The sequence below is a fragment of the Sturnus vulgaris genome, chromosome Z, assembly GCF_052056855.1.
Source record: "Sturnus vulgaris isolate bStuVul1 chromosome Z, bStuVul1.hap1, whole genome shotgun sequence".
NCBI classification, from domain to species: domain Eukaryota; kingdom Metazoa; phylum Chordata; class Aves; order Passeriformes; family Sturnidae; genus Sturnus; species Sturnus vulgaris.
Genome location: NC_142283.1, coordinates 70,168,969 through 70,390,433, shown reverse-complemented (window position 1 = coordinate 70,390,433; position 221,465 = coordinate 70,168,969). Strand labels below are relative to the sequence as shown.

The following is a 221,465-nucleotide window of genomic DNA, read 5'->3' as shown; positions in this document are numbered from 1 at the left end:
ATAAAGAAAGTGACTAGTGTATCACAGAATCATTTAGGTTGGAAAATATCTCCAAGATCATTGAGTCCAGCCTTTGACTGATCAACATTTTGTCAATTAAATCATGGCACTGAGTGCCATGTCCATTCTTTTCCTGAACACCTCCAGGAATGATGATGATACCAGCATCTCCCAGGGCAGCCTATTCCAATACCTAACAACATTTTCTGTGAAGAAATTCTTCTGATGTCCAACCTGAACCTCCCTGGCTTAGCTGGAGGCCATTTCCTCTCATCTTGGCACTTGTGAGGAGAGAGGGAACCCTGTCTGGCTACACCCAGGTGTCTGGCAGCTCCTTTAAAGAGTGATAAGATTCTCCTTGAGCCTCCTCTTCTCTGAATAAACATCCCCAGCTCCCTCAGACACTCTGTACATGACTTGCAATCTAGACCCTTCCCCAGTTCCACTGCCCTTCTCTGGACGTGCTCCAGCATCTCACTTGGAGATATTAGTGGCACAGTGGCCTGGCTTACTCTTCTGTGCCCTCATGCAGAAGTGAGATCTTCTATAATTTTTCAGAAGTATTTTCATTTAGAAGTTGCAGAAAAAACAGCATAGCCGTCTTAGGCAAGAATTGATGTCTCTGTAACAGTGTGTGGCCAGTAAAAAGCAAAGTGATTATGCATGTGGAAAATCAACTACTGGCACGGGAGAGTATTTCTTCTGAAGGACTGAATTCGCACAAGTGACATTTGTATTCCAATGCAGGCACAACTGACAAGAAATTTAAGGCATTATTTTTAAACTAACCCTTGCTTGTTTTAATAAAGTTACAACAGAAATGGTACATAGGAGTGTATCTTGCTTCTCAAGTGATCAACAGTGTCCAGGCTGTGATAACAGCGTGTGATCAGCCATTTCCCAGAACAAGACTAAAATTCTGATATTAACTGAGAGACCACTACCTGTCTAGATTTCCTTCTTTCTAAAGGGATCCACTTATCCTGGAAGTGTGGGCAAGAGGGAAGATTTTTACACCTCCATGCAAAACTGAAGACTCAGACTTGCAGCATCAGTGAGGCCACAAGATTTCTAGAGATAACAGAAAGCAGTAGTCAGGTGATACAGTCCTTCCTGATGAGCCCCTTCCTTTGCCCCTTCTCCCACTCAGCTCCTCAGATGTCTCTGAGATACACAAACACATCTAAAATTCCAAAATTTTAAGACAGCAGTACCCACATCTCTAACCAAAGTTTCTCTTGAACATGCCTCATTGAACAACTAGGGCTGCACAAATAATTGATTTTTCACTTCAGTGATAGAACTGAAAAACTGGGGAGAGTAATTCTTCCAGGGCATCATTGAAACAATTTTTGTTGCTTAAAAGCAAAAAATTCTATCTCACTTTTAGATTGCTTTCACTCTATGTTTAATTAAAACAAACTCAGCTGTAAAATGAACTGAACTTAAAAATAAAACTTTGAATCATTTTGCTAGGAAAATACCAAAATGCAATGCTTCAACTTTTCTATATCTCCTCACTTTAAAGCCAATTGTATTTATAGAAGTTGGCACAGCTTCACAAGTACTTGCCTCAAAAACTGCATTTTCTAGCAGTATATTTTTATATTCATGCTTTTTCTTTGTTCTTTACAACTTCCTTTCTCCAGACATTGCACATTTTTCTGTTTTTTTTTCTGATTACTTAGAGTTTATTCTTCATTGTAAGTTTAGCTTTTTTAGAGCTTTGATACTTGATAAAAATAATTTTAAAATGAACACTCTTCTGATATTTGTCCACTATTGTTACTATTACTCTGGCTCCTAAACTCATGTTTATTTTCTGCATCATTTCTTTTTCAAAACCTGAATCAGTTTCCTATTTTCTGCAGTACCATATTCCTTTTTCCATCTGCCCCACTTGCTCTCATGGCTTCACTCCTCATTTTTACTCCTCTCCTGCAAGAGCTCCCCTACAACAGGGCTTCATATATACCCAGATTCAGGTCTCAGGAGTATTCTCACTCTTCAACGTGACTCACCCTTTCTGAGCTTTGCTTCCTGACCAATAAAATAAGGACAACAGCACTGCCCTGGCACCAGGGCTTCCAGAGAAATTAAGAATGTGGAGAACCTGCACAATGGGGCTGACACAGACACCTGGGCCATGTCTTGGGACCGTCCAGACCCTTTGTGCAGATTTGTGTAGCACCCTTGTACTTTTATCTCCTGTGCTCTAGATACTTGGGTGAATTTAAGAATTTGCTCTACCCTCTCTTCAGAAGAGAAATTAGATGAATTTGTTCTTCATAATTATGCCTAAAAACAGGCCAAATCATTTCGTGCTCCCTGGCTCCTTCCACTGGAAAAACCACCGTGTGTAGCAAGGAGAGAAGGATGAAATAATGATGTGAGCTGGATTTCAAGCACCACTTTGCAAAGATATTCAGAATAACATTAGCACCGATGGCAGATGGTGACTGTCGTTCTTTCTGGGCAGGTGCCACACAAACCTCCCTTCTCAGGTCTCCCAGCTCACCTTGCCCCTGACCCGCAGTCCCTCTCCTGTTCCAATCCTGCTCCTCTCCCAGGCAGCCCCTCCTGGCCATGCCAAATTGCCCGGCGGTTTTGTGATAGGCACAAATGGGGACTGGGATGAGACCACCCAACTCGCTTTCATTTACAGGCTCAGCCAGGATGTAAGCCCGAGTCTCCAGAAGAAAAAGCCGACAGTACTAACCCACTGTGCCACTTAGCCTGCACACTGCAAAAGAGCTATTCAGCGGCTGCCAGCGCTTCATTTTCAGATGTACTGAGGCTCTCTAACAATCAGCCGCCTAAAAACTGCAGTTTCCCAGCAATGACAGCCAAATTTTTTTGTCTCGCTGGATTGTGCTGCCATCGTGTGGCAATTATTTTTTACAAGACACATTGCGTCCAATTTAAAAAAATTTAAGCTAAATGCTCTAATGAGCACTAGAGCATAGCACCTAATGTATTGAGCACAGCATTTAACAGTTCAGCTGCAGAATGTTGTTGTTGCTGTTATTGTTGTTGTTGTTGTTATTATTATTATTACTACTATTATTATGCTTACGTAGAGGATGTACTTGTCCATCTTGTCCTCTGACTCACCCTTGAAGAGGTTTAGTGTAACACTGCCATTCTTATATTGATTCCTTGGTCTTTGTGTTCATTGTCTCTTCTTTCTCTAAGCTGTCTTGGGGAAAATATGTGCCAAAATTCCCAAAACTTTCTTTATGTCTATGGACTATTCTGTTAGCACTAATGTTAAGATAGCAGAGTTTCACACAGTACTAATCTGCCTTCCAGTCTCAGTTGTTTCTCTTTGAAGGGCTCTCTTTTGGTAATCTGATTTGGCCTAAAGTTTTATGAAAATGCTAGATTTGCACGCTTGGAATCCATATCTGCCAAACCGTGTCCCTGTTGAAGCATGAAGAGTGTACCATGATACAATTCAAAATGATGAGGAGCAGCTGAGGGAGCTGGAGGTGTTTAGCCTGCAGAAAAGGAGACTCAGGACAGGTCTTCCCATTCTCGACAACTGAAAGGAGCTTGTGAAAGTGGAGGATTGGTCTCTTCTCCCAGGTAAAAAGAGTCACTGAGATGAAGTGATCTCAAGTTGCACTAGGGGAGGCTTAGATCAGATATTAGGGAATATTTATTCATGGAAAGGGTTGTCAAGCATTAGAATAAGCTCCAGGGCAGTGGTAAAGTTACTATTCCTGAATTTTTTTAAAGCTGTGTAGATGTGGCACTTGGGGACAAGGTTTAGCAATGGACTTGGCAGTGCTGAGTTAAGGGCTGGACTCGATGGCCTTAGAGGTCTTTTCCAACCTAAACATTTCTCTCATTCTATGAAGGAAATGCTGTGTGGTATCTGGCCAGGGCCTAAGCTGTTGCTTTACAAACCAGCATTGCTGTCAATACTTGTAGTATTGATATTGTATTTCAAACTCCTAGAGATAGAACTGGGGGAATTTTCCTTACACTCTCTTCAAATTAATTTCCAGCCCTTAGCATCATCTAAAAACATCACATGAGACAAAGGCTCAGAAAGCAAAGAGTTCAAAATTACCATTTTTAGGTCAGACTCAAAAGGACTTGAGTCATGATTCTGAAAATTAGATATCTGTAATACTGAATCCTACTAAAAGTACATCCCTCAAATTTAGTCCACAAAACATTGATCTTCCTTGCAATTACTGTCTTTGTCAAACTGCAGCAGGTCTTTCACAGTTCAGCAGCAATCAAACCACCATGAAACTCCACCACTATCAAAAAGTGCACCATCTGCTAAAAATACAAAGAAGTGTTTTAAAGTTGTAAATATAATTCCAGGAGCACGGGCTGGACTTTGTTTACAGCCAGCACAAAGCAGCTCTTCTGTTTCAGAGCCATCACCAATAGACTGCAGACAAGCTTTGCTTGCTTCCCTCTTCCCTTTCAATTCATTACTTTTCACAGTATACTTTAGTCTGGTGGGTAAAGCATTCTCCAAATATAAGCTCAGCTGTGAACACAAGAGAGAGAGAATTGAAAGGGTAAAAGGGTGCAGGGGAGATATTGGGAACAGAGCAGCAAGTCTGACTTCCTGCCATGGTAAGATAATAACACAAACCCACTCAGCACGTGAGCAAACAGAGGAGGATATTGCTAAGCAGCTGATACGATCCCAACAAAGAGAAAATCTCTCTCAGGGAAATCTTTCTCATGGACCTCCTGGACTTCTTTAGGTGCACTAAGAAAGAAGCTAGTAACACTAGTGGATGCAAGTATCTGAATTTTCAGAAAGTCATACACAATGTCCTACACCACAGGCTAATAGAGAAAATAAGTTGCCATGTAATGAAAGATAGGTCTTTTATGGATTTAAAGCTTGTTATAAGATGAGAAGCAAGTGGTAGCGTTTAACTAACTCTTCTCAGTAAGAAGTGTTTAAAGTGAGCCCACACACAAGATGCTTTGGGGGCTAATTTTATTGAACAGCTTTATCAATTCCTTGGACAAGAAATTTTGCAGTGCATTCTCTGTAAGTGATGAAATAACATCTTGCTCTCTAAAATAGTTGTGTTCCTTGGCAATGCCATCAAAATTCCAGAAGGGGCCCACAAATCTGAATGGGTGAAAATTTTCCAGGTCATCTTCCCTTAAAAAAAATACATAATGCACCTATGGGGAAAATTCTAAACAGCAAGTACACGATGCTGTACTCAAAATTGGCAGTTATAAACCAAAGAAAAGATCTTAGAGTTGCTGCTGTTTCCTGGAATCACTGGATCAATGCATTGGTCAAAGAAAGGCAGCAAGATGCTGAGAGTCACCAGCCAAGGTACTCAGAACAAAGAGAAAAAACGACATAATTTTGCTGCTATGTAAGGTCTTTGTTGCTAACACACCTCAAATCGCTTAAGGATGTTTCAAGGAGGACTTAGAGGAATTAAGAGAGGTGCACAGACACGAATACAAAATAAAACGTACACAAGAGGTGATACAAAAAAGTCCTTAACTGCAGAAGCTATATGAAGAAGTAAAACAAAATCAAGAAGGAAATTTATAAAGTAAGTGTGGAACTGCTAATCACCATATCAAACAGCACTAGTCACAGGGGAAACTGGGTGAGTACTTTAAAACAGAGTTTAGACTGGTTAAGGAGTAAGCTTTACAGAGTGGGTGGTGAACTCTGGAACTATATTGTCACAGGACACTAGGAGAGACGGAATCACAGCGAGAAAACAGTATCACCAGGTTCAAAAAGAGATTATATACATTCAGAAACAGACCTAAAAGCAGGTACCAATGGAATAAGGAAGGACACAAGTCACCGCACCCTTAATACAGCTTTGAAAGTTATGGAAGCCACCCAGAGAAGTGGCAGCTCACATTCTTTGAAACAGTGTCTTCACTGCTGGGAAGGGAGAAAATACTGGTTTTAACAGAACAGTGCTCTGATCTTGCAGGAGATTTCTAACGTGTTTATTTTTTCCATCTATCCAACAACAACAAGAATTTAGGCAGCGTACCATGGCTCATTCTGTTATCTGCTAATAAGTATTCTAAGACACAGTAATTCCTTCTCTGCCTTTCCACTTCACCAACACATTCCTTCAAGTTATGCATCCTGCATAAAGTAGTCACCCTGAAGCTGCAAACTGATGACTCATAGGTTTCAGGAAAAACTATTTTCTGCCTTCCCACTTGTGATTTTGTGTGTGCTCATGTGTAAAATCTGCTATTTTCCTCCTTTGCAGCATGTTTCAAAATTCCTTTGTTAAACCTTTTATAAAACTGACATGACTTCCCCAGACACAGACCTCTCCTCTAGGCTTGGAGCAGCAAGACCCATTCCCAAGAGCTCCCAGTAAACACCATTATGTGGTTCAGGAAATACAAGAAGCACCAGGTAAGATGCTGAATAAAATGTCACATCTTCTCATCTCTTGCTTTACAGTTCCTTAATCAATTTCAGAAAATCCAGTGGAGCAGCCTGGTAAGTGCCAATGCACAGCTGTACCTTTATGCTCTGCTGTTTTCCAGATGATCCATTTATGCAGACAAAGTTCAAGGTCTGCAGCCGGGGGACTTCAGCTCATTTACATGCAGTTTCCCAAAACACTACTTTTGTTATTCTTATGCTTCCTCCACTGTATGCAATATTCTCTTAAAGAACTCCTGAAATTATTTGGACTGTGGAAAAAAAACCCTCTCCAGAAGCCAGACTTTTTTCATATTTATTCCACTCCTTTGACTGGAAAAAGCAAATAGATAAGGTACTGCTAGAACCAATTGCTGAAAAGCTCCATTTAAAATGTCGTTAATGCAAATTATTTTTAATAAACTAAATTATTATTTAACTTATTCTTTTTCCAACACAAATTATCATTTAAATGTTCTTATTCAAATGTTTTATGGATTTTCAGCTTATTGGAAAATTAAATTATCTGAAAATTAAAATTAGCAAATCTTTGAATGCACTTGATTAAAAGCAGATTACTTAGAAAACCTAGAATTAAGATATATAGAAATGGCATACATAATGTGATGTTCCTATTCTAACCATTGTGCCAAGTGTATGGGAATGTGAGACTTGTGATTTCCTCCCCTGAGCAGGTGAGGGCTGTAAATAGTTATAACCCAGTCTTAGAGGGATTATTCATTGGCCTGATTAGCCAATATTAATCATACCTTCAGCTGACATCACAGAATGAAGCACTAATGGACAGCAGCTCTGTTCATTTGATTTTTATCCCTTTTTGTCTCTCTCCTCCTTTACTCAGTTTTCTCTCCTGACTCGTATTTCTGGAGCTCAGACTGGTGGATTTTGTACATTCATGTGCATTGCCCCACAGAGAAGCACAAGGGAAGCTTGAGCAATAGAAGAGACACACAGCCATGCAGACAGAGCAAGTCCAGAGGCAAGAGCTTTTTCCACGTCCCTTGCTCAGGTGGATCCATAGTCTTTGCAGTAACCTGTTCCCAAGATGAAATTCACCCTAGTTAAGGCAGGGGGAATTCTTTGCTCTGTCTGACACCTAGTGGACCTAAACAGAAACACTTCCAGCAATTCTGGTCGGCTTTCCTTCGAATTTCCTATTTGGATCATACACACTCAGCCTGTATGTCATGAGAAAAATTTACTGTCTTATGACCTTTTCTAGCATTTTCCTCTGAAGATTATTTAAATCAGCCTTTTGATCTGAATTCTGATTACTTTTCAAGTGAAGCAAAAGACTTAAATGAAGTATAGAGATGTCCATTGATGTTCAAAACAATTACTTGCCATTGTGTCTTCCTCTTGTGTACAAGAATGTTGTGGAAGAACAGCTCTGATACATAACCAGCAAAATAATGGTAGTACACTACACAGTTGTCTTGTTTTTAAAAGTAGTAAAAGTACAGATTTTCCTGACTATGTTACCTTTGGATATGGCACTCAGTACAAGAGATGTGTGAAAATCCATCTTAAAATTTATTAACCTTAATTTTCACCTTTCATTATTCAGACTTAAGGAATTAGTATCTTTTTCGACTACAATTTCCTAAAACAAACATAAGAATTGCCAGTATGAAATGTAGGATCAAAAAAATCCAAACACTGAAAGGATGGATAAAAGTAGAAAATCGTTTTGGAGTTTTATTCCAGTGGGTTAAATAAAAACTCTTCACTGTTTGTCTTTGGCTACCTCAGTTCCAACACTATGCAAGAGCAAAAAAGCCTATCAAGAAAGACAAAACTCCCTTGAGGGCAGAGAGGCCCTACAGAGAAACCTGGTGAATTAGAGAGATGGGCAATCACCAACCATGTGTATTTTAACAAGGTCAGGCTCTGGATTCTGCACTTGGGGCAGGTCCTGGATGTACAGCCAGGCTGGAGGAGATGCTGAAGAGCAGTGCCATGGAAAGGGCCCTGGGGTTCTGGTCCATGGCAAGTTGAACACGAGCCAGCAGTGCCCTGGCAGCCAGGAGGGCCAACCCTGTCCTGGGGCCATCAGGCACAGCATCACCAGCCAGGCAAGGGAGGGGATTGTCCTGCTCTGCTCTGCACTGGGGCAGCCTCACCTCCAGTGCTGGGGGCAGCTCTGGGGGCCACAGTGTAAGAAAGGCATGAAAGCATTAGAGAGTGTCCAAAGGGGGCAGCGAGGATGGTGAAGGGTCAGGAGGAGAAGCCGTGTGAGGAGTGGCTGAGACTGAGGGGAGACCTCACTGCAGTTACAGCTCCATGGGGGAAGCAAAGGGGCAGGCACTGAGCTCTGCTCTGTGACAGTGACAGGATCCAAGGGAATGGCCTGAAGTTGTGTCAGGGGAGGTTTAGGTTGGATATCAGGAAAGAGTGTTTTCACACAGAGGGTGGCTGGGCATTGGAACAGACTCCCCAGGGCAGTGGTGACAGCACAGCCTGACAGAGCTAAAGAGCAATCTCAGGCACGTGGTGTGGCTCTTGGGGTGTCCTATGCAGGGGCTGGAGCTGGACTTGATGACCCTGATGGGTCCCTTCCAACTCAGGATATTCTGTGATGCTGGATTCTATGTAAAGAAATTACACTGGAGGAGTGGAAAGCCTCCCACCTGAAAGGAGGGAGTTGACCTTGTTGGAGTGCTACTAAAGCAGATGTTAAGAGGCCAAGAACTCCATGAAGTGTAAAGAAGATATGTCATTTATATCCTCCTCTAAGGAAGAAGCAAAGTGGCAGTCCATTAAATGAAAGGCTGAAAATTCACGCATTGCAGTTAGTTACTTCAGATTATATTGAGGTGAAGATTTCAGCAGAATCCAGGAGTTTCAAAGTTTATGAAGACAATAAGAACTTTCCTACTGACAACAGATAGAATCATATATAAACTTTTGTAAGAGGTAGAAGTTCTCTTCCCTCAGGACATCAACTATTCTCTTTATGCTGAGTAGGAGGGAAATCCCTCAGGAGCATATTAGATTACATGTTGTGTTTAGAAATTTTGTACTTTCTCTGAAGCTTAAGCTTGCAGTTGTTGCCAAAATCAAATTATCAAGTGAGATGGACTCTGGAGGTCTCATCCAGGATGGCATCCCTCATCCCCAGTTACGACAGCAGCTTGGGAAAGCAGAAGACATTTTATTTTATGTTTTATTATGTTTATTAATGGAAGATGGGAAAGCAGGAGCTCTCCTACCACTGACAGCAAACCATACATCTCCTGTCATGAACTTACCAAGCTCCTTTTTAAGAACAACTAGGATTTGGCTTTTTACCTCTGCCTTTATAATTGGGAAGTTGTGTATTAAAATATCCAATGGCTAGGAATTTCCTTTTGATATCCTATTTTATATAATTATTTGCTTTTTCACCTGCATGTTTTCTAGCACGTAAGTACCTCTTCTCACTCCCCTTGTTGACTTACAGCCTTTTAGCCTGTCTTTTCCTGGACTAAGTACATTTTTTCAGATTACTACCATGTATCTCTGCTTCCCTGATTGTGTTTTTGAGCTTTTACCCTTCTTGCATATAGGTGACCAAAACTGTAAATGGTACTTCAGACGAAGTTTAGGATGCACAAAAAAATATTCTTCCTAATAGTTACCAAATACTTTACTGACACATCCCAAAATCTCATTTACTGCTTAACTAGCATCTCATTCTCTCTACATGCAGTCATCCTTTAAACATTTTCAACTAATTATCTCCAAGTTTATAGCAGAAATCCTCATTATTTCTCCCTAAGAGCAATGACTTCACACTTTGCAAAAATTAATTTCGTTGCATTGCATCAGTACTTAAATTCCTTTTATATCAACGTCAGTAACAGAATTATTAAGACTAGTCTCAAATGGGATACTTTATTAGTACCTCCCTCCCCTTCAATGTCACTCTTCCCTTTTCCTCTTTAAAACTGTCTCAAACACCTGTGCAGTTCAAACAACTCTTCTTCAGTGCAGTTAATAGTTTTCTTCAAAACCAGACATCTTGTTGAATATATATTAAAAAAAAAAAAAACTAGTAAATTATTCTTGTCAATAAAATTACTTGTAATTAGAAATAAGATGATGTGTCAAGTTTGCATTGATCTGTACCTCATGAGTTTACGCTGCATTTTATCCTGTTTCATTTAGCACCCACACCTCATCTCATCTCATCTCATCTCATCTCATCTCATCTCATCTCATCTCATCTCATCTCATCTCATCTCATCTCATCTCATCTCACTTCCTCCTGAAGTTTGCCAAGTCTTGCATTCTCCTAAGCACAGCCTAGGCTTGGTGTCACAGCTGTGGGGCTTCAGAGGGATCTGTACAGTCTATGGAGAGACAAGATCAGGCACAGCCAACATTATCTTCGACAGATTAACCTGCTTTCAAAAACCATCATGGCTGCAAAAATCTTCAGTTAACCCAGTGTTGCACTCCAGTTAGAAGTATCTCCTGCTGCTCATTCCAAGCCCTCTCTGCAATAGAAAGTGATGTTTTATCTTGTTCTTTTCCCACACAAATAGAAATTTATTGATCAATATTTTATATTGCTACATGGATAGACTGTGGCTATTTCACAGTCTTCTTCCTTGACATTCAAATCCCATTCTCTCATCCCCTCTTAATAGCATGTTTTACAAATGTGAATTTTATTTCACATCTTTCTGGGATTTTCTCTAGTTTATTCAATAAAATTATATTAAATTATAATCTATTTATTACATTTTACAATCGGGTAATTCCTGTTTCAAATATATATGAAATATGATAATTAGTACAGTGAATATTTGTTGTACAACAAGTACCCAAGGGCATATGTGTCCATACAAACAAATATACACAAAATAAGCCTCAGTATGAAGCAAATATTTCACTGGGCATTGGCATTTGAGGTTTTTTTCCCTCTCCTCTATTTATCTGAAGCCCTGATGCCACAGACTTGAAAATCTAAGTCTATTCTATATCACTCTACAGAGCCCATTTGTACTGTTTTTAATTGCTACTTCAAAAGAATTATTATTAATGCACACAAATTTACATTTTGTAAATAGTGGCTAAGGTAGTTAATTTGTAACATTCCTGAACAGCACAAAATAATATTTTCTACAGTAGTCAAAACTATTCAAAGAATGATCAGGTAAGATTTTAGTTGATACACAATTTTACACTTCCAGCCTTCCTTCAAGAACCAATCACAGGGTAAACCAGTCTGCCTGCTTGGTCACTGTTTTTCTGGAAGAGAGGGATCCCTGTAAATTGCTGCTGAGCAGCCATGTAACATTGTCTGCCCACAAATCTGTCATAATTCCATGTAAAATAAGATAGATACTTTGATCCCACGGTTCCAAATGAGAAAATTAAAAGAGATGTTCAGGAGATAGAGCATAAAAAATGCTGTCATAAAAAAACATTCGAATGCAAACTCCTTGTCTTGGGAAACCTGAGCATTGTCATACTCCAAGGTCTCCCACCCTGTGCTGAAGGGATTCCTAATGTTTTTTCCATTAAGACTTTCCCCAAATAGAAGCCTTAGTAAAATACTTTCTATCTCACACATTTTTCTGCAGCACTGATTTATTCTTGAGGTCCTCATTGTATTCTAATTCAGATACTAAGCTATATGCTTCAGAGTTTTTCTTTCCCTCCCTTCCACCAAAGAGGCAACTAATCCCTTGCTGTCAGCTCCAGAAGCATTGTTGCATCAGCTTACAGGCTTGAATTCCAGTCTTGTCTGAACAGCTATGATGAAAGTGCCTGAATAGCTGATGCAAGAGACATTCCCCGGGTGGCAGCTGTACCTTATCAACTACTTGTTAACATTAACCCCTCTGTTCATCTGTCTCAGAAAATGCTGCAATCCCCACCCCTAGTCTCTGCTGCTCCATGACAGGAGGACTTCCAGTGGCTTGCTCTCATCTCTTTCTGCTACCCTGTGTTTAGAAGAAGCAAGCTGGAAAGGATGTTGTCCTGCAACAATCACGGGTTTTAGAATGAGGGTGTGTTCCAGTCCCAGGTAGCTTTTCAAGCTTCCCACTTTCTGACTCTCCATGCTAAATAGTGACAGGATGTCTCAAGGGGTTTTAGGAACCTAGGCTTGCTTGGCAACAAAGAAGGAAAAGCCTCTGTTTTCTGCAGCTCAAAAGGCTACAGAAGCTCTCTCTTTGTAATTTGAGAAGTCAGAATCTTATTTGAAAGCATCTTCTTGCAAAAAGGCAAGAGACCTTTCAGCTGCCTTTTTTCCACTCATTTTCTGAGTACAATTGCTGAGCTTGAGATCACTGTGGATCACACTCTGAACTTACCTGCCTACAGAAACACTCATTTCAGGTGTAGTGAAAAACTCTGAGTGGAATTCAATCAGATTTTCTTCCTCTTCCCCTTCCCTTTTTCCTCCCCTCCTCCGCCCCGCAGTCCTACTATAGGAGCCAGGTCTAATCTATCCCTTACAGCACTGACCCCGGGGAACTGCAGTATATTTTACTCTTGAAGTCTTGTGCTCTGATTTCCCGGTGATAGTGCTATAAACACCTCTCTTTGGAAGAGAAAGTATGAAATTTGACCTAAAATGTCCTTTGAGTATACGTCCTCAGGGAAGGAGATTGCCCTCTCCCAGATAAAAAATATTAAATTAGTAGCTGCCACTTGAGTTATGTAATTTTTTGTTACCTAAACGTAAGGGGCATAAAACCTAGCATTACCACTTTACTGCCTGCCTTCCCTGTGAGTCCTCCACGAAGTATTTAATATTTATTCCTGTTTATGTTTCACTTAGACAGGAACCTGATATCTTCCCTTCTAGAAAGCAAGTAGTTAAAATTCGATCTGAAATAACAGTTCCCAAAAGTTTCACTCAGTATTTACTGCTCAGGGAAAGAAAAAAAACCATAACAAATCTCAAATCCCAGTACTTTGCTGATTCTCTTTGCAGATGGTGTTGTATTTACTGATATATTCTAATCCAAGCATGAAAAACGAGTCAAATACCAGTAACTTTGTTATCCAGAGGCTGACAAAGGAAATAACAGAGCAGTTAAATGGCACATTGGAACAGGCTCATGAAACAAATATACCCACCATGTTAGCGGCAGCAATATTTCCATTAAAACTGATCTTAATGTCAGACAGAGGGAGAGGAAAAAAAGGGAGGGGGGATGGGAAAGTGAGGAAGAGAATGTAGTAATATTTTGCAAGGCATCTTCCAACACAGGAAAGAATATGGGATGCAATTACGTTTATTTTCTGTCAGAGAGTCAGTGACAGAAGTGGACTGTGTTGAATTCCCCTCACATGACCACTGACCTTCTCAGTTTGCACCTGAGTGATTTTGTAAGGGAAATAAATCATCTTGGTTCAGCAGCAGAGTAACTCCTGCAAAGTGCTGAGGAGACAATAGGATATTGTTCTCTGACCTGCAGAGGATTGAAAGTGTTCCTGCAGGATCTGCCTGTGTTCCAAAGGCCACTGCAACCCTTCAACTGCTCACCACAAGGCACTTACCTAAAGACATCAGCAAACTCAGAAGAAATGTGGACAGGTGCAGCCCTCACGCCAGATGTGCCAGCATCCATTCTTGAGCCACCACAGTGAGCTTGGTGTTCTGCATGGATCTTGACATTTTCCACGAAACGTTTATTGTCCTCTTGAGCACTAAGTAGTTACCTGTTTGAAGAGGTTGTTTGCACATTTCACAGCTCTTCTGTTTTCCCCATTGAAGTAAGTGGCATTTATAACAGGAGAGATCAGGTGGGGAAGCTTTCTCTAGGCTAAGAATATGTCCTGTCTAAATCTACAAGCAGATGTCTTGAAATTACTAGATTCACCTGGGGAAATCTATTTCTGCCAGAAACAACAATTCTACCCCTGTCTGAGCCTTTCAAGTTCACTCAAGGAAATATCTCACTGTCTTCCTAGATTGCTGTGTCCAAGTCATGTTTACAGCCACGTTTACCCCTCAGAGAAGTTCTTCCACAGCATCTTTGGCATTCTGTGAAAACCCAGCTTCTGGCACCCACTCCTTTATTAGTTTTGTATTTTCTGATATGAGAACCAAAACAACCCCACGCCTCCCTTTCCAGTCTATAAAGGATTCACACTTCCAACATTTAATGTTAACCTGGAGTAAGAAATCTGTGCCATACATAGTTTGGAATCTTTTATTTTCAAAGAGTAATTATTCAGCCAACATAAAAATTCATGAGTCAGTTGTAGAAGGGGGCGGCTCAGTGAGCAGGTCCAGCAGGGCAGCAGCTCTCTGCTCTGCTATCTGGGAGAGGCCAGGACTGGTGGGAATGTCCTCGGAATGGCTATGTGCTCGTTATGCCATGCTTGACAGAGATGGAAAATGCATTTTCACAATAGCAACGCAAATCATGTGCCGGCATCTTTGAAATGCTTTCTGAATATTAGAGATTAATTTGAGCCCTTCTGTTCCTGAAAATGTGTGAAGCAAAATACAAACCGGGCAAGAAGACCAAAACATGCGGCAGAGACAGGGCTTTGCTGCAGTGCAACCTCCTCATCACCACAAAAATTGCCTCTGGCATAACCTTGATGCGTTCAGGGTGGCAGCACATATAGAGGTCTCGTGAGCCAAGGGAGCAGATATATAAATTTGTATGTCCCTAAAGACCTCAACAGGTCTGTGTTTACAACAGCATTTCCTCTCACCCTAGGGGAATAAAAAACCCTATTACTGGCTTCAGAATTAAATGTTAAGAAAGTACAGATGACATATGCTTGAGAGTTAGCTTCACCCCAATTATTCAACAATTTTTCATCTCACATATGTCCAGCTAGGAGATGCCATTAATGTCCTATAATCTAAATCATGCATGAAGACTGATAAAACTTTTCTGTGCCTCTAAAATTACCTAAGGGGCAAAGCAAAAGAGGGAGTTTAGGGCAAATAGAAATTCAAAATAACAGTGGGCTGAGGGAATTGGAGTCAAAGGAGTGGCTGGCATGGTAGGGATGGTCCCAGAACAGAAGATGTTGATATTCAGATTCTGGGGATTGTATCAGCTGAGTGGAACATCCCTTGCTCAGAACCAGAAGCAACAAGTCCTGAAAGAAAAGTAAAAACAGGCCCTATCTATGTGGGCCAGTGAAAGGTTAAGTAGTAGTGAGGTGATAATGCTAATGCCTGGAAATGTGCAGCAATGTCTTGGGAACAAAGATCAAGGGGTTTGGGTGTGAGAGTGTGATCAATTAATTTCATGACAGAGCAAGAAGAGAAATGAGTGTATGCAAGAAGGGTGGATCAGAAGGACCCAGGCTGGTTTGTGATCTATCAGTATAAAGACAGGACCTGAAGGCATACACATCATCAGAAGGTGCCATGATGGAGCTAAGACCATCTTGTGTAATTAAGAAATCAGAATGGTCCAAACATGAAACACCAAGTTCACCTAGAGCCTAGTTCATTTTCAGTCTCTGTTGATTTTCTGCCCTGAGAGTTGCTTAATCAGATGTTCTGTTCAAATAATGGTTTAAGCATTATTCTGCCCCTACGTGTCAACCTCCATACAGGATTGATCCTGTAAGCTACTTCACATCAGAGAATTGTAGGATTGAAAGATAATCATCTTGGGGGTCTGGTTTCCTCCCTCCTAGAAAACATGAAAAAAGGAGCTAAAATTCATGCTGAACCTAACGTGAATCTGCAGTTATTGCACTCCAGCACTATGCCCAGCTTTTCAGTTCTATGTCTAACTGCCCTGAAAGGTCCTTTGCCAAGGCTTTGTGCAAGAAAACACAATTCACACTTTGCATCTAGACCAACATTACAGTAATAAGATTCTTGTGGGCAAAGGCAAGCAGATTTTTGTAGACTGTGTGAACTACAGCAAACTTCTGTTTGAGTGCTCTGGGTGCATAACATTTGTAAGGCAAAGCAGCTGAATCTGACTTTCTTTCACCACAGGCTGAGCTTTCACAGGAGTTATAAAGTTCATATGTTGAAGAAGCAAGATTTATGAAATTCACAAATAACACAACCTGAATTAGCATAAAAGAGCACTGCCAAACCCCTGCTAGTACACAAACCAAAGAGCAGTTTTTGAAAACTTGTCTCATCACCTTACTCAACAGAGAAGTAGCTCTTTGAAGAGACTGAGAGAAAATTACTCCTCTTGCAAAACTTGTTCTACACATCAGAGAATAAGGTGGTAGGCAGCATCTAGAAATGGGAAAGTTTAATTTTCCATAAATTGGCAAAATGTAGAATTACTCCAGCTTCTCTGTATGGGTCACTGTAAATTGTTTCTTTCAAAACAAAGACTTTTGAGAGCATCAAGGATTATACTGGTAATACTGGTAAAAAGCAAAGCTGCATCATGGAGGATCAGATTGAACATCAGGAGGCGTTTCTCTAGTGGGTGTGTGGTCAAACACCGGCGTCCTGGAGAGGTGGTTGATGGCCCAAGTCTGTCAATGTTCAGTGTTAGACAATGCCCTTTAATAAGAGACTTTAACTTTTTGTCATCCCTGGCTTGCTCTGGCAGTTGGATTAGATGACCATTGTATGTCACTTCCAACTGAATCATTCTAGTCTAGTCTGGTCTAGTCTAAAAAAAGGAGTGTGGAATCCTTTTGATGTACAACACACACTTTCTCCAGATTCCCTTCCAACTCTTCATATCCTTCCCAGGAAAAATTCACCACAGACAAGTCTGTGGAAGTAAGAGGAATGGTACAGAGAGACTGATTTCCAGTGGGGAGGGACAAATATTTTTGAAATGTTTGAGCTGAGTGTAGTCCAACATAATCTATTCTAGATTCCCAACTCTAAGTTTTAGCTTCTCCACTAGGGATAAGACCCATGCAAGACACCTAGAGGAACGATGCATAGGTCACAGAAAAATAAAAAATTCAGATTCTTGCCTGTAACCTTCTGTACTATGCAGTCAGACTGAGTCTGCACGTGTGCTTCAGATCAAAGGATTCATATGTGTCTTGTCTCATTCCCCCTGCTGTTGTGTCATTCTCTTCTAACTCAGTTCTGGGATCTTTAGCCCCACAGAGTAATGGCTGCTGCATTGTATTAGAATTCGTCCACTGAGGTTGGGTCTCCACTTTATTTCTTTGAGGAAGTTTGGGCCACTGAGCATTCATGGTTCTTAAAGAGTAAAGAGGAGAAATGGGCAAGCATCACTCCCAATGCATGCAGCTCACTGCATCAAATATGCCTTTTGTGGAAAAGCCCACAGGGTTCTTCCCTTGTACATCTGATGAAGAAAATAAATATATTTCCTGTGGACACACACATGTAGAGAGCTAAGAAATTACAGTTTGGCAATTCCTTTCAGGCCTGGATTTCTCCTGTCTCTCAGGTCCATTCCCAGGCTGACAAGCTGACTACAGCTTCAGTTAAGGGAGGCAGTCTCCCAGAGTGATAACTTGGTGAAAAACAGAAGGGAATTCATAATAAAGATTAACACCTGGTGTCTTTCCAATGGGACATCTGGACATGCTGTCCCAGGGATATTTGTCCCAATTGTCCAATGAACTACTGTCCTGTCCTAGCTGCATGTAACACACTTTAAATATGGGATGTCTGTACAATAAAGTTGGCCTTTTTTCCCCAAAAGAGCTCCGTGTGTGTTGCTGTCTTTTCTCTCTCTTTGCAGCACAGTAACCACAATTTCCTAGTGTCAAAATATAGTAGTTGGACGGATCATCCTTACCTAAACACAATGCAAGTGCCACACAAAATCCCAAGAGTACAGGAAACCAGCAATGTGGTTTTACTTGTTCTATTGGTCTTTTCAAAGGGTCCTCTCACCACAGATCAGTGTTACCACAGCCCTTCTGCACACAGGCAAGATTAATCTCATGCTGCAGTAAATCCTGGGCCACTTGGGCTGAAACAAGACACAAGGTAATATGTCCATGCTACCGGGGTCACAAGGAGGCCAGCTGGCATCAGCAGCCTTTTAGGAACTATTTCCCAGGCTAGACCTGCGTCAGGCTCCACTGCTCTGCAGCCAGCAAAGCTTTGAGCATTCAGCAGGCCAAGCAAAGCTCACTGAAAATAAGGAAGAGTGAGGTAGGAGAGAGGCATGGCAAGAGGCCAAGTGTGAAGAACATAGCCAGCTGTTGTACAATGAAAATCTCGTGCTGGCTTTAAGCCCAATGGCAGCCATGGTCCTTAGTGCTCAGGAGAGGAAACAAGACAGAGGTAGCAGGACACATATGTTAAGAAAAAGGAATGACTGCCACTGAGGTAGTTGGTTTTTTTGGTCTTAATTTTGCACTCATTGCTTCAACTAAATGAACTTTACTTGAGCTGTCTATGTAATGATGTAGCTCAGCTACACCATTGAGCTCTTTCCATTAGGAGCTAAATGCCTCCTGTATGTAAGGTGCTGGACAGTGCAAGATGTATCTTCAGACATGTTCCAAACTAAAACAACAATCTCAACAGAATTTCTGAAAAGTTGACCTTTATGGCAAATAATATTTTTTCCCTAGCTACATCTGATGCAACATTGCTGGGTTCTTCTGTCTGCCTCAGATATACTCTGAAACTGCCCAAAGAAATGTTACAAAGAGAGATGGAAAAAGTTGCCTTGTAATACTGAAGCATTACATGGAATGTCAACAGGCCTTTCTCTCCCCAAAAATGTGCAGCAACTTCAAGGCTATTTCCATCACCTTCAGATTTTCAACCCTTAGAGCTGGAAGCACGCTGGAAAGCACAACATCCTCAGCTAGCTTTGCATGTGAGAATTCCTGAGGCAAAGGGCAGACATGAGCTGGCTGCAGGCTCTGCACTGGGGCTCAAGTTCTTCACCAGTGCATCCAAGGATTTTATTCCTTCACCTGCTCTGAGGCTCCTCTGACAGTAACCCCACCACCAAGTTTGTGGTGACTGGATGGGTGAGAGATCCCAGGAGAGACAAAACCCCAAAATACACTGGAGTCCACTCTGCTCCAAACTTCCAACCTGTCTGCAGGCACAAGCATCCTTTGAGTCTCACCTCATTTTCTCTAATTTTAAAGTCAAATTGGAAATATCTATTTATAAATAATCAAACCAACCAAAAAACAAACAAAAACCAAAATAAACCAAAACAAAACCAAAATCAAACAACAACAAAAACCAAAAAGCTTCAAAAGTAAAGCTTTGTATTACAGCACACTTTTCCTCTTTAAAGATAAATGATCAATAATCCAATGAGATTTCATTTTCTTTTCATATTTAGGCATGCCAAACTAGCTTGCTGTTCCTGTGAAGCTTATTTCATATGTGAACTATGTACAAAATGGAGGTGGCATCTCTTTGATCAGAGACTTGTTTGGCTGCCTTGATGATTTCACTTTCAATCACAGGTGAACTTTCAGGAGTGATTTTATGAGCCACAGGTTTTGAAACTCTTCCATGCTCAGATGTGTTTAAAACATCATTCGTGGTTCTTCTTTTCACAGAAAGAGAATTCCACTGCCTGGAGCAAATAAATATGTTAAAATAACACAACTGCAAGATTAAAAATGTACAGATTGACTAATAAGAAAATTCCACTTTGTTTGTCCACTACAGAAAGTAATGTAAGTAATCTGTGTAAATGAAGGGTGCCTGCTCCCTAACGTTGTGCAGAGCCTACCACATTCCAGCAGCTCCACAGCACATTTAAAAGTGCATATTGGTGTGAAATGTGGCACCTTATTGTTTGTTGCTTATCATTTATTTCTGTTTAGACATTCTAGGAAGGTACAAGCGAGTACATTTAACATATCGACCTTTTAGTCACAAGCTGTAGTGAGTTCTGCTGGAGAATGGAAAACTGTCTGCAAAAACCCGATTGCCACAGTTTATAGCCCTTTATACAAATAGCAGAAAACTGTTCTCATTGTATCTATTCATGTTTTATTGCAAGCATTTTGTTTGTGCTCATCAGAAAGACGACTATATTGGTGTCTTGTCTCTAAAATCAAATTCTCTCCTGTAAACTACCATATTGGAAGGCTATAAGAACAAATTATCATAGTGGAAGTTTTCAAGATCGTAAAATGACTACAGTTTATCTCAATATTATATTTGCAATTGTTCTGACTAAATCTCTATCAATTAAATGATGTTGTATTCAATAAGAGCAGAAAATGCTGTTTAATATTGAACTGTAATATCATTGTTACAATAATTGTGTTTTCTCGATTTCTTTCCTTGTGATGGTATTTCCCTTACGGTATTAAAGATATTTTAAACTCCCATTCCATACCGCCAGAGGGCAATATGATAAGGTCGATTTTACAATGTCTATTATGAAGAAACCGTGAGCTCTATAACTGTCATCTCTATTAAAACCATTTAACAGAACTTAAAATGCTTTCTCTCATTTATTCAAATTTTTCACTATTTAAATTTTCAAAGAAAAGGAAGAAACTGTGTTGCACACCAGTGTACAAAAGGAAAAAATACAGAGATAAAACCAGAATATGTGAAAGAAGGCATTCTTTTCAGAAGAAAATTACAAAAAGAGCACAGAGCATCAATAACATTCCTGTTGTTCCAACTCACTGAATTTGTGCTCTGAGGTAGGAAGAAAGTTGAGGATTTAGAAGGAGAAAGAACTATGGTCTTTTGGCATATTTTCAGGCAAATAATGGTGTTTAGCTGATTGTAACTAAGGGCAAACTTCAGTTAATTCTGAACATCTGTTGATTGGTTACAATCAGGTATAACAGCACACAATGCCTTTACTATGCTGGCAAGAATTTTATATACAGTAACTCTTTATATTGCGTATATAAGTACTGCCTTACAGAAGAAACCTGAAGCTGTATTTATTGAAGAACTGACAATTCAGTTTAACTGAAGAAGGCTGATGTGTAATTGATCAAGAAGGAGGGAGAGAGAATTACAGAGTATTTAATAGCTAAGAAAAGAGTAAACAATTTCAGAGATTATGGTTATGCTCACAAAATTATGACTGGACCCTTCATTTCATGTCATTTTCCTTCAAAGTAATTTTCTTTTTTTTTAGGTTTAAATAAAACTTAGAGGCGATTTCTATAGAAATGCCATTTGAAAGCTAATTTGTAAGAGGATGCTTTTCAAGACAGAATTTCCATAATCCAGAAAATAGGATTTTATGCAAAACCAGTATCTAGACAGTCTTGATATCCACTTAAAATCATCCGGGCCAAATAAGGAAAAGAAGATATTTACCTCCATATCCATGGCAGTAGGAAGTTCTCATCTTCTTACATTGAAAACACAGGGATACCAGGGATTATGAACAAAAGCCTCACTTTGGAGTTTTTCAGAGTTTGAGACTGTTTAGTCCAAAAGGAACTGACTACTTTCCCACATATGTAAACTATTACAGAAATTACACTCTCCTGGTTTCAGTATGGCAACATTTATAGTTATGTGATTAAGAAAGCACAAAGACCAGGCTGGCATCTCTCCCTGAAAGTTAGGAAGTCACTACCTGCATGCATGCAATATAAAATGAACAACACAAGATACAGGAGCAGTATCATCAGTGAGGATGGGAGGCACAATCCCGTCCACAGGTTTGCAGGGCACCAAAACCTGGTGACATTAATTACATCTTATGAACATCAGGCACAGTAAGTGCTTATTTTGTACAGACAGACAGGACTTTCTAGAAAATGGCTTCTCAGTCAGAAGGAGAACAGGTAATGAAAATGACTGCAAGGGTTGTGCAGTGGAAGTATGCTCACCACAGAGAATAAAAAGAAAAATAACTGGAAAGACAATTACAGCAAGTTTGAAAGAATTACAGCAGTGTTGATACTTTGATTTTAGATGCTATCTTCCATCTAAGAAAACTCTTTCTCAAAAGGAGGGAAAACAGCTGAGAAAATAAAGGGGTAGGATCTAATTTAGCCAAGGCCACCCTGTGAATCAGAGGCCTAGGAACAAATATTCACATCTGCTACCACCTGCTCTGCTCCCCAAACAATGTTTAGTAATTATCTTGCTAAAAGCGCTGTTCTCACGTGGCATTGGTCCTTTCACAAAGAGTAATCTGAAACTCTCTTTTGCACAAGCTAAACTCACATTCATCAGGAGGTTCTGCTTCATCATTACTTGTAGTATGTGCCCATCGTTAGTTATAGTAAGTATAATATGTATATTCCAGTCAATTCTGGGGATAGCACAGGTAGATTTAGCTTCTAGATTGGTTATCTGAGCTCCAGCAGATTTGGCAGAGCTTGCACACACTACCAGGTTCAAGCAAGCCTTGGAGTAGTCTGCATCTGCAGTGCCGTGTCTGGAGAGCACATCTGTCTCTGAGCAGCTAAATCCAGCACCACTAACAACTGAAACATCACCAGCTTGCTGAGACTCAAAGATTAATCTGACCCATATTCTGGTCTCTAGGCTCCCTTTGGATTTCAGCTCCATTCAGCAAACTTTGGAGGCCATGAGAGAGTATGTGATGAGGAGGGGAATAAAGATGAAAGTGATTTACAAACACAAGGCTAGCTGGAATTCCACCACTGTTTGCTTGAGTACTCAGGCCAGTGTCAAAATAGAGTAGAGTTACATCTTCAGGACACACTTTGATGAGAAACTACTGACACATCTCACTTTTAACCATCTGGCACCAGTCAGTCAGGGTTTCACCAGCAACGCCGTGGCACTTGGAGCAGCTAATTCCTACATCCCAAACAAAGCACACTATTTAGGGTAATTCTCAAATGCAAATCAGAAATTTAACGGCAATACACAGAGTGGTTTTGAATGGTCAGAATTGTCCTCAGTGGTGCTTAAAGTGAGCACTGAAGGCCAAAAGTGCACTGAAGCATTATGCTTTGGATTTTTTTATGTTAGAATTTTGGCAATGGTGTTTCACCTCTGGGGTGCAGTATTGGACAGTTAAAGCAAATTGGAATCCTCTCACAACTCAAGAGCACAACTGCTGCATCTTCCACATGTTGCTGACTGTAAAATTTAGTTTGACAGTACCTGCTTTTTATTATTTCTTTAAGTCTGGAGGAAAATTCTGTAACACTGTTTACACTTTCCTGACTTGAAGCACTCAGTGCTCCTGAAGTGTGTCCTAGGTCTCCTATGACCTGGTCACCTAGGGCCAAATTAAGACACACATTAATTCATAAAAGGGGTCTGGACCTTGCATCATTGCCTGTTCTTTCCACATGTAATGCCCATCACCAGGACTGGAAAGGTTCAGGATTTGCTAGCTGTAAATGGGCCACGATCCTGTCACAGGCAAGCACAGCTCTTCCCTGAAGTGAGCCTTGCAGTAGTTAGAGCTCGAGTCACATCACCAGTATAAAGATAGATTATATGTCAGTGGCAGAAAGATTGTGGGGCTAGCAGGAAAGGAAAATTAGCCAACACTTATATCACATCCAAATACACTCTATATTTATAGCTCCAAGTTTAGCAATCTCCTAGGCAGTGAATAAATGTCATCTAAACTGTGCTTATTTGAGGGGAGTTATGCATGTCCCACAATAATTAATACAACTGGTAGCTCAAGCTTGAGTTTATGTAACTCTCTTGTCTACATTTCAGAGGATAATGAAGTAAAATTACAAAAAATGCACAAGGTGTACAAACAGCATGACCAGGAATACACAGGATTTCAACTGCTTTTTCACTTAGGAACTTAATTCTTTTAAAGACCTATGTTTAATACTGAAATCCTATTATTATAACAAATAAATTAATCAATCCTGAACTAGGAGGCCTACCAGCTTCTTCTGCTCAAAACTAGGATTTTAGGTCTACAAAAATACTCTACTTGCGGCTGTAAATAATGAGTTATATCAGATTTTAACTTCTTTGCTTGAAGCACCAGCTGGTGTTTAAGTCCCTCATGTTGTTTACCCCTCCCAATATATTCTTACAGTCTTGACAGAATCACCACATCTCTCAAGGGAGAGACCCCAAAGGATACTTGAGTAAGCACTTAAGAACTGCACTTCTAAGGCTCTCCCATGTTGTCAATTTGGCTTAATTAAACTTCCACAACCTGATTGTACCTATTTCTTCTTAAATCACTCTTTCAGTCCCAGCCTTAGAACTTCATGCTGCAGAGCTGTGTTGTGGTATTTGTGACTGAGAAGGGAAAAGCAGTGATCTTCAGTGACCTCTAAGCAGACATGTTCCTGTGGAATCTCTCAGTTTGGTCTGTGCTATAGAATTCTCTGTTCCAAACTTTGCATAAATATAAGAGTGGAAGAATGAAAAAATTATCCAGCTCATTCTGTTCCTTTTAAAACTACACATTTTCTGTCTTAATCTGTGTTGCAAATTAGCTTTGAGATTTGCAGAGCAATAGCATATCTATTTGTTACTTTCCATACAAGAGCAGCAAGCCTTGACATTCGGTATCTCAAGTAATATTGCTGTCTAAATGCCTGCAAGATCAGGAACTTTTCTTATAAATGTTTTCAGCACACTTACAAGGCTATCATGTTCAAACAATCAGATTCCCCCTCCCCAAACAAATTTTGCAAACATTTCATTATTTAATACTTTTAATGAGAAACAGCTAGGCTGAATGGAACCCCAAATTATGAGTTTTATAAAACTTAATAGCATAAGATCTACCAGTATGTTTCAAAAACTTTTTTTATTTCAAGTGGAATAACAGTGTGCTAAAGAAGAAAAACAATCTCTGCAGGGTTTACAACCCATCCATTGGATATTTTTTAAGTACAGAGTTTCTGAGAAGTTAAGCTATTTCCAAAACAAGAGTAGCAAGACATAAAACCTTTCAGCTTGGGGTTTCTTAAGTCGCATAGTTAAAGGAATGTTTTGCACCTGCCAGTTTTAAAATTTCACCTGTGGCTAACATAAAGAGTCAGTCAGTGGCAATAAAGCTGAAGGCTACAAGAGTAGATGTGACCAATACAAGCCTTTTGCTAATCTGGCATAAGGTGGACAGGAAATGTGAGGCTTAGAATGCTTAGAATACTTGCTTAATTCTCCCTGTTATTTCAGTGTTTTCTCAGCTTAGCCCTTAATTAGTCCTTAGACAAACTCACCTGGAATAAGGGCCTCAGGCTGTGGCACAGATGTAAACACAGTAATGAGCATTTTGGTTACCCTCTCTACCGTGGGAACAAGGCTTTCTGTCATGGACGGGCAATAGAAAGTCTTTGGTGCCACAGCAAAAATCTGTGATTTGTCAACTGAATTCTGAATATCTGAATTCTGTCCACAGGCTAAATGAGCTTTTAGGCTACCCAGCAGAAACCTGGATGACCACCTTGGATAACAGCAGAGGTCTTGCTACAAAACTGCTTTTACTGTTGAGCATCGTGGAAGAGTTTGCTGGAATCAAGGAATTACTTATCACTGAAAATGCAGACTCTAATCCTCCCCTTAAGGTTTAAATATTCAGGTCCATGTCCTAGAAATCATTGGGAAAACTTCCTAGCAACACTTCCTATCATTAAGGTAATGTGTTGCAAGAACACTGAATGAAGACCTTTGTCTTCATAACGGGCCAATTTTTTTTCCTTTTTATAACATAAAGGAAATGTAGCTCTAACTAGAAAAAAGAGTTTTATAAAATGTAATGGAAAAGGGTATATATAGTGTTTATGACAATGAGGGACAAAGTATGGAAGTGATTTGCCTGATCTCCCAGAATATCTAAGACCAGTACTGCTTGTATATTTGTGTGATGTGTTGTAGCCCATGGCTTTTTTTTGACAGGTTTTGGATTTAGTACCCAGAAGAAAGAGAAGAAAGAGCTTTAAAGAGGTTGAACCACATGGCCAAGCCAGCTTACAACATATGCTAATTTAAATGTTTGGATTTCATAGCGATAGTTTCTCATTCAGAGTAATGAGATTTTTAAGCTGTTACAAAGTTGTTGCAAATGCTCTAGCTGCCTAACCAGCATATATTTTCACAGTCTTTGTATTGTGCATTCAGGAACATTTTAATGGTTATTTTTCTGTAGTGTCAACAAGAGCCATATGCCTTTTTCAGTTGTTAATGACAGCCTTAATTTTCACCTGTGCTTGCTTAAATCCCACAGTAAAGAGGAAATGATGGAAGAGAAATGAAAATACTTCTAGAAATTCTAAGTAAAAAAAATTTACAATTAGATATAGAATATATCTTGATAACATTCATACAACTTGACAATATTCAGTGCATCAACAAAAGTATGTGCTGGATTCTACAGGTTAACAGAGATGAGAAGCAGCCTAAAAAAAATAGCATTAATTTGCATTTAAAGTTGGAAGTGTAGCCATGCTGTGAATGTGTATTATGGAAAGATTCTTAGTAGGCAATGAAAGGCTGATAAATTCCACCAGTTTTGCTTTCTTCTTGCCAACAGGTAAGTCTGAGAGATGTTGTATAGGAGAAGTCAGTCTTTCTTTGTTGGAAATTCACAGAGGGATCCCAGATAACAGACACATCTGTCTGTTATGAACATCAATATTTTGTTAAAATTCTTAAATGTTAAACACGCCCAGTAGATATATATTTGCATTATCCCTCTCTGATAATGTCATCCTGTTTTACCACACTTGTTTGTACCACTGCTCAGCCATTACTAATGGAAATAATTCCACAATCCTGATTTCTAGTGGATCTAGTGATTTCTGATTTCTACATTGGAGAGTAGCTAAGGTCTTATGAACATTTTAATAGATTTAGAGAGTATGAGTGTCTAAAGAGGCTATTTTAGATACTGTAAGTATCACTCTGGGGACAGTCTATCCATTACTATTCCGAGGCAGCCTCCTCGCACTCTGAGTCAGCAGGATGGAAGGAACTTGGAGCCCCCGAGCAGCTCCAGAGAGCCAATTCACCGTGTGGCGGCTCAGGGATCATCCCTGCCTGCAAGAACTCTGCAAAGAGACCAAAGCACAGCAGCCATGCTGAAAGCCAAATAAAACACTAAAATACTAAAATACCCTTTGCTTGGCCGAGAAAGCGTACACACTGGCTGTAGTAAGTCAGCCAAAGTTTTTTTGCTATGGATGACTGAAGAAAAAGGCACAGCCAGGATGAAGGACAGGACAAACAGGTCTACAGCAGTGGCATAAGTTTGCAAAAGAATATTCTACATTTGACAGGCACAACTTTGTGCTCCCATTAGTGATGGTTTTGAGCTACAATATGATTTTAGGTGTAAGCTATTTCTCAAATCAAAGCATAAATTATTTCCACCTCTCTTGTCACATCTTGTAGACTTCCCCTCTCATTCCAGAGCTCCCTTTGTTACCTGTGCCTCTGGCATCTGGACTGACTCACTTCAGGCGATTCTGCATCAAATGCAATTTAAAACACTAAACCAAGAAGTCCAGAAGGGACGTGATGGAACATTTACCAGGTGAGTTGTTATGAATAGAAGCTACAACAATTTTTCAACTGCTGTCTTTTACAATTATTTCCTTTTTGATTCTACATTGAATCTTTAGTCTATACAACCTGAGAAACAGTCTAAAGGGGTTGTCTATCAGTTACAAACCTACATGTCAGTGAAGTCAGAGAGTACTTTAAGACACTTAATTTTCTATTCAGACAAAAACGGGTACTATAATTCATTTATTCACCATAGAAGACTTTCACTTAAAGCTTCTGAATTGACTAACACATTTTGTAGATTTCTAAATTCAATGAGAGATTTTTCTTTTCTTCTTCAGTGGATTATCTTTTGCAAATCCTGGGACAGGAATTTTACCTCAGAAAAGGGCAAACTATATGTGATTTATTTAAATTTCTGTACCCTTTCCTGAAACAAAAAAAAGTTTAAAAAATGTGAAATTATTAAGAAATTTATTTTCAAATTAGAGTTTTACCATAGATGAAATTACTGGAATTACATATCCTTCAGGATGTCTTGGAGCAACTAAGTTTCAGAGTGCAGTGTTCAGGCAGATGTTTTGTTGCTTTGTTACTTTGCATGGCAATCTTTTGCAGGTGCTGCAATCACCTTTAGCACAACAGATAAAGATTTCTCCTGTCAGTAAATAATGTTCTGTTGATCCACTGACTGCAATGGCTTCTGAATAGTTTTGGTCTTCCAAGCCATGGATCTGCAACCCAAAGGTCACCAAAGGGGACCTGGGCACTGCAACACGTGCCACTTACCAGCCCCAGAGTTATTAATTCACTAAGCAGAAGGATTTACTCTGATTTTGCCCTAGCCATGCTGTTAACTTTTGTTAGAACAGATGATTTCTGTCAAAATTCTGCAAGAGCTTGAGGGAATTCAATACAGAAAAATGAGATGTGTCGTCTCTGCTCTGCTTTGCATCTCTCTCAGCTGACTAATTTCCATCTCCTGTACCTTCATTTGTAAACTAAGTAAAAACATACCGAGATTTTTAAGGCCAAAGTGACCATTACATTAAGCCCAGTGATTTGTGTTTGACCAAGCATGTCTTCTAGATCATTAATTACATCATATAAACTTAGACATATAAATAATATAATTTTTTACATCCTCTAAGATCTATAGGTGAAAAAATATGTGTAAAAACTATTTTAATTATGGAAAAAATCTATTAAATGAAGAAAGGAAGACCTGAATATAAATGCCTTGCTTGTGTCATCTTTCTTAACTCACTAACATTTTATCTGAAGTCCTCCAAAATTAAATATATATTTTTTTTAATATAGATGTACACAGGATTTGGGTACTGAATGACGTTTATGGCCAACAAATATAAAAAATATTTTTATAATAATTTGTGTTATTACAAACTGAATAGCAGACAGTAATTTTTCAAATATTTTCATCCCATTCCATCAGGTTTCCCAATTTAATTGAATAATTTATTTTTGGAAATATTCATTATATTGTCAAAAGTTTATTTTCATAACTTCTTACAGTCATATCTTTATTGAAACAAACAGTTCCCTTTTTCTTTCAGAAGGTCTAAAGATCACTTGAAGATTCAAATAAATCACTATGTATATGAAGACAGGCCTATTTCCAAGTTCTGCTTCTGAAACTCTCCCATGTGATTCATTTTACAGCAATAAATGCTTCATCCAGCTATTATCTCAGTGAGTTAGTTGCTGCTTGTTTTCTCTTTATTTATCTCACTTGAAAAACCTTGATATATTGGAGTAAAGTCTTGGAATAGTCAGGCTTTAATAGGTGGTTTAGGATCACTATAGTATCTTCAAGGTTAATTAATTCTCTTAAGTCTTTGGTTTGAAGCTAGCTAAGATCCAGATTCTTCCATCCTTCATCTTCATATATCCTAATAAAATCGTTTCTGCTTGGGAGAAAACTAGCAGAACAGGAAGTTCATTCAAAGTCTTTTCCTGCTCATGCTGTAACTTCAGAAGTTTTAAACTGAGATGCTTGTACTTCTGTAGCAACTCCTTTCAATCTTTTGTCTTCTGCAAGACAGAAATAGGAGAGAAGGAAGAGGAAGAACATACTGAGTTTAAAGTTATGTATGTCTTGTATCTCCCTATTTTTCCCAGCACAGATAATGAGCAAGCTAACAGTTCAACTTGATAAAATGCATTAGTCTAAGCTTTTAAATTTTTGTTAGGATATCTTAGTCCCCTACTATAGGTGACAATTTTATCCTGTGCTGTTTAAAATTAGTAGTTTTATATCCAGCTACAGAATGATTTAGCAAACTCAGGCAGAATACAATAGCAGCTAACCATTGATTCTCTCTGTTATAGAGTATATTACTATTAATGTAACTTATTACATAGAAAAGAAAAACCCACCCACAAGAAAAAGTTTAGAAACAAATAAAGAAAATCTGATAAACTATTCCTCAAATGCTAATTATCTCAAATTGAGACTGATGAAAGAGGATCCAAGAAACTCCAAAAAAAGCAATAAACACTGTGGAACAATTTGCAAATGATTGAAACAATCACCTGGTCAGGCTCTGACTCCCAGCCCTAATCTCTCACTGCCTTTGCCTTCAGGGGCTGTGTAGGTTCATTGCTTACCTCCGAGGGGGCAGGGAAAGAGAGTAAATTATGTGTATCACTCATCAAAAGCAAACAACATCAAACAACTAAGCAACACAGCAGACTCTTAGGCAATGTCTATATACAGAGGCCAAGGCTTTTATGTAATGTCATTTATTCCAGTGGAACTAAACCAGTCTGCACTAACTGAACTTTTGGTCTGATACTGCCTTTATAAAGATATCAAAGGAAAAAAAGTAAAGTTTCCACCAGACAGGTCTAGATTATCGTCCCTGGTCTTTGTAGAAGAAAGGAATACACGTTTCTTTCCATGCTGTCCTTGCAACTGCTTTGTCAAATGAGCTGTCGAAGATGGTAACAGTGACATAATCCTTGCATTTTGGAAAAATATTTTCACTTTAATTACGATGAAAGACTTTTCCACTAGGAAAACCAAATAATAAAACATTGCCTCCAGTCAAGATTAAGAGTGTTGATTTGTCCCCAGAGTGGCAGGGGTGTGTATTTTCAGAAATTGCTCGCAGGGTCTGTGCTCCCACCTGTGAAAGCCTTGTGGGCGTTCCTGATCCCTGCACTGTCTTGCGCAGAATGAGATCTTCAGCATGAACGATTCAGAGCATTGTTTTCAGTGAATAATTATCAGGGCCTGGGCTGACTCCTACCTTTTCCATCTGTGTCAGTTTCCCCTGAGAGTCAGATCCCTTATGCACCAGTCATCCCCACTCTGAGTACTGAAACAAGTGTGTAAATCCAGCAGGCACAGCAGCTTCTGGAATCATCACTGAGGAGGTTGTTATTCTAAGCCAAGTGCTTGGAATGAGTTATTTCACCATGAAATAAAATGTTTACATATCTCTTTAACCATCATGTTTTCAGTAATGCTGCAGGCACTGCTTCCTTTTGGTCCTCCAAGTTCTACACTGTAGAAGTAAAAATCTCCAAAAATACTCGCTCTTCAGGCCCCAATTCTGAAGTAAAAAATACACTGTAGAAGCGGCTGAATCACTTTATTTTGTACTACAGGTCAGTGCAGCTTATTTGCATTCATTTTTCAGTGTTCTTGAAGCTCTTCTCTCTCCTCTTTTCAATGTCTCCTTTGTCCTCTTTGAGATTCTCTGATTGCTCTCATATTGCATGAAGTGCTTGGAAAAACCTCACTCTCCATGGAGAAGTCAGAGTGGTAGGAATAGAGCCATTTCTATTCTGGTTTGCAACTAGCTTTTAGGAGAGGAGAGACTGCCATTTCCATGCACAGGCTGTGAAAGCATGGGGTGGCTGCAATCACAGAAAAACACACGCTGTGGTGACCCTTTGAAGCTCTGCAATTTTTGCCACTGTTTCCTTCACCCAGGTATACCTCTCTGCTTCAAGTCTGCAGGAAACATAACACTTAGCCTCATAAAAGCATTCTATATTGTCTCTCTTATTTTGAAGTGGAAGGCTATAGTAGCAGCTCTCTAGCTTCAGGATCTACAGCTTTTTTTCCTCTGGAAACCAGCCATCCCCCAGCATGCTGACAGCATTCTTTCCATCTAGACTCTCCAGAGCTTAATAATTTCTAAATTTTACATTAATTTCCAAATGCCTATCCATCTCTCAATACACATTTTTACTCCTTCTGTTTACAATGAAAATGCTTATAAAGCTTCAGTAAGTATAATTCATGTATTATTAAGATGATATGTGGAGCATGTAATGCCAAAACAATCACATATTAGGAAATAGTGTTTATGTTCAATAGGAAGAAAAAGAAGAAGCAAAGCAGGAAGGAGCATAAGAGTGAAAGAAAAGAAGAGGAAGAGGAGGAAAAAATGCTTCAGTTATGAATGCAATACAAAAGCTGTAGCGTCTATAATTAAATTATTTTTCCATTAATTTGTCATCTATACAGGGTTTTCTCATATAATGTAGTTTCACTTATTGTTGTAATCTCTTCTTCCAAACTTTTTTCTGATTTTCATATCTTAACATTTCCCGCTAGAAATGTTTGTACCTATGGATGCTGGATATTTACATGACAATTGTACCTGCTGTAAACTCAGAACAACTTCCCTCTTTCTTTCCACAGCTCTCACTTTATTCTTCACAATCTTGCTGCAGGAAACACCTGCATTCCTGTCTAAGAACCTGACTTTGCAAAAACTCTCTTCTGACTGCTGTTTTTAGTACAGGCTTTAATCCAGCAAAATAAAATAAATCCAGTCTCTCATGAATAAGTTAAAGCACATGGGCTCAAACACATTCATCAGTTTCCACTGAACCAGACCTTGCAGTGCTGTGTTAGTATTCAAAACATTATGGTATAGATATTTTTATACTTCTCCAAATTTCAAAAGCCCAAATTGTACACAACTTTTCTTCTGAAAATCTGACCCCAATCTCAAGTGTATATTTCAAAGTTCTGTTTATCAAATTTCCACAACACAGTATAAAACCTTCTATTAATGGTACTATCAGTCTTGCAGGCATTTTTGTTCTGACGAATCGCTAGTTTTCAATTTTGCGCTAAATAAGACATGTTAAAATGTGAAAATTACTTTATTTATTAGGACTCATACAAACTAGCAGATTGAAAGAACTAGCAGATTTTTTCCTGTTACTCCTAAAATAATTCAAGTCTATCTTTTATTACACACTCTACAGCTGCTTCAAGTATCTAAAGTACATATTATCTTGTTCAGACTTCACTTTAATCAGGAAATCTTTATTATTATTGTAAGGAATGCAGAATTGTACTTGAAAATAACGTAATTTCTACATACTTACTAATTCTTTGTTGGCATAGATCGAGTCTTGATAGAGTTCCAAGGTAACACTGGGAGTTAATCTGTTAAAACATAGTTTCTGTATCATTCCACTGGAAAGAGCAGGAATGCAAAATAGCTCTTCCAGCCCCATCCTCAAAAAGGCTGCAATTCTTCTCTGTATTTTCACAAGCTGCCCGAGGCTGGGGAAGCTCCTGAGCCACTCTTTCCTCTGCTCCCCTGTAAAAAAAAAGAACCTAGCTTCAGAGAGGCACCTGAGGATTTGCTTCTCTAAGAAAGGAACTTTGCTTGAATTACAATTGGTAGAAAGAAACCACTTCCATTCATTTTTTGACTCTCAAGAAAGTCATTAATTAGGTTAAAATTGAAAAGAAAATCAACTATGTGTTTGAAATGAAATAGCAAAAATAATAAAATGTTTTTTAATATTTCTCTGTAAAATCCTATTTTTCCCCTAAAACCATATTTTGCTCTGATAATAGAAAGGAAAAAAATATATAAAGTGGAAAAAAAAAGAGCCGGAGAAGCTTGAGAACCTACAGAGGAATTTTTGTCTACAAAATCTGAGTATTTATCTTAGATATAATCTACAAAATTGCCTATAGGTATAAAGCAGGGTCTTTAAATACTTTTCAGTTTTCCTCTTAGCAGGAGTATCTATCAAGATTACAATTTACCTCTTTCATTATTAATTCAGGTGAGGAAACTCTTCCTCTCCCATCACAAATGACTTGCAAACACCCAGGCCGATCAGTGGTGTGGCATTCCATTGTCTGCAGATGGCAGCAGGATCTGAAATCAGAATTTTCACTGAAAAACTCTCCCGCATACAGCATATTAAAGTGTTGTTTTTCGTGGAGGACTGATTTGGACATGGTAGGCTGCTTACCATTTAGACAAAGATTGACATACTTAAGGGTTTTAAATTTATAAACATTTCATTTACAAAATGTCAGGAGAGTGTGTGATACATAAATATATATATACGCTCTGGTACTATGCAGCACACATGGCTGTGAAAAACAAAAAGCAGCAGTGGATGCCCCATCTGTAAAAACACCATGTTATTTCTGTTGGTGCTCCCTGTGCATTGTGCTGTTTTCCCAAGCAGTTTAACCATGAAAGTCTGCAGAATGCACCTAATGTATTCAAAACACACAAGCGCCTCCCCACCCTGCTGTCATAATGCCATGGTGTGCAGAGGGGAGGCATCAGACAAAGGACAACCTTTCTCAAGAGCACTTGCATTTTCTAATACACAGCTCAAAAATAAGGAGGAACATGAAGTTGACACTTCTAAAGTGCAAACTTGGGAAAGGGGAGAGGTCTCACATCCAAACATTGCTGTTGAGAGAAAAACTGAGTATGCACATGAGTACTTTAGCTCCCAGAATAAACTCGTTGCTCTCCCCATGAATTTTCTCCACCACCATGTAGATCCCATTCGAATAAAAGGAAAATGGTATTTTCAACTTTAAAAAAAAATAGAGAAGCAAGACGCAATAAATAAATCATGCTGCCTACTGCATATCTCACTATTTGTCAAAAATATGGCTTAAAAGTTTCTGTCTGTGCTTGCTTTTCAGATTTAACAATCCAATATAATTTTCTAAAATGTAGATTTTGCTTTACATAAGTGTATGGAACTCCCCGTGACCTTGGATCCAAGTAGCCACTTGAAAACTTAACAGTGTCAGTTTTCCTGTCTCAGCCTTTTTTCAAACTTTTATTCAGCGTTTTTCAAACACAATTAGATGATATTTTTAAAAGGAGTTCCAGATAGCATACGATTAAGATAGTGGGATTCTTTTAGAAACAGATTCAGAATACGCTCTTGTCCATTTTCTGAACATTAATCCTTCGAGCATTTCCCTTCCTCACCAGTTTCACTTCGCTTTGTAAGGTCAGTCCAAGAATTCTGAGGGAAACATTTAGTTTTAGCAAATTTTAAGGGAAACATTTAGTTTTAGCAAATAAAGGATTAATTAACTGAAATTCGCTCTTAGTTATCATGAAGCTCTCACAGCCTCTCATTTTGCACATATGAAATACACTTCACCTTTCTCTTGTGCCTTCTTTTAATAGAGTCCCGAATGAATCTCATTCAGTTCTGTCTGGCATTTGCTTCTCTTCATTGACAAGCTCTTTTTTTTCATACCTACCATAGCATTATACAGCCAAACACTGTCACCAAGTTCAAAATAAATTAAGAACACACTAATACTTACTTTCTCTGTGAAAGACCTGTATCAGTGTGCCTTACTACTAAGACTATAGTGAAAGTCACATAAATAGAAACATAACAAAGAAAACTGCTGTATTCCTGTGATTTTTAGGGTTTTTTTCAATATATAATCAATGCTATTGAAACTGTTTGTTGACATACAGAGTTTAAAATCCCTTCCTGAACAATTTTGATTATGTAATGCTCAAGTTTAAGGACCTTACTCAAGTCTGTAATAATTCTCAACTTTTCTGGCTTTATCATAGCGATTGTCCAGCAATCCAGCAGCATATTTTTAATAACAATCTGACTATCATAGCAAACACAAAGGTATTTCCATTTCTTCCTGCTACCTATAATATAATATTTCAATAATAAAATAAAATAATTACCTTATTGGTGCTATGAAAAAGTCCAGTAATTCATAATTATTTTATATCCTATGGCAATACTTGGGGGTAGGAGACACCATCTGTATCTAGATTTATATAAATCATCCAGTCATTAAAGATTTTATTTTGTACCATGTACGAGGTAACTAGGCAGGTTCTAGATATGATGGTAAATACTGGAGTAATACTTTGTGCTTCATCTTACGGCCCCAGCCTTTCCACTCAAAAGTGAAGAATCTCTCCACTGCAGCCTAAGTTTATTTCTGGAGTCATAAACTTCTCTTCAGTCAAACATTTTAGCATTGTCAAGAAACCCAGCTGAGACTTTGCTGCTGCTGGCTTAGTGGGACTTTGTCCTTTTGCTTTGTAAGAATTCTGCAGTTCTTGGAAAACTCCAAAGAAAATGTGGTGCATGTATGCAATCGTTCCTTTTATTTAAAAAAATGATGTAACAATCCTCTTGCCTGACACTTCTGAATGTGTTGAGATCTTTTAATGAAAGATACTTGTCCTTAAAGCCAATCATTTTTCTTTCATGTTCTTCTTTAAGTAGGCAAATTCCTTCTTTTTTGAAACTCTCAGAATCTTATTTGTGAAATAGAATTTTTATTAACCTTGCAAGTGCTTGCTATTTCCAAATTCATGTCCAACTTTCTTATGTATTATATTTTTACATTAATACCTAAGTTTCATGGGAAACTTCACTCAAAAGTGTTTGCTTGATTTCAGCATTTCAGAAAAGCAGTTTTCAATTCATTGTGGGAAATAGATTTGATATTTGAGCCCTGTGGATTGCATCAGGTGATCTGACATACATTTCCTAGGAATTCATGGACTGAACTTGGAGTGGCATGCTCTAATGTCCTTAGACTGTCCTGACTAGCCTGCAGTTACCTGCTGCAGAAGTTCTTGCCAGGATCCACTCTCTTGAATAGGATTGCTCTTGGGATGCTGTAATAAATATTTACGAAAGTGCATTAAATGTAGACTCTTGTTAGAGCAGTGCCTTGTTCTAAACCAGCCAGTCTCTCTGACAGCCAATGACAGTGGGAATTGTGGTGGCTTGGCAATAGGGATCCCTCCACCTACATCCTTGGATTCCTTCGTGCCAGCTCCCCGTGTTAAAAGATCCCGTGGCTATAAACTGTCAGAAGTTCAAGTTCAGCTCCTCGCTGAGTATCTTATACAGCTTATCATTGAATTGAGAGGCAAGATGAAACCTTATATTCTTTGTAAACACAATACTAGCCTTGAATTTCCTGAACTTGGTATTTGTCGGTGTATATGAAGATGTCCAACTTCAAGCTAGTATTTCCATACCATAGACTGGGAACTTTCCCAGCAGTGGAGACACCTCTGCATAGACACAGTCCAGACAGGCATTAATCACACATGAGGTCAGTGAGGCTGTACTACTTTGTGCCAGCACTGTAGCTCCTCAGTGATGCAGGTTGAAAGTACCTGCTCTGTGGATGGCTAGGCACAGGCTTTTACACAGCCCCCTGAAAGATGTGGGCTGTGGATGTGAGGAACTGGTAAGAATATGAGGAGCTGGACCTCTAGCAGCCCACAAGACCTTCAGAATTACTCTTGCAGGACATTATTAGGCAAGGAGTCAAATTTGCAGAGGACCGTATGAATCATGAGAAGAGAAATAGAAGACAAACATGTACTGGATCCTTGTCTCCATCTAGCTTTCCCAGCCAAGGACTCATCTCACTCCTCTCAGAAGGATGAACTTAGGACCTTAAGTAGAAACCCTCACAAGTGTTACAAATGTCATCCCTGAGTGACAAGCTCACATTGGAAATTATTGGTGGATACAAGCACAGCCATCCAAATCAGGATCAATTCTTTCCTTGAATACCCACACATCTTTTCTTTGTGATCTGCCTAGGTGTCAGAATGGTGAGAGGGAAAACTGGCTCATCTCCTTCCTCTGCACTGCCAGCTGCTGCAGTGTTAGCACAGTGGCAACAAATGCTGCATCAACTAAAACTTTGTCGATTGTCTGCACTATGGTGTAACTGAATCAGAGGTTTATCAATGTCTGGAAAGCTTAGTCTATAAGCCAAGTGCATATATCTCTATTGGGATTTCAATAGGATAGTATCTTGACTGAAGTCAAACACAGCAAAGGGGGAAGGGAGAAGGAGAGATTAAATATTTTATATCTAGCACATGCAAAATGTTGAGAAATTTATAAATATAACAATAAATGATAATGAGTAAATTATCTAAGACACCTTAATTAATTTATAACATTTGGAACTAGTTCCAAATACAGAAAAATTAGTTATTCAGAGGAAAACCCCTATCCACATAAACCAGCTGAGAATACCAAGAAGTTTCCTACATGGTACTAATAAACTGTGTTTTCTAAGACAATAATAATGAAGTCCGTTTCTTGCATGCCTTCCATAAGCTCTCAACCTACAGTGCACTATGTAAATGTAGACTGCCTTTTTACAGTGTGATTTATGAACAAAGAAAAGTTAATGGCCTTTTAATACCAATGGAATTGACTAGAGGAATGATTCTATCAAAGCAGGTTGTCATTATTTTATGAGCTTCTACCCCTAATATAAATGCCACTCTTTAAAAAAACATGACACAATAGAAAGTGTATTTTAATCACCACTTTATTATAAGGAAGAGCAAACTTGAAAACAAAAACTAAAATGTCTTTGCTACCATGTAACAAAAAAGTATAATTAGCAATAAAATAGGATACTCTCGTTTCGACATACAAATGGAGAACGTAGGACTCCTGGAATGCTTCTGCCAGTGATGCGTGACAAAGGTAAAATCTTTTAAAGTTGTTACACAGAAATTCAAAGATAATTTGGTTAATTATTGAAATTTTTCATATAGCAAATTTGAAACGGTTTTTGTCTTCAATTCAGATGTATTCTTTGAAAGCAATTTCTTTTGTACTTGTACAAGTCTCAGAGATCCATATATGCATGGACTCCTATAGATCCTACCAATTTACTTCAATAAGTGTTTAAGAAGAATAAAGATTTAGCTCTGAAAATAGCTGGTACATCTGAGGAGCACTTACAGAAAAGTGCCATCTTTACAGATACCACAATACAGTCCGAGCATTAAAGAAATGGTGATGCCCTTTTAAAAGTCTGATTTCAAATTCAATGTTAATGTATATTGCATCTTCAATTTACATCCTCTGCTCAGTTTCCCATAGATTTTATTGCAGAGGCACTCTCTTTTTCAGGTGGGTGGTCCAGGATGCCTCACATCACCCCAAGTAAGTGCACTATGCACTTAGACACAATTTCTTTTGATCTTTGCAATTAAGCACATCTTCCGAATGTTTTTAAATACTACTTTCCAAGGTTAATATTTGGAGGTTCCGATTAGGTATTAGAAATATATATTATAACTGGAAGATAGGTTAGGCATTGGAACAAGTTGGCCAGGGAAGTGATGGAATGACTGGTTTTGGAAGTGTTCAAAAGGCATGTGGATGTGGCACTTTGGGATATGGTTTAGGGGTGATTATGGTAGTGCTGTTGGACTCAATGATCTTGAAGGTCTCTTCCAACGTGAATGATTCTGTGGTACTATGATGCTTGAAAATGTTAATTAATATTTTTTTTCAAACAACTTTTTTTCAAGCTCATTAAGGGAAACTGTAAGAGGCTCCTATAAAGGATCCATTTCTTGTCCAAGTCAATAACTTTCTTAAAAACTGACTTAAAGACACTACCCAAGTATGGTCTTTTACACCCACTACTTTTGTGGATGTAAAGAGACCTGGCAAACCCCCAACTCTTGTTCTCAGAAAAGTGAAAACGTGTGCAATGTGTTGAATGTCATATGTATGTATCCATAGAATGAAGAGCAATGAACAATTTGTGAGAGAAATTGATCTTCGATCTGCAAAGTCAATAGTGAAAGCTGAAGCTACAGAAGTTTGGCAGGCACTGTTCTCATATGTAACCCTATTTCATCATACCAGAATACATCTATCAGATTCCCAGTGCAAACCACAAGCTCTGATTTGTCACCCTGAAAACACAAACACACACAATGGCTTTACAAAGCCACATCCTGATTCCTGACCAGTTGTGTATAAATTCTCAACCCTGCTCAGCTGGGTCATAATAAGAAATAATGCACCAGTGTATGCAAACATGTAGCTGCAAGAGAGGGGAAAAACAAGGCAGAGAAAAGGAAAAGGTAATGTAATGCCAAGTAAGATCTGGGTACAAGAAGGGTTATGAACAGAAAACCAATGTAATAGTTTCAGAATAGTACATATGCCGTGAAGGTCTTCAGCAACATTTTGTGGTCTGCTCAAATATTTTGCCTTGCTTGCAACTTCTCAGCAGCTATGAAATAAAAGGCTTCTATTGAATTCTGTGCAACAACTGCTGCTCCAAACAGCTGTACTTGGCAAATAGCAAATACAAAAGGTAAATATTTAAAAAATGGGAGGTGACCATCACATACCGTTTTCTTTATCTTTCTCCCACATGAAAGGAAGATTCACTATGATAGCTATAAGCCATCTCTACATGTGCAGTAATCAGATAGTTTATGTAACTCTCAGATGGACAAAGGCTAAAAGCAATCTTATTCTCACAGCTTATTGCTATAATTCTAGTAATTAACTCCTCATTATCACATATAGATCTCAAATACAAGAGTAAACTGTCACTGCCTTTCATGGTATGAATCTCTAACATCATTCCATATCACAGTTTAGGATACACAGCACAGTTAGCCTAATGTAATTAAAAGTAGCAGACTGAATCTCTCACAGGCTCTTGAGCTTCACCAGTTTGCCTCTGTTCACTTTGTCAAAAAATTTCACTTCTAAGTATATCCTATCATGTAGCCCAGCAGATCCTACAGAAACAAATAAGCAAAGCAAATGTATCTATGTAAGCAAAGTGTAGAAGTCAGTTATCATAGAAGCTTTTTACCTTTCCAACTGTAGAATACCAAAATTATGCAGTGAAGCTCATGGCGGATTTTTTTCAGAATGAAAGAGAGAAAGATCAGCATGATTTTCATCAGGTCTAATTTTTGCAACCTCTTTCTCACTACTGGTGTAGGCTTTCTGCTGTTCATGAAAAGTCCAATATTTGCATCTTTATGAATGAAGATGAAAGAAACATTACTGAAATGGTGTGTGAGGAGGAGTGGAGTGGAGAATAAGTGTTCTGCACCTATAGAAGAGTACTTAGGAAAACAGTCTGCTGTTGTTCAAAATAGTAGAATTTAGCTTGTGACTATAATTGGCAATGATGCAGTTATAATGAAGGGAAAAATACTGAAAGGGTGCTAGTTTGTGGCCTAGATGCATCAGAATAAATGAAATAATAATACTGATTTTGCATATGTGCTTACATAAATATTACATGTTGGGTAGCAGGAACTATGTTTGACTGATTTTGGGTCTCCTTTCACTTGACTGCATATCTTACCTGAAGATTTATATTTAAACACACCCAGAATCGTCTATGTTTCCATTGCTTCAGTTTATAGCCTGGCATTTACCAGATGTTATGTTGTATTTGCTGGTACATTGTGAATCAACCTACTTATTAACTAAAAAAGATAATAAGATAAAGAAATAATTCTTCAGCAACCAATCATAAAGTGCATAGCTTAGTTTCTTATACAGTCTGCCTATTAATTGGTAAAACTCATTAAATTAACTGGTGTTTTTGCTCTATGACAAAAAGTATAAACACAAAGCATGGCAAGAAGTCCCCCAAACAACGTTGTATTCCCTGCAAAAAATCACAATTCTTCGTAATCCAAATTATTTGCCAGAAGGGTAACTGATACTGAGATGTTACAGTACGCTTTTCATAGTTAAGGCTGACACCAGGTTAGTCTTCTACTGCTTTGGTTTAGTATTATTGCAGTCTGCACTGGTATTCCTCTGCCTAAAAATTACAAGATATACACTGAATATAAAGTAGGCTCCACCTTCAAACTTGGAAAGAGAGTTGTCCTATTTTTTTAATGAAGAACATCAGAAAATTATTTGGCTAAAACATTTTTAGTTTCTTTCTCGTGTTTTTGGACCTATATCAAAGATAACTTTTTATTGGTCCATCATACTTCCCATAAATTTTATTTCTTTGTAGTCATATGTGCCAGCTACATTAAAAAAAATAAATCCAATGAAGAAATTTTGCTGTCCAGAAAACATGGACTCAATTCTCCTTCTATCAGTATCAACAATTTTATTGCTATTAATTTGAGAAGAAGTAGAGTTATGTTCTGTGTGATTACTCAGGTATGGCATCTCTTTATATTTCTTCAGCAATTTTCACTTAAGGCATATTGCAGGCTTTTGAAAACTTCATGAGGAGCTTCAACACTGAACTCCACCTAATCTTGCCTGATTAAAAAGCTAATGCTCTATTCAGGTCTTGAGTTTATTGTCTTCAAGATTTCAGCCTGCAGTCATCTCAAGATAGTTTCTCCTTTCAATTTTCAGGGTGAAGCTGTTTTTACTGTGTGCATCACTAAATACAATAAAAAATCACTTACTAGCTGCCTTCTAAATTCTCATGAAGTTGATAAATAGAATGATCTTATTCTTGGTAACTATTTCCTTCATGGAACCATAGTTTCATCTACAGAATCTTCAGAAACAACATAATTTGTTTATTTGCATGACAGATTTTGATGCATGTAAATATAAACAGAAAAGTAATCCATTTCTCAACATTTGTCCTAGGTTGCAATGCAGGATGTAACCAAAGGTATGTGCTCTATCGCCATCTGTTAAAACCAGGTGGGGCACTGTTCTTTATATTTTCCACAACCCATCCTTCCTCCAAGGAGATATCTTCTGTTAATGGGCCATCGAACCTCCCTGTAGGACTGCTAAAATTATATCATCCCACTGTGAGATGCTCCACCCAGGGGGAGGAGCCAAGCATTTCTTTCTGGAATGTAATCTGAGATTTGGATCATCACAGTCAGTCTTTTTCCACTGGATTCCCAGAGGATAATCAGACCCTTTTAACATCATCACTGGACCTTTGGGGGAAAATATTACCCTCCTGCAGGACCACTGGTTCAACTGAACCACATCTGTCATCCAGGAGGATGCAGCCACAATTTAATGGGACTGCTACCAACACCCTGACTGACAGGGTGTCCGATTGTATTCTAACTCAGTTAGTGGGTTTTTTTGTACTACCGCATTTTATTTTAATTTTCCTATTAAATTGTTGTTTATTTGTTTAGGTTTTTTTATATTTACACATACTAGTAAAGAACTGTTATTCCTATTTCCACATCTTTGCCTAAGAGCCCCTTAATTTCAAAATTATAATAATTCGAAGGTCAGGGGGTTATATATGCCATTTCAAGGGAAGCTCCTGCCTTCCTTAACAGACATCTGTCTTTCAAACCAAAACAACATTGTTTCACAGAATCACAGAATGTTCTGAGCTGGAAGGGACCCACCAGGATCATTGAGTCTAACTCTTGGCTCTGCAGAGGACACCCTCAAGATTCACACTGTGTGCCACAGAGCATTGTCCAGGATTGGTGCTGTCACCACTTCCCTGGGGAGCCTATTCCAGTACCCGACCTTTCTCTGGGTGTAGAAGTGTACAATCTCTTTTCTTACCCCCAACCTAAACCTCCCCAATTCAATTCCGTGCTGTTCAATCAGGTCCTGTCACTGTCACCACAGAGCAGAGCTCAGTGCCTGCCCCTTTGCTTCCCCCATGGAGCTGTAACTGCAGTGAGGTCTCCCCTCAGTCTCAGCCACTCCTCACACGGCTTCTCCTCCTGACCCTTCATCATCCTCGCTGCCCCCTTTGGACACTCTCTAATGGTTTCATGCCTTTCTTACACTGTGGCCCCCAGAGCTGCCCCCAGCACTGGAGGTGAGGCTGCCCCAGTGCAGAGCAGAGCAGGACAATCCCCTCCCTTGCCTGGCTGGTGATGCTGTGCCTGATGTCCCCAGGACAGGGCTGGCCCCCCTGGCTGCCAGGGCACTGCTGGCTCATGTTCAGCTTGCCATCGACCCGGAGCCCCAGGTGTCTTTGCACCGTGCTGGTCTTCAGCCTCTCCTTCCCCAGCCTACACACATAACCAGAGTTACCAGGTGCAAGAATCTTTCACTTCCCCTTGTTAAACCTCCCATGGTTTGTGATTGCCCAGCCCACTCATTGCCTGAGGATTTTCACATGTTCTTTCTTCCTTTGAGGAAGTCAGAAGCTTCTTCAAATTTTATTTCATTGACAAATTTGCTTAGCATCTGTTCCAGTCCTGTGTCCAAGTTTGGGAAGATGTTGAAGAACACAGGGCTGAGTATGGAGCCCTGCAGAACCCCACTAGTGACAGGTCACCAGGCTGATGTCACCCCAGTCACTGCATCACTGTAACCCATTGTGCCCCACCCTTGAGCCAGCTGCTCATCCATGGCATGATGTATTTTTTCAGCTGTGACCTGGACATTTTGTCCAGGAGGATACCATGAGAGACAGTATAGAAAACTTTGTTGAAACCCAGGAAAATTCAATGAGCTGGATTCCTTTGATCAACAAAGTGAGTTATTTTAAAGGACTAGGTATTTAGAAGATACTAGCTTGCTGTAAAAATTTTTGAATAAATACATTTTTTTAGCTTGCAGAATGAAGACGTGGACATTGCAAAATATTCTAGAATTTATATTAAAATTACATCAATTTAAAACTTCCTAATGTTCTTGTTGTTAGAATAGCTGCCACTCAAAATATGTGATGATATAAAACATGCCACTTGAATAAGAAAAATACACAAATCTTCAGTGGATTTAAACACAAAGCCATAATTAAAATCAACAGGTACATTTGTCCTCTAAATATGTTCTTAGGGCCCTCTCTTACATCACTGAAGTTTGTGGAGTTTTAGTCATTCTGGTTAGCATGACCAGGAGCAGAAGCTGTAACAGATTTTTAGCCCAAAGACATTATTCTGTCGTTATATTTACCTGAAATTCATGAAATTTTTCAAAAATTTTGGCACAAGTGTCATACCAGTAGGAAAGCTGGGTAATCAGGAAAACACCTAAACTTCCAGAGTGAAAACTGACTTACCAGTTTTAGTGAGGCAAACACAAAATTTTATGAGGACAAATATTATTATTTTTCTTATTCAGGAACAATTTCTGCTTTTCTCAGCTCTAACTGAGAGTGTTTTCATTGTGCATGATTCTTAATTAGTTCAGTCTCCCTGGTAACTGCTGGGAGAATAGAGACCATTGTTATCCTATGGTTGTGTACAGAAGTTCCCATTGTGGGAGGATAGGGAAAAATGGGACTGACCTTCAAGAAAACCAGTAAACAATTACTCTAGAGGGAATTTCAAACTGCTGTGTAGAGGTGAAGTGCTGCAGATGTGTTACTTCACCCTCACTTTTGAGTTTTCTCCAAATAAATGATTAACAAAATAAAATGATTGTACCTTCAACTTATATTTCAGAGATAATTTTTTCTTGAATAAAGTGTTATTGCCCTTAAAAATAAAAGGTCATTTCCCCTTTCAGAATAGTGTTCTAAAAATACAAGAAGATTAAATAAACCAATACTTAAGTTTATTTATTTTTTTACTTGAGGTAAGGGTCTCAAATAGCTGGGTAGTTTGTTTCCCAAAATTTAGGAAGAGCTTTCTAAAGGACTTTCAAAGGTTGCAAGGTTAATAATAAGAAGTAATCATGGAATGATTGAGGGCTATAACAGAAGTGAAGGCGACATGAATCCAGAAATTTAAGTTGTAGTGTAGAGGCTAAACGAATAAATACATGCAATGAAGATTCTGAATGACAGAACTTTTGGGGGGCTTTGATGCTTCAAAAGCATCATCACTGCTCAGAATGAATGATACTAAGGATGTGAGAGATCAGAACCTTAATTTCTGAGGTATTTATTAGTAAAAACCTTATTAGCACCAGCAAAAAATGATTTGGATTAAACAATGACAAACCTTACTTAACTGCAATAGTCATATACAAAGGGCACATATCTAGATTTCTCTTATAAAATACAGAATTATCACATGATTGCCCATCACTGCAAGCAAAAATTCACATTGTTTAATAAATTAGTGTGAATTTTAGGTTTTTTATGCATTACATAAGAAGCTACACAAAGTCAGGCTGGCCTTTGAATTGAGGATTGTCAAGAATATATTACTGAAGAGGTTTTGGATTTGTTTTTTTTTTACATCCTAGCCTCATTTGCACTTGAAGAAAAACTTCTCATTAAGAAGAGGGTGCCACCTTCTTTTCATGATTTCACCAAATTGTATCCTGAATAGTGAGATCACTTCTAGAAAAATTGTCTCTGCAGCTTGTGATGCAAGCTACAATTATCTCCATTCTCATATTAAAGAACTCTAAAGAGCATTACTTCATTTGGTTACCATTATCACGTTTCACCCCAAAGGTGATGTCATTTATGGCCAGTGAACTTATTCTTGTCTAGCTGTAACAGGAAAAAGTACCTTCTGGTTTAGATATGTTTGACAAAAATTATAAATGCAGCTCTCAGCTGCCACAAATAGAGATTAAATGACTGATAAAAGCTCCTGCAATTAAGTCTGGGTTGACTTTCTGTTTTAAAATCCGCCATGAAGTCTGTAATATTTCAACACCTTAAAATAGTCTAGACTTTTGTGAATAATACAGTATATTCTCTTTCCTTTTTTTAAAAAAATTTCTTTTGAATATAATTTTTCCTGATTTTTCTCTTTTCTTTTCTAAACCCAATGTACTGATTTCTGCCTCTGCCTACTTAGTTGAAAATAATATTTTCCTGTCTAGAACTTACATGTAGGAGGTAACATTTTCAAGCTGCTAATAAATGGAACATTTTCGCTATCTTAAAAAATCATACTGTGTGTACATTTAGAAAATCTTTATTGAGCATGCAGAGTAATTAATTTTCATAACCTGATTCGTCATGAGGTTGATTCCATCATTTAACTTCAAGGAATGTTGTTTCCCATCCCACAAACCCAATCATGTCTGTGTAGGTGTACTGTGATGCTTGTACAGAGTAGAAGGAAAACCTCTCATCTTCATTTCCATAGTACCTCTCATGCCAAAATGACTTCAAAGCACTGTAAATAATCCAGTCAAGAAAAACAGAAATTTATGTCCTAAAGTAAAATACAGTATTTAAAATCATTGTTCTATGGCTATATATGATGTTATAATTTATATTTTAAATTAAAGTGGTGAAGATTTATGGTCAAAATTAATTATCTTGCTTCAGTTAAAAAAATTGTGAGTATACACCAGTGGAACACAGAATAATTCAGGAGCTGAAATTTTCCTTCCTTCAGTTCATAGCCTTTCAGTCTCATTTTTCCCTGGTGACTGCCTGTAACAGTTTTCCTCGCAGTAGAATTATTGAAAGATGAACAGGAAAATGTTAGAATAATACTTTCAAATTATAGCGTTAGATAAACACCACTAAATTAATTTTAAAAACTCACTTAAAGAAAGAAAATTTCTTTAGAAAAAGAAGATTAATTGCTACAACTTCTGATTCAGGTACTTTCCAAATAAGAGTTTTCTTTTTGTCTCTTGTTATTCTTTCCAGAACAAACACACCAAAGAATAAAGAAGGTGCTGTCTGTGTTAGCAAGGGACACAGGGCAGAACAGTGGAACTGGTGGTGATGAGCACAGAGGTTCTTTGTGACTCTGCTGCCCAGCTTGGTCCCCTGAGCTGTGTGACCATCATTATTTTGGCCACATTTGGGGTGCTGGCTCAGCCTTCTCTGAGCCCATTGTGGAAACCAGAACAAAAGTAAGTGAGCTGATTGCTTCAAAACTAAAAAAACTAATGGAGATGCATTTTTAATTGATTTTCTGATGTGTATTGAACCAATATCATGATCTAATAGTAGAATAGTGTTGTAGAAAGCCATTTTTTAAAGAAAGAACACCTTAAAGGAAAAGCATTTGGACATGTGAAAATCAGGATAGTGAGGGGAATTAAAGCTTTAAAAGTTTGCCAAATCTTACTTATAAACATGTCATTTTTCTACAGAGAATATAACTATTTTTATAGCCAAGTTTATGATTTACATATTAATTAGAAACAAATGTAACTAAGTAATAATGTGCCCAAACTTGCCAAATTTGTCCCTGGAAAAAACATTGAGTCTTCCCTAACTTAGCTTAGGATTAGCTAAATTCTCAGGTCAGATACTCAAATTATGTAAGGTGTAGATGCTTGTTGGGCAAAAAAAGACTGTGAATGTTGCTGAAGTAAAGACAGAAATCACCTTTCCTACACATCTGTAATCCAGTGAAGCAGGACAGGTGCTAGTAATAAAAATTCTAGAGATAGGCAGCAGTTGGGTTTATTGCATTAATTAAAAATTGAATTAATATTACATGAGAAATGTATTGTAAATATTGCTACTTAGATCACTGCTTCAAATGATCACCATAGGTACAAAGCCCAAATATACAAAGAAACAAAATGTCATTAGTCTCTATTTTCTTTTATTGGAAAATGCTTAGTAGCAGTAATAAAAGTCATGCACTTGAAAAATGTGAGTTTTCGTTCTGGTGGTGACCCCTATGCTCCTTGTCCTCACTAGAATCACAAACATACAAAGGTTGTGTTATACAGTGTAAGAGTGAAATACTAACAGCTCGTTGGGACAAAAGGTGCTCATGAAAGCCATGCCAGCCTCTTTAGAGCCTACCTCTAATTCCTTTTAAGTGCACAGGAGACTTTTACTAACAGTATTGGATTTTGGGTCAGGCCCCTTATCATTCCTGAACTACTCATCAAGCAAATACACAGACCAAAATTATACCATAATCATAATCCATACCTTAACTAAAAGACAGAAGACAGTGAAATGTATTGTTTGAAATTGAATACACCCAAAACACACCAGAAAAGAAAGCAGACAAATCAGAAGCTGATTCCAATTTCTGCCTACGTGATAAAGTCATCACCACCACCACTGGAGTTAAAAATCAACAACCCCTGATTTTCATGGACAATTTCATGTTTGCATATGTCCCTAAACCATTACAGCTATCCCATCATCCTTATAATATTTGAAATGTAGCTCATAGCTTTCTGTTACAGAAAGTATCACAAGCAAGTAAATGAATCAAGAGCAACTTGTGAAAACAAACTCCTTACAGTTCTCAATTTGAGAAAGACTTTTATCATCTATGAGTTGCTGTAGTCTGGAGAGGAAATAAAAAACACAACCAAAAAACCAAACCAAATAAAAACCAACCAAACAAAAAACCCCAACCAACCAACCAACCAACCAACCACCAACCAACCGTTAAAAGGAAATAACATTTATTATTGACTAATATCCACAATGTAAATGGCAAAAAAAAGTTCTTAACTGTAGCCCCATACTTTAAATTTCATTTAACATAGTTTAGTATTTTAAACGTGGTCCTGGAGAAGAGGCAAGGCTCAAGACAGCCATTGCAGTATCTGGGGCTCACATCTACAAGTCATGCTCCTCAGCTGATCCTAATGCAGATTCATTCGAAATAAATAATTTCAAAAGAGGTGCAATCTGAAGGGTTTTAAATAAAAGGACTACATCAAAACAGTCCTTCTTAAAAAGAGTTTCACCTTTATCTTTCTTATATTACTGTGAAACTACAAGAAATACATTCCTATATGTACAAATACCATTAGCTCCAGAATACAATGACTTATTTAAAAATTATTATCACAAATGTCTGCTTAGAGAGATGAAGTTTGTTTTTTCTTTGTTGCAAACTTATATTCCAACTGGAAACTACAAATGCTTCTGTTTTTAAAATAACAGTGCAAATCTCTACCTTCTTTAATAGGGGACCATAATTCAGATAAAAGCTATGTTCATTTACCCTGCTACTCTCTGTGCCTTTTTTTAACAGCTGACTTAATGCTGTAAAGGAGATATAAAATATAAGAATCAGAAAGCATTGAAAGGAAACTGATTTAGTCCATTCTCTTGCCCAAAAATAAGATCTAAACTATTCAGAGTACCTGTCTTTAAATCTTCAGTGATAAAGATACCACAATCTGTCCAGGCCATCTACTTCAGTATTTAATTATCAAATTGTGAAAATACTAGCTTTGTTTTTCTTTTCTTTTTTCTCCTGTAAGGCTTAATATAAATATTTCTTTCTCCAAACTGAGCTCTGATTTTTGTCTCAGAACAAACACTGTGTTTGCCTTCCCATTTTCAGATATGCTTTACATATTTGACCACAAGCCATCCTACCTTTGGTTGTACAGTCAGAATTAATTTTATGTTATGTTGTTCATTTATATTATTGTAAAATTCATTTTGTTCAGGTTTCTAGGCATATCATGTTTTCCAGCAACTTGTTCTTGCACTACCAAGTTTTGCAGCGTGTTTATCTCTGTTGATTCTCAAGTTGTCCAAAATTCTAATGAAATATGGTAATGAAAACTGAGAAAAAAAACCACTCCATTTTAGTCTTTTTCACTTTCAAACACAGCGGACATACTACCTCATTTATCTTACTGAAGACACTTTCATTTAAACATCTAAACATTATGCTTGATTATTGATTGTAGTATGACAGTTCTGATGGATATTCAGGATAGCTATTAATATTCTCTCACCCTTCTTTGCAAATCTGTCATTTGCTATGCTATTTTTTTGTTTTATTATTCTAAGCTTCTTCACATTGAAATATTTCAGCATTTAATGTTGCAAGTATTTTTCTAAGGATCTACTGACATTCTGTGGTCTTTATTCCATTACGATCCTTCACTATGGGATTTTTTACTAATGGTACTTTTGTTTTCATCCTAGAAAGCATGAGTTCTGTAATTTGATTACCACAATCATTAGTGTTGCTTTTCATCTTCAAATTCTCACAGAACTCTATACTGACTATTTCAATGTCAGATGCATTTCACCTTGTTTTAACTTCTTAGGTTGAAATAACAAATGTGGTCAACACATTCCAAGACCTCATTAATATTTTGCATCTTACTACATGCTGTTCAAGTTCAGCTTAGTCTCAAATTATTTCATCTGCCTCATCACCTTTGCCTGATGTTTCATCCTGACTGACCACAAAAGCACCTTTGTGATTTTTCCTTTTTATCACTGCTATGGACTTTACAGATTCTGCCACTCAGAGCAAGCTTGTGTGTCTCAATATATGGAATATATTACTTACTCTTCTTTCACTGTCATTCCTAATAACATTTCATATTCTATATTCATATTTGAATCATGGGACTTAACTCCTCTTAGGCCAAACAGATGATTTTTATCTGCTTAATTTGTTTTTGTACTCACTTCACAAATGGATGTATTACTAACTGCATTTGCCAACAGTGCAGGATGACAGCATGGCTTTTAAACCTGGTGAATGCATAGCACTAAAACAAATCACCTACATTAATAAATAATAATATTAAGAACTTTTCTAATAATAGAAAGTGTCTGATGCAAATTTCAGATGCAAAATCTTTCAGCAGCTCAATAATGCTGAGAAGTTACCCAGCTGTGCTAATATTATTACCTTATCATCAAATACTTATCCCAGTGTCAAAGCGTATTTATATTACTGTTGTTATTGCCTTAGGAAAAAATATTTTTAATTGGTTTATATACCTGTACTTCTAAATTATACCAGAAAAGTTAATGGACTGTCTGGTACAATTATAAAGATTTACTTATATTTTCATTATATTTTCCTTAAGATCATTTGCAAGTGAACAAGAAAACCTTTAAAATCCATTGTTCTTTTTTGAGGGTTCATTTAATTGTTATCTTAGTAAGGCATTTAACTAATATAATTTAAAATATGTGTTTTCCAGAAAGTCCACCTTAATTTGAATGTGTTGTGTAATTTATTGTATTTATTTATTGTATTATTATTTATTATATTTGCATTTTATGAAATGTTCAATGAATAATTTGTGAACATTTTAGGAAATAAATGTGATTTGGCAGTAATAGCACAGTACATCTGTTATGTCTGATGCAACAGCTACTCAGAATCAGAATAGGGAAACTTAGAAAAATTAAATGGTTGCAGAACTATGTGCAAGAATTTTCTCTGAAAATCCACATTTCAAGCCAAAAAGTTCCCTAACTGGATACACGAGTAGGTAGTGAAATAGAAAGTAAAGCAGTATGTTATTATTTATTAGGCTCTTTTGTTGATCAGATAGAGAGAAATCACACTGTCTGTAGTAGCTGCTAAGATGGACAGCTTTCAAATAAGCTTTTTGCTGAGTAAAAGACATAATACATTGTTCTTCCATATTCTGAGGGCAGTTCACCCCTGCAGACATGCAGTATACAAACTGAACTTTTTTACTCCAGCTGAGGCTGTACTTTGCCCACTGAGTGATTTATCTTTGCAAGAGAGAAAGCAGTATTTGCACCATTAGTCTTCCCCAAGACTTTGCAGGGGGAAGTTTTCCTCATTGTTTTTATATGATTACATAAGAGTCCAGGTATGAAAACCAGCCTAGATAGAAATACATTTGTATGTCCTGGCCAGGGACCTTGTGTCTGCAGTCGCATCCATTTAGGGCACAGCACAGGCCCTAAATTATGCTTTAAGACAACTGCAAACTATTTTCATCCTTTTCTGTGAATCTTTCTATTATCAGAACGAATATGTTCGAAATTGTTTTAGCAGAAACTGACAAGAACTCCTCATGAATCCTAAAATAGTTTATTTGAAAGAGTTTGTACCTTTGAAAAAATCTTCTTGTGAACAGTAAAGTAACTGCTGGTGCACTAGAACAATCTGTAGAAATAAGACTGGTCTACTAACTTGTATAGATTTTTTTCTCCAAAATCAAAATAACTTGTTAAATGTATTTACTTGAATTCTTTTCTTTAATACCTTTATGCGGGCCTTAAAGGAAAACAAAACAAATCAAATGGAAGTCAGATCCCCATGTCAGTTCAAAAACTAGTAGGAAAACAAAATACTCTCCATTTTTAAGGAGAGGTAAAGTAAAACAATGAAGAACAAACAGCATAACAAGATAAGCATTAAACTCAGGTGTTCCGTTGTTCTACTCTTCCATTAGCCTGGCCTCAGTACCTGGTAAGGTAATGGAACAGTTCCATCACATGCCATTTACAGGATGGCCAGGGTGTCAGACCCAGCCAGCATGGGTTTGGGAGGGGTAGGTTGTGTTTGACCAACCTGATCTCCTTTTATGACCAGGTGATCCACCTGGTGGATGCAGGAAAGGCTGTGGATGTTGTGTACCTGGACTTCAAGGCCTTTGACACTGTCTGCCACAGCACACTCCTGGAAAAGCTGCAGCCCATGGCTTGGACAGGAGCACTCTGTGCTGGGATGAGAACTGGCTGGATGGCCAGGCCCAGAGAGTGGTGGTGAAAGGTGCTGCATCCAGCTGGGGATCAGCCACCAGTGGTGTCCCCCAGGGATCTGTGCTGGGGCCAGTCCTGTTCAACATTTTTATTGATAACATAGATGAGGGTATTGAGTCTTTCATCAGTAAACTTGCAGATGACACAAAGCTGGGGGCATGTGTTGATCTGTTGGAAGGTAGGAGGGCTCTGCAGAGACACCTGGAATGGTTGAATGGATGGGCAGAGTCCAATAAGATGAAGTTTAATAAATTCAGTGCCAAGTCCTGCATTTTGGCCACAATAACCCCTGCAGTGCTGGGGATGGTGTGGCTGGACAGTGCCCAGGCAGAAAGGGACCTGGGGATACTGGTCAACAGCCAGCTGAACATGAGCCAGCTGTGTGCCCTGGTGGCCAAGAAGGCCAATGGCATCCTGGCCTGCGTCAGGAACAGTGTGGCCAGCAGGAGCAGGGAGGTCATTCTTCCCCTGTACTTGGCTCTGGTGAGGTCACACCTTGAGTGCTGTGTCCAGTTCTGTCCCCTCAGTTTGGGAAGGACATTGAGATGCTTGAGCACATCCAGAGGAGGCAACAAGGCTGGTGAGGGGCTTGGAACACAAACCCTGTGAGGAATGGCTGAGGGTGCTGGGGTTGTTTAGCCTGGAGAAAAGGAGACTCAGAGGTGACCTTATCACTCTCTACAATTTTCCTAAAGGTGGCTGTAGTCAGGTGGGGTTGGTCTCTTTCTCCAGGCAGCACTGACAGAACAAGAGGACACAGCCTTAAGCTGTGCCAAGGGAAGTATAGGTTGGATGCTAGGAAAAAGATTTTTACTGAAAGAGTGATCAAGTACTGGAATAGTCTGCCTGAGGAGGTGGTGGAGTCACCATCCCTGGATATGTTTAAAAAAGACTGGATGTGGCACTCGGTGCCATGTTTTAGTTGAGGTGTTAGGGCATGGTTGGACTTGATGATTCCAACCCAGTGATTCTGTGATTATTTCCCATTTTTCTCTTGGCTGTTTATTTAAACTGTAAGCCATTTAGGGTGAGGGGGTTGTCTTCTGACTCATTGTCAGTACAAATTGCTGGCATTCTGTACTAACAAGCAACTATTATAAACAACAACATGTATATTCTCTTTCATGCAAACACAACAGATTTTTAACAATCAAGAGTAAGGCTTAGAAAACAGACTCTACACCTCAGAGTAGAAAACTGGAAATAAGCTGAGACTAAATAAATTAATGAGCCAGATCCCTGGAGTTAAAGCAGAGAAGTTGGCAGTGCCAACAGCAGCAAGTAGCGTTGAAGAGACAGAAGGGAAGCTTCTATTAAAGCACTGGAAGGGGTTGAAAATGAGATGGGAGTGAGCCACTCTAGTGTGAATACTGCTGTCATTCTGCTCTGTCATTCCACAGAGCTGAAGGTTTCTAACTAGAAATTTCACATTAGTAGCTTCCATGTAGTTGAAATTGGCCAAGTCAAAATGCTGTTGGGAAGAAAATTCCAAGCTTTGCACCAACACTGTTCAACAAGTAACTGACTGGGTCTGAAAAAAGATACTTCCCTTTCTCAGTAACCAGCTTAGTGATATCACAGTGACACAATAACACAGTTATTTTACAGACAGCTCTATCTTTATTCTAATCCTTTTTTTTTCTTTTATGGAAAAATTTACTTTGTCAAGGCTAACCAAAAGTACTAGTAAATACTGCTTTGTTTTCAAAATAGAAATAAACAATATAAAAGGCACAATATAACCAGTAGATTATCAGATTCTCTTAATTGAATAAAAAGATTATTATGTGTGCAATTGCATGTACTGAGTCTACTTAAGAGGGAAACATGATGAGGAGGTTTATTCATTCATCCAAATAGCTAGATGTGAAACAAAACAGTCACTAAATGAGAAGAATTTATTCACTGTTGTATTTTTGGAATTTGTAAGAATATGTTTAAAAAGTACAATGCACTTTTGCATGTCTTAAAGATGGGAACTCAAATCGCATTGCAGAAGGGCATAGATTTTAGTCTTGAATGACAGTATTTCCATTTATTATAATACATAACAACAATTCTACATATCACAACTATTAGTAAATTAGATTCTAAATGCCTTTGACTGTCTTGCTCCTCAGTGCATTTCTCTATAAGTTTTGCATAAAGTCATTACTTTTGTCACTTTACTTGAATTGATATTACCTGCTTATTTCAAGATAAAATTCTAATAACTTTTCTTTTTCTCACCTGTAAAACTCCCATACTTCATGTATCACAACAAAAGTATAATGAAATAAAATTGCTATTATAAAATTTTTCCCAGTATAGCTGGAACTACAGCCTAGAAAGCCTGATGTTCACTGCAGGCAAATTGGTAAAAACGATACTGAAATATGCGAATAATGGACACTAGGAAAGAGAGAAGCATGAACTTGGCTTTCTAGAGTAAAAGAATTTTTCATAAATCTCTTGGACCACTCTATATCAGCTCTTAATTTTTCTATTACATGTAATCTCCATGAATGCCACTCCTAATACACAGAATGCTCTACATGATTTTTTACATTTCACTAAATACATTTTCAAATGTCAGTTAACTCCTGGCACAAACAAATTTGGCAGAAGGTGACAAACATAATTAAAAGATGTAAAAATCACTTAGTTGCTCAACACTAACAACTTTCTATACTACTTTTTTAATGCTGTTGCTTTACTAATTCTTTAACCTACTTGCTCTACAGTTCATGCTCCTTTTTTTCTTTTATCCTTTACTAAATCTGTCTGTTTCATATTAGGAAATCTGATGTCTAAGACTGTGGTTCCAAAAATCCTTTTCTTCAGAAACAAAACTCTGAAAGATTAATTTTTTCTGGTTTTCATGGGTGTGTATAGATGTCTTTTGAACCATTTTTTCTCAAATGCAACACTACAGTAAGCAATGAAAATAAAGAGAGAAACGGGTTGAGAAGCAGAAATTATTGTGAGAACTAGGTAGAGCATGAGAAAAAATGTGTTAAAATATATATATTCCCAGAGTAAAATGTGGACACGATCATTTTGTGATAGCTTATATCCAAGTACTTGTACCACTCAAGCTGAGAGGGAAAATTAAATTATATGTAGAAATTCCAGCAAAGACCTGCCACAACCTCAATGAAATATCTCTAAGTTATTTTTGTGCTGTTTGTTTCTTTTCCATCCAGTAATACAACTCGGTGGAAGCTACAGTATGGAGAGGATGTATCACGAGTATGTCATCTGATCCTACTCAGGGCTCTACTACACAGTAGTAGAGAAAAATGATCACAGATTTCTCAAGAAAAATACCTTTTATTACCTGTAAAGATGACATAATTATCAGTGTTGTGAAAAGAACATTTGAATTACCACAAGAGATACAGTAAGACAGGATGAGTGACAATAGCAAGGTGTCTCTCAAGAAAGTCAGAAGGAAAGTCTGAGCAGGTAAGGTTCAGCCAAGATGTTTTGCCATCAAATATTAATAATCATACTGAGAACAAAAATATTATACTGTAAAATCTCTTATTTCCTAAAATGTCCTACTTCCTGCCTATTTCTAATATCAACAACTTGTGGTGTTTCCACAACTTAGTATTTCAGAAATTAAACCTGGATTCTGATGAGGAAAATTGCAAAGGCCAATTTAAATTTTTCAGTGTAGGAAGTGAAGTTATTTTTTCTTTGCTAAATTGCTCCATGAAATTTTCTTAGTCTCTCAGTAATGATTAAACAACAAAGGCTTTCCAAATTAACTTTATTATTCAATGTTCCTATTTTCCATTTGCAATGCTTTCATGGTTGCAGTCTGCATCTCAGATAACCCACACCTTCTTAGAAGAATCAGGCCTGGAGAGTAAGCACTGAGATAACATGCCGAGGACAGAGAAAGAACCATGGAAACCACTGGGGAGCAAAAACTGTGGAGGAATTCTTTTGCAACTGGTCCACACTTATAAAATTGTTCATCTGAGGAAGACTTTCACCTGTTTATTTTAAAAAATTTGGAGTTTCATAGGTGTGAAGGAATTGTGAGACTTTTGCTATCCGTTACGTTTCATATGCACCGTTATTTTCCCACAGACCTTACCACCTAGTTGCCAAAAGTTTATATTATGTATTTTTTGATACAATTACCTATCTGTGTTTGCAAATATATTCACAGCTTCAACTTTTGTTGCCATCTTTACAAATGAAAAACAGTTCCACAGATATCCCTCTGATATAACTAAGATCTTCGACAGAATCATTCCTGCCATATGGATTGATAAATTGCTATGTGCTGAACTAAACCATTCTTTTTGAGCTGGACAAAAGACTGTCTAACTCATGCCACTTAGGATGTCTAATTTCTGAAACAGATATTCCTCCAAAGTGTCCTAGTAAGTTTTGCACATTCACTGAGTAACTCGAATACTTTGTCTCTTTGTAAAGTTCTACGTTCTTTAAAATCCTACCAAATTCTTCATATTTTACAAAACAACGAAAAAGTTTGCTTGAAAGTACTTTCATGAGACTATTCACGAGTGGGAATGTGGACTCGCAGGAGGTGAACCTGCTGCTTTAAAAACAGAGAAACCAGAGCTGTTCCTGTATCACCATCTAGTGGGGAAGAGCCCGGCTGCTCATTACACAGCCGAGCTCCATGAGCCTGAGAGCAGGCTCCTGACTAAACGTCAACTGCTTTATCTAAATCTTTATGCCCAGAGTTCAACTAACTTCCAGATAGGAGGTTGGGACTTACATCAGAGTATCTTCAAAATAACAACCTAAGAGCTCTGGATAGCTTTCCTTTTTTAAACTTTCACCTCCTTGGACCAAAACATTTTTTGAGTGTCATAAATATCATGTTTGGAGGTGAAAAACAAGAAAATGTTCCCTAACTGTCGTTTGGAGTAAAGATTCATCATAACCAGTGCATTTCTTCCAAATTAATGAGCCACCAAATCAGCATAATTATTTTAGGGAAATAAAACAACTGGGCACAATTTGCTCAACTCCTGAAAAAAGGACAAGAAGTCACTACTGGAAAAATCATGTCTATGGGGTAAGCATTCAATGAACAGAGAAAGATTTCTAACTCTTATCCTTTCTTGAAACAATAGAGCAGTTACTCTAATGCAGTACCAAGGAAAAAAATTGATTCCAAGACAAACTTTATATCCAGTAGGGATAATATTTAAAAGCTATATTGATATTTTTAGTTACATTAGAGGGACAAGGTAACTGTTCTCAAAATTTTACTGGGCTGAGGTATCATAGTGTATGTACTTCTGATCGATTTCAGCTATTAAAGAGTGTCATTTTTATCTTCACAGATCAATGTAGCATTTAGGGGTTTTTTTCTGACCTAACTGTGTATTTTCATACCTAAATACATTCACAGAATCACAGAATGAGTGAGGTTGGAAGGACCCACAGTGGGTCATCTAGTCTAACATCCCTGCTCAAGCAGAGCACACAGCAGAGGATTGTGTCCAGGCTTGGATGCCTTAGGTTAGGGAAACTCCACAGCCTCTCTGGGCAACCTGTTCCAGCGCTTGGTCGCTGCACAGAAGAAGTTCTTCCTCATGTTCAAGTGGAACTTCCTGTGCATCACCACGTGCAAAGACCCCAAAACAAACAAACAAACTACAAAGCCCAAAACCCAAAGAATTGTAGTCGTCTTGCGAGACTGTAGTGTTAGAGTAAAAAGCAGATTTCTACCTAGAGAAGGGTCATGAGGTCAACAGAATCAAACATCACTTCAAAAGTTCCCAGTGCTCACAACACTTTCTCATATGAAAAGGAAGGCTCTATATTTGACGGAAGACAAGCAAACAACAAAATTCACTAGGTGAGTACAATACACTACTTTACACTTTTTTTAAGCACTCATCCAATTCTAAGCAAAAGCAGACATTATACATTTCAAATGTTTTAAACAAAATCTTACATTTTATTGTTGATATTCTGCAAAATGAGTTTTCCTTCTCCTTTCACTTTTGAAGACCATGTTTACACTTGTGCACCATGTGTGCTTTCTAGATTAGATAGCCAGGCCTGATGTTGAAACATAAACTGAAAGTGCAAAACGCTTTTCAGGCAGGAAGTTACGCAGCTGCAATAAATATAAATATTCTAATGTCTAGTATATTAAAGGAAAATATCACTATATATGATTTGTCAGACACTAGCACAAGTAACTCACTTTGCTTGGCCTTAAGAAGACAAGGAATTCAAATTTGTAGATCCATTTATATCACTTGGGAGGCTTCTAGAGAAAGCTCTCCTGCACTCATGCAACTTGCAGAAGTTTTTCCTCCAGAAGTCTTTCCACATGGTCCTTGCTACCAATGCAGGCCTAATAATTAATAATTTGGATTAACTTTAATAAGTTGGAGTAAAATTACCAATTTCCTCCTACATTTACTTTAAGCTATATTCCTTCCCTACTTCTTAAAAAATGTAAATAGCTCTTGCCATACAGTTCAATATGATTCAGGCCATTATCCTCTGAGAATCAGAGAATAAAAGAGAAAGGACAGAATGAGCATGGTTCTCAGAAGGAATATTGACCTGGAAAACTTGTCAAAGATGGAAGATACTGAAAGGAAAACATTAATTGCAGGCATTAACATCAATGTGAATATCACTGGGATCCAGTACTGTGGCCCTAGGAGATAATGAGAGGAGGGGAAATGGAGTTTCTAGTATTTAATATGGCAATAGTCTGAAGAGACTAAAAATTGAGAAGATAATGATAGGGGATTTTACATGCTTTTATTTTAACAAAAACTTTTTGAGGGATTGAATTGCCACTTGAAGTTAAGGAGAAGCAGGAACAAAGAAATAAGGAATAGTAATAAAAAGACAAAACTTGGAAATTTCAGCTAATTAGCCTTTTGCATTATACTGTTTTAAAAAGTAAGTACAAGATTTAAATTTTTCTTTAATATCTCAGCAATTGCAGTTGGGAAAGACAGTGTGTCAAAAACCCATACCATCTTACCTTAGACATTTAAGTGTCCATAAATTGGGATAGGCAAGTTGGGACCCCAGCTCTCGGGGCCAGGACACCTCAATTTCTCCACTTATTGCTGAAGAGACGAGTTTCTGAGAGGAGACTGGTAGGAAAGACTTGTGCTAAGATATTGTCTTTACAGACAATTCTATGGGTGAAGGAATGGGTGTTAACGCCTTTGAAATGGGTCTTAGTATCTCTCCTGACCTCAAGCCGCAGGTTTGTAACAGAGCCCAGGCAGCTTGGCTCCTGAAACAGGCAAGGGTCCGCACAAGCCTCAGCTTCTGAACTTTGGGGTAAAATGACAGGTTCAAGGGGAAATATGGGGTAGGCGGTTCGGGAAGGCTGTACCTTCCTAGTACCTCAGCCGATGGGAAGAGGGCAACATGCAGCCGGGAGTTTAGGATAAAAGGAGGCTGCATCCTGTAAAACCACGAGAGAGAAAACCGCACGGGCGTGTGCCCAGTGGACTCTCTCCCATCATGCGAATAAAGTTGCAGGGCTCTGCTGTCTCCTTTACGGACACTGGTTTTTCATAGCGTGATTTCCCGTACATGACTGAGCCCACCTGAGCAAAGCAGCCGCTCCTGCTGAGCGAGGACCATGCAGGGATGTGGACATTGCTCACCTGGGGGACAGGTAGGTGCGGTCTATACAGGGTCCACAAAATTCTCCACTGGGAATCACAAAAACAAACAAACCAGCAAACAAACAAACCAACAAAAATGGCAACACCCCCCCCCCCCCCCCCCCTCAGTTTACCCAATCACTATTTAAACATTGTCACACATTTCCACAACAATGCGAAGAAGACATGTTGGGTAACTATATCAGATGGCATTTAAGGTCGTTTTGCGCGTGGGCGGTGGCTGCCCCCACTTCACAACGCCTGTATGAGGTGTGTTCACTACCCGGAGCTGCCCGCGGTGCTCCAGCGCAGCAGACCCCAGGCAGGATCCCACCCCGCCTCCCGACAGGCAGATTCTTTGGGATCGGCAGGGAAGGGGTTAAACGCGGAGCCGCGGCGCCTGGAACTCGGCGGACTGTTCCATTACCTCGAGAGGGGGGACACACTTACACATTGCTAATTATTCGCTCTCCGATAATGTTGAGACTCGAAAAGGAAAGCTATAAGCAGTCTTTATAAAGTATGAGAAGCAGGTCTGAGAGTTAAAACAGGTGAACCTGAAGTAAAATCCTGAGGGCACCTCTGTCTTTTCTCCTGCGTGGGCAAGTTGCGCTCAGCCCGGTCTGAGGGAGGAGGCGAGGCGGCACCCCGGTAGCGTGTTTGGGGTTCGCAGGGCGCTTTAGGAGTTTTAGATACACTTTAATTTCTCCTTTTAGCATGGCTACAGTTTTCCTCTTCACTGGCTGCTTGTAACAGGCCTCGTTTGCCTAAGCGGGACAGGGAGGAGAGGAGGAAGGGCGGGCAGGGAAGCGGTGACGGCAGGAGGGTTGTGAGGTGACAAAGGCGCGGGAAGCGGCCGGGACAGCCCGGGTTGCTGCTTGGTCAGAGGGTCAGTGGCTTTCTTTAGTTCAAATAATGATAGAATCGGTCGCCTTCGCTGGCTGAACCCAGCGGAAGAGGTGTGACAAACAGGTTTGGGAGTCCTGAGCGTAAACGCGAGTATCTTGGCCAGATTTCACAGGCGGTGTTCGAAACCCGGGGCTGAGATCCGCCCCAGGCGGTTCGGGAGCAGGCAGAAGGCGTCCTCGGACATCTGCTGGCAACAGTGCTTTGGAGTGACTTAGAGACATTGTCTGTGTTCTTTAGGATCGATTCAATATGTCAGTATAGGGAAAAAAATCGCCTTTTTTTTTTGCTGTTAATGGTAAGAATTAAGAAAGTGAGGAACTGGGCTCTTAGGTCTGCGCCTTGACAGAAGGAAACTGAGGGTACTTCAAGTCTTATAAAGGATTTGGTTTAAAAGCAGCTATTAGTGATAGAGTGCTTTCCATCATACTAAAAATATTTCTGTGGAATCATAAACATGGGCAGTGCTTCCCAGGCAACTATAAAATGCAAATCCCACTTCCTTTGAGAAACTCTGAAACTTAAAAGTAGATCAAACCCACAGAGTATTAACAAATTTAGAGTTTACAATGAGGGAATAGGAGGGGAATTGTCTTCGAAAAGCCAAATTAATTTTTGTAGCATATTTTCTTCTGTATTATTTATAAGAAGATTTCTTGTATGCCTAATTATTCTACAATACCAGCTGAGCAGTATTGTTTCAGTAAAACTGTGGTAACACAGTATAGATGGAGAAGCCAAGTATTTCAGAGAAATGTGTGAGAGATTGAACTACATTATAACCTGGGTCCCTCTGGAGTGCAACAGTGAAACAGCACAAGGAAGTGTGCTTTAATCATTATTCCTGCACTGTTTGGTTTGTTTGGCTTTTTTGTTTTGTTTTGTTGGGGGCTTTTTATGACTAAATAAGGATCTCTGTACACTAGACTGGCACTAGCAATCCAGAACCTTTCCTAAGCTCTATTACTAAAAATAGCATTTAATTAAAAACTTGCAATATGTCTTTACAATCAAAGGGAATTGTATATGCTGGAGAAAATTTATTGTGTTAATAATACTGTAAATTTTTGCTTGGCACAAAGAGAGTTCTAAGAGCTTGTCCTTTAAATTTCTGCAGATGGATCCCCCCCATCCCACCCCCCATATTCCTAAGGGAAATAATTAAATATTATTCTACAGCTACCTAAATTGTAGTTGTATTCCTATAACCAAGTTATTACAGCTCTATAACTTCCCTGAAATTACATGTGAAATTTTCTATTTCAGGCATTTTGACAGCAGTAAATAGCATTTTGAATGAAATTTTTGGGAACTGGACAGATTATATCTATTACATGTGAAGAACACCAGCCATAAAGAAGTCTCATATAGACATCTCTGAACTGCTTTTAGAAGAGGGTAAAGCTGGTAGAGGCCTGGTAAGAAAATCTTCATTTAAATATACACAATTTTATTGTTGGGAGGGAAGATTATTAAAGGAGTGAGAAGGAGGAAGAAGGTGCAACTGCTGAAGTTAATCAGTTTGGTAGATCTTGAATGCTCAGCTGTTACACAGTTTTATAATAACTTCATAACACCATGAAGGTTGCAGGAATGATGTGTAACACAATGTCCATTGTAATGAAACAAACCTCACAGCCAGGCGATCAGACATGTATGTGACACCCCTTCCCCTGTAGGCCATGTTATATCTTTAAGTTAATCATCAATAGTAAAAGAATACCAAGGATTTTTCCTCAGTTTTCAAGTTCTAGATGGTATTTGTGAGAAGATGTAAAAAATAAGGGGACAATAAGGATGTAATGACTAACTGTAAAATAAAACACACTTCCCAGTCAGAATTCAGATGGACTAGAAACAACTGCATTTACCTTTATAAATCTAGTTTTAACACCAAAACAAACTCTCTAAACATCTATCACTAATTTTTTAGGTGATCAATTTTTCATGAAATTTAATTCTTAAGGAAAGCTGAGATATGGGTAACAAGTACTTCTGAACATTATGAGGCAACATCCAAATTTAGCAGTATGTGAAGTTATTCACAGACAATCATAAATGCAGCAGAACATCTACAGTTTTAAATAAAAAAAAAATGCATTCACAATTCAGACAAATCACTCACATTTAGACAGCAGTCTAAATAAAATTTAGTGTGAAAAAAATGTAAAAAAGGAAAGATCATATTTTCAGGTCTACACACATATAACAGTTTTTGTGACAGTTTTTCATGTAAGTACTTTTTGTGGTATCCTATAATTTAAACAGAAATTTATAGCATGGCTTTTGCAAATAATCTCTTTGCCAGCAGATTATCCCTTATTTAACTGAACTTTTTATCCAAACATAATTCAATCACAAATTCCTTTTCTACAGTATTAAAATTGCATATGCACCAAAGTCAGTTTATCATTCACTTTCTACTCTTATAGTGCACTTTTCTTTTGCCTCTCTGGGCATTTGGCTATTCTGTAAACATGATTTATTAAAAAAAAATAAACCCAGTAAGATCATTTTTAATCAAGACATTCTCTTTTTAAGCCAGTGATTCTTTAAGTGAAGCAGATACAGATTAACAGCATGGATTATTTTGCCAATGAAGAAAAATCAAAATAGGAAAATAAAGAAAGTAAGAGCTTTTATATGCTGCCTCTAACCTTTGGGAGCAAGTAAGAAGGAAACAATCAAAAACATTAGGGAAAACACAGCTTAATGGCAGAGAAAAGATAAACATTGCCCAAGGAAATGCAGGAGGGAAAAAAGCACTTTAACCAGAGGAGAATAATCACTGGTGTAGCCTGGAATAAACAAAAGACTTTCTTACGTCTGGAAATAAGAGCAAACAGCAATGGAAGGTATGATAGTAATGAGTAAGTTTAGGAAAAAGTCTAGTGAATGAAAGTATATAGAGTATTTGTGGTGCATATGCACATATTTTCCTGACAGGGAATTGCGTATTTTGAATGCTGCCAGGTTATTGTACTTTATGGATCTATTTAGAAGGCAACTGTCTTTAAAATTGGCAATGTATTCTTACTTAATTTGACTTGATTAATGCAGTGTCTCTGCTCAGAAAAAATAGATGGCATCAGATGTTTTGATGCACTCTGTTTTTAAAGATTGTGTGTACATTCTTTTCCTCTGAAACCATGTGAATGTTTCACTCAAAGTCTCAGCTCCTTTTTGGTTGATAGTCATCTTGAATCTCTCTTGCTCTGCTTTTCTTACAGCTACATTCCCAGCAATTGCTCAGGCCTGAATGGGTTTCTGTGTCTTCTCTGCATCTGTTTCTATGGCATTTTACATCTTTTTTTCTCACACATGCCTATCCTCAAATATCTAACAAAACATGTGCCAAACACATGTGTCTTTGTTTTTGGTGGTGACATGCACCCATGTTCTTCTGGAAACTGGTTCTTTTTTTCCAGAAAGTTAAGCTACTTCTTACAGTGATGTTGAAGAGCACTGCCTATGACAATTAGCTGTAATATATTTTATCTAACAGCAATTTTAAGGATAATAAATGAATAAGACCACATTAATAAATTGAACCCAGCATGGAAGACATACACGCATAAGCACAGATGTACAGATCACAGCCTCCTCAGGAGAGTCATTGTATAATTTTTCATATGAGTACTTGCACTAGACTGCAATCAACAGTAGAAAAAGTTGGCAAACCTACAAAATGTACAATAATAATTCAAAACTACAAATTAACAATGCACACACAGTGCACACTAGCCGTCTTCCATTATCCTCACGATTTTAAAATTATTTCCACTTACCTATAAGCTTTAAGGAAACTGCTTATGCTTAGTGTGTTATTTCTCCAAATGTATACCTCTGAGGCAAAAATTTTCTATGGTGCGCTTCTTCTATAAGATGAATTACGTTTAAGAAACCTGAGGAAGCTGAGCATGTATTTTAAAATAGTGGGAGGATAAATGTGAACATCAAAAACTGGAATTTAATACATCAAGATCCAGAAAAGGACATTTTTCATAAATAAATCATTTTGATGTGATTTTAAAGCTGTATCATCTAGACAGAGACATATATTCGTATTTAATTTGAGCTTCTCCAGGTCAACAGCTCAGTTTTCTGGGCCAATTATTGTCCCTGTCAAAAGTTCAAACAAAAATTTTAAAAAGTCTTTGTGCTTCAGAATGCACAGTATTGCAAGTTTTTGAGAAATTGAATCAGTGACAAATTTATACTGCTTTCTGGTTCACTAATGGAGCACTCACACATCTTCTAAAGTCCTGACAAAATAGATGCACTACTATTTGTTCCTGTGGCCATGCTGAGAAGCCAATTTCCAGCACATGTCCAACTAAATTAAAAAAAAAAAAAAAAAAGGAAAAAGAAAATAAGTTAAAAATTGAATCCTCAGCATTCAGAAAATAACAGATGATGTTTTATTTTCTGTTCTAATCTTAAAAATCAATAAATTACACTTCAGAAGTAATTTGCATTACAAACTGATGTTGACAGTCATAACCCAAAGGAGTGCAAAAGTTACTTGTTCTTATTTCATTTTATTGCACTATGTTTTCTCTTCCCCATCTCACTGTAACATCCTTTCATGAAGGCCACAGGACATCTAAACCAAGAAGAACATCTGCTACAGGTTAGAAGTCTGGTTTAGACACTGTAGGACTTTTTAAAATGTCTTCATATGAACATATATCTAAATTTATAGCCAAATTTAAATCCACTTTCTTTTATCAGGTTTCTGGATAAATATACAGTCATTAATTGCTTGAATAAAGAAATAATTAGAAATGTGATTGTGATTTATCCCTAGATGGGGAACCATAGCTTCTTACCTTCCTTTTGGCAAAGCACTTTGAGAAAATTGCTTTAGATGTGTATAAAATGTAACATAAATGGAACATGCATGGACGTTGTAAATAATCTGTCTAAAAATTGCATATTAAAGTGTTTGAACAGACCTTGGCACAGACACAAAGCATGGCAGCTTGCAGCTTCCCAAACAATTTCTGTGCACAGTTTAGGCGTTAGTGTTAACCATGAGCCACTCTCAATGGGCAAATCATGCATGTGACTATAGAAGAATAGAAGGGTCAAACGTGGAATTTTTGTCATACATGGAATTATGTGGCTACAAGCTCTAATGCCAGAGAACAGTTCCGGCATGTTTTACCTGATACTTACATGTAACCATTTCATGCTTTGGCTGAGGATAGTTAACACTTCTGAAGAACAGGAAAGTTTTCCAAGGAAGCAGTTTTTAAAGGCCTGAGCCCAAAAGGCTTTTTAAAACATACATTATATAGGTAAGCATATCTCTGTTTTAAATCTTTTTTTGGCAACTTGATTAAAAATTGAATGGTAAGGCACGTTATGATATTCTCATTTTTTTTAAATGCATACAAGTATGACTTTCAGCTGAATAAAACAGCCCTTAAGGCGAATTTTTAACTTCAGTCTTGCCAGAAGATGAATGTCCACATTTATGTGCTGGCCTGTGAAGTTCTATATTGATTTAGCTTTACTTCTTAGTAAGTGGAGAAAGAAAAAAAATAAAAGCCTGAAAGTTTTTATATTTCTGTCCTAAAATTTCCCATAGTGGGCCTCAACAAGAGTCTTGTAGGAAACTGAAGAGTATTTCTTATGTGGCTAACATGACAGTAAGTTGTCCTCCCAGTGCCTAGACAAATCAAGACAAGTAACAGGATAGTTATATAATGCTCAAAAAGGAGAAAAAAAAAACCAGGAAAATCACAGAATCACAGCAGGTATCAGGAATGATACCTGCTTCCTTTCTGAAGTTCAGCAATGGTGAGAAAAGAGCCTAAAACACATTGTTTGCCAAATTTCAGATTACCTTCAAGGGCAGTGTGCAACTGAATGATTCATCTTCCCTAAAAAATCAACTCTTTTTATGGCCCCGATGTAACAATTCTGGGACAGTCTACTTGTCCAACAGTCTATTACTGGCTTTTTTTCAATTATATGTGTCTTATTATTATGCATGTTTTATAGTCTAAATTACATGTTTTCATTTTCTTTATTTTAACTTTGTTCAGAATCCCTAATGCTTTGCATAATCAAGAGCTTACTTTAACATTCAAATGAAAGTACCACAGTCTTGTCTTCTGTCATTTTTTCTCCACAGAAATATTATTATACATTTTAATACATATGCCTGCCATAGAATTAGTATTGTGTACAAACAGAAGCTCATTCTTAACATGGTAGAGACAAGGCAAGTTTGTCTCTTAGAATGAAAAAGTACCATTTAATTTCATACTAAATTCTTGTTAATCAATTAAGCTACATAATTAGAAGAAAAAAAAAAATTAACTCCATCTGGCTTACCAGGAAAAAAAAATAAAAATCAATAGTCTCCATGAAGTTGTAAACTTAAAGCAAGTAACCATACAAATATTTGACTCCCCAGTTTACAGGCTTCCTTGACTTTTTATTTAACCTGTATCACTGAAAGTTTCATATTTAGGTTGATTGCTTTCCACAATGAATATTTTCCAGTCAATTAGTTATATGGTGCTATTATTTGTTCCTGTGAACTAAAGGCAATGCAAAGAATGTAACTGTATGACTTGTCATACAGCATTCATGATTAATTTCTTCCTAATCATTGTGTGGTACAGCCTTAACACCAGATTCTAAATAATTTGAGTACTTAAAATTAGGATAATAGCTATGATTGTGTTATGGTATTCAGATAACAAGCTCCCACTTTTTATAGGAAAGTTCTTTTCAATTATAGAGAGAGTATATAAAATATACAGTCATAATTTAAAAAATTATCTTACTAACATGTCATGATTATTTTAAAAATCTACCTAGAAATAGATATACTGTAGTATGGGTAATATATATACCTGTAAATTACTAAGAGGCAAACAGGATGCACAGTATTTGTGCATCACATAAAAACTTAAAATGACAGGTACCTGAATGTTACACTGGCCCTTAAAGAGACAAAACTGGTAAAAAGTAATGCATTTTTCATTCATTCTACAGAAAAGAAATCAAATTACAACAATCATATTCAAGAAAACATTGGTGCCAGGTGTATTTTTACTCCAGTATTACATGCTGTCCACAATTTATGAAGCTGAATAACGACATGTAGCAGTGAGGGAAGTGAACATCAGAGTGAAGAGGGCAAAGAGGTCTCTACTTTCAGCAGTGTACTCACAAATATTATCTTTGCATTTAGAAAGCTTATCTCAGTACACAGCAGCAGCAGTTGTAAACAGCAGCAAGAGACATACCTACAGCTTTCCATGTATTTTGTGAAAATTGCTTAAGTACTCTCTACATTAAAATCTTTAATTTCTGCCTTTTGAATTAAGATTCACTTTGAAGAGCAAGCAACGAGTCTGAGAGTAACAGACTGTATAAATAGCTTACATTTATGGGAACTCAGTCGTTTGTTTTGAGCAAAAGATGCATTTGCCCTTGACATCAAAGGGACCAAGATTAGGTTCTAAAGCTTTTCCCTGAAACTTGCAGTTCATTTTCTGGACTACATAGGTGTGGATCTGTCAGGGGAATTCAGAGAACTCTGCCCTTCTCCACACTACTACCAGCTTTGTTCATGCAGCGTATGCTCCTTAGTGTGCTACAGTCATGGTTGCATGGCTGCATAGCTCCTCCCATACAGATTAGGGCTATCCCCACCCCATGACTAAGGCCTGGAACAGAAATAAGGTTTAAAGGCTTTTGCAGTAGTTATCAGGTGATCTGAAATACTTGATTTATCACTTTTCTGGTCATTTCAGGCATAATGACATGAATCCTGTGCATACTAAAGTGTTTTCAGGAATATAGTGAGCCTCCATTCTGCAACAGACTGCTGTGAGTGAGCTTTTGAAGCAGAATACAAGGAACCACTTGTCTGAATGCAGCCAAAGAATTCGATCTTTCATTTTAAAAAGTGGAATAAAAATATTTAATTTCCCTTAAGGAAAATAAAATACTGATTTGCCCATGTATCTTATACATAACCTTCTAAAAGAACTAATGGCTTAAATTAGTTGTTCTCTTGTGCAGGTAATGCCGCGTAGTATTCAAGTAAAAAAGCCATTTCTACAAGTTCTTTTAGTTGAATGGTATTTTAAAAGCATTAAATGGTCTAGTGATATTCTCACTGAAACCATAATCAAATAGGTGTTGTGCCTGACCATGATGTTTGTAAAGTATAAAACATATTTGGCATTTGAAAATTAAAATTCCAATGTTCTGTATTTTATTTACATATTAATTCACCAACTAAGAAAAAAATCATTATTTAAATCATTACAAAAATCACAGGAAGATTCCATCAATATGAATTGGTAACAAGCACTTAGAAGTAGACTGAAATAATATTCCTGAGCTTCATAATTTTAGAATTACATTTTCTTGAGAATTCATAGATGTATAAGTACACATATATATGGTACGTGAACTCCAGATAGGTAGTTCATTAAATTATATTTCCAAGACAACGTAGTTTTCCCCTTGACTTACAGAGTTGCAATGTATTAAATTAAGTGCAAAGACTTAAGGACACACTTCATTTGCAACGCCAATTATTTCTCTTTATTTCAAATGGATAACTTCAAGTTATAAATGCATAAACAACAAAGGATTGGGACCTTTTCTATCAACTTGAAACAAAGGTCTGTAATACATTTTTTTCAGAACCCAGTTAACTCTGTTAATATGTGCCATTAGATAATACTATTTCCACTACTGAATTACCGTATGTTCCAGTGCCATCTTCATTTCTGTACTCTTAAACAAAAACAAATAGACTTATAAACCAAACTTTGATTCATCCCAAATTACGAATTTTGTAGTAGTTTAAGCTTGAGAGAGCTATTTGAAATCCGTATTAAAGACAGAGCACTATTCAAAAAATCCTAAGCATTAGAGAGATCCAGGTGCACTGGTGCAAGATTTTATCCCTTTGTGCAAATAACATTCATCCAGAGCTGAAAGGGTGTGTTTATATGTCACAGGGTATTTACAGCTGTGTCCAGCTGATTCCTGAAGTCGACAGACAAGCAGTGCTTCCTCTAGAAATGAAAGGATTTTTGTCCAAGTACTGAGCAGCAAAACGACATTAAGTGAGTACTAAAAGACATAGTTAATTCATGGGATATAAATGCTTCTTCATTATGATCCTGCACTATGATTATTCAGTTTTACCTGTACAGAGGAACACCAGAAAGTCTTTCAGATTAGGACATGCTTTTTCTCCAAACGCTCCTTCACAACACACAATTAAAATATTTCCAGTAAATCTGATGGCGGTGGAGCCTCAGCCTCAAGCGAAGGACATTTCACCTGAACATCACTATTTTCCCCAGTGCTCGTCCAAAAAGCCCGTTTTTGAAAGCTATTCCCGTTCCGTATGTCCATCTGGAAATCCCTCGCCCCGGCAATGCTTTGAGCATCGGGTGTTTCGGTTCCTGCGGCGCGGCCTCTCACTTCCACAGAGAAAGGGCATGAGCGGCGACAGTAACTCCAGCGAGTGTCCCACCCGCAGGGGTGCCGCCTTTGAGGGTTCAGTTTAAGGCCCCTTTCCAGGTCTGCCTCCTGAGAGGCATCATTTTGCAGTCCTCCTCCTCGTTCTCCCCATCATGCTAAGGGCGGACAAAAATAAATACCAACGGTCCCTTCTTCATAAATCCTCAGCGCAGGCTTAAGCGTAAGCTTCAGTCTTGTTCAGCGCACCAAAAGGCAGAGGGAAGGGGGGAAACAAAAAAAAGAAAAAAAAAGAAAGCCGTGCAGCAGCCGGAGGGGTGTGGAAGGGAGAGCAGCTACGCAGTGGAGGCTCTGTCGGGAGAGGCGAGGCAAGGGAGCCCCTCCAGCTGCAGCGGCGGAAGCGGCGCTGGTGGAGCCAGGGAGCGACCGGGCGAGGAGGAGGCAGTGGAGGGAAGGGGGAGGTTGCTGGTGTTTGGCGCCGGTGGAGGGAGTCATTCCTGCCGCTGCACTTCCGGTCGGCATTTTGTTCTGAGAGGGAGCGAGAGACACACACAGGATCCTTCCCCCTCCTCCTCCTCGCCCTTCTCTCCCCCTGCCCCCCCGCTCGGTACCGACTCACCGTGCCCAAGCCGCCCCTCCCCGCCCTCCTGCGCTCGCACTCTCGGAGGGAGCGGCGGCGGCGGCGGCCCCTTGGCAGCGCTGCCCCTCGGCCACCCTCCGCTCTCTCCGGCTCGGAGCGCGGCTCGGAACCGGTTCGGCGCGGCGCGGCCCGGCCCGTGTTGATGTTGTGAAGCAGGCTCGGGGGGAAGGGATTTGCCTCGGCCGCACACCCCCCGGCTCTACATGTTCGCTGCACTGAGGAGGAGACGGAAGAGGAGCCAGCCCCCCTCCCGGCCCGGATTATTGTTGTTATATTATCTCCCCTCCTCCTCCTGCTCGGCGGCGGCGGCGGCCCAGCGGCGGCGGCGGCTCCTCTGAGGAGGGAGGGGGGCGGATTTCTCTCCCCCTCTCTCGGATTCTCGTTGGATTCAGACGCCGATTTGCTCAGGTAATCCCCCCTCCTTGTCTCCCCTTCCCCTCCCTGCCCTCTCCAGCAGCGGGCCGGGCCTCTCAGCCCAGCGGCCCAGCGCTGCCGGGAGCAGAGGGGATTAGCTGTTATCCAGGGTAGAGGGGAGTAAGTGGCAACCGGAGGTGTTTATTTCGCAGCCCCCCTTCCTACTCGGTTGGGTCTGGCGGAAGAGGTTGGTTTGTGCCGGGCTGCCGGGAGGCCCAGGCCCGGCGGAGGGCGCAGGCCCGCCGGCCAGCGCCTTTACTCCAGCTCGGGGATTAGAAAGGCGAAGCGGCTTCTCAGTGACAGGCCTCAACCCGAAAAGAGCTGAAGGAGGAGGAGGAAACAATGCAATTAGTCGCAAATGTGTACTGATCCTTTGCCATATTTACAACTTCACCTAGGGCAAGGAAGGAGGGTCCCAGCGCAGACAGCCCTCTGAAATGGGCCAGGAGTAAGTGGAGGCATAGGGGAGGAGAGACAATGTAAATAGTCAGGAACAAAAATGCCACTTCTCTTTGCTCTTACCTTGTTCTTCTAACCAAGTGTGTTCTGAACATTCAAAAGTTTAAATGCTTTTGGTTTTATAATCTGCAGACGTTTCATTTCTAAATAACATTATTGATCAGTATGTTAATGACTTAGTATATTTATAGCATAAAATAGTGCTTGAAGGATGGTTGACACAACACCGACACCTGCAGACCCAGGAAATACAGATAGGCAAGCATATTGGATCAGGTACTCCACACAATTTAGGTGTCTGTGTGCTGTATACATTACACTAATATATGTTAAAAGAAGAAATACCATTTTCTGCTTCTAACAAACGGAAAATAGGCAAGGGATCATGTGTAAAGTGCTGCATTTATGACATTTAAGGGACCAAGGTGAAGATGAGATCTTAACCAAAGTACTTGAGAATCAAATGTAAATTTATTTAAGTGAAATGTGAAAAATGCTTAAAAAGTGTCATCTTTTCTTGTCAGGCTATATAACTTTGAGATCCCGAGGTTGTTATTGGCTGTTTGTGTCCATGATGTTTGAATATGTAATTAGGTGTCATTTTTACAGGTCAAATGTGTTTTGAAAATGACTGTGTATTACTCTCAGGTCTTTTTAAGTGCATGGTAGCTGATTTGCAACAAAGTAAATCTTGGACTTATAAGTAATAGAGTTTTGAGTGTTGCTAAAAACTCAGGCACATTTAAACAAACACCCTGTGAACTTATAAAAATACTTCTACAGAAATTACATAGTTGCAGGAAATGTTAAGATTCAAAGTTTTCATCCTTGTAGAAAGGAATTTTGTTAGAGGCAAACGATTATTGGTATTACATAATTTGTTAAATTTTCAGCAGGTTTTTTAGTTGTTCAGGTAGATTTGTTGTTCTAATACATGGTTATTGTATCTAATAGAGTAACTTTCTGAGCTTTGTGTTCAGAGTCTTGTAAATAAAACTGTGCCTCCCGCATGCCCTGATACATGTTTAAAGGAGTGAAGTTAATATAGCTGTCACGTAGAAGGCGTGTTTTTAATGCTGTAAATCCGTGTAGTAGTCAGTAGCGTGTCCGTGATTTGTATTGGTCAGGGAGCAGTTTGAATTTTAAAAAGCCAGAAGATCCTGCTGAGCCCCAATCCCGGCCTCCCTTCCTCCCACTAATCTCCCATTCCTGTCTTTGTGCTGCCTGGTCCTGTTAGACACTGTTTGCAACAGGGCCTCAGGCCTACGTGCGTGGAGAGGAACCATTTACAGTTCGAAAAAGCAGCTTTTTATTTTTAAACTTTGTGAAGTGCAGAGGGAGCCACTAGTCGTCTCTAAGTGTCCCCACCTCGGTGTGTAACAGCGGAATTGCTGTTTGCTTTTGCCCCGTAGCGTGCGTGGAGACCGAGTGTAACTCTGCTTCACAGGAAAGAAAGGACTGTGCAGAAGTAGTTGTAGTTCTTGGGTAGTTTTCATCATCAGGAAGCGACATTACAGCCCTAGCGTTTCTTTCGTCTCTGTTTCAGGCAGCTGCCGTTCTAAGAAGAATGTGTTTGTTAAGCTAACAGTTGTGAACTTTTCTGACTGATTTTTCATTTAAGAAGGTTTGCTTTAAATATTCTAGATATGAGCAGGAAATGAGCTGCTGTAGTTACACAGTTCCTGTCAAGTTTATCTTGCCAGGGTTGTGTGGTTGTGTTTACAGCACTTTTTTTTTTAGATTTTTTTTTTTTTTTTTTTTTTTTTTTAGGTTTTTTTTTTTTTTTAATTGGAGCGGATGCACTTTTCTGGAATGAAAAATGCGTGTATTTGTAAAGGGAAATGGAAGGTGTTGTCTATTTTTATTTGTAATTAGGTTTTTGGATTTGTTCTCATGAGCTGTATGTGGTTAATCTTGAATTAGTTGCTTAATCACAGTTTATATAGTTTTTTCAGAAATATTTAAAGTTAAAATATTTATAAGAGGACTTATATTTCTTTTGGGTTGCATATTTTAGCATATTTAAGAATGTGTATGTGCGCATGTGTGAAGCAGGCCTGTGGCACTTTCATACTACTTTTTCCTTGATGTTAGGAGCTTCTACTGATCCAATATTTATCACAGCAGCTAGCTGTTTAAGGACAATGTATTTATTTTGATGTTATAGAAATACAAAATTAATTATTCTCAAGATGTTAGTTGCAACTATTATTTTATCAAAAAGGAAAATGCTTTTTTCTGCATTTTATTTTGTATTTTTGGCTGCTTTGTACATTTTGAATTTACTTCTGTACAGGTTGGTTTTTTTCTCTCAACTTCTTGAATATTTTACCTAAAGTTATTACAACAGAAATCTCTTCCTGAAGTCTTTTGCTGTTGATTCAAACTGGTTTTATACTATTTAAAAATCAAGACATAGGAACAGGCATGGCAGTAAAATACTAATTTTTTAAAAAATTTGCAATGTGTAAGTTTTGACTTAGAAGCGACAGACAGGATCAGAGAAGCAACATTACATACCTAAGTGCTTTTGAAGATCCTCATTCTACTTAAGAGCACAGATACTCCTTGAAACCTTATGCTTGAGACTCCATGTACATAAATGTTCATACAACTCTTCTTGCAGAATCAAGGCCATAGATAGTGATAACTTTAGGGCAGAAGCTTTTTGTTTGTTTGTGTTGTTGTGTTAGTGTAATTATTAAGGTAATATAACTTTAATCCTAAGTGTTTAATGTATATAGCCCTCTACACTATAAATAAACTATATTTTGGAGGATACTAGGTGAAAAATACGAATTGATTTGAGCTAGAGATCCTATTCCTATTTTCATATGTTCAGTGACAACTGGACTTTCAGGTCTATTATATTACAAAGTGTTCTACTAATATCGAATTTATATTAACATTTCATAAAAATTGCACAAGACATATGAAGTTTCTGGAAAATTGCTGTAACTAGAGAAAAAAAATGTACTTCTATCCTGAATATCTAGACCTAGGAAAGAAATCAAGTCTTCAAATTCACAACTTTATGATTTCTAGAAATTATGTTACAGGAGTGTGTAATATTAGTGAATGTGTGTAATTTGGATAACAACTATGGGCATATTAATCAGAAAAATATGAGTAATGTTTAGAATTCGTTGACTGGTGGTGTGAGGCAGGTCATCTGGCTTTAGGGTAGTTATTTAGTATCACAAAACACTAAGAATATATAACATTTGGAAGAATGGCCATTTCGGCATTGTACCACTTATTTTTGATCTTGTTTTTCATTTGCCTTTATTAGAAGTAGTTCAGGTTAGGTTAGCTTCTGATTTTAACACATCAGCAGTAATGAGCACTCAGTGGCAGAGAGATACCTGCAAGGAAATGCTTGAAATTGGTTATACCTGTGTGTTGTTGCTAATAACTCTGTACAATAATGATCCTTTTTAATAATAAAATGGAAGTATTCTTGAAATTAAGAAAACAAGTGTTTAACAGTTGCAAAGACCTTAATATAATTAATCTACACTTATATTTTTATTTTCTTTGTATGGCAAACATACTTCTTAGTAGCTGGTCCTGACCACCAAAGTAGGTGTGAAAAAAGTGCTTTACATTGACGTGTATGACACCTCATGATTAAGGAAATAGTGTTTGAGGAGATTGTGCAGGAACTGTGATTTGTGTTTCACTTCCTGTCCTTACTGTTAACCATGAAAAATCTCCCCAGCAAAGGGAGGGAAGAAAGGATTTTGGCCCAACTGTATATGGAAACTAAAAGGGATTCCAGTCGGTTTCAACATGGTTGTTGATACTATATTTTAAGGTGATTACCTGGTCTACACAAAAAACTTCAAAAGAATGTAAGTGTCCAAGACCAGTTTTCATGTTGGTGTTATAAACCGTGCTAGAAAAAGTTACTTTTATGGCCTTTAGAATTTGTAGCAGTTTTAAGTGTAAGTGATCAGAAATCTCAGATTATATTTATATGAGTAGATAATTTTTCATTTTATTGCTGTGGTTTGATTTGAAGCACTTTGGTTTTTGTAGCAGTGTGTATGTGCAGACATGCAATGCATTTTAGAGGAGCAGTGACAGAAAGCGCTAGGCTGCAAAATAAGGGAGTCCTATAAGGAAACAACAGACTGAGGAGCTGGGCCTTTAACTATGCCACAGTATTCAACCCTACCCTCAGTTCAGTGCCTCATGCAATGCATGGGAAATGCCAGTTGACCACCATACTCTTACAGCCTGGTTTATATACTTATCACTTAGTGTGTAGTGTGCTGCCTTATTACCTGCCATGTACATCCCAGTCCTTCAGGAAGGGTGAAGTGTTTTCATATTTTAATTTGTAGAGTTATCTCAAAATAGGGTGCTTTGCAGATGATGGAGAGCTTTGTTTTTGCACATCTGTAAAATATTTCTTCAATTTTATTGATGAAAGGCTGAAACTGAATCAAAATACTGAATTTTAAAAGCTTGTAAATCTTATCTATTGTGACATGCTTTACTCTTCAGATTTTTAAAGTTACTTTACAACACTTAGGAAGTTCATAACATTGTTTTTGTTGGCCTTATTTTTGGTCATATGTGTTCTACACTTCAACTTGTTGGGCTCATTGTTTCTCCTCCTGAATCCCTAGGAAGTATAGAATGGGTTTTCACTGAAGGCCTTAAACATCTATTAAATTTCAACTCTTTTGATCATGCCAACAATTGGGAAAAAACCAACTTCCTGTCCTGAGAACCTGAAAAAGAATCACTATCTATCTCTTAAAGCTTGAAGAGAGAACAGGATAGATTTTTAACTCAAATCCCCAAGTAATTACAAGGTGAGGCTACAATATTGAACACAGAGATACAAAATGTTACTGTTACACTCTAGGATTGCTAGTTTCTGTTTGAAGGTATCCTAAGCATTGGATTGGGATTCTTGGGGGTAAAACTCTGACTCTTGAACTGATAATTGTTGCACTTGATGTTGAGTGCTTGAATGTCCATCTCGACACCCAGTGGTCAGTTGTCACTAAGTCTGTTAGTGAAGCAAGGTTATTCTGAGATGTAATATAAGTGCATTCCTAGCAAGAAAATTGCTTCGAGAATGTAGGAAGTCCAGGCCCCAATGTGTAATTGTATCAGGCACAGAAGTTCTTGAACTTTTTTCTTCCTTCATGGCTTTTTGTATCATGCTCAAAGCATGGCTCAGGGGCTGAGAGTACATTAGGGAACAAGCAGAATAAGTAGCACTTTATGCTTATTAACTTATTTCCTTTATGTCTTTACTTGTGAAGGTATTCTGTGAGAGATGTTTGTGAAGATTTTTTCTTAGTTTGTTTTGATTTTTTTTTTAAGAGTTGGTTTTCATAAATGTCAGTTTTCGGCAAAAGATGTATTGAATGTGAAACTTCTCAGTGAATTGGTTTTATTAACTGTGTTTTATTCAAATTCCTTAGTAGGAAAGTGTTATGTTCCACATAAGGCACTTCTTACTTTGTAAGTTTGTGTTCCATGACATATATGTCATGTGCTGTATATGGGGCAGTGATCCTGTGAATAATAAGCAATGGTATGTGATCGTTTAATCAATGACTATCAATGCACAAGGAACTAAAATATAGGTATAAGCAACCATAATTCTGACATTTCTTAATACTTCAATGCTTGTTTTTGTACTACTAACCCTTTTTCTCTCTTTTTTTTCCCCCCTCAAGCTCGCTGAATAACAAATATATGTCTGTGATAATGCAGTCTCTATCTCCCATGTTTGAACTTAGTCTTTCCTCTGTGTTGACCTCAGAAAGGATGAAGTTGCAAACACTGTCTCTGTAATTTTGTTTTCAAGTCTTATGACTAAATAAGACTGTCCACATTTCTTTCATGTTATTTTCCATTCAGATATGTTGCTTTCTCTTTTTCTTCAGGTTTGCTTTCTGGATATTGAGGATAGAAGGAAGAATTTAAAGGGCCCTCATCAGATGCTATGTACAGCAGCAGACTTTAAAAAAATTGCTATAGAAAAACCTGGGTTTTGTAGACTAAAAAGCTGGAAAATTTTGGATGATATTCTAATAAGACTGTGTCTTTGTGAGGATCTAAAAGCTTTGAGATTTTTTTACTTTGTTGTTTTATTTTTTCTGAAGGGAAGATTTAAAATCCTCTTGGTGATACGTTTGTTAAGTTTCTAGTTAAAACTAAGGTGATATAATCACTTTTTACTGTGTGGAAGCTAAATGTCCTTTTTTTTCCTTCTTTTGAAATCATGGAAAATGGAATTTTTTTCTGCTAGCATGTTCAGTAATGGTTGGCTCTTCCTGGCTGTTTCTTTTAAAAACTCATGTTGAGGTACAACCTGTAACATAGCACAACTTCATTTATCCTGTTAAAATTTGGCAGTTACAAGGATTTGAAGCATTGCTTAGCAGAGTTACTAGCTGACTTTAAGAATGCATGTTTCTCCTTGCATGTAGGTAGGACTAGTTCTCCTCTCAGTTCCCTGATTACTGATGTACTATTTAAAGGCTTTTTTTTTTTTTTTTAACTTCTGACTTTGCCAAACTTCAGTCATTTGGGCCAAAAGCTTCTATGTTGAGTGAATGCCCTTTATTGACTTATTCTCTGAATAGTGTTTGAAGTGAACATTGTTGACTATCTTCTACGGGTTGTGATAGAGAAAAAAAAATGTTTAAAAATTATTCCTGACCATTTCTTTCAAGCAATTGGAGCACTGCTGTTCTTTGGGAAAAGGAGTTTAGAATTTCATTGTGAGATGACTTTTTACATTAAGAATGTGCATTTTATTGCCGTTTGAAAATCTTTCAAAAGATTGGGTAAATTATTAGTGTCTAAAAAAATTAACTGACTTCTCTGATTGTCGACACTATTGTTGAAAAATTTTGTGTGCACAGCAGAACTTTCCTGAAAAGTTCTAAGCAGTGAAATAGATGTACAAACTCTTGGTTTTATGGTGTGTATTCTCAGCTTCTCCACAATACAGATTAATTTGAGTGTGTAAAAGACAAGAAATGAAATTGCGGGTGGAGGGAAGGGTGAGCATATGGAGAAGGCAGTGGGCTGGAACTGGGCTTACACGGATGGAGGGGGAATGGAGTTTAAAGGGTAAGAACTGGGAGAAAGCAGGAGCTTCCAAGTTCTTAAGGAGCAGGGCAACTCCTTAAGATGATCAACACATCTCCTGTGAAGACAGTCTGAGAGAATTCGAATTGTTCAGCCTGAAGAAAAGAAGGGTCTGGGGAGAGACTTCATAGCACCTTTCAGTGCCTAAGTGGGGCATTTCATGAAAGCTGGAGAGGGATCTTTTACAAGGACATGTAGTGCTGGGATAGCAGAGAATGGCTTTAAGATAACAGACGGAGGGTTTAGATTAGGTCTTAGGAAGGAATTTTTTACTGTGAGAGTGGTGAGACACTTAATATGTTACCCAGAAAAATTGTAGCTGTCCCATCCCTAGAGATGTTCAAGGCCAGGTTGGATGGGGTTAGTGGAAGGTGTATTTACCCGTGGCGGGAAGGATGACCTTTCAGGTTCCTTCCAACTCAGATTCATTCTATTGTTCTATGAAATAATGACTGTGCTGTAGTGACTGGATAAAAGAGCTGGTGGGGCAGCCCTTAAGAAAGATAAAGAAAAAGCTGTGAAACAGCCTTATCAAGAAGCCAAGGCAAAAAGATACCATGGATTTGCTTGCACAGTCAAGGAAAGTAGTTCAGGGATGGGAATGGATGGGGAAGTGTGTTCTGAGAGAGGCCAGAGAAGGGAAGGAGAAGAAATTGCCTGAGAAGCCAGAAATAGAAAACAAGGATTGGCTGGGCAAAGAAGCATTATTTCACACAGAGGAATTCATTGTTTGAATTGTCCTTTTTTTTTTTTTTTTTTTTTTTTTTTTTTTTTTTTTTTTTTTTTTTTATCCCTAAACTGAGAAAATTACTGTGGAAAAAAAAGGCTCAAAAATGTGGGCTACTTATTGTAAGAGCAAATAATAGGAGATTCTATAGTTCAGATTACCTGTGTAGGTACGTGTGCCACCTTTGTGAGTGCACTGTGGTACTCTTAAGTCTGTCATCCTTTTTTTACTGACAACAGGATGTCTGTTTCACTGATTGTATATAATAAGTTGAATTGTGGTTTTAATTTATTTTTTTTTAATACTACAGATTATATTAATGTCTCCCAAGTATTTACCTTAGATATTGTTGAATCTGCCTTGAGGAAGGGGATAAACTCTAGAGATTGCTTTCAGTCTTGTCTTTTATGATTAAACATTTTGATTTCTCTTTGGTGTTTAGTGTGTAGCCTTTCGCCTGAATTGTTTTGTGGAGCCCTGCTCCAGAGACAGAAGTCTTAATTTCATAAGCTTTTCCATGGCCTGTACTGGAATAATGCAATTCCACAATCGGGTTTTACAAATGCTTATTTTTGAAATGTTTTTGAGGGTAGTATGTAATCATGTAAGTTGAGTACTGAGATGAAGAAGCTGGTCTTTATTATCTTTGGAAGTCTAACTGGAACAAGTGTAGAACCTTAATTTTAAATTAACTGGCTCTTTTTTTTGCATCATGATTTGTATGGTAATAGTAGGACAGATTTTGTTAATTTTGGTTACAAGTATGACTAAGCAGTGCTTGTTCAAATTAGGCTTTGGAGCCTGCAGGATAAAAGGAACACAGAAATATTTACCATTGGTAATAAAAATAGAATGAGATTCCCAAGAGTGGCATTTTTCTGTTTCCTGCTATCTGATTTGAAGCCTCTTTCATATTTTCTCTGTTTTTACTTGGACTTGAAGTGTCATGTGTACAACAGACCTTACAGCCTTATGAATAGCCTCTGATGTTTTTCCAGAGCAGATCCCTCCTGTAAGCTGGAGGAAGATTGGGCCTGGGGGTGGCAGAGAAGTGTTACACAATTACATAATCCAAGGACTGTGTCAGAATTCTTGGAGGCAAGGGACATTTACTAACTTTTGATTGACTTTGCAAAGACTTTCAGCCTGTGATTTCCTATAAAAGTCTAGGAACTCTTGATTTGATACTCAGAAAAAGTAATGTTTTAGTATTTGTTGATACCAGCTTTTCAGTACTGAGTGTTCTGCTTTAGAGGATGTTTTTAAAGTCATGACTCTAACATTTTTAATTATAGGAGTTTTAACATACAGCTATGCATTTAATGTGACGCATTTCTAAGCATTGTCTTGTAAAATAGCTGTTAGAGTGCAATAAGTAAATTTTCAGTCTTGATTTCTACAGCATAAAAAGGAATTGGAGTGAGATCAAAACGGAACTTTGTTGTGATATTGTTGCTGAAAAGGTCAGCCCTTGAATGTCAGTCAAAAGTTTGAGATGTGTGAGATGCAAAATCGAACTTAGCTCCTGTGATGCCAAGTAAGGGATCCATATTGGTTAGTCGATAGAAAACACTTGGAGAGATTTTTACATCCTAGAGTTCAGTTTGAATCATTTTATTTGAAAATCATATTCTCTCCTCCTGTTTTTTTCCCTGTTCTAATTAATTTTCTTTGCACTGTGATGTAGTATTCCTTCAGCAGGAGGATAAGAGGATGGTCAACTCCCAATAAAACACAGAGCCAGTCAAAGACACTGATAGTGGCAAGTGCGTGTTTGAATGTCCTGCCACTGAGGAGGATTTCAGAGTCGGTCTGGTACCTCAAGCAGATATTCAATCTCTGTGCTTCTGAGACTTTAAATGAAGTGTTGGAGGCAGTGGCTAGTACGCAGTACCACGTAATCGATTTTCTATGTTAGGTATGTTCAAAGCATGTGTATGACTGGACTTTCTCTGAAGATCTTGGGTGTAAAACAGGTGTTGAGCTGCTTAGTTCTGACATATACTGAAGCAAGGTTGTAGGTGAACTTCTCTGGTGATAAGTTAGGTGACTAATGGCTTAGAGAGCTGTAGTAACACACTGCACTCTACAGTCACTACTATAAAAGATTATTTAGAGTTATGACTGCATATTTACTCACTGGAGTAATTCCCTCTGGCATTCTATCTAGCATGATGTAAAATTCAGTCATGTTATTTACAAAAATAAATAATTTATTTTTAGCATGGAAAATATAATTAAAATATTTGAAGAATTGAAATAAAAATGGAACTGTTTAAAGACTGTTTTGTCTGTAATTCACTAAATATCATTACATATACAAGCCGTCATACTACTGAAAAGTAAACATTCTCAGTTTTCACATCATACTATAATTTCAGCCCACAACCTGGAGAAAGAATAATGAGAACCATTTGTTTAATTTAGTGCTGTATTAAGTGCTTGCCTTGAATTGGTAGACTTCAGAATAGGAATTTTTTTTTTTTTTTGGTAAATGTTAGTGTTTATTCCTGACAAATCTTTTTTCTAGACTCAAAGTAGACATATGGTGTCCCGGAATTAAGCAAATTCCTTATCATGTCCTGATAAACAATTAGTCAGTGAAGTCTTATAAAAAGCTCTGTCAGTGGACTTCTTAGAATTGAACGCAAGTCTTGATAATCTGAAGTTATTGCATGCTCAGTTACAGTGAATGTTCAGTTGCATATATGTAGCAATTGCACGTAACTTGGGTTAATTTAAATCTGTTTCGTTACTGGCTAAGGAAAGTTGGATTAATTTGCATTTTTCATGGGCATTATGTACAGTAACTGAAAGTCAGCTGATGCACTGTTAACTAGAGAGTGTAATCGACTTGGACTAATCATTTTGCCCAAGTGTGGCTGACACTGTGTAGCCCTATGTAAAATCTGGGAGAGAACAGTATTTGTCTGAAACAAAAACATGGAAGGTCTACTATCTGCACCTATTTCTTGATACAGGAGTAAATCGGAACAAGTGCTTTGGGAAGGACAAATAAAATGAATGAAATCTTCATTGTAAAATACAGAAATTTTAAAATTCTGTTAGAAGATATCATAAAGTTTGTTGTAGATAGAGCAGATAAATGTGTTAAACAAGAATAGAAACATTGGTTTTATGATGGTGCTTACATGCTTATGCTATTTTGTAATGAATCAAACAAAAATTTAAAAATCTACATAACTATCGTTTTAAACGTGACCCTGTAGAAAGAGCATCAGTTACCGAAGACATTAAACTTGCTGTACAGAACTTAGGAGTTTTATTTGCAAATGACAGTTACCTTGATAGGAAGAATTCAGTTTAGTTTCGTGTGCATGATTATGGTTTATAAATATTCTGTAAATAAAGTTACATGCAGGTTCATTAATAAATAATGCTTTAAAATTATACTTTTGCAAATGGATTACTTTCAGTGGGTTTATGCAGGTATGATTACTTAAAATTTATATCAGTGTATTTGCTTCCTTAAATAAGAAGTAACAGGGACCTTAATGTTAGGGTATTCACATATAATAAAATATTTATTTAATGAGCTTATTATTGTAGTAAGTAGTGGGTGCACACAAGACAAAATAGCTATTTTTTCTTTACATAAAACATGATAAATTTTAGGCTAGATTTTCCATTAAGACTAACAATAGCTTTGTGATCCTGTTATAGTTACTTAGTATTGTTCTGTGGTTTTTGGTTTTTTTTCATAATCATTAAGTTTTTCGTGAGATGTTTGTACTTTGGGGGAATGAGGTGGGAGCGGGTTGTGGTCTGGAGTGCTAATTGCTGAAATGTAGTGGTGGGCTCCCAGTTGTGATTGCTTTGCAGTAACCATCTGAACGCAGTTTAATAAAAATAATAGTTTAATATATTCAGCACTCATTGATCTTTCTAACACACTTATAGGTGGTGTATTAATTAGCATCAGATAACTTGAAAATTTATATATATATATATATATATATATATATATACATATATACATACATATATATTTTTATTTACACCTACCTGTGTAAAATGCCTATGCATTTGTTTGGGCAATAACTCAGATACTTGTTCATTGAAAATGCAGAGAGTTTCTTTGAGAATTCACCTTAAAAATATTTTAAAATAAGAAGTACTTGCTTGACAGTTAATGTCTTAGAAAATATAGAAGATGTTTTTTGTGAGTAAACAGTAGGAATAATTAGCAGTGGGGGGAGCTCAAGTTCCTTGTAATATGAATCTGGAAGACACAAATGTAAGTGAATGTTGGATTATGTGAGATAGGAGTTCAGTACTGTGCAGAATACAACTGTTAGTATAAATCTGTGTCTCGAACACTAGTATTATCATGTGTGCCAAAGCATGCAGACAATAATGTCAAACATTTGGCCTGGGAAGGCCACTTGTGGTTCTGCAGGCTCTAATTTATGGTCTCCCATGGCAACTGTTAAAGAGAAAAAGGATTATGAATTGAGATGTGTCCCACAATCATATCCTGTGAGTTTAATTTGAAGAGTTTATTTCTGGAGATAAACAATGTGTTCACGCAGGAACAGATCTTTACCTTGCTGCTAAGGTGCCCTACTCTCAGTTGTGTGTTTAATCACAAAGATCGGTAAATTAGCAATTACTCTGTTGGGAAACAGAACAAAAAACTCAGTAGTTTTATGGCCTGGACAAATGGCTACCAATGGTTATTGTGCCTGACTGTATGGGTGCCTTGGTATCCAAAATAAGAATGAAAGACTACTCCTTATTCCTACTTTAGTGTATATGTCATTCTTGATGCAAATCTAAGGTATTTGAGGCCTGATCCATTTGAGATGCTTCTGGTTTCTCTTCAGATGACATGTGAATGAAATTAGAAGGGTATCTTCTGTAATTTCTGATGCTTCTGAATTGTTAGAATATTCCCAAAAAGATATGTAGCTTCTATGTCTCCTTTGGGCTAAAATAACTTCCAATTTGGAAAAAAAGCAAAAGGATTCTAGCAAAGCTGCAGAGAATTGAGAATAAACTCCAAAATGATCTTGTGATGTGAGAAATAATATTTCACAGCAGAAAGATTGAGCTATCGTTCTAAAAGGTGCATGTTATCAACTGCATCTCAGGAAAGACTGTAAAGATCAGCTTCATTCTTCCCTCAAAGGTACTGCCCTACAAGTATCTATTTGTAGCAGTGCTGTGGTTTACATCTTACTTGGTACGTACTTGCTTTCATTCATCTGTGATTTATGATCAGCAAACAGCTATAACTGTATTTGTCTTATAAGAGAGTCTTATAAGAACTGAAAAGCATAGCAAACTTATTTTAGGATCTTTTAAAATGTTTAATTTTAAAGTAATTAGAAAATACAATGATAATAATTCAATTTTATGAGGGTTTAATTTTTTTTTCAGGGTAGGTAAAATTTAGCTCAGTTGGTTAGAGCATGCTGCTAATAACACCAATGTTGGGGATTTGATCTCCATGTGGACGAAACATATTCAAATATAACTTACCTGTATTTCAAAATCCACTCCCTTCCTAGAAAAAGGGAAAATGTAATTGCAAATGATTGTGGTTCAGCAAGTTATAAAAATAAAGCACTCAGCATGACTTACTAATTTAGTCTTCACTTTATTCATAAATTTGATTATCTGCATGGTCAGGTGTGATTATCCATGTATTTGTAGCATATGGGCCACGGTTCACCTTTACCTTAGCAACAGCTAGGACAATAGTGTTGTCTAGTCAAAAGTTTTGTATTAAAGCCTCAGTGAAATTGAGAGCTGTAATTAGGCTTCTCTTCCACAGTAGTGAGGTTCAAACCTTTAAGAAGAGGTGATTGTCATTTAGAACGAAGTATGTGGAGAATAAAGTACATACAAGATAAAGAGGAATGTCTGTGGGTTGTCAGGGATGGAAGGATTGTGTATGGATTTTTCAGGTGTTACCCTTCATGAAGGAGTTCTTGGGCCTTCCCCATATGCCCACAACACAGTCAACTGTGCAGCCTGAAACTTGGAACTGTGTCCCTGGCCTAAGATATACTTCTTTTGTATTAGTGCATCAGTTTAGAATTTAGAGATTTAGATATAGGATGCACATAGATTTTTATTTAATCAATTAAATTATATCTACAGCTCATAGAAATAAAGTTCACAAATGGGAAAATGAAAATTTTTCAGTTTTGGTCATTAATTGATGACCAAGTTTCTCATATTGGAAGGTGTGACTTATATAAATATGGAAAAAATAGTTGTACATGAATGAGTAGAGGAGCAGTAGCAGTGCATTCATCCTGTCTCAGGTTTTACCAGTCATTTCTTTGAACAAGTGTTGCTAAGAACACTATTTTCTTTCACATATTAATAGGGTTTTTTGGCATGTTTTTTATTTGTCCACTTCATTGACTCCTCACTTTTGTAAGTGAGATCTTGTATGTGTGACATAATTAGAATATATTTTCTGGAAAGACCAGGTAAATACTTTAATAAGTAAAGTTGAAAACAGGCTTAAAAAAACCTAAACGAAGCTGCTCTTACATTGAGATTTATATTTCTGAATTTCTCTTATATCAGTTTAAATACCTACTTTTTAGAAAAGTGTAGTCATTTTTCATTAGTAGTGGCATGCTCATCTCTCTCTTTTCCCACAATTTTGCAATTGGCTATTTAATCACTAACTCTCATAAGCCAGTGAAGAAGTAATATCATGAAAGGATGCTCAGGGAGGGAAATAAAAATCTTTCTTTTCCTGTTTCTTTGGAGCATTGACAGAAGATATTTTTTGAGTGAAGTATGAATGAGGCTGGAGCTTTGCAATTATGCAACATGAACTAGACGGTCCCTTTCTTGCCTTGCGAAATATAACGAGACATATTTTAATGTCAGTGAGTTGGGTAGGTTTGTGGGAGAGAACTTGATTTCTAAGGGAGCATTTATTGTTGATTTGCAGTGAATTTCATTGTTTTGTGGTATTGCAGTGCTTGATTAAAAGCATTTATAAAATTTGGGAATACTGACTTTCAAAATACGTTGCTAAACTAGATCCTGAGAAATATTTTGGCTGATTGGAAGATACTAACTACTTAAACATTTCAATATAGTAGAACAGAAATTTCTTGAATCTTTTATTTTCTTGTCTTTTGGCGTAAGATGGATTAATATATATGAATGTATTGTCTTGTTTTCTTACTTACGTTAATTTTTAGCAGTTATATGATCTAGTGAGGACTTTCTCTCTGTGTGGAATATACAGTTTTGGATGAGATGCTGTTCCAAAGCAAAACAGAAAAAATATGTGGCATCTCTGATTTTTTGAAATATTGCATCAGTAAAAATCCTTAATCTGACTTTTGAAAACAACATAGTGATATTTGTGGGGAAAATTCGAATCAAAGTGTACTAGAGCTGCAATTGTAGAATGTAATTAAAGTGTTTTATTTTAGAAATACTGTAATGTTATAAAAACAACTAAGTTCTGTTATTTTAAATTAAAGTTGATTTAAATGGAAGTATTTTCTACAATATATCCACTTTGACATATGACAGTGTTTAATGAAGCATTCTAATTTTAAAAATTCTCATTGAGTTAAATGGATAGGTGTCTGGAAAGACCATAAATATTTTCTCTCTAGCCACTAAAGGTGAGAGAAGTGGGATTTTCACTAGTATCTCTCCCATCTACTGTATTCACAGGGGTCTCATGTGCTGTAATGTAATCTGAATAGTGTCCTAAAACTTCTGGCCATTGAATTAATTCTGTTTGTGTACAAGTTAGTAGCTGTAAAATATCTTCCGGTTTTGTATGCTTCTTGCTTTTCCAGTTATTTTCTAGATCCTATTATGGTTCACTTCAGGGAGCCTTAGATAGCTTTGATCTCATGGATTATTTACAAAGTTTGATATATAGGCCAGTTTATTAAGATATTGCAGGAGATGCCAAGGACTTCAGGAGAAGATTCAGTTGCCTTGGCACGAGCATGATTTTTTTTACCAGATGTGTTTTTGAAAAGTACAAGACACAGGGAGTTAAGGTGTCTGTGGTTCAGTTTGTTATCTCTCATCCATAACCCTGCCTACTAGATTTTTTTTGGTCAAGTTCATATGACAGGACATTTGTAATATGAACATCTGTTGTTTTTCAGCTCCCCAATTTTGAGATTTCCCTAAGCTAAAAAAAACTAGTCTGGGTACAATGATTATATTAAGGCCAGCTAGGTAAACGATGGTAAACAGTGAAGTTTAGCTGAATAAAATTGGTGGTTTAATTATACGAGTTTGACAGTGTAGTACTAGGGAAGCATAAAGATTGTAAATCCAAGTTTTTATGGATGATGCAAAATTAAATCTCTTTTTTCAGAGCAAGGAAGTTTATTAGGAGTGACCATGCTTAGTCAGTGCACACCCTTTCCTAAATTATAGAATAGGTACTTTGTTTATCTGAACAGTGGCACTTTTTCCACAATAGGTAGTGCAAAAGCTTTGCAATTACTGACATTAAATGAGTCTGTTAGTTTATTCAGAGCTGTTGAGTTGTAGTGAGAAATAGTTGATGTATACAGCTATGATCTTCTGACTCTCCGAAACTGGAAGAGAAAGGAAAAATGTTTTTATTCAAAATTGGTGAATGAAACCTCTTTATCAAGTTTTATTTACTTTTTATGGTAAGAGCCTCCTTAACACTGCAATTTAATCTGAATCTGTGACGGACAGTTTTTTAAAAAGATAAAATATCTGCGGTAATACTTTGCCTGCTGTCATTACATATTGACTGAGAAGTCCTTTCTAGATTATATATCTTTCCCTTCCCATGTTTTGTGTTTGAAGTGGGATATACAGTTTTGCATTAGTTTTAAATCATGTTACCAAATAGATTGTCATGTATGGGAGTTTAACTGTGCAAAACACGAATGAAATCTGAAATCTTCTATTAATTTTCTAGTTTTACACTGGTTCTTCTCTTAGACGTCATTTTGACATTACTTGTCCAGCCACCCCTGTAACTACAGTTTTAATTTACTGAAACTAAAAAAGTTTTTCATTTAGGTACTCTTATGTATTACTGGCTAAAAATTTTTATGATTGGCTTAATATCATTAGCCTTGCTTGCATTATCTGTCTGAGTGTGTGCCTGTATATAATACAAAGAGAACTAACAAATGTGTAGTTTGAAAACCGGTTTGAGTACCAGGCGGAAAAAACCCCAAGCAGTCAAACTGTGACTCTTAACAAAAAAAGTATTGATTGCTAAAAAACAGCCTTTCAGAATATTTGATTATTTCACTATAATGATGTCAGTTGCCTTTCAGTCTGTTTTCTGAAACAATGGAGGATATGCATTATTGTGTGGAAATCACTTTGTTATTTTTCATAAGGATTTGTCTATCCAACTGGATGTATTAAACCAGTGAGAGATGTACTATGAGACTGTATGTTAATATTAATGGTAATCCCCCTTCTCTCTAATTGGAGTTATCTCTGAGTATAATTTCTCAGCTTTTGAAGTTCTTGGCTTGAAGACTGTGCAAAACACAGTAAAACAATGTAGAAGATGATATGACTGAAAAAAGTGGGGAAAAAGTATTTTTAAAAGCTTTGCAACATTAAAATTTTCCAGTACCTTCAATAGAGAGTATTCTTTGCTAGTCAGGTGTCATACCCAGCTTCAAATCACAGAATTGTTTTGGTTGGAAAAGACCTCCTAGATGGAGATCAAATGTAGATCATTGAGTTCAACCACTCCACAGCTTACGCAGCTTGTGCCTTTTGACTCTTGAAATTGTGTGAATGACTAATTAACTGTTAATTAAATTATTAACAAACAGATTGTTAAAAAACACCTTTTCTACCTACTGCTTGTGAGATCTTAGTTGCATTGTAGCAGAAATGCCAGTAAAAAAATTTTTTTGAAGTTAACCATGAGAATAGCAATACATGCAAACTGATATTTTAAAGAATGTACCATTACATTCTGTTGGTTAGGCCTTTCCTTAACCATACATTTTGCATTTTACTTTGGATTTTCTGTATGCTAAATAGATCTCATTGAATTCCTGTATAAGGTTATAACTTTTAAAAAGTCTTACGTTGAGGACTGAAAATAGCTACATGCAGTTCAATGGACAAATGCCTCTCCCTGTTCACCACACCTTATATTGATCAGGCATGTCTGCCTACCACCCTTTAAAACTCCAGACAACTTTCTGCTCCTTTACAGGCCAGTGACCATATCTACAGGATCCATAAAATATTCCCGAGAAATACTGCTGTTGAAGCGCGGGCTGTACTTGCCCCTTCATTGAAGTACTACTTAATTTCTAGTATTTACTAGTGCTGTTGTTTGTGAGTCATGAATCATCTTGGGTCATTAAGCTTTTTGAAGAGGATTACTTGACAGTGTTAGAACTGGTGCCAAAATATTCCTGAGATTTTACAGGGAAGATGATGTGCTTTAGAAGGCCTGTATGCTTAATTTGGAGTTTTGAGGTCAGTCTGTCCACAGAATATAATTCAAGTAAGAGAAGATCTTGCTTTTAATATCCGAACCTGTATAAAATTAGCCATTTTCAGTGAACAGCGAGGATTAAATTGAAAGTATGCCATATATTCTTCTGTACAACATTGCGTGAAAAGTTAAATGTCTACATATATACACAGAAGTTTCAGACCTCAACTGTGAGTTGTCTTCAGTCACTTTATTCAGTACCTTCAGTACCAAAACCACCTTCAAAGAACTGTTGGGGTTTATTTGGCAAGTGAAATTCAGGTGGAGTTTGACTTTGGTTCTCCAGAGAGCGGCATGGGTAATCCTTCTACAGTATAAAAATAGGAGCCAAGAAATTTTGCTGACTTTCCAGTCTGCTGTAGTAGTAACTTGGTTAAGTCTTAGGTGTTTTTCTCTAAAGTAATACCAGTGAAAATGGCCAGAGTTTGCCAGGGTTGTTATACTGCAGTGCTACAGTGTAAGGTAAAGTTTCATGGATTCTCCCAACAATATTACAGAAATTCTTCAATGATCTCGATGTATTTTAGTTATCGTATGTTTTAATTTTAATGTGGTTACAGTATGTGGTCTTAATATATAAAAATGTATATTTTATGTATGTATATATAGAGAGAGTATGTGGGGATGGTCAGGGTGTTTGACAGTTGGTGAACATTGGGATATGAGCATTTGAAGTAACCAATTTCCCCATACAGACCAACTTTCAATAAGATGGTAGAAACAGGTGAAACAAATTACCTGCTTTGGGTCACAGGATAGTCTCTGGAGTAGTTAGAGGTGAGAGGCCTTTCATCAGAGTAATTTTCATCGTTGATGACATAGTTGCTATGACCTTTTTCTCTTTGTGTAGGTTTCGTTTCTTTACTTAGGGGGGTTGTTTTGTTTTGTTTTTCTTTGTAGTTTTTTGCCCCATAAATCTGGGCCCAGGTATGCATCTCAGGTTTAAATTATTGCTCAAATATTTAAGAATTTGGAAATATTGATAGATGGGACAGAAGAATTCACTCTGTCTGTGCTCTCAATTATGTCCTTTTCTCACCACTGCTTCCACCAATACTGACATTGATGTACTATATGTAATGGCCTGCCTTGAGGGAGCAAAAGGAGTAGGATTAATCCAAGCGTTTTTTTCTGTTTATGTAGTAAATATTTCTCTTTATTTTTGCAAGAACTAGTGGGGACAGCATGGAAATAAACCTTCTAGTGAATAGAACTGAGAGAAAAGGAAAGCAGTAAGAAGTAAAATAGTTGAATTTGAGAAAATTTTTTCGTAAAACAGGGTTTTGAAGAGTTGCTGGTTACAGCAATAGTAGGAAAGGAGCTATATTTGTTTTTTTCTTTAAAGATTGGAAATACACAGAAAAAGGCAAAGAGAGATAAAGAAATGGTTAGCACCTTTCTATTGATTCTCAATCCAGCTCCTAATTGCATTAGAAAATTAAAATTCAGGTTTGTTTTCTTGATTACCCCCTTTCAGGATTAGATTAGGTCATCTCATTCTTACCCTCCTGTTTGTGCTTTCTCATTGAAATGAATAATGAATTGGAGACAGTGCTGTGAGCAGTGGCAGTCAGTTCAGCTGTTACATGGAACTTTATCCTGTGCTTTATGTCAGCACCTTTAGTGCTACTACTCTTACTCAGCATCTCCCATTCTCAGGTTGTCCTGCATTTATTGTTTTGTATGTTAATTTCTATTTACTCTTCCTGTTTCTTGATGTTTATGATTACAATTTACAGAAGACTAACAGGACTAACTTAGTCAACCGATCATGTTATTTTGTGCTGCATTTTTTTGTTTGTGTACGCAATACAGTACATTGTTAAAATTCTTTCAGCTTGTGAACAATCTAAATTTTAAATATATGAATAATTTTGAAGTGCTTCAGATTCCAGCTTGTCTTTAATCTAGCCTACAATACAAAATTTTTATTAAATTGCTACACTAATGCAAAAGTAAATGAAACTGAAATATTCCTGATGTATAAAATACGTGTTTTCTAGGCCTAAACTTCCATTGTCAAAGTATGATAGCATAATGTTTTTGTATATTGACAGAGCTTGTTTGCACTTTTGCTATATTTGAGTTGCAAAGCTGCAGGAAGTCAGCAATGACCATATCTCAGCTGATGCACAGCAGAAGAAGACCAAAGAAGAAGAGACCTAAGCCAGAATATTGGCAATATAAACTTATTCAGCAATTAATCAGGAAAACAATCAAATCCATATCTGAAATAAGTAGTTTTTCGGAAGTGGTGAAAGAGTAGCTCATTTCCTCTGCTGTGTGGCTGCCTTCTAAACCAGAAGTTGCAGTAAGTCTCAGGAAAGATGGGGTAATTTTTTGGTAAATAAAATAGGTAAATTCAGTATGTTTACAAGGTTATATAAAGAGTTATCATGGTTAACTCTACCCCAGATGAAACTAACACCTTCGTGTATACAAGTTGTACCTTGTTCAGGATAATCAGCATGTGTTCTGTGCTCTTTTAAGGGGAGTATCGTTCATAAAAGATACCAGGGTGGAGAACACAAAGGACTTGTGGTGTATCTAGGAATTTTACTTTGTATACAGAACACAGAACAAAGCATTCAAAACATTTGACTATTAGTATGAGAGGAGCAAATGATAGAGGAGGTTGGCCTTATTGACAGTGTAGAGGAGATGGAATAAAGTGTGATGTGAGACCAAGCATGTAAGTGATACGGGAAAACCACAAAATCTTGCAGCTGTAACATTATGGGGTAGATATGGAAGCTAGTGGAAGATAGAAGATGAAAAGTTGGGCTCAAAATGCCGTGATGACAGCTGTAACAATGAATTACGCTATGGGACGTGAAGACAAAATCAGGCTCAAAACAGAATGTAAATGGCACAGTCAGCTAAAAAAAGGATGACCAAGTGGAGCAAGTGTGACGGAGGGCTACTGAGATGTTTAGGGGGCTGAAGCGTGAAATTTAGGAGGAGAATCTGAGATTTGGTTGCTGTGGTGAAGAGAAAGCTAAGAGAGGGATTGAAATGCTGTCCTTAACCTGGCTAATAATGACCGTTTATGTAGAAGACAAGGCAGACTCCTCTGAGGGGCAAAACAAAAGAAACAACAGCTGCTGTTGCAATAAGGGAATTCTAACTGGTTTTAACTGGGGAAAATTCACAGTGAATCCCCATTCTTGAAACCAGATTGACTGGGATGGCCCTTAGTAACCTGGCATAACTTTGACATTGCTCTTACTTTGAGCAAAGGGTTGGTCCAGATGTCCCTCTAACAGTAAACAGGCTGATTTTGTGCCAACTTCTGTTTAGAATCATTGTCTGTACTTGGTAGCAACAGCAGTTATAGAGAGAAAGCTTCGTTAAAATACTGGTCCAGTTCAGTCTTACTTGAGTAATGTATTCAAGATAATCCAAGTGTGAATACAAAGTTTCATTTAAGCACAACATTTGGAAGCTAATCGCCTGTCTGAGGTGAGTTGTATGGTACCTCCCATGGATTTGATGGAATTAGATATTTCATTCAGATAAAGATGTTTATCTAAAAGGTGTTACTTCAAGTAATCATAATTAGAGACTCTGTTTCTTCCTAATATATTTATTCTTTATTTCCCATTCCTATGGATATAGCTTTTTTGTAAATGGAAAGCTGCTGTTATGTATTCAAATCAATGTAATTTCACAGTAGTGATATATAAATAAAATAATTTAATCTTTTCTAAAGAACAAACTTTATTTTACCTACTGAAAAGTTATATGCCAGTTAAGAATCTAATTTTTAGGTCAGTGCAAGAAGGAATGCGCTGTAATGTTAAGGATTGTTAGACATTAAAAGATTAATATAAGGAAATAAGATTTTAAAAAGATGAATCCAGAAGCTTTATAAAATAGAGACTTCTTAAAAAGCCATGAATAAAAAAAAGTTATGACTTGTGGATACAAAGTTGTTATCTATTGTCAGCATATGGAAGGTTTAAAATGCCTGTCAGGAAACATTTGATGACCTTAAGAGCTGCAGAAATAGAGGTAGGATAAAATTCAAGTGCGAAATGTTGGTACATTTAAAGATTTATTACTAGAATTTATGCTGTAAACAGACAGCTTTTCCACATGATATGTCTATAGAGTAAGCATAACATCGTGTATATTAAAATTATTACAAAATACTTAGTCATCAGCAAAATGAAACTATTAAAAAGCATGTGCAGTTTTTTCATCTATCAGAAGAGCTAATATTTTTGTAGAAAGTATCAGAGTACAAGCACTGACATGCAATGTATTTGTGTATGATTCTTTTGGGCTCAGGAAAATAATCAGGTATGATGGTATCAGGTATAGAGGATAGTAAGGTTGGGAGAATTTATTTTATGTAAAAACTTATTTTTGTAACAGCAGGGTCTCAGCATATGTTACTGTGCAGCTAAACTACTTGAAACTAATTAGAACTAATTTGTTTACATGATTTCTGGGCTACAGCTGGCTTGTGTCCGACTAGCTCAGAGTGTTTACAAGTGGTACTCTTAATATTTGACCTAATCATGCAGCAATTCCCAAGCCTTTTTTTCTCTCTTGTTCCGTTTCTGAACTTGGGACGGTGTTTTGGGAGGGTTTTTTTGTAGTTTTTGGTGGGGTTTTTTTGTTTTGTTTTGTTTTGTTTTAAGTGATTCTCCTAATTGTCAATCATATATTTTGCTTGTGTTCTACAGCCCTGTCTTTAGGGGCTTGAGAGGGATGATATAAATGAGCTCTAAATTTTCCAGAAAGATTTACATTTGGAAAGGAGAGAAGCTACCGGCCAAGAAGATGCAAGAAAAAGGGAACATAAACTGGCAGAGAATAATTTCCAACTGGAAATTTATGTAAGGCTCTTGAATGCAAAGGAATGAGATACTGGAATTACCTTCCAGTAGGAATGATGAAGGCAAAATGTTTATGAAATTGCTAAATGCTTGAAGTACATTATGTGATGCAAATGATGATGCTCGGGACTGCATGATCAGGGAAATCCTTATTTCTTGAGAAAAGACTGTGAGAAAATTGTTTCTAATGTGAAAATATATAATCTAACAAAAAAAAAATCTTAACAGAAGTTACAAGAACCTGAATATCATATTATGGGACTAGTATATTTAGCCATATTCAGAATAATGGAATTACTGGTAGTTTTAGACTGTAGCTATCTGTGAATGGGAACTTAATATCTAATCGCCTTCTAAATGTATACTGAATTTTTACATTGGTACCTAAAATTTCTGTTCATTTCTTTTGTGAAGGTTCTGGTTTTTTTCTGTTGGGAATGTAGAGTCATTGGTACAACTAGTAGGTGAGATTAATTTGTCCCCCTCACTTCGCTCAGCTGGAACTTACTTATACTTACTTATTTATACATAAATCCACTGGTTCTAATAAGATTAAGATTTCTGAGTATCTAAAGGTGGAAATGAAACAAACATTTATAGTGCAGTGCTGTTTCCATTGAAAGATTTGTGCAACTGTAATGCAGGACCAATGAAGTGGTATGTTTGAAAGGAAGAATCTGATTTGATGCTGCATTTGAAGGTAGGCAGTTAAAAAACAAATGCACTTGCTACATGTTCGTTTTTTTGATATGAGTACACGTCAGAGAAATGATGTTGATTTGTAGTAAGTGCTGCTATAGGAGCTATTTTTTGAGGTCAGCGAATTACATTAGACTATCATTCGCAAAAAAATCCCATAGTTAAGACCCTGTTTTGGAAAGCTTACTTTCTAAATGCATATTGTATCACATAGTCTCTTTACCAAAACTATTTCTGTTGCTGAAGTGTATTTCTTTGTTTCAAAGTAACTAACTTGGCTGTTTCATTTCTACTCTAAAATAGTTTTGTTCTGTTTTCATGTATACTCAGATGGGACTTTTATTTGTGAATGCTGTTGTGAATGACCATGTTTGATAAATCTTAGAAAAGAGTGGAAAGAATGAAGGAGGCTGAGTAGTTTCGTGTTCTGTTTCTACATACCTTAGCAGATGTGCCATCCCGTTTCTGTACATATTTAAAGAAAAGTTGAGGCATCAAGAGGTGAGTTTGCCTAGACCAAAAATCATGTGGTAAATTATTTGATTGTTAAAAAAACAATAAGGAACAGTATTCTTTCTAGTCCGGTTTGGAGTCCCATGCTTTTGCCATGGGTTCAGTCCATATGCTTGGAGCTAAAGAATAGGTTGATTAGGATAGAGAAACCTGGATTATATATAAATGTATAGGGAAAATAGGGACCACAGAGTTTAACCTGCACCTTGAACTGCAGCCTTATAAACAATGGTAATGGATATGGTGATAAATCTTCCCTTCTTTACCTAACAGTGTCAGCAGTCCTTAGCTGAGGAGAAAATACTTTGTGAATTCCCCTATCCCAAGAATGTAGTAAACAGAGTGAATAGCATCATACTTGGCTGTATCGTTATTCTTTACTAGCTGTTAATAAAATGAAAATTTAGAATTTGTAATCACCAGTATGCAATTTCTGTCCCTCGTAGTTGAAAAAGAATGAAAGCTTTTAGCGTATTAACTGATTCTGTTGTGCTCTCTTCCCCTTAAGTTTTTTGATAAAATGCAAATAATTTGAAAATGCTTTGGAAGAAAAGCTTTTAAGTTTGGCAGTTACACAAAGTTCAATATTTACTGTTCTTGAGGTTTACAAAATACATGTGAAATCAGACAGAATTTCTACATTTGTAAAATTTAGATTTGAAAAAGCAGATTAAATTGTGTCAGTGAAGTAAAGCTGCAAATAAATATATGTAGGTGAGACTTTGATTATATTATTTTAACATTCTAAGTTGCTGCTGTTTATGCTACCTTCATTCCATGACTTGCAAAATTGAAAGTGTTTAATAATCCATCTTCTATTGAATCAGGGATTTGATAAGCCACCTCTGAGTTAAGTTGCTAGTTTGTTCAACTTGGTGACTATCATATGTCACTTTCTGTAGTGTTTCCCTATCTGTCAATATAAGTTTCTTAAGATTGTGAGTGCTGTGCAATTTTTTAGCTTAATTTTTTACAGAAACAAACACAATTGTACCAGATTCTGAAACTTTTCTGTTGCTGCAGCCTGTCAGCTTCATCTGAAAGAGAAGCACAGTTTGCCATGGCAGGCTTCATGAAGGCTGTTTTGGCCAAATGTGGCATAAGTTTTAATTAGTTCTTCCCAGCCGTGTTGTCTCAGGATAAAATCACTCATAACTTCACTTCATAGCATTGACCAGCATCCCTGTAGCTCTGAATTAGGAAGTTGATGTTGTGTGTTTTATGTGGTAAGATATCTATAACCTGATAAATAATGGTTATCCATAAACTGATAGATAAGAGTTAAAGGCTGAGGTTCAAGTTGGTGTGAATACAAAGCTGTGTGAAACAAGTTCTCCTTGGTTCTGCTGCACATGAAACAGTTTGTTTCGCTCTATCTGTGTACAGAGAGAGGAGAGAAACAGAGAAAGGGTTTATGGGTCATATCTAGAGATTCTGATGATAATGCCTTAATTCTTTCCATCCCTGGCAGAATATTTGGACTCTGTGGAGTGTGCCTGAATTCTCAGATTATCGGCTTAAACACTGGCTGGTGTAAACTCTCCTGGCTAGTCTAAGACACCAGTGTGAGAGGGAAAACCTTGCAATATTAGACTACTTTTGTTATCAGGAGGCACACTCAGAAAAACCTAGAAGAATTCTCTACTTTCCTGACCTGAAGGCAGTTTTGCAGAGCTGAAATACAGTTTTAAAATTTTCGCATTTTCTTTCTGTAACTGAAAAAAGCCTTTTTAGTCTATGATAAAATTGAGTTTATATAATGGAGAAACCTTTCTGACCCAAAATACGTACACAATAATTTTTTTTTTCCTGGTTACTCTTCTATACACAGTGTTATAAATTGGTACATTTTTGTTTGTTTGGCTTTTTTGCATTAAATTTTTCAACAGTTGTTAGAATGACAAAAATTTCATTCTCCTCTACAACTATGGAAGTAACTGCTATTAGTTTTCATTGATAGCAAAGGGTAGTTTATAAGGTAAACTGCCTTGACTTGCCTACCTTTTTCTCCTATTCTGTGTACTGTTTGTTGGGAAAATCAAGTGCTTCAGGTTCTCATAATATTGAAAATTCTTCCCAGCATATAGAATGATGAGTTTTTGGGGATTTGTAAGATGAAGATTGAGCGATACGTTGACTGTTGCAGTGTGGAAGTACCACAGCTGACTTTCAGGAGGAGCAGATGACATAAAATTCTGAATTCTCTAACAATGTCCAAAAGCATCCTCATGTCCAAGTTACTCTTGTCCTAAAGCATCAAAAATCATTGACAGATCCTCATCATTGTCATTATTATTAGTGCAATCCATGGTTCAAATGTGGTTTATTTGTTGTGCAAAGTAGAATTTGAAATCATAGAATATACTGAATTGAAAGAATGAGGGTCATTGAGTCCAGTTCCTGGTCCTGCTCACCATCCCAGAGTCACACCATGTGCCTGAGAGCATTGTCCAAACACCTCTTTAGCTCTGTCAGGCTGTGCTGTGACCACTGCCCTGGGGAGCCTGTTCCAGTGCCCAGCCACCCTCTGGGTGAAAACACTCTTTCCTGATATCCAACCGAAACCTCCCCTGACACAACTTGAGGCCATTTCCATGGTCTCACTTGTCACCAGAGAGAGATATCAGTGCCTGCCTCTCCACTTCCCCTTGTAAGGAATTTGTAGACTGCTATGAGGTCTCCTCCAGGCTGAACAAACCAAGTGAGTAATTCCTTGAGGAACATCCACATGGAATCAACGTTCAGTCCACACAGACTGAAATGAAGGACAGACCTCTATAGTAGTTGCTGCAATGACTGCAGGAACTTACAGGGGCAAAGGAGAAAACCAGGATTATTGAGTCAAAAAGTATAGCTGTTATTTGTTTAGTCCTCAATAATCTGATGAAGGTAAACGTAAAATTAGAAGTCTCTGCTGCTTACTGGTCTGTAACAAGCTGACCAGCTGGTTACAGCTCTACAGTTTCTTATAAATTGTGCAGAGTATTGCTGAACAATGTTAAAAAATTGTAATATATTCAGTTGTGTCCAGAGCTAAAAGAACATGGAAATGTATGCCAGTAACTGTACAGGTAATGCAAAGCAGCAGTCCAGTAGTTGACAGTGTAATTTTTTGCATCCAGGAACCCTGCAGCCAACATTTAAAACTGATTCGTGAATTATTGAGTAATTAGATTTTAAAAAACCCAACAGCTAAACTACATCCAAAACCCACCGCCAAGCCCAAATCAAACTGACAAAGCCAAAGCAAAACTTCACTATCACATAACTATCATATGCTTCCGTTTTGTAAGGGTCAGTATTTGTTTGGCTTTCTGAGGTAGAACTTCAACTAAAACCATCAGGAAGTGTGTAAAATAAGTGTCAGGGGATAATGCATAGTTCTTGTCTTGACTACTTGATAGATACAGGCTTTTCTTATTTTTTATAATGTTGTCATAAAGTGGTTATCTGAATTTACCCGTTTGAACTTTATCTGATGGCTTTACCAATAACCAGAGAAGGAGCCAACACTGTGATTTATAGGATAGGCTTTTAATAAAGCATATTTCCTGGGGATCAGCTCTCCAGAAGATGGAAGAATTTAATATTGTGTTAATCTCTAGATAATTGACATGTGAAAGATGTAGAATGAAGCTTTACTATTTGTTGATCAGTGTTAGATCAGAGGAGACAATTTCCCTCTTGAAAGACATTCTTCATGAAGTGAGATACTGAATCAATTGGTGTTTTGGTGGGAAACTTAAATCAATTAGATGAGAAAAATATAAAATTATTTATCATTTATTTCATACAGGTTTGAAAAGACAAGATTTTAGTTACACAGATATGATAAACCATTTGTCATCTGAGAAGAAATCTTACACTGAGATCCTGGCTGTTCATGATTTTTAATAATTCTGTTTCAGTGTTCAGAGGAGGAGGAGGATGATGATGAATCAGTAATATTACCCTGAAACTTTAAAATGCTTGGTATGTCCAGCCAGAATTACTGGAGTAGTTTCACTTATCTGCAATTGTAAATTGTATGTATAACAGCTGATACGGATCCATGTAATTTTAAGTTCGTAACTTAATTTGTAATTAGTAAAATTAAATACATTCTGAGGAATGCTTCCTTTTGAAAGGCACTTTATTATACCTGGATTAATATCATTAGTCAAACACTTCCATGAGATTCTTTATCCTTATCAATGTTTCTGGTATTTGATTTTTGCATTTGTTTCACAGTTCTTTCTGTGTTTGTTTGATTTTTGGCACACTAAATCCTGAGATCTCATGCATATTGCAGAAGTCTTTGCCTTTTTCTGCAATGTTCTTGATCTTTGATTTTGTTATTTTCTAATATAAGCAATGTGCTGTTAAAGTAAGCAATTTTATTTTCTAAACTATTGGTGATCAGTTTTTATCAAATTACAGCTTACTGTGGGAAAACATGCTAGTGGGTTTTCCCCCAATTTATTTTGTACAGTTACCTCTTTTTTGTTTTTTTTCTGTCAAGTACTGATACAATTTTGTAAAGTATCTGAGAAACTGAAATAGTTCACCAGCCAAATATATACTCAGATTAATCAAAGTACCTGTTTTAGATGGAATAAATAGGGACATTGTAAACTAAAATAGTAGTTGAGCTTTTCTTCTAGCTTTAGATACTTATCCTCTCATCTTTATGCTAAGCTTTTGTAGAGAGTTGTTCTGCTCTCTGTGTGGTTTTCTATATGTACCTTCACTGTGTTGATGAAGTTTACGTTGTTGCTTCCCTGTGTAAAGCAAAGGAAGCATACTGAGCCTGGTTGTCCCTGTATTATGGACAGTAATTGTGATACTGTATTCTGATAAACAAGGAAATTGTAAGAAATTCCCATGTGCATTTAGACACCTTAGACTCTTCTCTAGAGAGCAGTGTTTTCCTGGATAGTGTGTATTGGAAGTTTTTCCTTGTCTCCTTGCTTTGAACCTTACTTTAAAAAATCATTTGCCATTTGCAAGCTGTCTGAATCAGCACTGTAGAAGGTGTATGAGAATACTTTCACACAGTCTCATGAAGATATTTTGAAGAGCTGTGATGCGCTCTTCAGGCACGAGGAAGGAAAGATAGCTGCTGGAGGGTATTATACTGTACATGTGTAGACACTCTTTTAATTGGGTCACACGGACCTATGCATGTGTTTGTACTGTCATGGTAGAGACTTCTGGAAAGAAGTTCCTTGGTTTCCCACTGTGCTTGATCAGAAAAACATTCAGCTGAAGATAGTTTTTGGCCATACATGATTTGTTGTAGTCTACACTTGGAGTGTATTCTCATGCAGTTTTAACTGACAAGATTTCAACAGTTTTGTGAGAAGAATACTGAAATCATGATATTTTCCTTCTATTATTAATTTCTGAAGCTAAATAAATCTTCCATCACTATGTCCGTGTACCTTTTCCATTTCTGAAATCAGTGCTGAAAACTGCCAAACCTGTCATCTATGGTAGTGAATACAAGGTACTTTGAGGCTCTTCATTAGGTGCAGCTGTAGCAGGTGTACAATCTTCTCTTAGCAGTATTTAGAACTGTGTCTTTGATGACTTTCCTAAGAAACAGTAATTTAGTGTTAGAGAGGTTCACAGTAATTTAGTTGTAGAGAGATTCTTTATTCCAGATGCTGTTCACACTCTATTTCTGCTATGGTTTTATATTAATCTGTTTAAAATATTACCTTCTTTAACAGTTTAGACTTAGTTTTAGTTTAGATTTTTTTTTCCTTAGATCTTCAGACTATACAAGATTCCATTTGCAATTTAAATTAAGTACCTCACCTTTTTTCAGCTAGGGCCTGTAAACTGCTATTCAGGTAATGCTGAGTGAATTGCTTACTGGGAAGAGTCATAGCACTTTCGGGTTATGACAAAGGAAATGAGACTACGTTATTTAAAATTATTCTTCTTTTTCCAAAGTTACCTTCCAGTTCTGAATAATGTGTAAAACCTAAGGTGGTATTACGAGCTTGAATTCTCCAGTAGTCAGTACACAGGTACAATGGGCCACAAATTCCAGTTAAAATGCTGCTTTGGAATGTTACTCTTCATCAAAAATTGTTCTATGGTGGAAGGAAGAGAATGTCTAAAATTCGGAAATGCTTGAAAATACATGATAGTGATTTAATTTATTCCAGCTGTATTTGTTTAATTTAGTGGGACAAGAAGAAGACTTCATGTTTCCTGTCAATAAAATGCAGCTGAAAGGTAAGTTACTGAAACCAAGAATAATGCTATGAAAGAATGTTTTAGTAGATACCCTGGCACTTACTAGGTGTGAATATTAAAAAACACAAAGTTTTCTGTCTTAACAGAATGAAGTGTTTTTAAAAATTCTATAAAATCCTATGATGTTTAAGGTTGGAAGGAACCTCTAGAGGTCATCTAGTCCAATGCCCCTGCTCAGAGCAGTGTCAACTACAGCAGATTGCTCAGGGCTGTGTCCTGTCAGGTTTTGAGTAACTCCAATGACAGAGTTTTCACAACCCATCGGGTGCCAGTGTTTGATTACCCTTTGTTTTCCCCTAAATGGATTTTCTTCTGCTTCCCCTGATCACCATGACATTTCAAGAATTGCTGAGAATGCTCTCACACTGATGTTTGCCAGCTCACTCAGCACTCATGGATTAACTTGACCAGGTCCCATGGACTTACCTGTGCATATCCAGTTTGACTAAATGTTCCCTAGCACAATCCTCCTTTAGCCAATGGCAATCTTCACTGCGTTCAAACTTCTCAGCTGGCCTCAGTGCCTGCGATTCCCATAGCACAGTCTTACCAGTTAAAACCAATGCAAATAAATTTTAGATAATAGCACCACTGCTAACTCCCAGAATACCGGGAAACAAAAAACTACTCCAGGTAAAGAAGAAATTACTATCATATGGCAGTTGACCAGGTTTTGCACCAACAAGTCTTGACAAAAGCTGTGAGACTGTATCCCACTTACTAGCGTATTTTGTTAACAAATACGGGAGTCTAATAAAAATGCAGGAGCTGCTCCAAGCAGTGTCAGTAATGACAAGGATTTGATGGCCTTCAGCTGACAGTTTCAGAAGGACCAAAGATCAAAGAACAAACTGGAAAATGAAACTGTTAGGAGCAGTCTCTCAAGGGATACATAGTGGCTAAAACTACATAGCTCTTCCAAAAGGCAGTGAGTGACCTTGTGATTGTTGTACCAACTCCTGCTTTCAGCATCTGAAAAAGTTATTTAAATGCCCATTAAACATAAAAACTGATGAACATGTAATTACAATACTCAGAAAGCAAACTTTAAAATTACTCACGAAGATTCCAAGTTATGGCAATTTAACTGCAATTATTTAAGGATGGTAAGTATGACTACAGACTGATTTATGTACAACTGAGTTCAAGTGGTTTCTAAACAACTTACTGAGATTGATACAAAAGAATAATAAAATTAAAATTACCCCAAATTATTTCTGTAAACTAATGATTAGGGGGTTAAAGTGAAACAGAAATAGCCTATCCTTCCCTGCTAAAATCTGACAAGACTACTCTCTTTTATTCTACTGCTGAAGAGTGCAAAACTTCACAGTCTATTTCTAATTAGTACAAACAAACCAAGGAAGAGAGATACTTCATTACAATGTGATTTTAGAAACCCAACCAAAAAGGACAGGGCAGTTTGAAAGTAATCACTTTTCCTCTACTTACTGCTTCAGTCTGTGTTTAAAATTTCAGCTGTAGAAAAGCACAATTCGCTAGGTCAACATGTTCAATTAAGAGCAAATTTTTAATATGTTCTGTATGTATTCACTGACAGAAATTACCCACCAGCAAAAGCACCTTTACTAGGTCTACCAAGAAAACACCACAAACGCATAAATTCATAACAAGTGACTCCACAAAAGTTCCTAATAAATTATATGATGCATTAATATCATCTCCATATCTGAAGTACTACTTTCCATTAGGAGATTTTACAAACCAAAAAAGGAGGCCAAAATAAACAAAGAGGGGAAATTTAGTATATACAGAGAGGGTGTCTAGTTAGATAAAAAGTGGAATGTAACTGTGAATTGCAAGATGCTTGTTCCATGACAAATAAGATAATAAATGGAAAAATTACAGCACAGTCACCGCATGAAAAAACAGTACTGAATTAATAACTCATGTTACCAGTCTTAAGAGCCAAAAGTTTAGCAGGAGAAAAAAATCAGAGGTGAGTTTGTTTCCTCTTAAGGTTTTGCTGAAATCACAGAGAAGCATTATGATGTCTCTTACTTAACAACATACAGTCTTTAAATTTTCCTTAAAGTATTAAATATTTTTTAAATGCAAAATTTTAAAAAATCTCTGCTTTCTAGAAAGCATCAGGGTACCTTGTTTTAAAAGCAGCAGTCCTTGCAATTCACCACCCATGTTTTAGAAAATGTCTCCAAGAGGCATTAAAGGATAAATATACACTGCATTAACTCAATAATAACTCAAGGAAGTTAAAAAAGTTAAAAAATGTCTCTGTCCTCCAATCAAAATATCTTACTCTAAAAGCATTAATTAATAAAAGTCACCTCTTTTTGTCACCAAAATAAAGTTAATTTTTTTGTGTTTCGAGGGTAGGCCTGGATTTTTTTCTGTTCGTTGGTTGGCTAGTTGGGGTTTTTGTTGTTTCTTTTTCTCTGGTGTCTTCCTTGCAAGCCAGTGACAAGGTACAATTTTTTTCTTTTAAAACTTCAAATTGAAGTATAATGTACTTGAGAAATCCCTTTGCACGATAAATTTCATCACTTCCGGCAACTTTGATATGCTCAGAGCCATTGAAATTATCTTATGGTACATGTATTGCCTAAGAACTATTTCACACAAGATTGCAAGAGCGGGGGAAAGGACATACTCATCGGAAGAAGGTGGAACAAAATGAAATCCTGAAAGACTCTCCTTCAGTAATGGGGACTACTACTCTGTATTCTCTAATCCTCTCTTGAAAGTGTTAGATGTCTTCGTGATTAATTCCTATGACTGATACCCTCTCTTCCCTAAAAAGAAATTAAGTAGGCATTGTCATTCATGATTAGGAAAAAAATGTAGTCTGAGTCCCCTGCATCGTTTCCAAAAGGAACTATGCTCTTTGTACTACAGAGAGAATTGTCGCTGTAGAGAGATGTAGTGTGAATCTTTCCAGTTTCCTCAAATTCGTCAAATTATTATCTCAGATTTTTTTCCAGGTAGGATTTATTTGTGTGTATCATGGATTATATTCACACTTCATGTACTCAGCTTTCATTTAATAGTAGAAACCCTTTTTTTCCATTATGTGTTAATAAGCAATGAAGGCTTTCTAAGTAAATTTAGTTACAAGAGGTGGACAAACTTACTGGAAATGTTAAGGGAGTGACTGCCTGCTTACATCTTTCTAAGATCACTTGTCTCACATAATATTCTGGACATTGAAATAGCATTTTTATTAGAGTTTTTGCCTGGTTTATGAAGGCCAGATATCAAAATTGCCCTCTGAGCTTAGAAACTTGGAATCAGCTCGAGTTTTGGCATTTCCAGTCCTTTTTACATCTTGCTGTGAAATTTCTGCTGAGGAGTGATTCTGAAGGGCTTCCATTTTCCCAAGAGGAACTGAGGTTTAGTAAAGGCATTTCTGAGAACCAATATCTTAAAGATGGGTTGGTTGGTTGCTTGGTAGATTTATTTGGGGGGGGTTGTTTTTTGGTGGTGGTTTTTTTTTGTTTGTTTTGGTTTGGGGTTTTTGTTGTTGTTTTGGTTTTTTCTTAAATTAACTTGGAATGCAATTTTCAGCATCAATCATTCAAACTCTGGATAATATACTGTCAAATTTTTGTGTGCTAATTAGCAATAATTCCCTTGGAAGATGGTACTGGCTTGCAAAAGTCATGCTGGGAAACTGCATTAAATTGAGGGAAGTCAGATGGTCATTGTGTCAGCCATGTATTTTCTGTTACAGTTGCAAAGGCAATGACTGTTGCTTTGAAACCTGCAAAAGAAGTTTCAGGTGGGTCAGATGTGAAAGGAATTAGGAACAATTGAGCAATTTGCCAAAATATTTTGTTCCTTCAAGGCTTGGGAAGCAATCATTTTGTTTGTGAGTCTGTATGCTGAGTGTGAATAACGGTTAATTCAGCAGCTGAATTCGGTAATTTAAGAGAAGAGTTGCTTCTCTTAAGCAAGAAAGCTTTCTCTTAAGGAGAAATCTAAACTACAGCTACGCTCTGATTAGGCAAATAGAAAAGTTAGATACTTGGATATGTTTCCCTTTCAACTTCTTCATCTGGTTGCAGAAAGCTTGTTTAATCAAAGTTCTTCATGTTTGTCCAAGGAAGTGTAGGAAGCCTGTGGCTCATATTGAGAAGCTCTTAAAGCCGAAAGCTATGTTCTACAGTCCCGTGAGTTGAGAAGAATAGAAAATACTTCGTTGCATCCACTAATCATGTAGGAAAAAAGTCTCTGTCATTATAGATATTTCTAATTTTGTTTAAAAAGCCCCTTCCTATTGGAGATGTTGAGATACTCATTTCTTTTTGCAAGATGCTTTTGAAAAGCCTCTGGTGGTTTGTGTTTGGTTTGGTTTTTTATTTGTTATTCTTATTTACAGTAAAAGGGATTTTTTAAAAAATTGTCTATTTACTGTACATGCTAGCTGTCTTCAAGCAAGTAACTTTCTGCATTCCATCAAAGTAAAGCATGGATAGAATTAAAAGCCAAAAGTAAAAACTACAATATGGAATAGCTTTGGAAAATAAACTTTAGTGTAGACTTAATTCTTTGCATAATTTGGTACAATTTCTCAATTAGTGATGCCCTTCTATCTTGTGATGAACCTTTTGTAGCTGTATATAGTTTTGGTGTATGGTTATGTGGTTAATTGTAACTTGGTCTGAAGGTAGAGGCTAATGTGAACTTCAGGAGAAGTTTTTGTTTCATTGCGGTCACTCTCAAGATTAGAAATATTACTTTCCTTGGGGCCTTTGTAATCTAAAACTCACTGCTTGCTCTTAAAATTTAAATGGATACAATGTCTACTAGAGTTGAAGTTTAAAAAGAGAGTATTCTGCAGTCACTGAAAATACTAATTTTGCTGATATAATGTTTCTCTACGGATTTTTTATCCTTTGAGTTTGTGAATAGGGAGCCTTAAATTTTGCAGATATCTTTTTTCCCTAAGTCTCAATGTTGTCTCAATGGCTGAATTGTCTTTGGATTTATTTTTTTATAGAGCAAATCAGGTGCTTCTGTGCCAGCTTTAATGAAGATTATAGCCAAAGAAAATAGAATGCATATTCACTTTGAATCCATGGATTTTTTTTAAATTGGGAGGATTTATCTCTCCCCACTCTCCAATTTTCTGGACATCATGGTGTCCCTGCTTGAGTGGGAGATGGAATAAGGTATCCCCCAGAGGTCACTTTCTTCAGCATTCTGTGGTTTTTTGGGAAAAAATGTGGTGAGATAACTATTCCTGGATGCATAAAGAGTAGTAGTTCGCTATTCCTTCCTTCTCCTTCGAAGGGTAAGGAGTGAGGGGGAACAAAGAAGGTAAAACAAATGTGTGTTCAATGTCTTTGATACTTGTTGTTGTGAACTGTTTCCTCTTTGGTACTGAAAGGCATTGTTCAGCTGCAGAGGTGATGGCAGTTTGCAGTCCTGTCAACTTTAGTGACTTGTTCTCTGCTGTTCTTTGTGTTGCATACTGTAAAGGAGACCTTTAGAGAAATATCTGCACAGGCAGACCATTTTTTATGCAGTAATGGGATTAATGATGGACAGAGATAAATGATAAGTATTTGGAGCAGGAGAAAGACAGGCCAGGGAACAGTAAGTTTGTGTATTGTGTCTTCAGTCAGCTAGATGCTGTTTTCAAGTGTTCGTAAATATTTTGGGGAGTGTATCTGTCTTCATTTTTAGTTATTTGTCTTTGTGCTGTTCTCTGCATCAGCAGAAGCCAAATTCCATAACAGAATGGGAATCCCAGTTAGAGGTACTGCTTAGATTTGTCTCAACTTATTTTTTCCATCTACCTCCTCAGTATCTGTAAGTGCGCAGCCATGTCTGCGCATCCACCTGTCTGAGCAAGTGAGCTGCAGCTCTGTAACTCTGTGACTCAGCCTTATCCTTGGGAATTCTGTAAAACAGATGATGAAACATAGACCTAAAGGAACAGAACAAAACCACACTAGAGTACAAAGATGTTAAATTTAAAAACATCTATTTTGGATGTGGGAAAAAGGTCAGCAAAAGATAACTTGCTTGGTTGGTAATCACAGTTTCATGGACTGTTCAGAAAGTTCTTTGGCCTTGTCTCTTCCAGCCTTGTACATTGTGGAATTGTGAAATGAGGAGGTAGCCATCACAGATGGGCCATGTTCTGTGTTGTGCAAAGAAGTCTGCAAATGAAGTGAAATTTTTTTAATCATTCCTCAATTCTCAGCTCTTTGTGTCACAGTTGATGATCTGCTCTGCTCTTTAAAGTGAAAATAAAATCTAATAGATTGACAACAGTTCAGTATTGAAATGTCATAGCTAATCTCTTTTCTGGGTTCTACGTACCTTTATTGTGGTTGATAAGTTTGTACCAGAAGTTCTGATAGGAAATGTACAACATGTAATGTAAAATTGTTCTTGTTTCTTGAAAAAACAAATGTGAAGAGCTAAGTCATAGGTGTATTATTTGTGTGCAGCTGAACGATTTCAAAATGTATTACTTTGTTCAAATAATTAGAAATAAAGCCATTACTTAATCTTTGTCTACCATGACAATACTTAAGATTTTTAATGCAAGTTAACAGGAGGAATAAATTTAAAGTGGTTTAGTTGAGCTACATTAAACATTTGAGTTTATATTGTCTTTCAGAATTAGTAGCTTAAATTCAGTTTGTTTTATTTTACTGTGAAATTAAGTTGTATTAAGTGAGCTCTACTCAAGGCTGAAGAAAATTTCCAAACTGGTTTCAGTTAGTTAAGTTTGTTAAAGAAAAAAAAATCAGATGCATGTTTTAGGGAATTTCTATGAAAAGGGGATTTTCTTCAAAGTATTGTCCTTCACTTACTTGTTTTATACTAACTGGGTCATGGCATTCCTATCCACATAAATAATTACCTTTTGTTTTGCTCTAAAGTATGACTTCTACAAGTATTTTTTCACTCTTGACAGCTATTCTGTGTTTCTTTGTATTGCTGCAGTACCTGGTGAAGGTGAACTGAGAAAGTTTAAAATGGACAGGCCACACATTAAAAATCCCCAAGCTTTTTTAGTGCATGATCAACATAATTTCATCTAATTGTTCTTGACTGAATGTTTGTTTATGCTCTGACAGTGGTAAGTTTGAAAACTGTGGAAGTTGCAAAACTTAACCTTGATAGAAGTTGTGAGCTTGTTTTAGGCTGAGAGCAGCTTTGCTAACAACTTGATGCAATTCCTGTGTAGTTTTGGTTTGTAGATTTGTAACATCTGCAGGCTATCAAGATGGTCAGTAAGGTGAAAGTGACACCACTTCGGAGGAATTTTTTTTTTAAATCCATCCCTCTTTTCAGTACAGTTTGTGAGCTTAAGAAACGTCTGTTGTGTTTTTGCTGCAGCTGTAGGAGAACCAGCAGCAGCAGTTCAGAATTACATAGGGCACTTTTGTAGGCACCAATGTGAATCTGTCCCCCGACTTACAAGGACCAAACATCAAAATAATGTTTTTCCTAGCTGTTGAGAGATTCCAGATTGTTAGTGTCTAGCCCAAATTGCTCATGGTAAGTTGGTCTTCATTTGAACTTAGTTCATTAACAGTTATTCCAACACAATACATCTAGATGTTACATGTACTATACTTCAGGGTTTATTAATATTTATTATTATCCGTTTGTTTTCTGTGCTATGTCTTTGAGCTCATTGTGCTTCAGAAGTTTAGCTAACCAGAATGTGTATGGAACTGGGAAAAAGGACTATCTTGGCTGATTAGTGATACTGTTTTACAGGCTTATTTTTAACTTCTTTGTTTATAATGTTAGTAGGAATTGTAACTAAATAGGATGGGATGATAATTTTTTAAATGCCATTAAGGAAAACGTCAGAGAATCCTGACACTGGTTGTAGTCACAAAGTCATGGAGCTCTACAGTTTTAGCATTGCTAGGTTGGATGGTGTGTGTTCGAAAGGCTTATGTAATTCTCAATTTTAGAACATAAACATTAACTAAAATCAGCTATTAAGCATATGAAAAATTTAATCCCTTGAAGTCTCTATACAGTTACTGTATCAGACACTAACACTGCAACTAAACTCTTGTGTTCAAACTTTTGAAGCAATATGATTTTGCAAGATTAGTAATCTTAATTAAAATGTTAAATTCCATTGATTATTTAGGGATTATGTCTCTTAAATGTCAACATACTTTCCTTTAGAGAGTATATCTGCCTGTATACTGCATAAACAATGTATAATACCTTGTGTGTTATTTATGTGTAAAATGTACCAAACAGAACAAATTTTCAGTACTGAATCCCATGAAATTACAAAAATAATTACATTGCCGTAATTGTACAAATGTGTACAGCAGGACAGTATAACTGAAACTCTACACACAGTCACTAAAATGACTGATTAATTTAATAATTTTCTACCTATTGATCATTAGTCACCTCTTTATCTTCAAGTCCCTCAGCCTAATAATTTTGGAAAGCATCAGCAAATTTTAGTTATCATTTACAAGGGCTGAAAGTCTCAAGACAGTTTAGTTTGTGAAAAATAGTTGTTGAATAGAGGAGATTCTTGTGTTCCCATTGAGAAAGAGGCTGCAGCGTGTGCTGTCTCTCTTCATCCAGTAGCTGAGACTTGTGGGAGTGGATTTGATATGAGAGAGGGAAACTGGATATGTTACCGAGGGCTAGTTGAGAGCCTTTGCATGAAGGAATTGCTTCATTGTGTTGAGAGGATGAGGAGAAGTAATACAGCAATTCAGAAGAGAAGCTTCTTAACTCCCTGCAGTGCTGTATAGGATCTCTCTTGTATATGTGTGACGTTAAAGTTGAAAAATAGGCAACAAGATTAATATTGGGGCAAACGAAATAACATGTCACTGGTCAATATTAATTCCAACATGAGGGGGCAGTGATGTGTTTTTGAAATGCAGCTCACTAAATCTGTTTATATAGAATTTTACATTGGTGTTTATTGTGCATTGCTAAAGAAATGGTATACTGATGCATCTGTTTTCTTGGTGTGTATGGAAGAAGTTTGGAGGGATTTTAATTTATTTTCAAAGTCAAAAAAGAGGCAAAAATTGTGTGTCATGAAGACTTGTGTAAAATCAGCTGATACCTCAAGAGGTTAATTTCCTACCAGTTTTTTGTAAAGGTTATGAAGCATCTGAGAGAGTTCAAGAGCAGAAATGCAAGATTAAAAATTGGAAGAGACTACTGTATTAAGTAATTTTGCTTCAGTGTTTAATCACTAGGCTTTTAGTCTGGTTAAATTCCAGCCTAATAAAAGATCTTTAAAATACAGGTAAAAGTCAGTACATAACTGTGTTTAAGAAAGGGCAGCACTACTAACAGCTAACATGAGACATTCCAGAAAGAAAAACCAAGCTGCTACTTCCTTCCTAATACTTGTCACAACTATTTTATTAATGAAGATGGGTATTGCAACCTAAAGTATTCTCCATTTGACAGACCAGACTTAAATGAACTTTTTGATTTGCTTTTGCTGTTCCGTACATCCCTTAGCTATTTTCTTCCAATTAAATGAACTGTATCTAATATCAGCCACTGCATATGTGCCTGAGCATATAGTAAAGCAAAAAGAGCTTTACTTTCTTCCTTGGAGTAAAAACTGCGTGTGAAGTATGTACTGCAGATGACAAATAAACGTATGAGCTACTGAGGTAGGTTGGTGTTCTCCCTTTGTTTCTCAGTAGTAGTTAGTGTTGTGACTGCTCCACTTCACAAGGTTTGCACACTCGCACTTCTCAAGCCTGTCCAGGTCCTTTTGGATGACACCCCTTCCCTCCTGCGTGTCACACAGCTCGGTCGTCGGCAAACTTGCCATGGGTGCACTCAGTCCCATTGTCCTGCAGATCAGGGAAGCTGCGTATTATCTATAGGCATTTGTTCTCAGCAAATGGATGGGTCTGAATTTGAGCATCGTCTGATTGTGTCAACTCTCTTTCTGTCTTCCCCCAGGGGGAGTTACTACAGCTTACTACAGAGCATGACTGATGCTTACCCTGCTAGAAATATGTGTGCTCCTGCATTAGGGTTTGTCTTTTGCTGAATCCACGGACCAATTTCATACTGTCTTGTGCTTCTACTGCATGTACTTTGATTTATCTTTTCGTGTACTGTGGTGTCACTGCGCTGGTATCACATGGGCAGGAGAGACATCAGTGTCATTGTTTATCAAATTAGAGCAGCAGAGACCAAAGGAATGTGGTAGTAGTTACAGATTAAGAAGATGGCTGCTCAATTTTTTTTTCCCTTAAGATTTCTTTATACTGATATGTAACTTAAAATTGTACAGAATAGTACTTTTCGCTAAGGTTTTTTTCTTACAATGTTTGTAGTTTGTGATGATTTGAGCACCTACTATAAAAAATCACATTATGCTAATATTGGTTTAGAAGTTGTACTAGGTAATCCTTGTCTCAAACTTCTTCATTTTTCGCTTGTTTTGTCAGCATCACTGTTTCTGCTGCCTGATCACTTTATGAATGGATACAGGTTTCAGTAGTAGGCACACAACACACACACACACACACACACACACACACACACACACACACACTCCCCTGCTTGCACCCCCACCTTTTCCTTACCTCCACCTACACGCTGCAGCCGCCTCTTTGGCTGTCAACTTAAATAAATATACAGTAGCTTCATGTTTTCTTGTGTTACTATTTTAACCTTAGACAGCTGCCTCAGGCAGCTGATTAATTAATGTTTACTCTTCATTTCCAATACTGACATTTGCTACAATATAAATGCTTTATATTGTAAATGTGTATGCTTGTCCCATCCCAGATACTTAAGTATTAGATTATGTTTTGTCAACTATATCTCCTTCTTTAGTATGGTTTTTGAAGTATTTTTGAAAGCACTTAGTTCTGGAAACTTATGGTCATTGTATAAAACTAGCTTTGCAATAGAAACCAGAAATCTGCCCTCTTGTGGATAAATCTGTATGATCTGTATGACCTCAGTCACAGTATCGTACCTGAATGAGAGCTAAAGGATATTAATTGATTCTCTTTGTGATTCTCATTCTTTAAGAAATTTTTTAAGGGTAGTTTATAGATTGATATATAGCCGAGATTCATGCAGTAACAAACAAGAAAAGTAGTTTTGTTGCAAAATGTAGAAGTTTAGAACTGACTATGAGACGAAGATTTGCAAATTTGTGATTTCAGGTATGTTGACTTAAAAGAAAAGAAAATGTACACTCTTCATCTAAATTATGAATTAGCTAATACATGGTTTTACTGGTTTAATTTGCTTATGCAGCTGAAGAAATCAAGATCATGGTGCTGTGGTTATAACTATATGATATTACTCAACATAGCGGAAACTGAAACTGCTTTTTAAAGTACTTTCATGCTAAATAAAGATTTCATAATCTAAGTGAAATAAAACAAGGCTATTTAAAGTACTGTACTTAATAGAATGTATTTTAAAAAGAAAAGCTAGATATCTAGTATCATAGCTTGTCTTTAAAATTTAATTTTAATCCACCTTTTTACTTCTTGGAAAATATCAGGTCACTTATATATAATACATTGTTTTAAATCCAAAGATATAGTAAGTTAAATAATACTCTGGAGAATGAGAAATGAAACATTTAAATGTACGTAGGAAACTGCCCAGTTCTGAGATTGTACTCTGCTGTGATCGTGCTCTGCTGCTGAAACTTTCTCTATTACTGCATAAACAGATTTTTCCTCTTGTTTTGTTTTTTACACTCCTCATGCATGCACATGGCAAAGCTAGGGAAGCCTCGTATTTTTGTTAGAAACAAGGCAGTTTCTCAACCAAAAGGAATGTTTCATAAATGCAGAGCTTGTACCTTTATATGTTAACCAGTGATCAAAGTCCTCTCATCATTTAATTGATAATTAAATGCTACAATATCTGAAAAAAATACAATTTAAATTTGTTTTTATTTCTTATTTTATTTTTACAGGTTAATTTTTTCCATTTATGCTTGTAGTTTCTCTTTGCTGGATGTCAATGTCTGTATTTAAATTGTTCCCAGCTTACTTTCATCCTCTTTTCCTCCCTTAATTTTGCCTTTACAGTAAAGGGCAATATAGATAATGTAAAAAGAAAATTAAAAAAAAAAAGGGAAAAGGATAACTTACAAAAATAACACTTTAAATTTGTACTTATTAACCATAGCCTAATCTTTTAAAATATTACTTTCCTTGCTATGTTGGCTTGGCTTTTCTATATTAGTGTATATGATGATGATGATGGTAACTTTTTCATGTGTTATTCTTTAGATATGCTTCCATTTCACTTTCCTTTCACTGAGAGGTTATTTGTGTCGCTTCCTTTGTGCACTGCAGTTCCTTCCTCCCTAAAATGTCTTCTATGGTATCTGTTCATTCTTATAAAGAAACAAGAGCATAAATTCCTATGTACTGAATCACATACATTTATATAGACTGGTTTTCTTGTACTCTGTCTGAATTGCTATGCTACAGTCTGAGGTATTGGTTAAAAGCCTTCCAGTGCAGATCTTTAATTTCCTTCATTCAGCTAATATAACTAACGGTTTCATTTTTTTCAGTTAAGGGGTAAAATATTACACTGTTGTTAACAATTCCTGAACAAGCCTGGGAATGGAAAATTTTTATATATTGAAAATGATTATTCCTCTTGACTAATAGTGAGCTGCTACAAGAGTACTGTTAGCTCTTCTTACATTTGGGAATGGAGGTAAGGGAAAAAACCCCAACAAAACTTGTCTGACAGTCAAGCTATTGTTAAATGCTGTACTGGATGTTTTGTATGGAACAACCTGTACTGTTTTGAGCTGTCAGTCTTTATTCCCCTAACTGCTTGAGATTTTAAAACTTTAAATGAGTGAGTTTATTGATGTTATCAGTAGCATCAAATTTGAGTTATAGTTTCACTGGATCTCAGTCTGTGCTTCTGGAATTGAATCCCACTTTGTTTGCCAATTTTATAAAGATACAATTTTGCCCCCAACACAACGAATGTAGTATTTGGACCCAGATATTACTATGTGGCTTCTTCATATTGTGTTTGTTTTGTAAACTAATCTCATCACTTAATCCCGTCAGTCTCTCTTTCTCTCGTTTGCTCTCATCTGTTTATTCATTTCATTATGCTTACAAACACTTCATAATGTCAGAGATGCACTTCTTGAATTGCCATGCGTGCCCCCCAGCTGGTGCAGACAACCACATCCTGTTCCTTCTGTTACATCTGTACAATCCGGCTTTGAAGTAGTGGTGTTGCTTATCTCTTCTAATGTAAGGCTCTTCGAGAAATTGACAGTTCTGATGGTGAAAAACTCTGTTCTGGTTTTCTTCTTGCTTGCATTTATGTGCTCATTTATTGTTGTGTTAGCATTGGCTTTCTTCCTTTTTAACCTTCTTTGACTGCCTTAGAGAGAGCAACTGCATCTCCTCTTGACCTTTGTTTTGTTAGTTAAACAAACCAACCCCTTTTACTCTTCTCTTACAAAGAAGGTTTACTTTTCCCCTGCTCACTGCACTTGCTCCACTTTGAGGTCTGGACCTTGTCAGGTTTCTTATCATGTATCTGTGAAGAAAGTTTCTTATTTTAAGTGTCTGGTTTTGGAGGAGGAATTTTTCCTGTAAAATGTCAATATAATTTTATTGTGGCAGTAATACTTGAATTAGGAATGAATTTGAATTAAGAGTGACAGCTTCTGTGTTAACAGCTTTCTCACATGATGAGGAAGTGAAAGTGAATAGACTTTTTTTCTTATATTTCATTGTTTCTGTGCTGCATAAAAAAATTCTGGTAATACCATCTAGTGATGTGGCCTTTCCTTTGATGCAGTTTCAGTCAGGAGAAGTCGTCAGACGTTACATTTGTATAGTAAATACAATTTATGTGTGAAAGGTGTTCTTTAGTTTCTAGGCTTTCAGTGAAAACTTGGATTTTAGAAGTGTTATCTCCTGTGGCTTTGTTGCTGCGGACTCATTATGGGACTCTTTTGGAGTACTTTCTTTGATTTTTAAATTTTCTTTTTAAGAATTGCTTATTTGTGGAACCAGGCAACCACTGAAATTCTGCACATATTTGTATTCATTCAGGGTGAAAAACCCTTGGGTATCGAGTAGTAGTGGAAACTGCTCTGAGGAAAGTTTTCTCCTGGATTAAAAAAACTCCCAAAACACAGCAATCCACATAGAGTAAATGTCTGTAGTCTATAGCATTTTCTTTACTGACTTGATTTCTGTATCTGCAAGGTACTATAATTTTAAAAAAGTAATTTAGGTCAGAATGAGACTGTGGCAGGTGCAGCAAAGGAAGTTAATTCACTGCCAGTTCTGTTTAACCTCAGTGTTAGTATTTTTTTCAAAGAACATGCAGATAGGGAAACTTTGAAAAGGTAATACCACTGGCTGATGAAAACTTTGAGCACAAAAAGACTTAAAACATTTGTTTTTCTTGTCTTGGAGTCTGTGCATTTATAAGCAGTGGTGCTCTATATTTTGCTATGTATTGCCATATGTTGCCATGTTGGTGTGGCATAAGAGAGAATGTTACTAAGAAACATTACTAAGGAAATCGTAAGGATCTCTTGATTTGTATGCGTTTATACATAATTCTCAAAAACTACAAGGATCTCGTGCTTTGTATGTATTTTATACGTAATTCTCAAAAATACAGGCAAGTCTAAGTAAATCATGATTTCGGCATTTCAGTACATAAGAGAAATACTTTGTAAGGATTCTTTACTATTTCCCAAACTGTCAACATGGTGGCCTGTCTACAACAGGTAACCACTTATCAAATTACTTTACTGTATTCATAAAAATCATATCAATTTCATTTTATACTAGGAGATTGTACTGTGTGATGTTTATAAATTTTTGATGGTTTGGAACTGCAGTTTTGGGGGATTTTTTTAGCAATGCGGACTTCCTTACATTTGGAAATGTAATTATATAATTAGTGAATACACGTGAACTAATTCCTTTTTATGTAGTTGAATATAAAATGTGCTGTTTTACAGGAAATAAATGAGCTAGCTCAGTGGTGGCAGAACATTGTTTTTTCCCCAGGAGGAGTAAATAGAATTTCTGGTAGTAGTTTGACCAGAGTTATATATTGAAGAGATATTGTCAAATCAATTTTGAAATCACAACTACTTTTATAATGTACTTAGATTTCATATTTGTCAGTATGTTTGCTCCTTTATTTTTGAATCTGTAAATTACTCCTTTTATTTTTGCTAGTCTCTTTATGAAAATGCTACCTTCTGCAAAACTGGGAAGTGAATGTAGCAGCTAATTATTTAAACTGGGTATGCATTAAATGCTATCACACTTCAGCATGAACTAACAGAAGTTTCTTTATCTTTTTTTGAGTATTGTATAACCTAACCAAACTTTTTTTAAAAAAATTGCCTTATCTTGCATCTTTTTTTGATGAAGGAGATGCTTCTGAGACCAGAAGGAAGCTTGCCTTTTAGTTGGCTAATGCCGCCTGTTACTTAAAATCTACACTGTTCTAGCCACTCTTTTAAAAATTTATTTAGTAAGCAGCTGAAGTTCATATAGGTCTGTTTCTTTTATGTTAATGAATGTAAAATTTTTTAAAAGTAAACTGAGAGATTTTATTTGTTTTTGTTTTTGTTTTGTGTTTAGTGCTTGGGAGATGGGAAGTAATGATAGCTGGCACCTGAACTGAAATATCTGTGTAGGCACTACTCTCCCAGAACTTCAGGATGAATGGGGATATGCCTCATGTTCCCATCACTACTCTTGCAGGGATTGCTAGTCTAACAGACCGTAAGTACTTTTCTTTTTCTTGTCTTTAGTATGCTGTTTTCTGCCTCTTTGGTAAATACTTGCATTTTCAACATTCTAAAAAGGTTTTTGTTTTAAAAGTTCTTACAGTATAATCTATTTAAAATCAGATTTGCCATTAAGTATATTAGGCCTTGTTATTGCTTAAATTGTCAAAGTTAATCCGATATTTAAGCATAAAGTAAAATGCAGGTTAATAAAACCCTTAAGGGAACCTGAAACAAAATATTAGAATTCATTATTTGTTTGCAATATCATTTAGTGACATATCTGGGTACCACACAAATAAAGAAAAACAAAAATGATAAAGTACTTCTAAAACATGCATCCCATCATCTTCACTGAGAAGACAGAGATACAGGATTCGACTGATGTGCAACTAATCAAGAGAGTTGTAGAATATACTGAATATCCTTGAAACCTAGTTCATTAATTTTGAACTAGTTAATTGGTGCAGAAAATGAGTGCTAGAATAAAAATAAGCAGCTGAACCTGAGTCTTTCTGCTTTGCTGTTCAGCTTGCAAAAGTAGCATGTGAAGTATGTTTGCTGATTTAAAGTACGTCAGGAAGACAAAATGCAAGGAAAGAAAAATAACTATTTACATTACAAGCTGATAGTGACACAAGACCAAATCATCGTAATGCAACCAAAAAATAATTTCTAATGAAAACTAAAAGGAAATTTATTATTATATAGTGACGTCCTAGAACAACCACTGCCGTAAGAGCAGTTGGGACAAAGATGTGTCTTGTTTATATAAAGTGTAAGAAAGGTTTTGTAGCTCAGTTGTCTGTCTTGAGGATAATTGGACTCAGTGACCTTAGATTCTGCTTCTAAGCAGTTCTGTTGTTACACTGTTGAAAATTGGAGGCTTTCCAAGAAACACTGGAAGTATATATATCCAGCACAATTGGATTTAATTGTTCACAGTAAAAAAGGCAAATGTATGAGGAAAAACCCACTTAGTGTCCTTCTGATATATTCTGAAGTATTGAAGTGGAAGACGCAGGTTATGTATTTAAAGGTGTATCTATGTATGACCACGTATGTCGAGTATCAGACCATCAGGATGCAAATAATGAGTTTCTGGCTATGGACAGTTTTCCAGAACTAAGCATTTACAGGTAAGGTTACTTAACTGGTGGAAATCACCAGTCAGACTCTGGTGCAAGAGTTCCTTTAAACACTGAACTGTAATGGACAAGACCATGAAAACATGGATGATATGATGCCTGAAGGCAGTAGAGTAGGCTACCTAAATTTATGCTACTATAATCAATATTTTGCTGATTTTGCTAACTTTTCCAAGTTTCAGGCACATTCAAGGTAACCTGATGCAAATAATAACCCCAGAGATTTTAATATATTACACACTTTTATTTGAATTGCAATTTATTTCTAAGTACAGCACTGGTATACACTGTAAGGGGTAAAAATGCTGGAATCACCCCACTCTTTTAATTTCAAAGTATGAAAGAACAAAAAGTATGTTTCACTTAGATTGAGGGTTTTTTCTGAAGTTGTTTCTAACAGTTCAGTGAAAACCTTGATCTCAGGGGTGTGATCAGCCTGGTAACTTGCAGATAGAATCAGCTTGTTTTCCTGAACCAGCTGAGGTTCAGGACTCTGAACCTTTACACTGTATCTAGCCTTTTGACCTCTCCTGGCTTACCCTCCTCTGGTCTGTGTAGCTCTACAATTGTCTGGTCTGGCTTTCTTATGTGTACACTTTCTTGCTATGTCTGAAGACCTAAGAATGACTTAGGAAATGAAGTGTGCTTATAATCTGATTGAAACAGTGTTTTCACTAAATCTTTTCATGAGATTTGTGAATAAGTTTTTCTGACTGAATTGACATTTCAATGAGCACATCAACCAGCAATACTAGGCCTGTCTTGAGAAGATGGTTTACATTGGAATAAATACAAGAAGAGAAGAATAAACTGAGAATTTAATTAGTAGGTTTAATAGTTTGGGTTTTTTGGTGGTTGTTTTTTTTTTGTTTCTCTTTAAAGACCTTAGAAAGTGGTAACACTGATTAAATATTCAGATCAGAATAGACAACTGAAATCCTCAATGTCCTTACAGTACTGCATGAAGCTACAAAAATTTTGCATTTCCTTTTCTTATCCGTGCTTTTGGCTCCAGGAGAAAGGTGCCATAGCATAATAAAAAGCTTAATATTCTGGAATATTTAGAGAGTCCAGTGTGGGTATAGGAGTGTGGATGTGTGTGTTTCTTTGTGTGAATTCAAGAATTAAAAAAAATGCAGAAGTGTTCCCTATGTTTTAATCTAGTTGTCAGGTTTTCTTTCTTAATCTCGTGAGAGTAAGGGGGTGTCCACATTTGTATGTTTGTTTCCCATTAAACGATTCTTAATTCTTCCTGTTTTCTAATAACAGTTTTGAACCAGCTGCCTCTTCCATCACCTTTACCTGCTACCACAACAAAAAGCCTGCTTTTCAATGGACGGATAGCTGAAGAGGTGAACTGCCTTCTGGCTTGCAGGGATGAAAATCTGGTTTCACAGCTTGTCCACAGTCTCAATCAGGTGTCAACAGATCACATGTATGTATTTCGAGCTTCTATATCAGATCACTATCGTTACTCCTTGAAATCAAAATTAACTGGATTGAGAATGATATGTAAGAATATGAAAATTTAGAGTGTGCAGGTTTTTCCTTAGGCTTGCTTAGCAAGTGGCTGCAATATAAGAGTCAAATGTTTCAAGTCAGACAACGTTAATAATAGTCCATCAACCCTTACACATAACTGTGGGGGTTATTTTACAGATCTGACACTTATTCCATTCTTGATAGGTAAGAGTGCAGACTTCGTGGTGTTGATTGTGCAATACTAATTTGCCTTCAATGTCAGTCACTAATACACCTAGGCAAATTACCCAAAAGAAAATTTTGGACACCTGTGTCAATTCTGATTAGTTACTGAACTTAAGTAGTTTAGCAATTGAGCCATCAAGTATGCTAATGTATTCTATTTTTGGTTGTTTTTTTTTTTTTTTTGCTTCTCCCTGGTGTCCTTTGAATTGTTTTATGTTGACAACCCTGTTGTTTCCTTACTTGTTTTGTTCAAATGGAAGTACTTTTAAAAGTCCTCAAAGCATACAAGAAGTGAGTGCACAGATGCATTTGTAGAAAATCTATTGCATATCTTTATGGTTCAGAGGGAATCCTGTGATCTCAAAGATATGCCAATTTCTCTTTTTCAAAATAAAAAGATTCTCAAAGCATTGGGTTGAAACCTGAATGTTATACTTTCACACATATGTTATTTTCACTCCTACAGTAATATGCTCTTGATGTTATGCAAAAGTGTTCCTTTATAGAGAAGATCGTGATATAAAAATGGGCCTAAGAAACTTCTTATGATAGTCTTAAACTGATAGCCACATATATGTAAGAGGATAGTGACAGAAAATGACTATGAGGACGTGTAGGAAACATTTCTTCTGCCATTCCTTAAGGAAGAGAGTGAAAAAAATAGAGGCAGGAAGCAGTGCTTTGCAGACTTGATTTTTCCTATATTTTAACAGTAAATTGTCTTCTTTCATTTTGGTTTTGGTTTTTTTTTTGGTTTTTTTGGTTTTTCTTTTTTCTTTACTTGACTCATAGTTTCTTATAATTTGAAAATGCATTTGCCTCTTTATTTGCTTACTTCCACAATTCCAGAGAGTTGAAAGATAACCTTGGCAGTGATGATCCAGAAGGAGATATACCAGTCTTGCTGCAGGCTATTCTGGCAAGGAATCCTAATGTTTTCAGGGAGAAAAGCATGCAAAACAGATATGGAGTACAAAGCGGTAAGGAGTTTTGATCATCTTTTGATTAATTTTATACTATTCTGTAAATCTCGGGGACTATTACTAACCACAAATATATATTGGAACACAACTGTTGTATTTATGCCTTGCCTTGTGTTTGATAGTGATTCGAAGCTATGCACCTTAACATCTTCCAAGAGCAATTGTATAGTAAAATGGAGAATAAAAGCTACCAGGTATTTTTCTAAAAAATGTTTCATTTCACCTCAAAGTTTAATCTCTAGGATAAGTAATTGGATTTTATTTTTAATTTTTATGTCTAGGTTCACATGTTTGTCTTGGTAAATAGTTGAAGTTGAAAACATATCTGTTGATCTTACTGAAAATCGATGTTATTGTAGTGTATCATTGCAGTGAGAGTTCTTGACCCTTTTGGAGTAAGGAATAAGGTTGAATGAGGCATCTTTAACAGCTCCTCCCTGCCGTTCCGCATCTTAACAACTTGTGATGCCCTACAGCTCTAAGATATTTATGCATTTTGGGAGACTGAACCTTTATGCATCTTTCCAAAAATGTCAATTATTTCAATATTTTTTTACATTTATACAAGTACTCAAGTGCACTTCTGCCTGTAAAAGGAAACAACTTAACAGGTGCGCTTTTAATAAGAATATATGTCTAACTGAAAAATTACCTGTTGAGCCATCCTAGCTTAAGCATGTATGATGCTGTAATACCAGTTTAGTTGTACAAGAATTTTATGTAACCTTGAGTTATGATTTTATGAAGTGCATTCTTTGCCATTTGGTAGGAATGCTAAAATAAATTTATCCATATCACGTTTTTACAAGAAGAAAAATTGTAGTGAGACTGGGAGCATATGTAAGGAATCTCATTCTAGTTATATTTCTACTGGGATGATGTTTTCTCAGTACTGTGTAGTAATATGATAGTATGACAACAATGTGAAGAAGTAAAAGAAGGTACTGTAGTGCTAATGGCCATAGACTAATTTCAAATCCATATTAGACCAAGTGTTTGGGGCTTGTTTTTACTTCTTTCTCATTACATCATTATCACATATATATAGTTATCTGTCTGGAAACTTTGGAAAACCTGGGGGTTTTTTTGTTGTTGTTGTTGGGACGTGTTTTGGTTTGGTTTGGTTTTTTTTCTTTCCTTTTTGCTTTTACATTACCTTGACTGGGCCTTCCATGTCTTGGCCCTGCCCCTGCCATCCATAACAGAAGTGAGAACTATCCATCATAGATTAGGTAATTAGGGGATTTTTTTAAATTGCATTAGAAAACTGATTATATCTTTTCTTTTAACCTGGAGACCACCACATCTGTGATTCAAAGCATGTTTTAAATTAGGGAGGACAAAACATGTATTTTTTAAGTCCTTAAAAAGGGCACTCTGTACTTTAAGCACAAAATGGAAACTTTGTCTCTATAGTTCATGCTGATCTGGTAACATTATGTCAACTTTCTGTACTGGAATGTTAAGGTTAGTTGTTCGGCTGAAATATTGTACCTGGCGAGGTTGAGAGTGTCAGTGAGAGGTGAGGGGGCAGTGCGCAATTCTGGGTGCTCCTTCCAGCACAGAAAAATCCCTTGGATTTCATGTTCATTTGCCTCTATGTGAGGCAACCAGTAATCATTTAAACAAATTTTGTAGATGTTGAGGAGTCCCCATCTGTTGCTCTGGACACTGAAATGTACTCTGTATTGAGGTATGGAAGTATCTAACTTTATTCAGCACAACACAAGACATTTCAGGGCCAGTATTCATTTGCTCAAGTAATGGAATGCAGCATTTACCACTGGCTGGGGAGTAGTTATGGTTAGTTCCTGCAGGATTATCACTGTCTCTGCTGAAGAAAGTGGAGGAGTAAAGAGAGTGACAGGGAAGGCTTATGAAACTAATTTTGCATGTGTGTTTATTGCAGTAATTGAAATTGGTGATAGCAACTGTAGTATTAACAAAAATCTTCCAACAGTTTTATACTGGGGACTTTTTGTGTAACTGTCTAAAATACTTGTACTATTAATGAGCTTCTTCCTGAGGCTATAGATCACTTGCTGTGGCTTCCCAAGATACTCATGTGTGCTCATGAGTTCTGGCACTTTTTCAGCTGTAAGACATTAAATTCTGTCACTAAAATAACTTCAAATTCATTTACATTCTTGTGTTTCTATGTCACTTTGTCATGTAGTTGTTAGTATATTTTTTATTCCTGTACTGAGGAGAGGAAAATAAAGATTCCTCTAAATTCCTCTTCGTAACAATATGAGTCAGAATAGAATAAAATATTCAATTGGAAATCATGATCATCTAACCCGGCTTCCTGATAGCTTCGGGGCTGATTTAAAGTTCAGTCAAATTGAGGGCATTGCCCAAATGCCTCCTAAATTAGTTAGTTTCAAGAACATTGATACATGTGGATTGCCAGCTGTTCGACACCTGAACTTCCAGCACATGACTCTGTTATCCACTACCTGTGGGAGCCACAGTTGGGATATCAGTTCTGCATTGCAATTGAAATATTTCAGCACTTTCTTTGATAACATTCCCTCTAAGCTTAGTGGAGGTGGAATAGAAAGCTTTTGTCTCTGGGTAGAAGGAGACCTCTAAATATTGTTGGAGCAGTGAGAATATCTTGCAGCACTCAACTCAGGATGACTGATTGCTATACTTGCTCCAATAACTGAAGATAAGTTTTCTGTGCTCTTCTGACTTGTGAATCTGCCAAATCTTCTGCTTATTGCTTATTGTACACACCAGCCTGGGTTGCAGAATATATGTCCTGGTTTAAAACGTTTCTCTTTACTAACAGATTTTGACTTAGGAATATCTAAGAAAGAGATGAAGAAACTACTGTTAATATTTGTAATTCACTTAACACAACTTTAGGGAACACTCTTTTATGTCATGATGTAAAATGGACATCATACATGGATTCAATAATTTCTGTATTTTTTGACAGTTGTGGGTAGATGATCCTAATGTGAGTAAATTTTATAATTCATTAAAGTTCATAATCTTATAGTATGTAATAAATTTTGAAATTAGATACTTCATTGATTGAAAAGGAAATGCTTGTAAAGTAATGCTGTTATCTTTTTTTTAATAGGGATGATGATGTCACAGTTTAATATTTCTCAGAATTCCATGCGTGGTAGTCCTGCATCTTCCAATTATCAACAAACCACTATCTCACATAGCCCTTCCAGGTAATCCTTTCTTTTAAGTGGGGTGAGAGGAGAGTGAACTACAAGTTCTTCCTATACTGACTGCCAGTTCTTGTTTGCAAGTATGTAAGTGGAAGGTGATCAGTGTCATGACAAATTTGGCATTTGTCTGACAGCAGGGTAGGTTTCTTCATACACAAAAAAACTTCTGTCAATGAACACTGTATTCTAACGATTCATCATGAATTCTCCTCTCTCTTGCTCCATCCCGTAATTTGGCCAAACTTTCTTCCTGCCTAAGGAGTCCCTCTGCCTCCTGCTCCCCTCTGGTTGTCTTCTGCCCATGTCAGAGGCTGACTGGTTGCAAGAGAATAAGACAGAATAGGCTGGTGTGTTACAGCTTGTCCCAGTACTGGTTTAGCAGAATGATGGGAAAGAAGATTTGTAAAGGCATGGAGTTATTACTGTAACAGTTAACTCTTGCAGAAAAATAGGCCCTATAGTTTGGCCAATCTTCCAACAGAATCCTCTTTGGATTTCTGGTTTTTTTAAAGTTTTTGAGTGTTTGCAAATAGCATTTACCTATAATTTAGGTTTTTATTAATAAATTAAAGTACTCGACTAGAGGAGAGAGTTCTGCTTGTAGTTTCAACCCAGGTACTGGGCTTTAAAAGGCCCTATCTTCAGTTATTAGGTATTATTATTAAAATAAACGGATTTCAGGTTTCACTTCAAGTTACTCTAATTGGCAAAGGAAATGTTTTGTTTCTTCACAAGAACCAATACACTTTTTAACCTTTATATCTAAAAGGGATATCCAAAAGGGTTGTTTGAGTTGTGAATATTACAATGAATAATACAAATTTTCTTGAAATCTTTGCAAAATCCTGATGTTAAGTACTTAGCTGTTTCTTTCTATGGAAGTTTACCTTCATAAGTTCCTGTTTAGAACTGAGGGTTGTGAAAGCTTGGAATGTACTTTCTGATGTATTTATTTGGTTATTTTAATTTTGAGAAGCTGATATAAGAATGTAAGTAATAATGTGCATGTATTATTGTCACAAGTCAAATGTTATTTTTATGGCTTCCTATCTGTAGAATGAGTCTAAGATAAAGCCAGTGAAAGAGAAAGTTGTATTCAGTGAACTTGGCTCAGGTCTTTCCTCACTGCCTATAATATTCCTGTATCTTGACAGTGTAATTCTGTTAGATAGAGTTATTTGGAGCCTTACTGGAATGTAAAGAAAGAGTAAATGGCACCTTGTTAATCCTAGTGACCAAGTTGATTAAAACTTGCTGTCACTTTCATTCAAATTTCTGAGATTAACTTTTGGAAATTACAGATTTAATTTCCATATGTATTTGTATCATTGTTTTCTTTCCCTAGGTGGAGGTCTTTTGAATGCTTTTTATTATCTTCTGACTCTTAAGTAACATTTCCAGTTAGGAAAGTATAGCTAACTTAAAATACCTCTTTTGAAGGAAGTTCTCAATTGTGTTGGGGGCTTTTTTTATCTTAAAGAAATTTTCATGTTCTGAAGGTATAACTTCCAAAAGAAATAATGAATTTGTATATATTTGCTATTCCAAATTTTTAAAACTTTTTTTCAATTTTGTGTTCTTTTTAGCCGGTTTGTGCCACCACAGACAAGCTCTGGTAACAGATTTTTGGCACAACAGAATAGTCCAGTGCCTAGTCCATATGCTCCTCAAAGCCCTGCAGGATACATGCCATATTCACATCCTCCAAGTTATACAGCTCATCCTCAAATGCAGCAAGGTAAGTCTGTGATGTTTATTTTATTCTCCTATGTCATGTCAACATTACTTTCATGGGTTTTCTAATTTCTTTTGAGGAGTCACATGTTTAATGCACATCTTTAAGACAGGTATATTTAAACTTTGCTTTTTTGGCTGTAAAGAGTGGTGGTATCTGCTTAGTTTTAAAAAAATTAAATAGAAGAAGAAAAGGTAAAGCACATTCATGTTGCAATGCTCACATATTTATGTCCACTTTGCATTGTTGCTCTGTATGTATGACAATAAAAAAAATCTGAACAGCCCTAAAGTTGCATTTGTTAGTTGTGAGTATCACTTAGGTGTACTAGAGAAAACCTCATTTCTGCCAATGAAAAGTTAAGTTTTCTTAATTTTAGATTAACTAAAGTAAACTTTAGGGATTCTTTAGCTTTGCTGGCCTTTTTTAGTGTCAGATTAATTCTAAACTGGCTAGAATTATGCTCAAGATATACAGTAACTGGCAAAGACAACCTTCAGAACAAATAGATTTTTGTTCTTTCCTTGTCTAAAAAAAATCCTGAACACATGATCAGTACTAAGGTATCTAGAGCATTTCTTTGTTCATAAGCAGAATTCTATTCTATTCTTTTGAATAATTTTTTCTTAAAATTTAACATTGTGATTAGAATATATATACAGCTGTTTTATATGTGAGGTTATATGTCTCATGAATTCCTTGAAAGTTACTAAGGTAGTGAATTCAAGTTATATAGAAGTAAACAATGTTTTCTGTAATCAGTAAGGAAGATACTGACACTAATAAGAATAGATATGGGGAGAAATTTGGCTAATTTGTACATGGAATTAAGATTTTAAATAATTTTGGAAAATCTTAGCTAATGTATTTTTAGTCAAGGTATTTGTGGCAAGTTGGATTCTTGTTAAGATTCCAGACCTCTTGCATTCAACGTTTTAATATCCACCGTTAGGGTGTTTTCTCTGACTCTTTTCAAGTTAATGACTGTGTGACTGCATCAATATGGTTACTTTCTTTTTATATTTCAGCTTCTGTATCCAGTCCCATTGTCACAGCTGGGATGAGGAATCTCCATGAAAATAAAGTTTCAAGTCAGTTGTCTGGAAATTCAGCTAATCATCATGCTGATAATTCTAGGCATGGCTCAAGTGAAGACTACCTACAGATGGTGCACAGACTCAGTAGTGATGTATGTTACCTAAATCAATTTATTATGGTAAAGCAGACATTTACTATGATAAAGCAAGTATGTGTTTAACTGCCTTAGAAGTCAGATATTTTATGATGCTGTTGATGGATAAAACCACTGAAGACAGATTTCAATTTCAGATATGTAGGCACATTTGAAAATGGACAGACTGAAAACATAGTACATCCTCATTGGCTGGTCTAATTCGAGAAATGCTAGACATAAAAAGTAGTAAATGTTGTAAACTTCCACTTTTAAACTTTGGTGCACTTTCTTAATGGTGCATATGTGTTACCTGAGTTTTATTTGTAATTATAACTTTTAAAGCTGATTTTAGAAGCTATGATGCAGAAAACAATTTGAAGAATTTTGATTAAAGTTTTGCATCTCTGTGTGAATAATAATTATAATGTTGCAGCCTCTTCTGCTTTGGAGAAAATCTTATGAATGAGTATTTTAAGAATCATAAAACTCAAGAACTTAAATTATTTTTATTCATTTTAGGATTTTATTGCTTTAAAAAAGTTAATACATTGTGTATCTCTGAAATACAAAATCAGCAAATACACTCTTAGAGGCTCACTACATATTCACTCAATTTAAGGACAATTTTTTTTTGTGAACTTGAGAGCATTCCTAGAATATAGTTAATCATTTGTTGAAGCTCCAAATTAAGAGAGTGTAAATGTATATTTCTGAAAATTTGTCAGCTGTGGTAGAAATTACATTTCTACCCAAAATGTCATATTCCTAGTTAGTCTGTTTTGTTAATTTAGTAAAAGTTGGTTTTGCCTGTGTCTTTGACAATCATGGTTCAAGATCTTCTCCAGACTTAATAAAACATACCTGATAAGACGTTAGTAGGTTTATTTTTCAATATGGGGATCTTTTTGAGTTTTATTCCAAGTCAAAGAAAAGTCAGTTTGGGAAAAAGAATAACAGTTCCATAATTTCAGTGCAGTAGCTAAATGAGTAACACAGTAGGATATCAGCTCAGGTTCACTCAAAATAGCATCATATACTTCTGATACGGACTTCATTTTATTGTGCTGATCTGAATATTAAACTCCTTTGCCTGTGAGAATTTCCTCAGAAGTCAACAACTCTTTTTGCAAGTACTCTTGCAAAAAATAAGTGTAATTAACACCACAGTGTAAGTTTAGGTTTATTGTGCTGTGAATGGAAAGAAAAAAATCTAATGTAGTTGTGTGGTGAGTGCTGATAGGGGGTAAAACTGATGAAATCTGGTTTCTTATGGATTTGTGTTCTTTGAGTTGTAATCACCTTAAGTCCGTAAACTTCAAATTCTTTCCTTTTCCCCTAGCAGTGTAATCTACCCCTTCACAAGGCATAGCCTTGAGGCAATAAATGTCCCAGTCTATGGCTACACATGTAGAATTTGGCTGTTTGGCCATTGTCAGAGGGGCTGTGTGATTGTCCATCTATGCAGGCTGCTATCTCCTTGAAATACCAATTAAACCTTCTGTGTTACTACTGAATGCTGAATTCTTTCATGTAGACATGTAAAAACATAATTACAATTAAACCTTCTAACGCTCTATTAATTTGGTATGTATTGGTCAAAAGGTTAAGAAGTATTCATCAGATAGATAATTCAGCTTTTTTTAAACAAAGGAAAGAAGAGGCTATGTGAAAAAATTGTCTGTATCCAGATACCACAACAAAGATCACATTAGAATGTTAAGTACTGAAGCATCCAATTTAATTAGGAAACGTGAAATAACTGTATAACTTGTTTGGAGACTTCATTCATTTGTATGGCTGTACCTTTTGGAAGAATGAAATTTTTAGAATTTGTTTGTAATTATAGAAATGTTCTCTTCATAGATACAGAATTTGCTAGCTTTATCTTTCCCCAAACATTTTCATAGATGCTATATAAAAAGCAGTAGTTGAAGTGGGAAATACCATTCTATAGTTGAAGCTTAGTTAGGGCATTGTGTGATTGAGTAGTCATGACCAGCAGAGGGCTTCACAAAAGCATAGGAAAAACCCATGTAAAACTCTGAATGGAGATTGGAATAGTGTGTTTCTTATCTTATGTAATGGTAGTGCGGGGATAAAAATACACATTTACAGTGCTAAAAATAGATCATGGACATAATTGCATTGCAATTGGTATTATATTATGGAAAAGTTTGTCAGAAATTATTAATTGCTTTAGGGCAGTTTGGGGAAGTGCTTCATATTGCCGTTGAGTTGTTTCCTGTTTAACTCTTACAAGCTAAAATCACTCTAGCTGTGTTTTACATGAGACTAACCCAGCTGCTGTAATGGGACTGCTGGATATTCTATTCAGTCCTGACATCTGTATGAGGATATAGATACAAAGTATTACTTTGTTGAAATGTAAGAGCAATATAGCATTCTAAATAATCTTTTAAGGGTAGATCATGTGAAATAGTGGAGTTTTTAAATTCTACATTTTATACTCTATTTCTTTCAAATGGTGGTGTCATTTGTGCATAAAGGTCATGCACCTATAATTGCAACAAAAACTTTTAAATGGAATCTTGGAATAAATCCGAAAGTGTTTGTCTAGCTAGAAAACATACACAGGGATTTATTTTTGTGTGCATGTTCTGGTTATAGTTTCTTCTTAGGTCTGATTGGAGCATTGCTTTTATTATAGTCTAATAGCAGTCTAAATTACAAAGATCTTAATGTAATTGACTCTTCTTCTAGTCTTTCTTGTGTGCTTTTTTGCCCAATCCATTTTATCAATTTATGTACTAATTTCAGTTTTTATTTTAACAGATGTTTATGTACATATGTTAACTTCTTTTATCGTTCTTACTTTAGGATGGCGATCCTTCAATAAGGAATGCTGCGTCTTTTTCCTTGAGGTCACCACAGTCAGTCTGCTCTCCAGCTGGAAGTGATGGAGCCCTTAAAGGTAGTCTAGCAGTCATATATATGTCAATTTATTTTTCCCAGTTTTAAAGAACAGAGAATTTAAAGAGATATTTAGTTTTTCCTCCTGACTTCTGTATTTAAATAGTACTAGAAACTATGTCATTATGTTTTGGATGCAAAATTATTTTGAGCCCTGATCCAGAAAAAATTTTTGATGTTCTGAAAATTAACTAATCATCCTTCAAAATAAAGCTCAAATTTATGGAGGACAGAAGGATTTAAAATCCTTTCCAATCTGAGAATTAAATTCTTTACAAGAATTCAGTTGCTCTTCATAAGAAAAGTTTTAAAGGCAGCATTACGAGTATTGAACCCTTAACCAGCTCAAAAGTGTTTTAATATGTGACACTTGTCTTAATTACAATCATCAGATTTTAACAGTATGAAAATAAATGTGCTCTATATACATAAAATAAATGAAGTCTGAAAACCTTAGCTGTGGAGAGGTGTAGGGTGAACTGTCTGTCAGTTGAGAGGAAACAGAAGAAAATCTGCTCAAAATAATTATTTATACTAAAATCCACTTGGTAAGGTTGGGACATATTCTTGTTAATTTTCTTTTTCAGTGATTGCACATTTACAGGGCAGTAATTGGGAAATGAAAGTGTTTTCTTCTCTGTAGACTTGAAACAAAAAATAAGTCTTACTGGGTGATCAGTTTAGGCAGATAAGAGAACAGAAACAGAAGATGGTGGAGATTACAGAAAAGGTAAAGACGTTATGTAGCTTGGATAAGAGACATGTTTGTCAGGGGTGGACCTCAGGGCAGCCTTTCCATGCCTGTGAGGAGATTATCAGGAAGATTTGTCAGTCTTTTCATCATTATGGAAGAAGGATGAAATACAATGAACTTAAATTTAAATAGGAGGTTCTAACTAGATCTAAGGAAAAACTTTTTCACTATCAGGACAGGCAAGCAGTGGAAAAAGATCCCTAGAGAATCTGTGGGTTTTCTGTCCTTGGAGGTTTTCAGGATCAGATTGGATAAAACCTGACATAATGGGTCCCTGCCCTACCCTGCTTTGAGCATGAGGATGAACTAAACATCTCCTGAGGTCCCTTCCTAGTTGAATTATCCTATGGTTCAGGTGGCAAGTGAGAAGTATGTGTATTGAATGTCAGGAGCTTCAGTTATTTGAGGAGATCTTGGACTGAGATCTAAAGGACTTCCCCTAAGACTTGTGTAAATGTGGTTATTGTTCACTCTTTGTCAAGCTTATAGGTTTATCAAGGTTGTGGATCTAAGTTAACCCACTCAGATATGTGATTACCATTCAGTCAGAGAATGTCTAATTTTTTTTTGTTTAAGTTGATGCTGTTTCAACTGGCTGTCTCAGAACCCAGTTTTAAAGTGATATCTTTTCAGATTATTTCTGAAAACAAACTTGATTGCATAGTTCAGATTGTAATGCTTCAGCAGTAGCATTAAAGTGCAAGAAGAGCTTTCTGATTTATTTATCTCTATGTTAACTACTTTTCCCTTTGATAAATTGCACGACTGAAATACTGCTCCTAGTGGTGTTACCATTTTGCCCTCTTTAAGGCATTAATGGACCCTGATTGAGAGAACCACTTCTTGATGCTCCATCTAGTATTTTAGAAATGTATGGAAGAGTTGTAAATAATTTCAGTGTTATTAAGAACACTGGATCCCCTACAGGGAATTTTTGGCCTATGATTTTTAATGGAAGTTGGGATAAATACAGCAAATACTCATGCTGAGGTTTTTGTTGCTCTCTTATTAGTCCCTGAAAGTTTGGTTGGCAGGTCACAAACCTTGATAAAGAAAATGAGCAAAATACTTACCATTTGTCTAGAAGGACAAAAAATGGCATAAAATGTAACCAGTCATAATCAGAGAGAGATTTCCAGAAGGTTGTTTTAATGTCTGATCTTTCTTATATAACATAGAGGTTTGAGGCATTTACTGAGCGTTACAGGACTGCTGGAGAAATGGAGATCATGATTGCACAGTCTTGAATTACCTTCACACTGAATGTAGCTGCCTGTTTGACAGCATCTGAATGAGGGAGAAGTTTTGTTTGCAAAGCAGGCGAATATTTGAGAGATGGCAGGACTTATATTTGTGTTTTGGGTGGTTTTTCACTTAATCAGTAGAGTAAAATTTCACTCTTTGCTTTGTTTCTGCTTCACCAAAGGTGCAACAGCAGATGAAGTTGAATCCCAAAAATTTTTTGGTTTTAGCTATGCAAACATCATAATGCCTCTGTTTTCATGCTGTCATCTGTTGCCACATCTACTTTACAAAAACTCATTCTGCGAATAGAGTATGGAGTATTATGGAGTGTTTTCCTGGCCTCGTAAAATATCCCCTGGATTCCATTACTGAAGATTGACTACTTAGCAGAATATTTTATCCATTTGTTCTACTTTTCTACTGCTATGGAACCTCACATTTTATTTTAATTCTAAATTTTTTCTTGAGGAAACTTCTAAAGAGTTGGATAAAGAAAATGTTTTTAGTCCTTTGCTTTTAGAAGAGGTGTGTTCATATAATTTACACGCCTATTTCCATACTGTTTCCGAAATACTTAGGAAAACATCTGTAAGGACGAGCAACAACTCATGAAATTATGTGATTTTGCACTCTTTTCCACAAATAGGTTGTATTCCCTCCAGAAATTGCTAATGAATATTTGATTATTTTCTGAATAATTTTGAAAGATCACATCTATTTTCTTAGCTTCACAGAACTTTTCCAGACAGATTGCAATACACTTGGTTTCTGAATATAGAATAGATAACAAGAAGAATTAGTAATCTACTCAAATCCATAGTGTAGACTTCAGTGCTCTCTCTTCAGTGTTACTTGTGAAGAAAAAGTACTATCTTCCCTTCTCTCCTTCAAAAGAAAGGCAGAAGAAATTTATTTAAGGGTTGGTTTTTTTCTGATAGCACCAAAATAAACATTCGTTCTTGTTTCTTCCTTCAAGACTTAATTTTTATGCAAGGAGGCTCTGAATACATCCATTCTCAGGTAGAACAGCCAAAGCTGAGTTTTTCATGAGGCATTTCAAACTCTTGCTAGAGTTGTGGGCCTCTTCCCTGAAAACTATTGGAAGAGGATATGAAAAGTGAATACAATCTGTCCCTAAAAACTTCTCAAATGTATGTTATCTGTCTTATATGCTATCCCTGTAATTTTGAATTTTAAATTATGCTCTTTGAAAATAAGGGTCGTTGTTTTCTAATGAAAATAAGTAATGTTTTCTTTATATCTAATGCAAAATTTGCATAGCTTTCCAGAGGAAGATTCTAGGATTTTAGAAAAAGCTGCAGGAAAGGGCTTGAGGTCTTGCCATCTTTTTGTACCCATGTTGGCTGAGCTGTAGCAGTACTGCTCTCAGTAACTTCCATATATTTTAAAATGTCAGTAACAGAGATTCCTTGGCTTTGCCATAGAGGTTATTCAAATTCTTAGTGCTAGAAAGCTCCTGATGCTTAACCTGAATCACTTTTGTTGCAGTTAGTTATGATGCTTCTTGACTTTTTTCCAATGGGCAAAAAAAACCAGATCTCTTTTTTTTTTATATCAGATATTTACATATCAAAGAACATTATCGTGTCTTGCGCTAATCTAATGTACAAACTGAACAGCATGGTTTCTATTACCTTTAAATTAGTCATTATTTATGAACGTCCAATTGTCTCTGATGTTTTTAACTGACTTTTAAGTGTTCTACATATGTCTTGATGTTCTACTGTCCCAAGACATAGATACATCTCTATTTGAAAATTTGGGATGAATAGTCAGGAAAGTACTGGAGACTACTTTGTGTGATGCTACTGTTGTATATGTGAGTATAGCTGTTCTTTGCTGATAACTTGTAATTATATTGCAAGTTTTTTAAAACCATCTACTGTCTTTCTATAGAGCTTGTCTATCTTCCTCTTACAGTTTGCAATTCACAGATAAATAAGAAGTTTGTTCTTCTTGTAACTGAATTTATTTTGTTTCAGAAAGTTACTCAAAGTAGTCAAGAAAACTTTTGATTCTATTTTTAAAAGCAGGGAGTGTCTCAAAGACTTAAAACCAAAAGCAGTAATGATATTTAGATTAATAAAATAGTCTCTAATTCAGTTACATGAGAAGATATTAATAATAACAAATATTTTAAATTATTCTTATGACAGTGCTCTGGAAAGCTGCACTTGTTCACATATACTCAATTCGTTTCTGTTAAAAAATGAATTTATGTGAACATAGCTTCACGGTCAGGTTTACAATAATCAATGTATTTTTGTCTGGATTACATTAGATTAACACTCTTCAGCTCGTTAGTGAAATTATTATGAGAAGCTGTATAGAAAGCCATGCTAGAGTCCAAATATGGCACTCAACTCTTCAAGATTTGATGATACTTACTCTTAAGAAATTCCTTTTGGAATACCATTTCTTCATTATTTCAGTTCTTTCCGAAAAATTATTCTAGTTTGTACTTGAATCCTACAGACTATGTGTTATACTCTGGGTAGGCCTTTACCATCCTTTTGAAGGGACTGGTTTTCCCTTTTTGAGTCTACTGGAGACACAAATTCTCCACGTGATTATTACCAATTTTGAGACCGGTTTAGCCAGAGTTCCAGGGTGAATTTGTCTGATCCCATTTTCATGAAAACTTTCCTTTTATGTGAAGGTTAGAAATAAGATCATTTTAAGGAAAAAAAAAAAAAAAGAAGACACACTTCATTAACACATTTTAACTGCAGTATCTTAAAATCTGTTGGCAATAAATCTGTTGGCAATAGTGTGTTCCTCAGGTTCTGTAATCACAATGTTCCTAGCTTTTCCCATAGACAAATGTCATTGTGAGTACAACATGAACGCTCTGGTTCTCTTCTCCTTCTCCAAATTCTGCCCTTAGGAACTTGTTTACAGTGTAATTCATATGTGAAATCTTAATAATTCACATGTAGCACATGTGAACACATATTTCTTAAAGCCTCTCTTTTCAAGGGCATTCCCAGTAAAATGTCTGGAATGTTGTGTCCAGGTTTATATGCCAATTTGGTAGATGTTTAAATCATGTTCCAGGAGTGTGGAAGATCACTTTCCTATGGATTTAAAAAAGTGTCACACTTGAACATTCTTGAATTTTCTCTCCAAAGTGCTGTGAATCAAGCATTAAACATTAGCCTTTATTTGGAAAACTTCCAGCTTTCATGCTTAGGGAATGATACTTCTGGAAAAACAGTATGTAGGATGGCTGAAAGGCTTTGATCAACATCTGGGAACTTTTTCCTGCAAGGGAATTAAAGGAATATGAAGATACTCTTTCGTGTGTCTCTTTGGAAGTCGTTGTTGTACAAGTGGAAAGATAATAACTTTTTTATACTGAAAAATATGTGAGTCCTAGCTTCCTGATAACCTTAGTAATTGTTTTTTAAACATGTGGATCACAACAGAGTGGTGTGACTTTGTTGCATCATCTTTGAAAGGCAATTGATGTGAAGAGGCTTAGAGATGATCAGAAGTAGTATCACAAATACTTAAAGGTGTGAGTATTGTGGTGTAATTAGCAAGTACAGACAAGACCATAAGATGGAATGTCAGTGATTTGCGCAGTCTCCTGGAGAGAAGCTTTTCTGTTTGCTATGCAAGCTAGTGATACACAGTGAGCCAGTAGAGCCAGGGTAAACAAACCAGAAGTGGATTCAAAACTTTAGATCTTAAAGAAGGCTAAGTTTCTGTCAATGCAATTAAATTCTTTTTATAGTTGATCACATTATATAGGATTTGATAAGATACCGGTCAAGAATCACAGAAAAAAAAGGTGTTTCCAAATTGCTACAGCAGTTTACTAAGCTTCTTCCATACTCAGCACCATATACTAGTAGAAGCCAATAGTAGAACTAAGAAATGTAGAGAACCAGCCCTAAGATTATCATGGGTGGTCAGAATGACTATTTCTGAAAGACTAGAGAGGGATTGTTGATGGTTGTGTTTGTTCTTTGTAGAGACTTCATTTCCTATAATGGTACCTACTTCTCAGCTGTGTTCAGTGTTACCTGGTTGACTATCAATATTTGCTGTTTAGTAACGATACAGTGACCTTCCTGAATCTGGGGAGAACGTCCTTCTATCTCAGAAGTTGTACATATTCCTGCTATATAAAGACAGCCCACACAAAGTTCTTTTAGTGATACTATCTATGGAAAATCAACTACAGAAAGTCAGATTTATTTTTCTCCTGAATTAGTGCCCAGACCTAGATTTAGACTCAAAAATAAGAGATTTGGTTCATTCCTAAAGATCATTTCTGAAGATTTATATGTTATTTACTGCATTAACAGCATTTTGTAGAACAAACCTCAGTCTTGGAATCTCAGCTGGTTCAGCAAACTCATCATAACAGTCTGTGTATTCATTGAATTTTGAGGAGTTTTTTTCTGTTATCCAGTTTTGGTAAAAATATTTATTCTCGGACATATAATGGCCCAAGACTTCTCCCGTAGGAAATACTCCAGACTGACTCCACCATTAATAGACAAAGCCCTCTCTGTATAATGCATGTAGTTTTTATAGAATTATTAAAGTTAGAAAGATGTCCAAGATCATCTGTTCCACCCTTTAAGGAAAAATCATCATGCCAACTAAACCCTAGCCCCAAGTGCCTTGTCCAGTCATTTCTTGAACAGCTCCAGGAACAGGGACTCCACCACCTCCCTGGGCAGCTCGTTCCAATGCTTACCCATCCTTTCAGTGAACAAATTCTCTCTGAGGTCCAACCTGAACCTCCTCCAGTGCAGTTTGAGTCCATTTGCTCTAGTTGCCTGGGAGAATAGGCTGATCCCCAACTGGCCACAACCTCCTTTCAGGTACTTGTAGCAAGTGATGAGGTCTTCCCTGAACCTCCTCTTCTCCAGGATAAACACCCCCAGCTCCCTCAGCTACTCCTCACAGGGCTTGTGCTCCAGCTCTGTTCCCCTTCTCCAGTCATGCTCCAGCATCTCAATGTCTTTCTTGTAGTGAGAACTGAACAAAGCATTCAAGATGTGTCTTCACCAGTGCTGAGTACAGGGGGACAATCCCTGCCCTGGTCCTGCTGGCCACACTGTTGCTGATACAGGCCAGGTGCCTTTGGCCTTCTTGGCCACCTGGATACTCTGCTGGCTTTTGTCTGAAGTCTCAATATAGAACAGAATGTGCTGTGTGTTCATTGTGTGATATCTGAAACTGCAAAGGTTTGTGGTGGGGTGAAACTGCTCAAGAATGCTTCCTATTTTTCAGTTAATTTTCTCCTCCATACATAGGCATTGTAGCTTATGAGCCTCCTTGTTGTCAGAGTTGTTTAACCATCATTAAACATCTCAGAAATATGTGAAGTTATTGCTGGAACATGCTCTTTTTAAATGCAGCTTATAGGCCTTACTATCAAAATGTTTCAAGAATTTCATTTAGGAGGAAGATATTTTCAAAAACTTATTCGTAGTGCTGCCTAGGAGAGGCAAAACTTTACTTTTGTTTCTTCATTTACTGAATTCTAAGACTGTTCAATGGAATGCAGTGAAATCCTTCTGGCCTCCTCAAGTCTGTTCAAAGATAAAAAGAATCACTTTTTCTGTTGCTGCAGTCTTACTTTTCAACATAAGAAATGCCCAATTAATACCAAATCAAATCTTGTCATGTTAGAAGGTTACGACAAGGGAGTATCAAATCTGTGTTTTGAAGGGTAACTCTGAAAAATAGTAAGTGTTCCATTGTTGCAACTTTACAAGTATTTATATTAGAGATAATTCAAGATTAAGATGTCCTTTAGTATCTCTTTGAAAAGCTCTGAGTTTCCTCTGCTATTTGTACAAATATCCTGCAGCTTTTACTTCCTGAGTGGTAGTCATTACCATAAAAGGAATTAGTAGCTAAGGATTCCTGCTATACCTTACATTTAATCTTGCAAATTATCCAAAGAAATGGTAGCTGTGGAGAGGAGCATAATCAGAATACCTGGTGAAATATAACAAGAATAATCTGGTGAAAAGCAAGGGAGAAATCTTCTTAGGGTATAGCAAGAAAATTGGTACTGGTTGCTGAGTGTGGTATCTGATTTGAGGAAGAGGAGTAGTAGAACAATTTTGAAAATTGGGATGGGTCAAAACAGGGCTTCCCGACTTTGTGGATGTTATTGACAGAATATGGATTTGTTGCTGAGGGCCAAGAAGGATTAAGATAAACCTATGTCATACCCTGCTCGCTACATACAGAAGTTGTGGGATTTCTTACAGAATGGTCTAGGAAGACAAAAACATAGCAGTCTGTGTGAAGAGGCCATCAGTAAAGGCACACTTTTCATGAAGCTTTGACAGAGATAACAATTCTGTTTTCTCATCTATGGTTTGGTACATTGCTTAACAATTCTTAACACTTCCAAAAGTATCTGGTAGAAATTTAAACTCCAGAATAAAGCTGCTTTCATGTTTAGTGGTGTTTCTTGAAGGAAGCACATGGGATCTGTATTCCAGCTAATTTTTACTTGTCAGAAGTGCTGACACTGCTTTCTACTAACTGGAAGATCAGTATTCCCCAATGGATGAATGGAATCTGAATGGTTGTTTTAAGAAGAGGAGACTGTGTGTGTTCCTCACCTTTCACAGTATTCCCTTCTAAGCCAAAACTATAGCTCAAAATTACAATTGGGACAGGTTGAAAACCTCTGTTTTTTAGATTTTTTTCTAGGCTAGCAGTTACAGGAAGGTGATTAGTTAGAGGAATTAGAATTTAAAATATAATTAATTTGAGAAATTATTTAATTAGAATTGTCCTCTTTTTAAAATTACTGTAGATACCCTCAAATCCTGGAAAGAGTGCACATAGAAGCAAAACTTCATACATTAAACAAAAAAGGAGGGTAGATAATGCATGGAATGGTCGCAAGATGTCTTCAGATAACTAGTGTTTTCTAGATAGTAATGAGTGGGGGAGGTTGGAATAAATTTACCTAAAATAAAATTTTAAAAAAGAAAGAAAAGAAAAAAATAATTTAATGAACTGTCAAAATCCAAGTTAAGGATGTTGTGTATGTTTTGTTGGGTTTTTTTGTTTTTTTTTGTTTTGGTTTTTTTTAATTAAGAATGTGTGGCAGAAATTGCTAATGCCTATACACTGTTCATTAAGTCTTCATAACTGGACCTTAGTAAGAATCTTTTTGATCTTTCCTTTTTTCTGTCGTCAACTTGCTTTTGTTGATCATTTTCTAATAGCTGATAATCTGAACCTTAGATACGATTTTTATTTATTCTTTTTTGGTGGTGGGTGTTTTTTTTGTTCCGTCTTCTCTGAAATGATCCCTTCTCTACTTGCAGTGGACACCTAAAGTTCCTGGGAAATACACTGCAACTATCTAGATTGCATCTTGATCTAGCAATGATGTGCTTCCTACCAATCTTATTTAGCCCTTTTATGAACACAGTTATATGTAGAAATACACATTAAAATATGCAGGTTATATTTAGTGTGTTTTTATATAAACATGAAACAACATAACTGTTCAGTTTTTCTGAATTATTATTCTAGGATCAAGACAACCTTTAATCCAACAATCTCAGCCTCCACCTTACTCATCACCTAGAGATGTTCCCCCAGACATATTGTTAGATTCTCCAGAAAGAAAGCAAAAGAAACAAAAGAAAATGAAGTTAGGCAAGGATGAAAAAGACCAGACTGAAAAAGCTGCAATGTATGATATCATTAGCTCTCCTTCCAAGGACTCCACTAAGCTTACATTAAGACTGTCTCGTGTAAGATCTTCGGATATGGACCAGCAGGATGATATGCTTTCTGGTTTGGAAAACAGCAGTGTGTCAGAGGGTGATATTCCTTTTAATGTGCAGTACCCAGGACAGACTTCTAAAACACCCGTTACTCCACAGGATGTTAACCGCCCACTAAACGCTGCTCAGTGTTTGCCGCAGCATGAACAGACAGCTTTCCTTCAGGCACAACAAGTGCCTGTTTTACAACAGAACACTTCAGTTGCTGCAAAACAACCTCAAACTCCTGTGGTACAGACACAGCAACAGGTTTCGCAACAAGGAGCTATAACGTCATATGATGAAGTAGAATTGGATGCATTGGCTGAAATTGAGCGGATAGAACGTGAATCAGCTATTGAAAGGGAGCGATTTTCAAAAGAAGTGCAAGATAAAGGTAAAAGGATTGTGTGTGTGTATATACACTATATATTATATAAATATATATATATGCATATAAACCCCATATATATATATATATAGAAAACTTCCTGTCATTGTCACATAGTTCAATTCTGTTTACTCAGTGTAGGTTCTTCTGCGACATTCATCTCCATTCCCTTCCAAAAATGAACTGTAATCTTTCATATATGCATATTCTGAGTATCTGATATTCTTTAATTTGGGTCTTAATGGATGGAAAGTGAAATTCTTATGTTTTAAATTCTTTAAAAATACTCTTACTTCGAACCATGAGACCAAATGAAGTACAGCTGATGTTGTTTATAGTTTCTAAAATCCTAGCAGTACCATGAACCAAAATTTTTAGTAAGTTTTGATAGTTGTGTTATTTATCCATGTTGCCTAATTTAAGAAAATGCAGGAAAACTGTTTTATCCCATTTTTGTTCATATCCCCATTTGGATTTAATTTGAAGGAGATGTTAGACTAAAATCACATCTGTTCTGTTCTTTTGAAGGTAGCGTAATGATCGGGTAATATATACAATTATGTTGTCTAATGTTTGTTCAAGTGGATATTAATTATTATGTAGGCATTAGAAACTTTAGAGAACTACCATATATCTGTATGGGCTGTAGCACAGAACCAGGTGGGCCTCTGAAATGCTTTATCTTCACTTCGGTAGGTGTACTTGTTGTCTTAATGAATTTATTTGAATCTATCAAATTTTTTATTTTGATTTATCTTCCTTTTTTTCATTAACTGGTTTGAAGGTCTTTTGTTTCAGATGTATTTTATGAATTAGATAGTAATAATCTACCATAAGTATTTTTCAGAAGCTTCCTCTGCACCATGTTTAACTTCTGAGAAAAAAATCTTTTGTAGCATAATCCTGATTTATTAGGTACTCTCAAGAAAAGTCTTGCAGAATGGAAAATGGTGAAAATTCTGATTTTGGAAGTTCATAGGTGAAAATGGTCCATGTAGACATACTTGCATGGAATTATTTTACACACAGTTTGGGTCTTTAACCAGTGGAGAGTGTGTAAATTTTCTCCCTATTCAAAGTGGTATTTTACAATTTTTAGAGATGCCTGACTAGTGAGGAGAAGAGAGACTTTGTGTATGTTTGTGTGTGTGTGTGTCTGTTTCTAAACATGGTTGCAGTACTAAAAGGTTTAACTTCTAAGATGTTTCTTATTTGGTAACTAAATAAAATCTTTTTAGGAAAAACTATTTATGAATATAAGGAGAAAAAGTGTGCTCACCTCAAAAGAGATCTCTATTCGACTCTACTGTCTTGAATTGTAATTTAATGACATGGGGAATTTGTTTATATGCTTAAATCTCTTCCATTAATTTTAAATTTATTGTTGGAGAGCTTGTAGTTTGTGGTCTAATAATTCAAAAGCTACATTTATGTCTGCACACTTGAAATAGAATCTCTACGACATTTTACTTGAGAAGCAACTGAAAAAATGCACAACAGGTTTCAAACACTTTGATCAAGACTGAAAACACACTTTCTGTTTTGTTGTGGCTTTCAGGAAATGTTGTGCATTAGTTGTAAAGTTTGTTTACAGTAATTACACATCCATGGTGAGAGTCTTTATTTGATTATTTTGGAGAAAGAAGTGATTTTTATGCTGTAACCTTTCCTGTTTACCACTCGGCAATAACAATTTTCCCAAATACAAATTCTGACCTTATGGTTTCCTCTTACCTGCATCCTCTGGTAGGTCTCAGATCTTCCTGAATTCCTACATTTGCTATAAATCAGGTACAAGAGTTGCTGCTGTATACTGGGACAAATTACCATTATTTATTCAGTTGTGCTAAGTTGCCCCTATGATAGACAGCACTGCTTTTCACGTTTTCAATCTGGCTCTTGAGATTTTAGCCATGACTGCATAGTATTTATTAGAAAGATTTTTAGCAGTCTTAGAACAGATTTTCTGAAAATGTTACCTTGGAGAAACACAGTTCTTATTTTTTTGGTAATGTTTTTGCCATTGCTTCTAAATTTGTGCTATGTCTAGAAGCTGATACACTCTGGGATTTTCTAGTTAGAGCTGTTTGGTTTTGTGAGGCTGCAGGAGGAAGCATCCTCTATTGTTCCTATAAGAATAAGTCTGTTAGAAACATATTCAATAACTTCCAAATATGTCATTCATTTCTGCAAAGCTGCATAGTATATTTATATAAAAGCCTGGCATTTGTACCTTTTCGTACGTGTACTGTAACTTAAGATCACATTATGTCAGGAGGAGAGCGTGGGTGCAGCAAGTGCTCAGTCTAATTAGAGTGGGAATGCAGACTGCCAGCTGATGCTTTACAATAGCAAGCATCCCTTCTGATAACTTACTCAAAATGCTAGCACATGCTAAAACCTGCATGAAAGCGTCTTTGCTGCTTTTGTAACAGAGGCATGGGAATGCATATTACAGCCATACTGTGTTTTCTGTGTATATTTACACCAGTGTCTATGAATTACTTTCAGTAAAATGGTACTCAAAAGTTTGGATAGTAGATTAGTGGTCTCTTCTGTCCTTTATTTCAGACAAAATCTCCATAGTTCTCTAATCCATCATAGATTTTCAAAGGTTTTCTTTTTAACTGTAAGGGTTTGGTCGGATAGGACATGTTCTTCTGAAGCTTATAACCAGTGGAGGAGTTTATTTCAGAGAAGCAGCAGAGATAGTGGTGGGGACATTCTTGCTAAAAATTATACAACTTGGCTAAGGCAATGCTAAGGTCTGTGTTTCTTTTTTAATGCTGAGATCCTTTTATTATATTTGGTACTGGTGGGAAATGGGAATCGGAGCCTTGTGGTAATTATAGTATTTTCTGTAATAAATCCTTGTTTCTAATAAAGCTGTTAAAATATTTAGGTTCCACTAAACAAAGTCTCTCAAAGTGCAAAGTAGTCTGTGTTTCAGAAGAGGAATTAACACAATGTTTTGCAAAAGTGCCTTCGTCTTTGAAAAGCAGCTTACTTTTCTGAAATCTGATTTTCGTGCTTTTGCTTTATGGAAAAGATATCTTTAATGCAAAAATCACTAGTGCAGATTTGGGCTAGAGTGTGTCAGATATGTGTAAGGAGTGATTTTATTATATAGACTTCCTTCTTCATATCTGAGTTTTTTTGCAGCTATGTTTTTACAATTCTATCCTTTTGGGCTACTTGGCTCTTGGATTCCAAGTGGAATGTATCCTCTTCATTTATCATGATAGAGAGGTGTGAAGTTTAGCAAGCTGGTTTCATCCTTGTCCTCTGTGTGGGAGGGCAGGAGTTTGTCTCCTCTTTCTACTTTATCTGCCAAGAAAGTCTCTGTATTGATTAATTCAACAAGTAATTATTCTGTATCTGTTAGTGAGATTTTAAAAGATCGAGGCATTTGACACCAAGAGTTATGTTCTAATACATTTCTTGCATTTAATATCTTCAGTACTGCTAAATAGTGCATGGAACATGACATAACTCAGGTCTTCAGTTCCCATTGCTCCCCTCACAATGGTCTCTATACCCTCATCAGATACAAGATGTTAATCAATACTAGATCATATCTTCTCTTTTGGAAGAATGTGTAGTATTACAGATAGATCAAGCTATTATTTATCAAGACTCAGATTATCTGAGTTGGAAAAAGTGATTCCAAAGGGATATTAGAGAGGTAGACTGACTTTTTTCACAGCATTGGCAGGCAAACCATCCTCTGTTTTAGTTACATTGTGATATTTTGATGATATAATTCTTCAGAAAGATAGTGAAACTTAATTCACTCTTTCTTCTTTTCTAACTACGGCCGGTAGTCGCACTTTCTGTACTACATGGTGCTGTTGGAGCCTTTTGAAACAAGTAGAGGTCTATATTCTGAACCAATTTTGTTCCCTTAAATGAAATTGTGCTTTGTTCACATTCTCAAGTTGACTACTCCAAGAAACTACAGGAAATCCTATTAAGTTTTAGGAATTGTCCCAGGAATTTCTGTTTTTCTCAGGCGTCTTTTTTCCTTTTGTAAGATGAGAATGGGAAGGGAGAAATTTCATTTTGGTAACCTCAGTTCTTTGCATTAACTTGTGCTTTGCCATTGTTCAGGTACAAGTGGCTTATTTTTGTGTGTAGTTAAGTAGTTCAAAGTTAGTCCATCACTTTTAGACTAACCTTTCCTAGAACATTACATTAAGTTCTTCTTTTTCAAGATTTAGACCTGCTACAGAATTACTTTTCACATACAAAGTTTATACATCAAGATCTTTCATGCTTTTCTAAAATCTCCAAATACTGAGAAGCAAAAATGTTTAACATAGTAATGCTAAAAGGAGCTTGGAGTCTTTTAGCAATAGGAAAAGGGAAAATATCCTCGAAAATTACATAAAATCCCAGAAAGCAACCCATCTTTTTCAGATATTCTCTTGCAAATTGGTTTATCTTTTTTTGTTTTATTCAGATTTGCTACATTTTATTCTGAGCTTTCTGAGCTCTTCCATACACAGAATTATGTGGTTAGGTTTTAGTCTTCTTCAAAGATACTTTTGTATAATGCAGCTGTCTTAACAGATTGAGGAGTTCTGCTTGTAAAAGGCACTGTTTTCTGGCATTTGTGAGAAGAGTAATGAAATCATTAACCATTTCATTGGGAGGCTAATATTTTTTTTTAAACTTGAAAGCATTAGAATTCTTTTAATGAGACAAACCGACTTGTATATTTGTGTTTTTCCCTATATATTTTACCCTTGAGGATCCATTTTACCCACTTCTTTGGAATCTTACTGTGGATTCTTTGAATTAGGAAGAAATGAAGCTGTAATAACTTTATTTCCAATAATTGGATCAGTTAGGGGGCATTTGGATGCCTGCTGTGGGGCCCTTCTTTTTTTGGTTCGTTCCAAGCCCTTAGCAGCAGAGACACACATCCCAAGAGTGTGAATCTGCCGGAGCAAAACTCTCAAAACTACAGTTATAGGTAAGTAACCTTTTTCTCTTACCTTTTAAGTTCTTACCCAGCTCCTATCCTTTTCTCCCCATTACCCATCTCCCCCATAAAATTACCTAAAGAGAAAACTAATACAAGAATACCATTAAGACTGAAAAGTTTATGTCTAATCCTATATAGCAAATTAATTAAATGACAGAATGTGTAATTATAACCAGTATAATTCATTCATTTCAAAAAATATGTTGTAGGGGGCTTATTTCCTTAAAAATGGAGTTACGAGTAGTAATTTGTATAGTAATCTTGCAGATTACAGTCATTAATACCAGAAGGTGAAGAGATAGAGTGTGAAAGATAAATAACTGAGTGTCTGTGTAGTAGAATGTGAGACTTAAGTATCGTGTTTTGTGAAACAAGCTTTCATTAGGTCTGCATTTTGTAGTGTGATGTAGTGGATGAAACTGGCACCTTATATAGCCCTTCCAAGAAAAATCATGTTTGCAGCCTGTGGGTCCTGTAAAAGACAGATTTTTTGTTTGTGTTGAGACATGTTTTACGAAAAGTAAGGGGAAGAAATCCCTGTTCTATTAGAGGAATTGCAATGAAATGTTGCAATGTTTACACCGATCTGTGTAAAGTTACTTTTACAGTTTTATAAAGATTAAAATACTTTAAAAATGAAAAACTTTTTTTTAAAAAAGGTAGGATTTTTACTTGTGCTCATATGTAACATGAATCAAAATTCTCCTATTTATCTCAGGTTGTGATTTATGTAGTGTAGTACAGAAAACTGCTCTTGTAAGGTGTAGAAAATAACTAAAACTTTAGCAGCTTTGCAAGAAACATTCTTTGTTTCAGTCTGCACTGTAAACTAAGAATAGAAAATTCAGTATCAATTGCATGTAATATATACCCTTGATTGGTCCTGTGATGAGAGAATTTATGATACCCTTAACCCAGTAATGACTTACATTCTGGGACAGTAATTTCTTTCTAATGGATTTAAATCTGGATAAAGCAATGGCATGAATAGTTAATAAACCCTATTAAGAGCTTAATCCCAGCATTTCTGTAGTTCACAGTCACTAAATTCATGCTGACATCAACCTAAGAGGACACAAATTTTTTTTCATTGTCATGGAATATAAATGTTACTGATCTAGTTAATTTATGATATTTTTGAGTGCAAGGCAAAACAAAATCCACAGCTGGAAGGGAGAAGGGAAAGTCACTGCTTATTTCTAAAGTTTTCTGTCTATACAAATTAATTAAAATCTAATTGGATATGTTAGCTGTGATACTTAAGTAGTTTTCATTAAGTCTCACATCAATGTGTTGAATTTTTCTTGTGGAATTAGTTGCTGCACTGAGTATTTCAAACTAAGTGTACTTCAGGTTTTGCTTAGATATTTTGAGTTTAAAAAACTGTAATTTCGGACAAAATCACATGGATAAAACTCAGTGTTTATGCTGAAAGATCTATCTCTCAAGTAAATTAAAGTCGTATGGTTTGTGAAAGCAATATTAAATTTAGGGAGCTTAAGTTACAGTTTCCAGTCTCTAAACAAATGTAGATACTTGATTATACTTTTCTGCAGTTCAATTTTGGTTATTTCCTGGTGTAGTATTTCCTTTGTATTACTATAATTGACAGAGAATAGTGAGTAACCAGACATCCTTAAGTAGAAAAACTCATAAGACAATATGATGATGGTGTTATTGCTGTATTTAAGAAAACAGGCAAAACCTCAGAATCTTAATTTTATAAAGTCCACTACACCTTAAGGCATCTCAGGGATTGCTATAGTATTTTTGTGTTTTGAACTGAGTGAGTTTAGACATCCATTCTGATGGGACTTTTTTGGACAATGACGAGAAGTTTGATGAAGAATTTTTTTACAGGTTGCTAAAGATTAGCAGATGTTTCTATTCTGAGTCTTGCAAGTCCCTTTCTTTGAACTGCAGCAGCTGACAGTCTTCTGGTCTCTTCAGAGACTTTGGAATTACGTACCATTCTATAAAGCTTCCTATACAAGGTTTATGACTCTCCTTCTTGATTTCTTCTGTAAAGGAGGAAGCAGTGAGAATAAAATCTTTGCCCTGTGTTGGCTGAATCTCTCCTTCAAGGGGAGGAGATAGTGTGGAAATCTCTTCTACTCATGGGAGGGGTTCTCTTTGGTTGTTCAATTCTTTTTTTTCAGTTGGCATAAGACTTTGAGGGGAGATGATGAGAGCAAACTCTTACGGTTTTTCAATGGTGTGCATACATGAAGGAGAAGAAAAGAGCAGATATTTACTCTCCCTCTACGGATAGGTCATCCAATGGTACCATTGAAGTAATTTTAAAGATTCCTTGTATGCAGATTAGATTCTTGTGGTCTACAGAGCACTGTTGACTGGGGGGACAGGGCACTTAGACTTTGAAGAGATCTGTGAAAAATAACTAAGAAAGGGAAAGAGTTGACAGTAGACATATATTTGTTATTTGGGCATTTGTTGAAAATTTCTAATCTTGATTGCTATCTTAGATAAGATAAGCTTATAACTGGTTTCTTTCTGACGTACCTCTGATGTTGTTAAAAAATAGAAGGTTTGACAATATAGTGGTAATAACCACTTAGGACTAGTATATTTGAGCTAAATTCGTTAATTAGTGATATGATTAAATAAGTGCTATTTCAAATGAGTGGGAGCATGCCCCAGTAATCTCTAGTATGAGAGATTAGAAGAGTTAGAGGTTTAAAGATGTAAAACTCTTAAAGGTTATCCTCTACAAAAAGGAAATTTATACTTCAATTACCATTTAAATGGTTCGTCTAGAATTCAACATTAGAGGATCAATCTTTTTTGTGTCTCTGAAGAGGCGAACATTCACATTTAACCATTTTGAATATAAAATCTCCCCCTGAGTCCCTTGCAAGGTGTAAACGAGGTAGGAAAAAATTCATCTGTTATGTCTATTTATAAGTATACCAAACAATATTAATAGAGGGAAGTGTTACTATTCTGCTGAAAGGAAGCTTAGCAACCATGTTCATGATTATTATTTAAACTTATTACCTTTTCATAGATACTTACAAAAGGCCCATTTCAATTTGCTAAGCCAAGTAGTTCTAGAACTGAGTATCATCCATACTCAGTTGTTTAAAGAGTTTTTTCAAGGATTTAAGGCAATTATCAGGCTTGCCAGGAAGCAGTAACGGAGAGAGTTTCAGCACTAATTGTATCTTGACTGTTGCTTTGGAAAGATTCCAGGGTGAGTAAAAGAATAAATATGCATTCATAATACAGCTCTCCTCATCCACCTGCTGCTTCTAACACTTTCTCAGCTTCCAAGAATATCTGTTTTCAGGATGAATGTTCTTCAAAGTACAGTTGCCTTGTAATTTCAGGAGAAATGTACCTCAAGATGTCTGTGGTTATTCCAGTGCAATGTGGTTTTTTGCACAAAGGTTCCACAATAATTAATTAATTAATTTCTAAATCTTAAAGTACTCACGACTTTGATGCGCAGACATTTCCAAAGGTGAAGGCCATAACCTGTCTCCAGGAATATTGTTCATAAGATGATTGGTGGGAGATTACCACTGGGAAATCCAGCTAATCTTTTTCTCATGTAAAGCTTGTGGTTCCAGTAATGTTTTTTATCTTGTGCCACAGTGAATAATTTCATTTGATAGAACAACTCTACTATTTTTTACTATAATGTAGTTTATGATCTTGCTTTGAGTTCCAAGGTACTGCCTTTTAGTGAGCATGTTGCAAGGTGAAGAGGATATTCTTATGAATTTGCCAAGTCAAAAGGATTCATACATAGAGTAACTGTTCTCTGAACTACCATAGATTTGTTAAAGGAATTGGAAAAAATGTAGGTATATTTTGAATATATCTACAACCTCAGAGAAAGGTGGAGGAGTGAATAATGGTTTTGAAAAGAATTTGAAAACAACAAACTTGAATACCTAATCATTAATATGGTCAGGAAGCTCTTCTATAACTTAATACATATTCCTTTGACTATGAAAACTGTTGCAAAGACAGAAGCAAAAACATCCTGATCACACTTTATAGGACTAAAGAAATTGTGAACAACATATATGGAACTGCAACAAGCTTTAGATCTAGATCTGTAGGATTTCAAAGAAAGACATTAGTCTGATCTTTCAGTGAAGTCCTGATTCCCATATTAGAAGAAAAAATACTACTGTCTGTGGAATTAAGTGAATGAAGCTTGAATACTGATGCCTTGAAGGATATGAAGTATATTTCAATGGATATTGTAAAAGTTCACCTGCTCGTTTTGGGACTTACGACTTAATGAAGCAGCTATATGCAAACTTGCATATATTTGACTGTAAAAGAGAAGAATCTGAAGACATCTGTTTTAAGAGGTTCACTACTCTCTTCTCCCCTCGCTGATTCTAATTCTTGTATAGCTGAAAGTGAGTTCAAGATTTTATAAAACCCTCAAAACCCAATGGTATGTTTCAGCTTTCAAATTTTTGCAGCTATTATGGCAACTTAAAAAGTTTTTGTATTTATTCAGTGGGGTTTTTTTATTATGCTTTATGAAGGCAGTGGTAGTATGTATTCATCCTACCTTTTTTGCCCTAGTTCAACTGGACATTTTCATATACTCAGGACAGCCTTTTTTGTCCTAAATCGAGAATTCTCATAGAGGAAAAGCAGTAATGATTGAGTCTAGTTTTGAGGCTCACTTTCAAGATGCACTGGAAGTAAGAAGAAATCTGTGAGTGATCTGTAACTCTGTCTGCAATCACCTTGCCATCTAAGAAAATAAAACTATGAAAGTGTCCCTTTCTTCTCAGGCAAGATGTCAAGTTACTAAAACATCTGTATTGTAATGTCAAGAGAAATGAAGAATGTGCATCAGAAGAGCTATGTATTTAGAGGGAATATGTATGCCAAGTTGTGATGTGATCATCTACTTATGTGTTCTCAACTTACAATTTGACATTTTGGATAATGAAGAAGAGCAGCATGTTGAGCCTGGTCACTTGCAGAAGTCCAAGCAAGAAAAAGGCCCTACTTGAATTGTTTTGATTGTTTGTTCTTGGTGCCTTCAGCATGAGGGCTCTGAAAGGTGAGTTTTGGTTGCTCTGAAAAACAGCTACAGCTGTTTAAGGCATCACAGCTTGTGGCCATCTGCTCCTATAATAGGCATAAAAATGGAAAGCATTGTCTTGCTTAAAACAGAATCATTCAGCCTGGTAGGTTAATGCAAACCACCTTCACTAGTACCTTGTGGTGATGCATTAGACAATGAAATAGAGTTGTGGAAACATGAAAGTGTGTTCCCCTCTGCTACAGATGATAACTTCAGTTAGAGAAATGGGGCAGATAATGAATAACAGTCATGTCTTAAAGACTACTGTTAGATCCACCATCAGAGCCTTACAGGACTTTTTCAGTGTGCCTGGCATTTCTGGACTAAAATGACAAGGCCAACCAACCTTCTCATAAGAATGCAAGTTTCTGAACTTAGATTTCAAAGTTTAAAGAGTTTTTTATTGAGAAGTAAGGTGATGATGTCTGTGGATGTATATATATTTGTTCTAATCCATAGTGAAGAAAAATTCATCTATGTAGGTCCTCATGTGAATCCAGCAGTTGCTGTAGCACAGAAAAAGCAAAAATGTCCATCCCTCATCTTTGACTTGGAAAATTTATTTTGGCTCATGTGTCTATCATAAAGTTGGCATTCATTCCTACAGGCTTCTATTGAGCTTTCCAAAGTTCTTTATTTGCAGTTGATCAGTTTCTGCATGCAGTTTATTGTATCTATCTTTACTGTCTTCCAGCCATTGAATCTTGTACAAAATTTTTAAATTTTAGAAAGTTAGAGATATCCAGATAGATCTGAGGATAAAAATGATGGGGAAAAACACCTGTTCACATCACTGGAATTAACCATGTTACTACCTTGTTATTGTGGCCTAACGTTAATTTTGGAAGTGATCCTTCAAAGTATTTCTAAATAAGAATTTCCTAAAAATTTACAAGAAATTAGAATTTATATGTTGTCATTCTGGTTTACAATTCCAGAGGACTGTGTGAGTTTTTTCATTGACATTTATTTACCTATTTCTTGGTTGCATCCTTCTTACTGTTCATTCACCTGCTCTGAGTAGGAGAGCTGTTTCATTTCATCTGGTGATAAGGCACCATGAACCTAGGCACAAAGTATGGTATTTTTCTTAGTTTGCATTTGTGGTCTATTTTGACAATAGATCTATGTTTAGTAATTCCTTAAAACTTAAAGTCATACTCCCTGATTACAAAGAAAGTAATTTTTTGGGGGGGTGAATGACAGTGGAGTTATTTTGGAGTAACAGTTGAGAAATGAAAATGTAAGCCTTAGTGCAGGTAGGGCATCTAGTTTTCATGACAGAAATTATTTTTATTTAGGGTTCTGTGTTGGTCATATAAATGGGTTGTAGTTTTATATGGGTAGAATATACTCGTTTGGTTATTTCTATGTGCTTTTCATTTCTATGCATTCTACCAAATTACAAGGTGTGTGGTTGATTGAATTTTTCTGTATTCTGCTCCTAATGATTTTTTAGAGTAAACTGAAAGGCTTATGGCAGAGTCAGGTTCTTGACAGAGAATTATCACTATACTTTTTCTTTCATCTGTAAAAAGGCATTATGATTGCAAAGGGAAAGTTACTCAAGATTTAAGTGTGTAGTGGCCCCCCCCACCTAATATGCATGTGTTAAGGTATAGACTCCAACCCTTGGTGTACTGCTTTGCTTCAAAGAGAAGCATGGAGTCGTGGAAATGTTACTTTGTTAGTTTTGTTCATGCTTTGTGTGTTCCCTGACTAAAATATGTATGAAGTCCAGCTGGTCCGCTGAACCAAGTAGGGAAAAGCTCTGTTGTAATCACTGCAGATCCTTGCTTAGTACATTTGTAATAAAGCAGGTTGAATCTGCAGAAGGTATTTTGTATAGTAATATTCCTCAAAAACTAGTTGTGGAGCTGCACCTTAGCTTTGACTTTTCAGACTTCTGCTTCAAGTGTAATTGAGTAGTTTGCGGTTTCTTTTAAATGGGGTGGGTTTTTTTGGTCCTTATGTATTACAGCTGCTATATTAGGTGGTTCTCTTGGGAATTACACAGGGCCTTTGATTTCATATGTTTTGAGGGAGGGCTTTTTTAACAATTAACTGGCATTTATGGGAGACTGATAATGAATGATAGTCTGAATACATGAAAAAATATTAGAGAAGTCCTATTCTTGCTTTTAAATTCTGTTGATTTTCTTCTGTATGCACATCCATGCTGAGAAGGATTAATTGTGGGAGTGGAAGGGAATGGACATTCTTTGGACATTTATCAGTTTTTATATATAATTTGTGATTTTTTTTCTCTTTTAACTTGCAGATAAGCCTCTGAAGAAGCGAAAACAAGAAAACAAGCCACCAGAGGCTGGAGCCGCTACTGGAGGAAATAGAGCAGCTTCTCAGGAGACAGGTTCTGCAGGAAATGGGGCAAGGCCAGCATTGATGGTTAGTATTGATCTGCAGCAAGCAGGAAGAGCAGACTCTCAGGCAGCAGTAACTCAGGATTTGGACACCATCAAAAAACCTGAAGAAATTAAGCAGTATAATGATGGGTTTGTGTGCGTTCCCCAGGAAGACACCGTTGGAGTTCTTAAGTTTAAACCTGAAAACCATCCAGAAATTTTTAGAAAAAAGTCAGACTTTGAAAGTCAAAAGACAGATACCCAGCAAAATGAAAACAGACAAATGGAGTTCCAGCAAAATGAGAGCAGACGGTTGGAAAGTAAATACAATGAAAGCAAGCAGTTAGAAGTAAAACATGAAAGCAGACAAATGGAAATGAAACAAAATGAGAGCAGACAGACAGAATCGAAACAAAATGAGAGCAGGCAAATGGAGATGAAACAAAATGAGGGAAAACAAAATAATGGCAAACAGGAAATACGACAGAGGCCAGAAACACCGAAACAGAAGAGTGAAGGCAGACCTGAAACACCAAAACAGAAGAGTGAAGGGAGGCCTGAAACACCAAAACACAAACATGATAATCGGAGGGACTCCAGTAAACCTTTGTCAGACAAGAAAATTGAAATATCTAGGCACAAACTAGATGTGAAATCTGATCCTTCGAGGATGAAACCTGAAAGTCGGCCTGATCCAACAAAACCGAGGCCTGATGGGCGCTCAGTTTCTGATACACCAAGGCGTGACCATGATAGCCTTAAACAAAGATCTGAGGACAGGGGGGAGTCAGAGAGATACAGAGGAGATCCATCCAAGATTAGAAGGCCTGAATATTTGAGATCCTCAAACAAAAATGAACATGATTCTAAGCATGGTATTAAATCTGATGGTTCAAAACCTGAGAAATTTGAAAGGAAATATAGGCATGAGTCTGGTGATTCAAGGTTTTCTTCTGGGGATCAGAAATCAAGACCTGACAGCCCTCGTATTAAACAGGAAGGTAAAGGGGATTCTAGCAAATCAAGACCTGATAAACCTGGTTTTAAGTCACCAAACAGCAAGGATGAACGAAGGACAGATGGTAATAAGAGTAAAGTAGATAGTAATAAAGCACATGGTGACAATAAAGCAGAGTTTCCCAGTTACTTGTTGGGGGGAAGATCTGGCGCATTAAAACATTTTGTCATTCCAAAAATCAAGCGTGATAAAGATGGGAATGTTACTCAGGAGTCAAGGAAAACTGAATTTAGAGGTGAACATAAGGACAAAGTAGAGAAGATTGGGCTAGTTGAAGATCTAAATAAAGGAGCTAAGCCTGTAGTTGTCCTTCAAAAGCTTTCTTTGGATGATGTGCAGAAATTTATTAAGGACAGAGAAGATAAATCAAGAGGCTCTTGTTTTAAACCTAACAAGAACAAGTCATCCAAACCTAATAAAGGTAAGATTGTTTTAATATTAATTTCATTATATTTTTACGCTTGAGTTCTTGTAGATTTTCTACTTCTGCCGTTAGAAATTAAATGCAAACATTTGATAGTTTATATGCTTGCTTATATGGTGAGAAATAAAGTAGTCTAAGGACTTGTCATTATCAGAAATCTTGCTACAAATGTACCTGAAATTATTTATTTACTTCAGTACAAGTACTTAATCTGGCAACACCTAAGTGGTTTTAAGATGTACGTCAGCTGCATTAGTTTTATATGGTAATTTATCCATGAAATATAACTGTTGTATGTATAATTTTACCTGGTTTGGGTGTGTCTGTATAAAGGACTGCCACTACTGTAAATAGTGTAGTTGGAAGGATGGGAAACACTAAGTGTGCAAGCCCTCAGATTTTTCTGTATATTTAATTTGAAGTGAAATGGGTTTTTCCCAAGCATGTTTTGACATGGTGTTAGTAAAACACAGTTGCGAAGTACCATCTACCTCTTTAACACTGTAAATACAAGTCAATTGAGGAGGTTCCATACCTGAGATTTTGTGACAACAGACTTAGAAAAGAGTTTGGTCTATAGGAGAATTCATATATCATTGTCTCTAGAGTCCATTATACGCAGAAAGAAGAAACCTGAACAATTAGCTGGCATTTTGAAATGAGTAATATGGACAGGAAATAATTTAGAATAGTTTGTAGGTTTGATATTTAACTGATTGTCTCTTCTAAAATAAGATTGTCTCTTCTTTTAAATAAGATTGTTTTTCTTTTTGATACTTTCACTTTGGCTTCTTTGGTTTCAGACTGAAGTAGATCATTTCACACTGTGAAATCAGTATTACTAATTGGTTAATTTTTAATTTAGCATTTAAAGAATTTAAGTTTCTTATATAGTCATGTTTATAGAGTTGTCGTGTTTTAAAATAGACAAATCAAAAGCCAGAGGAAAAGTTTACAGCTGTATGCAGGATGATGTATAAATCCATTTCCAAGTGTATAATGAATTCAAGATTAAAATATTTTCTTACGCAGCTGATCTGGTAAGAAATTATGTAGAAACCATCTTTGTGAATGTACAGCTATTTTATGTGCACCTGTAAAGAGGTGTTGTCTGTATTGTTAATTTCTTGTGCTATGCCTGTTTTCTATCTACTAACCTGATTCTATTAACTCTAAAAAGCCTTCATTATAATTTGTGATGTGTTTTACATCTTTGTAAAATATTAGCCTCCTTGTTAGGGATTTCTCTTAGTCCTGGAAATAAGAACATTGTCTCTGTCCCTTTTTGAGGTTCAAAAGAGGCAAAATTTCCATTTCTAATATAGGTATCTGGAGTTAGCCATGAAATTATGATATCTTTGTTCTCAGTTTAATCTGAAGCTTTCAGATGAAACCCTTATGTTCGTGATAGGAAATGCTAAAAACTTTCTGATGGAACTCAGGTCTAGTCTCAGTAGGATAAATTTTAAATTTACACATTTTTATGTGCAGAAAGTAATTTACTTAAAAGTCTTCAGAACAATAAGCAGTACCTGTATGCTTTCCAAAATGTTTCTGAATTACTTTTTGCTTGTAGTCTGTATTATATGTAGTTATAAATAGAATGCTTTAGTAATGTGTAAAGGTTTTAATGACTTTTGATGTGATTCTAGTAGTTGCCACAGATCAGCAATGCCTTGATTTAAAAGTCAGGTTTATAATTTCTCTACAATGTTTTTCTGCATTTTTTTTTTCTTTCTGAAATCATCATTTTCTTGCATTTCTTGCACTTTGAAACAACTTGGGACGTGTTTTGCAGGGGAAAAATGGTTTGAATCTGATATGAGTCTTATTGCAATTGTATTCAGAATAAAGTTCTTACAATGATACTAGAAATAGGTTTCATGAAAAGAATAATGTAACTGTTTTTATCTTACAAATCAAGTTTTGAGTGTTCAGCATGCAGATTTTGCAGAAAGTGTCTTTGGACTGCAGATTTTTAATGTGTATAGTTCTGTATTTTTTTTTCCTGGTAACTCACTTCCTAGAGCACATTCTAATTAATCAGGTGAATTCCAGGTGTTTGAAAAGGAGCGTATTTTATAAAGTTACCTCTCTTCATAAGGCAAAGTGTTTGTCAACAGCTAACTGATGTAGATGTATTCATGCCACCGCCACAGTATCCTCAATCCCGTTGGAAAAGTGTTCACAGTTTCACTTGGTGCCATTTTTAGTTATAAACTTTTTAATATGCTAGGAAATGTAATTTTCATAAACCTTCTTTTAGTTCATCCTATACTACTTAGTAGATTGTAGCAATTCTTTTCTAGTGTTGCCTTTTAGCATCATTATTCAACTTCTCACATGCCTCTTATGCCATGTAGCTTAGTATATTTTACTTTCTCTTTTTTCATTACCCTTATATCTCTTGTCCTTTCTTTTTGCTTTCTCATCCATCCCTCCCTCAAGAAAATGTCTTTTCATGCCTTTGTCATGTGCAACATCATTGCTGTAATTTATCTGAAATGCAGTTTAAAACAGGGTTGTTCAGCTAGTTCAAAACACCATTTAGATAGTCATTCTGTCTTAAGGGGCTAATTCCCATTCATTACAAAACTCAATAAAATTGACCTCATGTTAAGCTACAGTTAATTCTTTGCAAACTGAAAGTCTGTAGAACTTTTTTCATTGTTTCAGTAAATTTTAAATTTTAAAATCTTGCCTTTATTTGCGTTGGACTTCAAAAAGATAAGGTAACATTGTCAGCAAATTTTATAGACACATTTGAAATTTTATCAAGTTATGAATGGGAGGGGTAGCCACAGTATGTGACTGTTAATATTGAATCAATCCAGGAGTCCCTTTTGGTATTTACAAGGAAGAAGAAACTTTTCTCTCTCTCCTTTCCTCTCTCCCCATATCTTGAGGATTTTTCTGAAATATTCAATGTATCCCAGAGGAAAGTTATGGATTTTTTTTCATAGTGTTTTTGTTACAGGGTCTTGTGGTGAAGTCTTGTGGCCAATTTTGTCCAGGCCAAAATGAACTGTGACATTTCTTTGTCTGATTTTAACATCTGTGAATGTCTTTTATCTTGGTTTTAATGCAAATGTATGTTGTTGTGGGATCCATTAAACTTTTCCCTTTAACCTTGTGCCTGTAATGAGGAGGTCATGTTTGGTGTCCTTTCTTTTCAGAGCTTCAGTGAATACCTTCTCTGCTGCTTTTTAGATCAGCTGATGCTGATTTTAGATGCCAATCAGCTGTATTGGGCTGGGAGCTGTTAGCAGCTTCATGGTTACTGCATTCTGAATAAGTCAAATTTTCCTTTGTTTAGTATAAATAATGAGAAAAACTGTAACTGTCTTTGTAAGATGTCTGAGCAGGTTTATAATATGTTTGAAGGATTGTCTTTGCAAAATAAGCATCTTTTGGATCTTCCTATATCACCTAAGAGGAGTTTGTTCCTTTAAGGGGAAAAAAAAAGAAATTCTTATTTGAATGCTATTCCTCCATTGTGTAGATTGTTACAGGATTTCATTATCTTTACAACGTAGAACTGAAGACATAACATTTTTTTGCTCACTACAAGTCTTCTTAAATATACTATGTTTCCTGCTGCTCTGGTCTGAAATTTGAGTAAAGACTTGACATTTCTTGAAGGTATTCTTCATACATGATCTTTACAGGATCAGCTAAAAATCTTACTGTTTAATCATCTTTATGTCATTAAAACAGCACTTCTGGATTCTTCTGTGATATGTGCTTATATGATTTGTTTGGGGGTTTTGGTTTGTTTGCTTTTAATTCCAGGTGACTTTTTCAGAGCCTCTGAAACTCTGACTTAGCATTTGTGTAACATGACAGCCTGGGTTCTAGCGCTGTTGGAAATAGTTTCACTTGGGAAAAAGCAATCAATTTTCTTCTAGTAGTGACAAGAAAGGGAGTATTTCAGGATGAAAAGTTGTATCCAGATTGTGTGGGCTTGATTGAATGAACTTGTGATGCCTCTCACTGATTTCTACTTAGCACAGCCAAACTACTTAAAGAGGCTTTATGGTACTGATGAAAACTGTGGGCAGAAAGGAAGTACCAATTCTATACCTTGTTTAAATCCTACATGTACAGGAATTCTATAAGGACAAAACCGGGTTATGGATGTCAGGACATCAAATTTTAGAGTTCAGACAAATTTGTTTCCAAAATGAAAATTTCTTAATGCTGAAACAGACAGCTGGAAATCAGAGAAGCCACAAGAAAATAACTGGAATAAAAACATACTATCCTGGGAAAGGGAGAGTTTGAAACTCGGCATGCTTCCCATAAACAGTGCTTTTGTAAAGGTTAGCATTGTGAAAAACCTCAGTTGCATATATCCTGAAATTGAAATCCCTGTCTTGAAGTTTCTGGAAGCAACTGTATTTGCATGTGTCAAGGCCAGAGTAAGAACCTGCTGATCATCTTGCTTGTGCATGCAGCGCCAGGTGTATCTGTAGAAAATTATGCCACATTTCAGAGGAAAAAGATAGTGTATTTCAGCATTTACAGCAGAACATTTATGATTCTTCTCGGCTGAAATGTTTAAACCTTCTTCAAACTAAAATTTAATTGTAATTATAGAAAAACAGCTATGACCGTAAGAATTCTACAGTCTTCCTGTTTTTTCTCTTTTGTGCTATATTAATGACTACATCCTCTCAGCTTAACTAAAACTAGAAGTGGGACTGGATCACCCTTGTGCCATTAGAAGTATTCAAGATATTTTGGGTTTGCAGGGGATTCATTTTAATATGTACTTTGTTCATTAAGCCCCGATTATTTTGGTTTTTTTTCTGGATTAAGAGGTTCACATTTTGAAAAATATTCCACGCATCATTTAGTTAAAAGTCTATATAGAACTTGTTAAAGTCTAGGAAGATCTGATTTCTCCAATGTGCTTTGCACTGGTATGGTTTTGCTCGTACTTGCAGGGAATTTTAAGGTATGATGTTTCTGAGCCATTCAAGAAGGTCGCTAGGATTTGTGCAGGCATGGTGCATATTCTCCGGGGCCTTAATTTTTTATGCTAGTTTTTCAGAAGTAGATGTTGGATAAGCTGGTATTGGTACACAGCAGGAATCAGCTACTGCACTCTGGAGTAATTCCTTTTGTTGACCTGTTACTGGTAATAGAGGTAACATTTTCAGCACAGAGCGTTGCCTGATAGCTGCTTTCCTGCTATTTGTTTCCACTTTAGACGTTGCAACTAAGGTAAATATTTTGATTCTTGCTTCTACAGTATTTTTTTGGATAGGAAAAATGAACTTTGCACGTGTCACATCGAATTCTTAGCAAAAACAATGAATTTGACCCAACCCACTAATTTCATTTTACTTTAATTTGTTTGAAATATGATGATTTGTCAGCTTGGAGATTTAGGAGTGCATTGTTTCATTAGCTGATTTTTGAAAAATTACTTTGGCACATGTAAGTGATACATATTCATTGCCTAATTTGTCAGAACAGTTTCTTGAAAGTCTGAAACTGCTCTTGGTTCATGGACGTGGATGCTTGATTGAGTTCCTCTTACTTCTGAGAATAGCTAAGGCTATTTTGCGTAAATAATTTTTGCAACAATGCATTGCAATGTGTAAATGTGGCCCAGCAATTTGTCTGATGTCAATTACAGTATGCAATGCAGACTTGTTCATGTGTCTAAGGACCTGAAGGTGGATATTAATCTTGTCTTAGGTACAGGGATATGTACTTGAAATTTTTTGGCTTGAATTTTCGTCTAGCCAAAGGGAAAATTTGACTAAATACAAATACCAAAAAACCTCATATTTGCTTCTGGAGAATTAACTTTTCTGTTGCTCAGTATTTTCGGCTGTTCTAGGTGACTCTATTCATGTAAGAAAATCTAAAATGTTTACTTGAAATTTGGAGTTTATTTTTGCTCTGTGGGAATACTACCAGCAAACAGAAAAATTTCAAATTACTGAACTGTTGTTTGCATTGAATAACTTTTCCTTAAATATACATTCTGTTTAATTATCTTCCAAGCAATTTTCCTGCACTATTTTATATTTAAAGCTAAAGCATCAGCGATCTTTTGTTGTTGTTCCTTATGTAATTGTTATCCTGAAGAAGCAAAGCTAGTAGCTTCATGCAGTATTTTCAATGATAAGGAGTGAGACTCTTTCTATTCAATAACAAGAAAAATACACAGGTCTTCTTGGTATGCCTAGAAGTCACAGATGAGATGTAAAATAATGGGTTTTGTTTGCTTATTCTCTGCAAAGTTTTTGGCTGTATTATATTCCTTATATAGAAGTTTTTGTTTTATGAAAAGAGAAATTCTGAGGAATAATTGATTTCACTTGATTAAGGTTTTTTGTCTCAGGTTCAGCAAACAACCAGAATATATGGCTGAAAAAAATACATTAGTCATAAATTTCAGATCCCAAGCATTAATCATCATAGGGTCAACGAATGGCTTGGGCTAGAAATTATCATAAAGATCATCTCTTTCCAGCCTCCTGCCATGGGCAGGGACACCTTACACTTGATCAGGTTGCTCAAAGCCCCATCCAGCGTGGCCTTGAACACTGCCAGGGATGGGGCACCCACAATCTTTCTGGGCAATTTGTTCCAGTACCTCACCACCCTCTCAGTAAAGAACTTACTTCCAACACCTGAACTAAATCTCCTCTGTTGGTCTAAAGCTGTTCCCCCTTATCCTAATGCTATCTGCCAGTGTAATAAGACACCCTCCATCTTTTTTTTATAAGCCCCTTTTGAGTGCTGAAGGGGTTTTAACAGAAGAATATTAGCAGATAATTGCAACTGTACAAAATACCTTAACTTCTAAAAACAATAAATTGAGTTGACCAAAATTTCAATGCATATGTTCAAAAGAAATGACAGCAAAATTCAAAACCACCCCCCAACACTTATTCAAAAAAGCAAGGGAGTTTGTGTAGCATTACATTTATTTCAATTGCCAACCTTGCTCCTTTTTATTCTGAGTACTGCTTTATTTTTTGTACAGCATCTTGGAAAACTAGACTGCTCTAGCCTCCTTTAATCCATTTCTATGCAGACAAAAAGTCAGCAGTAAGGCCAGCAGTTGCTACAGCAATCAGATACTTGAGTCCATCATTGATGCCAATGTAAATGTGAGTTCTTTTGGCATCTTGGGAGAGTGTGTGTTGGATGTATTTCCTGCTCTCTGCCTGGATATTTCAGAGTTCCCTCTTGAAATCTCTTCCCTCCTTCTAAGAATGTCTATTTCTTCTCAGAGTGTTTAGTACTATTGTAAAATTCTTTTTGAATCTATGTTTGTTAGCTGTGGTTAATGATGACCTCTGTTGTATCACGGAATTATTCTGCTGCCATGTCCAGATCCTTCTCTGATTAGCAAGTTGGGGTCCCATCTTTCAAGGCCAGAGCTAAGGACTGGAGTAAAAGGAGGGAATCTGAAACTTTTTGATGAAGAAGGATTGTTTTAAAATATTTGTTAGAGCAGGTTCCATGAAATGTAGGACTTTTCCCTAACACTACCTTTCTCCATTCTGCTGAATTGATTGCAGCAGAGAATTCCTGTACAAGCAGCCCCTTCGGTGGTGGTGAGGTCATCTCGGTTTCCCACCCCTTTTCTGGCATAAGTGTATGTGAGGTGGGCTCTGGAGTTATCCCTTCATTTATGCAGTCAAAAGATGAGGGTAAGGCACTCAATAGAAGGTTATATCCTTTTGGATACATTCTGTAGGATGTAGCTGTGTACCCTTCCATAAGCTTTACAGCAGTGAAGGGGAGGGGAAAGAGAAAAGCTGCTGGTGTAAATGTACTATTCCATTTGTTTTCACCAGTATTCATTTGATCATGTTTTTCAACTGATGATAGGGTATTGAGATAAAAGCGGAACTTCCATCATATGCAGATGGAAGCAGATGGAGCAGATGTATCCTTCTCAAAACTTAACTGGGATTTCCCTGTTTCTTTCCCCTTCTGTTCCTGAAACTGTTCAGGGAACAAAATTATTTTGACAGATGTGAAGTTGGTGGGCAGCAGACTGATCACCGAGGGCACAGTGCACCATATAAAGAACACACTGGAGCATTTTAAGGGAGAATCTGGTGGAAATTATATCATTAAATTTGCACACTTGAGAAAGAATGAAAGATTTTTCAGCTTTAACCACAACATTTGCATCAGTTTATAGGCACTCATGTGGCCCTTTGCATTCCAGTGCCTCAATGCTATTACTGTCGCACTAGTTAGCTAATTTAGAAGGGCATTTATTTTCTAAACAGTTTATAACATAGGGAAATATCGCTATCCTTTCTTTTTTTTTTTTTTCTTTTAGTTCCTTATCTAAACACAACCGTATCTGCATGAATATTTCCTGTAAATTTAACCTTCAATTCTCTGCTTTTGTAGCTACAGTGACATGGTTAGTCAACGAGATAGCAGCACTTTTCTTATAAGAATAAGGAATAAGGATATTTTATTTCATTTAACACAGGCTTGAAGTTTGGTTGAGCTAATCCGGAAAAAAACTGCTTTCCTTCCCTGTATATATATGCCTGACATAAGACAAAAGTTAGACTGTAAGATTTTATTAGAAAAGGGAGGAATATCCTTTATCAAATGCTCAGAGAGGATGTTTAAGGAAGGTGAGCTTAGTCTCTGTGGAATAATAACAAGACTGGATATATTAGTCATTGGCAAAATAAGAAAAGTCCAGTAGCAGGTAATATCTCTTGTGGCAAAAAAAAGAACAAGAAGAGGGCAAAGTTGAGCTGCAGTCAGTAGGGGTTTATTTCTAATGTCCAAGTGAAGATGAGTGACAGTTCTCTAGTATACAAATTCGGTGGTCAAACAGAAATGGGAAGATTCATATCCTTACCCCAAACAGGTGGCATTATAACCCTATCAGACTCTTGCGTGTTCTTTCTTATAATGTCTTCATAGTTGGAAAAAGTTTCATTTAAAAATCAAGATATGTAGAGAGATTACAAAAATGAATTTGCATTAACTGCAGTTCTGTTTATTGCAGACAATTAGTTCACAGAAATAGAAAAGATAGTATTTATGTTTCCACTGTATTAACTGTCTCATAGTTATGAAAGTAGCAATTCAGTGTTTAGATTTCTAATGCTATTTTAATCTCGATGGCTCGTAGTTCACAGGAAATTGTACCAAGATTGGATTTAAACCATGCATTTATTTTTCAAGGTTTAAAAAGCAAAGATAAGTCATTATTCGTGTTAGTTTTGATTTCATGACAGGAACAGCCTCTCTGATCCTGGAAAGCTTACCTAAGCATCAGTAAGAATTATCCTCTTTTACATAGGTGCTTGTTTGAAAGTTGTTACATCAAGCCTAATATGTGCTAATATGAACACAGATTATTATGTCAAAAAATAATTGTGCTGTCCATATAGAATGGACCCAGCAGAAGTTCATAAGGATTTTACCTTATTTTAATGTTTAGCCTCTCTTGAAGGATGATCAACCTGGATCAGGAAGATCTATTTGACTTGCAAAGTCAACACAAAGTGTTACTGGATCTTTCTAAAGAACATATGCATAAATATTAGCTAAATCTAATAAAGCTGAAGCTGCAAAGCACAATATTGAACTGTGAATTAGATCTGTTCTTTTCCGTTAGTTTTTTAAGCCGTACGTGGAAAAGAGAAATGCTACATCCTGTAGATACTTACAGAAATTTTTCTACTATACATAGTAAAACCCTCTGAAAAGCTTCCCAGACTATAATAAGATATGGGACCAGGCTTACAGACTAACTAATTTCTCACTGAAGTTCTCTGATTGATCTTTAACTGTATTATATTTTGTAAAGAAATGCTTGGTGAGAAAACACATTCTTAAGGGTCAGTTGGATATTGAATAGTAGATGAAGATTCATTAATATCTTTCCTTAGAAACTTTTTGATTATAGCAATCAAGCCAAACCAAGAATTTGTTCTTCTCTGACAAGTAACTTGCATGTAAATTGTAGATAGCATTGCATATGTTTGGAGAAGCACTGTAGAAGTGACTGTTCATGTATGCATTTCTTTGAAATGAATTGTTCTTCTGTGTCTTCCTTTCAGTCTCACCAGTGTGGAGTTTGTTAGAATGCTCTTCCTGGCCTTAAGAAAAAGATTTTGTTATGATGGTACTTTTTGTCTGCATTTTGGGGGGTTTTTTTGGTTGTTTGCTTTAATAGTTGCGGAAGTTTTGAAATTATGTGTAAATGACATCTGAAGAATACACATGCCTGTAGTCTCATTTCAGGCATATGGTGTACACTGATCATACATATTGCAGAAAATGGAGTTTTTACATTGATGCTGACAATCCTTCAGCAAGATATTTGAGTGTTCTATTAGATTATCAAGTAACATTTTAACAAAGTTACTTCCTCTTTACTATTTAAAAGCCATGCATGCTAGAGCCAAATGTAACTGAATAAAGTGAAGACATGGAAGCAGGTACTGGGTCTTAGCAAACTTAGCAGAAAAATGGAGAATTGAAAGTGATTTTATATGGATTTCTAGTTTTTAAAGAGGTTGTGTTACATACTCTATTAATCATTTTAGCAAAGTTTCCCATAAACTGAATAGGCATTAGCATGTGTTTTATATCCTAATTCTTATTGCCATGTGACTGGATTCTTAGATGAACTAGATTCTTGTAAGTATTTCTTTACCACTCTGAAAAAAAAATAGTGCCTACATTATAAAATAGGAGATACGAAAGAAGGAATTTAGTAAGATATTTCTAGTTATTTTTGGGCTGCCCAAGATAGTATGATTAATACAGTAAACTAAATATTAACAAGCTCTTGACTTGACCAAAAGTATAGAATATCTGTATTGACATCTGATATATCTGATTTTCTTCAGAAAGGATGATAAATCCTTCTCCATGTATATTGGAATTGTTCCTATGTGTACAGTCATGCTTAACTCCTTTGTATCCCACATAAGTAAAACTCTATAGCTGGTTGTTTACAATCCTCAGCAGCTAAGAAAACTGGGTATGTGGCACACTTACTTCGGGGAAAGAAAAACTTCAGTGATAGCTTATAGAGAGTTTTATAATAATTCTATTGTTCTCTTTTCTGCTGTTCCCTACTTGAATAAAGTAAGCTTTACCTATTTCCTAATAAAGGAAAAATGGGTAAGCTTGTATCTGAAATAGTAATATCTGAAATAGTAATCTGAAATATCTGTAACAGAAGAGAGTGCAAATCAAGAAATTGTTGAATTTAGCACTTGAAAAACAGAAACTTGAAACTTTTGAGACAGAAATAAAATCAGTAGTCAATTTTTTTCACTTATGCCTAATGAATGCTATGATTTTTGATTTCTATTTAAAGAATGAGTACAAAATGAAAAATCAGTGAGACAAGAAAGCAAGAACAGATATTCCTAGGAGACAATAGAATAGCCCATGAATTTCGTTTGTTATTTGAGGATTTAATGCAACTTGTTAATGTACTTGTAGCTGTCTTTTGCAATGTTTTTGTTTGGCCAGATTTATTGTAGACTTCATGCTATGTGTGTAGTCCTGCTCATCTTATTAAGATTACGAATGGGCATAAAATTGAAAATACATATTGGAGAACCTGGATTTACAGCCCTGAATGAATTTCATCTGTGGAAATTGTCTTAAAACTGTATATGTAAGTTTTTCTGCGTTCTGGGGCTGGATGTAAGCTCTTCATGCAGACAAAATATGGGGACACAGTGCTCAGGTGCACAGCTCTGCAACATCCAGCCTGGATCTGGCTGTCATCCAGTCAGCTGCTGGTACACACAGAGGAAAGGGTCTGCCCGTGCTGCCATACTTCTACCTGTCTGAAATCAAGTGCATAGCCCACAAAATTTATCATTAACCAAGAAACACGGCCAACCACACCACGAAATGCTTTTCAGCATTTTCAAAAACAACATTGATAATTTAGGTAGCTTTGGTACATGGTGATTGTATAAGGATGGCAACCTAACTCAAATAGGTAACAGTGAGCACAATGTGAGGGAGGCAGAGAAAACTTTAACTATCACTTTATTGTATATGATTTACTACGTTGCTTCAAAAACCCCAATATTTGAATTTAAATTGTTTTTTAAAATGCACTTAGATGACATGCAGAATATATTTTGATGCTGGAATCTCATAGTAAGACACTTCTAATTCCAATTAAAGATGTTTAAAGAGAGAAAGGAAAAAATTCCAAAGACTTTCTTGCATTAGCAGTTAGGATACAAACACAAAAATAGGAAGAAGTTTTAGAAAGTTAGTGCAGTGATGCAGTGAATGCAATTTAAAAGTATATTATCGTCCAGGAGATAGGGATTTTTTGGAGGAATGTGTGTGTATAGTAATTTGGAGATAGTATCCTCTCTAAATAACATAGTATGCATTGGGAAGGAGAGAGAGGCACTTACGACAAAAAAGTTTCTTCTGTTGCTGGAAAAGAATTAACAGTTTAGTTTAGTCTGACAATCTGAAAATCTGTGTAATAGGTCCTTCAATAAATAAAAATAAGACATCAAATAAACAAAACCCAAATAAATACTTCTGAATTAATTTGGTTTCCTTGTGTCCACTGGAAAAATTTTGCCTGCAAATCTGCTCCATTCTGACTGCCCATTGGTTTAATCTTGGTTTCAAAATTATAAGAATGGTGTGATATTGTCTATCTATTTATTACTGTGGCAAAGAAACCTCATTTGTGGTTCATCTAGCTGTTTGTCTGTATTAAATAAAATTGTTTCAATTTTGTTTTGTTAAAAAAATCAAGCAACAATTTGTGTTGCATCATCAAACTACCAGTAGAAGATAAGAAAAAATCTGAAGCAAAAGTCGTGCTGTCAATGATTTGGCCTGTATTTAGGGATATAACCTCTCAAGTTTTGCCATTGGTTGTCTCTTTTTGCTGGAAAAGGAATTACTGTCTTGTGTACACCAATTACTATGAATGATACTAAACAGAGATGTTAATGAGGCACTAAGAATCCATAATTTACTTATAACTGTTACAAAACCTGATAAATTCAGAGGATGAAATGAATTAAGACTAGATTTTGTGGAGTAGATCAAGGATATCATTCTACAAAGGTAATTCAAATGGTGATTCAAAGGTAATTCATTTTAATGTCTGACAAAATATTTTATTGAAGGAAATGTGTATCCAATTTATTGTGTTATTATTTCTAATTGTAGTGTGAAGCTTAAAAAAGGCTGTCAAATACATTCATGTCTCTCTAACTGTGATCTAACTGATTGTTGGTGGTTATCCTGTAAGTGGTTCCTGAGAAAGTATTGTAGTTTTGGGCCCTCTTTTTTATCTTCAGGTTCACATTTGCTCTTCTTACTCTCCACTAATAGGTAGCATAGATCAGTCAGTGTTAAAGGAGTTGCCTCCTGAGCTCCTGGCAGAAATTGAATCCACCATGCCACTTTGTGAACGTGTGAAAATGAACAAGCGCAAACGTAGCACAGTTAATGAGAAACCAAAATATGCTGAAATCAGTTCTGACGAAGATAATGACAGTGAAGAAGCTTTTGAATGTAAGTAGTACATAATTCTGTTCCTTAAGGTAAAAAAAGCTAATATTTTGTTTTTACAAAAAGATACACATTTTTTAAAGTTGGCTACCATAAAACATACAGTCTTAAATTTGCTGTCCTGACGACTGCCTGGCCAAGAATCCTTGTTTCTCATCTAAAAGAAGAATTACTTGATTGCAATTTGTCATTCAAGATGAAAAGCAGTGAATTGTTAAATTTATTTTCCTAATTACTTTACTGGAAACTACTCCCTAGATTTTTTTTTTCTTTTCAGTTGCACCATAAAACATTTCTAACTATTCAGATTAAGGAAAATATCCTGTAAAGAAGCAAAGAATTTACATACAAGTGTATGCAGAGTGAAATTTCATTAAATAAATTCTTGAATTATTTTTAGTTTTATTGATAAGAAAAGTGAAAGATCCCCCCTTGGATTTTTACAACATAATAAATTGGGAATCTTACTGCACAGAAGTTTCTAAAAATATTTTGTCTAGTATTTCTCTTGTCATATTCCTTGAAAAACAGAAGTTGTTCTTCACGAATTCTCAAAATACCATTTGCTGCTTATACTATTCTTGAATTAACTGTTTTCAAAGGAAGAGAGGAAGCTTCTATTTAGAATTTTGCTGTGCAATTGAATAAAGTTCCTAAGGAAAAAAAAATCGTTATTTGCCTGTAAGTTAGGAAGATATTTCCTACTTGTTGATTAGAAGTGTAGTTGGTTAGTTTCTATGGTGTACAGTTAACCAGCACTGGAAATAAACTGTTAGAACTAAGTGAATCAGGTCAGTCTGAGCTGTGTAGCTACGCAGGGCTACAGGAGAAACCTGTTAGCTTGAGAAGTAATCTTGCTTATAATGATCTTTTTCTTTTGCGCCTTCGTTTATAGAAACATCTTCATGAACTTTCATAAAATATAATATTTTGGGGTTTAGTATTTCTTAAGGTCCAAAAGAGAAATTTTTTTTTATTCTGCTTCTTAGTATGTTTCAAGTTTTCATCCAACATATACACTGTGTTTTTCCACACAAAAATTTTAACGCTGTAACCTTTGATTTTTATCATAGAAACTGAAAAGAATGTCCTTCTGTTTGTTTGTTTTCCCTTTTAGCTACAACGGTATAATGCTTCTCTTTGCATGAATGTTAAGTTTTGAGGTAAATTGTAATCAGCCTAAATCATGGCAAAGGATTAATGATGACTTGCTTCATTAAGGAATTCTATATTCTCTGTTTGCCATATCATATCACATGTGTATGATGATAATTTGGAACAGTGGATGAAAAAAATAAATTCACTAAGAAAAGTTTTTTAAGTTGGTTGGGAATGGAGAGAATTGTCAAAAATTTCAAATACTTTATCTATATATTAGTCATAATGGCCGTTGAAATTCTTAAATACAAAATAGAACAAGTTAAGAAAAACTTTCACAATAATTATCTGCCTTGATGAAGAATTCTAGTTTCATTATATCCACTCAAGAGATCTGGCCATCATTCTAATCAATTTAGTGATTTCATCTGGTTTAAAAATAAATTATGCTATTTCTTAAAGAATACTGTAGAACTGAATTAAATTTAAAACAAGACAAAACATTCAAAAGTGAAAGATTTGTGGCAAGTATACTGAATAGATTTGTATTGTTACAAATACATGTTTCTTAACTATTATTGTTTGTCTAAAACTGAACTTAAACATGAAATAGTGATTGGTGTAGAGAAAGTGGAGTTTCTTTGAATATTTCATTAAGAAGGGACATGCCATTAAACTAAATCATGAGAAATTCAAGATTGATGAAGTCATTCTTTTACAGTAATTACTAAATGTGATATTGCATATATGTTTGGCAGAATTTGGAAGGAAATTGTGTGGTTTTATTCCAAATAGTATTTATTTATGTATAAAATCGATCCTAACTCTTGAAATGTTATTAATACTTAATTTTTTAGTCAATTTTACTGACTTCAAAATAAATACAGTAGAGCAGTGATTGTGAATAGCTGCTCCTATGTTCAAGTTATTTGTCTTGTAGAGCTAGCAGAACTGTAATACATTCTGTTTTGTCATGCAACATTGATAAACTGGTCAAAAATTCTGTCAGAAAGCAATATTGGAAGCTACTAGTCTTGTGGAGATGTAACTGGGGTCAGAATTCATCCTACTGAGCTTAGTTACGGATGATTTTTAAACTGCAGAAAGAGCCGTCTGCCTTCACAGAACACTGTCTCATGGGGTAAAGGAATCAGTTGTGTAAAGCCTTTTCCCATAGAACTCTTAACTTTCTTCTCCAGTATAATTAGGAATCATAGAGTGGTTCAAGTTAGGGTTAGGAAGCAACTTTAAAGGTCATCTAGTCCCAACCTCCCTGCCATGGATGGGAATGCTTCACTAGGCCAGGTTGCTCAGGGCCCTGTCCAGCCCAACCTTGAATATTTCTAGGCATGTTGCATCCATGGCTTCACTGGACAACCTGCTCACTGCCTCACCACCCTCACCTAAAGAATTTCTTTCTGATCTCTGATCTGCACCTACCCTCTTGCAGTTTCAACTCGTTACCCCTTGTCCTAGGACTCCATGTCCTTGTGAAAGAGTTCACAGAGGCTAACCTCTAGAGCCTGTCATAATCCCTCCCCTCTGGATAGCATCCATTCCCTCCAATGCACCACGCAGCTCTGTGTCATCTGCAGCCTGCTGAGAGTGCCCTCAGTCTCACTGTCAGTGTCACAAAGATGTTACAGTGCTGGCCCCAACACTGACTGACCCCTAAGGGACTTCACTTGTCATCGGTCTCCATTTGACCATCAAGCCATTGACCCTCAACTCTTTGAGTGTGACTATCCAGCCAATTTCATACCCACTGAGTGGTCCCAGATGGCTCACCATTTCTTCAGTCACAGTTAACTCTCTCAACTATTTTAGGCTGTGCTAGTACCTCTGCCATCCTGAACATGCTATACTTTCCCAGAAGGAAATCTGATCCAGATGTAGGACAGCTTGAAGCCTGAACTGACTTAATACGTTAAAGGCTTGGACCACCTCTATTACTTTATTGGAATTTGAAACCTCTAGGGTTCATTGCAAAAGAGAAGTGTTCCCTTAGGGGTTATTTTTATTAATTCTGATCCTGGGCTGACTATTGACTATAACCTGTGTGGTAAGAACTTCTCAGTTCAGTTTCAGTTCTGTATAAATACTATGAGCCATCCTGCTCAGACACAACCTTATATGCAGTCATAGCAAGAAGACTTTCTTAGAGACACACGATATCAGGACTGTTATATGCAGGTCCAGAAGCAATAAACTGGCAATAAACACTGCCAGTCTAGAATGTGATATTTTGGAAGTGTTTTGATCTTTACAGTACAGTCTGTATTAGACATCTCTTTGGTAGGTCAGTTAGCTGATTGTGTTAAAAAATGAAGAGCTGGCTGATTTCATGGAGGAAGCTACCTCCTCATCCATTTCCTTTTCTGTTAAAACTGAGCACTCTGTCAACTTCAAAACATACTTTCTCTGAAAGACTTTCTTTCATAGTAACAGAGAACATTTAATCTGCTCCCCTATTTTATTTCCACCAAATATCTGTATTCAATATTTACTCCAACTTCTTCAACATTCATTTTGCTGGGCTTTTTGGTCCTGCATGAAAATTAGTTAGAATAACTATCTGCGATAGAGGGTAGCTGTTTGGCCCAGAATTGTGACTCCAGCTTTCTCCTTTACACAAATTTCCTGCATTATATACCAAGTAAAATTTTAGTTGTCTTGGCAAAACAGAATATATTTTAGAAAATAGTCTCCAAGTCTCTCCAAGTCTCATTGGAACTTGGTTAGAGCATTGGAGCTTTGTTAGATGGGCAAGGCAATCACTGAACTGGAATATGGAGACCCAGTAACAGTCACAATTTGGATAACTGAGGAAATTATCTCAATATTCTCTTATAAAAGGATGAAACTTATTTTGACTTTTCAAACTTTGCTTACTTTGCTTTTAAAAAGACAAATGCCCTGTAAATTAGTATTTTTAAATGTTTTCTGGGATCTTTGCCAGTTTCAAGCAGAGTTTTTCTGTAATTCAAAAGAAAACATTAAAATAAATAATCCATAATTGTATCTGATAACTTTAGTGTCCATTTGACTTAGAGAACAGCTATACAAGTGTTGAACTTGCAAGTCATAGAATCATTTGGGACCTTTGTGACCATCAAGTCCAATCATACAACTAAGTCAAATTCCACTAGTAGACCATTCCCTAAGCCCTACATCTGCACATCTTTCAAATGTTTAAAAATGTTCGATTTTGAACTATTAAAAGTGTGAGTTTTGTGTTTAAAATGAAAATGCATTTATTTCTAGCTTCTCGAAAGAGACACAAAAAGGATAGAGATGAAGCTTGGGAGTATGAAGAACATGACAGAAGAAGTTCTGCTGACCACAGGAGAAGTGGGCATTATCATGAAGGAAGGAGGATTTCTGGTAGTGGCCGCTACCGTAATCGCAGTCCCGATGACTCCGACATGGATGATTATTCTTCTCCTCCTAGCCTCAGTGAGGGTAACTGATCACTATAAGGATTTAATTTTATTCTATAATACTAGTGCTTTTTTAGTGGGTATGTTAAACATTTTTAAATGGACATCATTGCATTCAGTATTGAGTACATGTGTAAGAACTGTAAATAATCCTTTCTTAAAGTTTTGAGAAAGTGTTTGTTTTACTCCTTATTCTCTTAACTAGTGGCTAGAAAAATGAAGAAGAAAGAAAAACAGAAGAAGAGGAAAGCTTATGAACCTAAACTAACACCTGAAGGTAATTTTAGAAGATTTATTTTCTACAGTTTGTATTTTCTGCTTTACATTTAAGATAATTGTTTAAGAATTTCCCCTTTTTTTCACCAGAAATGATGGATTCTTCAACCTTCAAAAGGTTTACTGCTTCAATAGAGAATATTTTGGAAAATCTGGAAGACATGGATTTTACAGCTTTTGGTAATACATCAGAAATTTTCAAAATGCTTGCCTCAGTTAGAAACCTGATAAAAAACTGTAATTTTGAACTTCCTTCATGGTGATTTAATTTCATGTGATAACTTGCTAGGGCATGCTGGATTTATATGGCTTTCACCTTGAATGGTGGCCTTTACCTTTCCAGTTTCACTTGCTGCTTGCCTGAAGAAGATCCTTCTTCCTCCTCTGTGCAGAATCCAAAAGGGGCATAAATCATAATGAGTAGTCCCCTAGGAGTGGAAGGGATACTTCTTTGGGATGTCATTAGGGTGTTACCTTCTGTCAAACATGTAAACAAGATGATTCTCAGCCAGGAATGATCTGAGACACATAATTACACATCTGCTATATGCAGATATGAGTATCCAATTCAGACAGCAGAGTCCTTGTGAATTTATGGCTAAGACGCTGAATCACTTACCTATTTTAGTGGAAAAACAGCCTCCTTAGTTAAGTGTCTAAGGAAGTAGTTCACCTTGCCAAAGGTGACTTTCTTTTGGAATGGATAATAGAATATTCATTAATATTTTTCCTACCATCTTTGTCACAGGATTAAAACAAGGGGAGTGGCATAGTAAACAAGTTTCTGTAGCTTTTAAAGCCATAGTGTATGCAACTTCGAACTTAGAAGTGAAGTCATTGGATCTTTCTGTGTCTGGTAACATGATTTTTGTTTAAGGTTAAATACAATTAAGACCCAGATTATCCCAAGTTGCTTAATTTCATATGTGTTTTTCATCTACTGCTCTTGCCCAGATTTGAACTTTAGGGCTACAGTAGTTTAAGATTTATTTTACTGAATGGAAAATAATGGCACAAGTACTGCAATAAACGGGTTTTTCTATTTTCAAAATTTTTAGTTTATGACTTTCAGATGTGCATGCCTCATGTTAGGCTCTTAAATGGTATTTCAGAGCCAGTCATACTTAACAAATATTAATTGTTTCAACAAAACCAAAAGGTATCATCAGTTTTTGTTGGATGCTAATTATTTGAAATTATTAGATGCTGGCTATTTGGACAATGAAGTCTTCTTTTCCAGTTAGCTTTTTCATCTTGGAATAAAAAATACTGATTTTCTAGAAGTCTTATTAGAAATGTAGTTATTAAGTTTTTATGTTGGTTTTTTTTTTCCTACAGGTGATGATGATGAGATTCCACAGGAATTGCTACTGGGCAAACATCAGCTTAGTGAGTTGGGTAGTGAATCTGCAAAAATCAAGGCAATGGGCATTATGGACAAGGTAGCGCTTCATAATCTAACTTTTTTTTGGAACATAAAATATTGATTAACATACAAAAACTTACTTCCTCTGTAATGGCATTCCACCCTCTTCAAGGGTGCAGAGACCGGAAGAACAGCTGAGCTTCAGTTCACTTAGCTGAAGTGCTTAGGAAGTTACAACATCCTAACTGAGGATGAAGCTGAGACATTTGTGCTGAACAGTTCTCCTCTGTGTCCTACTCTTCTCCAGTCAGTTAGAGGAACTTTTGTTGGTGCAAACTTGTTGATGTCTCACCTCCAGGAGCAGTGTTCTTGATTTCCTTTTATCATCCTGGAGCTTTTGTCTTTGGGCAGTCTTATGGTAAACATTTGCTTGCTCTTGACTACTTAACGTTTATCGAGTGTCTGTGAAACCACACACTATTATAATTACTCTGGACTATTCCAAACTTCTTTAATCCAAACTTTAGATATTATTCCTGAATTTTCCTTCAATCTCCCCACCTTCCTTTGTAGTTTGTGAGTGACATGATTGTTTCTCTTTCCTGATTGTTCTCATCCTTAACCTCCGTCCCATATTTTTCATATATGCATACACTCATACATATATACATGTCTATATCAGTTTTGTTGCTTCCAATGGTGAATAGATGAGAGAAACTGGCTCTCCTCAAGTTTAACATATTCCACAAATTATTTAATCAGACTTCTACAGAAGATCAGTGAGTTCAATTTACTCTTTTCAACATGCTACTTCTTTGAAGTTAACACGAATATTAAGAATACATTTCCCTTATATTATCTTTCAAGTATCAGGGAATTTATTTCTTCTTGCTCAAGCAGTATGGATTTTCTCCTAATAAAGCTGTATATGGTCAGTTAGAATTTGTAGGTCATAGGTGGATATGGTAAATTTCTATTTCTAGAAGCAAATAACTATACAACCTTAACAACAGGCAATTTAAAAATTTGTTTCCCTGGATTTTGCTGGTTGAAAATATAGTTTAATGAAAACAGGTGAAATATATTTTAGGATTGCAGTTGTAGTATCTACATTGTCCTTATGCCAAATTGCTTACAGTTGAAGTGATTCAGATTTTACAAGCTCAGTCCTTCATTCCTCAATGTTATTTTCAGCAATTTGGAATTATTTATATTTCTGCTCTTGTTTGACGTATTTCTTTTCTTGTTTTAGCTCTCAACAGATAAAACAGTAAAAGTCCTAAATATTTTGGAGAAGAATATTCAAGATGGTTCAAAGCTGTCTACTTTACTTAACCACGTGAGTTTGAAATTTCCAAGTTTCACACCATTGTGCAAAATAGTTTTCTTCACTGGAGTCCTATTTAGTGATGTGTTCAAATGCTCTGTATGTGTGTGAAAGAGATTTCTGATATAACATGTGTGTGGTTGAGTTTGCCAAATTTTAATGCTTGAAGCAATATTCAATTAATTATATTTTTTCAGCACTAATACTTTACTATAATAATAACAGCTAACGGATGTATTGGGAAAAACTGTATTTTCTTTTGTTACATTTTAAATAGTATAGTTTCATCCTGAAATATTAGTGGTAATTCTGGTGTAATTTGCATTGTTGGATGTTTCTTTGCTATGTGTCCATAAAACGTTCCTTACAAAATAGAAGAAATACTGCAGTTTTCATATAGAGTCTATGTTTCTTCTCAGCATTAAGGAGGAAGATTAAGGTTTAAATGTTCTTACACTGCAAAGTGACAATGTCACTGTAAATAAAATTAACAGGAAATTTAATAATTTAGGATGGTTTTTCTTTTCTGGTATACCTAAAACTATTCAAAGATTTTGAGGTTTTATGATGTTGATGTTCCATATTTCACATTTCACTTTTTGTTTATATACTTTCTATTAAAAGCAATATTGCAGCAAGACTATGATTGAGCCTTCTGGAAAAAACCTCCTCATCTGTAGAAATAAGACACTAATAGATTATATCAGAAAGGAAGAATTTGAACTTGCACATGAAAACCAGAGACACATTATTTGTACCTAAATACTTTCATCTAGGTAGTTTTTAGGGGTTTCAAAGTTTCAATATATGGTTCTGAATGTCTTTGGCAATACAAAAAATGCATAAAAAGAAAGTACTGGTTTACCTGGTCTGCTTCATTATGATGAAGTAAGTTTATGAACTTGTCCAATGCTTGCAGTTCAGAGACAAACTTGGATTTTTTAAAAAAAAGAGACAAACAAGTTTTAGATTTTCTTAAAACAAATAAAAATTATTCAAATCATTGTGGCAAAGAAAATCTTCCTAAGGCATAAGCTTACTACTTTTACAGTGCATGTCAGTATATTTTTACACTTTTATGTTTATTTTTACACTTTTATGCACTTTTACAGTGCATATACCTCCATGTCAACATATTTTTCAGAAAGACATGATGCTTTAATATTCATTTCATTTCCAAGATTAATTAGAGGAAGCTTTTCTTTTTTCATTAAAGTGTTATTTTTCTACATAGCAAATTCCATAAAGGCTTTGTAACTGAGAAGTTTGCAGGGACCTCTTGATTTGCAGATTTTATAGTCTGTATAATGCACTGTTCTATTGATTCAAATTCTCTTACCCCAAAGGCAAACAGCTGTTACGGTTTCACTGATCTCTGGTCTTTACCAGGGAAGCCAGCAGTGTTGAAGTGTGGTGTCATTTAGGTAGGAAAGACCCTTTGTCTCTGGAGGTTCTGTCTGTACCAGAGAAGCTATGAAAAGTTCTACCCAGCTTTGCTGTAATAATGTTATTAAAATATTTAAGTATTGCTGGATGGTCATATTTAACCTCATGTATGTTTGTTTTGGTACCTCGTATAAACACAGTTATAGACTCAGTAGCCTGTGGTAATCTAAATCAACATATTTGGTAAGAGATGGGTTGGTCTATGAGGCAGAGAAAGTTGTGTACTTAGAGATTTCATGTGACTTGGAACAGACTTTTTGTAGAAGAATTCCCTCTAGTGGCAGAAATTTGATGGATCGAAGCAGCAACTGGTGCTCTGAAGAAAACACCAGATGAAGGAATTAAATTTTGCTTAATGTACATCAGTCTTAAATATAGCATTCAGCAGTCTTCCCTCATAGTGCTTCCCAATGAGACACGGAAACCTTCTTTGTGTTCTAACAGAAGAATACAGAATACAGAACTTCAAAAGACCAGTAGCTTAGAGACCCGTTACAAAATTGTTGCCAGTAAAAGAAATATTACTTGATTTTAAAACAAATTATTTTGGTATCATAAAGCAAATACGGTATTTTATACATGAGTGTATGTAAGCATAATAATGCAATGTTATTTTCTTTTACTTGATGAGAATAAAAAATTAACTTTCTGTTCATACTCTCCTGTTTTTCTTGCTTGTTGCAGAATAATGACACTGAAGATGAGGAGAGATTATGGCGAGATCTGATTATGGAAAGAGTGACAAAATCTGCTGATGCTTGTCTTACTGCTATCAATATTATGACATCACCAAATATGCCTAAAGCTGTATATATTGAGGACGTAATAGAAAGAGTTATTCAGTACACAAAATTTCATTTGCAGAACACTCTCTATCCTCAGTATGATCCTGTGTATAGAGTGGATCCTCATGGTGGTTAGTATGCTAAGAAATCTTTCCATGTTAAAAGCTATAAAAAGTTAATCTACTGTATGATGATGTACATGACTTTCTGGAATAAGATTTTTGTATGCAACTTTTATACTGATAGTTCTTTCTTGTTACGTACGGTATCCTGAATTAATGCACTATTAGTTTGAGGATGATGAAACAGAGGAAAAAAAGCAATGAAATGTGTAATCTGAAGGACTTAGTCATATAGCACCTTGATTTACTGCAATAATGCCTATGTAACCAAAGTATTTACACTAAAGTATTTAGAAGTTTGAAGTTCAACTTTTATGTATAGTTATTATATGTTGAAATAAGTTCTTTCATAGTCATAATCTCCATGTATATAGTGATTTGTTTCAGGGAAAACAATTTACCTTTTATCCTTTTCATGTACATCCCTATAGATGCACGCTCCAGTTTCAAGAACCTTTCTAAAAATCTCAGAGGAATTATGAAAAATAATTATCATGTGAAATTCCTGCTTTTCAGCTGATGCTACTAAGTAGTTTTTCCAAATTGCTTTTGCAAAGCAGTATTCATGCAGTTGTTTTGGGGGTACTTTTCGAGGAAGATAATCTTTCTAGTATTTGAAACACTGAAAATAATGAATACGTATCTTAATGAATCTTAATCTTAATATCTTAATGAATACGTATTTTATTTTCTAGGTGGTGTTTTAAGTTCCAAAGCAAAGCGTGCCAAGTGTTCCACCCACAAGCAAAGAGTTATAGTGATGTTGTATAACAAAGTTTGTGACATTGTCAGCAGTTTGTCAGAGTTGCTGGAGATACAGCTTCTCACTGATACAACTATTCTTCAGGTAAGTTTTTTCGGAATTCCTGTCCAGAAATGTTAGCTTTGCTTTTGCTAGAGTAAATGTGAAGTATAATTGTCTCACTGACATGAGGTTTGAAATCAGTACAAGCTTTTGAATTCTTAACATGAGAGTGACTAGTTTGTTGTGTAGTATGTCATTTGCATCTTCTCTTCTACACTTAAGAAAAGTTTAATCTGATTGTATTCAAGTATGTAGTAGCAGAATCATTTACACCAGAAAAGATCCTTAAAAACATCAAGTCCAAACTGCCAAATATACCACTAAACCATGTCCTTAAACATCCTATCTACAAATATGTCTTTCAAATATCTATGGGAATATTGGCTGAGCTGCTTCCATGGGAACTTAAAATCCTGGCACAACTTTTGGCCCGTTTCCTTTATCTTGTTGACTGGGAGAAGAGACCAACCTCACCTGGTTACTCACTCCTTTCAGGAAGTTGTAGAGAACTGTAAGGGCCCTCTTGGAGCCTCCTCTTCTCCACACTAAAGAGCCTGATACCCCCTCAGCCATTCCTTATAAGACCTGGGCCCTAATTTAGTAAATTTATTTGCAAGTAATATAAAGTAATTGTTGAATGCCTTACCTGCTGAATGAATAACCAACTTGTGAAACTGCATAAATACCAGTTTGTTAGTCCTATACACTTAAAATTACTTCTATCCATTGATAGGTGTCATCGATGGGAATAACACCTTTCTTTGTAGAAAATGTCAGTGAGCTACAGTTATGTGCCATCAAATTAGTGACTGCAGTAAGTACTTTCTAATTTGTGGGTTCTTGTGCCTGTACTACTGAGAGATCTTAGGGCATTAACACATAGGCTGTATTTTCTGTCTGGTAGAGAATTGAAGTGCAGAATTAATGCTATTCTTGCATGTTTTCACAGTTTGATATCAAAGTATAAAAATAGTGTTATATCTACCTGAGCTGCCCCTATTTTTACAGGGTACTCTATAGAAAGAAATTACCTACTTCGAGCAAGAAGCTTCTGAATTTTGATTGTCAGTTAAAGTGTAAACATAAACTCCTTCCTCTTACCTGTCCCTTTTTTGAGATTTTTTTTTTTTTCAAATCTTTAATCCTAGCTTGGTTTTCCTTATTTCCTATGTTCAGATTTGAACTTATGCAGTAAGTCATAGAATTAGTATGGTATTTCTGAATAGTAGAATAAATTGTTTTCCTCAGAAGATGTGACTGTTTGAAAAAAATCACAGGATAAGTAAAATGTTACTTCAGGAAAAATGTAGTGGAACAGAAATGTCCTTGTTCAAGTCGGACATTTTATTCTTGTAAGGATTATATGCTTCAGTATTCTGCCCAAACAAAAGGGGAGGCAAAATCAACAGTTCTGACAGTAAATTGAAAGAACGTATCATGTCAGGCAAACATTAAAGCCTGACATATGAAGTAAAACTGTTTTCTCAAATATACTCTACAACCTGTATGTGTTCATGTAAATTGTGTTATGACAGAGTTTTTCTTTGTACTGAGAGAAATACATACTAAGTCCAAAAACTTAGTAATACTGTTTGACTTTCCTATATGGTGTGTTATACCATCAACAGAAATATTTTAAATAAAAGATATTTTCAAGACCTACTACACATTGATGTTATGTTAAAAATCTCTGTTTGGAAAAGTTTTTATGTATTTTTTTAATTAAATGCTTGCATTGAGAAAGCAATGCATTAACAAGAAGGTGAATTATAATTTATTGAAGTGTCATGTGAAGTGTATGCTGTCATTATAATTATTTATTATATATTTGAAATGCTGTCTTTTATGTAACAATAAATCATTTTCTAATAATCCTGTAACTATTAAATAGGTGTTCTCTCGGTATGAAAAACACAGACAACTAATACTAGAAGAAATTTTCACTTCCCTTGCGAGACTACCAACTAGCAAGAGGAGTTTGAGAAACTTCAGGTAACTTCTGATGTAAATTAATAATTTGTAGACTATAGCATTTACAGTTTTGTATATGTAGGGTTTTAGGCTTCATTGATAATTACACTAAAAATATGTCTATAGAAGCTGCACTTTTTGCAGGTTGAGATATCAAAACAACTAGTATGACAAATGTCTTGTAATAATAGCTCGGTTTTATGCTATCACTTTAGTGCCTACATACAAAAATAATCGAAACATTATTTTTCTCACTAGGAATGTGAATTCTTTAATTCTGTTTGTATGGAGTTACATGATTTCTTCATAGCTAAATCTCTGTAGGAAAATTCTGGCTGAATTTCTTTGAGGATACACTCAGAGCACTCTTTTCAGAAGGGGAATCAGTTTCATATCCATATCATCTCATATGTCAGGGTTTACTATATTTTGATGTTGTTAAGTGTAGCAATAAGGTGGTATTGGTGTGTGTATGGGCAGTAAACTCATACTAATTCTGAGGTTACATTAGGGAGAAACATAGGATTCTTACCAGTTTAAGACAATTGCCTGCTGAAGTTTGTAGTCAGTTATGCTGCTGCAGATTATTTTAGGTGTAGCCCTTGTAAAAGTCAGTCCAGGTCGTGGTCATTAAGTCCTGCACATTTCACATACATTAAATACTACAGAAAAATTTTTACAGCAACAATTTAGTGTGTTTTGTTGTGTTGTGTTGAATAGAACATGGCATTAAACATAATAAGCTTATTATTAAGTACTTTAGCAGGCAGGTGTTTGTTTTATTAAATGTTCGTGTAGCTGTTTCAACCAGTGAACTGTGTGCTGTTTCAGTTCACCTTTCTGTGCAAGAACAGTACTTACTGGTTTTGTTAGGTAAAATGATACACTGCATAAAAAGAAGCAAATTAGGATATAAATGTCTAGAATGTGGGTTTCTACCTGTGGTAATAATTTTTGAAAGATGCTACTTAGGAGTAAAAATTTTTTTTGTGTTCTGTTCTTTTTGTTTATTTTTCGTGCTAATATTGTCTTTTCTTACTAACAGGTTAAACAGCAGTGACACTGATGGAGAGCCTATGTACATTCAGATGGTAACAGCACTAGTTCTGCAACTTATTCAGTGTGTGGTGCACTTACCATCAGCAGAAAAGGATTCTAATTCAGAGGAAGAATCCAACAAGAAAGTAAGATATTTTTAAAAGCCTTTTTTATGTGTGTGTGCAGAAATCACTTAGGTAATTAGTGAATAGATGTTTGTAGGTATAATATGTTATTACAGTGCTCTAATAATCAAGCTTTGTAATTTTATGTCTGCTGTAATTTTTTGATGCATGAGAAAAGCTGATTTGGAAGTCACAGATCTATGCTAAGATAATAGACAAATGTATCTTGTTATTTTTAGGTGGATCAAGATGTGCTTATTACTAACTCATATGAAACAGCTATGAGAACAGCACAAAACTTCCTGTCTATTTTTCTTAAGAAGTAAGTACTGTTGCATTCTATAATGTATTGATAAACTCAACTCCAAATGAATACTTTAAAACCTGACCACTGAACAGTGATAAATACCTATCCATGAAATTATTTATAATAATGTACTTTATAGATGCCCAGGAAAGCTTCTTGCCTAGACAAAAATGTCTATAGAAGAGAAATTCTGCAGAGTGTTCTTCATACATTTAAGAAGTTGTCTCACAGTTCATGTAGGATTCCTTTATTTTGGGTCTCTTATTTTTCTGAAGCCTGGAAGAGAAGGTTGAACAGATGTTTAAGTGGTGAAACCATGCTGATTCAGCCATCAGATATAAAAAACCTAAAATTACTTTCACTGAGCTAAAGTTAGGAGTGTCAATAGCTCAAAAAGGAACAAAAGAAATACCTGAATTAACCACAGGATTTCAAAGATCAAGTCATTAAGTTTTTACTGTATTAATTTCTACACTTAAATCTGAAAAGCTGTTTAATATGCCATCTAGCAATTGCATGCATCTGATATTAAACTTAGGGATGATGTGTAGAAGTCAAAAAGTATCAGATATGTTAACTTTTAGTGGGTTTTTTGTGGTTTTGGTTGGTTGGTTGGTTAGCTGGTTGGTGGGTTTTTTGGCATTCTGATTGTAACCTTTGTGAAGCATAATACTGAGATGTGTTATCACTGTCAGATAAACAAAACCAACTTAAAGAATATAAACATACCAACTCTTAAGTATCCCACTCTAGCTTCATATTTGTAATTCTATCCAAGTTAATACAGGCTTTGATGAGTGATCTCTCAAAAATGTAAAAATTTTATTTATGTAAAAAAATAAGTAAATAATTTTTAAAATGCAAAAATAAAAATAAAAATCTTAGAAACAAAATTCTCCTGCCATGGATTAGCTGCTTTATTTCCAGTGCAACTTGAAGTGATAACTGTTTAAGCTATTTCTCTGCAAATGAATAAAACAGATTTTCTGCTAGTATTTCAGTATTTATTTTCTTGGAATTACATTAAATTGTTTTTTCTGATTAAACATAGGATTATTTCTGTTTATATCGGAAGAAACCTTATATGGCTGTTAAATTCGCTTACAAAAAGTGTCTTCTTGTTAACAGGTGTGGCAGTAAACAAGGGGAAGAAGATTACAGGCCACTGTTTGAGAACTTTATTCAAGATCTACTTTCAACAGTCAATAAACCAGAATGGCCAGCTGCAGAGTTGCTACTTAGCTTACTAGGAAGGCTATTGGTAAGGGATTCTTGTTTTTAACTATATTAATTCATCTCTTATTACAATGAAGACTAGTTTATTTCTTCTGAAACTACTGTAGGAATGCTTTCTGATTGTTGGCACACATGCAGCATATAAGGATTTCATTGCATGTATCACTACTATGCAATACATACATAATAAAATTTTGGTTAGAGCATCATTCATATGGAAGTTGTTAAAAAATGTATGTTTTCTCATGGAAGTTCAGTTCCACTTTGATTACATTTTCAACATTAAAAAGTGTCATTTCATAGCATCTAATACGTGTATGTATTTATTTGGAGTAAAGTCAGCCTAATAGCTGTAATTATACATATTAAGTATCTTCTCTAGACTATTCCCTTAGCACAGAGCCCGAAAACAACCCAGTGGTTTGGTTATTTACAACTACAGCAAATGCTTATGACATTTTCCAGAATGGGACTATTTTTGTTAGTGTGTTTTTTGAGTGTTGCTCATCAGTATTATAATGTAATTACACAGTAATTTGACCAACTTCCTGAAAAAATATTATATGGTCCTGTTCTTGGTAAAATGGAGTTTTATGTGAATAATGAGGAGGTAGCATTATGGTGCTTAAAATCTCTGCTGTTGGAGATCTGCTATGCTAGTTGCCCAAATTGTTTAATGAAAATATGTATTAAAAAAATCTCTGACAGATGTAGAGTGAGAGAGACCTAATAAAAAAGAAACATTAATATAAAGTAAATAATGTATGTGTGATGTAATAGTAAATTACATAATTTTTTGCAGTATGAAAGTTTTTGCAGGTGGAAATTTTAATAACGTAAAGCAGTCTTCTGTGAGAAGAATTTCTGTGACATAAATAACTACTTTTAAATGTCTATTCTTCTTTTCTTAGGTTCACCAGTTCAGTAACAAATCTACAGAAATGGCATTAAGAGTTGCATCACTTGACTATCTTGGAACTGTAGCAGCAAGACTGAGGAAAGATGCAGTCACTAGCAAAATGGATCAAGGATCTTTAGCCAGGATCCTCAAACAGGTGTGTGAAATATTTAAATATACTTGAAAAATTGACATTATGGAGAATCGGTCTTAATTCAGTGTTTAGGTTTCTGAGTCAAATAGACACAATTTATACATTTCACATTTGTTAACTGATGTCTTCCTTGCACCATTTCTGTAGTGATCCTATTAATTTATTTCAGTGGTTAGTCAGTTTTCTTCTGACAATAGTAAGGAAATAATGGAGCTACAGTTGGATTCTATCTTAAGAGGCCTTAAAAATATATATGAACCCGCATTTGCTATTGCAAAGTGGAATCTGAGCTTTTGGCATTCAAATACATGCGTTAAAGAGTTCATCTATTAGTCTTGTAGGGTTAGTTTTTACATGGTGTAATTTGAGGTTTTAGGGGAGGTTTGGTGTTTTTTACTGAACTTGCTTAGATGCTGGCCAGATGCCAGGCCCTCCAGCTGCTCTCACTCCCCTCTGCAGCTGCACAGAGGAGAGAAAATACAAGGAAGGGTCCATGGGTTGGGAGAAGGATCATGAGAGATGACTCATCAAATACCATCACAGGCAAAACAGACTCAACTTAGATATGAGGTGAATTTATTACTAACAAAATCAAAGCAGGATAATGAGAAGTAAAAGAAATCCTTAGAAACACCTTTCCCACCCCATTCCCTCCTTCCCAGCTCTACTCCTACCCCAGCAGTGCAAGGAGACAGGGAATAGGGGCTGTGGTCAGTTCATCACCTGGGGCTTCTCTCAGTGCTGAGGGAGAGGAGTCGTTCCCCTGCTGCACCCTGGGGTCCCTCCCATGGGAGACAGTTCTCCATGAACTTCTCCAGCATGGCTCCATCTCACAGGCAGCAGCTCCCCTCAAACTGCTGCAGCAGTGGGTCAGGTCACTCTTCCATAGGTGCAGTCCTTCAAGGACTGGCTGCTCCAGCCTCTTCCCACAGGTCTCCCACAGGCTCAGAGGCTCCTCCCAGGCACCCACCTGCTTTGGTGTGGGCTCCTCCAGGGGCTGCAGGGGAATCTCAGTTCCAGTGCCTGAAGCAGCTCCTGCCCCTCCTCCTTCACTCACCTCGGTGTCTGCAGGGCTGTTCCTCTCACATGTTCTCACCCCACTCTGCTCTGGTCACGATTACATCTGAACAATAACTTTTTTGTTCTTTTTTCTAAAATACGTTTTCACAGAGACATTTCCACCATTTCTAATTGGCCCAGCCTTGGCCAGCAGCAGCTCCATCTTTGGAGCCACCAGGGATTGTCTCTGCTGGATATGGAAGAAGCTTCTGGCAGCTTCTCACAGAAGCCACTCCTGTAGCACCCCCACTACCAAAACCAGGCCACGCAAAGTCTTTCATTAGAGAGTTCATATTTGGGTTTCTGCTAATGCTGCTCAAAATCTGCAGGAGTGGCAACATATGCTAAAGCAGGGTATATATTTGGGATCTATACATAATATGAGAAAATCTCATGTCTCATGTGTCCTTTTACAAATGGGGACTTGAATTTTTCTTATGGACACTATACTTTTCTTTCTGAACTAACTCTGCTCAGGATTTCCCTTCCACTTCCCTGAAAAGACTACAGATCTATTACTGTATAATGACCATTAGATCTATATTGAAGGTTGTTGTTGACGGTGATTCTGACAATTTTACATTATACTTAGTGAGGAAGTATTTCAGAAAGATCCGTTTCTCTTTCCTTATCCTCAGAAGTTATAATGGTATTGAAAAATATTCTAGAAAGATAAGTGACCTGAATTTTTCTGTTTGGATTCAGGCTTTTGTAGGATCAGGTAGCTCCTAGGCATTGGCATCTGCAGAGAATGAAATTGCTGTGGGCAATTGGTGCTAAAACATTGTTTCTCAGTTTTTCAGGAAACTTAACATCAGTAATGGTAGACAGTACCATCCATGCATTGTGAAAGGTGTATGCTATACAGTACCATCAATCAGGGTAAACTGTTGTTTTACGTATAAATTTGTGAAAGAAGAACACTGTTTACACTACAGCTGACCTTCACTTTCTTGTTTAAATGGCAAGAAGATAAGAAGGTCCATTGGTAGCTGTTGAAATCAGAACCTTAAATTATTATTTCTATTCAGAAATAAGCTCACACCTCTACAAATTTTTCTTTCCTGCTAAATTGAATACTTCTGTTGGATATTTTCTTCTGCACTCTGATATCATTACCCACTATATTAGTCAATGATTGATAAATGCAGATAATGCTCTCTACTGTGGTTTGGACTCATGATACATAGAATAGATTTTAGAAGAAAATCTGTTCTGTTTTGACATTTTCAACGAGTATGTTTTTTAGAAATAGGTTGTCTAGTTTATTGGAACACTTGTGCATGTTTTTCATTAGTTTATCTCTTGATGCACTGATGTTCTGGACTTGTTAATTGTACCTTTCTCCACTTGCTGATGTTACATGCTGCATGTGTCAAGATTCTCAGTTGATGCTGTTAATACAGAACTAAAGATGGTTGTAAGTTAGAAGTTTCATTGCTGACGAAGAAAATTTTTTCTGGCTGGAGAATTTAAAGCCAAAAAAAATATTATTCTACTTTGATTTTGATTATTGAGCATGATTTTTTTATAGGCTTCAGAGTTTCTCTTTGTTTGTTCTGGGATTTTTATTTTTTTGAAAGTACTTAGGCAGTTAAGCATTGAGGACCCCTTATATTAAGCCAGTAGGCAGTTAAGCATTGAGGACCCCTTATATTAAGCCAGTTATCTACAGAATTTTAAGTTTGTCAAAGGCCAGAATTTCTACTCACAATTTGCACATACATCAGGATGTTAAATATATATATATATATATATATATATATATATATACCTAATCGGTATTATATGTCTTGTAGGCATGCTTTGAACTCGTGAAGTCATTAATTTTGGGGTAAAAGAATGATACCTTTTTCTGCTGTAATATCAGCAACTGCAAGGATCTTGGTGTTTCAGTATAATATTGAGGAAATAAAGGTGTTTTCTGGGTTTCACCCTTTTCTGTTTTTCTGTGACAGAGAGCCCTCATGCGAGGTCATAGAATGAAAATTAACCAAATCAGTCAGCTTTAAAACCAGTCTTATTCTGCTCTTAATATTTTTTTTACATTATAACTAATTGGTTAAAAAATTATTAATGCTGTATAATTATGCAAACAACTAACTTCGGTGCCTTTTATATGTCTTTTATATGTTTTTAATATGCAAATATCTGGAGATTTTCAGATGGTAATTATGACCGTGCAGTATTCTTGTTTATAATTATCTTTCTACTTCTAACAGGTTTCAGGAGGAGATGATGAAATTCAACAGCTGCAGAAGGCTTTACTAGATTATCTGGATGAGAACACAGAAATTGATGCATCATTAGTGGTAAATTTCAGCTGTCTTTCATCAGGAACATATATAAATAATTTCAGTAGCATGTACTGAAGAAAATTACTTTTGATTATATATATTAATGCTTCAGTTAAATTATCACCCTGACATATACTGTTGATCGTGTTATCCAAAATAATGTCGATGCATAAATCTCATTATAAATCTGTTAATTTTCTTTTTCTGTATCTGTTGGTTTTATTTTCTGTGCATCTTGCTCTATTTCTGCAGTTTTCTCGGAAGTTTTATGTAGCTCAGTGGTTCCGTGATACAACTATGGAGACAGAAAAAGCAATTAAATCTCAGAAGGATGAGGATTCATCTGAAGGAACTCATCATGCAAAAGATGTTGAGACCACAGGACAAATCATGCACAGAGCGGAAAGTCGCAAAAAGTTTCTTCGCAGCATCATTAAAACTGCTCCATCTCAGTTCAGTACATTAAAGTATGTTTCAGTACCACTTACTTCTTCATTAGCCATGCATTTGATGTTTTAAATTATTTTTTTTGTGAACATGACCTGATTAATGTATGGAATTTCTTTCAGGATGAATTCTGATACTGTGGACTATGAAGATGCATGTTTGATTGTTCGCTACTTGGCCTCTATGAGGCCGTTTGCCCAGAGCTTCGATATTTATTTGACACAGGTAAACTGTGACTGGAAGTCTTAGTATAGTGAGACAGTTGGATTCTGATTCCAAACACTTTCACAACCACATACTATATCTGTACATTGTTGAACAGAGGTATTTACAGGCCATCATAACACCATGTGCTTTCATATTCTGTATTGATGGCATAAGTGATTAGGTTTCTTTTTCTTGCATGTGTTTTGTATATTATATTGTGCACACATTGTTTTATTTATCCATGTATGGCAATGGCAAAATCATGGTATGCACACAGTGAGAGGATCATTAAAAAGTGTTGAAATAATTTTCACAGCTTCTGTAAAATGCTTGTTCATTTGGTAAGATTAACTCTTGAAATTGAGCTTAATCTGATTTGAAAGTAAAAGCCAGATTGGCCAGTTGTTTGCAGTGCATTTTTCTATCACTTTGGAAGCTGCTGTTTGACCAGTGTAATTTCTTGCTTTTTCTGGGAGAAGGGCACTAACACTGGCACAGTGACATGTTTGAAATTCAGTACTAGTTTAGGTTGCACTACTTAAATTGATCTGCATACAAAGCTATTCTTAGAGTGCTCATATCCAACTCTGCTATTAAAAGAAACATGGTGAAAGCCACAACTGAATGACACAAGTAGAATTTAAAGTTAAGAACCTTATAACCCATTTTAGAGAAGTAGTAAATCATGGTAAATATCCATGTTTAGTTTTCAGTGCCTTGAATCACTTACATGCACCTTTTTGTTTTCTGAGAAGATAAACCCAGCTTTTATTTATTACTATTTTAGTAATATTATTTGTATGTTATTCTTCTGCGTTTGTGCTCTCAATTATTATTTAGTACCTTCCCAAAACAATGGAATCTTTGTTTTTGTTGTCTTCTAGATTCTGCGTGTACTTGGTGAAAATGCAATTGCTGTTCGAACAAAAGCCATGAAGTGTTTGTCTGAGGTTGTTGCTGTAGACCCCAGTATCCTAGCCAGGGTAAAAAAGAAAATATCTACCACACACATATCACTCTTAAAATAAATCTTTATTTGTTATTCTGAATCTTTGTTTCGTTTGTTTTTTTAGCTGGATATGCAGCGAGGAGTTCATGGACGGCTAATGGATAACTCCACCAGTGTACGAGAAGCAGCTGTGGAGCTGCTTGGACGATTTGTACTCTGTCGTCCTCAGCTTGCTGAGCAGTATTACGACATGCTGATTGAAAGAATATTGGTACAGTATTATTGTGATATTTATAGTAAAATAAGTGGCATCAGAAAATTTGCTTTTAATTGAGCCTGTTTAATAAATTGGAATTGTTTTAATGGTGAGCCATCATGCTTTTAATGACAACCTTGTAAAATGCACCACTTGCTTCTAGGGAGGCTTTATTATGTTGAAAGGTGAACTTCTACAGAAAGATGTACTGCATCAGGATCAGGGCTATATTCCTTTTGATTCCATTATTAGTGCTCAAATTAGTTGTGTCATGGTTTAAGCCCAAATAGAAGTTTAACACATACCATACAGCTGCTCACTCAACCCCCGCATCTTTTACCCCAACCCTGGTGGAATGAGCAGGAGCATTGCAGTAAAATTTGCATGTTGAGATAAGAATATTTAATAATTGAAAATAAAGTAAAACACAATAAAAATTATAAATAATGATAATAAAAAGGAAACAAACCATTGATGCACCATACAATTGCTCATCATCTGCTGACTGATGCCAGAGCCCCACTCCCAAACCTAGATTGCTGTGCTTTCTGATAACTCCCCCCTGTTTATATACCAGGCATGACATTCTGTGGTGTGGAGTATCCCTTTGGCCAGTTCAGATCACCTGTCCTGGCATACTCCTTCCCAGTTTCTTTTGCCTACCTCCTCATTGGCAGAACATGAGACAAGGAGGGAAAAAAAGTCTTTGATTTAAGATAAACACAGCTTAGCCAAAACCAAAACATCAGTGTGTTATCAGCACGATTCTCATTCTAAATGCAAAATGCAGCACTGTAACAGCTACTAGAAGAAATTAACTACCCTAGCTTTAACCAGGACAAGGTGAAATAAGGAATTTTGCTGCATATATGAAGTCTGAAATACGGATTATTGAGGACAGCTTCTCTATGCTATTTTTACCGTTTTGAAAGCTTTATTCTTTTTTTTACAAAAAAGTGGGGTTTTTGTCTAGGTGTTCAATGTTAATTTAACTGTCAGATAACGTTAACTTACAGTATCCATGTCAGGACTTTAGTCAACACATTACTACACATTTGCTATGGCTACATGATAAAACAAGTTTGTGAAGGTTTTTGGAGATAAGTAGGTCATGTGCATACAGTACTACATAAAACAGTTAAACATGACATTCAAAATCAACAGATTTTGAGTACGTTGATACAAAGTGAAGCTCCTCATCTATCTCCTTAGATGAGACCTAGTAAAATGGAAACAACTGCCTACATGTATCTTATCCATAAGCTTTATCTAAAGGCTTAAAGTATTACTATCCAAATCTCTAGGGAATCTTGTGTATTCCAATAAAGTAGCTAAAGCATCACCACATCTGGCTTCTAAGTTCTTAAGAAGTGAATTATCCATTTGCAACATCATGAGCTCTTAGATGGAGAAAATGTTTCAGCATTCTGGGGCCTCAGCCAGAGCCTTTAGAAAAAGTTATGCTGAACTTTTGTATGAATGCATTCCAGAAGATTTTAGTTGCATTTTCTAAATAAGTTTTGCAAGTAAAATTGGGTGATCTCCAAATATTAATTCATAAAGAACATAAATTAATATTTCTGATTTGTTTTCAAGAGTGTCATTCTTATCTCTTCACAGGATACTGGTATCAGTGTCAGAAAAAGAGTAATAAAAATACTTAGAGATATCTGCATTGAACAACCAACCTTTCCCAAAATTACAGAAATGTGTGTGAAAATGATTCGGAGAGTCAATGATGAAGAAGGCATTAAGGTAAAATGAAACCTATCCTTCAAAATTTACATATTGTTGCTTTAGTGTTTCCCTATTTTGACAAAACAAAAAAAGTATTTCATTTCTCCTTTGTCATATTTATGACTTACATGTTTTTAAGAGCTGATATTTTGGCTTTCTGTTATTGTTGCTGACTTCTCTTTCTTTTCTGTCCTGTTTTCTGTAACTTCTTGATGACAATCAAAATACTTTAAATATTTTCCAGATACTATTTTTCTTCTTGCAAGTATTTTCTCTGGTATTTCTCTTTTCTAAGAAGTAAAATCGGCATATAAAACTTTAATAATTATATATGGCATATATTAATGTCAAAACCAAATTTATTGATTTGCAGAAATGAAAGTTATTAAGTATTAATCTGTGCTAATTTTGTATTCATTCTGAATGTTCAGTGGGTCACTTATTGCTCCTGAAATGTTGCTTGTGTGCTCATACTCTAGCCTTTGTGCAGTCTGTATTTGCAGAAGGGCACAAACCTAACATAATTGTCACCTAATAAAGCTGACAATAATTATTTTGTTTAATTTTACAAAAAAAAATATTGCTGAGTAATTAGGGACACACTTGTAATAATTTTGTGTCACACTTTCAATAAAATTTGAAAACTTTAAAGCTGCAACAGGTATTTTTACCCTCTTGAGGTATGTTAATGTAAAGTGACTTTCTGAGAAGACTCTTAATCAAAAAGATCAACAGCTAGAGCCAGAGTGCTACTGGAAGGGAGGATAATCATATTCTCTCCCCTTCTTCCTCTTACCTTTCTAACAATAAGGAATAGTTAGGCATAAATTTCAATGTGTTTTTAACAATTCCATGAATGAGAAATAATTTTAGAATAATGTTTGTTCACTTGCATTCTATTCTATATTATTCTCCATTCAAAAATTTTGGATGTAAAATACTTCTTATATTTGAGTGTAGAGACTTGGCTTCTCTCTCTTTCCCACCTTGTCACAACTGTTTTGTAAACTAAAAGAACCTACCACTGCTGCTGCAGGTCTGCTCTAAGGATTGTTTGTTCAGTTCTCAGCTTCCCAGCTGTGTTTTTCTGAATGCAGGAAGGTGGTAACTTTATTTTCTGTATTGTCTTCCCATTGTTTCATTTTGCTGAAGTTTGACATGAGATCAGTATAAGTCCCGTAATAGTAGATATGGGTCTGTCTCAGGTAACATTTCCTACTACAGTCTCATTTAAGTGGCATAATTCCTTATGAAAAGGCACAGATTATCAGTACAACTGTTGTATGCATGTGTTAGAAATAATACTTATGTGACAATGTAAGTTTATTTATTTATGCTAATATTTTGTTTTCCTTCAGAAATTAGTAAATGAGACATTCCAGAAGCTCTGGTTTACTCCAACTCCACACCATGACAAAGAAGCAATGACAAGAAAAATACTAAACATCACTGATGTGGTATGTTAAACAATTTGAGTTGTGTGCAAAATTCAATTTCGTTTTTAGTATCTTAGAAACATGATCTGTATTTTTTTGAATACAATATGTCAGATGGTTTCCCTTTTTTTATTTCCTGGCATTAAATGTATGCCAAAAATATTCATGTGATTGAGCAGACTGTAGGAAATTTTAAATGCTCACTAATCTGCTGGCAGTAATAACTGTGGCCACATAATAACTGTATTCAGATTCCATCAAGTACTTTTTAAGTTAAAACACCACCAGTTTCTGTTGTATGTAATGTTCTACAGGAATTGCTACTAGCAGCGTATAGTTAAGCCTACCTAAGAACTTTTCTCTTAAAATAAAATTTTCCTCAAACAATTGATAACTTTTATTTGGCAAGGTTAATACTCTGTTTTAATAAATACAGGGTCATGTTTTTACTCAAAGTAAACTGGTGTCGGCATAATTGTATCTCACTTTTTAGGATCTCCAAAATAACAAAATCTGTTTCAGATTAAAATGCTTAAATTTGTAGTGAAAATACATTGTATAAAACCACTGTGCTGAAAAGATGTTTTAATGTCAATTATTCGAAGGTCTAAATCTCAAATTAAAAAACTCACTTAATTACTTACAATTGCAGGTTTAAACCTCATTTTGCTTTACAGTATTTAATAAATATATAGTGTAGTTTGCATTTTTCCTGTCTGAGAAGTCAGTCAATTTGACTTCTGTTTAATTCTCAATTCTCTGGCCTGTTCTAATTTGAACCACCTGTGTGGTATACCTAAATAAATGTGTGTGTGTTTAGTTTTCTCTGGTGCCCAGTGACAGGATCTGAGGGAATGGCCTGAAGTTGCATTCGGGGAGGTTTAGGTTGGATATCAGCAAAGGATTCTTCACCCAGAGGGTGTTTGGGCACTGGAACAGGCTCCCCAGGGCAGTGGTGACAGCACCAGCCTGACACAGTTCAAAAAGCGTTTGGAAAATGCTCTCAGACATGTGGTTATGCTGTGCAGGGCCAGGAGTTGGACTTGATGATCCCTGTGGATCCCTTCCAACTCGAGAGAGCTTGGTTCTATGATGCGCATGCATGTCCATTTTCAAAGTTATTTATACATAAATTTGTGCAAAATTTTCTGCAAAATGGGAGCTTAACTTGCACTAGAGACAGCAATCTCCAGTAAAGCATGTAGGATTTGCTTTGTATGAAATACAAATTCTAGAGTCACTTAAATTGTTGGAACTATTTTTCAAATGCAGAAGACAGTTTCTGGTCTCCACTGTTTTTAATGCATATAGAAATGTATGTATATTTGCCAGTCTTTTGCGATGACATCTGTATTGAAATAATTTGTTCTCAGATACCTTGTTTATTAATCAGTTTATTCTCAAAAATACTTATAGGTTGCAGCTTGTAGAGATACAGGGTATGATTGGTTTGAACAGCTTCTTCAAAATGTAAGTAATGAATTTTGAATTTATAGTACAATCATTGTTAGAATTTTAGTGTTCCTTTTGCTTCTAAAACACATAGAAGGGGAGCTCCAAGCGCAGTCCTACAATAGACAAATTCAATTCTTGCTCTTTAAGAAGTGACCTTTCTTAATATCTTTCTCGGTGCAGTTTTCTTTGGCATTAGTTTCCGTCTTTGCAAATGATCTCTTAAAAATACTTCACTTCTTGGTTTTGGGAGGAGTTTAGTTCTTCAGTAATGACTGACATAACGCAAAGTCTGCTAAGGTAGTTAATTCTGAAATAAGGTATCTAGTGATGTCGATTTTTTTAAACAGTAGATAAGTGTATTTTCATATCCAATGAATTTTCTACACAATTTATGGAAGCAGTGAATATTCAGAGTATAAGTTACTTCTGCATTATATTCTACTTATACCTAATACCAATATTTCTAAGAATTGAGCTTGGTTTGTTTATATCTCTTAACCTGTGTTATCATTCTCTACATCTTGCATGCACTGGTTAATTTTCAAGCAAGAAAATCCTTTGATTCTGCTCTTGCCTAGAGTGTCATGAAAATAAGTTATCAAGTATATCAGAGCCTCTTCATTAAGAGCCTCTTCACTGAAGAAAAGGCTATAATACTGTCTCAATCCTTCTTAGATACTAGAAGAATCTTCATGGACACAATTTTAGTACCCAAACTCATATGTAAAAAGTTTCAATAAAGTGTTGATTAGATCCTCATTTGGTATTATAGCTTACTGTCAAAAACATTTGTTTTTAATTTGAACTTTATTTCTCTAAGCATTTTAAAAATCTTCTAATTCCTGCTAATTTCTGCATTATTTCATTAAGTATAAAGCAGGTTTCATCCCAATGCAGAAAATAAGGAGAATTACTATGGATTTTTATTGCAGTTATTTTTTTGTTCCTTACATTGCTTTTTTATTTCCCATAGTTTTTTCTTCACCATGTAAGTTTTAGAGAAATACTTTCGTAGTCTAAAATCCTTGTGTATCTGTAGTAATTGTTATACAACCAGCATGTATCCTATGCAAATGAATGCAGCTTAACAATAAACCATTTTCTGTTTTGTCTGCTACAGCTGTTGAAATCAGAAGAGGATGCTTCATATAAACCTGTGAAGAAAGCCTGTACTCAACTTGTTGACAATTTGGTTGAGCACATTCTTAAGTATGAAGAATCTTTATCAGGTAATATTATTTAAAATTCAGCTAAAATCCTTTGAATTTTTTATGATACTGTAACAGTTGTTGAAATCACTTCAGTGTAAAAAGTTACTGTTCTGGAATTCTTGTTAAAAGCTGATTGTGATAAATCATTGTTATTAAGTGATGAAATTTTAAGCACTGTGTGTAATAATAAAACCTTCCTAATCTTCACTAGCTAATCACAATAGTAGAACTACTTTTAAAATAACTGGTTCAAACTTTCAGATCACTAAAACCAAAACTAACATGGTAAATTTTATTTGCATTGGTATATTCTACACTTGTAATACGAATCATTGGCTGGGCTAGTCTAACATGTACAGTAACGAATTTAAAAAGTAGTGATGTCTTTGATGCATCTTGGCTTTTTTTTTCAATTATTTTGTGGTCACATATAAATGTTAACATGTTCCCATTTCTAATAAGAACATTCTGTTTTGTTCTTTAAAGAAATGCAGTGAAAGAGATACTCAAACAGTGTTTTTCATTGCTTAAACAGCACTTGGTCTTACTATCCTTTTTGTATTTTCTAATGTTTTGCAGATTCTGACAATAAAGGTGTGAATTCTGGTCGCTTGGTTGCTTGCATAACCACTTTGTTCTTATTCAGCAAAATAAGGCCCCAGCTGATGGTCAAACATGCCATGACTATGCAGCCATACCTGACCACTAAATGTAGTGTAAGTAGAGAAAATCAGTCTTTTCCCTGGGTAATTGAGCATGAAAATGAACATCTGTCTTGTATACTTTATGAAATTTAAAGTAAGAAAAGAAAATTTCAAATTGTGAAGTTTTTTCAGAGCTCATCAGAGCTTTGGAGGCTACTAGATCCTTTTGAAGATGCAGCTTTTAAGATGTTCTTCCTCATGTACTACCTTCATATTTTGCAGCCAAATGAAACTGAAGCCTGTGCTGCCTCTTTCCCAGTTTTTCTCCCATCAGGAAATAGTTTCTTAGAATTGTTTTAGTTTACAGTCACAATCTTAAAAGTATTAGTGTTTAACATATGAATCTTAAGACTAAGGATAAGGATCCATAAGATAGAGTGGTTTAATATATAGCAAATGTATGAGAAGAAAAACGTCTTATTTCATCCTCTTCTAGACTTCATTAGACTTCTCTAGCTCCAGTGCTCTTGTATTCCCCTGTAAGACATTGTAGAGAGCTCTAACACTGAAACCCTCCCCCAGTCAGGTCTCTGAATCCTTGCAGCAGTTTCTGCCATTTTGATCTGACAACCTGACTGGTTAGAAGGAGCAGGGCAGGATCAAGCACCTCTTGCTCAAAGATGATGAGCGTGAGTGGGTGGCAGCAGTGCCTTTCAATAGGTGAGCTGCCCAGGGCAGGCTTAAGGGGTAATTGTTACCAATTTAAATTGTAAATACAGCCTGGCACTTTCTTTCCAGGCATTTTCCATATTCTCTAGGCACATTTATAACAAGCTCTTAGAGCTGCTTCTGAACTAATCATATAGGAAAAACTTATCTAAATATTTACTTGCAGCAGCTCATTTAGTGGGTTGCAATTGGTTTGTTTTGTATTTACACATGGTTGAGATGAAACATAGAATTATCACTGACAGCTAGAACATGTCAAATAGCTTGATACTAGTACTCAGGATTTATAATATCCTGATTAGCTAGCTGGATTTGTCAGAAGTTCATTTCTAGCTGTATGTCTCTTTAACAGATGTTCTCCATAGAATCCACACTTAGAATCTATATACAATCATGATAATGCAAACTGGTAGTAGCTTTAATTGTAATTTCTACACTTGTGCACATTATGACCTTTTGTTTAAGGTGTATTAAGTCATAGCACAACTTCATTTTGTTGCTGATATCTGGTCTTCAGGTGTTGTGTCTTCTCTAGTGTGCATATCTCAGGAAGAGTTCCTAGATTTCATGTAATACTCCAGAAAATTATCAGACCCAAAGGTTTTCAGGTCTGACACAGCCTTGACAAGAGATGTAATTCTGCTCATCCAGACTTTTTTTCCCCAGAATGCCTGCAGTAAACAGAACTACATTTCATGCATTTCATGTAATTTAATAACGGATGTAAAATATATAAGTATTATTTTAGATGTTTACCAAATATCTTAAATAAGCCAGAGTTTTTAACCGTCTGTGTGTATTAAAAGTGCTTAGCTTATACATGGCCAGAAGTATTAAACACTATAAATGTTGTTGTTTCAGACCCAGAATGATTTCATGGTGATCTGCAATGTTGCAAAAATCTTAGAGCTTGTAGTGCCGCTAATGGAGCATCCAAGTGAGACCTTTCTTGCCACTATTGAGGAAGACCTCATGAAACTCATCATCAAATATGGCATGACAGTATGTTTTTAATTGCTACTATTTTATTGATTCCATTTCACATGACTTAGGTTTAAAGACAGTCTTGTCTTCATTATGAAGTTAACTTTTGAGGCAAGAAAAATCAATGTACTTGGTTTACTAGGGTTTTCATTTGGTTTCTCTGTATTTTAATGAGTAGATTTGCAGAGCAATCTAAGGAGGGACATTACATTATGTCTGTTAGATTGTTAATTTTAGTTCAGCATAGCTTTTTCCTTCACAAGAACCTCAATTTAAACTTCTAAGTAGATAATTTATTTGTTCTTATTCCTAGGTTGTTCAGCACTGTGTGAGCTGTCTTGGGGCTGTTGTGAACAAGGTCACCCAGAACTATAAATTTGTGTGGGCATGTTTTAATAGATACTATGGTAAGCAAAATCATAACAAGTAATTGTCACTTTTCAGTTTTGAGTACAAGTCTTATCGGAGGAATACACCACAATTAAACACTGTGATAAAAACTTTTATTTTACTGCAGGTGCACTTTCTAAATTAAAAAATCAACACCAAGAAGACCCCAACAGTACAATACTCACTGCCAATAAACCAGCACTCCTTAGATCACTTTTCACAGTTGGAGCACTGTGTCGGCATTTTGATTTTGATCAGGAAGATTTTAAGGGCAACAGTAAGGTAAAATAACTTTCATTTATTCTTCGTGTCTTAGGCATAATGAATGTTCCACTTCAATTTGAAAGCACATTATTCCTAGACCCCCAAAGGTATATATTTTTCCGTAGAGTATGGTATAGCTTCCTGGTTTTTAAATACCTGCTTTTGCAAGGACTGTGCATCTCCCTTCCTTTTTTATATATATTCTTTCTATAAGAGATTAAAAAACATCTATTTCATCTTCAAATAGCTGTTATTTTTGTTTTAATTTGCCCAGGTTAACATTAAGGATAAAGTACTTGAACTGCTGATGTATTTTACAAAGCATTCAGATGAAGAAGTACAGACAAAAGCCATTATTGGTCTCGGTAAGAAATATTAATAGTTTTTTGTTATTCTGCTCTAGTAAAAATCCGTGTGGATCGGTAGGAATTCACGTATTTGTGTAGTCACAGAAGAGTTTGCTTAAAATCAAAACTTACTGCCTATTTTGTTTGAGAACTGGTCATAGCAAAGCTGTCAAAGGGTTGCTAGTTGCGTAAGTCTGCAGCAGCCTGGGTGCTTTTGATGGTGAATGCCTTTTGATGTGTGATCAAGTTGAAGAGGGCAGCAAATTTCCAAGTTAATGAAGATGCTATTTTTTTACTCCACATGCAAGTATGTTGTAGCCCCAAACCTTGTTTTTCAGTCCACGAGGTAAAAAAGGATGGAAAAACTTGGAACATTTTAGGAGTGGGAGCTACCATTCTGCAGGAGTCAAAGGAACTGCTGTTTATAGTAGCTGAATGGCCTTTGTGAGATTAGTATGGCATTTCAGTGATTTGCAGTAGAAAATGAACTGCCACTGACTCGGGGACAAAATTGCACATCTGAGAAAATCTTGTTTGGGCAGATAGGTCTTGGTGTCTGGAAGAGTTCAATTCATGGTTATTGCTTGGTCTGAAAGAAATTGTCTCCAAGGCATGAGAACCTCCATTGTATGATTTAGCTGTGGATAAGAATTTGCCTCTTTATGTTGCTGTTTAGGTGACTTTTCAGATATCCTACTCTAATACAGGCTAGGGAGGGCTATGAGGATAAGGTTCAAGACTGAGTCTTCATTTCATATTCTATGATAAACCATTTCAAGACAGTTGAGCAGGATTAATGGCATTGGAATTGCCTCTGTTGGAGGAGCAAGGCTATGGTTCTCTGGGCTACTTTTAGTTTTTTCTAGGCTTTATGTCAATGTACATGACACTTACCTATAGTCTAGTCCAGTTTAATTGCACTCTACAGAATTATCGTATGTGGGGTAGGGTCTGTATTCCTAACCAGAGACATGATCACTGTGCTCATGGATATGGACCATGTCACATTTGCCAAAAGTTTCTAAATTGTAGACTGAACTGTGATCTGTTCTGTCAGTAGTCATTCTTAATATTTTTTTTCTGTCTATAAGCATATCAATCTTTATTTTAATTAAACCTCACTATTTTTAGTGATATATTGATTTCATCCAACTACTGATTCTGAAGATAGCTGTTCGATGTATGGAGATGTGGTAGACAGTGCAAATTTCCACCTCAGACTGGTCACTGAGCAAAGTTGTCCAACTCATTCAGTGCTTGTGAGCAGCAGCACAGTAAAAAGGACTAGCAAGTTAGGTCAATATTTATATATGGAGAAAAGGGTCATGTGAAGAATGTACTTTCCTATCAGACTGTCATTTTAGTAGGGACACTCAACAGTTTTAACCTTTGCCTCAGGATGGGCCACTGCTGTTGAGGGATTGAGCTTAATCTTAAGGTTAATAATAATGGTTGTGCTTCTTATCTAGATGTGTACTTGTAAAACAAATTGAGGATATAAACTTGTTTAGTAAATTTAGCTAAAATTTTAAGTACCTAACAGTTAACTCAGCCAAGTTCAGTGGTTACTCTAAAGATCCTGAACAGAGTGAAAACAAAGGTGTGAAGAGAAATGGTATGACACCATCTCTGAGATGTGAATTCAGTCCTTAAAAAAACATAGAGCAGGTGCCTTTCTTCATCTCATATAACAGCCTCTTATACCAAGTAATATTTCTTCCCAGTAAAGAGGGGATGTAAAAGTAATAATTTCCCTGAGAACACTGGTGGTTTAGATTTCTTAAAATGAATAAAGGAAAAGTTTTAAAAGTTGCTACAAATATGTATGTCCAAGTGCTTTTCATTTTTAAAATTAGGCACAGGAAATGGGTTGGACTTTGCTCAGAGACAGTCAAGTTACAAACATCAATATACTCTTGTATAGACTGCACTATCATACCACATACTCCAAAGAGGACCCTAATTTCTTTTTCTTGTCTTTTCCCTTTCTCTCATCTGCTTCTCTGCTGCTTGTTTTGAGACTGAAATGAGATCTGAAACACACTGAGGGCTTGCCTTGGATTTAGCCTTTACTTAGACTGTCTTCTGTGTGTACGGAGCCTGTTTTGAAAACTTGACTCAATCTTCCCTCTGCTACAGCTATTTTTATGTATTGTTCTTGCAGAATTTTATTTGCTTTTATTTTTCCACCCATTTTTCTTTTATGTTCCCATTTTTTTCTGTGTGCCCATTTAAAATCTGAATTTTTTGTGGTCATAGAAAATGCATTTAATGTCTGCTTTTCCCAAACAGTCTTAAAAAAATTAAGTAGTTAAAATAAATTAAATTAGGATGTTATGTTCCTGTTACTGTTTTTCTTAAGATAATCCGTAAGAGTTTGTCAGCAACACGTCTAAATTTACATACATTTTCTAAAGTGGTAAATACTGCCAGTAATTTAGAAAAGTTTTTGTTAAATACAGACTTTAGAATAACCAGTTTGTTGACAAGGGTAAGACTACAGATAAGAACTGTTCTGTAGTGTGTGTCTTCCAAAACACATAGTCTTGGGAACATTTCAGATGATCTTGAAGAGAAGACTACAATAGGTATATGAATAATGACAGCAAGAGGTATAAATTTTACTGTGTTCCCTGGTGACTGTTTTTTCTATTATTTTCTTACATACTAATGTTATTTGTCAATTCTTCTGCATTTTCACTGCATCCATATAAGTCACATTTTACAGTTGCAGCAAAATGTTCGTCTCTAGATGTATTACAATGTCTGCATTAGAAAAATAACAGATAATTTTTGGTAATGTTCCTTTCTTGTTCTTATGATAGCTCCTAGTCATTGAGATGTAGGCCACTACACTGGACCTGGTTCCAGATCTGTATAACTTTTTGTGCATCTGCCCTGGGTCACACTGCATTTTATCCATCAAACAGAGTCATGGTTAATACAACTGTCATGGCTATCAGAGCTCCTTGTAAGCAATGGATGGTGTCCATATGGAAGCATGATACTGTTTGGACTAGAAAAAGCTGTGCTGCTGGGAGGAGATAAATTTCATACCTTTCTTCTGAAGAACTTAAAAAGCAGAAATACAATTTCTAGATTATAATAATGAGAACTATTTCCCTTTTCTCCATTCTTAGGATTTGCATTTATTCAGCACCCAAGTTTAATGTTCGAACAAGAAGTGAAGACTCTGTACAACAGCATTCTTTCAGATAAGAACTGTTCAGTAAACTTAAAAATCCAGGTGTTAAAAAACCTCCAGACGTACTTGCAGGAGGAGGATACACGTATGCAGCAGGCAGACAGAGACTGTAAGTGCTGAGTTCTTCTGTGCTCATGAGCCTTGCAAAACCAGACTTTGTTGCATCCAGTTACTATATATCTGTGCTGAGTCACTTAAAATTGTAAACAGATCAGTAGTATTGTCCCCAAAGTATTTCAGAATTTTTTAAAAAGAGGTATATGCATAGATGTATTATTTCCAAGATGTGTAAATATTGGAAGCCATCCAGAATTCATAATTGTTGTAATGATGGTAATTATATTTTCCGTCAAAAAAAACCCTAATTTTAAAGTTTTCAGATAAAAAATCACAAGTGCAACATTTTAAAAAATGCTTTATTAAGGAATTAAGACTTGAATTAAAGTTTTGTCTCTCTATTTTTTAAATATATATTTATACATTCGATTATTCTGTGTTTCATGAGACCATAAAACCATTCTAAGACGGCTGAAATGTGAAACTTAAAGCTCAGCATATATCAAGTGATGGCAAAATAAGTGGTTATACTATGATAAGTATGCTATTGCTTTTGTCCTTTTTACAGGGAAAAAAGTAGCAAAACAGGAAGACCTGAAAGAAATGGGTGATATTTCCTCAGGGATGAGTAGTTCCATCATGCAGCTATATCTCAAACAGGTCCTTGAGGCTTTCTTTCATAACCAGTCCAGTGTACGCCACTTTGCTCTAAATGTCATTGCACTGACATTAAACCAAGGTCTCATCCATCCTGTTCAGGTATGATAGGCTTTTGTGGTGGGACTTCCTCTTATTCATGTTTTTAGAGGCTTTCACATTTGCTGTGTAAATTTCCAGGTCTTCTACTTACATTACATGTTACAGTAATTTCTTACTGTAGCAAGAGGCCTTTACAGAAGGCATATTTTGAAATCTGCTTTATGTTTTTAGCCCACTAGATTCCAAATGCTTCATTATCTATTTTTGGTTTAAGGTGTAAAAGCCCAGGCAGTACATAAAGAGCATGTAGATATGTACATTGGAGCATGTTTCTGTTAAAACTTGAGGTATATGCCAAAATGTTTTCTTTATTTAGTTCTTTATCTTGTGTCGGCTTGCTTCCACCTCAATCCCTATATCATCCAAACATTATGAAATTCCAAAGTCAGTGTCAGAACTTCAATCATCATCTCCATCATTCTTTGCTTATATAATGTTTTGTAATTAATTTTTGATGCTGCAGCTATTGCATACGTTCAGTCATAAGTGGTTTTTTGGGTTTTTTTAAAATGCAATTTTCTGTATTTTAAATTTACTTTAGAGTTTGAGAAACAGGGAAATACTACCTGAAACCTCACAACTTTGTTAGAATGCTGGTGTCTTGTAGTATTTTGTTCTATTTACATGAAAAAGGGTATTAAGTTGCACAGACCTTCCTATTCTAATTTCTGCAGTAGGAACAAAGAATAAAGACTGACAAAGAGGAGGTACAATGCCTCTGAATAACCATTTCATTTGTTTTTCAAGTGTGTGCCGTACTTAATTGCTATGGGCACAGATCCAGAGCCCTCTATGCGAAATAAAGCTGACCAACAGTTGGTGGAAATTGACAAAAAATATGCTGGGTTCATTCACGTAAGTAATTCTCATTTACCATTTTACAAAACACTGTCGTGTTCTCTAGTGGTTTAACACTTGAATATGCTTCAGCTTCAGAAAAACAGTATAAAGTAAAAAAAAATAAACAATAACAGTAAGCAGTTGTAAAGATTACTCCCTGTTTGGAGATTTCTGTTCTGAAATGGAAAAATGGAAAGGATAATATTATTTGAAGTGTCTCTTCTAATCTAAAACTTCCTTTAATTTATGAATCATAGTAATATTTTCCACACTAAATAGTACTTTAGAGCCTTTATTTGATAAGTGGTAAGGACATGTGTTTCATAATGTTTTAGCAGTGATTTTCCTGTATCAGTGGACTAGAAAGGAAAACACTATGTGACAGTCAATAGCAGTCCTTAGAGTATGTATATTAGAGTGTGCAAGGCACCAAGGCTTTATAAATTGTAATCTAAGCAGAAGAAGCATAGGAAACTGTTTACATATGATGAGTCTTGCTGAAAGGAAAAACTCGGGCGTTGTGGCATAGTACCAGTTCTGCTTAAGATCTGAAATTAAGCTGCAGCATTCTCCTTATTTTGGAAGATCCCAGTCTAGGTTGTGTGTGTCCTGTGTTGTAGGACTTCTCACATGGTGTTCCTTGTATTCCAGTGCATTTTGAGCATTGCAGTGTTGATGGCATCCATTAAGTGAAGGCTAGCAGTTGGAATTTGCTGTTTTAGGCAGCTGGGATTTAATACAATATATAGACACATAGACAACTTTGCTGAACAGCAGCAGAGGTGGTATGTGTACAGCTGGCTATGCAGCCTAATTAGGGATTCAGTTTGTTCTCAAACTAGAGTAGGACCACTGAAGTGAGTAAAATCGACTGGAAAGTATGGGGTGTGTGAAAAAAAAAAAAACAACACTAATTTTCTATGTGTTAGTCCTATTGTACTCATATGGATTCAGTTATTGGTTTCATTGCAGGGGATACCAAGCATATGCATGTGGTAAAATATTCTATTCTTGTATGAAAACATTTCAATTTTCCTGAAAATCATTTAAATTGAAATACCTATCTATGGTGGGTAAACAGATTAGCTGCATGTTCCTAGCAGAATTTACAGTCAAAGCAGTTCACAAGACATTCTTATCTCTGCCACAAGTTCTGTTTGACATCTCAAATCTGTTTGCCAACTCAAAAGGTAGTATTGCTGCGGTGCATGTTTTTATTTTAGTTTCAGATGAGCATCCCTTTAAAAAGATTCAGTTGTACTGCTTTGGAAGCAACGTTTTGAATAAAACTAAATATATTTCCATTTCAGATGAAAGCAGTGGCTGGTATGAAGATGTCTTACCAAGTACAACAGGCAATTAATACTTGCCCGAAAGATCCTGTGAGAGGTTTTAGACATGATGAATCATCCAGTGCACTGTGTTCACACCTCTACTCCATGATTCGAGGGAACCGTCAACACAGACGAGCCTTTCTAATTTCTTTACTCAACCTCTTTGATGATACTGCAGTAAGCACCACATTTTCTTCGCTTAGAAGGAAGTTAAAATGCAGCATTACAAGCTTAAGTTCTCATTTTGTTATGGGGTTTTTTTCCTACATGTACTTATGTGTAATTTTTTCTTTGACTTCCAGAAAACAGAGGTGAATATGCTTTTGTACATAGCAGACAATCTAGCCTGTTTTCCTTACCAAACACAGGAAGAGCCACTGTTTATAATGCATCATATAGACATTACACTCTCAGTTTCTGGTAGCAACCTACTACAGTCATTTAAAGAGGTATGTGCATTTATATTTTAGTATATTTATGATGGTGGAAACATAAACTTCTCTGTAATGTGATCTTTTTTTCAATGAATACAGTACCGTTATTATTCTGTGAACCAGTTGCATTACTTGGCATGTAAACAATACTCAAAAAACAAGCAACACTGTCGGTTCTGATCTGTATCTGGTAGACAACAGTCAAAAATTCTGCTTATATTGCTGCTTATATTATTAAAAAAGAATTATGAATTTTGAGATCGGATCCATGTAATTTCCCAATATGGCTGAATAACAGTTAATTGTATGCATCTGAAAGTACATGAACCTAGAATCGTCATGGAATACTAGTTTGTTTTGCTTGTTTGTAAAATTTGAATAATAAAATTCAGTTGGCAGTTAATTTTGTTGTCAAGTAGCTGATGGCAGTTGCATTTGTGTTGCCTGAGAGATTTAAAATACATTGTGTGTTGCAAGAGAGGAGTGGGCAATATTTCTTAAGGCAGCACATAAGAACCTGGAACATGATAGAGTACCTGTTGTCATGGCAACACACGAGCCTGTAAGTGAGAGGCCTCTGCTTCTTGAAGACTTCAGTGTCTTCCTTTCCTGAATGACTATTACAGTAGAAGGTGCCAATTGTCAGGAGGCAAACCAGTTTCTAGAATGTCCAGTTTGACTAATAAATACAAGAGTTGATGCCTGAAAGTTCACTGCCTGAAACGTACTGTGCTTTTTAAACTCTCACCCTACCAAAGTTGATTTTTAGTCTGCAAGAATGAGACAATACATTCTTCAGGCTGAGAACCAGTGTGTAGAATCCAGCACCCTTAAAGGATGAGATCCTGCTTAGGTCTGTGTCCTGAAAAATCATACTATGTGCAGTAATAATGCATATGTGAAATTCTGTAGATTTGCAAGTAATCATGGAACTAATCATAAAATCACAAAATGGCTGGGGTTGGAAGGGACCTTAAAGATCACCTTGTTCCAGCCCTCTGTTATAGGCAGGGACCTTCCTCTAGACCAGATTGTTCAGAGCCCCACTGAGGCATAGGGTAGCTGGTTATTATTATTAATCATTATTAATTAATTATTAATATGATCACTTTGGTCAGCAGTGTAATTAGTGTCATAGAATTTTAAGAGACAAGGATTTAAAACCAGCTTGGACACCAAAGTAAATGTGGAAATCTCCATGATACACAGAAATTACATTCAAGTGAAAGAAGAACAGAATTTTCTTCCTGATTTACTGTATTTGGCCTTCTACTGTATTTTGCTGTCACTACTAATGATCAGCAGTCTTTTAAAGATAACATACCAAGGGAGTGCTTGTTTCTTCAGTTTATTCTGTATGCATCTTGCAAGAAAATTTGGGCTTTGAATAAATTTTTCAGTATCTTTTTGTCATAGATATTTTTAAGACTATCAAGTTATAAATTAATGACATTGTCCAGGGAATTCTGTCTAATTTAAGCTAGTAATGACTTTGGACAGATGATTTTAGGAACATGATATTACTTACCCTAATTTTGGAATGTTTGTTAACTCCTCTGTCTTGCAGTCTATGGTGAAAGACAAAAAAAAGGAAAGAAAGCCTTCATCAGGTGAGGAGACGGAGAGTGACAGTAACAGTGGTAGCGGAAGTGAAAGTGAGGAGGAAGCTTCTAAGCCTCGGAGGTTACGGAAACGAGTGGACTCTGACTCAGATTCTGATGAAGAAAATGATATAAATGCAGTGATGAAGTGTTTACCTGAAAATTCAGCTCCTTTAATTGAATTTGCTAATGTCTCCCAAGGCATATTATTACTTCTGATGCTGAAACAGCATCTAAAGAACCTCTGTGGATTCTCTGATAGGTAAGGCTATTTAGATAATAGGACACTTGTTATGCAGTGAGTTGTTTAGAAGTTTTTGCCATTTATTTAAGTTGATTGTAAGTACTTGTTTAAGCAATACATTTGTATAACAGAGAAAAAAAATTATTAAGTTGAACTTTGGCTTAAAAAACACATTTTTTAAATCTCTTACCAGCCTATCTATTGTATATGGAATGATTCAAAGATAAATACTTATACTGGAGATTTTAAAAGCTTTTTATTCAAATTACTCTGGACTTTCCTTAAAAGGTCTTCCCTTTTGTTTACTTTAAACAGTAAAATTCAAAAATATTCTCCATCGGAATCTGCAAAAGTGTATGATAAAGCTATAAACAGGAAGACAGGAGTGCATTTCCATCCAAAACAAACTTTGGATTTTCTGCGGAGTGATATGGCTAATTCCAAGATCACAGAAGAAGTGAAGAGGAGTATAGTAAAACAGTACTTAGATGTAAGTAAAGTTGCTTTGCAGAAAGTGAAATCCTTTAACACGGTATTGAAAGTACATTTCCAAATGTTAAGTTCCTGGTTATCTTACGTGATGTTTGGATCTTCCTTTCAGGATGTTTAGCAGGACTGTGTTTCAAAGATTTCTAATAAGTTTAAACTCAACAATAATTAATTTCAGCTAAAGGATATTCATCTTTATGGAGTATTTTCCAGTTCCTGGTATCCATGTTTTATACTTCTCCCATATTACTTCTTCACTTTATTGCTAATATTTTCTATCATGGGAACAGAGACTGGATGTGGTTTATGAACTGTCCCTCACCCTGCACCAATAACAGTTAGAGAAAACTTGCCATTTGGAAAACACAGGAAAAAAGCTTTTGTGTATCTACAAAAAAAAAAATCAGAAAGTTAAGTTTGTAGAACACCATGTTGTCTACTGTTTGTTTTACTCTGTTTCTTTATGTTGCTACTTGTTTCTAACATAATGTAATGTGATACAAATGTCGATGTTTAAAGTTACAAAGTGAACTGATCTTTTTTGTTCTAATAGTTCAAGCTCCTTATGGAACATTTGGATCCTGATGAAGAGGAAGAAGATGGAGAGGTGTCAGCTAGCACAAATGCTCGGAACAAAGCAATTACCTCGCTGCTTGGAGGAGGCAGCCCTAAAAACAATGCAGCTGAGACAGAGGACGATGAAAGTGATGGGGAGGATAGAGGAGGAGGCACTTCAGGGGTGAGGCGGAGGAGGAGTCAACGTATTTCGCAGCGTATTACGTAAAATGATTTTTATGTGCTTATAAATGTCAGTTTATTATATTAAATGTACACCAAGTAATGTAATCCACATGAAAAAAAAAAGCATTTTGTAGATAGAGATTCTCTACTTAACCGTTTATACAACTTTTGTAGAAAGTTTAACAGAAAAGACAATAAAAAAAAAAACAAACTAGAAAATGAGATTTATCCCGTATAAAAAGTTATTAATTTTCCTTTGGAATGTACTGTGTGTTATCCTTTTTATTGTTGCCAAGTTTTTATGTAGCTTTATGATTCATGTGTATATATAATTTTATATATCAATAAGAGATAAAGACACGGGTACAAATTAAGAGTATGTGGTTTTACAAGGATATGTTAACCCCTTGGCGCTGGCGGTCGCGGTGCGTCTCATTGCCGGCAATGGAATGTGTGCCGGGGAATCCCAACTCCCGGCGTCAAGGGATTAAAAGCAATAAAAGCAATAATTTCACTAAAGTTCTTTTGTGTAACACTTGGTCTTTTTTCCCCCCAATGTTTTAGTCATTGAGAAGGTCAAAACGAAATTCAGACTCTACGGAGTTGGCAGCACAGATGAATGAAAGTGTTGATGTCATGGATGTCATCGCTATTTGCTGTCCAAAGTACAAAGACCGACCACAAATTGCAAGAGTAGTACAGAAAACCAGCAATGGCTTCAGTGTTCAGTGGATGGCAGGCTCCTACAGTGGCTCCTGGACTGAGGCTAAGCGCCGTGATGGCCGCAAACTGGTGCCTTGGGTAGACACTATTAAAGAGTCAGACATTATTTACAAAAAAATTGCTCTAACGAGTGCTAATAAGCTGACTAATAAAGTTGTGCAGACTTTACGATCGCTGTATGCCGCCAAGGATGGAACTTCCAGCTAATGAATTTGTACATGCAGCCAAATTTACAGGAATTGAAATAACAGAAAAACTTGAAATACCAACTTTCTGGCAAAAAAAAATCAGTTAAATGAAGAGTAAGAATGGAACCTGGGACGCGGGGAAAAAAGAAGGAAATGTTTGGTAAACATTTTTGTGGGAGCTTCCTTCGCTGTTGTGCAGCAGAAACTTCTCAGTTCATTTTTACTCCCACTGTATTATAGTTTAACAAAAAAATTGTTTATATCTTGAAAAAAAAAAACCTTTCTGTTTAAAAAAAAATAAACAAGTGAATGTTGGAAATTAGTCTGTTAATGTTCTTAATAAAGTGTTCTTGGAGTTTAACCTAGCAGCGGATGGCTTTCTTTAGCTTAGCCCAGTTTCCAGGAAAGCATTGTTTTTCCAGGCTGTAAAGTGGCAGAATCTCCTGGATATATAATTTATTCTGTTGAAGAAAAAAAAAAAAAAAAAAGAAAAAAAGCATGCAGTATCTATGACCTATCTGCAGGAGGAGTTTTTGTAAATGTAGATTTTGATGTATTAGGTCACCCTGAAATAATACAAGAAAAGGGATCCCCAGCAAATCTGGTGGAACGAATACTGCAATAAATTTTTTTACTTCTCTTTGTTACTTGTCTGTTTCCATTTGAATTTCTTATTGTAAAGATCTGTTTAAATCCATTTATATTATTTTACAGTCTTTTATGTAAAATTTCCTATATCAGTGGTTTTCAAAACAAGACATAAAATATTGTTTATACAGTTTGTATAGGCTGACTTCTGAATAATTGGTATCTTTTTATTTTTATCCCTAAAAGGGTGTAAACACAAGTTAATTAGGATTTTATTGTATCCTGCAATATTTAGTATTAACTATATGATTTAGCACTGTGCCAAACACATTTTCAAGAGTACATTTTGATATAAAAAGAAACTATAGTTTATTCCTTGTATGCTTCAATTTCTTTCTAATGCTGTCCAAGTGGTAATTTTTGATAGTTCAGATTTGGGGAAAGCTGAATTACTCTTCTGCTTGGGCGAACTGGCCATGTATGCATTTCTCTGGGTTAATATAGAGAGGCTTGTGTCAAGAGGAGCTTGCTACCAGTGTCTGAGGAGTGGATGGGTATGAGTCTGGGCAATTACACTACATTCCTTCACAAATGATTTTTTTAAAAAACTGTTTGTATATTAGACTAATTTTTTTACTAATTGAAAGATGTTTTAACATTTTGTAAATTGAAAAAATGCTATTGAAATCTTCCAGAAGCATTTGCTTCAACTGCCTTGCCACAACCATTCATAAGCAGTTTGTCTTCCTATAAAGCAAGAAAAGCAGCATATTCGCAAACAGGAAAAAGTCTAAAAGCAGTTAAACTTTTTAGGAGCCTATTAAACCCTGCTGTCTTTTCAAATGTATTTATCGAAAACACATGTTCCTCAACATAATTATTTTTCTATTATGTTTTCTTTCTTTAAAAAATTTAATATATGGTAGGGGGCTGTTTTTTATGAAACTAACTTGCAGAATTCTAATACATTATTCAATTTGTGAGGAATAGTAACAGTATTCCAAAATATTGACAGGTAAAAAAATCCAAACAACACTTTAAACAAATTATTAGTAACTCCTCAGTATCCAGTTAGAAAATTGTTGGGGAATGCCTTTTTGCTGTTTCACCACTGGAATTTTTCTGAACAGAAATATTTTAGCACATGTTTGTTTATTGGTGTTTGATAGCGTTCTCTTCAACATATAAAAAGCCACCTCTTGGGCCAGGGTCTGTATTGTTAAAGGAGGGAGAAGTAGAAGAAGCAGGAGTCAGTCCTCTGCAGCTCTGGAAACAGGACATTTTTGTAGCAGACAATGAAAGACTGTATTTCTCAGGGCCAAGTGCAGCATTTATACTGGCAAACTCATACTTGGAGACTAGAGGGGTTACATGACATGTCAGGTATTACTGATAAGCAGAGTTGAAAATACTTCACCAAGAAACTCCCAAGTGATAAACCCAAGGATTTCATACAGTTACAGTTTAAAAATAAGTTGACTGTTAGTAATTTCTGACGCAATTATATGAAAGCATCTTATTTTTAATAGGTAATACAAATATTTCCTTGTTCATTTCATGTGGCTTTTCCAATAGCAAAGATGGGAGATTATTTCAATTTGCTTGGTATTTATTGGAATAAAATTATCAGAAAGAAGTTATAATTAAACAATATAAACCTGAAGTCTGAAGTTGTCTTAGTTGAGAGTATTTAGACCATTACTATATTGTATGATATGCCAATGGCATACATGCTCCTTGATGAGATGTGATGGCTGTTATATAATTTACAGTTATAAAGTTGATTATAGATTATTAAATAAATTGAATATGATTCTTACTAGTTAAGAGTTGAATTTTACCATCCCAGAGTACACAGAATAACACCTAGTCTGGTTTTGCCAAAAACAGTTACCTGCTGTGAGAGGAAAATGCAGCAGTGCCCTGTTCTGGGAAACAAGCTCCTGTTTGCTGAGTGTCACTTGGGCTGGTGGCTCTCTGCCACATGGAGTCGAGGGCCCAGTCTCGACACCAATGGCATCAGTGCAGGGCTCGGACTGAGTAGCAGCTGCAGTTTTTCCAGCATGAACCACATCAGTAGCAACAGCACATGCCAAGATAAGAATTTTTCTACATGAGAAAGTGGTTGGTTTTGGTTGATTTTTGTTTAAGTGCAGTAATTGATCCAATGACACAATTTTACTCCTTTATATTGACATAGCTTTGTAGTATTTTTTCACTGTATGGCTATAGATTTTTACATATATAACTATAAGATAATTGAATTTTTTATTCTTCCTGCTTTCTCCCTTTGAGTACAGGATCTGTTCATGGAACTTGTTGCAGTAGCTTACCTAACAAAGAGGTATTATCAAGTTTTTAAATTTAACACTAGCCATACTGAATTTTTTAAGAAAACACAGACACTTCCACAAATATAAAAAATAATTAAATTGTTATTTTTAATCTTCCACTTCAGTACTGTAAAATTGCAGAATAACTCTTGAATATTTTCAAGATCAGAATAGTTTTTGACAGAACTGTAATTATAAGTATTTTTTTAAATGATTCAGTAACACCCTTTTGTATTTCTGAGGTTCTTTATTGCTTATATTAACAACTCTTACTGTGTACAAAGTAGGCATAGGAAATATTCAGCATAAGTATTTTAGCGAAGCGTGGCCAGTAAAAAAAAACTATTTAACTTTAAAATTTGAGTCAAACTTTAGCCTTTGCTTTGCTGTTGTGGTGTCACTAGTAAGAATATTGTTACTGTGGAATAATTAGGATGTGCTAAACAGTAGCTCTAACATTAAATACCTTGCACCGCTAAAATAGTTCTTAAACGTGTTTGTGGCTCATGTAAACAAAAAGTTTTTAATCAGCTCTGGCTCATCTGGTGCTAGTTAACAGCAAAACACTCTGCCACATGCATGTGTTAATGATATTCCAGGGAAATAAACGGATGAGTTCAGCTGATCCTTTGCTTTGACTCCGAGCCCCAGGCAGAACTGACGCTGAATTCAGACAAACCATTCCTACACTTTCCTGTGTCCCCACACTCCTGAACTCATGCCCTACATATAGCAGGAGTGCAAGCCACAATTCCTGTATCCTAGTGTTCCTCCACTCGCCAAAGAGCCGCACCATGATGGTATGAGCGTTTCCATATCCTTCCGAGAATTTGTCATCATTGGAGTTCTGAGTTGTAATGGCTGAGTTCTTAATGTAAGTAGTAAGTTTTTAGATCTCATGCTTCCTTGACTAAATATTAAAGTGCTATTGTTATATACAAATAAGTTCATAGTATTTTCATATTTCATTTATTTAAAATAAATGTTTTAAGAGTTCAGTTTGGACCCTTCCAAAATGAAACTTCCTTTTAACTTTTTAATCCTAGAATGTGCATACACTCTTGATCCCTTTTCACTATGCTCACAGTGCTCAAACTATGCCTGGGCACCTGTAAATCATCCAGGGAATGCATTTTTGGTTTATTCTGGGAGAGTTCTTGCCAGTCTGTATTCACCCTATCAGACATAACTACATCGTTTCTAGTTTCTGCGTTATTCGGGGCGGTGCAGCTGCATGCACTGCTCACAGCTACCCCAGCTGTGAGGTCAGATACCCTCCAGACACTCCTTGCCCTGCGGGCTGGTTCGGGGCACGGGCAGGGGCAGGAGAGGGTTTATCCTGCGAGGAACTGAGCTGGCTCAGGCCACCAACACCAGCAGGGTGGTGGCCCAAATGTGTGCTCTGCCCGTGGCAACCTTCGCAGGGGAGAGACTCCGTGCACTGGAGTTACAGCAGAACGTCATCACCGCTGCCTGTCCCACCTACGGTCTGGCACTGAGTGACCCGTGTCACTCACTACTTCAGCCGCTTCTTCTCTAAAGCAATCTGGTTGGGCTTCAAAGGAGCTTTTCTCCATCACTGCTCTTTGTGCGGCTGTGTTGAAAGGCTCCTATTGCCATTTTGAAACAGGATCCTGCTTCCTAAAATCTAAAAAGTTAATTTATCTGATTTCGCCCCCGCTTTCCTGGGCTCTGGTCATTAACAAGTTGTTGCAGCTGTGCCTGCAGTGCAGCCTCTGCCTCTGAGCTGCTGCGGTCACCAGCCCCAAGCAGTGCTGGGACGGTCACTGCTGCTGCTGGCTGCACCCACGCTATTGCTCCCTCAGCTCACTATCGGTGCCCTTTCCTCCTTTCCCTTCTTCCCAGAGGATTCCTGAACTCGTTTTACCTATCCCTTACTTCTGTTTCTCTTCCCAACTATACTGTAGCCAAAAGGCTACAAAATATCCTGGAAACAGACCCATTTTGTCACTACCTGAAATTTATTTTTGAGAAACCTTGCAGGGGGCTGCTTTTATTTTGAATGTTCTGTTCTCTTGTTAGGATTCATGATTGTACAGAAATACTCCTTCACTACACTTAATAAAGCCAGAAATACATGTGTAGAGGGAGACATTTAGTGGGTTTTCTGCTCAGACTAAATGAATTCTGGGAGCATAGGCAAACAAAGTGTGATGATTCCCTGACAAAATCTGTTTCTTATTTATGAGAGCTTTTTTTATTTTGAATAGTCTCATGTGGAGGTGGATGTTCAGATGCAAGGTTAGCCTTGAACATCACCTGTGTGATGGGTCCCCGCAGTTACATCCCCACTGACAAACCTGTAGGACAGATTCACGTAATACGAAGTCCTGCATAATTTGGATCACTCCTCATCAAGGCTTTTTTTTTGCTCTTCAAAAGTACTGCCGTTGCTCCACCCGAGAGAGACAGGATTCCTTTCCTCTCCTCTTTGTTGAAATCCACATGAAATAATGGATGCAGAAGTTGTTAGTAAATCTGTTATTAAATCTATTCAGCCTTCGAGTCGTCCAGACCAGCCGTGTACAGTCTTCTATACACTGAGTTTTTTTCCTTAGGACAACTGATCCAAATTACAGGATCCTCCATGGTCAGTGTAAATTTTCCTAACTTTGTGTTTTAAATCTTGGCTGGAAAACCTATTCCAGCCACTTCTTTAGATGTCATACTAGTTATTTGCATCAGGGTGCATATAATTGGTTGTTATAAGGCATGTGTTACTCTCAGCAGGCCCTTTTCAAATTTAAGTACTTTTTGAACTTTCATCTATTAGTTGTGTCTTTCTCTATCAGGAAAATAAGTCCTTCCCTTATTTTAGTGTATTTGAAACATTCCCAGGTGAGGCTCAGGGTACTTTTTTGGTGCTTTACCTCCTATGTGTTATGTCAAACTGACAGTATTATTTCAAAAGCAAGTTTTAGGGCTGTATTTTTTTCTTGGGTAGTAGTGAAGATTTGTTCCTTTTCCTACAAAATTTTACAGATTGTAGTGGAGATTCATCTTCATTCCAATGCCACACATAGTTTCTTGAAGCCTATGTAGGATCCTTAAAATTCCACACCTGAAGACCCTTGCTTCCATCTTCAGAAGGTGTGAGTGTGCCTTTGAAGAGACAGGGAGCCCACTTCCCTTGTACGTTCCTCTTGATACCTAACTATTTCTCTTTCTTCACTGGCCTGTGGTTTTGAAGAGAAATCATAAACGCAGGTTTTTGTATCTTAATCTGTCTTTTCACAGAATTTCACATCTTGTTAGTGGTCTCTGAGTTTAAATATCTTAGCCAGAGCTCTGACATAGAGAAACTTCTGCTGAAGGTTCTTCTCTTGTGTCAGCCAGTGGTAAGTACCATTGACTTTATTACTCCCTGGGACCCTTAATAGTCAAGATTTCATATTGAAGAACCAAAATAGTGGAAGTAGTATATTCTTACTTTTGTAGCTTTGTCTTTTTCACCTTCTTATTCTAATTCTTGTATTTTTTTTGTTTTTTTTTTTTAAGTTGGCTCCAGTATCTCTCTTCAGTGTTTGGTGGTGGTTTTTTAGTTTTGCTTTTGGTTTTACTTCAACTTTTGCTTTGTCGTTGTTCGGTTTTTTAAAATTCCCACAAGAAAGTTTTTTCCTGAAGTTGCCTTTGACTTTTTAAGGCTTTCCAACAGAAAACACCATAGAAAATAAAGATCAACACTTATTAAAATATAAAATGCATGGCGTACAGAACATAACCTCTATATATGATTCAATCCAAAGAAAATAATTATATGCTTAATCTGTGAAGGTTCCCTGTCTTCCAATGGAAATGTCCTGCTATTAGAGAGCTAAAGGAAGTTTAGGTCTCTTTGGATGTGATCCCTAAAAAGCTGTGGCAGAGGCTGATTGCCACAGCTCCCAGCCCCAGCAACATCTCAGTGCAAGTGTCCATGGCAACAGCCTCAGACAATGCTTTTAACGATGGTTGCCATGGCACCATCCCGGCTGTGTCAGGTGCAGCAGAGAAGGGGCTGCCACGGCCCTGCTGCACTGCCAGCCCCAGGAGCATCTGCCAAGGTGTCCTGCAGGGAGTGACAACAGAAGGCGTCCTGCTGGTACCCTGCTTGAGCAGTACTCCTGCATCAGCTACAGAGCTGACAGAGAGAGACACTAAAACACAGCTGAGAAACCTCTGGGTCATCCTGGTGAGCAACATGCACATGCAGATGAGCAAGTTTAAAACTCAAAAGAGAATTTGTACTTTTACATGTTTCTGTGTAAGGAAGGAAACAGGCTTTTAATATTTAAAATGAGGTTTCTTACACAGTGAGTGTGGTAAAAGATGCCAAGGAGCTGCTGGGGTTAATGACTCCCAGTGTAAAGTTCATCACTTTTCCCATAATCTTGCCATTAATTGGGAGGTACTGCGCTGTTCTCTTACTCCGTGGTTAACAAAATTAACCTGACATTTGAATATCACAGTAGATGGAATGGAATGGAATGGAATGGAATGGAATGGAATGGAATGGAATGGAATGGAATGGAATGGAACGGAATAGAATAGCTATGGTTGAAATGGACCTAGAATAATCATATAATCCAACTGCCACTTCTAAAGACCTTTTTGCTAATCCAAAGAACACTTTTTAGGATTGACCAAAGGTTAAAGCCTGTTATTAAGGACACTGTCCAAATGCTTCTTAAACATTCACAGACTTGGGGCATCAACCACCTCTCCAGGATGCCTGCTCTTCTATGTGACCACCCACACACCACTGTGCTAAGGAAATGCTTCCTGGTATCCAGTCTAAACCTCCCCTGCTTCAGCTGTGAGCCATTCCTACTCCTCCTGCCCCTGGATGCCTGGCAGAAGAGCTCAGCACCTCCCTGTGCCCTTCCCCTCCTCATGAAGCTGTGGAGAGCACTGAGGTCACTGTTCAGCCTCTGTCTCTCCAAAGTGGACAAGCCCAAGGACTTCAGCTGCTCCTTGTGGGAGGTTCCAGCTTTGTTTCCCTCCTCAGGATGCACTGAAGGACCTTCCCATCCTTCTCCACCTGCAGGGCCCAGCAGGGCCCACGCTGAGGCTGCCCCAAGGCTGAGCCCATCCCCTCCATGGGGCGGCTGTGCTGTGCTCAGTGCTCTGGGATGGGGTTTGTCCCTGGGGCTGTGCAGGCTCTGCTGACCCACACTGAGCCCAGCACCAGCCAGCCCCACCTCCCTCTGCAGCTGTCCAGCCACTCCTCTCCCACTTTATCCCTGTGCCCTGTGTTACTCCATCCCAGGTGCAGAATCCAGCATTTATCCTTGTCAAACTTCACCCCATTTAAGAGTGCTCAGTGCTTCAATCTATCTAGACTCCTCTGCAAGGCCTTTTGTCCCTCCAAAGAATCCACAGCACCTCCTGGTCTGGATCATCAGCAAACTGCTACCAGTGCATTCACGTCCAGTATCCAGACCACTGACAAATACACTATGCAGAACAGACACTGTAACTGAACAATGAGAACTTTGTTTGTGTCTGGTAGCGTTATTCTTCACTTTTCTTTTTATATTCCCAAAGAGGCTACTTTGAAGATTTCCCATGCTGGCCATTAACCTAAAATTAAAATAAAGTATATTTCTAAACATTTATTCTATGCAAAGTGTAAACAGACATTTGCTCGGGAATGTTAAGTATTTTTAGGAATCCAGGAAACTCCTGGAAAAGAAAGCCTAAGGTGTCCTGGGCTGCATCCAGAGCCCCGTGGGCAGCAGGGCAGGGAGGGGATTCTGCCCCTCTGCTCTGCTCTGCTGAGACCCACCTGGAGCACTGCATCCAGAGCTGGGGTCCCAGCAGAAGGCAGCTCCTGCTGGATCAAGTCCAGAGGAGGCCATGAAGATGACTAGAGGGATGGAGCACCTCTGCTCTGGCAACTGAGAGAGTTGGGACTGTCCAGCCTGGAAAAAGAAAGCTCTAAGGAGACCTCAGAGCTCCTTCCAGTACCTGAAGGGACACAATAAACCTGGAGAAGGATTTTTTGCAAGGGCAGGTAGTGGTAGGACAAGGGGGAATGGGTTTACACCAAAAGAAGATCAGCTCAGGTTAGATGTAGAGAATTTTCTTCTGTTCAAGGTGGTGAGTGAGACATTGAAACAGGTGAGAGGCTGTGATCAAAAAAACACCAAAAACTAAGAAAAAACCCCTAAGGGACGGCAAAAATTAAGCAGGCTGGATAAAGAAGGAAAAATTACCAACTTGTTCCTTTTCCAAAGTTTCAAGTTCTGCAATTTGCTCGGGGAAAAATTTAAGCCTTCAAATTTGAACATACGCATTAGCTTCTCTTTCAGCTTTGCAAGAGAAACTTTGGCCTCGAAAAGTTAAGCAAGTAATAAGGCAATTAAACTGTAAACCAGTTTAGATTAGTAAATATATATACAGTTGTATTTTGACTACCTTTACTAGGACACTAGAGAAAATAGGCTTTAAAAATTTGTTTCTGAAAGGTTGCAATGACTTAACAGATTTTTAGTTTTTTGATTCTCTTCTAGTAACTTCTATAACTTCTATGACAGCAGACGTCCTCAAGGATTTTTTAATATCTATTTCAAGATTTCATCAATTTCAAATTACTATCTGCTTCTCTCAGAAGAAGACGTTCTAAACAGTTTCCTCCTCTACAGCCCTAGAAGTGGCATCACAGAAGAGAAATAGCAAAAAAAAATTTTGTGCGTCCATAGAAGCAGCTTGGTTAGGAGATCACTCTCGATGATCTTCTCACGTGCCCCAAGTGCTTTCCTCACTGCTGTGGCTCTGCAGGAGCAGCTCTGTCTGCCCAGGCTCTGCTGCTGTCAGAGCTCAGCTTCAGTGCTGACTGGAGGTTTTTGAACTGCCTCTCTGCCCCTGTGTTAATGATCTGTGATGCTGTGGATCTGGAGGCATCTCATGAAGTATTTTCTTTACCACTGTTAAAATGTAATGGACTGACTGCTTTCTCTTCCTTCTCACAGATGGCTGTGGGCACAATGAGGTTTCCACACTTGGCTAAACCAGTATTTTTTACAGTATTTTTCTACCAGGAACAGAAAGTACTTCCTGATGATTTGTTTGCTGCAACTCTGAAGAAACAAAGTATTACACTTTGGGTAAAGTCACAGTTTCATGCTTAGACCAGCTCTTCGAAGGCACTGGACCCTTTCTTTTGAAGATGATCAAACCCAATCCTGAGTTTTACACTCTGTAATCCTGTAAGAAAAGCTGATGCAGATTCTGAGGACTGCTAAAAAACCCACGGCCAGTCTGGACCTCTGAGCCTACAGCAACTGTCAGTTCTGTCCTGGCATGTGTGTAATCCTGTAACAGTCTTCCCCTGAACCTTATCGTCTGATGTTTGCCAAGATGCAGCTTCACTTGGAAACATGAAATTTTTAGGGTTTTTAACTATTACAGTTTGGGGTGACAGTAATTAACCACTGGCAATTAATATACCTTTGACTTCCATGAAAAAACTCATATTTCTTCACTACAAAATAAAAACTTCAGCTGTTGGGAAAAAGTCACCACACCTGCATCTGTTCAGATATCACAAATGCCTGATGGTCACAGAGCACATGGGAAATTTTTCTACAGACCCCTGGGG

General features: G+C 36.4%; 1 protein-coding gene and 1 long non-coding RNA gene across 7 annotated transcripts; one reads left to right on the top strand and one right to left on the bottom strand.

The window, feature by feature from the left end:
- Nucleotides 1-28,010: 28,010 nt before the first annotated feature.
- Nucleotides 28,011-60,838, bottom strand: LOC106852702 (uncharacterized). 3 transcript variants are annotated; one of them, XR_001403045.2, is made up of 4 exons: nucleotides 60,086-60,838; nucleotides 33,772-33,886; nucleotides 33,096-33,313; nucleotides 28,011-29,771 (listed from the first exon to the last, which is right to left on the bottom strand). It is a non-coding gene; the product is annotated as an uncharacterized LOC106852702 (long non-coding RNA). The 3 variants fall into 3 exon arrangements; XR_015799530.1 differs by lacking the exon at nucleotides 28,011-29,771 and adding an exon at nucleotides 30,820-31,604; XR_015799531.1 differs by lacking the exons at nucleotides 28,011-29,771; nucleotides 33,096-33,313; nucleotides 33,772-33,886 and adding an exon at nucleotides 58,866-59,437.
- An 11,175-nt stretch (nucleotides 60,839-72,013) lies between these two features.
- On the top strand, nucleotides 72,014-211,588 carry NIPBL (NIPBL cohesin loading factor). 4 transcript variants are annotated; one of them, XM_014875482.2, is made up of 47 exons: nucleotides 72,014-72,153; nucleotides 118,894-119,037; nucleotides 121,460-121,625; nucleotides 122,747-122,877; nucleotides 125,975-126,074; nucleotides 127,661-127,812; nucleotides 128,838-128,998; nucleotides 131,822-131,915; nucleotides 141,468-142,100; nucleotides 154,452-155,972; nucleotides 169,341-169,523; nucleotides 173,883-174,080; nucleotides 174,264-174,335; nucleotides 174,425-174,514; nucleotides 175,673-175,776; nucleotides 176,953-177,039; nucleotides 179,158-179,389; nucleotides 180,076-180,227; nucleotides 180,919-180,999; nucleotides 182,077-182,177; nucleotides 183,202-183,340; nucleotides 183,559-183,641; nucleotides 184,755-184,887; nucleotides 185,774-185,917; nucleotides 189,196-189,285; nucleotides 189,523-189,737; nucleotides 189,840-189,942; nucleotides 190,809-190,907; nucleotides 190,998-191,144; nucleotides 192,750-192,884; nucleotides 194,225-194,323; nucleotides 195,719-195,772; nucleotides 196,878-196,986; nucleotides 197,548-197,684; nucleotides 199,203-199,343; nucleotides 199,639-199,732; nucleotides 199,843-199,997; nucleotides 200,254-200,344; nucleotides 203,467-203,640; nucleotides 204,157-204,347; nucleotides 205,095-205,202; nucleotides 206,498-206,698; nucleotides 206,824-206,970; nucleotides 208,523-208,818; nucleotides 209,116-209,290; nucleotides 209,843-210,028; nucleotides 210,595-211,588. In XM_014875482.2, the coding sequence occupies exons 2-47, from the start codon at nucleotides 118,974-118,976 to the stop codon at nucleotides 210,958-210,960; spliced, it is 8,334 nt and encodes a 2,777-aa protein (XP_014730968.1). In that variant the 5' UTR covers nucleotides 72,014-72,153; nucleotides 118,894-118,973; the 3' UTR covers nucleotides 210,961-211,588. The 4 variants fall into 4 exon arrangements, with proteins under 4 accessions (XP_014730968.1, XP_014730970.1, XP_014730971.1 ...); XM_014875484.2 differs by having other exon boundaries at nucleotides 209,843-210,069; nucleotides 210,595-210,736; XM_014875485.2 differs by lacking the exon at nucleotides 141,468-142,100.
- The last annotated feature ends 9,877 nt before the right edge of the window (nucleotides 211,589-221,465 follow it).

Excerpts from the sequence above, each read along its gene's own strand:
- NIPBL (XM_014875482.2), top strand. The coding sequence starts at position 118,974 with ATGAATGGGGATATGCCTCATGTTCCCATCACTACTCTTGCAGGGATT. Across the intron at positions 199,344-199,638 it reads TCATCAAATATGGCATGACA|GTTGTTCAGCACTGTGTGAG; the intron begins GTATGTTTTTAA and ends TCTTATTCCTAG. Across the intron at positions 200,345-203,466 it reads AAAAGCCATTATTGGTCTCG|GATTTGCATTTATTCAGCAC; the intron begins GTAAGAAATATT and ends CTCCATTCTTAG.